This window comes from Mus caroli, unplaced genomic scaffold (assembly GCF_978045245.1).
Source record: "Mus caroli unplaced genomic scaffold, Mus_caroli_1 scaffold_3, whole genome shotgun sequence".
Classification (NCBI taxonomy): Eukaryota; Metazoa; Chordata; class Mammalia; order Rodentia; family Muridae; genus Mus; species Mus caroli.
In genome coordinates, this window is record NW_028227258.1 from 145,855,144 (window position 1) to 146,115,298 (window position 260,155).

General features: G+C 40.4%; 1 protein-coding gene and 2 pseudogenes across 1 annotated transcript; all 3 read left to right on the forward strand.

Annotated features, from left to right (window-relative positions):
- Positions 1 to 1,360: 1,360 nt before the first annotated feature.
- Positions 1,361 to 8,172, forward strand: LOC147005675 (uncharacterized; annotated as a pseudogene).
- Positions 8,173 to 91,716: 83,544 nt separating this feature from the next.
- Positions 91,717 to 226,616, forward strand: LOC110288822 (signal-regulatory protein beta-2-like). The gene is made up of 5 exons (XM_085836074.1): positions 91,717 to 92,179; positions 165,943 to 166,299; positions 209,714 to 210,070; positions 225,359 to 225,473; positions 226,499 to 226,616. The coding sequence occupies exons 1-4, from the start codon at positions 91,717 to 91,719 to the stop codon at positions 225,469 to 225,471; spliced, it is 1,290 nt and encodes a 429-aa protein (XP_085692200.1). The 3' UTR covers positions 225,472 to 225,473; positions 226,499 to 226,616.
- Positions 226,617 to 226,909: 293 nt separating this feature from the next.
- On the forward strand, positions 226,910 to 232,393 carry LOC110288821 (bifunctional phosphoribosylaminoimidazole carboxylase/phosphoribosylaminoimidazole succinocarboxamide synthetase pseudogene; annotated as a pseudogene).
- The last annotated feature ends 27,762 nt before the right edge of the window (positions 232,394 to 260,155 follow it).

Consider the following 260,155-nt stretch of genomic DNA (forward strand, 5'->3'; position numbering starts at 1 on the left):
TGTATTACTCCTGGGCATACACCCGAAAGATGCTCCACCATATCACAAGGACACTTGCTCCCTTATATTTATAGTGGCTTTATTTGTAATAGCTAAAAGCTGGAAACCCAGATGTGGTACATTCTCACAATGGAATACTGCTCAGATATTAAAAACAACATTACAAATTTTGCAGACAAATGGATAGAACTAGAAAATATCATCCTGAGTGAGCAGACCCAAAAGGACATGCATGGTATCTACTCACTAATAAGTGAATATTAGCCAAAAAGTACACATTACTTATGATACAATTCACAAACCATATGAAGCTTATCATAAAGGAAGGCCCAAGTATTGATGATTCAACAGACATAAGAGGTTCAGTATCAACATTGTAAAAAGATCAACAGTCACAGCATTTAAAAGCAAAATGTTCTCACTACAAGGTTTTCATTTTAAATAAGCATGTATGGTGGTTTAAATAGTTCTCTCTCTCTCTCTCTCTCTCTCTCTCTCTCTCTCTCTCTCTCTCTCACTGTGTGTCTGTGTAACCAATTCTATGCATAACAAACCTTTTGTCATAAGATCAAGATAATGGGAATAACATGGTTTCTCAATGATTTTTTTTCAGTTGTCACAAATACTTTATTGCCTTTGGTTACTAATGCCATCTATTTGGAAGAGATGAGCAGACATAGTAGACATTTTCCACTTGCCATTGACAGAAGCTAGCCATAAAGCTGACTTTTCAATTTGTGGTTAGAGTTTAACATTCTGAATAGGAATGCAAGTCCAGTGAGCATCAGGATGTCCTAGTACATGGGATTCAGAATATGATATGTGTACTGGCTACTTTTGTGTCAACTTGACACAGCTGGAGTTATCACAGAGAAAGGAGATTCAGTTGAGGAAACGCCTCCATGAGATCCAACTGTACAGTATTTTCTCAATTAGTGATCAAGGTGGGAAAGGCCCCTTGTGGGTGGGACCATCTTTGGGCTGATAGTCTTGGTTCTATAAGAGAGCAGGCTGAGCAAGCCAGGGGAAGCAAGCCAGTAAAGAATATCCCTCCATGGCCTTTGCATCAGCTCCTGATTCCTGACCTAATTGAGTTCCAGTCCTGACTTCCTTTGGTGATGAACAGCAGTATGGAAGTGTAAGCTGAATAAACCCTTTCCTTCCCAACTTGTTTTCTGGTCATGATGTTTGTGCAGGAATAGAAACCCTGACTAAGACAATATCCAATGGGTTGTAGTAGCCCTGGATGCAACCTAAATTCATGTGATCCTTGAGGACTGTGTCCATGGGGTTCTTTGCTCCTGGGCCATGCCCAGGCTGAATTTCAAGCTTGAGCTGCTGAGGACAGCATAAAAATGTGATGTCAGAGCTGCAGAAACAGCCCAAGGAGATTTGTGAGGGCTTGGACATGTGCAAGGAACTGATTGAGAAGACCACTCTTGCCAGCGATTGCATGACTTGGCTGGGAACTCAGTATTTTTGAGGGACTGCTTTGCCCTACTTTGTCTTTGAACCAAAGTTAGGGCTCTGGTTCTAGCCTGTGTGCCTCTTAGCAAATAGCCTTCCTCGCAGCTCTTAGAATTCTACCTGTAACACTCAGTTTTCCTAAGTGTGAATAGTATATGAGACCCTTCTAGCATTGTCTTGTGAGCTTCAGGAACCTCCAGATATAAAATATAATCTGCATCATGATATCCCCCTCTACCAGGCTCTGGCAGGAGGTTACAGAGCTGGTTTCTACAGGACTCATAGATGCCATATATTCCTGTTTCATATTCTGTCCTTCCTCACAGTGTGTTTACTCTTTATGTGCTCATTGTTTCCCAATATCACGAACAGCTAAGCACAGATGGGGCACAAATTCTGTTCTCAGAGTTACATGGATCCTTTTAAGTGTCAGGGTTTTCAGAAATAGTTTGAGTCTTTCAGATATTTGGCTGTTTTCTTGATTTGGTCTGCCTTGGTATGGTTACTCTGGGCTCCAGCCTGGGCCATAGGGGAAGTTGGGACCTTGTAATCATGGTGGTTTATGGAGGAGGGGAGAAAGATTGAGGCTGGCTGGAGCTTACCATTTTTGTGTGAGGGTTCAGTACCCTACAAAATTGTCTCCTGGCTGAGTGAACTCCATTGAAGAAAATTGAGACAAGACAAGAGAAAGCAGTGGGAAGAGCAGATTTTGCTGCAAGGCTCCTGTGTGGAGTAGAAGATGGTCTGTGAGGAGGCAGAAGAGAAGGTGTATGACTTCTGGGCAAAGCATCATCAGGTAGGCTGAAAAAACAGGACAAGCTGCCCAACTGTCTAACCAGACACAGTTACACACACAGACACACACAGACACAGACATACACATGGACACACACACAGACACACACAGACACATATACACTCACACACACAGATACACACAGACACACACACACTCACACACACAGGCACCATTCAGGCACACAAACACACGCATATAAACATCCACCTGCTTATCCAGCCGACCACCTACAACCTATCCGATTGGCCCATTTATGTGACAATTCACTAATCCTTTTGGGGAATTAGCTTCTTATAAGACACTGAATGACTTGCAAGCAAGCCTTCTGCTCTGCTAGAAGTTGCAGTCCTTTGAGGGAGATGGAACAATCACACATTACACACATTACACAATTATGATAGGAGGAGTGCTATGTTGGGAAACACTTACGGTAAAGCACATTGAGAAAGTTTGTTAAAGGGTCTATGCTTCATTTGCTTGGCAGAGGTTATGAACATTCAGAGACAGACAGCATGCAAGAAGGAATGCCCCATGCAAATGCCAAATGAGCCCATCTCATTGCCATCTTTGTGGTATTTCAGCCTCTTGCTCTGAGCCTCCCATGGTATGACCAATGCCTTGCCAGTGTCCTAGTTAACACTGACAGAAGCCTAAACAGCAGTTCATCAATCTTGTTAGCTGTAAGTGACATTGGCAAGTTCTCCCCAGTCATGGATCTTACACTCAGGACCTGACTTGATGACCAGGAATGTGGCAAGGGTTGATGACAGGCAGAGAGATCAGGGTGCCAAATCTGAGGCTCCAAGAGAATGATTTTTTTCAACTGCATCAACATAGTCTGGTCAAACAGACCATGCTTCCCTAGGCATTTTTAGGCCTTGCAAGGATGAATAACAGAGTCCTGGTTCTCACTTGAAATAGCTAGGGCAAAGAGTCTAAATTCAACTGGTCATTTAGCATGATGTATTCCTTAGAGCTTTCTGTTTAGTTATGTTGTTGTTGTTGTGAGAGTAAGTCATGTAAACATGTCTGTAATGACATGTACAATGTTGGGTGACTTTGAAAGCCAGATAATGCCATCTGGTGTCCTCTCTTGGTCTTGTCCTTATTCCCTACAGCCCCAGTCTTAAACTAAACTTAAAAGTTTCTGTTCTGGCTAAGCTGGCCAGCCAAAGTTCTTTGAATTGCCAGGTGGTGTTGTGCACAGATTGCAAAAACTCCAAAGAGAACACCAGGAACCACAACTATGATGCCAGCACATGAGTGTCTTTATTCAAGCTCAAGCTTGGGCCACCAACCTTCCCAGTGCAACAGGATAGGAGAGTGGCCCCTGAGGGCAAGGGGAGGAGGGTTTATAGAGGAGAAAATGATAAATGGGGTTTTCTCAGCCTTGGCTCTACATGAGAAGGTAAAGAAATGTTGGCATTTAAGCTAATTGGTTTACATCACTTGGTTAAGCCACAAGGAGGGAACACACACCAAAAAAGTAGCATCTTGACCTGGAAGAAAACTTATGTTTTCTTAGCCCACTCCGTTATCAGCTAGCAGGAGCTGCTGGGTCTATTTTGCAACTGCAAAGGACATTTTGTGATTTTTCACAGACCTCAAGGGAGGAGGGGCATGCTTATCTAAGGGCAAATTAACTTAGAATGAAGTCTTAAAAGCAAAATGGAGATTATCCTGGTACCTCAGTTCCTTCAGTGGAATATTCTGTTTTGTTTTGTATCATCTAACTGCTAAACAGTTCATTTGGTCTGAGAGAGAAAGGAATTGGTGGCTTTCTCTTAATTTTTGTACATTTTTATTAGCTTGAAACTAATATGATTTGTAATAAATGAAAAAATTAAACATAGATATATTTTAAAAAGAAAAAGTACACTTCTTTTATTTCACTGCACAGTTAAACCTCCAGGAAACGTCTGGTTTGTCTCATCAGCCTCACAACATGAAATCCAGAAGCACATCACTTTGATGACATTTTGTTGCTGACTGTATCGTGTGCATGACTGTGTCTCAGAAGAGATTACCCCTCATAGTTTTAAAGAGTGCAACATTTCAGAAAAGCACTGCAGGTAATGTCCCTCCCCTCCTACTGACGTATGCTGGGGCTGTGTTGATATTATATGAACTGTATTCTATTGAAATGTTGCTGTGCAGTGACCATGGGCTACCTACATACTCTGGTTATTCTCTGGTCAAGGTCTTCTGAAGAGGAGCCATTGGAGTTTCTGTAGGCTTTGTTTTGAGCCATCTACCTTGGGCATTTTGTCTTGTGTGGTCAAGCTAAGTTGTACTGAGGTTGTCACTTACTTGTATGATCAGTGATTCTCAAGATGAAAAAATTCCAGGGAGGTGAAATAAATGCAAGCCTGAGCAGAAGACCTGACTGAGTCTATGAGCCTTGTAGACAACAGGAAGCACCCAGTACCCATCCTTACAGCAGAAAGGTGCTGTAGCACTCTAGTCCTGTCACTTGCACTTCTGCAGTCAGAAGGTGTGTGTGTCTGTTGTTTTGTGTGTTTCATTGTGGGTATGAGATGTGTGTGTGTGTGTGTGTGTGTGTGTGAGAGAGAGAGAGAGAGAGAGAGAGAGAGAGAGAGAGAGAGAGAGAGAGAGAGAGAGAGAGAGAGTCTCTATGTATATGTTCACTCAGTTATGGAACATCTTTAAGAATGATGGAGACTGGCATTTATGAAAAATTATGGTGCCCACTCTGGATAGTGCCTCTTTGGTTCAGACAAACAGTGCATACAGCCACTCAAATTTCTGCATGTCTTACCCAGTTCACTAGAATAATAAGACACACAAAAAAAGTTTTTCAGCTGCTTGTAAAGGCAAAAATATTACCTGCAAAGGAATGCCTTGGAGAAAACCAAAGGAATGTGATAAATGAAGGTGAGAAAGAGGCTGCTGGGGAAAATCAAGGTGTCTGAGAGACAGGAAAGGCTAGCTGAAAGTTCGTGTCCTTCTCTGCTCTGGGTGGTGACTGCTCACTGGATATTCAGGTGGCTCACAGTCTCCTCCCTGAATGCTGTTTTTGTTCTCCTCATTTTCTGCTACCATTTTCTTTCCACCTTTTTCTAACTATGGTTTCATTAACCTTTACCTTGAAGATTGGCCTGAATTTTATTCTTTGAGAGATTCTGAATGGCAGAGGTTGTTGTGGTTTTATCTCAGTCCAGCAGAAGTCCTATAACCATGCTGAGGTGTGAGAACAGGTTTGTCTCAGTGCAGCTCATTTAAGCTCGCGGTAGTCTTAACAAACACTCTGTGTTGTGTCTGTAGTACCCAGTAAGTGCTTTTATCATAACCATCTTTATACTGAGTTAAAACCAGTTGCATTATGGTTTGCATATATGAAGACCCTCAGATATTGTTAGTTATGTAAAGTGGTTTAGCCCTGTGATAAGCTATATATTGCAGTCCTCAGGTGACCCAGTGATTCCAACATGAGAAGCAGGTGTCCACAGAGAGACTAGAGATCAATAGAGCTGTAGCAGCATTCCTCAGAGCAACCCATAATTATAAACAATTCAAATGGTTATCATCAATGAGTGAAAAAATACAATGTCGTCTAGCACTTCCATGAACTATATTGTTCAGTAAGATATGATATATGCAATCATTTGACTGTGAGCTAGTCAATCTTCTGGTACTCAAAGTAATCCCTGACCCAATACCATTACAAGGAAGAAAATCTATTTTGACTTCCAGATATAGAGATTTTCTAGTTTCCAAAGCTCTTTGCTGTGGAGGCAATCTGTGGTTTAGAGAGCTCTTCTTGAAGGAAGCTGCTCACCTCTGAACAACTTGAAAGTATTAAGTGAGATCAAGGGAGTGGGGACAGGGTTCCGCCACCACTATCCCCAAGTCCTTTGCTAGGGAGCCAAATCTTTTCTGCACAGCATAGGGAACTTGATAAGCAGGCGTGGCTGAAATACCGCAGACTCTAGTGTATAGTGTATATCCATTAGGTTTACAGCACAAGCACTTCATTGACTAATCTCCCACTGTTTTCCTCTGTTGGTTAGCAAATATACATGTGGTACACAGATACTCAGGCAGGCAAAACAACCACACATACAAAATTAAATGAAAAATAAAAAAGCAAGGGGAAAGTACACAACCTTCAACACATTCATGTGGTCAAAGCTTCTTTTGTTTTCCTGTCTCTGGAATGCAGAGTATTCGTACAGAAGATGTGGGCTAATGATAGAGAATTCTTCTTAATAGTATCCAGGATGATCTCTTTTTACATTAGCTTTATCTTAAAAGGTAAACATGTAGATGCAGTACATTGTGCTCAGAAGTTTGTGTGTGTTTAGAAGTATGTATGTGTGTATGTGTATGTATGTATGTGTGTGTATGTATGTATGTATGTACATGGGTGCACCTAATCCTCCCCTAAGAACACAATCTTCTAATGAACAGAAACAGGAACGACTGAAGGAAAGACTATGTAATACCTGCTGAAGCAGGAGGAGCTGATCACACACTAGCAAAAGAACTTGGCAGTAAAACTGCAGCATCACTTCACTCTGTCCAAGTTGAGGCCACAGGCCAGGTTTGGAGGAGCAGATGGAGCCATGTGAGTCCCCTGTACCTGTATCTCTGTCATCACTGGGATATGGTCAACTGCATGGCTCTCAGCAATAGCTAGGGAAAGAACAATTCAAAGAATCATCGGTCTGATCAAAAGAAACTTCTGTTCAGAAAACAATGTTTCATCTTTAGTCTTTATGGGGATCATATCCCCTTCTTCCTTTCTGAGGTCTCTAGCATATTCTGAATATCTTATCCTCTATGTCTTTCCACAAATATTCCAGTAGTAAACCCAAACCTAGCAATGGAAGTAACAATTGTAGAGGACAGTGTGTCCTCCTGCCTTCCCCCCTCCCCCCTCTCACCCCCCCCCCCCCCCGTAACATTATGTTTAGAGGAACGTTTCCACTCTTGGACAGTTTTGCATGCTTGCTTGCTGATTGCAGGATCTCTGCAGTATGCTTTGGTTTCCTGTGAGAAGGTTGCTCTGATTATAAGATTTAGAGATTGTGCTTTTGAAGCCATGAAGGATTCTGAACTCTAGGAATAATCAAAGCCTCCACTGCAGTGCTGTGTAGGCTCCACTAGAGGGCATGCATAGAGTTTCCCAGATTGCTCACTTTTACCATATATCTCATCCTGAGACATTGCTATGCTGATTTTTTTCCCCCCAAAAAATAGTGTTTCTGGACCATGGAGAAATTTTATGTTTTTCATAACATTTCAACTTCTAACAGTTTTTAAAAACTGAGAAAAAAATCAGGACAGTTTCTCTCTGAACATTTTCCCTTAGGGATGGAGGGACTAACCTAAGCTGAAAGATAATGCTCGATAGTTTACAGAGCTGGGGAAGGCTCAACAGCTGGCATGTCCGGTCACTAACAGGGCTGTGGTCCATCTGCCTTCCTCCTGCAGGTTTGAAAACCTCCAGTATGATCTAGAACAGGACAAGAGCCTTCTGAAGATGGACTTGCTGCAGCAGAAGCACTATGTGACAGGCAAGTGAGCCACCATTGAACCCCATCTCTAGGAACTAGGGTATTAATGGGATGGGCTTTCTTCCTTAACTTTTATTTCTAATGGTGTGTAGGTCCTGGATTTGTCTAGCTTGTGAAATCAGGGGGACTGTTTCTAGATCTGATTGCCTTTCCTTCTTCGAAAGCACCATTTGAGGAAACTGAGGAGGCTGGAGGAAGTAGGAGACACCCTGACGGCATGAATTCTTCACTCCAGGATCAAATCCAACTCAGAAAAAGACACATTCTTGTAGTTTTAAACTCACAAGTGAGGCAAATATCAACCTAATCAGCCACAATAATCCCACCATCCCTGGAGCAAAGAGTTCATCAAAAAAGAGCTTGTGATACAGAGGACCCACCACAAATTACTGGGAACCCTGGCATCCACCAGCAAGTCATCATGGTGAGGGGCACAACATAGACAAGCATACATTGGTGAGAAAAAATTCCTCTGTCAGTTTACTGTGAAAGGCTTTAGCAAGCTGGTTGAATCTTTAGCCCTCCATATGTGGTAGGAAATCTGACAAGGAAGACTGTCTTAACATCATGCTGCTATTCAGACAACACCCCAAAGCATAAGATTCTTCAGTGCTGAAACTGACTCTAGGCCATGCATAAGCATTGCTGAAGATAATTCATTACAAGAGAATATTGCTCAACTTAATTTTCTTCAATTTATTTTTGTTTTTGTTGTTATTACTTTTTCATTTCTTCATGACTGTTTTTGGAATTTTGGTTTTTGCTTTTGTTTAAGATTTTGTTATTTTTGTTATTTCTTTTATATTTGCCATTATTTTAATAGTTTGCTAAGGATATACTCTGTATATACTGACAGACATTTTAAATTCCCATTGATTAAATGGATATATATATATATTTAAATAAATATGTGATTCCCTACCTTTCACCCTTAAGGCACTTCTTTAGTCAGGTCAGGTGTAACACACCTATAAAGCTTGAACTAACAGTCATAGATGGGTCTCAGCAGGTTGATAGTGGCTTTTGCTATACAGAACAGTGAATTCCCAACCATCAGGAATACATGGAGCAATGGTGGCTTGGATGTGGTTGGTATGGTATATTCTGTGGATACACACTACATTATGGAAAGCTTTCCATACTGTATCCTTGAGGTCATATATTTAACAACTTTATTTCTCTGTGTGCCTCTTAGGAAGTGAAAACATTCCTTAAATATACATAAAATAAATCAAGAGGCTCCTAACCATCTGCCTCTGATTTTCTTGAAATATAGCATCAGTGATGACCACACCATCACCATAATGACCTCAAACAAATATTAGGACATGGATTTTTTTAGGTGCTTTTATTTATACTTATGGCTCTTTTGCAGGCTGAATGTTTGTGCACCGCATGCACGCAGTTCTCACACGGAGCAGAAAAGGGCATACATTCCACCTAAAATTCCAGTAAAAGAGGTTACTTAGCTGTCATATGTGTCCTTTGAGATAGCAACAAATGCTCTTAATTGAGAAGACATCGCTCTAGTCCCAGCATTTGACTTTTGTTTTCTTACCCATGTGTGCCAATCAAAGAGAGAAATTTTTAATCACCGCTAGCGGTAGGAATGCTCATTGTCTTAGACAGCTACACATTCATGCAAAGTACTTGTGAGTTCAGGATCCTGCCATAGCATCTCTGATTGCCATATTGGAACAGATTTGTCACCTCTCATCTAACATGACAATTCAGATTAAGGCCCTCTGATGGAATGCAGAATTGAGAAGAACTGCCTGGAAGTGAAAGTGAGGTAAAGGAGATGTTGATCATCCGACTAAGCCATGTTTGGAGGATCCTTGCAACTATCTGGATGGAGGGGATGGAATGGATGGATGCCTCTGGAGGAGCATGTGTCAGTGAAAGGCTAGGAAAGAAGAGGGATGTGTGACACTGTTCTTTTTTTTTTTTTTTTTTTAAATTCACTTTACCTCCTGATCATAGCCTCCACTCTCCTTTCTTCCCAGTCTTACCCCCTCATATCCCTTTCCCAATTGCCCTCCACCTTCTTCTCAAAAAGACCCCTTGGGCACCACCCTACTCTGGCCCATCTATTCCCAGAAGGACTAGGCACATGTTCTTCCACTGAAGGCCAACCAGGAAGTCCAAGTAGGGGTGGGGGAGTGGATCCAATGCCAGGAAACAAGACAGCCCCATTTCACTTGTTTGGGGGAACCATAGAAACACCAAGCTGTACATTTAGTACAAATGTATAGGGGGTCTACATGTCCCCTGGTTGGTGCACCAGGCTTTGTGAGCCCTTATGGTTCAGGACAATTGACTCTGTGGGTTTCAGTATAGTCTCTTTGACCCCTCTGTGTTGCTTGCTTCTATCACACTTTTCCACAAGACTCCCAGGACTCTGCTTGATATTTGGCTGTGAGTCTCTCCATCTACCTCCATCAGTTGCTGGATGAAGCCTTCAGGAGACATACATCCTAGGTTCCTGTCTGCAAACATAGCAGAGTATCATTAATAGTGTTAGGACTTGGCTCTATCGTATGGACTGGGTCTCAAGTTGGGGCCATCATTGGTTGTTCCCTCAGTCTCTGCTCCATTTTTATCCCTGCACATTGGTTTTGTGGGTAGACTGATGTCCCTCTCCCTCCTTTTGAAGTCCTGCCTTGCTACAGGCCATGGCCATTTCAGTTTCTATATCCTCTGGCAGGAGTCTAAGTTAGGGTCACCTCCATAGACTATCCTATTCCAGGCCTCAAGGTAATCAGCAGAGATGCCACCAATTCCATTCTCACTCTCAGACCTCTCTCACTCTCTCCCCATATCTGATCATTTTCTCTGTCTTTCCTGCCCCATCACCTCCTCTCCTAACTAGTTTCCTCTATCCATCAACCTCAGATGACTCTTTAGTTCCCCTTCTGATTAAGATTTGTGCATCATCCCTTGGGAATTTCTTTTTTATTTATTTGTTTGCATCCTAAATGCTGCTCCCACTCTCAGGCCCTTGTTGATCTCTCACCAAGTCCCTCCTCACCCCTTCCCCTTTTCCTCTAAGAGGGTGAGATGCCCTGTGGGTATCCCAGCATCCATGTCATATCAAGTCTCTGCCAGATTAAGACATCTTCTCTTACTGAGGCATGAAAGGACAGCTATGAAACCTTAGCTGCCTATCTGCAACATATGTGCTGAAGGATATCATTCCAGCCCATGCATGTTCTTTGGTTAGTGGCTCAGATTCTGAGAGCTCCCAGGGGTTTACTGACTCGGTTCATCTTTCTGTGGAGTTTGCATCTACTTCTGGGCCTTCAATCTTTCCCTGAGCTTTTTCATATTTGTCCCCAACCTCTGTCTAATGTTTGGGTATGGGTATCTGCTTCTGTTTTTGTTTATTCAGAATCTATTAAATCTAATGCATCCATTTTTTTTTTCATTGAGATCGTTGATTCACTTAGACTGGAGTTTTGTGCAGGGTGATAGATATGGCCTATTTGCATTCTTTTATATGCTGACATCCGTTAGTCCAGCAACATTTCTTGAAAATTCTTTCTTTTATCCATTGTAAAGCTTTCACCCATTGTTATAGCTATTGTAAAGGGTTTTATTTCCCTCATTTCATTCTCGACCCATTTTGTAAAAAGGAGGGCTACTCATTTTTTAAGTTAATTTTGAATTCAGCCACTTTGCTGAAGGTGCTTATCAGCTGTAGTTCTCTGGTAGAATTTTTGTGGTTTTGTACATTTTGCAAAAATCAAATATCCATAGGTGTGTGGGTTCAGGGTATTTGGTTCAATTCCATTAATCAACCTTTCTGTTCCTATACCAATACTATGGAATTTTTGTTACTATTGCTCTGTAGTAAGCTTGAGTTCCAAGATGGTGATACCTCCAGAAGTTCTTTTTCTTTTGCTCAGGATTGTTTTAGCTATTTTGGGTTATTTTTTCCATATTAATTGAATTTCTTTTGGTAAGGCAGCTATTTTTACTAGGTTAATGATAGCAATCACTGAGTATGTGAGATCTTTTCATCTTCTGATATCTTCCTCGATTTTTTTTTTTTTTTTAGAAACTTGATGTTCTTGTCAAATATGTCTTTCAGATGCCTATTTGGAATTACATCAAGATATTTTATAATATTTATGGCTATTGTAAAGGGTTTCATTTCCCTCATTTCATTCTTGACCCCTTTTGTAAAAGGATGGCTACTCATTTTTTTATGTTAATTTTTAATCTAGCCACTTTGCTGAAGATGTTTATCAGCTGTAGCTCTCTGGTAGAATTTTTGCAGTCAGTTATATAAACTATCACGTCATCTGCAGTGATACTGTTGTTCCTTTCCAGTTTTTAACACCTTGATTTCCCTTACTTGTCTTATTACTCTAGCTAGAACTTCAAGTATTATACTGAATAGGCTGGGAAAGAGTGATCAGCCTTGTCTTGGTCCTGATTTTAGTGGAATTGCATTAAGTTTCATTCCATTTATTTTGAAATTGGCTTTTGGCTTTCTGTATATTGCCTTTGTTATGTTTAGATATGTGCCTTGCATATGTGCTCTTTCTAAGACTTTTAACATAAAGCATGTTAGATTTTTCAGATACATTTCAGGATCTAATGAGATGGTCATGTGACTTTTCTTTCTGTTTGTTTATATGGTAGATTATGTTCATGGATTTTCATATATTGGACCATCCCTGACTCACTGAGATGAAGCTTACTTGATCCTTGTGGATGATGTTTTTGATGTGTTCATGGATTCAGTTTGTGAGTATTTTATGGAATACTTTTACATAAATGCTCATAATAGAAATTAGTCTGAAATTCTCTTTCTTTTTGAGTCTGTGTGGTCTATGTATTGGGGTGACTATAGAATGAGTACAGTTGGCACTGTTCCTTCTGTTTTGATTTTGTGGAATAGTTTGAGGAGTATTGGTATTAGCTGTTCTTTGAAAGTCTGTTAGAACTCTACACTAAAATCATCAAGCCCTGTGAGGTTTTGTGTGTGTGTGTGTGTGTGTGTGTGTGTGTGTGTGTGTGTGTGTGTTTGGGTGGTTTTTTTTTTGTTTGTTTGTTTGTTTGGTTGAGAGACTTTAAAAGACTGCTTCTATTTTGCTAGGAATTCTTGAGATATTTAAAGATTCTCAAGTTCTTTAAGATTTTCCAATACTGTGGCTTTTGACATAAGACCTAATAATTCTTTTAATTTCCTCATTGTCCATTGTTATATCTCCCTTTTAATTTCAGAGTTTGTTTATTTGGTTGCTGTCTTTTAGTTAGTTTAGCTAAGGGTTTGTCTATCTTATTGATTTTCTCAAAGAACTAGCTCTTGGTTTCATTGTTTCTTTGTATTGTTTTCCTCATTTCTGATGGACTTACTTCAGCATTGACTTTGATTATTTACTGCCTTCTACACTTCTTCAGCATGTTTCCCTCTTTTTTCCTAGGGCTTTCACAAGTACTTTTAAATGTCTGATATGAGAACTTTCTAATTTTTTTAAAAGATTCATTTATTTATTTTATGTATATGAGAAAAGGGTATCAGATCCCATTACACATGTTTATGAGCCACCATGTTGTTGCTGGAAGAACAGTCAATGCTCTTAACTGCTGAGCCATCTCTCCAGGCCATAACTTTCTAATTTCTTTATTTTTTGTGGAAGCACTTTGCTCTTAGCATAGCTTGCGCTGAGTCCCACAATTTGGGTATTTTGTGCTATCATTTTTACTGAATTGTAGAAAGTCTTTATGTTCTTTCTTGACTTCTTCTGTGATGCAGATATGACTGATGACAGAGTTTCCAATGAGAGTGTAGGCTTTCTGGCGTTTCTGTTGTTCTTGAAGTCCTCCTTTAGTTCATGAGGGGTTAATAAGATAGGAAGTGTTATTTAAATTTTCTTGAATCTGTTGGGGCTATCTTTGTTACCTACTATATGGTTAATTTTTTGAGAAGGATCCATGAGGTGTGGAGAAGAAGGTTTATTATTTAGAAATTGGGTAAAATATTCTGTAAATGTCTGTTGGGTCCACTTGATTTAAAATGTCAGTTTAATTATTTCTCTCTTTAGTTTTTTTTGACTGATGCATCAATTTCATTTATTGTACCTTCTATGCCTAAGATTCTTTCTTCCATCTCCTGTATTCCTGTGTCCGTTTCTGGATAACATGTCCGATGGTCAGAATGGGGTTTTGATGCATCTCACTATTAATATATGGGGTTGCATGTTTGAGTTAAGGTTTAGAATACTTTTACTTATTTATTTTTTACAATGTGGATGGCCTTGTTCTTGGGGTATAAATGTTCAGAATTGAGATATCATCTTGGTAGATACTTTAATGAGTTTGAAATATCTTTCTCTGTCTCTTCTGATTAATTTTGGTTGAAAGCCTATTTTTATTAAATAAATAGTATTTATATCTAGCTGACTTCTTACGTCTGTTTGCCTGGAACATTTTTTTCCAGCCCTTTACTCTGCGGTAATGTTTATTTTTATTGCTGAATTGCTTCTTGTATGCAGCAGAATGATGAATCCTGGTTTTGTATTCCTTCTCTTAACGCATGTCTTTTTACTGGGGGGAATTGAGTACATTGATGTTGAAAGATATTAATTTACCAGTGATTGTTAATTCCTGTAATTTTAATGTTGTTTTTGTTGCTAGCAGTGGTGGTGGTGGTGGTGGTGGTGGTGGTGATGTGTGTGTTTGTGTTCTACCCCTGGTTTTACTGGTGTAGAATTACTTATTTCCTGTATTTTCTTGTATTTGGATATAATTATCCTCATTAGGTTGGAAGCTTTTTTTTTTCCCTCATATATTGACAAGGATGGATATGTGGCTAGATATTGTTTATATTTAGATTTTTCTTTTCTTTGTTTTTGTTTTTGTTTTGAGACAGGGTTTCTCTGTGTAGCCCTGGCTGTCCTGGAACTCACTCTGTAGACCAGGCTGGCCTTGAACTCAGAAATCTGCCTGCCTCTGCCTCCCAAGTGCTGGGATTAAAGGGGTGCACCACCACACCTGGCAAGCAGATTTTTCTTGAAGTACATTCTTTTCTCCATCTATGGTGATTGAGAGTTTTATTGTGTATAGGACTCTAGGTTGGCATCTGTGCAGAGTAAAGGGCTGGAAAACAATTTTCCAAGCAAATGGTCTGAAGAAACAAGTTGGAGTTGCCATTCTAATATCAAATAAAAAAAATCAACTTCCAAACTAAAGGTCTCAAAAAAGATAAGGAGGGATACTTCTTACTCACCAAAGGTAAAATTTACCATGATGAACCCTCAGTTATGAACATCTATGCTCCAAATGCAAGGGCATCCACATTCATTAAAGAAACTTTGCTAAAACTCAAAGCACACATTACACCTCAATAGTGGGAGACTTGAACATCCCACTTTCATCAATGGACAGATCCTGGAAACAGAAACTAAACACAGACACAGTGAAACTAACAGAAGTTATGAAACAAATGGATTTAATATCTATATCTATAGATATCTATAGAACATTTCATCCTAAAACAAAAGGGTATACCTTCTTCTCAGAACCTCATGGTACATTCTCTAAAATTGACCATATAATCGGTCACGAAACAGGCCTCAACAGATAAAAAATACTGAAATAATCCAATGTACCCTCTCAGATCACCATGGACAAAGGCTGATATTCAACAACAACATAAATAATAGAAAGCTCACATAAACATGGAAGCTGAACAACAGTCTACTCACTGATAACTTGATCAAGGAAGAAATAAATAAAGAAATTAAAACTTTGTAGAGTTTAATGAAAATGAAGCCACACCATACCCAAACTTATGGGACACAATGAGAGTAGTCCTAAGAGGAAACCTCATAGCTCTGAGTGCCACCAAAAAGAAATTGGAGTGAGCATACACTAGCAGCTCGACAGCACACCTAAAAGCTCTAGAACAAAAGGGAGCAAATTCACCAAAGAGGAGTAGATGGGAGGAAATAATCAAATTCCGGTCTGAAATCAACCAAGTGGAAACAAACAAACAAACAAAAAAACTATACAAAGAATAAACCAAATCAGGAGCTGGTTCTTTGAGAAAATCAACAAGACAGATAAACCCTTAGCCAGACTCACTAGAGGGCACAGGGACAGTATCCTAATTAACAAATCAGAAATGAAAAGGGAAATATAACAACAGAGTCTGAGGAAATCCAAAAAAAATCACCAGATCCTACTACAAAAGGCTATACTCAACAAAACAGGAAAACCTAAATAAAATAGACAATTTTCTAGACAGATACCACATACCAAAGTTAAATCAGGATCAGATTAATGATCTAAACAGTCCCATACCCCCTAAAGAGATAGAAACAGTCATTAATAGTCTCCCAACCAAAAAAGACCAGGGTCAGATAGGTTTAGTGCAGAGTTTTATCAGATCTTCAAAGACCTAATTCTGATACTCCTCAAACTATTCCACAAAATAGAAACAGAAAGTACTCTACCCAGTTCATTCTATGAAGCCACAATTACTCTGATGCTTAAACCTCACCAAGATCCAAGAAAGGAAGAGAACTTCAGACCAATTTCCATTATGAATATCGATGCAAAATTATTCAATAAAATTCTCACAAACTGAATCCAAGAACACATCAAAATGATCATCCATCATGATCAAGTAGGCTTCATCCCAGGGATGCAAAGACAGTTCAATATACAGAAATCCATCAATGTAATACAGTATATAAACAAACTCAAAGACAAAAACCATATGATCATCTCATTAGATGCTGAGAAAGAATTCGATCACGTCCAGTACCCCTTCATGATAAAGTCTTGGAAAGATCAGGAATTCAAGGCCCATACCTAAACATAATGAAAGCAATATACAGCAAACCAGTAGCCAACATCAAACTAAATGGTGAGAATCTAGAAACAATCCCACTAAAACCAGGGACTAGACAAGGTTGTCCACTCTCTCCCTACCTATTCAACATTGTACTTGAAGTCCTAGCCAGAGTAATTACACAACAAAAGGAGTTTAAGGGGATCCAAATTGGAAAGGAAGAAGTCAAAATATTACTATTTGCAGATGATATGACATATATATGTGACCCCAAAAATTCAACCAGGCTGGCCTCGAACTCAGAAATTCGCCTGCTTCTGCCTCCCGAGTGCTGGGATTAAAGGCGTGTGCCACCATGCCCTGCTAGAATTGATCCATTCTTTTTTTTTTTTAATTAGGTATTTTCTTCATTTACATTTCAAATGCTATCTCAAAAGTCACTCATAGTCCCCTCCCCCCCACTCCCTTAACCATCCACTCCCAATTCTTGGCCCTGGCAGTCCCCTGTACTGAGATATATAAAGTTTGCAAGACCAAGGGGCCTCTCTTCTGAGTGATGACCAACTAGGCCATCTTCTGCTACATATGCAGCTAGAGACACGAGCTCTGGGGGTACTGGTTAGTTCATATCATTGTTCCACCTATAGGATTGCAGACCCCTTTAGCTCCTTGGGTGCTTTCTCTAGCTCCTCTATTGGGAGCCCTGTGATCCATCCAATAGCTGACTGTGAGCATCCACTTCTGTGTTTGCCAGGCACCGGCATAGCCTCATATCAGGGTCCTTTCAGCAAAATCTTGCTGGCGTATGCAATGGTGTCAGTGTTTGGAGGCTGATTATGGGATGGATCCCTGGGTGTGGCAGTCTCTAGATGGTCCATCCTTTCGTCTTATCTGCTTGTACGAGCTAAGTGGATCAATGAATTTCACATGAAACCAGAGACACTGAAACTTATAGAGGAGAAAGTGGGAAGAGCCTCAAAGATATGGGCACAGGAGGAAGATTCCTGAACAGAACACCAATGGCTTGTGCTGTAAGATTGAGAATTAAGAAATGGGACCTCATAATATTGCAAAGCTTCTGTAAGGCAAAGGACACTGTTAATAAGACCAAAAGGCAACCAACTGTTTGGGAAAAGATCTTTACCAATCCTAAATCTGATAGGGGGATAATTGTTGGGGCTGGCCCACAGCTCTCATGTCTGGTTTTGAGCCTGGGATGCATCTTGGATCTGAAAGAAAAGAGGGAATCTAGGCAGGTAGAGAGAGAAATGGAACCAAGACAATATTCTGATCAAGGTTCAACTTTAATGTTGGTGAACACGCTTTATAAAGAAGAGGGGAGGCCCATTCCCAGTCATCCAAAGTTCCTTTGAAGTTGTCAGATCAGCCTTTTAGTAGGAACCTGTGAAAATCACAGTTCGCAGCTAACTCCGGAAGATCTTGGAGAACTGGTTTGGCCTCAGGCAGGTAGCAGGCAGTGTAACAGCAAAGGAGAGGGAAGAGTAGCAGCACAGCAGGTGGCTCCGCCTCAGTGGATGGTGTGAGCCAGCCTAGCTAGGCTGGAAGGAGGTATAATATCCAGTATTTATAAGGAACTGAAAAAATTGGACTCCAGACAACCCTATTAAAAATGGGGTACAGAGCTAAACAAAGAATTCTCAACTGAGGAATACTGAATGGCCGAGAAGCACCTAAAGATGTTCAACATACTTAATCATGAGGGAAATGCAAGTCAAAACAACCCTAAGATTACACCTCACACCAGTCAGAATAGCTAAGTTCATGACATCAGATGCTGGTGAGGATGTGGAAAAAGAAGAAGACTCCTCCATTGCTGGTGGGACTTCAAGCTGGAAGAACCACTCTGGAAATCCATTTGGCTGTTCCTCAGAAAATTGGACATAGTTCTACTGGCAGATCCAGCAATACCACTCCTGGGCATATACCCTGAAGATGCTTCAACATGTAATACAGACACATGCTCCACTATTTTCATTGCATCCTTATTTATAATAGCCAGTACCTGGAAAGAAACCAGAAGTCCCTCAAAAGGGGAATGGATACAGAAATTGTGGTACATTTACACAATGGAGTACTACTCAGCTATTATAAACAATGAATTTATGAAATTCTTAGACAACTGGATGGATCTGGAGGATATCATCCTTAATGAGGTAACCCAATCACAAAAGAAAACTCATGATATGCATTCACTGATAAGTGGATATTAGTCCAGAAGCTCAGAATCTTTCTTAGAAGGGCGAACTAAATGCCTCTGGAAATAGTTACAGAGACAAATTTCAGAGGAGAGACTCTAGGAATGACCATCCAGAGACTGCCACACTTGGGGATCCATCCCATAAACAACCACCAAACCCAGACACTATGGCAGATGCCAACAAGAGCTTGCTGACAGCAGCCTGATATAGCTGTCTCCTGAGGTGCTCTGCCAATGCCTGGCAAATATAGAAGTGGATGCTCACAATCAGTCATTGAATGGAGCACAAGGTCCCCGATGATGGAGTTAGAGAAAGGACCCAAGGAGCTGAAGGGGTTTGAAGCCCCATAGGAGGAACATCAATATAAAATAACCAGTAACATCAGAGCCTCTTGGAACTAAACTACCAATCAAAGAAAACACATGGTGGAATTTGTGGCTCTAGCTGTATATATAGCAGAGGATGGCTTGTCTGTCATCAATGGGAGGAGAGGCCCTTGGTCCTATGAAGGTTCTATGCCCCAGTATAGGGGAATGCCAGGACCAGGAATGGGAGTGGGTGGGTTGGGGAGCAAGAGGAGGGGATAAGGGATTTTCAGATGGAAAACTAGGAAAGGGGATAACATTTGAAATATAAAGAAAATATCTAATAAAAATGAATGGGAAAAAAAGAATTGAAAAAGAAAAAAAAAGAGAAAAAAAAGAAAATGCCTTACAGCTGGGTCTTATGGAGACTGAAGTTCTTTCCTTCCTTTCTAGCTTGAGTCAAGTTGACATAAGAGTAGCCTGTAGATCTCTCTTTTGACCAAGTTTTCTATGGTGCAGCCTGTTGGAGCCCTGGAAGGGTAAAAAAAGAGACACTAAATGCCCCTCACCCTCATTTCTCCCAGCCTCAGCAAAAACCCCTTCATATTCTTAAGCTCAGTAGTAGCCAGGTAGATTCAGAAGTTTAAGAATCATAAGCTTGGGGGCATAGGGCTGTGGGCATGTTCATCCCTTTTTGAATCTGTTTTCTATCTGAGATCAGATCACTATGCTATGCATCTTATATTTCCTGAGAGATTTTGTCCTTCCTTTTTCTCCTCTCCCGTGCTCTCTGGCTTATCTTCATCTTGTATACCCTTCCATCTCCTTCTGGACCCCATCTATGTCTCCAGAAATCACAAATATCACTTCTTACCCTCATAGGCAGCCTTATCCACCCCTGTGACTCTTAAGCTTCCTTACTGGCTTAGGGAGTGGGAGTAGAAGCAAGGTTCCCATTCAGCCTCAGCTCAGACTAATATTTCCATCAATAGGCAGTGGAACACTTTAGAAAATATCTAACCAGTACCCCCCCCCTCAGAACTATGTATCTAGTTGCATATGTAGCAGAGAATTGCCTAGTTGGCCATCAATGGAAGGAGAGGCCCTGGTCTTGTGAAGATCATATGCCCCAATACAGGGAAATGCCAGGGCCAGGTAGTGGGAGTGGGTGGGTTGGGGAGCAGAGCAGGGGGAGGGTATAGGGGACTTTCAGGATAGCATTTGAAATATAAATGAAGAAAATATCTAATAAAAAAAGAAAAAAGAAAATATCCACAGAGATAGCTTCATGTGCAGGTAATAAGCAAGATGCAGAAGCCTTGCAGAGATTAATCCTAATTCTCAGCTTGTTGTCCCCCCTGCGGACTTCACTTCACATAGCATTCCACTCTGTCTGAAGGTTCTGAAAGAGCCTAGTGAGAACCCACCTTGGCAGAAAGCCCCCCTCCCCTTGCCCTGCTCTCTTCCTGTGTTGTTACATGTGCTACTCAAATACCCTCAGTACCCAGTTCTCAAAGAAGAAAGCAGATCGCCCATTTCTGGGCAACTATAGAGCAACTGAAAGGCCATTTAGCTACTGTGTGATAAGCAATAGACTATTTTAATGATTACTAATAACCATATGTTGTAGAGTATCATTTGGCATTTGATGATCTACTGGGGTCTCACCTGCTCCTTTCCATATAAAGCATTTCATGGCAGCTTACATCTTTCCCTACAGAAGTTGTGTCACTTTCCAATTAAAGCACTATTTTCAAGAAAGTGTTAGGGAAAATTTGCAGAGGTGGTGTAAAGCATTTCACGTCAACCCAAAGCTAGCATTCTGTGAAACATCTTTCCTGACAGTTCTGCTATTTCAAAATGCTCAGCAGGTTTGTTTCATGATACGCATTAGCCTTTTAGCATCAATGAAGGGGCAAATCTGGAGGCCAGCTTTCCTGAGAGCAATGGAATGAACACTTATCTCCCTCTATGGCTGCCTATTCTGTCTGCTGCTTGGATGCATTCATGCTGCCTACTGAACTTGAAACCATGGATTGAGAATCCTGATGCAAATTCTGCCCTCGATGCAAGAGCAGACTTTGTCCAGTCCATAGTGAGTCTTCAGTGGGCCAGGAAAGATTTCCCATCAGACTGTGAGATCTGCTCAGTCCATTATTCTAGCATAAGATTCCTTATTATGCTCTTTCTTCATTTTGTATGTTTGTATGATGGCTCAAATGAGATGCCCCCCTAATAGTCTTGTGCATTTACATACTTGATCTTTAGTTGGTGACTTTTTGGGGAAGATTAGAAGGTGTGGCCTTACTGGAGGAAGTATATCACTGGGGGAAGACTTTAAGGTCTCAAAAGATGGAGCCACTACAAGTCTCTGCTTCCTGTTTGTGGGTCAAAATCTGAGCTCTCAGCTGATGTTCCAGCACCATGGAACATCACCCCTGCCCCTGCTTCCATGATCCCAATTATAATGTCTATGCATTCTTATCTCTTTAAAACTGTAAGCCCAAAATAAACTCTTCCTCCGATATGCTGCCTGGCTTGTAGTGTTTTATCAGAGCAATAGAAACATAGCTAAGACAGTGTGTGTGTGTGTGTTTATGTATGTATGTATGCAGGTGCATATACACACACATGTGTGCCTTTGCACATGGAGGTCAGAGGTTGACATCAGGTGTCTTCCTCGGCCTCAGTTCACCTTATATTTTGAGGAAGAGTCTCTCACTGAACCTGAAGCTCATTGGTTCCACTATGCTGGCTAGCCAGTAGGCCTCAAAAATTTTCCTGTCTACACCTGTTGCATAGAAGATATGCTTGTTGTGCCTTATCTAGCTTTTATTTGTATACTAGGGATGTAAGAGTTGTGGAGCAGGCACTTCACAAACTGAGACATCTCCTTAGCCCATTCCTTGAACACAGCGTGCAAAGTGAACAGACATGTCAGTCACAGGTCTAGTAACTATTTCTATCATATCTATTGTTTTGTGGGAATTTTTGCGATTTTATTTATATTTATATATATGGATTTTTGCCTTCATGTATGTCTGTGTATCACACCTGTGCCTGGTGCCTGTGAAAGTCAGGACAGTGGCATTGGATCTTCTGGAACTGGAGTCACAAACAGTTGTGAACAACCATATGGTGCTGGTAATCAAAAATGCATCCTCTGGAAGAGCAGCTAGTGCTCTTAACTGCTGAGACATATCTCAGCTTTGCTTTGTTTTATGTGATTAACCCCATGCAGAAGATTAACCATTAACTCATTCTTCCCCCAAAGGCCTCTGGAGTCCTCATGAAAATCTTCAATCTATTTCTTTTTTGCATGCCCCTTCTTCTTGCACACACAATTATGATCAACCTCTTGGAAACTTTACTATTGTGAATTTTAAATTTGTAAAAGTCCAGTGTTGCCTCATTGGGACAAACTGCAGGGGCACAAAGTCTCACTTTTTACCTTCCTAAAGTAGGTATGGTCCAGCCTATCTGCCAGTACTTTCTCTGTCTCACCCAGCTGCTTTTATACTGACCCAGTCACTGTTTGTCAAATGCTGTTCATGATTTATTGGGAGGGAGAGACAAGGTGATGGCAGAAAGAGAAGGGGATAAAATGGGGGGCATTCCCCTTATTTATATGGAAAAATGATGTAATACAGGTAAAGGTGGGAGGTGAGCTAAGTGGATTCTGGGAATATGGTGGCCGTTGTCTTGGAAAAAGATCTGCAGGTTGTGCTGTCAAGTGATGTCATAGGTTTGGGAGGTCCTAATGCTAACACTATGTATGCCACCTTTTGTTTTGAGATAATTACAGATCACACATAAAGCAGTAAGAAAACATAGAGCAAGACTGGGCATGCCCCTCACTTAGTTTTACCTTTGTAAAATCATGAACAACCTGGAAATTGGTAGAGATACAGTTCTCAGGTTGCACTTTCACTGATGTGGGCATTCTGAGTGTGGTGGGGAGGAATTCAGACCACTATGCAAAGGTGCTCATCTCCTTATCTTAGTTGGTACATGTGCTGTTTCTTCAGAGCCAAGCCCTCTGTATTCCTTCCTTGGTGTGTGGGGAAATCCTTCGGTTTGGCTTATGGAGGGGGCTGCGTGGTCCCACAGTCCATTCATGCTGAGGGTCTCCCCTGCTGCACTTATCTTTGCCTTTGATCCTGTGTCTAGGACATAACTGGTTTCTGTTCTCTAGAGATGTCAGCTTCCTCTTGTGTAGACCTTGTAGGGACTCCTGGTGGCCATGCAGCTGCAGAGTTTGTTTGAATCAGCCAGACACTCCCTCATGGTACACTTCCAGGAAATCTGTTTGCAGCTATTGCCTCCACCCTCTTTTGCATTATCTTGAATCTCTCCATGAGGCCTTCTAAGGTTCCTCTGGAGAAGTCTATCAGAGGACAACTTTCAGGAGTCTGTAGTCTCCTTCCATGGGTTCCAGGATGGAGCTCACATTTTCAGGCTCAGAGGCAAGCACTTTTACTACATGGGTCTTCTTACAGACCCACTAGCTTCTTATCTGAATCCATTTGAGCTTCTGGACGTTTTACTTTCTCCTCCTTGTCCTGCTCCTCCACTGCCCCCATGCACTTCCTTCTGAGAAAGGCTCTCACAGAAAGCCTCATACTCAGTGTATTGCCAAGGATGAACTTCAACTCTGAGTCTTCATGGTTTTTTTTTTTTTTTCTTTTTCTTCTGAGTACCAGGATCATGGGTGTGTGCCACCATGAACACTGTACTGCAGTTTGGGTGAACTAATGACCATATAGCTTCATGTACTTGACAAGTATTCTACCAACTGAGGTACATTCCAGTGACTGCATCTGACCCATTCTCCAAATCCCCTCATTGTTGCGTCAACATTTAATGAGCTTCAGAGAAGGTATGCAGATATGTGTTTCATTGTGGCTGACTGGAAAGGGAATTAGATAGAGGAGGCCACTGCATTACAACACAGACAGAGAACTTTCCTATTGGAATGTGGCCTCGGGAAGAAAAAGAATGGAAAGAGGCTTGGGAGCAAATTGTGTAGGACTCCAGAAGTTTTCTCAGTTTTGGACCCAAGTGGCTGGATGGAGAATCACTCTCTTTGACATGACAAGGAAAATGGAAGAGCACATTGTGAGGATGAGTTCAGTTGGAGAAAGTTGAGAAGCTCAAATGCAGTGTGCAGGTACAGGACAGACCATCTGTCCCATTGCAGGGCACTGCAGTTTTGTGATGGGGTGTCCACACAAGACTGAGATTATCTAGCTGTGGATGAGGAAGGAAGGGTTGAGGACAGTGCACCACACCGAGAGAAAGGGATGTCTCTGTCTCCTACAGGACTGAGATAAATGGGAGCATGGTCCTTCACCACAGCTGCTAAGTTACCTGAGGCCTTGGAACTGTTTGAGCCAAGAAGCTCTCCAGAGCCTGAGCCTGGATGGGACAGCTGGCTTGTTTACAACCACAGGGACAGCTGGTGGGACTTCCCTTGGGATTCTATTCCCTCGGTGTCCCAGGATCATATAGACTACATCCTCTGCCTCAGGGTCACACAGAGTTCCAGCTCAGCTCCAGATGTACCTTCCTGTCCCTCAGGCACAAACTGGAGCTGATGTCTAGCCATCTGTAGATTATAGTGCTCTTAAGTGTCCTTGGGTGGACAGGACATCTTTCTGTGTGGCACTGATGGGCTAGTGTCCTCTGCATCTACTCCAGCATGTTGGATGTAAGATTTAGTTTGCCAGCCTTGCCTACCTGGATGCCAGGATCTGTGCTTCACTCAGTTCTGGTCTGCTGAGTTCATCCAACTTTAAGATAGAAAATATACCCATTTTACAAATAAAGTAATAAGACACAATCAAGTTAAGTGACTCTTTTTCCAGAAGTGGAGTCTGCCTCTGTCTACAGTGGACAAACACCCAGGTTGGAACCTGAGTTTGTGCTAGCTGTTGGCTAATGTCCTTGTCCTATGAGGGTCACTAACTTGGTCACAACTGAGTTGAATGTGTGTGTGCCACACCAAGATGATCCCTCCCCATGCTGAGCTCTCCTAGACTACCCTTGAGACCACAGGAACAACGATGAATTATTCTCATCACTTTATCAAGCAGGAACTTAGAGAAATTACAAGATGAGTTCACCAACCAGATGGCAGCCTGCTGCCAGGCCCCTAAAACAAATTGAAAGGGAAAAAAAATAAGTAGAATTAGGAACACACACAGAATCTCATGTGTGTTTGTGCACGTGTGTGCACATATGAATATCCTGAAAGGTCAAGAGCATCTTAGCACTCTGGCCCTAACAAGCACTCTTGTCCTGTCATCTTGCCTTAGGAGGACAGTAGGACCAAAACCACACATGCACTTATCCCGACCTCAACCCCATTCTGAGCAATAAGCCATGGCTATACCCTCACTCAAGGGTTTATTGTCTGCAGTGCAGCTGAGAGCAGAGCTCATAGGTTTGCACTGTGCTAGTCCTGTGAGCAGGCCACCTGGGTTCAGTTCCCAGGCTGCCTCTGCTAGGGTTATGCTCTCCTCATTTGTAAAATATTAACAACATTAACAATAAAAACCCTGAACTCAATATAGAACATATGCCATCCTGAACATTGTGATCTTGCCTCAGCCTCCTGAGTGTCAGGATTACAGACATGCACCATACTAGACCTGACTCTCATCTTTAAGGAGGGCAGAAGTTGGTTAAGTTAAAGACTTAATTTACTTTGAACAGGGCTGCAGCAGCATCACCAAACTCCTGGTTATTTTGTGGATAGTGTGCCTTGGGAACCTGTGTGTGTCAGGTGTTTGGACTGCCAGGAGGAATTGGCCTGTATGAGGAAATAGAGAGGACCTGGACAGTGGGGTGGTCAGCACAGAGAAGAAACACCTTCCTAGTAGGATCTGGACTGGAGGCTGTAGGTCTAGGGCAAAGGGCACTTGGTGGACCTGCCTCTGTTTGCCCGTTCCAGAAGTTGGTCATTATGTACAGTGCTGGGGAGTGGGAAGAGCTCAGGCTGTGGATGCTGTGGTGGGATAGTGGACAGGCTAAAGAGCCTCAAAGCCTACACATGTGAAACAGATGCATCGGTAAGCCTGTGGTTTCTCTTCTCGTTTATCGTTGATATTACTGTGTTTAGTCAGGTGTAGAGGCTCACATCTGTAATTCAAGAACTGAGTTTGAGGCCATCCTGAGCTACAGAGTAAGACCCTATCTAAAAAATTTAAAATGACTGAAAAACCAAAACCAAACAGAAAATATGTTTATATGGGTTGAAATTACTGCCACACCTCAATTGACTTACCATAAAGTTATACAAGTGAGTTCTAGGAAATAACTTTAGGCTGGCAAGAAGGCTCAGTGGGTTAAGAAGCTTGTTGCTAAGCTAATGACCTGTGTTTGAGCCTCTGGATCCACATGTTGGAAGCAGGCAACCAGAAGCTGTCCTCTGATCTCCAAACATGCACACTGAGCACCCAGGTCTCAGATATGCACAGTGCATACATACATATACAAACACACCAATGCAACACATGAAACACACACATACACATACACACACACACACACACACACAGACAGAGAGAGAGACAGAGAGAGAGAGAGAGAGAGAGAGAGAGAGAGAGAGAGAGAGAGAGAGAGAGAAGCATTGATTAGAAGAGGCAAGGGATGTAGGGAAAAGAATGAGAACATGTGTGAGAAAATAGTCCTCTTGTGCACAGTGGTCTCTGAGATTACCTGGCCTATGCTATGGGGGTGATTCAGTGCAGTAACTTTGGCCTAACCCTGACACCGCTTCAGAGCCCTTCAATGATAACCCAGGTGTCATTCTTTGCTCTCGGAGCCCTGACAGTATATCCATATCCTACACCAGAAAGCTGTGGCTTAGGATGTCCTGGGACACTTTTGCTCCTCACAGTCACCAGGTCACCTCAGATATAGGTTAACAACAGGAACTTGCCTTTGTTGCTGAAGTACTTCCTGATTTCTTCAAGCTCCTTGTGAGGTACAGGGGAAGGAGCATAGGGGCTCTGGGCCTGAGGTAGTTCATTTTGGTTTCCTGAGTCTCCATTTCTTGTTCTGTGAATTGGGCACTGATAGGCCAGCTCAGAGCTATGATAAGGGTCAAGAGAGTGCCACATAGTAGGTGCACACTAAAGCCTGGCTATTATTACTGTGAGTGGGTAGACACAGAGCAGGAAAAGGTCTCTCAGCTTCTCCCTGGTCCTCTGGGATGGGATGAGGACCTGGTGCCTTTCTGTTGTTCCTCTTCTAGTACCAGGTATGTTGTAGGCACAACCTCACACTTGTTAAATAGTTGTTGAATAGACAGAGAAGCCAGGGTAGACACTGTTCCTGTGTCAGAAAGGCAGCCAGGTTTTCAGGATGCTGTGCTGAAATGGTTTGCTGTTAATATTTTGAGACAGGTAGCTCTGGTTGCCTTTAAACCATTGAGCATCCTGCCTAAGCCTCCAAAATGCTGGAAATAATTGAATGGGTTGCCATACTTAGGCAGTAGTTCTGTATGAGACAGGATATGTAGTTGTTTGGGATTTTGTTTGTTTGTTTGTTTTTGAGACAGGCTGTGTTTCTATGGTCTAGGCTGCCCCTTCATTTCTGTTCTGTGACCTTGAACTTCTAACAGCCTACCTCTACATCCACATGCTAGGATCACCACCAGGGCTGGTTTATGTGGTATAATCCAGGACTTCATTATAAGCCTCATTTTGTTTTTAAGCCTCATTAGTTCAGGCTGGCCTTGCGCTTTATTTGTAGATAAGAATAACCTGAACCTCTGATCCTCCTGCCTCCACCACACATGTCCTAAAATTGCAGAGCCAGTGAGATGTCTCAGTGGATAAAGGCAGTGTGCCAGCAAGCCTAAAGGCCTACATACAATCTTCACAAACCTTATGGTAGATGTTTCCCCAAAAATTGTCTTCTGACCTCTATACATACTGTGATTCCTACTTCCCACACTCCCAGTAATATATATGTGTGACACACACACACACACACACACTAAATAAATAAATAAATAAAATAGTCAAATGTAGTAATAGTAAAAAAATGACAGGAACATACACTATCATTTATAATCTGGGCTACAGTTCTTTTCCTTTTCTTTCCTATTTTATTTTATTTTATTTTATTTTTTGGAGACAGGGTCTTACTGATAGTCCTGGCTGGCCTTAAACTCAGAGATTTGCCTGCTTCTGCAGGGATTAAAGGCAAGCACCATCATATTCAGCTGGGGCTAAAATTTTTTTCAAGATAGGGTTTCTCTGAAACCCCAACTCTCTTGGAACACTATAGACCAGACTGGCCTTGAACTCACAGAGATTTGCCTGCCTGACACCTGAGTGCTGGGATTAAAAGCGTTTGCTGCCACCCTCCCACCCCCCACCAAGGCTACAATTTTTAAAAGTGACCTTTCACATAAGGTTTTGCTTGACTCTTCCCCTAGGAACTAACAGCTGTTTTGCAGATGAGAAAACTAAGGCTTGGTAACCAGAAAGTGTTTCCTCAAAGTCAGAGGAGCTAGGTAGCCTAGACCCAGTGGGAGGTGGAGTCTAGGTCCTTCCACAGTTTCCTGGGCTTTTCCTAGTGACTGGTGCAAGCTAGAGGCTGGAGGAACTGGGGTGGTCTGTGTTGACGTTCAGCTCTGCATGGTGGCTGTTTTCCTGAGGTAAAATGCTGACTCAACATATTTTGATTCTACCCCTCCCTCCAATTCTGTGGCTGTTTCAAAACCGTGAGTGACCATTCTCAGAAGAGCTTTTTTTTTTTTTTTTCTCTCTCTCTAGGTGGCTGCTTTGCCTCCCCAGCTCACAGGCTGGAATTTGCATGGGAGTGTTTAAAGCACTCTGGACAGTCATTTAGAGCCCCTGCTTCTAGAAGTAACTCTCTAAGCAACCTTGGGTGGGGCAAGTAAGCTCTGGCCAATTAATCCCCAGATTGTCAACCTAATGGGTCAGGGTCCTGAATGCAGAGCAGGGAACTGGCAACTATCTCTCTGTTGCAGGAAATATCGAGTACAGATGCCTGGCCACCAATGAGTGTGAGGTCACCAAATGTGAGGTCCAAGTCCTGTCAGGCCTGCCAATTCGTGAAATACCCTCAAGTGGGGATACTGAAGGAAGGTAAGAGGCCCAAAACCAACTACCAGAGTTGGGATTTCACTTGGTTTGTCTTGGTGGTGAGAGTCAGGCCTGTGCACCTATAGGCTGAAGGCAGCACCAAGGGTCTTCCCAAAGGGTGTGTGTGTGTGTGTGTGTGTGTGTGTGTGTGTGTGTATGTAAACACAGCTACAGGCTGTCTTACATTGTAACTGCCATACCATTGCCTGCTCTTGGAAAGCTGTGGCCTAGCTATATGGAAGTCCAGAGGTCCCAAGGATCCTTTTGTGACTCTAGATCCTATTTGGAGCCTCAGCTGTTAGGTTGCCATTTTGGGAAGTCCTCATTTGGACTAGCTGCCCCTCCTATCCATCTTGGCAAGTGACCGTAGACTCACTGGTCTTCCCTCAGGTTTGCAGGTGAGCACTTGAACACTCCTTGCTGGTGAGGAGTGACCTTTGCTTCTAGTTGAGTTCAGGACATGTCTCTTGCCTGGTGAGTGTCCCTCATTTCGGTTTCTGCTCTTCCATCTTCTATTCAGGTTCTCTCCGTCCTGTTCCTTTTTTTTCTCTAGAGTTGTACCATGCCAACCTGTTATCTCCAGCCAACCTATGTGTGGGTATTTTTTTCCAATTTCTATCTTTGGCTCTACGAATAGCTTTTGTCTTTCATAGAATATTTAAAAGGTATTTTATTAAGGAAATTAGCTTTAAAAGTTTGTTTTTATTTTCTGTATATGTGTGAGTGCCTGCATGTATATGTGTGCATATCTGGTGCCCTCAGTGATCAGAAGAGGGCATCTGTGCCCTGGGAGCAGTTGTAAGTTTCTGGAAACCAAGCCCTGCACCTAGGTGGAGTTAGCTAAAGCTTACTGAAATTAATATCCTGTGCATTCTTTTTAATTTAAAAGTGGCTCCTAGGAACCGTGAGGTGACCTGGGGCTCATTGTGTGGAAGGTTGCTGTTGGGCCCTACTTTTCTCACTCTCTCTATGGATCTGCCTGGTTTGAATCTTGTTCAGTACCATTTTTGGAATGGTGTGTGTGTGTGTGTGTGTGTGTGTTGCATATACTCACATCAATGCAGGTGTACATGTGTGTCTCCCTCAGTGTAAATTCTTACATATCAGCATCTGAGCCTTGATCCTTCTTAGTATGGAAGGGAAACAAGAAAAGTTTATGGGGATGAGGAACAGGGCAGGCAAAAAGAAAGGGACTTACCGAGGTTACAGTCTTCCACGGGAAGGGTAAGGTGGAGTTGCTAGTCTCCTAAACCCAGCTCAATCTTCAACAGGCTAGGGACTTTCTCTTTTCCTCTCTTGTGCCCTGGAGAAGTTCTATCTCTGAGCTGTTTTGCCTTTGAGACAGCTTGGGCAGACCTTCTAGTGTTAGGGGAAACTCCAGGTCCTTCGTCTTCTTACCCAGGCTCAGTTTAACATCTGCATCTATGAAGAAGGTCTCAGAACAGACCCCAGTTGCCTTTAGGGTCTGTAGTGCATGGGGCTTTAAGAAGCTCTCCAAGTTAGGTTTACTGTTGTGATGAAAACAAAGCAATTTGGGGAGGAAAGTTTATTTGGCTTATACTTCCACATTGTAGTCCATCATGAAAGTCTTGGAGGGAACTCAAACAGGGCAGGATCCTTTAGGCAGGAGCTGATGCTCAGGCCATGGAGAGGTCCTGTTTACTAGTTTGCTCCTCATGGCATGCTCAGCCTGCTTTCTTATAGACCCCAGAACCACCAGCCCAGGGATGGTACCACCCACAATGGGCTGTGCCCTTCCACACCAATCAGTAATTAAGAAAATGTCCTACAGGCTTGTTTTCAGACTGATTTTATGGAGGCTTTTTCTTAACTGACTCTCCCTCCTCTCAGATGGCTTCATAGCTTGTGTCAGGTCTACATAAAACTGTTCACCACAAATCCCTTCTTTGTCATTTCTTAACCCCTTTGTGATGTGTTGGCTGCAGTTCTGGGGGCTCTTTGGATGAAACAGCATTCTTCTCCTTTGACACAGTCTCTGTTGAACCTGCTGTATGTAAGACTATGTTTCAGTCTATGGCAGTTTTGGTCTTGGTTGTACATAGGTGTGAAAAAGTCAGAGGTTGGACTTGATCCACTGCCTCCTTCCTATACCAGGCCTTTTCTGATGCCAAGCATCCTGGTGTTCTCAGATGAGGAGGCCCATGGGGGCAGGCCTGGTTGGTCTCCTTATACCTGGTTTTTTTTTTGTTTGTTTGTTTGTTTGTTTGTTTTGTTTTGTTTTTGGTGCTGGGAACATGAGGATTTACAGGATTTGAAGAGACTCCTTCTTCCTAAGCCCGAGAAATCGAAATGCCATCTTTTTCTGGAAGCTGAGTGAGACACCAGTTCAGGCTGGAGGCCATTGAACAAATTCTCTTTTAGCTGGAATATGCCTCAATCTCTGCTTGCTTTCCCACATCTAAGGGAGCTGGGACAAAAGGCAGCCTCTCTTTAAAGTGATAAATGAGGCTTTGCAGGGGCTGGAGAGAGACAGTTTTTGCACATTCAGCCACCCTCTAGCCCAGATCTGGACCTTCCTGTTCCATGCCTTCTGCTTCTTCCATGACAGAAACGAGGACTAGGGTAATCAGTACTTAGTCTCTAGACAGTTGGAATGCTCAGGACTCCCTTTAGGAGTTATTCAGTGCTGGAAAAGGAGGATACTTTCTAGAGGTGCCCAGAAGGTCTTTGTCATCTCATCAATGATGAAGAGGCCTGACCAAGCACACTAGAAGGCACTGTAGGGAGATCACTGGGCTGGCTCCTGAAGAGAACCCCATTGATAATGCAAGCATCCAGCTATAGGATGGGATGCTGTGAGGATGCATACTGGCCAAATGAGAGGACTTGCAGGGTGATCCACAGAGATGCCTCCTCTCCAGGAGTGGCTTTCTCCCATAGCAGCCTGATGTCTCTTGGGACTAGTCTTATTCAGCAATTAGGGAGCTTTACCTGAGGGAGGAAGAGACAGTCACCAGGGCACATCCCACCATACGTTGACTGCTGGCAGACCTGTATCTGAAAGAGAAAACTATCATGAGTCCCCATAGAGCTCTATGATATCTGGCATCAGAAACTCTACTGCCTTGGAGAAGCCTGCAAGAGTCTGGGTCTCTGCCAGAAAGAGGTTTTGGCAGGTGTCCCTCCTTGCTTACATGTGCAAGATCTAGTCTCTGGAACTAGCCTGGGCTCCTGCCCCACTCTGTCTTCCTCAGCCTTGATTCTGGAAACAAATGGCACTTTTTTCTGTCTTCCTTGCATCCTCAGTTAGGTTCTCATAGTCAGCTGGGCAGCATGACTTTCCGAATCTTATGAGGAATCAGGAAATAGACACACTGCCCTCCTCCGCCCCACTATCTACATGTCAGAACCATATTTTCCCTCTTCTACCCACCAAGCAGCTCAAGATGTCTTGATCCATGATTTAGGGGCTTCATCCATTACTAAGGATGATGTCAGATGTGTGGTGTCCTCTGCTTTGGGATCAAAGCCTGTTTGATGGCTCAGGTAGTTGGAGATGGATTCTGTTTCCTACTTGGCTTCCTTTGCCTGTGCCCTGTCTATACAGGAATGACTGGAGCAGTCAGTGAATGAACGTGGTGTCCCACAGTCTTTATGCAGATCTGTTGTATGGCAATTTTCACAATTTTTGGGCTTCAGAGCTGGTGACTGGCATTCTCTTTGTGGTTCCCATACTTATGTTCACTGTACCTCCTTTCTGCTTCACATTGCCTTGGTGTATCAGCCCCCCGGGTGCCAATTCAGCTAGAGATAAATCCATTCAGGTTCCACTTGTCTTTCAAGTACCCACTGAGTTGAGTGATGTTGACAGGAAATATTTATCACCTTTGTACCTGTTGCTGGGATTCTATGGGTGTGACTTTACCTTAGGCTGATCCCCTCTAAGTTCTGAAATCAGAATGAAATGACATGGTCCCCTGGCATCTCAGGTGTGGACTGATTTAGTGTCCAGACCAGAAGAACTATTAAAATCAATCCACTTGCCTCATCTATCAGGCACCTCCACCTCCAAGTCTTCAGATCAGCTTTGGGACTTGCATACTTCCCCCAAGCCAGATTGTCCCCAAGCCTGCTTGCTCCATCTTCTGTTCACTTGACTTACCCTCCTTCCAGCCTCTCCTGCTGTTTCCTCCCTGTTCAGCCTTGCCTGCCTCTTCCCAAGAGTTTTCTGAAAGGTATTTAATTTCAGTGAGAGATGGGCTGATGGTCATGCAATGTGCTTTTGTTCTCATCATGTACGATGGAAAAGCAGAAAGCTCCTCCAGGGATTCTAGGTAAATTGGGTTAGTAGCCAGCTCATGTCAGGAAATTAAAAGGGGGCCCTGATCAGGTTCCTGCTGCATTGGATGTAGTAGTTTTGTGTTTACATGTAGCCTCCCACAAGCCTGAAGCAGGCTGAGCCAGAACTTGACCTTGCTGCCACTAAGGAGATTATCTAGGGTGGCGCCTTCCTCCCTAGATCACTCTGTTGTTCAGCCACTGTCCCTGTTCCTCTTCAAGATACTGCTATCTGCTGAGGGGCCCCCTGGAGCTATTCTGGAGACAACGTCCTATCATGCACATATCACCTGCAGCTGGTTCCAGGCTGCAAGGATGAATTGGTGGGAATGGACTTTCCCCCCTCTTTTATAAAGCCTGTCCGCCATTAAACATTTGAACCTTGAACAGACTAGCATGTCTTAATTCCATTATTTCTCAACCCGCCTAGGCTCCCTCTTCTATTCCAGTTCCAAGATGCCTTCCAGGCTCGAACCCGGACATGAGAGCTGCAGGCCGGCCCCAACATTTACAGAGTGCTCTGTCTCTAATGTGGGTCAGTAATACTACTATTCTTGTGAATGAAGGAAGAGAAATTCTTTTGCTTTTTCAACATATATTAACCTTTTGAAACAAACAACTCTCCAGCATGTCAGTGAACAGCAACTAACTATTTTCTGCTTATACACATGTGCCCTCCACTCTCCCCAATCTGATAGCTCACAAGATCTTCCCAAAGTTTCCTGGACAAAGACTAGATGCAATGACCTCGGGCTGCACAGGTGTTGATTGAATACAGACAGCTGCTTCTGGGTGTGTGGAATTATTACCATTTATTCCGGACATTGGATACCAGAGCATTGGATCACAGGTTCAACCCATCAGGTCAGACCCCTACTTGACAATTTATCACTGAGAGGGAAGAGACAGGGTAACTCCACAGCAGGCTTCAAATTTGCAGTCAAGGAGACTAGGCCTAAATTTCTGCTTCTAAGAACTAGCCAAGTCAGTTAAACCCCATGCTTCAGGTAGCTAGTCAGAAACTAGAAGGTGCCTAGCCACCTAGCCTAAAGCAAGGAAAATGGATCAGCAAGTTTCTAGAGCTCCCCTGTAACAGGTTCCAGCCCCTATCCCCCAGTAATGGAATGCCCTTAAAGATGGAGTAAGATAGTGGTCACTTATTGCTGGAATCTCCTCAATCTAGCCTGCAAACTCATTTGGTTGTCTCTCTATCTTGACAGTGGGGAGACCCCAGCATACTGGACTTCTGCAGAATAAAACACTCTTTGGGTTTGCACACTATTTGAGTACAGGGTGTCATTCTTTGGAGAATAATGGACCTTTAAAGCAGTGCTCTGAGAAAGCTGCTTAGATCTTCCCACCTCTGCAAAATGAGAAACACATAGTGTCCATTGTTATTTTATTTTCCCCACCTCCAGGAATGTCTCTTGGATTTTACCATGATGTCTAATGTTGATTATTGATTACAAATAGTCCCTATTGATTTGGTTCGTTTGGTTTGGACTGATGGGTAACTGAATTTATGGCGCACATTGTGGTGCTTTGCTTTACACACTATATGAAGGTTCAGTTAAATTAATGGACATAACTATTGCATCACCAGCTTGTTTTGTCTGTGTTTAAGAACATTTAAATTCTTTATTAGCAGATATATACAGTGCATTGCTTTGTTTATTGTGGGCCCAGGCAGTACAGTGGATCACAGAATAAGCTTCCCTGGCTCACAAAGCTCTTTTGTTTGAATCTTCCATTTCCTAAAACTCCTAAAAGTAATTTTTACTTCTGTGTTCTGGGAAGCAATTTGGAGTCCCACATAGCCTGTCTGTCCACACTTAGATATGTTGTCTTGAAAATAGAAATAGTAAAATAGAAATTTTAAATTAATTGTAATGCTGGAATAAAACCCAGGGCCACATGTATACTAGATAACAGCTCTACCTATCTGAGTTACAATCACAACTCTGTGCCCTTTGAGATATGGTCTCACTAAGTTCTTTGGGCAGGCCTTGAACCCTGAATTTCTCTGACAGTCTTCCAAGTAGCAAAGATAAAACTATACTGGGCCAAGTAGAAATTTTGTATCCAACTTCTATGGACTTCTTCCAGTTCATTGAGTAGGTAGGTCTTCTGCCTCAGTCCCTTGTATTGACTTCTGTTGTTTGTTTGTTTTGAGGCACGGTTTCTCTGTGCAGCCCCTGCTGTCCTGGGTCATGCTCTATAGACCAGGCTGGGCTTGAAATCACAAAGATCCTCCTTCCTCTGCCTCCCAAGTACTGGGATTAAAGACATTCTACCACCACTCAACTGTTTGTGTCAATTTCTTAATTTTCTTTGTCAGAATGTATAAGACAGGGTAGCAGCTTCACAATCTTCACAAGCCTGTGACTTACACCTATGATTCCAGTTCTCAAAGGTAGTCAGGACACAGGGTCTTTTCATTCACACACTTGACAGAGCCTAATCACATGGGCATACTGCTTGTAGAAGAGTCTGGAAATTGTGTTTAGCTGGGATGTGATGTGCTAGCAAAAGCCCTGTTGGTCTGGAGGAAGGGAATTTAAAGTCCACATATCTTCAAAAATATGTTTATACCTTTATTTATTTTTTGTGTGTGTACACATGCCTGTGCATATTCAACGGTGTGTTTATGGAGGTCAGAGGTTAACTTCCAGAGTGAGTTCTTTCCCAGGTTGTCAGGCTGGGTAATGCCTTTGTCTGCTCAGCCATCTCAGTGGCCCAGGATAGGTGTTAAGAACATACGCCAAACAGGGAGAATACTGACACCTCTACCATCCAAGGACAGAAGCAACATGATAGAAGCAACATTTTTTTCCCCCATTCTTGAGGAAACTGTTATCCTGGATTTGTTTTAGTTTCTCTTTGCCTTTCTCTGCATGTTCATCTGGAGGTTTTTGTTTGTTTGTCAGCATGGGCTTTCATTACGTAGCTCAGGGTAACGTTGAATTCTCAACAATCCTCTTGCCTCAGTTTCTCAAAGCCTGGAATTATAGGGATGAGCCACCTTACCCAGGTTCTAGCTTTATTTTAATATTTTGATTTTTAGTTTTTAACGATGTTATGTGTGATTTGGGGGGGTTGGAGTCAGGTGGTTGTTTTTGTCGAGATAGGGTCTTACTATGTGTCTCTGGCTTTCTGAACTATACTCATGAGTTTTGTTTTGTTTTTCTTATTCTGTGTGCTGGGTGTAGTGCCACATGCCTTTAATCCCAGCATTTGAGAGGTAGAGGCAGACATCCTGGTCTACTTATCAAGTCCCTGGGCAGTCTGAGACCCTGTCTAAAAGCAAAAAAAGATTCTGTGTGTGTGTGTGTGTGTGTGTGTGTGTGTGTCTGTCTGTCTGTCTGTCTGTCTGTCTGTAGGTCTGTGTCTGTGTATCTGTGTGCCATATGCTCATGGGTGCCCTTGGAGGCCAAAAGAGGGCATTGGGTTCCCCGGAGCCAGAATTACAGGTACCTGGGAGCCACCAGACACTGTTGCTGGGATTTTAATTCAGGTCTGTTGGAAATTCCACAATTGCTCCTGACTGCTGGGGCATCTCTCTAGCCCTAGGATCCTGGATCACGGTAGCCAGTAAGTCCAAGGCAGTTTACTTATACAAGTCCAATAAGGTTTACTTATTTTTTATTTCTTTGAAGTAGAAGGCACTAAACAGGAAGTTTTGCCATAAGTACTCAACCCCACTGACTAATGACAGGCTGAGTGATGTTTTCATGAAAGGCAGAGGTTGGCTGATCTTGGACTTTACTAACTCCTTTCCTTTCCTGCCACTGATGGATGGCACTTGGGCTTAGGGGCTGTCATAGAAGCACTGTGCTTATGCTTATTCCTCAGATGCATATGTGGAAGTGTTAGTTTCCCAGGACAAGGGCCTAGAATACATCTTCAGCTCCAGATATAATTGTGTGTGTGTAGTATACAGTACCTAGAGTACATAGTGCTGTTGGAGTCCGCCAAAAGATCCTCACTCACAAAGACCACAGAGACTGACATTGCTGCAAACTGCAACAGGTTTTTATTAATTGATCCAATGCATTGGGAACTCCCCTCAGCATGCAGGCAAGAGGAGAGTTCCCGAACAAACAAAGAACACACTTTTTATACCTTGTAAGGGGCATATTTAGGCAACGGGCTAGCAGGTTTATTCTCATTGGTGTTGCAACTAACACTTTTAGGCATTGGTTGGTTTGCATAGGGTGACTACCTTTGGGCTAGTCCCTCACTCTGGTTGTCCTTGTGTTTTTTTTTTTTTTTCTTGGAATTTAGTGAGAGGTAGGTCAGGAGAATTTTTCTGAGAACTGTATTTTTGTTATGATTATTTTTCCGTATCCACAGAAGCCAGTAGGTATTTATACCCCTATTTTCCTGGTCTACCTTAGTAAAGTCTACCTCCAAGTAGATGCCAGGTCTGTCTCCTTGGTACCTCTTCTCTGGATCCATCATAGTGTGGCAGACATTGGCTTTTTAGCAGGGCACATACTTGTGCACCGCCTGCTCCACAAGGTATTTTAACCCTGGTAAATGATACTTAGTCTTGGAGAATGTCTGGATGAGCTTGCTTACCCCTAAGTGAGTCCACTGATGCATCTGTTTGATCACAGCCTCTGTTTGTCTTTGTGGAGGGATTTTCTTTTCCCTGGAGGTGTACCAAGGTCTCTTAATTTTGTCGAACTGGTGACTGGAATCTTTGGAAATGAGGGCTAAGTCCTCTGCTGTGTATGTAAACTCAAGGACGGGTTTTTGAAGCTCTGTTGCCAGGAGCACCAGCAGGACCATGGCTGCAACTGCTCATGCCTCTCAGTTTGCCATGTTGTTGTCCCTTGCTATCACTGTATCTTTCTTTTTTTTAAAAAATATTTTTATTAGGTATTTTCCTCATTTACATTTCCAATGCTATTCCAAAAGTCCCCCATACACTGCCCCCACTCCCCTACCCACCCACTCCCACTTTTTGGCCCTGGTATTCCCCTGTACTGGGACATATAAAGTTTGCAAGTCCAATGGGCCCCTCTTTCCAGTGATGGCCTACTAGGCCATCTTTTGATACATATGCAGCTAGAGTCAAGAGCTCCGGGGTACTGGTTAGTTCATAATGTTGTTCCACCTATAGGGTTGCAGATCCCTTTAGCTCCTTGGGTACTTTCTCTAGCTCCTCCATTGGGGGCCCTGTGATCCATCCAATAGCTGACTGTGAGCATCCACTTATGTGTTTGCTAGGCCCCGGCATAGTCTCACAAGAGACAGCTATATCTGGGTCCTTTCAGCAAAATCTTGCTAGTGTGTGCAATGGTGTCAGTGTTTGGAAGCTGATTATGGGATGGATCCCTGAATATGGCAGTCTCTAGATGGTCCATCCTTTCGTCACAGCTCCAAACTTTGTCTCTGTAACTCCTTCCATGGGTGTTTTGTTCCCAATTCTAAGAAGGGGCAAAGTGTCCGCACTTTGGTCTTCGTTCTTCTTGAGTTTCATGCTTTTAACAAATTGTATCTTATATCTTGGGTATCCTAAGTTTTTGGGCTAATATCCACTTATCAGTGAGTACATATTGTGTGAGTTCCTTTGTGATTGGGTTGCCTCATTCAGGATGATGCCCTCCAGGTCCATCCATTTGGCTAGGAATTTCATAAATTCATTCTTTTTAATAGCTCCATTGTGTAAATGTACCACACTTTCTGTATCCATTCCTCTGTTGAGGGGCATCTGGGTTTTTTCCAGCTTCTGGCTATTATAAATAAGGCTGCTATGAACATAGTGGAGCATGTGTCCTTCTTACCAGTTGGGACATCTTCTGAATATATGCCCAGGAGAGGTATTGCGGAATCCTCCGGTAGTACTATGTCCAATTTTCTGAGGAACTGCCAGATGATTTCCAGAGTGATTGTACAAGCTTGCAATCCCACCAACAATGAAGGAGTGTTCCTCTTTCTCCACATCCTCGCCAGCATCTGATGTCAGCTGAATTTTTGATCTTAGCCATTCTGACTGGTGTGAGGTGGAATCTCAGGGTTGTTTTGATTTGCATTTCCCTGATGATTAAGGATGATGAACATTTTTTCAGGTGCTTCTCTGCCATTTGGTATTCCTCAGGTGAGAATTCTTTGTTCAGCTCTGAGCCCCATATTTTAATGGGGTTATTTGATTTTCTGGAGCCCACTTTCTTGAATTCTTTATATATATTGGATATTAGTCCCCTATCTGATTTAGGATAGGTAAAGATCCTTTTCCAATCTGTTGGTGGTCTTTTTGTCTTGTTGATGGTGTCTTTTGCCTTGCAGAAGCTTTGCAACTTTGTGAGGTCCCATTTATCGATTCTTGATCTTACAGCACAAGCCATTGCTGTTCTATTCAAGAATTTTTCCCCTGTACCAATATCTTCGAGGCTTTTCCCTACTTTCTCCTCTATAAGTTTCAGTGTCTCTGGTTTTATGTGGAGTTCCTTAATCCACTTAGATTTGACCTTAGTACAAGGAGATAGGAATGGATCAATTCACATTCTTCTACATGATAACCGCCAGTTTTGCCAACACCATTTGTTGAAAATGGTGTCTTTTTTCCACTGGATCATTTTTGCTCCCTTGTCAAAGATCAAGTGACCATAGGTGTGTGGGTTCATCTCAGGGTCTTCAATTCTGTTCCATTGGTCTACTTGTCTGTCATTATACCAGTACCATGCAGTTTTTATCACAATTGCTCTGTAGTACAGCTTTAGGTCAGGCATGGTGATTCCACCAGAGGTTCTTTTATCCTTGAGAAGAGTTTTTGCTATCCTAGGTTTTTTGTTGTTCCAGATGAATTTGCAGATTGCCCTTTCTAATTCCTTGAAGAATTGAGTTGGAATTTTGATGGGGATTGCATTGAATCTGTAGATTGCTTTTGGCAAGATAGCCATTTTTACAATGTTGATCTTGCCAATCCATGAGCATGGGAGATCTTTCCATCTTCTGAGATCTTCTTTAATTTCTTTCTTCAGAGACTTGAAGTTCTTGTCATACAGATCTTTCACTTCCTTAGTTAGAGTCACGCCAAGGTATTTTATATTGTTTGTGACTATTGAGAAGGGTGTTGTTTCCCTAATTTTTTTCTCAGCCTGTTTATCCTTCTCAGAAACAGAAAACTGGGGTGGGTAATAAAAAGGCCATTAAACAATTTCATCAACTTTCCATGCATGTCTCCTTTGTCTGTCTATGGAGGAGAGATTGAGGACAGCTGAGGCACTAGATAATACAGAAGTTTGGAGAGTTAGGGACCAGAATGATTGACTGGACCAGCCGCTTATTCAATGAAGACGTAAATACAGATGTTAGGGATTCTGACCCCATCCTTCCCTGCTAAAAGTAATGGAAGTGTCCATGGATCAAGGGCACAACAAATGTACAACCCCTGTATTATTTTTTGTTTTTGTTCTTCACAGTTTGTTGTTGTTGATGGTGGTGGTGGTGGTAGATCCTTGTTTATTTCTTAGTATCTCTATGAAAAATGTTTTATTTGATCTGTATAGCTTAGAGATAATCAAGTGTCTTTAGGTTAAATGCTAAAACTAGTGCTCATATATATGTTTTTCTCCAGTGTTGTTGTTTCCTGTGACAAGAAGGCTTCTCAGATATAACTCTGTAACACTAAAATGGATGACTGAAGCTTAGTAAATAGCCTGGTTCTGCTCCTGCCTGTCATGTTTCTGTCTTTCAAGGGTCCAAGTCCTAGCACCCACAGGGCAGGCAACAGGCAGCTGAAAGCCATACATAACTTTAATTTCAGCAAATATGACCCCCTCATCTGGCCTCTAAATGTATCAGACACACACAAAGGGTTCACTGACAGAGAGTCAGGTAGGCATACTAGCTAGTAGGAAGACAGGCAAGCAACCACCCAACACACACACACACACACACACACACACACACACACACACACACACACACACACACTTTATAAAATTGTCAGGAATGTTGGCCAGCATTGAGGACCAGGATTTCATTCTCCCTAAGACGTACTGATAAGGGCCACAATTTAGGTTCTGCAGTTGAACTATGACTTTGAGTTAAGATCCTACAGGGTTTTTTTTGTTTGTTTGTTTGTTTTTGTATTTGTTTTTGTTTGTTAGTTTTCTGGTTTTTGACTAAAGTTCACAAATATCGGTGCCAAGTTTTTCTACCAATCTGAATTTAGGGATAGGGGATTTACTTAGATTATTGTACACTTATCCTGCTCCCATTAGTTGGGCTAATCAGTTGTCACAGGGGACTTGTCTAACATTCTTGTCTTTACTTGACAACCAGGATATTAGTTACACATATACATGTCTGTTTAAGTCAAGAAGGATGTCAGTTCTCAGGCAAGTATTGTGAACACACACTTTACTCAAACCCTCCTCAAAATGGAAGTTTTATTCCAAATAGTTTTTTATATTGGTATAGATATCTCTCTTATTTTGAGATCCATCCCTGGGGCAGCATATGGAAACAAATATATACTATAACCACTTATATACAGGTGCAGGGAATGGTTCTTGGTGGTCAGTGTTGGTTCAAGCTTATTGTGGGTAACTATACAAAAAAAGCTGATTACTGTCATGATTGGTTTCCAAGGACACGGAACCTAACAGCATGCAAAATCAACTTGAATATGAGAATGCTTCCTAGAAACAGCAGAAACAACATAAGAGAACATGATACTTATGTTCCTTATGATACTAGAAACAGGACAAAATGGCATGCTAGCCAGGTAAGTTTCATAGCTCTTAACTAGTTCTACTTAACATTTTACTTAACCCTTAATATTTTACATAGTCCTTAAGAGCCAGCATGTTTGCCATCTGAGCCACTATACATGCATGCATGTATGTATATATGTGTATCTTTTTTCTACATTCATTAGTTTATTAATTCATTAATTTATTTCTACATCTAGACAGGCCTATCATGTCCTGACTGTCTCTGCCTGCTGTCCCCCATGATTTGATCAAAGGCATGGATCACCATGTTGCATTCCTCTTTCCTTCCTTCCTTCCTTCCTTCCTTCCTTCCTTCCTTCCTTCCTTCCTTCCTTCCTCCATTTCTTTTTCTCTTTTATTCAACCCAGGAAGATTTTGAGTTTGTTTCATTTTAAATTTTTCATTCTGTGAATTTATTGTACATTAACCTCACCAAGATGGAAGCAACAATAAAAAGGACAGTCATCTCCTCTGATGACACTGTTATGCCCTGAGTCCAGGGGGAAACCCAGACGAGCCCAAGAATTTCAGTCTGCTGCAACTTGCAAAAGAGTCTTTATACTGTTTCGAATCTTGACTCAGATCACATGCCCCACACTCTCAGGGTAAATTCTGGCATGCGGTGCTGGGTCTGGAAAGCATTGGGTTTATATACAGTATAGTCAGGAATTCCTTGAATGCTCAGTGTGAAGGGGAGTGGAGGGCTGTAACCATTGATGGGACAGAACTGAAGCTGGGAGGGAGGTTAATGGATGTCTGTTGTGTGTTTATCAGGGAATAATTTTTACCATACACAGTGGTAAAGAGTACCCACTACTTCTTCCGAGTGGCACAAATGGTGGACATTGTCCCACCTGAACTTAGGGAATACAGCATGGACTCATACCGACTCCCTCAGCCCCCTCCCCACCTCCAAGTAAAGTATGATGGGGAGCTTTGAAAACAGACAAAATCACTCTTAAAGAGGGAGGCCTCAATGAAACTACATGACTAAAGAATCAATAAGTGGAGCAAGGAGCAGAAACAATTAGGGGAAGGTAGCTTCTAAACACATTGTCAGGGGAGGGAGGCAAAGAAGCCAGGTCAGTTCCTTGTCATTTAGGAATCCTTTTAAAAACTCTTAACCTCTTGGGATTTGTTTTGTTTTCTGTTCGTAGCTGCCACCACTGTTCATAACATACCTACCCTCTTTTGGACGATTAAATACAGAGTTAGAGCAAATGAACAGTATGGTGAAATGCTTCAAATTCTCATTTGTATTTTATTTCCAGGAATATGTTTTCAAAGTGATTTGTTTTAAACACTTTCACTTTGAACAGAAGATAATTATTTTAGTTTGTTAGAGGGTCTCTTTTTGACCAGGAGTAGATCTGATCTATTGGGAGATGATCTGATCCTTCTTTTCCAACTGCTAAGTGTTGGGATCACAGTCATGGCCCAACACACCCAAGTTTATAGAGGATTGACAGGATGGAACCCAGGGCTTTTGAGACACCCTAGGCCATGCCCCTTATAATCCAAATCACATGCATTTCTTTTGTTTGATCATGTGTGTGTATTTGTGTGTCTGTGTGTGTGTTGGTTTGTTCGAAGTTATTTATATTTAAGTTTCTATATCTCTGTTCTCTTCCTTTCCTTCTTTCTTTCCTTCTCTCTTTCTTTCTTCCCTTTCCTCCCTCCCTCCGCCCTCCCTCCCCTTCTTTCTTTCTTTCTTTCTTTCTTTCTTTCTTTCTTTCTTTCTTTCTTTCTTTCTTTCTTTCTTTCTTTCTTTCTTCCTTCCTTCCTTCCTTCCTTCCTTCCTTTCTTCCTTCCTTCCTTCCTTCCTTCCTTCCCATAGTTTTCTCTATATAATTCAACCTACCCTTGAACTGGCTACAAAAAACAGACAATCTGTGATCTCTGAGTGTTGTTCTAGTTGAACCTGAAATACATCATCATCATCATCATTATCATTTTACATTTATATCTTCCCACCAAAAAAAGGAAAAGGCACAATAGCTAGGTAGCAGATAAAATTAAATCATTAAACATGAAGTATGGTGTGGAGAGCCATGCCGCGAGCAATCGTCATTATAAGATGGCACTGGCCTCCACTGTGCCTAACTAGTAAACAAGCCTTGTATGCATGTGTGAGAGTGAACTCACGCCTAGTCACTGCCAATATCGGGGCGTAGTAATGGGGTGATGGGCGAGCAACGAATCAGGAGCTGACACGCCATATCAGGTGCTGAAACGCCATGGCTGAGGGCTATATAAGCAACGCCATTTTCCGGGGTCTGGGTCTTCCCTCCTGAAGAAGCAATAAAGCTTTTTGCTGCAGAAGAATCCGGTAGTTCGAGTGTGTTCTTGCTGGCGAGAACGATAGTTCGGGACAGTATGGTGCTATTCTATATTTTCCATGTCTTATTACCTTGCCAGACTAGAGTCAAGCTAAATAAAGTCTTTTCCCACTGATTCCACCAAGTCCTTTCCCTGGAGAGTAGATAGGGACAGTAGGAAACTTGTTTATTCATTCATGTGGGTCATTAATTAGGTAACAAGGCATTTGACTGTCTTAAGAGAGTCATAGTTACTCCTGACCTTTGGTGACCCTCCCACACAGCCCACAATGCCTTCCAACACTCACTGAACCTCACCAGGGACTCTGCCACACCCATTCCTATGTGCCAGTGAGGTATCATGGGTACCCACAGGGCACATGAATGCAAGGTTACGTGGCTCAGGAAGTAGAGGTAGTCAGGTGAGGAAGAGGCCTGGTAGGTGGGAGCAGAGGAGCAGAAAAAAGATGGGACACATAGGGCACAGGCTTCAACACCACCCACATCTGAAAAACTTCCTCCCTAGCTCCACAGAGTCCTTTCCAGGTCTGCTTCAATGCTGGGAGGTGGGGGAGGGGCGCACAGAGCATTTTCTCAGCCTCAGAAAGCCATATCTCCTGCCATTGGGCATGTGGAGAAAGGTAGAGATTGAGGGGTTGGAGGGAAAAAAGACCTCTGAGGCAGGATTTAAGACTTCTTATAGACCTGATCAATGCCAAACCAACTATAATTTGTACCAATAAGGTGTACAGCAACTACCATTCCCTCTATAAATCTCCTAGTACCACCTCCTAGAGATAGACTGTTCTCAAACAGGATACCACCTCTGGGAGGCACCAACCTGCTTGTGAGAACTGCTGTCACCTTGTCTGGCTCACAGCAGGCACTTCTCCATTCTTGTTATGTACCAGAGAACAGGAACATTGTCGAAAATTCTCATCACTAGGTGTCATCCAACAACTGTCTTAATCATCCAGCAACCAACACAGATCAGTCATGTGTCACAGGCACTCTGTATCACCTTGATAGACAACACACAAACAGAAAGACAGACAAGCAGTCTGACAGACAGACAATAAAACAGATTAAATAAATGTATAAAAATAAATATAAACATAAATATAATTAATTATCCTGGAACTCCTTTTGTATGTCAGGTAGACTTTGAACTTGGAAATGACCCCCTACATTGAATATGTGCTCTATTGTACTGATTCCAGAGTTCCTATTGCTCCTTTCTCTGACATACAAACACATATTTGTTTGTTTGGTTGGTTTGTTAGTTAGTAGGTGCCATCATAAGACCAGACATAAGAAATAAATACAATGTCTGAAAGGCAAACCTGTGATGGGCACTAAGTAGGCCATGGACACACACACATTGGGGAGGGGGCATGAAACAATTTCAACAGCCTTCTGTGCGTGTATCCTTTTTTTGTTGTTTGTTTTTTGACTATGGAGGAGAGAATGAGCAAAGCTGCAGCAGTGGTTAGTACAGAAGCTTGGAGAGTCAGGGAGCAGAATGATTTGCTAGACCAGCAGCAACTTTACTGAAGATAGAAATAAAGATGTTAGAGATTTTCACCCCATCCTTGCCTGATAAATATAATGGAAGTGGCCATGGATCAAGGGAACAAAAAATATACAATCTCAATGTGCTTTTTTTTTGCTGTTATTCCTCACAGTTTTTTGTTGATAGTGATGGTTGAAGTTCCTTGTTCATTTCTAAGTATCTCCAGGAAATATACTTTCTTTGATCTGTATAACTTAGAGATAATCTAGTATCTTTAACTTAAAATGGAAAAATTCTACCAGACATGTATGGTTTTCCCCATTGTTGTTTTTCATGTGACTAAGAGGACCCGCAGATATAACTCTATAACAATAAAATCTATGCCAGAAGCTTAACAAATAGCCTGTTTCTGTTTCTGTCTGTCATCTTTCCGTCCTTCATGGGTTCGAGTCCTACCACCCACAGAGATGGCAACAGTCATCTGACAAATCCAATTTCAGCAGATCTGACCCATTCATCTGGCTTTTGAGTACATTAGATAAACACAGGCTTCACAGAAAGAAAGAGAGCCAGGTAGGCAGGGATGGTGGCAGAAAGAGAGATAGGCAGGCAGGTAATCCCCTATACACACACACACACACACACACACACACACACACACACACACAGACACACAGACACACACACAGACACACAAGAATAAAATCAGGTCTATAGGAATATAGGCCAGGGTGGGGTTCAGGACTGCATATACCCCAGGACTTTTCAATTGGGGCCACAATTCATGTTCTGGAGATGAACTGTGACTTTGAGTTAAGATCATACAAGGTTTTTAATGTCTAAAATCCATCAACTTATAACAAGTCTAAATATCAGAATCAACTTATTCCACCAATCTGGGATAGGGATAAGGGATTTCCTTATTAGTATGTCTTTATTGAACACTCATCCTGCTCCCATTAGTTGGGGTACTCAACTGTGGCAGGGGAACTTGCCTTATCTCATGTCTTACCTTGCCAATTAGCATGCCAGTATGTGAAGTAGGATGTCAGTTCCCACCGAGGCCTTGGGAACTTACACTTTACTTGAACCGTACTCAAAATTGACGTTTTATTACAAACATTGGTTCAGGTATCTCTCTTATGTTGGGGTCCATCCATGCAGCAGCTTATAAAAACAAACAAATACTCTAAAAGCTTATACACAGGTTTAGGAAATGCTTCTGGGTGGTCAGTTCATGTCCAAGTCTGTTGTGGGGAAATATACAATGAAGCAGTTCGACTGACTTCTTCCATAATTGGTTTCTAAGTGCACAGAACCAACAGAATATAGTATCAACTTTGCATGAGAATGTTTCCTAGTAATAGCAGAAACAACGTATGAGAAAGTATCCTTACAATACTAGTAAAGCACAAAATGGCAGGCTAGCCAGGGAAAGATTACCGAGCTTTTAAATAATCTCACTTAAGGCTTAACATTTTACGTAGGCCTTAATATGCCATCTTGGGCTTAAAATTTTCTTTAGGCTTTAATATCCCATTTTAACCTTAATATGTTCCATAAGCTTTAGCAGTCAGCAGCTTTGTGCTCTAAATCACCATACATGGATGCATGTAAGTATCCATGTATGGTGGTTTTTCTGTATTCCTTTAATTATTACAGAAAAAGTCTCTCTGCATGGAGTCAAAACATACTAGGCATACATGGTTGGCTTCTGAAGTAGACCCTCTACCTCTGCCTCTCCAGTGCTGATATCAAAGGCATGCATCACCTGTCTGCTTGCTCGCTCTTCCTTCCTTCCGTCCGTCCGTCCCTCCCTCCCTCCCTTCCTTCCTTCCTTCCTTCCTTCCTTTCTCCCTTCCTTCCTTCCTTCCTTGGAAAGTTTTGTGGTTCTTTTGCTTTGTTTTGCTTTGTTTGTTTGTTTGTTTTAGTTTCTCATTCTGTGGATTTATAGTACATTGACCTCACTAAAATGAAAGTCATCATGTGAATGGCAATCATCATCTCTGTTGATGTCACCAATATGGAAAGAACCATGTGTCTTCACTGCCATCTCAGTTGATGTAACCAAACATGTAACATAAACCAGAATGTTGACCCCACAGAGTTTATTTACTTTTGATTTATTTTTCTTTGTACAACATGATTTTAATATTTTCAACTGTTAATATTCAACAAACAGAATAATTAGTTTGAGATATATTTCACTGATATGTGTCTCCTTTCATTTCTTATTTTATTAATTTGGATACTGTCTCTGTGTCCTCTGATTAGTCTGGATAAGAGTTTATCTATCTCATCGATTTTCTAAAGAAGCTCCTGGTTTTGTTGAGTCTTTGTATAGTTTTTTGTTTCTATTTTGTTGATTTCAGCCCTAGTTTGATTGTTTTCTGCTGTATACTCCTCTTGGGTGTATTTGCTTCTTTTTGGTCTAGAGTTTCAGGTGTGCTGTCAAGCTGCTAGGGTAAGCTCTCTTCAGTTTCTTTTTGGAGGCACTTAGAGCTATGAGTTTTCTTCTTACCACTGCTTTCATTGTGACCCATAAGTTTTGGTATGATGTGTCTTCATTTTCATTAAATTCTTAAATGCCTTTAATTTCTTTCTTTCTTTCTTCCTTGACCAAGTTATCATTGAGTAGAGTGTTGTTCAGATTCCATGTGTATGTGTGCTTTTCATTGTTTATGTTGCTATGTAAAACCAGCCCTAGTCCATGGTGATTTGGTAGGGTACATGAGATTATTTCAATATTCTTGTATTTGTTGAGGCCTGCTTGTGACCAATTATATAGGCAATTTTGGAGAAGGTACTGTGAGGTACTGAGAAGGTATATTCTTTTGCTTTAGGATGAAATGTTCTACAAATATGTTAGATCCATTTGGTTCATAGCTTCTGTTTGTTTAACTGTGTCTCTGTTTAGTTTCTGTTTCCATGATCTGTCCATTGCTGAGAGTGGGGTGTTGAGGTCTCCCACTATTATTATGTGGGGTGTGATGTATGCTTTCAGCTTTAGTAAAGTTTCTTTAATGAATGTGGATGCCCTCATATTTGGAGCATAGACATACAGAGTTGAGAATTCATCTTGGTAGATTTTTCCTTTGACCAGCATGAAGTGTCCTTCTTTATCTTTTTTGATAACTTTTGGTTGTAAGTTGATTTTATTCAATATTAGAATGGCTACTCCAGCTTGTTTCTCGGGACCATGTGCTTGGAAAATTGTTTTCCAAATTTTTACTCTGAGGTTGTGTCTGTCTTTGTCATTGAGGTGGGTTTCCTATATGCCGCAAAACACTGGGTCCTTTTTATATAACCAGTCAGTTAGTCTATGTCTTTTTGGGGGGAATTGAGTCCATTGATGGTTAAAAGATATTAAGGAAAAGTGATTGTTACTTCCTGTTATTTTTGTTGTTAGAGGTGGAATTATGTTTGTGTGGCTATCTTGTTTTGGGTTTGTTGAAAGTTTACTTTCTTGCTTTTTCTAGGGTGTAATTCCCATTCTTGTGTTGGAGTTTTCCATCTATTAACCTTTTAGGGCTGGATTTGTGGAAAAATATTGTGTACATTTCTTTGTCATGGAATATCTTGGTTTCTCCATCTTTGGTAATTGAGCATTTTGCTGGGTATAGTATCCTGGCTGGCATTTGTGTTCTCTTAAGGTCTGTGTGATATCTGCCCAGGATCTTCTGGCTTTTATTGTCTCTGATGAGAAGTCTGGTGTAATTCTGATAGGTCTGCCTTTATGTGTTACTTGACCTTTTTCTCTTACTGCTTTTAATATTCTTTCTTTGTTTTGTGCATTTGATGTTTTGATTACTATGGGACAGGAAGAATTTCTTTTCTGGTCCAGTCTATTTCGTGTTCTGTAGACTTCTTGTATTTTCATGGGCATCTTTCTTTAGGTTAAGGAAGTTTTCTTCTATAATTTTGTTTGGTTCTTTAATTTAGGAATCTTAGCTCTCTTCCATACCTATTACCCTTAGGTCCTCTCATTGTGTCCTGGATTTCTGAATGTTTTGGGTTAAGCGCTTTTTGCATTTTCTTTGACTGTTGTGTCAATGTTTTCGATGGTATCTTCTGCACCTGAGATTCTCTCTTCTATCTCTTGCATTCTGTTGGTGATACTTGCATCTATGACTCCTTATCTCTGTCCTAGGTCTTTTATCTCCAGGGTTGTGTCTTTGTGATTTCTTTATTATTTCTATTTCCATTTTTAGATCCTAGATGGTTTTGTTCAACTCCTTCACATGTTTGGTTGTGTTTTCCTATAATTCTTTAAGGGGTTTTTGTGTTTCCTCTTTAATGGCTTCTACCTGTTTACCTGTGTTCTTCTCTATTTTTTAAAGGGAGTTATTTATGTCCTTCTTAATGTCCTTTATCATCATATTGAGAAGCAATTTTAAATATGAATCTTGTTTTTCCAGTGTGGTGATATATCCAGGACTTTCTATGGTAGGGGAACTTGGTTCTGATGATGCCAAGTAACCTTGGTTTCTGTTGCTTATGTTCCTATGCTTGCCCCTCACCATCTAGTTATCTCTAGTGATTTCTGTCCTCTCTGTCTCTGACTAAAGCCTGTCTCTCCTGTGGTCCTAGTTGTGTCACAACTCCTCGGGGTGCAACTATCTCTGTGATCCTGTGATCCTGAGATCCTGTGTGTATGTCAGAGCTCCTGTGAATAAGCTGCCTCTGGGACCCTGAGATCCTGGTGTGTCCAAGGTCTTGGGATCCTGGGATCCTGTGGTCCTATGGTCCTGAACATATTAGAGGGCCTGGGAGTGGATCTTTCTCTGGTGTTGTGGAACTGACTGCAGAGTTCATGCCCAAGGTCTGTTCAGGACACTGGCTCAGACATGTAGGAACCTGTGCCACTTGTCAGGTGGAATTCCTGGGAGCCTAGGTACTGCTGGTGTTAGGCAGATGTTGTGTCCTCCTCACCTCCGATCATATGATCCTGGAAGTATAAGAGCACCTGGCAGTGGATCTTCCTCTGGGTGTTGTGGGACTGGCTGTGGAGTTTGTGCCCAAGGTCTGTTCAGAGCACCGGCCCAGACATGAAGGAACCTGTGCCAGTGGTCACACAGAGTTCCTGGGTGCCTGGGTTCCCCTGGTCCCAGTTACTTCTGCTGTTGGGGCATATGTTGTGTCCTCCTCACCTCTGATCCTATGATCCTGCAAGTATAAGAGCACCTGGGAGTGGATCTTCCTCTGGGTGTTGTAGGACTGGCTCCATTTTATATTTCTTGTAAATTTGATTTGTCCATGTGTGTGTGTTTAAGAATTATTTATTTACTTTATTATTCAAGTGAGGTTGAAGGTGCCTATCCCATGTTAAACATCCTTCAAAGTCAAAGTCACCCCATAATGAGAAGTACACATACAACCTGACAAACATAAAACATGGGAGGAAAATATGTCCCTTCCTCTCTAACAGATGGGAATGAAAAACTACCAGAAGATGGCGCTCACACACAAGAAAAAAATCATCACCTCCCCTCTGGAGAGAAGTGAAAGTAATAAGATCAATGGTAATCTGTGGCTCTCCAAGACCATGCCTAGCTTGATTGAGACATAGATCATGGCCTGGTACACGTCTTCCAGGTACTGAGTGGTCTTGAGCCCAAAACATAACTGCCTTAGACTTGTCTGACTACAAAATACTTTTTAAGGCCTCTTTTCAGAAAAGAATTACAGAATTATTCAAAACAGAATTGTTGAGGTATGTCAGAGGCACATAGACAGAGACAGACAGGAATTCTTTCCATGTCAGTATTAAGAACCTCTGCCAAGGACTGGCCTCAGTCGGCCCCTCAATTCCATGGGAGAACCAGAGTCCCAGTACAGGTGGGCAGGGAGTCAGTGAAAAGGTGAGAAACAGATGTGAACGAACACAAGGGAGTGTTGTATCTGAACGTAATTTCTCAAAACAAGCACCAGACTTATAATACAGAAGTAAAACAAGAAAGCTAGGCAAATACATCAGCCAAGGTACATTGAAATGCACAATGGTTCTTTACAAAAAACAAAGAAAATGCATACATAAAAAGCTGAGGGGGAGCCAGGCAGTGTTTACAACTGAGATAGGAACAGCCCTATCTAAGATCAGCTAAATACAGGAGCCAGGTGAATGGTCTGATGCAATGCTAGTCTATTGTTAAACCCACCACCAGGGGTCCCTTAGTAAATACCTAATTATGTTATTCCTCTGGGCCTAGTGAAAAACATGCACCAGGAAAATTCCATTCTACTAACCCTTTCATGAATAATACAATACTTCAGTTCCTCCTAAAACCACAACTCACCTTCTTTCTAATATTATGTAATGTAGGTTGCTATTTATGTCTGTAATGAGAATTCTAAGTTTACTATTGAACCAGCCCTGAGAATACTTGCTCCTATCTGGCAAACTGAGATGCCTGATTACTAACTGTCAACACTGGGGCATTTTATCTGGATGAATAACATTCTTAGATTCAGGCAATCTTAGAGGCAAGCAAACAAGCAAGAGGGTTTCTGCATGGCACACATTTTATTGGGATACCATTATAGCCTTTACCATACTTGGCTGGTGCTGGGAGCCAAACCAAAAAGTTAACTTCTATTTTCCTCCTGTTTTTCAGGTGTTAGCAAATTAAGTGCCAGTAGAAGACTTGGAACCTGGAGGTGCAGGTTCGATAGAGAATAACCTGGAAACTGGTGTTAGACATCAGCTTTTTCAGGAGTAACCCAGAAATTGGTGCTAGGCATCAGTTTATTAATTAACTTGAGTTCAATCTTAGGTCAGGTTTTCTACGATGGAGCATGAACCAAAAATCTGGTCTCTAAAGTTGTCATTGCTGTTAGTTTTGGTCTACTTATTTTGTGTTTGGTTTGTTTATTTATTTTTAAATTCTTAACCCATATACTTAAGACAATTATTTGTGCTTTCTTGCTTTCTTTCTTTTCTTTCTTTCTTCCTTCCTTCCTTCCTTTCTTTCTTTCTTTCTTTCTTTCTTTCTTTCTTTCTTTCTTTCTTTCTTTCTTTCCTTCTCCCTTCCTTCCTTCCTTCCTTCCTTCCTTCCTTCCTTCCTTCCTTCCTCCCTCCCTTCTTCCTTTCCTTCCTTCTCTCTTTCAATAGGCAATTGGAGCTATACGTTTCCTCATAGGACTGATATTATGCGTGATGGGGATGTTAGTGTGTTTTTCATTTTGATTTTCTTGAGTCAGTCTCTCTCTCTCTCTCTCTCTTTCTGTGTGTGTGTGTTTCTCTTCTCTCGCTCCAGCATGGAAGTTTAGAGAAGTGTAATGTTAACACCCATGAGTTTCCCTATTTTGTCTTCTTCATGTCTCTCCCTCACCTTTGTGTGTGTGTGTGTGTGTGTGTGTGTGTGTGTCCCCTCATGGCTTACCTAGTACCCATGAGATCCTCACTTATTTAATTTATTTATTTTTACTGTCTGGACTTGCTTGGACTATGGTTTTCTCACCTGTCCTGAAAACAACCAAAACAAGTAAATATGTATATGTCAGGAAAAGGTACATTGGAAACACTGGAATCTGTAGAGTAGAGCATGTATCCAATAGGTGTGTGGGGGTCATCTTCCAATCAACATGTCTTTGGACTCTCTCTCTGTCTTTCTGTCTCTCTCTGTCTCTGTCTCTCTCTGTCTCTCTGTCTCTGTCTGTCTCTCTGTCTCTGTCTGTCTCTCTGTCTCTCTGTCTCTGTGTGTGTGTGTGTGTGTGTGTGTGTGTGTGTGTGTGTCAGTGTATGTGTTCATACTCTTTTCAACTCCTGAATGCTGAAATTATAGGCATGAGCCAGAACATCCAGTTTAGGCATAGTGAAAGGATGGATGACAGGCAGAGTTTCAGGCACCTTTGGCCATAAGCCAGATCCCTAGCACTTACATCCCTTGTTTGTTTGATTAATTCCCAGTCGATTATATTCATGTTTATAGTTCTTCATTTTACTGTTGTTATTTATTCATTTATTCAGCTGTCCTTTTTTTCTTGAATTAGGATCTCTCTGTATTGTGCTGCAAGACAGGACCAAGTTTAAGCTGGCCTCCAACTCACAGAAATACCCCTGCCTCCACTGCAATTAAATGTGAACCAATGATTATTGACATTTATTTATTTATTTATTTATTTATCTACGTACATATTTACTTACTTATTTGTTTAACTTTTTCAAGAGAGATTCTCTCCATGTATTTATGGTTGTCTTGGATCTTGCTGTATACACAGCCTGCACTTAGAACAACAGTTATATGAAACTAATATTACACAGAATGTCTGGGTTCCAGGAAAATGGATTATATTTATGTTCATATTTATTTGTTTTTCACTAATCACCTAACTAAGTATGTAATTAACTAGTCTTCTTGGCATTTTGAAGTAGTTTGAAGATGACTAAATTTATCATTTGTTATTCACTTCATTTAAAAACAATAAAAATAAAAATGATTGATTTGTCTGGCATTAAAAGATAAACAAGTCAGAAAAAAATACGGCTGATGATGTTACGAGTCTTCTGCTGGTTTTAGATGCCTACTCATAATTCTGCACATGCTAGCTGGGTTTAATTAAGCTCTGCACCTCCAGATGCTAGTAAAGGAAGAAACAAAAATGACCTGGAAACACTGGTCACATGACTGCTTTCATCTTGTAGAGGTCAGCAGACAAGATGACTGCCATCCACATGGCAGATTCCATCTTGGTGTAAAAATCTAGGACTTGGTATCTGTGTGATAGATAATCCTAGATAGTACCTGGATAAGTAAACAGAATTCCTTATCCCCATGGGTGCCTGGGGTAAGCCCTGCAATGCATGCTCACCAAGCATTGATTCGTGGTTATAGGTATTTATCATTGTCTAGATTCATCCTGTATTTACAGTTACAGAGGTGGCTATAGGCCTTAGGGACTGTCCCTATAGAGGTGCCCTGGCCATCTATAGACTATAATGTCAGCCTAGCCTCACTTTGTTGTCATCTTCACTCATTGAGGTTCTCAGGTTCCATAAAGGTTCTGGTCAGGGCTATCCCTTTGAAGTTGGGTGGTCTTGTCTCCTATCATAGACAGCATGACTCAGTTAACTCTGGATGTATTAGTGAACAGAAAAGAATGGACCATCATGTAACAGAGAGGGTCACAGCTGTCATTACTCAGTCTTTGTGTTGTTCTTGTGGTCTGAGTTAGTTCCTTGTTACAGGAAGATGAACACGAGTTCTGGCATTGGATAGTTGTCTAAGCCTACAGAGGTGGTATAGATGGGGTTTGGGTTTTGCAGTACATGCAAATAAAAAGGCTCAACAGGATCACTGTAACTTGAGCTTGAAAGGATTGGAAGGATGCCATGTCTGACCATCCTTTTATATATACCCTAGATATGTCATCTGTGGTTGGCAAAGCTGAGCTTTTTTAGCACAAGCTGGGTAGCCCAAATTCCCCAGGGCCTTTTAAGAGGTCCTGAATTTCCATCACACATTCTTGTTTTGTCTCTGCTGCCACCAGGAGGTCATCTACATACTGCAAAATAGTCAGGTTAGGGTGTTGGCTTTGTACTCACTCAGGTCCTCATGGAGGACCTAATCAAAAATAGTAGGAGAGTTTTTAAATCCTTGGGGCAGATGGGTTCAAGTCAGCTGTCCAGTAACTGTACTCTGACTGGTGTCATTCTAGGCAAAGTGGTCTTGGCTCTTGGGTGCTAAGGGCATGTTGAGGAAAGTATCCTTTAAATCCAGCATTGTGTACACCATTGGCACTCAGCAGTAACAGCATTAAAGAGGGTATAGGGATTAGGGACTGTAGGGTAGATATCCATAACCTGTTTGTTTACCTCTTTTATGTCTTGTGCCAGTCTATAATTGTTAGTTCAGGGATTCTTGACTATCAGGAAGATGGTGTTCCAGACCAATTGTCATGGTTCTTGGGTCCCCAAGTTTAATAGCTTACTGATATGGGGAGGTTATGCATTTCCTGGAAATCAGGAGCATGGGGACCCGTATAGGCTGTACCCTGGCTTGAGCTCAATTCATATTGGGGTTGGTTGTTGAGCTAATACAACTCCTCCTGTCCCTGCCCAAACATTGGAGAAGCAATCTTGCTAAGTAGTAATTTCATCTTCTGAGGTAAGGAGAGACTCAAACAACCAGTACTCTTTAGCTAGAGTGGTGATCAGGACATGAATAAGCTTTGCTTAAATCTAATAGTTCAGCTCACTCTGGAGAGAAATGTAGTTGTGCCCTCATTTTTGACAATAAATGTCTCCCCAAGAGGTGGTATGGGCATTTGTGTACAATAATGAATGAATATGTTTCCCTGCCTACTCCCAAGACCAGAGTTCCACAAGTATTATTTAATTCTTGTTGCCCCTTGGACAGAGGATCATTTTGAAGAAATCTTACTTTCAAGCTTCAGTAAGACAGAATGTTGAACTCCACTATCTACAAGGAAACTGATGGGTTACTTTCTTCTTCACTTTTACAGTTGCCCTGGCACTGGGATGGGTTCTGAACCACATGCCCCATACACTTCATCTCTATTTTCATCTTCTATGGCTGTGGTTTGATTAGGCTTCTTTTGCTGGGGCACTCCCTGGTTTTCTTCCTTGTAATAAGCGCATTTGTTCTTTCCCAAACAAGGGCTTTCTTGATCCTTAGGACACCTTTTACCTCCTGTAGAAGTTTTCTATTTTTGGTTTATCCTACTGTCTCCTGGTTTGCCCATAGGATCTTTGCCAGGTCATGAGTCTGTTGCCTTAGCTTCTTTATGTGTTCTTCCTCCATTCATTTCTTTGCCTTAATCTTCTTTTCCTCTTTACTTTCTCTTCCATTAAACACTTTCTCTGCCTCTGTTCTCCTAACCTCTCAAGCCTGTAAGATTTTTTTTTGATGTCTGGTGCTGCCTGGTTAATAAAGACTAGAGCTGTCACTACTTTTACTTCTGGTAATTCAGCACCCATGAGGCTGTATTGTCAGAATGCCTTAATGATCCTAAGAAAGCTGTGGATTCTGATTATCTCCTTGACTTACATCATTTACTTGGCCAGATTAGTGAGCCTGCATGCAGCCACCTTCCGACCTGCCAGTAGAACCTGGAAATATAAGAGTCTCTCCTTGCCTACAGCAGGTTAAGATAGAGCCATCCTCAATAGCTTCTTGGTTTCTGGTGGTTTCTCCCATGGTATGAGTAATCATTTTCTTGGCCTTGGTCTGGATTCTGTCCCTGTCTTCTGTGGTGAAAGAACCTGCAATTGCTGTTGACAATCATCCCAAGTGGGCTTGTGGCTGAACAGATCTGTCTCCAAGAGTTTACTGAAATCTCAAAGGTTGTGTGAAAAGGGGAAATTCTGAGTTCTCCAGTTACACAGGTCACTAGTGACAAAGAGCCAGTAGTGACGAGGTTGGTTTCCTTGACCATCAATTGGCCCTACTGAGAGCAAGTACTGGGCAATAAATTCAGGCTTGGGAAGCAGGCCCCCAGTGGCTTTGTGTCCCTGTAGCAGGTCCCTCTTTGCCTGCCTGTGGTGGGGCTGCCTGGGACAGAGCTGCCTTCATCTGCTGCCGTTGCTCCTGAGGGGTAGAATAATATGGGACTGGAAGGATACCATTCTCTTTTGTCCCTTCTTTTAGGATCAGCTTGAGAGATGTTGCAGAAGGAGACTGATGGTCTGATGTCTCTTCCTTCGTATCAATGGGGTTTTTGTTAGTGAAGGCAAAAACTTCTGCCCGCTATCTGTGGAGAAAATGTTTAAGCTAAGAGGACAGGTCTTCTAGGAGGTTTTGCCAGACCACCATATAAGATATTTGGTGTGGGTGGTCAAATTTTGGTTTGCAAATTACTTTTTCATTCTCTGGGAACAATCTCAGGTCCAGGGGTCCCTCCAGGGATCAGCCAAGTTTGAAAGCAGCCCATTCTGACCTGTGAAATGTGTTTTGTCTGTCCTAATAAAACCGTCTTGCTGCAAACTGCAAGAGGACTTTTATTTCAAGAGCGCTCTCGGGCCCACAGTCATACACCACACAGGGGTAGAGGACCGTGGCGCCCTGAGTAGCTGGTTAAGGGGGTATTTAAAGGAAGAAATCAAAACTCACAGAGGTGGGGAGGGTGTTGTTGGAAAATACTAAAAATACCAGTTAAGAGTCACAAGGAAGTGTAAAGTCACAAGAGTCACAAGGAATACTTAGTAATTGTGTGGGTTATTTCTCAAGACAGTTTCTAAGAGCCCCTAACAATAGCACACTTGCATAACGGGTTTCAGCAATGGTCAGGGTGGGTCAGGATGACTTTCTTTGAATGAACACTCCTTGAACCAAGCGGGTGGGTGGAGGAATGTTGCTATCTGTTTTATGATTAGCATACCTTGAAGCATTGAGTCACAGAGGTCACATTCTCAAGCCTAAAGGCCTAGAATTTTGCTTTTACGTTATACTTTTTCAGTACAAATCCCAGATTTAGAATCCATTAGGGCAGAGTGGCACATACCTATATAATCCTAACAGAGGTGGATGCAAGAGATTGGAAGTTCAAACCAAGTCTCGCTACATAGCAAGTTCAAGACCACCTGGGCTGCAAGAGACCCTGTGGAAAGAAGAATGGCTGGCTGGCTGGCTTCTGTCTTTTGAGATGAGTCAAGAGAAGCACATTTATGGAAAACATGGTACATTTTTTTACTTGGGTATGATAAAATAAAGAGCTGAATCCATCATTAGACAAGTGGAGACTGGTCTAGGATGGAACTATGTGTCCGAAAAGACTGTACACACACTGGATGGAGAGGAGATAGAGAACTCTGGTACATGTTAAGTTGAGGAAGAAGAAAAGAATCTGGGATAGCAACTAGATCTCAAGTTCCCAGATGTGGCATGGGATCCTAAAGAAGTAGAAAATTCTGCTGTGTTGATGGAGCTCTGCAGTCAGTGCATATTTGAGGAATAAAGTCAAGAGTGTCTTTCCCAGAGTTCTGTAGGAATAAATCACATGGATTGTTTTTCTTGAGGACCTTATTTTAACTGTTGTTAAATGGTTACATTGTTAACATTGCCCACTCTGTTATAGCTTTTAAGAATGAATGTGTACTGCAGGCTTACCATTAGCATAAGATTTCCAAGAGGCCAAGAATCATCCCGTCTGTCACTGCATTACCTCCTATGTGCAGAACAGCATCCTGCAAGTATTTTGTTATGTTGTGAAGTTAATGAGTGGGTAGATAAACTGAAGAAATCTTACCCTTTTAAAATAGGATCATTAATAACTTGAAAATTAACACCTAAAAAAAAAAAAAAGAAACGAAAAAGATGTTTAGCTTTGTCTAGTTGTTGTGGTGCCAGAGACAGGCATATCTCTGTGTGTTTGAGACTAAAAACTTCTACAGAGCAAGTTCCAGGACTATGAGGCATATACAAAGAGAGCCCCTATCTCCAGAAAAAATAAAAGAAAGCAAAAAAAGATTCTTACTCTTAATTTACACTGATATGTTCTCTCTAGTCCTATTGTCTTTGATGATGATGGCATGTTGGAATTATGAGAGTTTACTTTCTTTTCTGAGGTTTGTATTTTAGGTGTGGTTGCTGTTACTTACCTGGTTTGTGTTTGATTTGTTCACTTTTTTATTTTTTCTAATGGTGGACCTGTGTACTGAAGACAATTATTTGTGTTCTTCCTCCCTCCCTCCCTGCCTCCCTCCCTCCCTGCCTCCCTCCCTCCCTCCCTCCCTCCCTCCCTCCCTCCCTCCCTCCCTGCCTCCCTCCCTCCCTGCCTCCCTCCTTCCTTTCCTTTCCTTTCCTTTCCTTTCCTTTCCTTTCCTTTCCTTTCCTTTCCTTTCCTTTCCTTTCCTTTCCTTTCCTTTCCTTCCTTCCTTCCTTCCTTCCTTCCTCTCTAGGCAATTGAAACTGTAAATTTGTTCATGGCACTGATTTTAATGTGTGACAGGAGTTGTGTAATGTGTTTATGTTTTCATTTACTTTTTGGTCTCTCTGTGTCTGTCTGTCTGTCTTTCTTTCTCTTTCCATCCCTGAAATTCAGTGTGATGAAATGCTAATCCATTAATTTCTCTTTTCTTCCTCTTTGTCACATTCCCCACCTTTGTGTGTGTGTGTGTATCTGCATATGTCCATACTTAGTGCCCAAAAGATGCTTCCATATTTATTTCTTTAACCTGGGGTTGTTTGGGGTCTGGGCTACTCCACACTTTCTGAAAACAACAACAACAACAACACACACACACCACAAGTTTGTGGTATGTGTCAGAGAAAGAAGCCTTAGAACCATTGGAATCTGTACAGTAGAGCACATATCCTACGTGTGTAGGTCTCATCTTCCAATCCACATATCTGTAGTGTATTTGTGTGTGTGTGTGGGGGGGAATGTGTGTGTTTGTGGGTGTGTATTCTTCCTCTTTTCAACTCTTGAGTTCTGAGATTACAGGCATGGGCCAGCACAATAGGACTAATTAGTTTTTTGAGTTGGGCGGTGGTGGTGCACGCCTTTAATCCCAGCACCTGGGAGGCAGAGGCAGGCAGATTTCTGAGTTCAAGGCCAGCCTGGTCTAAAGAGTGAGTTCCAGGACAGCTAGGGCTACACAGAGAAACCCTGTCTCAGAAAAAAAAAGTTTTTTGAAGTTCCAAGACATTAATTATATTTCCAATCATGTTTTGTTTTTCTACTTTTCTGACTAAGTCTGCCTGGAATTCAGAAAAATTTCAAGGAAGCTTAATTAAATTTATCTTCTATTATGCATTTTAATTAAAAATAACAATAAGAATTAAAATGATTGATTTTTCTGGCATTAAAAAAAAAGTAGACCAAAGCAGAAAGAAAACATGGCTGAGGAGCTTATGAGGCTTCTGGCTGGTCTTGAGTGTCTCCTTAAAATTCTGTACAAATAAGCTGGGTTTAATTAAGTTCTGGTCCTCTAGAGTATGTGCCTCCTCAAAATTCTGTATCTAAAACTAGGTTAAAGTTTTGAACCTCTAGACGCCTCTATTCAGAGACCTACCTGGAAAAGTAAGTCATATGGCTGCTCCCACCTTGATGAGGTCGATGTGCAATCAAGTGACAGAACTAGGAATTAGAAACAAACAAACATGCAAACACAAAAACTAGCCGGAAGAGAGTGCAACAGAGGTGCACACACACACACACACACACACACACACACACACACTGCACAATTTGAATTTGAGCTAAAGGTACAATAAAGTAACTGAAAATGAAACTAAAAACAGACAGACCAAAAAAAAAAAACAAAACAAAAAAAAACAAAAAAAAACCCAAAACAACAACAACAGCAACAAAAAACCAAAGAAAACAAAAAACAGAACAAACAAACAAAGAAAAAACCCTTCCTTATGGTTAAAGAAATGAGGTGTGGCCATACAAGCTTTTTTTTTTTTTTTTTTAAAGATTTATTTATTATTACTCATAAGTACACTGTAGCTGTCTCCAGACACATCAGAAGAGGGCATCAGATCTCATTATAGGCAGTTGTGAGCTACCATGTGGTTGCTGGGAGTTGAACTCAGAACCTTCGGAAGAGCAGTCAGTGTTCTTACCTGCTGAGCCATCTTACCAGCCATACAAGCTATTAATCCCATCCATTGATCAGGAGGGAGACAGAGGCAGATAGAATGCAGTGAATTCGAGTCAAATCTGATCAAGATAATGATTTCCTGGGCTGTGTTAAAAGACCACTGTGCCAACTAAATAGATGAATAGGAAAAAACCAAATAAGTATAATTATTAACTTGGAATAAAACAAACAAACAAAATACAAAAGGCACTGCTGGGTGCCTGGGTTATGGTACAGGAATAAGCCAGGGCTTATGTGTCCCAAACTCTGGACTCAATACGGTGTACTGCATAAACATGGAATCCTCAGCACTCAGGAACTGGAAATAAGCAGATAATGTGGCTGATGAGCTGGGGTGCTGTGGGAGAGAAGCAATTTCCATGATGTTTTCCAAAGTTGGCCATTTTCAGCTTTGTGAGGAAATTCCTTGCTAATGTGTCTTTTACTTTCTTCAATTTTTTAAAAATATTTTTTAATACGTATTTTCCTCAATTACATTTCCAATGCTATCCCAAAAGTCCCCCATACCCTCCCCCCCACTTCCCTACCCACCCATTCCCATTTTTTTGGCCCTGGCATTCCCCTGTACTGGGGCATATAAAGTTTGCAAGTCCAATGGGCCTCTCTTTCCAGTGATGGCCGACTAGGCCATCTTTTGATACATATGCAGCTAGAGTCAAGAACTCCGGGGTACTGTTTACTTCAGAATGTTGTTCCACCTATAGGGTTGCAGATCCCTTTAGCCCCTTGGGTACTTTCTCTAGCTCTTCCATTGGGAGCCCAGTGATCCGTCCAATAGCTGACTGTGAGCATCCACTTCTGTGTTTGCTAGGCCCCGGCCTTGTCTCACAAGAGACAGCTATATCTGGGACCTTTCAGCAAATCTTGCTAGTGTATGCAATGGTGTCAGCGTTTGGAAGCTGATTATGGGATGGATCCCTGGATATGGCAGTCTCCAGATGGTCCATTCTTTCTTCACAGCTCCAAACTTTGTCTCTGTAACTCCTTCCATGGGTGTTTTGTTCCCAATTCTAAGAATGGGCACAGTGTCCACACTTTGGTCTTCATTCTTCTTGAGTTTTATGCGTTTAGTAAATTGTATCTTCTATCTTGTGATCCTAAGTTTCTGGGCTAATATCCACTTATCAGTGAGTACATATTGTGTGAGTTCCTTTGTGACTGTGTTACCTCACTCAGGATGATGCCCTCCAGGTCCATCCATTTGCCTAGGAATTTCATAAATTCATTCTTTTTAATAGCTGAGTAGTACTCCATTGTGTAAATGTACCACATTTTCTGTATCCATTCCTCTGTTGAGGGGCATCTGGGTTCTTTCCAGCTTCTGGCTATTATAAATAAGGCTGCTATGAACATAGTGGAGCATGTGTCCTTCTTACCTGTTGGGACATCTTCTGGATATATGCCCAGGAAAGGTATTGCTGGATCCTCCAGTAGTACTATGTCCAATTTTCTAAGGAATCACCAGACTGGTTTTCCAGAGTGGTTGTACAAGCTTGCAATCCCACCAACAATGGAGGAGTGTTCCTCTTTCTCCACATCCTCGCCAGCATCTGCTGTCACCTGAATTTTTGATCTTAGCCATTCTGACTGGTCTGAGGTGGAATCTCAGGGTTGTTTTGATTTGCATTTCCATGATGATTAAGGATATTGAACATTTTTTCAGGTGCTTCTCTGCCATTCCGTATTCCTCAGGTGAGAATTCTTTGTTCAGTTCTGAGCCCCATTTTTTAATGGGGTTATTTGACTTTCTGGAGTCCACCTTCTTGAGTTCTTTATATATATTGGATATTAGTCCCTTATCTGATTTAGGATAGGTGAAGATCCTTTCCCAATCTGTTGGTGGTTTTTTTGTCTTATTGATGGTGTCTTTAGCCTTGCAGAAGCTTTGCAGTTTCATGAGGTCCCATTTGTCAATTCTTGATCTTACTGAGCAAGCCATTACTGTTCTATTCAGGAATTTTCCCCCTGTGCCCATATCTTCAAGGTTTTCCCCCACTTTCTCCTCTATAAGTTTCAGTGTCTCTGGTTTTATGTGAAGTTCCTTGATCCACTTAGATTTGACCTTAGTACAAGGAGATAGGAATGGATCAATTTGCATTCTTCTACATGATAACAACCAGTTGGGCCAGCAATATTTGTTGAAAATGCTGTCTTTCTTCCACTGGATGGTTTTTGCTCCCTTTTCAAAGATCAAGTGACCATAGATGTGTGGGTTCATTTCTGGGTCTTCAATTCTATTCCATTGGTCTACTTGTCTGTCACTATACCAGTACCATGCAGTTTTTATCACAATTGCTCTGTAGTAAAACTTTAGGTCAGGCATGGTGATTCCACAAGGGGTTCTTTTATCCTTGAGAAGAGTTTTTGCTATCCTAGGTTTTTTGTTTTTCCAGATGAATTTGCAGATTGCTCTTTCTAATTCCTTGAAGAATTGAGTTGGAATTTTGATGGGGATTGCATTGAGTCTGTAGATTGCTTTTGGCAACATAACCATTTTTACAATGTTGATCCTGCCAATCCATGAGCATGGGAGATCTTTCCATCTTCTGAGATCTTCTTTAATTTCTTTCTTCAGAGACTTGAAGGTTTTTTTTTAATTAGGTGTTTTCCTCATTTACATTTCCAATACTATCCAAAAAGTCCCCAATACACTCCCCCTCTCCCACTCCCCTACCAACCCACTCCCACTTTTTGGCCCTGGCATTCCCCTGTACTGGGGCATATAATGTTTGCAAGTCCAATGTGCCTCACTTTCCAGTGATGGCTGAGTAGGTCATCTTTTGATACATATGCAGCTAGAGTCAAGAGCTCTGGGGTACTGGTTACTTGATAATGTTGTTCCACCTATAGGGTTGCAGATCCCTTTAGCTCCTTGGGTACTTTCTCTAGCTACTCCATTGGGAGCCCTGTGATCCAACCAATAGCTGACTGTGAGCATCCACTTCTGTGTTTGCTAGGCCCCGGCCTTGTCTCAAAAGAGACAGCTATATCTGGGTCCTTTCAGCAAAATCTTGCTAGTGTATGCAATGGTGTCAGCGTTTGGAAACTGATTATGGGATGGATCCCTTGATATGGCAGTCTTTAGATGGTCCAGCCTTTCGTCACAGCTCCAAACTTTATCTTTGTAACTCTTTCCATGGGTGTTTTGTTCCCAATTCTAAGAAGGTGCACAGTGTCCACACTTTGGTCTTCGTTCTTCTTGAGTTTCATGCGTTTAACATATTGTATCTTCTATGTTGGGTATCCTAAGTTTTTGGGCTAATATCCACTTATCAGTGAGTACATATTGTGTGAGTTCCTTTGTGATTGTGTTACCTCACTCAGGATGATGCCCTCCAGTTCTATCCATTTGCCTAGGAATTTCATAAATTCGTTCCTTTTAATAGCTGAGTTGTTGTGGCTGGTCAGCAGCTTGCAACGTGAACGGTTCGACCGAGATGGCCGCTGGAGCTAAGGGAGGAACTAGATGGGGAGAAAGAAGAAGCAGAGTCAAGACAAGTTCATCCTGTTCAAAGCTCTATTTTACTTGTTCAGACACTCAGTTATAAAGGAAGGGGGAGGGAACCCGATTCCCGCAGAATGGTCTCGAGGTTCAGTAGCAGGGTGAACATGTGTGTGGCTCCAAGCAGCAAAGCGGCATGGTTCAGCAGTGGGCGTGGCACAACGTTGAGCAGAAAATTCCACCCTTGAGCAAGCAGGTACCAGGTTGGGGGTGGGGAGACTACATCTCCTCCCATTTGTTAACAAAAAATAAAAAAAATGGGAAGGGCTGGCCTGAGGCAAAAAACTTATTTATGCTCAATAATTCTGCCTGAATTTTTAGGGCTAAAGAAAAACCCTGTTTCCGTGGGATTTCCTAACTTTTCTTATGGTAAAGTGTATCTGGCAAAGACTGTCCTTTCTATCCTAGTAAACCACTAACAGAATAGCCCTGAGCTGTAGGGTCTGACTTTATAATGCTAATTAGTGCTATTCACTATTCAGGTAACTTTATGGTTGCATTTTAAGTAGGGCGTTGGAACCCTGGCTAAGTTTGACTGAACAAATTTGAAATATACTTTATTAAGAATAACACTGAGTTAATATTCCTCCGCATTTTTGGATGACAGGCAGGAAACATGGAGAAGGGGGGTGACGACCAGCTCCGTAGTACAAGGCCAATTGGCTTTTTTATTTGGGTGGGAGGCAGTGAAGGGCTTGCCCTTTCAACAGTACGGTCTCCAACCTCTCTCCCCCCTATTAATTAAGTTTAATAAGGCAACGCTAAACTGAGGTGATCAAATGATTTTCTCATCTGTAGATGAGTGGGCTTTTAACCTTGGCTTGGGTGGACATTGACCAGATTCCTCCCATGGATGTAATCACGACCCACACCTGTGGCTCTTGATATCTTTTGGGGAGGGGGAGGCAGAGCCTTAGGTTTTTTTTGTTTTTTGTTTTTTTAGCTGGAATTTAGATACCAACCTCTATTTTAAACCGAGTATGTCTCACAGGGAACTCAGAAATGGTCAGGCTGGACCTTCCCCTGCAGTAATTTTCTGCACCAAGCGATACCCATACTGTATTCGTATGATCACGAACCAGTATTCACAGTTCTGAGTACTGTGCAGCTCCTAAAGGAGAATTGTCAACCTCAGATTTAGCAAGGCCTAGAAAAAAATTATGTCATTAGTAACACCAGGATTTGTGGCTAAAATAGGAGCTGGAAGTCGTTCCTCCTCATCCCTGTTATTCCCATAGCCTGAGGAACTAAGGGCACCTTGCAGTAACAGCAAGGGTGAAAAGCCAGAGGCCAGCTAAGGGACTAAGCCTGTCTATCAAAATAAAATCCAATCTCTGTAAATATTTGAAATTTCTAGTCTAATTTCTAACTCAGACTGAAAGCCATGTGCTGGAATGTCCTTGGAAGGAAGATAGTAGTTGCCACCTGTGTGCTCTTGGGGGAGGGGAATGTACACCTGCTGGTCCGGCTGGAGAATGTAGATTAACCTGCTTGAAAAAGGAAAGAGATCTAGACAATGAGAAAGTAGCAATGCAAATTTTCTTTTTGGGGAAGTCCAGGTACTTTATTCAGTTGCAAATTGTAAAGCTAAGGCTAGTCTCCGACCTCCTGTAGGGGAGTTGGCTCAGAGGAAAACAGCGTTTCTGGGAGCTTCCGTTCCCAGCTGAATTCTAAGCACAAGAGGAATTTTAGTCTTCAGAATGATACTTACGAGAAGAGTCAGGATCTGTGTTCATCTGACGAATTAATCTCTCTGGCAGCCACCGTGCTCCATCTTAATCTCATGAAAAAATACAAACCGAGTCTCTTCCCCAAATTAGAACCGGATCTGGACCCTTCCATTCATTAGTCAGGGGGTCCTTCCATTTTGCTAATGCATAAGAATTAGAAGTAACTGGATGCCAATGGCGATCTGCTGCAGACTGACCTTTAATATCAGTTTGCAAAAAATTTAGGACAAATAAGGTGAAGGCAAGGTGAGCCTTTGGTGACCTTGGGGGATATGCTCTGAATTAACTTTGCTAGGTAATTAGAATATAGGAATCTCTAATATTGGACTGAATATTAGACCAGTCTAAGATTGAGTTAGAATGGCTGGTCACACTGAAGAAAAGTGAAAAATCATTATGACTCTATTAAATGATTAATTTTGCTAAGTCTGAATATACAGTCTCTGATGTACTATTGCCATAAAGTTAAAAGGCTAGAAGCTAGTCTAAACTGGAAAAATGACAAGCAAGGATGGATCTAAAACATGAATTTAATTTAGTTTTTTTGTCATTACAATCAGAACACTGAGTCAACTTACCTGTCAGCTCGGCACACGAATTACTAATATGCTTCTGCAGTGATCTGTGGAGAGAACCTGTTTTTCCCTTTCCTAATAAGGTAGCTGTTTTAGGATCAATCTATAAGCCAATAAGTAGATCCTTTTAAGATACTAAAAAGCATTTATTAAATTTGACATTTTAATCTCAAAATTTGAAAATAAAGGTATGATTTAAATAGTGTGCATGGGAATTCACTAAATAGTATGTACGGGGATATAATTTCTCCCTTTTTTGTCTTTTAAGAAATTAAACACCCAGGGAAGGAGTTACAGAGACAAAGTTCGTAGCTGTGATGAAAGGATGGACCATTTAGAGACTGCCGTATCCAGGGATCCATCCCATAATCAGCTTCTAAACGCTGACACCATTGCATACACTAGCAAGATTTTGCTGAAAGGACCCAAATATAGCTGTCTCTTGTGAGACGATGCCGGGGCCTAGCAAACACAGGAGTGGATGTTCACAGTCAGCTATTGGATGTATCACAGGGCTCCCAATGGAGAAGCTAGAGAAAGTACCCAAGGAGCTAAAGGGATCTGCAACCCTATTGTTGGAACAACATGATGTACTAACCAGAACCCTGGAGCTCTTGTCTCTAGCTGCATATGTATCGAAAGATGGCCTAGTCGGCCATCAATGGAAAGAGAGGCCCATTGGACTTGCAAACTTTACATGCCCCAATATAGGGGAATGCCAGGGCCAAAAGAATGGGAATGGGTGGGTAGGGAAGTGGGGGGCGCTATGGGGGACTTTTGGGATAGCATTGGAAATGTAATTGAGGAAAATATGTAATAAAAATATTAAAAATCAAAAAAAAAAAGAAATTAAAGTTTAAAATTTCACAATACCTAACATTTTGAATTAATAACTTGTTGACAAAATATTTTAAATACTTGGCTGTAAAGGGGCAGTGACTGCACTTTCAATCATTTTTCTTAAGGAGTGGTTGTAACTAGAAAGCTTGAAAAGTTATTAAGAGTCACATGTGTATAATTTATTTATTAACTAGAAATATGCATAAGCAATTGTAAATTTGAGAATTAATAGTATCTGAGGGATGAACAATCTCAAGCAATTATGAGCTCAGAGATATAGCATTGACTATTAATATACAAATTAAGGTTTGATTGTTCAGTATTTTAAAGTACCATCTACAGCACACAACTAGATTATTTGTGCTGGAACAGGGGAAACTGTGTGTCTTAAGACTCTGCCCCACAGCAGCTAGTTGGGCCTACGTGGGCCAAAGATCGGCTGGGAGGATGAGAAAAATGATTTTACAATAATGTTTTTTTCTGGCCAAAGAATTGTTTTGGGCACAACTAATTTTTAATTACCAATTAATAACAATTATAAAAGCTTTTTTTATTTTTCTGTGAAACCTTTTGTAGTAAACTAAAACCCAAGTAATAAAAGGATATTGTCTCTGAATCTCTTGGGTGAGAGCAAGGATTTAAGGTAAACTTCCCTTGAGAAGCATTAGTTAATAAAATAATTTCCACTTAGGAAACAATATACACTGAAAGATTAAAACTCTTGGCTTCTTGTATAGAAGCGGAAACAATAAAAATTTTTCTGACATAATGTAAAGCTATATTAGCCATACCTAGAGGCAAAATTTTCTAGTGATTACAGTTTACTAGAAGCAAAACTCTTTGAATTTAAGTATTATTAAACATCTGAATAGATCTGTAACACTGTTAAAAAGAAATTTTCTTTAACACAGGGAAAAACTTTCTCAGGCACTGTTTGCAAAACATAAGAAGGCCACAAACAGCTCTGGGGTTGCCCAGAGCCCTGTATTGACTCAAACATAAAAAACTTTTTAATCTGAGCATCAATCTTAAATTTGCAATCAAACTGCAAGCTGTAGTCAATGGAACAATGGCAGTTTTAACCATAATTTTTAAGTTTCTTGTGCAACGTTAGGATAATACCTACAACCTTGGGAAAGCAAAACATAAGTTTAAAACAATTTATCATCTTTAAAATCAATATTAGAAGCATTACTATCACATTACGAAGTTTGGGTGTCAGTTAATACCTATGAATACCTATTAAAGCAAGCTTTAATGCTTTAATAAAGAGGCATTGCTTTAAATCTTATCCTAAATTTTACTATTTAGGATAGGAACCACATTAATTATTATCTAAACTAGAAATATCGTTAGAGACCCAGCCTCTTGGCCTGCCTTATGCCACGTGTCGGAAGGACTCTAAACTTGAGTTATCAAATTTAACACTAACCATCTGTAGCAATGTAACAATTATTAATCTTAACCAACAACTTATGAGCTGAATGTGAAAACATGCAGAGCACGTTATCAATAAAAAGGAACCAAATGAAGCAGTTAATTTTAGACCAATCAGAGAATATTAATTTTTATAGCTACAATCATAGAATAAAAGGCACTTTACCATTGTCAAACACATTAATCATGAACCATTTATCAGCTTTTTTACTCAGAAACTAAGAGGCTGTTTCTTCTTCCTTGAACCATGGGCAACAGCTATCTATCTTACCTAAAAAATTTCTTACTACTTGTACTTCAAGCCTTACTCCTCTGGCCTGAAACAACTCCTGAAAACTTAGGGCAACCGCCTGATCCATGACTTTAAACCCTTTCTTCTTCCACCTAAGCAGCTTCCTAAAAAGCTGCGGCCGACCCGCCTGTTTCTGTTTCTAGTTCCGATTAACACGCTGCTGACCCAAGCAGGACCAGCATTGGGTTAGCACTGATTCAAGCTTAATTCGTATCCTACAGCATCCTCAGCAACTATTACAAAACTGAAATTTTAAGCTAGCGCTAGCTTGTGTACCTGTCCATTACTCCGGTGCCCGATATGAAGATTCTTTGCCTTTCTTATGGAGCTCCACACCAGCAGCGTTTCTCTTAGCATCGCTCTGCCATTCTTCAGGTCCCAGTTCTGGCACCAAAATGTTGCGGCCAGCCAGCAGCTCGCAATGTGAACGGTTTGACTGAGATGGCCACTCGAGCTAAGGGAGGAACTAGACGGGGAGAAAGAAGAAGCAGAGCCAAGACAAGTTCATCCTGTTCAAACCTCTATTTTACTTGTTCAGACACTCAGTTATAAAGGAAGGGGGAGGGAACCCGATTCCCGCCGAATGGTCTCGGGGTCCAGTAGTAGGGTGAACACGTGTGTGGCTCCAAGCAGCAAAGCGGCACAGTCCAGCAGTGGGCGTGGCAGAACGAATGAGCAGAAAATTCCACCCTTGAGCAAGCAGGTACCAGGCTGGGGGTGGGGAGACTACACTGAGTAGTACTCTATTTTGTAAATGTACCACATTTTCTGTATCCATTCCTCTGTTGAGGGGCATCTGGGTTCTTTCCAGCTTCTGGCTATTATAAATAAGGCTGCTATGAACATAGTGGAGCATGTGTCCTTCTTACTGGTTGGAACATCTTCTGGATATATGCCCAGGAAAGGTATTGCTGGATCCTCTGGTAATATTATGTCCAATTTTCTGAGGAACCGCCAAATTGATTTCCAGAGTGGTTGTACAAGCTTGCAATCCCACCAACAATGAAGGAGTGTTCCTCTTTCTCCACATCCTCGCCAGCATCTGCTGTCACCTGAATTTTTGATCTTAGCCATTCTGACTGGTGTGAGGTGGAATCTCAGGGTTGTTTTGATTTGCATTTCCCTGATGATTAAGGATGTTGAACATTTTTTCAGGTGCTTTTCTGCCATTCGGTATTCCTCAGGTGAGAATTCTTTGTTCAGTTCTGAGCCCCATTTTTTAATGGGGTTATTTGATTTTCTGGAGTCCACCTTCTTGAGTTCTTTATATGTATTGGATATTAGTCCCCTATCTGTTTTGGATAGGTAAAGATCCTTTCCCAATCTGTTGGTGGTCCTTTTGTCTTATTGAGGGTGTCTTTTGCCTTGCAGAAGCTTTCCAACTTTATGAGGTCCCATTTATCGATTCTTGATCTTAGAGCACAAACCTTTGCTGTTCTATTCAGGAATTTTTCCCCTGTACCCATATCTTTGAGTCTTTTCCATACTTTCTCCTCTATAAGTTTCAGTGTCTCTGGTTTTATGTGGAGTTCCTTAATCCACTTAGATTTGACCTTAGTACAAGGAGATAGGAATGGATCAATTCACATTCTTCTACATGATAACCGCCAGTTTTGCCAGCACCATTTTTTGAAAATGCTGTCTTTTTTCCACTGGATGGTTTCTGCTCCCTTGTTAGAGATCAAGTGACCATAGGTGTGTGGGTTCATCACAGGGTCTTCAATTCTGTTCCATTGGTCTACTTGTCTGTCATTATACCAGTACCATGCAGTTTTTAATCACATTTGTTCTGTAGTATAGCTTTAGGTCAGGCATGGTGATTCCACCAGAGGTTCTTTTATCCTTGAGAAGAGTTTTTGCTATCCTAGGTTTTTTGTTATTCCAGATGAATTTACAGATTGCTCTTTCTAATTCGTTGAAGAATTGAGTTGGAATTTTGATGGGGATTGTATTGAATCTGTAGATTGCTTTTGGCAAGATAGCCATCTTTACAATATTGATCCTGCCAATCCATGAGCATGGGAGATCTTTCAATCTTCTGAGATCTTCTTTAATTTCTTTCTTCAGAGACTTGAAGTTTTTACCATACACATCTTTCACTTCCTTAGTTAGATTCTCCAAAATTGGCCACATAATTGGTCACAAAACAACCCTCAACATACACAAAACTATTGAAATTGTCCCATGCATCCCATCAGATCACCATGGGCTAAGGCTGATCTTCAATAACAAAATAAATAATAGAAAGCCATCACACACGTGGAAACTAAACAACACTCTTCTCAAAGATACCTTGGTCAAGGAAGGAATAAAGAAAGAAATTAAAGACTTTTTAGAGCTTAATGAAAATGAAGCCACAACATTCCCAAACCTATGGGACACAATGAAAGCATTTCTAAGAGGGAGACTCATAGCTCTGAGTGCCTACAAAAAGAAACTGGAGAAAGCACACACTAGCATCTTGACAATATATCTAAAAGCTCTAGAAAAAAAAAGAAGAAAATTCACCCAAGAGGAGTAGATGGCAGGAAATAATCAAACTCAGGGGTGAAATCAACCAAGTGGAAACAAGAAGAACTATTCAAAGAATTAACCCAGTGAAGTTTTTATCATACAGATCTTTCACTTCCTTAGTTAGAGTCACGCCAAAATATTTTATATTATTTGTGACTATTGAGAAGGGTGTTGCTTCCCTAATTTCTTTCTCAGCCTGTTTATTCTTTGTGTAGAGAAAGGCCACTGATTTGATAGAATTAATTTTATATCCAGCTACTTCACTGAAGCTGTTTATCAGGTTTAGGAGTTCTCTGGTGGAATTTTTAGGGTCACATATATACTATCATATCATCTGGAAAAAGTGATATTTTGACTTCACCTTTTCCAATTTGTATCCCCTTGATCTCCTTTTGTTGTCGAATTGCTCTGGCTAGGACTTCAAGTACAATGTTGAATAGGTATGGAGATAGTGGACAGCCTTGTCTAGTCCCTGATTAGGATTGCTTCAAGCTTCTCTCCATTTACTTTGATGTTGGCTACTGGTTTGCTGTAGATTGCTTTTATCATGTTTAGGTATGTGCCTTGAATTCCTGATCTTTCCAAGACTTTTATCATGAATGGGTGTTGGATCTTCTCCAATGCTTTTTCCGCATCTAAGGAGATGATCATGTGGTTTTTGTCTTTGAGTTTTTTTATATAATGGATTACATTGATGGATTTCCATATATTCAACCATCCTTGCATCCCTAGAATGACACCTACTTGGTCAGGATGGATGATTGCTTTAATATGTTCTTGGAATCGGTTAGCGAGTATTTTATTGAGGATTTTTGCATCTATATTCATAAGGGTAATTGGTCTGAAGTTCTCTATCTTTGTTGGATCTTTCTGTGGTTTAGGTATCAGAGTAACTGTGGCTTCATAGAATGAGTTGGGTAGAGTTCCTTCTACTTCTATTTTGTGGAATAGTTTGTGCAGAACTGGAATTAGATCTTCTTTGAAGGTCTGGTAGAACTCTGCACTAAACCCATCTGGTCCTGGGTTTTTTTTGGCTGGTAGACTATTAATGACTGCTTCTATTCCTTTGGGGGATATGGGACTGTTTAGATCATTAACTTGATCCTGATTTAACTTTGGTACCTGATATCTGTCTAGAAATCTGTCCATTTCATCCAGGTTTTCCAGATTTGTTGAGTATAGCCTTTTGTAGAAGGATCTGATGGTGTTTTGGATTTCTTCAGGATCTGTTGTTATGTCTCCCTTTTCATTTCTGATTTTGTTAATTAGGATATTGTCCCTGTGCCCTCTAGTGAGTCTAGCTAAGGGTTTATCTATCTTGTTGATTTTCTCAAAGAACCAAGTCTGAGTTTAGTTAATTCTTTGAATAGTTCTTCTTGTTTCCACTTGGTTGATTTCACCCCTGAGTTTGATTATTTCCTTCCATCTACTCCTCTTGGGTGAATTTTCTTCCTTTTTTCCTAGGGCTTTTAGATGTGATGTCAGGCTGCTAGTGTGTGCTCTCTCCAGTTTCGTTTTTGAGGCACTCAGAGCTATGAGTTTACCTCTTAGAAATGCTTTCATTGTGTCCCATAGGTTTGGGTATGTTGTGTCTTCATTTTCATTAAACTCTAAAAAGCCTTTAATTTCTTTCTTTATTCCTTCCTTGACCAAGGTATTATTGAGAAGAGTGTTGTTCCGTTTCCACGTGAATGTTGGCTTTCCATTATTTATGTTGTTATTGAAGATCAGCCTTAGTCCATGGTGGTCTGATAGGATGCATGGGACAATTTCAATATTGTTGTATATGTTGAGGCCTGTTTTGTGACAAATCATATGGTCAATTTTGGAGAAGCTCCCGTGAGGTTCTGAGAAGAAGGTATATCCTTTTTTTTTTTTTTTTTAGGATAAAATGTTCTGTAGATATCTGTTAAGTCCATTTGTTTCATAACTTCTGTAAGTTTCACAGTGTCCCTGTTTAGTTTCTGTTTCCAGTATCTGTCCATTGATGAAATTGGTGTGTTGAAGTCTCCCACTATTATTTTGTGAGGTGCAATGTGTGTGCTTTCAGCTTTACTAAAGTATTTTTAATGAATGTGGCTGCCCTTGCATTTGGAGCATTGATATTCAGAATTGAGAGTTCCTCTTGGAGGATTTTACCTTTGATGAGTATGAAGTGTCCCTCCTTGTATTTTTTGATAACTTTGGGTTGGAAGTCGATTTTATTCGATATTATAATGGCTACTCCAGCTTGTTTCTTCAGGCCATTTGCTTGGAAAATTGTTTTCCAGCCTTTCACTCTGAGGTAGTGTCTGTCTTTTTCCCTGAGATGGGTTTCCTGTAAGTAGCAGAATGTTGGGTCCTGTTTGTGTTGCCAGTCTGTTAGTCTATGTCTTTTTATTGGGGAATTGAGTCCATTGATATTAAGAGATATTAAGAAAAGTAATTGTTGCTTCCTTGTATTTTTGTTGTTAGATTGGCACTCTGTTCTTGTGGCTGTCTTCTTTTTGGTTTGTTGAGGGATTACTTTCTTGCTTTTTCTAGGACGTGATTTCCGTCCTTGTATTGGTTTTTTTCTGTTATTATCCTTTGAAAGGCTGGATTCAAGGAAAGGTAATGTGTGAATTTGATTTTGTCGTGGAATACTTTGGTTTCTCCATCTATGGTAATTGAGAGTTTGGCCAGGCATAGTAGCCTGGGCTGGCATTTGTGTTCTCTTAGTGTCTATAGAACATCTGTCCAGGATCTTCTGGCTTTCATAGTCTCTGGTGAAAAGTCTGGTGTAATTCTGATAGGCCTGCCTTTATCTGTTACTTGACCTTTCTCCCTTACTGCTTTTAATATTCTATCTTTATTTAGTGCATTTGCTGTTCCGATTATTATTTGTCGGGAGGAATTTCTTTTCTGGTCCAGTCTATTTGGAGTTCTGTAGGCTTCTTGTATGTTCATGGGCATCTCTTTCTTTAGGTTTGGGAAGTTTTCTTCTATAATTTTGTTGAAGATATTTGCTGGCCCTTTAAGTTGAAAATCTTCATTCTCATCAACTCCTATTATCTGTAGGTTTGGTCTTTTCATTGTGTCCTGTATTTCCTGGATGTTTTGAGTTAGGATCCTTTTGCGCTTTGTATTTTCTTTGATTGTTGTGTCGATGTTCTCTATGGAATCTTCTGCACCTGAGATTCTCTCTTCCATCTCTTGTATTCTGTTGCTGATGCTCGCATCTCTGGTTCCAGGTTTCTTTCCTAGGGTTTCTATCTCCCCCGTTGCCTCACTTTGGGTTTTCTTTATTGTGTCTACTTCCCTTTTTAGGTCTAGTATAGTTTTGTTTATTTCCATCACCTGTTTGGATGTGTTTTCCTGTATTTCTTTGAGGACTTCTACCTGTTTGGTTGTGTTTTCCTGTTTTTCTTTAAGGACTTGTTACTCTTTAGCAGTGTTCTCCTGTATTTCTTTACGTGAATTATTAAAGTCCTTCTTTATGTCCTCTACCATCATCATGAGATATGCTTTTAAATCTGGATCTAGCTTTTCGGTTCTGTTGGGGTGCCCAGGACTAGGTGGGGTGGGAGTGCTGCGTTCTGATGATGGTGAGTGGTCTTGATTTCTGTTAGTAGGATTCTTGGGTTTGCTTTTACCCATCTGGTAATCTCTGGGGCTATGCAGAATACACTTGGTGGAGTCCTGGAACCAAGATGTCTGTTGCAGATGCTCAGACAAAGTGCTCCCGGGCCGGGCGGATCCCTGTGCCGAATACACTTGCTGGGGTCCTGGAACCAGGAAGTCTGCTGCCGATGCTCAGGCAAAGCACTCCCTCTCCGCTCGGACCCCTTTCCTCTGGCTGGGAAGGTGGTCGTATGTCTGGGACCTGTGCAGATAACACTCGGCGGGGTCCCGTAACCAAGATGTCTGCTGCTGATGCTCAGGCAACGTGTTCCCGGGCCGGTCGGATCCCTAACCTCTGGCCGGTAAAGTGGCCAGCTGTCTGGGGCCTGAAAAGGGGGCTGCCTTAGAAGCTCTGTGGCTCCCCCCTGTCCCAGAAGCTTTTAGCTTCTGTATTCCATACTCTCCTGTGCAGAATACACTTGGCAGGGTCCCGGAACCAGGATGTCTGCTGCCAATGCTCAGGCCAAGTGCTCCCTCTCCACTCGGACCCCTTTCCTCTGGCCGGGAGGTGGCCAGATGTCTGGGGCCTGTGCAGAATACCTCTTCAATTTTTTTTATTTCACTTTTTTTTGGGGGGGGGTTCGAGACAGGGTTTCTCTGTGTAGCCCTGGCTGTCCTCGAACTCACTCTGTAGACCAGGCTGGCCTCAAACTCAGAAATCTGCCTGCCTCTGCCTCCCAAGTGCTGGGATTAAAGGCGTGCACCACCACACCTGGCCTTTATTTCACTTTTTAATTTAATTTTATCTGCTAGCTAGCAAGGCTTATAAATTGTTCCATCTCTCTTACCCTTTGGGAGCCAGTCACAGTCTCACTGTCATTCTCAGGTCTTCTTCCTGAGTGCTGCTGAGTCTATCAAAATTATTTTAAAGGTATTTAACTTCTCTTCCTCGTCCTCCTCGTCCTCCTTTCTTTAACCTTGATTTTAACGTTATGAGTCAGGGCAAGGAGGGAGATAAAAGAGAGGGAGAGATGCTTGACTGGTTCTCTCTAGCCATCTTCCCAATTTGGCTACATGCTCTATTTTTTAACCATCCTAAAGGAAACCCATTTTCCACTAATAAACCCCAACCACATCTGCAAAGTTATTGATACTTCCTTGACCATTCTTTTTCCCCCTCTCTTTTTTTTCTTCCCCTTAGCCTATGAGCTGATCTAGCATGCTCTCATACCCCAGGGTTGTCCCTGCTGAACTCTGTACTGCATAAACTCAGTAACTTCATCACTCAGGAGTTGAAAATAAGTAGATAGGGTGGTAGTCAGGTTGGGCTGCTTCCGTGCTGCTTTCTCAAAGTTGTTCATTTCAGCTTTCTGAAATGTCTCATATTTAAGTTTTTAATGATTTCATTTTTTTTTGTTAGACTCCTCTATTCTTTAGTGGGAAGATATACATGTAAAATGCTGTTGTTGTTGTTGTTGCTGCTGCTGCTGCTGTAACATTTCTGGTTGTCCTGAATCAACGCTCAGAAATCACAACTGCCCTGTTCTACATAGCCAGTTCAAGGGTGGGTTGGTTGCTGTAGAGAGATCGGTCATTTATAGAAAGAAAGAAAGAAAGAAAGAAAGAAAGAAAGAAAGAAAGAAAGAAGGAAAGAAAGAAAGAAAGAAAGAAAGAAAGAAAGAAAGAGGAAGGAAAGAAAGAAAGAAGGAAAGAAAGAAAGAAAGAAAGAAAGAAAGAAAGAAAGAAAGAAAGAAAGAAAGGGAAGGAAGGAAGGAAGGAAGGAAGGAAGGAAGGAAGGAAGGAAGGAAGGAAGAAAGGGAACAAATAAAAACTCTAGGAGTGCGTGTAGTATGATTCCCATTGGTTAACCTTAAATGTCTCTTGTTGCCTGAGGGTTCTGGTCCCCTGTGAGGTACCTTCCTGTGACCTTGCATGCTGCCCTTGCCACCTCTGGCTCTGTTTCTGCTGTGTTGTTCCATCTTCCTGCCCACAGCCATATCTTCCCATCTGATCAACCTATTGTCATTAGGGCATGGCCTGGCATGTCAGGTCTCCTGTTAACTCCAGTTGATGTGATCTTCCCATACCCACTCCTGGTTTTCCGACTCCACCTGGAGGTGAAGGGGGGGTCCATTTCCTGACATTCCACCTCCCAGATATGAGTTGGGAGCCTGCCTTGGACCTGCCCACCAGTAAGCCCTTTCACACCCTCCGATGTGGTTCTTTATTGTGGCCAATAGGCATGGTGTGTCACATCTGGAGCATGTCCTTCTTGTGGCAGAACAATGGGTTACTTTGGGTTTCAGTTGATGACCTTCCTGACTGGGCCTCCGCCATCACAAACCCATCCCATGCCTCCCCTCTGGTTGTGGTGGAGAATCATTGTTCCCATGGGTGACCTTAGTTGGTTGCTTCTCTTTTCTCCAACTGATCGGCGTGAAGTAAAAAAATCATATAAACCGAAAAACACATAAGCGTGAAGTTTCCTCAAAAAGCTGAAAAGCAAGGACTTTGGAAGGCAGCATGGAAACAGCTTCTCTCCCAGACCACTGCTTATCTGCTTATTTTCAGCTCCTGAGTGTTGGGGTAACCTAGTTTATGAAGTTCAGAGTCTGGAGCCCAGAGCTTGGGACACTCTAGTCCAGGGTTCTCCCCTCCTTCACAAACTGGACACACAGCACTGACTTCCATTGTTTGTTAGTTTTATCCTAAGTTTATAATTATACTTATTTGAGTTCTTTCTATTCATTTACTTATTTGGGACAGGGGTCTCTCTACATATGCCTGGAAGTCACTATGTAGATGAGACCTGCCTCCAATTCACAGCATTCTACTTGCCTTTGTCTTCTTCCTGAGTGACGGGATTAAAGCCATTTATGGCCACACCTGGTTTCCTTATTTATTTAACCCAAAGAAGCTATTTCTCTGTCACTCACTTTTAAAATTTCTTTTTATGTTATGGGGTTGTATGTTTAATTCAAATTCAAATTTGTGTGTGTCTCTGTGTGTGTATGCCTGCACCTCACACTCTCTCTCCCTGCATGGTTTGTGGTTACATGTTTGCTTGTTTCTAATTCCTTCTTCTGTCACTTGATTGCACATCCATCTTATCAGCATGGAAGATGCCATCAGTATGGCAGCTATCTTGGCTGCTGACCTCACCAAAATGGAGGCACCCATGTGACCCATTTTTCCAAGTCATATTTGTTTCTCCATTTACTAGTTTCTAGAGGACCACAACTTAGTTAAACTCAGTTTGCATGTGCAGAAGTGTGAGGAAGGACAGAAAACCAGCCAGCAGCCTCATAACATTCCCAGCTGTGTTTTCTGTCTGCTTTTGCCTATTTTTTTTAAACCCAGATGAATTGATCATTTTAATTCTCTTGCTATTTTTAATTAAAATGTATAATAAAACATAAACACAATTAATCATCCTCAAAGTCCTTTTGAGTACCACACAAACTGATATAAAATAGATAAAAATAAATATGAACATGATTATAATTAATTGTCTTGGACTGCTAAGAAACATTCTAGTTAGTCCTAGCTTTAGATAACTGTTGTTCCAGACTAAAGCAGTCTACACAGTGACGTCCATGACAGCAAGGATCACATGAAGAGACTCTGTCTTGAATAAATTAAACAACGAATGAAGTAAGTAAATATATATATATATATATAGAAGTCAATCATGTTTCACTCATTTAATCTCAGTAGAGGCAGAGGGATTTCTGTAAGTTGGAGACCAGCCAGGTCTACATACTGGTTCTTCAAAACACACAGAGAGATCCTAACTTAAAAAGAATAATGATAATAATAACAGAATGATAAATAAATAACAGCAAAATAAATAAGTATAAACATGAATATAATTGACTTGGATTCAATCAAACAAAGAAACAAGGGATAGCAATGGTGGGAATCTGGCTTAGAGCCTAGGGTGCCTGATACTCTGTTGGGCTCCAACCAAAACTGGGCATGCTGGCCCCTATGCAGCTGAAAAGAGGAGGAACACACACACACACACACACACACACACACACACACTACAGTCCCATGGATTGGAAGATGACCCACATACACCTATTGAAAACGTGCTCTACTGTAGAGATTCCAGTGTTTCTAATGCTCTTTTGCCTGACACATACACACTCACCTGCGTTGTTTAGTGTTGTTTTCAGGAAAGGTGAGGTAGCCCAGAACCCACACAACCCCAGACAGAAAAAATAAATGAGAATCTCATGGACACTAGGTAGGCTATGGACACACACACAACCCTACAAACACAAACACACACACACACACACACACACACACACACATACACACACACACACACACACTTATCCTCCTCTCATTAGTTGGGGTATTCAACTGTGAGAGGGGACATACCTGGTCTAACATTCATGTCTTATTCCAAAAAGTTATTTATATCAGCATAGGAATCTCTCTTTTTAAAAAATTTTTAATATTTTTTATTACATATTTTCCTCAATTACATTTCCAATGCTATCCCAAAAGTCCCCCATAGCGCCCCCCACTTCCCTACCCACCCATTCCCATTCTTTTGGCCCTGGCATTCCCCTATATTGGGGCATATAAAGTTTGCAAGTCCAATGGGCCTCTCTTTCCAGTGATGGCCGACTAGGCCATCTTTCGATACATATGCAGCTAGAGACAAGAGCTCCGGGGTACTGGTTAGTTCATCATGTTGTTCCAACTATAGGGTTGCAGATCCCTTTAGCTCCTTGGGTACTTTCTCTAGCTTCTCCATTGGGAGCCCTGTGATACATCCAATAGCTGACTGTGAGCATCCACTTCTGTGTTTGCTAGGCCAAGGCATAGTCTCACAAGAGACAGCTATATTTGGGTCCTTTCAGCAAAATCTTGCTAGTGTATGCAATGGTGTCCGCGTTTAGAAGCTGATTATGGGATGGATCCCTGGATACAGCAGGGAATCTCTCTTATGTGAGGGTTCATCCCTGGGGCAGCTTATAAAAGCAAATGTATACCATAGTACACAGGTACAGGAATTGTTGCTGGGTTGTCAGTTAAAGTTTAAGCTTATCGTGGGTAACTATTCAACAAAGCAGTTCAAATGACTTCTATCATGATTGGTTTCCAAGGGCACAGAACCTAACAGAATATAGAATCAACCTGGACATGAGACTGTTTACTAGTAACTGCAGAAACAACAAATGGGAAAGTTTTCTTATAATATTAGAAACAGCACAAAATGTCAAGCTAGCCATGTAAGAATCATACCTAGGCCATTACATTTTACCACAATGAGCACATCACCACACCCAGATTGTTTGGTTTTTTACAATAGTCTTTAATTTAATTTCAAAATGTATTCATTTGTATATGTTTGTGTGTATATGTGTGTGTGTGTGTGCACATGGGTCTCTGTGTGTGTCTGACTGTCTCTGTGCATTGATGTGAGAGCAGGGACTTGTATGACTGTATGTATGATAGTGGAGGCTTGTGGTGGAGATGTGCTGGGTTTGGTGGCATCTAAATTCTGTGTGGGTTTGTGGAGAACAAGAGCATCTTCATGCCATTCAGTTCTTGTTATTTGTTTAATGTATGTGTGTATGTATGTATGTATGCGTGTATGTATATATGTATGTATGCATGTTTACATGTAGGGAGGGAGAGAGGGGGCAGAATTTAGCAGGAAACAAAAGGAGCGGTGTCCACTGAACTCATGCTATTCTCCAAGACTCATCTAAGGAGAAAATTTGCCTTTGTGTCCCTGAGGAGTTTTGGAAAACCTAAAACACAGTTAATATGTTTAAACCAGTGGATTCCCTTCAGAGGACACAGGGAAATTTGAAACAATGACAACTCCCTTTCATAGTAGACTTTGGAGGAGAGATTAAGGAAAGCTGTAACAGTGGATGCTATAAAAGTTTGGAAATTCAGGGACCAGAATGACTTATAACAACAATAGCTATTTGCTGAAGATATAGATTCGTATGTTAGAGATTCTAAGCCTATCCTTGCCTGCTAAAAGTAAGGACAGTGGCCATGGACAAAGTGAATAAGAAATTTACAAATCTCAATGTGTGTCTTGTTGTTGTTCCTCATGTGAATAATACTGTGGACTAGCCTTCCTCCCCACTTACCTCTCTGTCTTTAGGGATACTTAATCTCCCTATCTAGACTGAGTTCACTGTAGGAAACAGGGTTTCAGGAGAAGCATGCTCCTTGTCTGTGTGTGTGCATGCTGAAGGAGGAACAACAGGAAAGAGATAGCAGGTGTGGGAGACATGATAGTCTATACTGCTATCCATATTTGACTGTTTGCTTGCTTTGTATTATTTCTCCCTTGCTTGATCTCTCTGTCTCTGTCTCTGTCTCTGTCTCTGTCTCTGTCTCTGTCTCTGTCTCTGTCTCTCTCTCTCTCTCATCATTTAGAAATGCTTGAATCTCCTTTCTCAAGAGCACAAGAACCCAATTTGACACTGGGTGGTGAACAGAGGAAACCAGAGTCCACCCCATAAAAGCTGTTCACTGTCTTTTGTTTGTTTGTTTTTTGTTTTCTTTTGTTTGTTTGTTTGTTTTGGTTTTTCAAAACGGGGTTTCTCTGTGTAGCCCTAGCTGTTCTGGGACTCACTTTGCAGACCAGGCTGGCCTCGAACTCAGAAATCCGCCCAGCCTCTGCCTCCCAGAACTCAGAAATCCGCCCAGCCTCTGCCTCCCAAGTGCTGGGATTAAAGGTGTGCGCCACCACTGCCCGGCAGCTGTTCACTGTCTTATAGCCTCCATGTTCCTTGTCTGACTATTCTGTCCTCATGGAGACAGTTCAAGATCTCCTCCTCTTACATACTGCACCCCAGGATTGGCGGCCCTGGATCTCTACAAGTCAGGAACAAATGGTCTGCAAAGGCAGACAGAATGTATGATCTCCCACCAAAAGGGACATTCCAACTCCCCCTTATACACCATTAGACCCTACACCAGTTTGCTTTTCTCCAAGGGGCTATGCCTCAGTAGAAAATCTCAGTGAGGTTCCCAGTTTTTTAGCTCACTGCATCTAATGGCTGGCTGATGCTTTTCACGACCAAAGAGGGAATGGCTGTGCACCGGTGGATAAGAGACTGAACATTTTCTACTCTCCCTCCTCCCACTACCATCCTCTGAGAGGACACGCCTGAGCCCTGATGGGACGGGTGCGCGGTGGATCTTCAAACAAGAGAAACCCACCTTTGGCCCTGCCTGGCAACACCCACACCAACAACAACCTCACTCCTACTTGGCCAAGACTAAAGAACCACTGTGGTGGCAAAGGAAAATGGTAGGCCACAAACATTGGTCCATGGAGCACCACCTGAGAAGACTCGAGTAAAGCCTTCATCAGGAGAGGCAGGAGACTAGAGAGAAGGACACTATCCTCAGTAATGTACTGGTTAAGGGGGAATGATGACTGTCCATTCCTGGCTCAGACTTGGAAAGAACTGCCCACTACCACATCATAAACTGCAAGCATCCAGAAGCCCAAAGAGACAACCCGTTGTGTTGAGGGCAGGTAAATGGGTTGGGATTTGGGGGGTGGGGATGGAGAGCAGAAAAGACTGCCGGGACCACTGGCATGTCCGATGTGTGCCAGGTTATCTCCTCTGGGCAGACTGTGCGGACCTCATCCTTTTACCTCTTAACATTATCATGCTCTCTTGTATTCCCTCTTCAAAGTTCTTTTAAACTTTTCCCTGTGGTACTTGTTGACTGTCATCTCCTGCTGGTATTTAGCCTTAGATGAAGTTTATGGTCCAGGTTGTGCTGCATTCCAAGCAACCCGACTCAGGGAAGGCCCGGCCTCATGCACCAGGGTAGGCTAATTTGTCCACATACTTGCTTAGATCAGAGGAACTTTAGCACCACTACTGATCAGCACCAAACAGTGGGTCTTCAGAATGTCCACACTTTTCACGCTGTGCCATGTGGGGGGAATTTGGCATTGGGCTCTTCCCTGTTCCCAGTTACAGAATGAATCCCTGTTCATTTCTTTACTTTCGCTAATATTTTTTTTTCATTTTATTTAAAGATTTATTGATTTTTATTTATACTAGTACACTGTAGCTGTCTTTAATCATACCTGAAGAGGGCATTTTGAACCACCATGTGGTTGGTGGGAATTATACTGAGAACCTCTGGAAGAGCAGTCAGTTCTCTTAAGGACTGTGCCATCTCTCCAGCCCGACTAATATTCTTTTTTTTCTTCTTCTTCTTCTTCTTCTTCTTCTTCTTCTTCTTCTTCTTCTTCTTCTTCTTCTTCTTCTTCTTCTTCTTCTTCTTCTTCTTCTTCTTCTTCTTTTAATTTTTAATATTTTTTATTACATATTTTCCTCAATTACATTTCCAATGCTATCCCAAAAGTCCCCAATACCACCCCCACTTCCCTACCCACCCATTCCCATTCATTTGGCTCTGGCATTCCCCTATATTGGGGCATATAAAGTTTGCAAGTCCAATGGGCCTCTCTTTCCAATGATGGCCGACTAGGCCATCTTTCGATACATATGCAGCTAGAGACAAGAGCTCCGGGGTACTGGTTAGTTCATCATGTTGTTCCAACTACAGGGTTGCAGATCCCTTTAGCTCCTTGGGTACTTTCTCTAGCTTCTCCATTGGGAGCCCTGTGATACATCCAATAGCTGACTGTGAGCATCCACTTCTGTATTTGCTAGGCCAAGGCATAGTCTCACAAGAGACAGCTATATTTGGGTCCTTTCAGAAAAATCTTGCTAGTGTATGCAACGGTGTCCGCGTTTAGAAGCTGATTATGGGATGGATCCCTGGATACGGCAGTCTCTAGATGGTCCATCCTTTCATCACAGCTCCATACTTTGTCTCTGTAACTCCTTCCATGGGTGTTTTGTTCCCAATTCTAAGAAGGGGTATAGTATCCACACTTTGGTCTTCATTCTTCTTGAGTTTCATGCGTTTATCAAATTGTATCTTATATCTTGGGTATCCTAAGTTTTGGGCTAATATCCACTTATCAGTGAATACATATTGTGTGAGTTCCTTTGTGATTGTGTTACCTCACTCAAGATGATGCCCTCCAGGTCCATCCATTTGGCTAGGAATTTCATAAATTCATTCTTTTTAATAGCTGAGTAGTACTCCATTGTGTAAATGTACCATAATTTGTGTATCCATTCCTCTGTTGAGGGGCATCTGGGTTCTTTCCAGCTTCTGGCTATTATAAATAAGGCTGCTATGAACATAGTGGAGCATGTGTCCTTTTTACCGGCTGGGACATCTTCTGGATATATGCCCAGGAGAGGTATTGCTGGATCCTCCTGTAGTACTATGTCCAATTTTCTGAGGAACCGCCAGACTGATTTCCAGAGTGGTTGTACAAGCTTGCAATCCCACCAACAATGGAGGAGTGTTCCTCTTTCTCCACATTCTCGCCAGCATCTGCTGTCACCTGAATTTTTGATCTTAGCCATTCTGACTGGTGTGAGGTGGAATCTCAGGGTTGTTTTGATTTGCATTTCCCTGATGATTAAGGATGTTGAACATTTTTTCAGGTGCTTCTCTGCCATTCGGTATTCCTCAGGTGAGAATTAATTGTTCAGTTCTGAGCCCCATTTTTTCATGGGGTTATTTGATTTTCTGGAGTCCACCTTCTTGAGTTCTTTATATATATTGGATATTAGTCCCTTATCTGATTTAGAATAGGTAAAGATCCTTTCCCAATCTGTTGGTGGTCTTTTTGTCTTATTGATGGTGTCTTTTGCCTTGCAGAAGCTTTGCGGTTTCATGAGGTCCCACTTGTCAATTCTCGATCTTACAGCACAAGCCATTGCTGTTCTATTCAAGAACTTTTCCCCTGTGCCCATATCTTCTAGGCTTTTCCCCACTTTCTCCTCTATAAGTTTCAGTGTCTCTGGTTTTATGTGAAATTTCTTGATCCACTTAGACTTGACATTAGTACAAGGAGATAGGAATGGATCGATTCGCATTCTTCTACATGTTAACAACCAGTTGTGCCAGCACCATTTGTTGAAAATGCTGTTTTCTTCCACTGGATGGTTTTAGCTCCCTTGTCGAAGATCAAGTGACCATAGGTGTGTGGGTTCATTTCTGGGTCTTCAATTCTATTCCATTGGTCTACTTGTCTGTCACTATACCAGTAACACGCAGTTTTTATCACAATTGCTCTGCAGTAAAGGTTTAGGTCCGGCATGGTGATTCCACCAGAGGTTCTTTTATCCTTGAGAAGAGTTTTTGCTATCCTAGGTTTTTTGTTATTCCAGATGAATTTGCAGATTGCACTTTCTAATTCGTTGAAGAATTGAGTTGGAATTTTGATGGGGATTGCATTGAATCTGTAGATTGCTTTTGGCAAGATAGCCATTTTTACAATGTTGATCCTGCCAATCCATGAGCATGGGAGATCTTTCCATCTTCTGAGATCTTCTATAATTTCTTTCTTCAGAGACTTGAAGTTTTTATTATACAGATCTTTCACTTCCTTAGTTAGAGTCACACTAAGATATTTTATATTATTTGTGACTATTGTGAAGGGTGTTTTTTCCCTAATTTCTTTCTCAGCCTGTTTATTCTTTGTGTAGAGAAAGGCCATTGTTTTGTTTGAGTTAATTTTATATCCAGCTACTTCACCGAAGCTGTTTATCAGGTTTAGGAGTTCTCTGGTGGAATTTTTAGGGTCACTTATATATACTATCATATCATCTGGAAAAAGTGATATTTTGACTTCACCTTTTCCAATTTGTATCCCTTTGATCTCCTTTTGTTGTCGAATTGCTCTAGCTAGGACTTCAAGTACAATGTTGAATAAGTATGGAGAAAGTGGACAGCCTTGTCTAGTCCCTGATTTTAGAGGGATTGCTTCAAGCTTCTCATCATTTACTTTAATGTTGGCTACTGGTTTGCTGTAGATTGCTTTTATCATGTTTAGGTATGGGCCTTGAATTCCTGATCTTTCCAAGACTTTTATCATGAATGGGTGTTGGATCTTGTCAAATGCTTTTTCCGCATCTAACGAGATGACCATGTGGTTTTTGTCTTTGAGTTTGTTTATATACTGGATTACGTTGATGGATTTCCGTATATTGAACCATCCCTGCATCCCTGGGATGAGACCTACTTGGTCAGGATGGATGATTGTTTTGATGTGTTCTTGGATTCGGTTAGCAAGAACTTTATTGAGGATTTTTGCATCAATATTCATAAGGGATATTGGTCTGAAGTTTTCTATTTTGTTGGGTCTTTTTGTGGTTTAGGTATCAGAGTAATTGTGTCTTCATAGAATGAGTTGGGTAGAGTACCTTCTGTTTCTATTTTGTGGAATAGTTTGTGAAGAACTGGGATTAGATCTTCTTTGAAGGTCTGATAGAACTCTGCACTAAACCCATCTGGTCCTGGGCTTTTTTTAGTTGGGAGACTATTAATGACTGCTTCTATTTCTTTGGGGGATATAGGGCTGTTTAGATCATTAACCTGATCTTGATTCAACTTTGGTACCTGATATCTGTCTAGGAACTTCTCCATTTCATCCAGGTTTTCCAGTTTTGTTGAGTATAGCCTTTTGAAGAAGAATCTGATGGTGTTTTGGATGTCTTCAGGATCTGTTGTTATGTCTCCTTTTTCATTTCTGATTTTGTTAAGTAGAATGCTTTCCCTGTGCCCTCTAGTGAGTCTGGCTAAGGGTTTATCTATCTTGTTGATTTTCTCAAAGAAACAGCTCCTTGATTGGTTGATTCTTTGAATAGTTCTTCTTGTTTCCTCTTGGTTGATTTTGCCCCTGAGTTTGATTATTTCCTTCAGTCTACTCCTCTTGGGTGAATTTGCTTCCTTTTGTTCTAGTGCTTTTAGGTGTGTTGTCAAGCTGCTAAGGTGTGCTCTCTCTAGTTTCTTTTTGGAGGGACTCAGAGCTATGAGTTTTCCTCTTAGAAATGCTTTTATTGCATCCCATAAGTTTGGGTATGTTGTGGCTTCATTTTCATTGAACTCTAAAAAGTCCTTAATTTCTTTCTTTATTCCTTCCTTGACCAAGGTATCATTGAGAAGAGTGTTTTTCAGTTTCCACGTGAATGTTGGCTTCCTATTATTTATTTTGTTATTGAAGATCAGCCTTAGTCTATGGTGATCTGATAGGATGCATGGGATATTTTCAATATTTTTATATATGTTGAGGCCTGTTTTGTGACCAATTATGTGGTCAATTTTGGAGAAGGTACCATGAGGTGCTGAGAAGAAGGTATATCCTTTTGTTTTAGGATAGAATGTTCTATAGATATCTGCCAGATCCATTTGATTCATAACGTCTGTTAGTTTCACTGTGTCCCTGTTTAGTTTCTGTTTCCATGATCTGTCCATTGGTGAAAGTGGTGTGTTGAAGTCTCCCACTATTGTTGTATGAGGTGCAATGTGTGCTTTGAGATTTACTAAAGTTTCTTTAATGAATGTGGCTGCCTTTGTATTTGGAGCATAGATATTCAGAATTGATAGTTCCTCTTGGAGGATTTTACCTTTGATGAGTATGAAGTGCCCCTCCCTGTGTTTTTTGATGACTTTGGGTTGGAAGTCAATCTTATCAGGTATTAGAATGGCTACTCCATCTTGTTTCTTCATACCATTTGCTTGGAAAATTGTTTTCCAGCCTTTCATTCTGAGGTAGTGTCTATCTTTTTCTCTGAGATGAGTTTCCTGTAAGCAGCAAAATGTTGGGTCTTGTTTGTGTAGCCAGTTTGTTAGTCTATGTCTCTTTAGTGGGGAGTTGAGTCCATTGATATTAAGAGATATTAAGGAAAAGTAATTGTTGCTTCCTGTTATTTTTGTTGTTAAAGTTGGCATTCTGTTCTTGTGGCTGTCTTCTTTTAGGTTTGTTGAGGGATTACTTTCTTGTTTTTTCTAGGGCTTGGTTCCCGTCCTTGTATTGTTTTTTTTTTCTGTTATTATCCTTTGAAGGGCTGGATTCGTGGAGAGATAATGTGTGAATTTGGTTTTGTTGTGGAATACTTTGGTTTCTCCATCTATGTTAATTGAGAGTTTGGGTGGGTATAGTAGCCTGGGCTGGAATTTGTGTTCTTTAATGTCTGTATATCATCTGTCCAGGATCTTCTGGCTTTCATAGTCTCTGGTGAAAAATCTGGTGTAATTCTGATAGGCTTGCCTTTATATGTTACTTGGCCTTTTTCTCTTACTGCTTTTAGTATTCTATCTTTATTTAGTGCATTTGTTGTTCTGATTATTATGTGTCGGGAGGTATTTCTTTTCTGGTCCAGTCAATTTGGAGTTCTGTAGGCTTCTTGTATGTTCATGGGCATCTCTTTCTTTAGATTTGGGAAGTTTTCTTCTATAATTTTGTTGAAGATGTTTGCTGTTCCTTTGAGTTGAAAATCTTCATTCTTATCCACTCCTATTATCCGTAGGTTTGGTCTTCTCATTGTGTCCTGGATTTTCTGGATGTTTTGAGTTAGGATCTTTTTGCATTTTCCATTTTCCTTGATTGTTGTGCCGATGTTCTCTATGGAATCTTCTGCACCTGAGATTCTCTCTTCCATCTCTTGTATTCTGTTGCTGATGCTCGCATCTCTGGTTCCAGATTTCTTTCCTAGGGTTTCTATCTCCAGTGTTGCCTCATTTTGGGTTTTCTTTATTGTGTCTACTTCCCTTTTTAGGTCTAGTATGGTTTTGTTCATTTCCATCATCTGTTTGGATGTGTTTTCCTGTTTTTCTTTAAGGACTTCTACCTGTTTGATTGTGTTATCCTGTTTTTCTTTAAGGACTTGTAACTCTTTAGCAATGTTCTCCTGTAATTCTTTAAGTGTGTTATTAAAGTCCTTCTTGATGTCCTCTACCATCATCATGATATATGCTTTTAAATCCAGGTCTAGCTTTTCAGGTGTGTTGGGGTACCCTGGACTGGGCGAAGTGGGAGTGCTGGGTTCTTATGATGGTGAGTGGTCTTGGTTTCTGTTTTAAGATTCTTACGTTTACCTTTCGCCATCTGGTAATCTCTGGAGTTCTTATAGTTGTCTCTGTTTAGAGATTGTTCTTCTGGTGATTCTGATTACCGTCTATCAGCAGACCTGGGAGACAGGCTCTCTCCTCTGAGTTTCAGTGGTTAGAGCACTCTCTGCTGACAAGTTCTCCTCTTACAGGGAAGGTGCACAGATATCTGGTGTTTGGACCTCCTCCTGGCTGAAGAAGAAGGCCCAAAACAGGACCTTTCCCAGATGCTGTGTTGCTTTGGCAGGTCACAGAAGCTGTCAGCTTCTGTGGTGCACACTCTCACCTGTGCAGACTAAGTTCCTAAGTTCGGCGGAGTCCCGGAACCAAGATGGCATTCCCTGCTCCTGAGGCAGAGGGTTCCTGTGCAGGGTGGACCACTGTCCTCCGGCTGAGAGGGTGCCGGATGTCTGCGGCCCCAAAAGGGTGTTGCCTCAGCAGCTCTGTGGCTCCTGCCTGTCCCAGAAGCTGTCTGCCTCTGTGGTGCACATTCTCACCTGTGCAGACTAAGTTCCTAAGTCCCATACCCTACTGCCGACCCCCACTCCCCTACCCACCCACTCCCACTTCTTGGCCCTGGTGTTCCCCTGTACTGAGGCATATGAAGTTTGCAAGACCAAGGGGCCTCTTTTACCAATGATGGACGACTAGGCCATCTTCTGCTACATTTGCAGCTAGAGACACAAGCTCTGGGGTTACTGGTTAGTTCATATTGTTGTTCCACCTATAGGGTTGCAGACCCCTTGAGCTCCTTGGGTACTTTCTCTAGCACTTCTATTGGGGGCCCTGTGTTCCATTCAATAGCTGGCTATTGAGCATCCACTTCTGTATTTGCCAGGCACCGGCATAGCCTCAAAAGAGACAGCTATGATCACACCAGTATTTCAGTGTCTCAGAGGAAGACCTCTGACACACCCAGAATCTCAAGTTCACAGGAGCCCACAAGCAAAGGACCACAGCGAAAGCTGGACTCTGAGGAGTCCTGAATCAACTGGGATTATAGGAAGGACAGGCTCCAATCAGATATATTGAGGACAGCAAATACTTGAGATAATAAGATGGCAGGAGGCAAGCATAAGAACAGAAGCAACAGAAACCAAGGTTACTTGGCATCATCAGAACCAAACTCTCCCACCATAACAAGTCCTGGATACACCATCAATCACATCGACTAATATTCTTAAATTCAGCACACTGCTAAGTCTGATCTTAGCGGTTTCTAAATGGCAAGCTCCACCTCCAGAAGGGGAAGATGAAGAAAGCTGTGAGAATGGCGGAGGATGCTCAGGCAGATGTATGCTGCAGCTGTGGCAGACAGATGGGGCGTGGGCGGGAGTGAGAGCAACCTACCCTGAAATGGGGGCAGCTGTACACACACACATACACACACATACACACACACACACACACACACACACACACACACACACACACACACAGACACACTTCCCTGCATCTGCCTGTCCCCAATACTGCCAACTCTTCTCTGTGGCATCAGGAAAGCCAGAATGACATCAGGCCCTAAGGGACAGATGAGTGAGGGAAGAGAAGGACAGACGATGGTCACCCACAGAAATGATGATTCCTTCGCCACCACCAGAGGGGAGAGGTGGGGCTGGCTAAGGATATTGGGAGAGGAACCAGGAAGTCCACCCATCAAAACCCGAGGTAACCCATCATGGTCCACATGCGACACACCGGGCCTATTGGCCACGGAGCAGAACTGCTCCAATGATTGCAGCAGGGCTCACTGGCAGGCGGGGGGCCGAGCCGGCACCCGACACAGGGCAGTGAGGTGCAATTTTTGCGAAACAGTACCCCCTGACCCCTGGCAAGGTCATAAGACTGGGAGCAGGCCCGTGATACCACATGAACAGGAGTTAGCGGGAGATCAGAAGTGTACGGGAGTCTGGCAGCCAGGCCTCCATTACACAGTTGACCGAGGGCTGGGAAAGCCAGTGGCAACAGGAACGGTCCCTGGAAAGTGCCTCAGACCGCTCAAGACACAACCAGGAAAGGGAGGTAAACTGGTGAGACTAAAACTGCTCACACACTCCTGGAGCAGTTCTGCCACGCCAGCTCTAAACCAACTGCCCTCCACCCCCACACCCCACACTGTCCCCAGAGCCGGAGAAGACTGAACACTGGAGACTACAGATGCTGACACCAGCCACTAAAGACCTTAGAGGGGAAATGGCTCCCGATGTGCGATGACACACAAGATTCGGTCAATCACCATTCCCCAAACCGCTGTCCCCGTGAGATCAATCTAGGCCATGAGAGGAGGAGAGGACACCAGTTTTCTGCCAGTTATGAGAACTCTCCCGAGGAATGAGGAGAGGCAAACAAAAACAAAAAGAAAAAAACAAACAGCCCGAGAACTCGCAGGCACCAAGGCAGATACGGGACTTGCCAAAGTTGGGGCACGATCCAGAAGGATGCACAGGGCAGCAGGAACCTGGGAACAGGAGTTGGGTGGGCGTCTACCCTCTTGGATGGGGGGGGGGGGGGCGGGGAATCACACTCACTGTTTTCCCTTGTACCTCTGTGTGTGTGTGTGTTGGATTGTTCCAATTTAATTATATTTATGTTCCTATTTATTTGTCCTTCCTCCCTCCCTCCCTCCCTCCCTCCCTTCTTTCTTTCTTTCTTTCTTTCTTTCTTTCTTTCTTTCTTTCTTTCTTTCTTTCTTTCTTTCTTTCTTTCTTTCTTTCTTTCTTTCTTTCTTTCTTTTTTTCTTTTTTTCTTTTTTTCTTTCTTTCTAGAAGGGACTGATCTCTCTACATAATAAGCCGACTTACCCTTGAACTAACTGACTATGCAGAACCAAACTGTGATCTCTGAGCATTGTTCCAGGACAGCCAGAGCTACATCATCATTACCATCATCATCATCATCATCACCATCTTTTTACATTTATATCTTCCCACCAAAAATGAAGGAAAGAGGAAGCAACCTGGCTAGCAAATAAAATTAAATCATTAAAAACTGAAGTATGAAATTTCCTCAGAAAGCTGAAAATGGCCATCATGGGGAAAGCAGCATGGAAGCAGCTTCTCCACCATCCCACCCCCACCTGACCTGACCTGACCTGACCACCACTTCTGTTTATTTCCAGCTCTTGGGTGCTAGAGTTACTCAATTTATACATTACAGAGTAAGGCATGGCAGGCTGGGGTCTGAAAACATGGTAGGTCGACTGTCAGGATTAGGTAAGAAAAAAGAAAGGGGAAAAGACTGATAAGGGAATCAATAACTTACCAGTAGATTTGGGGATTGGTCATGGAAAAGGAGTTTCCATCCGTGGTAGTTAAAAGTAGAAGACAAAGCCACACTGGGAAGTTTTTTTTTTTTTTCAAATTTTTATTAGATATTTTCTTCATTTACATTACAAATGATATCCCAAAAGTCCCCTATACTCCCCCCCCTCGCCCTGCTGCCCTACACCCCCACTCCCACTTCTTGGCTCTGGCATTGCCCTGTACTGGGGCATATAAAGTTTGCAATACCAAGGGGCTTCTCTTCCCAATGACGGCCAACTAGGCCATCTTCTGCTACATATGCAGCTAGAGACACGAGCTCTGGGGGTACTGGTTAGTTCATATTGATGTTCCACCTATCGGGTTGCAGACCCCTTCAGCTCCTTGGGTACTTTCTCTAGCTCCTCCATTGGAGCCCTGTGTTCTATCCAATAGATGACTATGAGCATCTACTTCTGTATTTGCCAGGCAAAGCCTCACAGGAGACAGCTATATCTGGGTCCTTTCAGCAAAATCTTGGTCATGTACAGTAGTGTCTCAGTTTGGTGGCTGAATATGGGATGGATCCCTAGGCGGGGTAGTCTCTGGATGGTCCATCCTTTCGTCTTACCTCCAAACTGTATCTCTGTAACTCCTTTCATGGGTATTTTGTTCCCTATTCTAAGGAGGAATGAAGTATCCACATGTTGGTCTTCTTCTAGATTTTCATGTGTTTTGCAAATTTTATCTTGGGAATTCTAAGTTTCTGGGCTAATATCCACTTATCAGTGAATGCATATCAAGTGACTTCTTTTGTGATTGGGTAAACTCACTCAGGATGATATATTCCAGATCCATCCATTTGCCCAAGAATTTCATAAATTCATTATTTTTAATACCTGAGTAGTATGTACCACATTTTCTGTCCATTCGTCTGTTGAGGGACATCTGGGTTCTTTCCAGCTTCTGGCTATTATAAATAAGGCTGCTATGAACATAGTGGAGTATGTGTCCTTCTTACCGGTTGGAACATCTTCTGGATATATGCCCAGGAAAGGTATTGCTGGATCCTCTGGTAGTATTATGTCCAATTTTCTGAGGAACCGCCAAATTGATTTCCAGAGTGGTTGTACACGCTTGCAATCCCACCAACAATGGAGGAGTGTTCCTCTTTCTCCACATCCTCGCCAGCATCTGCTGTCACCTGAATTTTTGATCTTAGCCATTCTGACTGGTGTGAGGTGGAATCTCAGGGTTGTTTTGATTTGCATTTCCCTGATGATTAAGGATGTTGAACATTTTTTCAGGTGCTTTTCTGCCATTCGGTATTCCTCAGGTGAGAATTCTTTGTTCAGTTCTGAGCCCTATTTTTTAATGGGGTTATTTGATTTTCTGGAGTCCACCTTCTTGAGTTCTTTATATGTATTGGGTATTAGTCCCCTATCTGATTTAGGATAGGTAAAGATCCTTTCCCAATCTGTTGGTGGCCTTTTTGTCTTATTGACAGTGTCTTTTGCCTTACAGAAGCTTTGAAATTTTATGAGGTCCCATTTGTCAGCACAAGCCTTTGCTGTTCTTTTCAGAAAAATTTTCCCCTGTGCTCATATCTATGAGGCTTTTCTCCACTTTCTCCTCTATAAGTTTCAGTATCTCTGGTTTTATGTTGAGTTCCCTGATCCACTTAGACTTGAGCTTTGTACAAAGAGATAAGAATGGATCAATTTGCATTCTTCTACATGGTAACCTCCAGTTGCCAGCACTATTTGTTGAAAATGCTGTATGTAACCTCCCCCAGCCTGAAGCTGGCTTGTGCAGACCTTGTTGCCACTGAGGTGGGGCTACCTGCCGTGCAGCTTTCTGATTTGGCTAGCTTCTTTTGAGGTGTCAACTGCCCTGCTTTTCTATGAGATCCTGCTGCCTGCTGAGACACCTTTGAGGCAATACATGTTGAGCTGTGTCTTCCTGCTGGCTCTGGGCACCAAGGATAGACTGGCAGGGGTTGCAGGGGGTGGGGGGGAGGATGGGCCTTCCCCCTTTATAAGAACAGTCTCTTAGTAAACTCTCGGGCCTTGATCAGAGAAAATATGTCTTGGCTTCATTCTTTTCTCGCCGTCTAGTTTCTCTTTCAGCCCCAGCCTGCCTTCCAGGAGCACCCAGGTCATGTAGGCCGCGGGTGGTTTACAACTATAGTTGTTTATTTCCACTGGCTGATTTTAGCTTCTTTGTCAAAGATCAAGTGACCATAGGTGTGTGGGTTCATTTCTGGGTCTTCAATTCTATTCCATTGATCTACCTATCTGTCGCTGCCAGTACCATGCAGTTTTTATAACAATTGCTCTATATTACAGCTTGAGGTCAGGCATGGTGATTCCACCAGAGATTCTTTTATTGTTGAAAATAGTTTTTGCTATCCTAGGTTATTTGTTATTCCAGATGAATTTACAAATTGTCCTTTCTAACTTGGTGTAGAATTGAGTTGGAATCTTGATGGGGATTGCATTGATTTGTAGAATGATTTTGGCAAGATAGCCAATTTTACTATATTGATCCTGCCAATCCATGAGCATTGGAGATCTTTCCATCTTTTGAGACCTATTGATTTCTTTCTTCAGAGACTTGAAGTTTTTAACATACAGATCTTTTACTTCCTTAGAGTCACACCAAGGTATTTTATATTATTTGTGACTATTATGAAGGGTGCTGGTTCACTAATTTCTTTCTCAGCCTGTTTATCCTTTGTGTAGAGAAAGGCCAATGATTTGTTTGAGATAATTTTATGTTCAGCTACTTGACAGAAGCTGTTAATCAGGTTTAGGAGTTCTCTGGAATTTTTAGGATCACTTCAATATACTATCATATCATCTGCAAATAGTGATATTTTGACTTCTTCCTTTCCAATTTGTATCCCTTTGACCTCCTTTTGTTGTCTAATTGCTTTGGCTAGGATTTCGAGTACTATATTGAATAGGTAGGGAGAAAGTGGGCAAGCTTATCTAGTCCCTGAGTTTAGTGGGATTGCTTCAAGTTTCTCTCCATTTAGTTTGATGTTGGCTACTGGTTTGCTGTATATTGCTTTTATTATGTTTAGGTATGGGTCTTGAATTTCTGATCTTTTCAAGACTTTTATGATGAATGGGTGTTGGATTTTTTCAGATTCTTTTTCAGCATCTAACGAGCTGATCATATGGTTTTTGTCTTGTTTGTTTATATCGTGGATTATGTTGATGGATTTCCGTATATTAAACCATCCCTGCATCCCTGGAATGAAGCCTACTTGATCATGATGGATGATAATTTTGATGTGTTCTTGGATTCAGTTTGCAAGGATTTTATTGAGTATTCATCAATATTCATAAAGGAAATTGGTCTGAAGTTTTCTATCTTTGTTGGGTCTTTATGTGGTTTAGGTATCAGAGTAATTGCAGTTTCATAGAATGAATTTGGTATAGTACCTTCTGTTTCTATTTTTGTGGAATAGTTTTAGGAGAATTGGAATTAGGTCTTATTTGAAGGTCTGTTAGAACTCTGCACTAAACCCATCTGCTCCTGGGCCTTTTTGGTTGGGAGACTATTGATGACTGCTTCTATTTTTTTAGGGGATATGGGACTGTTTAGGCCATCTGTCTCATCCTGATTTATCTTTGGTACCTAGTATCTATCTAGAAATTTGTCCATTTCATCCAGGTTTTCCAGTTTTGTTCAGTATAGGATCCTAGTACTTTTGTAGTAGGATCTGATGATGGTTTGGATTTCCTTGGGTTCTGTTATTACGTCTCCCTTTTCATTTCTGATTTTGTTAATTAGGATACTGTCTCTGTGCCCTCTAGTGAATCTGGCTAAGGGTTTATCTATCTTGTTGATGTTCTCAGAGTACTAGCTCCTCGTTTGGTTGATTCTTTGAATAGTTCTTTTTGTTTAAACTTGGTTGATTTCAGCCCTGAGTTTGATTATTTCCTGCTGTCTACTCCTCTTGGGTGAATTTGCTTCCTTTTGTTTTAGAGCTTTTAGATGTGCTGTCAAGCTGCTAGTGTATGCTCTCTCTAGTTTCTTTTTTGGAAGCACTCAGAGCTATGAGTTTTTCCCTTAGGACTGCTTTCATTGTGGCCCATAAGTTTGGGTATGCTGTGGCTTCATTTTCATTAAATTATAAATGTCTTTAATTTTTTTTCTGTCTTCCTTGACCAAGGTATCATTGAGTAGAGTGTTGGCTTTCTATTACTTATGCTGTTATTGAAGGTCAGCCTTAGTCCATGGTGACCTGACAGGATATATGGAATAATTTCAATATTTTTGTATCTTTCGAGTACTGTTTTGTGATCAATTATATAGTAAATTTTGGAAAAGGTGCCATGAGGTGCCGAGAAGAAGGTATTTCCTTTTGTTTTAGGATAAAATGTTCTGTGGATATCTGTTAAATCCACTTGTTTCATAACTTCTGTTAGTTCCAATGTGTCTCTGTTTAATTTCTGTTTTGAGGATCTGTCCAATGATGAGAGTGAGTTATTGAAGTCTCCCATTATTATTATGAGAGGTGCAATGTGTGCTTTGAGCTTTACAAAAGTTTCTTTAATGAATGTAGCTGCCATTGCATTTGGAGCATAGATATTCAGAATTGAGAGTTCATCTTGGTAGATTTTACCTTTGATGAGTATGAAGTGCCCTTTCTTGTCTTTTTTGATAACTTTTGGTTGTAAGTTGATTTATTTGATATTAGAATGGCTACTTCAGCTTGTTTCTTTGGACCATTTGGAGAAGGTGCCATGAGGTGCTGACCAGTGGGTCCTGTTTATGTAGCCAGTCTGTTAGGCTATGTCTTTTTATTGGGGAATTGAGTCCATTGATATTAAGAGATATTTTGGAAAAGTAATTTTTGCTTCGTGTTATTTTTGTTGTTAGAGTTGGGATTCTGGTCTTGTGTCTGTCTTCTTTTAGGTTTTTTTGAAGGATTTCATTCTTGCATTTTCTAGGGCATAATTTCTTTCTTTCTTTCTTTCTTTCTTTCTTTCTTTCTTTCTTTCTTTCTTTCTTTTTTTGGTGTTTTCTCTTTATTATTCTTTGAAGGGCTGGATTCATGGAAAGATACTGTGTGAATTTGGATTAGTCATGGAATACTTTGGTTTCTCTATTTATGGTAATTGAGAGTTTTGCAGGGGTATAGTAGCCTGGACTGCCATTTGTGTTCTCTTAGGGTCTGCATAACATCTGTCCAGGATATTTTGCCTTTCATAGTCTCTGGTGAGAAGTCTTGTATAATTCTAATAGGTCTGCCTTTATATGTTACTTGACCTTTTTCTCTTACTGCTTTTAATATTCTATTTTATTTAGTGCAATTGTTGTTCTGATTATTATGTGTGGGGAGGAATTTCTTTTCTGGTCCAATCAATTTGGAGTTCTGTAGGCTTCTTGTAAATTCATCGTCTTCTCTTTCTTTAGGTTAGGGATGTTTTCTTCTATAATTTTCTTGAAGATATTTACTGGTCTTTTAAGTTGAAAGTCTTCATTCTCATCTATACCTATTATCCCTAGGTTTAATCTTCTCATTGTGCCCTGGATTTCCTGGATGTCTTGAGTTAGGGTCTTTTTGCATTTCGTATTTACTTTGATTCTTGTGTCCATGCTTTCTATTGAATCTCCATATCTTTTATTCTGTTGCTGATGCTCGCATTTATGGTTTCTTATTTCTTTCCTAGGGTTTCTATCTCCAGAGTTGTCTCCCTTTGGGTTTTCCTTATTGTTTTTACTTCCATTTTTACATCCTGGATGGTTTGGTTCAATTCTTTCACCTGTTTTGCAGTGTTTTCCTTTAACTCTTTAAGATTTGTGTGTTTTCTCTTTAAGGGCTTCTAGCTGTTTACCTGTGTTCTCCTGTATTTCCTTAAGAACTTCTACCTCCTTAGCAGTGTTCTCTTGTATGTCTTTAAGTGAGTTGTCAATGCCCTTCTAAAATCTGCTACCAGCATCATGAGAAATGATTTTGAATCCGAATCTTGCTTTTCAGGTGTGTTGGGGTACCCAGGACTCACTGTGGTAGGCTCACTGTGTTCTGATGATGCTGAGTGGTCTTGGTTTCTATTAGTGAGATTCTTAAGTTTGCCTTTTGCTATCTGGTAATCTCTGGTGTCAACACTCCTGGGAGTCCAACTCTCTCCTGAATCCCAGTTATTAGAGTACTGTCTGCAGGCAAACTCTCTTCTTGCAGGGAAGGTGCACAGAAGTCTGTAGCTCAGATCCACCTCCTGAGACCCTGGGTCAGAGCCCTCCCTGGAGGCTGACTCTCCTATAGTGGGGAAGGTGTCCAGGGATCTGGGTCTCAGATCTGCCTTTTGGCTGAGGATGTAAGCCCAAAGGGACACTGTCCAAGAAGCTCTGTTGCTTCTGCAGTCCATGTGCTCTCCCGCACAGACTGGTCTCAGTGTTCCCAAGATTCTGAGTGTGCTAGAGCCTGCCATTTTCTCATCCAAGATGGCGCTGGGCTGGCACCTATTGAAATAAACCCTAGCTGCTGGTCGGCAGGTTTCCTTTGTCCCTGTTCCTGCTGGCACAAGACCCTCCGGGATTTTATAGAGTGTTGTGTTCCACTCACCAGTGATCCTAAGATACTGGGTGTGCTAGGGTGCCTGCAGCGTGGAGAGTCCTCTGGAGACCTTGGGACCCTCCACTGAGTTCGCTCCCAAGATCCACATATAAGTTTTAATTGAAGGATGCATTTATGTCTTATTTTCACAGAACTCATCAAGCAATTTACTAAACAGCTCCAGAGAAATTCTGTTTTCATAATAATCTTAGAAAATTATACCTCCATGGGAGCATTTCTTTTTTTTTTTTTTTTTTTAATATTTTTATTACATATTTTCCTCAATTACATTTCCAATGCTATCCCAAAAGTCCCCCATAGCGCCCCCCACTTCCCTACCCACCCATTCCCATTCTTTTGGCCCTGGCATTCCCCTATATTGGGGCATATAAAGTTTGCAAGTCCAATGGGCCTCTCTTTCCATTGATGGCCAACTAGGCCATCTTTCGATACATATGCAGCTAGAGACAAGAGCTCCGGGGTTCTGGTTAGAACATCATGTTGTTCCAACAATAGGGTTGCAGATCCCTTTAGCTCCTTGGGTACTTTCTCTAGCTTCTCCATTGGGAGCCCTGTGATACATCCAATAGCTGACTGTGAGCATCCACTTCTGTGTTTGCTAGGCCCCAGCATCGTCTCACAAGAGACAGGTATATTTGGGTCCTTTCAGCAAAATCTTGCTAGTGTATGCAATGGTGTCAGCGTTTAGAAGTTGATTATGGGATGGATCCCTGGGTACGGCAGTCTCTAAATGGTCCATCCTTTCATCACAGCTACGAACTTTGTCTCTGTAACTCCTTCCCTGGGTGTTTTGTTCCCAATTCTGAGAAGGTGCACAGTGTCCACACTTTGGTCTTCATTCTTCTTGAGTTTCATGCGTTTAGCAAATTGTATCTTAAATCTTAGGTATCCTAAGTTTTGGGCTAATATCCACTTATCAGTGAATACATATTGTGTGAGTTCTTTTGTGATTGTGTTACTTCACTCAAGACATGGGAGCATTTCTAACAAGTGAATTATGATACAGAAATAATGTAACCTTCCTAAGCCAGGCATAACCAAGTATAGTAGGAATATGAATGTCACACCTCTTCTACTTTCCTTTCTCCCACTGTCTCTAGAAACAAGCACTTCTCCTCATGACATACACGAAAGCATGTAGTCATATGTGACAACCCTCAGTGCCTACAGTTTCTGGAAAGCAGGAAAGCTGTCATTTGCAACTTGCATCCTTACAACTCAGCACTACTTCTGCCTCACAGTTGAAAATTTTTGGAAAAATGGTGTCATGAAAGTCTTTCGCAATGTGGTTCAACCTGCTCTGTGTAGTTCCATTTCCCACTGCTCCTCCAAACAGGTTCAGATCTCTGAACTGTTCTGTGGCCCAAACATATGTTACAGTTTTACCCTTCTGATTTTTGATGAACTATTTTGTATTAAACATGTTCTTTATCCAAAGGCTAGAGAGATAGCTCAGTGGTGAAGAACATTTGCTATTATACTCACATCGGGCAGCTCACAATAGTCCATAGCATATATATGTAAACATATGTGTGTATATGTATATATATGCATGTATATATATATATATGTGCATACACATACACGCACACACACACACACAAACACATATGATCCATTTTTATTCTGCCCTCTCTCCAAGTTTCAGATGTCTTCAGAATCTCAGATATTTTAGTTAAATCATCAGTATCTGATGAACGAATGAATGAATGAATAAAAATATGCCGTCAGTTCTCCTATTCATCTATTTTCTGCCTCTATTCCTATATCACGTTAGCCAGTTTTCTCCATCAACACAATTTCAGGTTCTCTTTTTCATGCTAACACTTTATGTTACATCAAAACCTAATACTACTCATTGTAGTTGTGCATGCCTTTAATCCTTAGGAGGGAGAACCAGAATGATCTCTATGAGTTGAAGGTCAACCTTGTCTACACAGCAAGCTGCAGGGCAGCATAGAGACCCTTTCTTAAATAACAAAACAAAATAAACAAAATTGTTGGTCAAAAGAGGCTGGATTCACATTTCTAATTCAACTTTTTCTTATTTTCTCATCCTCTCATCTAAAATAAAGAAATAAGAAAATATAGCATGTATTTAGGAACAAAGAAAAATCTCATGAAACTTCCATGTATGGAGCAGAAAGAAGTGTGAGATGATTTATGAGTTGTCATGTATTCTGTTTCACTCTGTGTCACCTATCAAATTGAATAGTTCATGAGAGAAAGTGTGTGTGTGTGTGTGTGTATGTGTGTGTGTATGTGTGTGTGTGTGAAAGAGAAAGGGACAGAGACAGACAGACAGACAGACAGACAGACACACACACACACACACACACACACAGAGAGAAAGAGAGAGACGCATTATTAAGATAGAGGCTGTATCTTACTTACACCTAAGATATTTGGTTCCCTCTGAAACAGCACAGCAGTTAGTGGAGGCACCTCTATCTTGTTTAAAACCTCAAAATACTCACCAGCTCCAGCAAAAACTATTTTCTGTGGCCAAGCATAAGAAAATGCAGAAGTTCTCTGAGAGAGGACACTGAGAGAAGTTCTCTGAAGATGGACACTGGCCTGTTCTGTGTTGAAGACAAGTTGCTCTTAGAGACCCAAACTGCAAGCCTCCTGGGTTGGAGGCCCCTCTAGTGTACAGGAGGAGGCACAGAAAGTATAGCCGATAATTACTACAGATGAAGCATAGTTAAAAAATCTAGTGAGAAGAGAACAATCTGTGAAGAACTTTAATAAAACATAATTAAAAGTTTGGGGTAGATTTATTTAAAAAAACATGTTGGCACATTAAAAAATAAAGTTTATTTATGTACTTAAACACCTAAGAAAAGGAACAACTAAAATAACACTACTGCTAAAAACTCAAGGAATAACCACAACAAGTGAACTAACAGGACCTACAAGATCAACACAGCATAAACCCAAATTTAGAGGTACTCACAGAAAAGAGATAGGGAAGCAGCTGTCAGGAATATACTTATAAACAAAAATAAGGTTTTCAAGAGACAAAAGGACAAGATGACACAAAAAAGTACATTTTCTTCTTTTCCAAGCTATGAGGAGTTGAGAGATTCCAAGTTGCAGAAGGCCAGACAGGATAAATGAAAAGTTTAGTCACTTTCTGTTGAAAGGTCTGAGCTTCAAGACATGTACCTTGAGGAAGCTGTAAGATGTAATTACATAACGAGCACATACTGCACATACACATGTAAGGCAGATTGCACTACACAAACAGCTCAGGACGTGAGACCCTTCCTACAGCTTTGCCTTCTCATGCTCCAACATGCTTCTAGCCTTGGAAATGGATCTTGTTTTAATCGTGTTCCTGCTTCTGTTTCCACCCACCAATCTCTGTCCAGTTTCTCACTACAGGAAATAAGAACCTGGAACTTCTCCAGGGGAACCTACTGAACCCAGTTAGCACTATTAAAGACATTTGAAAGAAGAATAGTATGATTCAAGGATTCTGTGTCTAATGGAATCTCATAAAATTGCAAAGCTCCTGTAAGGCAAATGACACTGTCAATTGGACAAGACAGCAACCACATTGGGAAAAGATCTTTACCAATTCTATATATGATAGAGGGCTAATATCCAATATATACAAAGAACTCAAGAAGGTAGACTTCAGAGAATCAAATAACCCTATTAAAAAGTGGGGTACAAAGCTAAACAAAGAATTCTCAACTGCAGAATACTGAATGGTCAAGAAGCACCTAAAGAAATGTTCAGCATCCTTAGTCATCAGGGAAATGCAAATCAAAACAACCCTAAGATTCCACCTCACACCAGTCAGAATGTCTAAGATCAACAACTCAGGTGACAGAAGATGCTGGTGAGGATGTGGAGAAAGAGGAACACTCCTCCATTGCTGGTGGGATTGTAAGCTTATACAACCACACTGGAAATCAGTCTGGCGGTTCCTCAGAAAATTGGACATAGTATTACCTGAGGACCCAGCTATATCACTCCTGGGCATATACCCAAAAGATGCTCCAACATATAAGGACACATGCTCCACTATGTTCATAGCAGCCTTATTTATAATAGTCAGAACCTGGAAAGAACCCAGATGTCCCTCAAGAGAGGAATGGATACAGAAAATGTGGTACATTTACACAATGGAGTACTAATTAGCTACTAAAAACAATGACTTTATGAAATTCTTAGGCAAATGGATGGGACTATAAAATATCATCCTGAGTGAGGTCACCCAATCAAAAAAGAACATGCAGGGTATGCACTCATTGATAAGTGGATATTAGCCCCAAATGGAATACCCAAGATACAATTCATAGACCACATGAAGCTCAAGAAGAAGGAAGACCAAAGTAGTGAGGTGAGGAGAAAAGAGAGACTATTAATTTTTCATCAGCTAAACCCCGGAGATGAAGCAAGATAAGGAGTCAAGCAGGCAGGGCTGGATCTGAAGTTTATTTGCCATGGAAAGAAGCTTTAAAGAAGTGAGGTCATAGGGAAAATGCCCCTGACCACACTGGGGAAGAGAGCTAACAAGGATACAACTGAGAAACCAATCTGGTAACTAGTAAACATCTGGAGAGAAATGACAGTGAAAGCAGAATGGCAAAGACCGAGAGGTAAGTGGAGCGCTATCTGGGGTCTTAGTATGTGAGACCATAAAGGGTAAGGGAGAAGGAAGGGGGGCTGAAGGCAGCCCGGGAGCAAAGCCCCGTGTATAAGGCTTGGGCACAGTGGGAAAGGAGCAGGAGAAGGAAGAGACAATCCAGGAGAACAAGGAGTCTTGGAGCCCAAGGAAACATTCCCTGCCTACTGGAAGAGTAGCTCTTAACTGATTAGCCGTCTCTCCATTCCCCCATTTAAATCTATGCCTTATGTCAGACCGCCTTCTTGGTGCAGCCACATTGAATAAATTTCTCTCTGCCTTTGACTTTCTCAGCCCCTTGACTGGCCTACTAAGGACAAGTGACTGAGCTTAGTTATTAAGACTGCCAGAGCTCTAATACCAAGTAAAATCCAGCCTGGAAGCTGTGACTCGATTGCTGTGGCCAGAAGTGTGCTAGACTAAAAGAAAACCGCCCACAAATGTAGACCAGGGCTAAAACCAAAGGATGAGCAAGCCCGAGGGCTTCAGACATGAATCTCTAACTTTTTTTTTTTTTTTTTGATGTTTGGTTTTTATTTTTGTACTAGAATTTTCAATAGTAATAGAACTTACAGGATGATTGCTCTCTTATATTGAAAGGAGATTTATAAGAATGATTGATTTACAGGCTTCATTCAAGCTAGTGTGGCAGTAAACAGAAAGTGCAAGGATCCAGTAATTGCTAGGATAGTGAGGAGGGAGCTGAGGAAATCAACCCAGGTAAACATCCTCAGAAGGCAAGAGAGGGCCAGGCAGAACCCTCAGATAAGGGCTAGAAGTGACTTCATTAGCCTTAGAACTTAAAATAACATGAAAGGATGGGCAGAGGCAGTCATGTCGCCAGCACTGATTTCAGATATCTTTCTTCCTTTGTTTCTCTTTTTGTCATTAGTTTAATGCAGGGCAGACCCCTGCAGCAAGTAGGTAGCCACTAGGTGTCAGCCTAGCTTTATGTTTTGTCTTGACCTCAGGAAGTTCTGAGATCCAGAGTAACTAACTCCCTTTCCTCCCCTTATCTTTTCCCTCCCTGGATGTTTGAATTCCAGTTTTGAATTTTGGAATGGTGGAGAGGAGGCTATGCAGTCAAGGATTTTCTAACTCACCACTAAGGCAAGACCCTCTGAGCCATAAAGAGAAACAAATGAAAAGGAGAAACTGAAGCCAGAGTGAGGGACTGTCCAAGAAGAAGCTGATATGGCAAGGAAGGGGGAGATGCTTCCAGAAAAAAGAATGCACTAGGTGTGTGTGCTATAGAGACAGCACCAGCTCACACAGCCTGAGGCTTTCATAGAGGATGGAGAGGTGGGATGTGAGTAGCTGACCTGGGAGGCCAATGGTCGGGGTGCTTCTATAAGGCACAAGTGCAGTGCCAGTTTCAAAATAATTAAATTCCTTGAAGATGTGGGAAAATTACACAGAATTTTCCAACATGAGTTGAGAGTAACATGGTTCAGTCAAAGCTCCTGTCCTGTGAGGGCTGGAGTCTCACAATCCAGGGCCCCATGTGTGTGGACCTTCAGCATGCTCCTTATAGCTGGCCTTGACCAAGTAGAGCTTGATAAATAACTTCATGAAAAGAAGTATCTGGAATTCCAAAGAGACTGTGAGGTGTTGGTTTTTGTCTTTGGGGTTATAGTGGGTTTGTGCTTCTGTTGCTTTCTGTTTTACTCTATGCTGTCTGTCACCCAGTTTCTCACTATAATGCCTAATTCTAAACTAAAATATCCTGGAAGAGTTACTTTAAGGCTTCTCATTTTTGATTCCCTGTTTCTGTTTATATCTTCCTGTTTTTGTTCCCCTAGATGCCAATGCCTAACTCATTCTCATATTTACTCCCGAGGTAATGCATTTCAAGTTTTTACATCAGCTTCAGTGTAGCTTTCTACAACTGGCTTGTGGGTAAAATGTGGAGAAGGAAAATAAAAGCATGTGTGAGGCAGGCTGATGAAAATGCCTGCCTCTCACTGGGAAACTGGTGATACAGTGCTCTGACTGTGACAGATGAGAATGGGGAATGGGGAATGAGAATGGAAAATGGCTTAGAGAAAGTTAACTCCAACTTACTGTTTGACCTAAATTTTATGAGCAGAAGGAGTGGCAAGAATATCTATAGAGCTTTAGAACAATCAGAGAAATTTGGATTTTAATAAGATTCCTTTACCTTTAGGGAACATGTTATGCTGTTATTGTTGTTGTTGTTGTTATTGCCTAGTTCCAGTATCTTTTTCTTTTTTTTTCTTTTTTTTAGATTTATTTATTTTTATTATATGTAAGTACACTGTAGCTGTCTTCAGGCACTCCAGAAAAGGGAGTCAGATCTCGTTACGGATGGTTGTGAGCCACCATGTGGTTGCTGGGATTTGAACTCCAGACCTTTGGAAGAGCAGTCGGGTGCTCTTACCCACTGAGCCATCTCACCAGCCCCCAGTATCTTTTTCTTTAACAGCAAAATATGAGTGGTATAAAATCTTCTGTTGCCTTTTTTTTTTTTTTGTATTGTGGCTGACCAGAACTACATATAAATAAGTCGATTAAAAAGAAATATAAGAGCCCAGGTAGAATCCACAGCAGGTACTTAACCATGCTAGCCTGATGGCACAAGTTTGATTCTAGAACTTGCATGGTGGGTCAAGTCCATGAGTTTGTGCTCTGACCTCTATACACATGCTGCAATATACAGAGTCATCATGCACAGACAACAATAATAACATTTTAGAATGTGAAATTCGATGATGGCTCCTCATTGTCACAAATAAGAATTACCTTTATCAAAATAAAAAAAAAATAGTGTTTAATGCCTTTTGTAAATATTGACCTACATTTGATATGCAACTATAAAATGCTAAAAAAAAGTTATACTTTTACACAAGATATGAAGGAAGACATTTATGTTCACTGCTGGATTTTATTATAAAAAAGCAATTATGATGCTCCTTTCTATGCTTTCAGCCCCTGGATTCTCACTTTGCAGAAAAACAACAGTTTATGCCTGTGAGGTAGATTACATTGATTCATTCTTTCTTTTATGAATGATGTGAAGAAAACTACACTATTTTCTGAAGCAGTAGCATATCATTTCAAATTTTTTGTTCTACAGTCTCTTTTTTGATCAGGTTCTGTGCAGCAATGTACATTGTAAAGGTAGTGGAATATAGTTAGGAAACAAGAATAATGTTTAAAACTCCACCTTTCATACAAGTATTAAAATATGACAAACTCCCAGCTCTATATATTTTCCAAATTGTATGTGCTATATATCAAGTCTCTGAAAAATTGCTTAGGCCTTATTTAACAAAAGAAGTCAAAGTAATCTTCTGAAGCAAGAGGAAAGAACCACTAATTGCACTAGAGTGTAGTTTGCCATTTCAATTACAAAAGTATTTGTAATGATTTGTTTAATTCTTTGGTGCTCCTCATTTAGAAGTTATAAATTAAAAGGACACAGGAGCCCTCTGATAGTCCAAGCCCCATCTGAAGGTAAGAGCCACCACTCAGCACGACATGATTGCTGACAGTTAAGAAAATATATTCCTGATGGTTGTTAGATCATTTGAAAGTGATAGGGCAACCCTGTTAGATTGCTCGAATCCTTATTGTAAAGTGCTGATAACCAATTTTTTTTAAAAGAAAGAAACAAAAAGAAATCTGAACATATCATGAATCAAACAAAGCATGCATTGTTTTGTTTTGTTATTTAATTAAAAAGTAGCTGACCCGTCCAGCAGGTCCAGTTATTTGAGGGTCTTGAGGGGACCTTCTCCTAAGAACCAAATGGGGGGAAGAGAAGGACAGACACCAAGTACGAGAAACGACACATAAACAGTCTGAGAAGCATCAAGGTGTCAACTGTATTCAGCAAGGCTCAAGGCAAAAGGGGAAGTACAGGTACTTATCAGCGGGAGGGGTTGGGCAATAGAAATTTTTCTTTTGGCAGCTACACAGGGAAGCAGGAATTTGGTGGTATCACGGTGTGGTCAGGATATCTGGTGCTGACTTAGGGCTGGAACATTCTGTGGTTGTTCTCGGAACGGTGTGTCGGTGGCCCGCTTTTGACCCCCTTTTCTTCTCGGGGAGAGAGGCCCAATTCAGAGATCAGGACAATAGTGTTGTCTTTTTTTTGTTGTTTTTTTCAAGACAGGGTTTCTCTGTGTAGCCCTGACTGTCCTGGCACTCACTTTGTAGACCAGGCTGGCCTCGAACTCAGAAATCCGACTGCCTCTGGCTCCCGAGTGCTGGTATTAAAGGCGTGCGTCTTAATAGCTCCCAACATCTTCCCCATTTTAATATTTTTATAAAGGCATATTGTATAATAAATTTGTAGCCACGTTTTTAACGACTGCCTAAACGTCTGTATTTTTTCTTAATGTAGCATTGTAGCCTCCCCAGCCTTGAGTAGGCTGGCTTTGACCTTGCTGCCACTGAGAATGAGATCACCTGAGGTGGAGCCTTCTGACTTAGATGGCTCTATCGTTCTGTCACCTGCTGCTGTTCTTCTCCAAGACACTGCTACCTGCTGAGAGACCCTTGAGATATTCCAGAGACAACAACGTCCTGTCCCTCCAGCAGATCAGAGACAGCATCCCTCAGATCCGCCTACAGGCTGGCAACAGGCATCAAGAATGAATTGGCAGGGATGGGCCTCCCTCCTTTATAAGCACAGACTCTTAGTAAACTTGGGGGGGGGGCTTGAACAGAAACATGTCTTGGCCTCCATTCTTTCTCTCACCATTTCATTCCATTCAGCCCTGGCCTCCCCACTCATGAACCCAGTTAGTGTGGCCGCAGGTGGCGCCCAAACAGGGGCCTGAGTATGGGGTGGATCAACTGAGAGATCACTGTCTTGGTATAGCTCTACAAAAAAGATTAGTAATATGTATCAGCCCAGCGTGGTGGCACAAGCCTTTAATCCCAGCACTCGGGAGGCAGAGGCAGGCGGATTTCTGAGTTCAAGGCCAGCCTGATCTACAAACTGAGTTCCAGGACAGCCAGGGCTAAACAGAGAAACCCTGTCTCGAAAAACAACAACAACAACAACAACAACAAAACAAAAAGAAGAAGAAGAAGGAGAAGGAGAAGGAGAAGGAGAAGGAGAAGGAGAAGGAGAAGGAGAAGGAGAAAAGTAGTAGTAGTAGTAGTATCCAGCACAGTAAGCAACACTTTGTATTCATGCTAGCGCTGGCATTAAACTTCATCTTTTCAAAATTGTTGCAGTAGATGCAAAGGGATACAGACTAGACTGAGTCAGCGTTGGCCCAGCGCTGATATCAGCTAGGGGGTGACAGTGGAAAATGGGAGTGAAAAAGAAAACAGGCATTTGTCTGCAGTCAAGAACTGCATCAGGCGAGAGGAGTAGGATTAAAATAATAAAATAAAATAAAAATAGTAAAATTCAATAAAAAATCACATAGAGAGAGAGAGAGAAAGAGATCAAGAGAGAAGGAAAATGGATTTCAGAACTCTCCCAGGGACACAGGGAAATCCGGAGACGTCTGGCCTTCTCTCTGGCCCCTGCAGGAAACACTCCTAGATTTGGTTACATCAATTTCTGTACCTTCTCTGTGTTGTTTGTGTTTGTTGCACCAATATTTGTCCATGTGTCAATTCATGTCTGTCTTTGTTTCATTGTATGAATGACTGTTGTTTTAGGTTTCAGTTGAAAAAGAAAAATGGTTAAAACTTTATCTGCTGGCTATCCATCTCTTGATTTAGTCAATCTACACAACAGAGGTTGATTTAACTTGCCCTGCACTGTAGCCAGGAGTGACACACAGCACGGAAGCCCCTGCTGAAAAACTGTTTTTAAAAACGGGAATCTGCAGCTTCTTAGTTCTAAGGCAAAAAAGCTGATAGTTGGTTTTTTTCCTAGAAAATTCTTTACAATTGGATTCAGCAATTGACAAAGTGCTTTTGATCTTAAAATTATAGCTAGAAAAAGTAAAATTCTTCAATTGGTCTAAATTTATAATAGTCATGTAGCCACTTCATTTGGTTTTTGACTGGTCTTAAAGGTGTAAATATACTCTGCATGCCTTGATCACAGAATATTGGCTTATAGTTATTGGGTATGATCAAAAAGGTGTACCACTGGTTACAAAAAAGTTAGCTTTAAATTGGTAACTCAGTATTGGAGTCATTTTAGATAACAAGTAACAAAAACCAGCCCAGAAAACTAGGCCTCTAGGATACTTCTAAATTGAGATAATATTTAATTAATTCTTTTGTTTTATTTTGTTTTGTTTTTTATTTATTTATTTTTTGATATTTATTTATTTATTTAATTAGGTATTTTCATATTTTACATTTCAAATGCTATCACAAAAGTCCCCCATACGCTCCCCCCCAACTCCCATATACACCCACTTCCATTTCTTGGCCCTGGTGTTCCCCTCAACTGAGGCATATAAAGTTTGCAAAACCAAGGGGCCTCTCTTCCCAATGGTGGTCGACTAGGCCATCTTCTGCTACATAGAAGCCAGAGACATGAGCTCTGGGGGTACTGGTTAGTTCATAATGTTATTCCACCTATAGGGTTGCAGACACTTTAGCTCCTTGGGTATTTTCTCTAGCCCCTCCATTGGGGACCCTGTGTTCCATCCAATAGCTGACTTTGAGCATCCACTTCTGTGTTTGCCAGGCACCGGCACAGCGTCACAAGGGAGAGCTATATCAGGGTCCTTTCAGCAAAATTTTGCTGGCATATGCAATGGTATCAGCATTTGGAGGCTGATTATGGGATGGATCTCTGGGTGTGGCAGTCTCTAGATAGTCCATCCTTCCTTCTCAACTCCAAACTTTGTCTCTGTAACTCCTTCCATGGGTGTTTGCCCAATTCTAAGAAGGGGCAAAGTAACCACACTTTGGTCTTCGATCTTCTTGAGTTTCATGTTTTGCAACGTGTATCTTGGGTATTCTAAGTTTCTGGGCTAATATCCACTTATCAGTGAGTACATTTCATGTGAGTGCTTTTGTGATTGGGTTATCTCACTAAGAATGATGCCCTCCAGGTCCAACCATTTGCCTAGGATTTCATAAATTCACTCTTTTTAATAGCTGAGTAGTACTCCATTGTGTAAATGTTCCACATTTTCTGTATCCATTTCTTTGTTGAGGGACATCTGGGTTCTTTCCAGATTCTGGCTATTATAAATAAGGCTGCTATGAACATAGTGGAGCATGTGTCCTTATTACCAGTTAGAACATCTGGATACATGCCCAGGATAGGTATTGTGGGATCCTCCGGTAGTCCTATGTTCAATTTTCTGAGGAACTGACAGACTGATTTCCAGAGTGGTTGTACCAGCTTGCAATCCAACCAACAATGGAGGAGTGTTCCTCTTTCTTCACATCCTCTCCAGCATTGGCTATCAACTGAATTTTTTATATTAGCCATTCTTACTAAGGAATCTCAAGGTTGTTTTGATTTGCATTTCCCTGATGATTAAGAATGCTGAACATTTTTTTCAGGTGCTTCTTAGCCATTTAGTATTCTTCAGGTGAGAATTCTTTGTTTAGCTCTGTATCCCATTTTTTAATGGGGATGTTTGATTTTCTGGAGTCTACCTTCCTGAGTTCTTTATGTATATTGGATATTAGTCCCCTATCTGATTTAGGATTAGTAAAGATCATTTGCGGGAAGCTGGTGCGGCCTCATGGGCCAAGATGTTCACTGCCTTGCCTGAGCATGCGCAATGAGGCTGCATGCATGGGCTGCCTGCCAGGCTGGACTGTTCCTCATGATCCGGACCTGTCAGCCTACTGGTGACTGACCTGAGCTCGTGCCTGGAGCATGTGTGAATTCTGATTGGATGAGGTGGGGTGGAGCTAGATGAGGTCAGTCAGCACGAGTATAGGAGTTTTGTTGTGGTTACCCTTGCAGGAGAAGAGAGAGAAAGCTGCAAGGGGAAGAAGCTACTGGGGAAGAGAGCTGTAAGAGTGAAAAGCACCAAGTAAAGACACCCTCCTTGGTGTCTCTGTCGTTCTTGTCTCTGCCTGTCGGAGACAGCAACATCCTTTCCCAATCTGTTGGTGGTCTTTTTGCTTATTGACAGTGTCTTTTGCCTTACAGAAGCTTTGCAATTTTATGAGGTCCCATTTGTCGATTCTCGATCTTACAACACAAGCCATTGCTGTTCTTTTCAGGAATATCTTTGAGGCTTTTCCCCACCTTCTCCTGTCTCTGGTTTTATGTGGAGTTCCTTGATCCACTTAGATTTGACCTTAGTGTTGTGTCTGGCCAGTAGATCACAGCATGGGTTCTAGCCTGGCATTTTGGAGACCTGGAAGAAAAGAGGGGCTAGGCGATGAGAGAAAGAAATGCAGCTAAGACAGGCAGTTTCTGCTCAAAGCTCAATTTTACTGTTCTGCACACAGTTATGAAGCAGGGGAAGGGGGCCCGATTCCCGCCAAATAATCTAGAGGTCCAGTAGCAGGGTGACCACGTGTATGGTTACAAACAGCAAATCGGCAGGTTCCAGCAGTGGGCGTGGCAGAATGATTGAGCAGGAAGCTCCACCCCTGAGCAAGCAGGTTTCAGGCAGGGGGAGGGGAGACTACACCTTAGTACACAGAGATAAGAATGGATCAATTCGCATTCTTCTACATGCTAACTGCCAGTTGTGCCAGCACCATTTGTTGAAAATGCTGTCTTTTTTCCACTGGATGGTTTTAGCTCCCTTGTCGAAGATCAGGTGACCATAGGTGTGTGGGTTCATTTCTGAGTCTTCAATTCTATCCCATTGGTCTACTTGTCTGTTGCTATACCAGTACCATGCAGTTTTTAATCACAATTGTTCTGTAGTACTATAGGACCCCCTAAGGGAGACCCTCACTCAAGTCTCAGGGATCACGAGTCCAGAAAGCCACAACAGTCAAGCTTGCTGCAAACACACGAGGTTTTAATGGCACACAAACCAGCATGCTGAGGTCGATACCCATACTCCATGCAGGGGTAGAGGAGTCTGACCCCAACCCTATTTTCCAGCAGGCTTATAAAGGCAAAAACCAGAACCTAGGGGGAGGATCAGAGAGGAAATAGGGGAAGTCTAGGGGCGGATATTTACTTCAAGGCACCTGGGACATTGAAACATTTTGTGGTTGTTTTTCCCAAAAGTTCCGGGGAATTAGGCCATCTGGCCGGGGGCCGGGGCTCATGTACTCAGGGCTGTCATTATTTTATTTTTTACTCTTCAGTACACCTTTAGGTCAGGCATGGTGATTCCACCACAGGTTCTTTTATCATTGAGAAGAGTTTTTGCTATCCTAAGTTTTTTGTTATTCCGGATGAATTTGCAAATTGCCCTTTCTAATTCGTTGAAGAATTGAGTTGGAATTTTGATGGGGATTGCATTGAATCTGTAGATTGCTTTTGGCAAGATAGCCATTTTTACTATATTGATCCTGCCAATCCATGAGCATGGGAGATCTTTCCATATTCTGAGATCTTCTTCGATTTCTTTCTTCAGAGACTTGAAGTTCTTATCATACAAATCTTTCACTTCCTTAGTTAGAGTCACACCAAGGTATTTTATATTAATTGTGACTATTGTGAAGGGTGTTGTTTCCCTAATTTCTTTCTCAGCCTGTTTATCCTTTGTGTAGAGAAAGGCCAATGATTTGTTTGAGTTAATTTTATATCCAGCTACTGTGCTGAAGCTGTTTATCAGGTTTAGGAGTCCTCTGATGGAATTTTTAGGGTCACTTATATATACTATCATATCACCTGCAAATAGAGTTATTTTGACTTCATCTTTTCCAATTTGTATCCCCTTGATCTCCTTTTGTTGTCGAATTGCTCTGGCTAGGACTTCAAGTACAATGTTGAATAGGTATGGGGAGAGTTGGCAGCCTTGTCTAGTCCCTGATTTTAGTGGGATTGCTTCCAGCTTCTTGCCATTTAGTTTGATGTTGGCTACTGGTTTGCTGTAGATTGCTTTTATCATGGTTAGGTATGGGCCTCAAATCCCTGATATTTCCAAGACTTTTATCATGAATGCGTGTTAGATTTTGTCAAATGCTTTCTCAGCATCTATCAAGATGATCATGTGGTTTTTGTCTCTGAATTTGTTTATATAGTGGATTACGTTGATGGATTTCTGTATATTAAACCATCCCTGCATCCCTGGAATGAAACCTACAGGGTCAGGATGGACGATTGTTTTGATGGTTCTTGGATTCGGTTAGCGAGAATTTTATTGAGTAATTTTGCATCCATATTCATAAGGGAAATTGGTCTGAAGCTCTCTATCTTTCTTGGGTCTTTCTGTGGTTTAGGTATCAGAGTAATTGTAGCTTCATAGAATGATTTGGGTAGAGTACCTTCTGTTTCTATTTTGTGGGATAGTTTGAGAAGTGTTGGAATTAGGTCTTCTTTGATGGTCTGATAGAAGTCTGCACTAAACCCATCTAGTCCTGGAATTTTTTTTTGTTTGGAGATTATTGATGACTGCTTCTATTTCTTTAGGGGATATAGGACTGTTTAGGTCATTAATTTGTTGCTGATTTAACTTTGGTACCTAGTATCTGTGTAGGAATTTGTCCATTTCATCTAGGTTTTCCAGTTTTATTGAGTAGAGCCCTTTGTATTCGGAACTGATGTTATTTTGGATTTCCTCAGGATCTGTTGTTATGTCTCCCTTTTCATTTCTGATTTTGTTAATTAGGATACTGTCCCTGTGCCCTCTAGTTAGTCGGGCTAAGGGTTTATCTATCTTGTTGATTTTCTCAAAGAACCAACTCCTCCTTTGTTTGAACAATTCTTTGAATAGTTCTTCTTGTTTCCACTTGGTTGATTTCGCCCCTCAGTTTGATTATTTCCTGCTGTCTACTCCCCTTGGGTGAATTTGTATCCTTTTGTTCTAGAGCTTTTAGGTGTGTTGTCAAGCTGCTAGTGTTTGCTCTCTCTAGTTTCTTTTTGGAGTCACTCAGAGCTATGAGTTTTCCTCTTAGAAATGCTTTCATTGTGTCCCATTCGTTTGGGTATGTTTTGACTTCATTTTCATTAAATTCTAAAAATTCTTTAATTTCTTTCTTTATTCCTTCCTTGACCAAGTTATCATTAAAGAGAGTGTTGTTCAGTTTCCACTTGAATGTTGGCTTTCTATAATTCATGTTGTTATTGAAGATCAGCCTTAGTTCATTGTGATCTGATAGGATGCATGGGACAATTTCAATATTTTTGTATTTATTGAGGCATGTTTTGTTACTAATTATGTGGTCAATTTTGGAGAAGGTACCATGAGGTACTGGGAAGAGTGAGTTTAGATCCTTTTGTTTTAGGATAAAATGTTCTGTAGATATCTGTTAAATCCAATTTTTCATAATTTCTGTTAGTTTCACTATGTCCCTGTTTAGTTTCTATTTCTCCAATCTGTCCATTGATGAAAGTGGGATGTTGAAGTTTCCCACTATTATTCTGTGCGGTGCAATATGAGCTTTGAGCTCCACGAAAATTTCTTTAAAGAATATGGCTGCCCTTTCATTTGGAGCATAGATATTCAGAATTTAGGGTTCTCTTGGAAGATTTTATCTTTGATGGGTATGAAGAGCCCCTCCTTGTCTTTTTTGATAACTTTAGGTTGGAAGTCGATTTCATTCGATATTAGAATGTCTACTCCAGCTTGTTTCTGCAGACCATTTGTTTGGAAAATTGTTTTCCAGCCTTTCACTCTGAGGTAGTGTCTATCGTTTTCCCTGAGATGGGTTTCCTGTAAGCAGCAAAATGTTGGGTCCTGTTTGTGTAGCCAGTCTATTAGACTATGTCTTTTTATTGGGGAATTGAGTCCATTGATACTAAGAGATATTAAGGAAAAGTAATTTTTGCTTCCTATTACTTTTGTTGTTAGAGTTGGCATTCTGTTCTTGTGGCTGTCTTCTTTTAGGTTTGTTGAAGGATTACTTTCTTGCTTTTTCTAGGGCATAGTTTCCATCCTTGTATTTTTTTTTTTTCTGTTATTAACCTTTGAAGGGCTGGATTTGTGGAAAGATATTGTGTGATTTTGGTTTTGTTATGGAATACTTTGTTTTCTCCATCTATGATAATTGTGACTTTGGTTCGGTATAGCAGCTGGGGCTGGCATTTGTGTTCTCTTAGTGTCTGTATAACATCTGTCCAGGATATTCTGGCTTTCATAGTCTCTGTTGAGAGGTATGGAGTAATTCTAATAGGCATGCCTTTATATGTTACTTGACCTTTTTTCCTTGCTGCTTTTCATATTATGTCTTTATTTAGTGCATTTGTTGTTCTCATTATTACGTTTTGGGAGGAATTTCTTTTCTGGTCCAGTCTATTTGGAGTCCTGTAGGCTTCTTTTATGTTCATGGGCATCCCTTTCTTTACGTATGGGAAGCTTTCTTCTATAACTTTGTTGAAGATATTTTCTGGCTCTTTAAGTTGAAAATCTTCATTCTCATTGACTCCTTTTATCAGTAGTTTTGGTCTTCTCATTGTGTCCTGGATTTTCTGGATGTTTTGAGTTAGGATCTTCTTGCATTTTGCATTTTCTTTTGTTGTTGTGTCCATGTTCCCTATGCAATCTTCTGCACCTGAGATTCTCTCTTCCATCTCTTTTATTCAGTTGCTGATGCTCGCATCTATCGTTCCTGATTTTTTTTCCTAGGGTTTCTATCTCCAGTGTTGTCTCACTTTGCGTTTTCTTTATTGTTTCTATTTCCCTTTTAGATCCTAGATGGTTTTGTTCAATTCCATCTCCTATTTGTTATTGTCCTGTAACTCTCTAAGGCATTTTTGTGTTTCCTCTTTAAAGGCTTTTAGCTATTTATCTGTATCTTTCTGTATTTCCTTCATAAAATCATCCATCATCATCGTAAGAAGTGAGTTTAGATCCAGGTCTTGCTTTTCTGGTGTGATGTTGTATCCAGGACTTGTTATGATGGGAGAGTTTGGTTCCGATGATGCCAAGTAACCTTGGTTTCTGTTGCTTTTGTTCTTATGCTTGTTTTCTGCCATCTGATTATCTCAAGTATTTGTCATCCTCAATATATCTGATTGGAGCCTGTCCTTCTGATAATCCCAGCTGATTCAGGACTCCTCAGAGTCCAGCTTTCTCTGTGATCCTTTGTTTGTGGGCTCCTGTGAACCTCAGATTCTGGGTGTGTCAGTGTTCTTGGTAGTCAAGTTCCACTGAGACCCTGAAATACTGACGTGACCAAGCTCCTTTTATCCTGGAATCCTATTGTCCAAGATCATGAGCATGTTACAGTGCCTATAAGTGGTGTTTCCTTTGAGGAGTGTGGAGCTGTCTGGTCAATGGTCCTAAGATCGCATGGAGAGTCCTTTAGGAACTGTGGGGGTGCCAGCCAACTTCACAGACAAGTGACCAGGTATTGGCGCCAACAGGAAGGGACTTGTGACCCTGGTCAGGCCGGTTTTCTGCTTCCTTAACGCCGTCTCAGGTCCCTCGAAATTGGATTGGAACAGAAGTTGTATTCCACTCACCAGTGGTCCTAAGAAAGCATGAAGAGTCCTTCAGGGACCTTGGAGGTGTCCTCCGACTCAGTGCCCAAGGTGACCAGGTGCTGGTGTTGACCAGAAGGCATTTAATTAATTCTTATCCTAGAAAGTAGGCTTATAGAGATAAGATTAAAAACAATGATGTCTCTTTAATGAAGCTTTAAAATTTGCACTGTCATGCATTGTTATGTATAAATTGGCAGCCAAACTTTGTAACACGATATTGATGTTTCTAGTATTGATTTTAAAGATGATAAATTGTTTAAAATTGGGTTTTGCTCACCAAAAGTTACATATATATTCTAATGTTGAAAAAAAAGCTTAAATTATAGTTAAAATTGACAATGTTCCATTGACTGCAGCTTGCAGTGTGATTGAAAATTAAAATCTTTAATTCACCTATATATTGTAATTAGGATAATTACAAGATTAATCATGTTATGAGAGCACTAATACAGCTCTCTGTGGCCATACAGCCATTCAAGGTCAGAGCAGCCTCAGAGGGGCCTGTGTGGCTTTCTTTTGTTTTGCAAATAGTGCCTAGGGAAGTTCCTGCCTGCCTTCAGGGGAATTTCTTTTAGAAAAACAAAACAAAACAAAACAAAACAAAACAAACCCAACCCAAACCAAAAAACAAACAAAACAAAACAAACAAAAACCATTCTTGCAAATCTATCCAGATGTTGTTCTAAATAATGCTTAAATTCAGAATTTATAAAAAGTAATTCAGGCTGTAGAACTTATAAAGACACAACAATCTGGCTTGCCTACTTCATATAAAATTATTATAGATTGAAAAGTTTGTTTTTTCCTTTGCTTCCTGATAATTGTAAAGAGTTTGCTTCTATTGAACTGGTGATCACTGGAAAATTTTGGCTCTAGGTATGGCTAATATAGCTTTACATTATGTAAGAAAAATTTTTATTGTCTCTGCTTCAATACAAGAAGCTAAGAGTTTGAATCTTTCAGTGTATATTGTTTTCTAAGTGGAAAGTATGTTATTAGCTAATGCCTCTAATGGGAAGTTTACTTCAAATCTTTGCTCTCACACAATGAGCTTTAAAGTTCTGGGGAGTAGGTGTTGCTCCAGAAAAGATTCAGAGGCAATATCTTTATAATATTTAGGGTTTTAGTTATACTATAAAATTGTGGTACAGAAAATATAAGAACGAAAAATTGATTTGCTTCAAAATTTTATTTTTAAAAGCTTCTAGGAGATGTTAATTGTCTAAGACCTCACCTTAAAGTCTTAAAGTGACATAAACCTTTGTTGGATATTATCTAGAGAGATACAAATTAATTGGTTAAAATAGGTTTTGCAGAAAATAAAGGAAGCTTTTATAATTTTTACCAATTATAATCAATGGTAATTAAATATTAGCAGCTTATTTTAGTTATGGTTATTAAATGTGCCCACAGCAATTCTTTGGCAAGGGAAAACATTAATGTAAAATCATCTTTCTTCAACTCAAAGTAAAGTTTTAACATCCTATTATAAGGTTGCTGTGGTGCAAATTAAGAATTGTAAGATAAATTCATATATATATATTTTTAAAAGAACTATAACAAAAATTGTGTCTTAAAAACATGACAAAGTCTCTGTTCCTTGTTCCAAACCGCAATTAAATTGGTTATTGCAGAATATTGATATTTGGCCTATTGCATATCATCATTTTAAATAAAATCGATAACCACTATCCTAAAGATAAATTAAAAATTATTTTTATGCATGCTTTTGTACCTTGTATAAATCCATGCATGCATGCATCCCATCTACTGTATTTAAAAACAGCTCTTCTATGGGAGAAATTTATGTGTGAATTGGTTCACATATTTATTCTTTTGAGTTTCTTCATGCTTCAGCACAGATAATTAGATTGTGTGCTGTAGACAGTGTTTTAAAACGTTGAATAATCAAGCTTTAATTTGTATATTAATAGTCAATATATATCTCAGAGCTTACAACTGCTTAAAATTGTTCACCCATCAAATATTATAATTTCTCAAATTTGCAATTGTTTATGCATATACAACTCATAAGAAAAAATGCTGTTCTTTTAAGAAGACTGTCTTTGGACATTTAAGAATTTGTTCTAGATTGCCTGGACAAGACCTCTTAAGGCAATGCCATGCTAGCTTAATATCCCAGGCAGATTACAGGTCTTACATAAGAATAATTGGCCATATAATCTCGTTCTTTAATCATCAAAATAGTAATAGCTTAAGATAATACTTTGGAATATTTAGAGAATGTGCATGTCAAATTGTTAAAAAATTTGTTCTTAGTGTCCTCAGTTTTTACCTGTTTCCACATACTGGTGTTCGTTCTTGAGGACTCATACTTAATCAACCGCTGCAAATGGATACTCTTATTTCTGATTAATAAATAAATTATGCATATGTGACTGTTAATACGTTTTCAAGCTTTCTAGTTACAACTGCTCTACAAGAGAAACAACTAAAAGTGTAATTAGCCATTGCCTATGTTATGTTAAAAAATTATACATATATAATTATAATATATATAATTGGTGTTCCAAATCAGATTAAAACAGATAATGGAACTGGCTATAACAGTCAAGTATTTTAGACGTTTTGTCAACAATTTAATGTTACCCATGCTACTGAGACTTTTTGTAATTCTCAAAGACAAAATTCTGTGGAACTTTAAAAACTATATCTTCTTAAAAAACAAAAAAGGGGAGGAATTATATCCCCATGCACATTATTTAAATCACATTTCTATTTTAAAAAATTTAAAATTTGGATGTCAAAGAAATTAATAAATGCCCTATAGTATCTTAAAACTAGACATAATTATGTCTAGGTGAGATGAAAAGGATCTACTTATTAGCATATGGCTTGATCCTGAACAGTTACCCTATACTGGGGAAGAGGGAAAGCTTGTGCTTTCTCCACAGAATGCTGCAGAAGCATGACAACTGCCAGAATGATTCCTGTGACAGGTTGACCTGTGAGTTCGCTGAGTGCCCTGACTGTGGTGACAAGAAAGCTGATTTGGGTATATGTTTTTGACCCACCTTTGCTTGCCTTTGTCCCAGATTGGACAAGCTAAGCTGCCTTGCTTCAAGTTTTTTAACCTTATGGGACAGAGAACATTAGAGAGCATGGAATCTGACTTAAAAAAAATTAGTCATAAGGAGTTATAATGATTCTTCTCTTTCCTTCAATGTGACCAGTTATTCTAAGTCAATCTTGGATTGGTCTAGTAATAATTCAAATATTAGAGATTCTTATTGAAGATAGCTAAAAATCCTTATTAGCTAGCAGAGTTAACTTGGAGCTTAGCCTATTTACATGAGAAACAGCCTTTCTGTTGATTCTCAAAGCCACCTCTCCTACACCTGGAGGCCAGAGTTTGAGCTTGATCATTGCTAATTTGCAACTGAATAGAGTACCTGGACTTCCCCAAAGAAACTTTTATCCTGTTGCTTTTCAACTGTCTAGGTTTTCTTTTTCAAGCAGCTCAGTCACCCCCCCTCCCTCCCCCGTCTTTTGGCAGAAATTCATCAATATGAAGAAACATATATTGTGGCTTTGGTCTGATTGGAATAAGGCGTGCTATGAGGGCCGGTTAGCTAATGACGGGCAACCAGATTTCTGAACTATATCAATCTAAGACAAAGGTATATGCCAAGAGGCCGTGGTTTATTAATAATACACCACATAGCCATGCTTGTGCAAAATAAACACAAGCAAGCTGCATATATTCTCCCTTATGGATAAGAATAGCTCATGCAATATCTGAGTCACCAAGCCAGATGTGGCTGCCAGTCACCATAATTCCCAGGAAGAACTATGGAGCATAAATAAATTTTATGCCCCAGTCCAGCTATTTTTTATTATATATTTAAGGAGGAATTGTAACCTCCCCCAGCCTTGAGTAGGCTGGCTTTTACCTTGCTGCCACTGAGAATGAGACCACCTGGGGTGGTATCTTCCAACTTAGATGGCTCTATTGTTCTGTTACCTGCTGCTGCTCTTCTCCAAGACACTGCTACCTGCTGAGAGGCCTTTGAGATATTCCAGGGAGACAGTGTCTGGCAGATCAGACAGCATCCCTCAGGTCTGCCTACAGGCTGGCAACAGACATCAAGAATGGATTGGCAGGGATGGGCCTCCCCCCTTTATAAGCACAGACTCTTAGTAAACTTTGGGGGGGCATTGAACAGAAACATATCTTGGCCTCCATTATTTCTCTCGCCGTTTCCTTCCATACAGCTCTTGCCTCCCACTCAGGAACCCAGTTAGTATGGCCACAGGCAGCTACATAGCATAATTGGATGTTATTGATTTTGCCCAAAAGGGAGCCCTTTGATGCCTATGTTGCTGTAGGTGGGCTCTCTACCCATTGACACCTGTAAAGCCAGTAATCTGTATGTATCCAGCCCTCACTCCTTGGTTATAGCAATATTCCCATGGGGAAGGGTAAGCTGATGCCTGTGCTTCTTAAACCTCTGATCTTGGGTAAATATTCTGCTCATTCACTTAATTTCATAACTGGCTAAAAGGGCCTAGATGCCATGCAAGCTATTAATTTCAAAGACTACATTTCCAGAATCTCTGATTTTAAGTCAACACATATTTAGAGACCAAACAGAGAATAGCTATTTCATCTGAAAATTCTTATCTTCCTCATTGTAGATAGACAATTTGGGTCAGTGGAAGAAAGTTTGGAATTTAAGGCCATGCTGTCAGTATGAGGAGGGAATGATCTTCAGTGACATTTGGCAGGTTCCTTGTTGGCAGTCTTGTCTCCAGACCTGTCTGCTTTGTCTCACTTCCCAGGCACCATGAAGTTTGTGGAAAACATTTGCTGTGTTCTCTCAGTGACATAACCCTTTTTTCCATATAATGACTCTTCAGCTTACCTGGAGTTTTGTGTCTTCTTTGGGACACATGGCCAGTATGGACATGCTATTTTGGATGACATCTGCTCCACAGATTCCCAGTGCACAAATCCATATCAAAAGTAGTTTGAATGTCCCACAGAGAATTTAGAATTTTCTGTTCTTTTCTTCCCTCTCATTCCTACAGCCATTAGCACACTACTCACTGTAATTCTGCTGTATAAAATACATTACCTAGAAATAGGCAAACATTGTCAATTTAAGCTTTGTCCTTGGTCTCCCCTTTTCTGTTCTTCTTACAAATTTTCCTGTAAAGAACCTTAGGGTGATAGTGGCACATAAACTGCCCTGACATAATTGAGAAGTCAATAGGTGATAGTCTTATTGAAATCTGGTAAATGGGACCCACTAGTGAAACTATGTCAGTATCATACAGATGTCTTTGAGAGACAGAATATCTGCTGAGGACCTGCATGACCTTAGGAAAATGAGCTGAACTGGACAAAGTCCAAAATACTAATGGTCTCTAGCCTTTTAACTTTCTTTAACTGTACTAGTAACTAAAAAGTTATGGCTTCTAGAAGTTTAACACTCTTTTGCTTATTCTGTGGTTGAGAACTGCTAGATTTGGTGATTAACACATATTTCATAGCATCAGAGACTTATATATATGTGACCCTAAAAATTCCACAGAGAACTTCTAAACCCGATAAGCAACTTCAGTGCAGTAGCTAGATATAAAATTAACTCAAACAAAACAGTGGTCTCTCTCTACACAAAGGATAAACAGGCTGAGAAAAAATTAGGGAAACAACAACCTTCACAATAGTCACAAATAATATAAAATATCTTGGTGTGACTCTAAGGAAGTGAAAGATCTGTATGATAAGAACCTCAAGTCTCCAAAGAAAGCAATTGAAAAAGATCTCAGAATATGTCTCAGATTATGTCTCCTGTGCTCATGGATTGGCAGGATTAATATAGTGAAATATATCTATCTTGCCAAAAGCAATCAACAGATTGAATGCAATCCCCTTCAAAATTCCAACTCAATTCTTTACAGAGCTAAAAGGGCAATTTGAAAATTCATCTGGAATGACAAAAAAAACAAAAAAAACAAAAAAAACAAAAAACCTAGGGAAGCAAAAACTATTCTCAACAATAAAAGAACCTCTGGTAGAATCACCATTGCTAACCTCAAGTTGTACTACAGAGCAATTGTAATAAAAATTGCATGGTACTGGTACAGCCACAGAAAGGTAGATCAATGGAATAGAATTGAAGACCCAGAAATGAACCCATACACTTATGGTCACTTGATCTTGAAAAAAGGAGCTAAAACCACCTAGTGTAAAACAAACAAACAAACAAACGAAAAAAAAAAAAAAAGCCCAGCATTTTCAATAAATGGTGCTGGTTCAACCGAAGACTAGGATGTAGAAGAATGCAAATTGATCCATTCTTATCTCCTTGTACAAAGCTCAAGTCTAAGTACATCAAGGAACTCCACATAAAACCAGAGACACTGAAATTTATAGAGGAGAAAGTGTGGAAGAGCCTCGAAGATATGGGCACAGGGGGAAAAATTCCTGATCAGAACATCAATGACTTGTGCTGTAAGACTAAGAATCAACAAATGGGACCTCATAATATTGCAAAGCTTCTGTAGAGCAAAGGACACTGTCAATAAGACAAAAAGGCCACCAACAGATTAGGAAAGGATCTTTACCAATCCTATAAATGATAGGGGACTAATATCCAATATATTTAAAGAACTCAAGAAGTTGTACTCCAAAACCAAATAACCCTATTACAAAATGGGGTATAGAGCTAAACAAAGAATTCTCAACTGAGGAATACCAAATGGTGAGAATGCCCCCCCTCCAAAAAAAAATGTTCAACATCCTTAATCATCAGGGAAATGCAAATCAAAACAACACTGAGATTCCACCTCACACCAGATAGAGTGGCTAAGATCAAAAGTTCAGGTGACCAGAGATGCTGGCAAGGATGTGGAGAAAGAGGAACACTCCTCCATTGCTGTGGGACTGCAAGCCTTGGACATTGACCTAGAGAAAATGCTGATCTCCCATGAGTCCTTTGGTGAGAGCACTCTCTGGAGGCAAGCTTTCTTCTGGCAGGGAGGACTCGAACATATTCTTATTTCTGTAGCTATTCTAGACATTTTTCTCTATTATCTATTATTTTGTAAGATAGTATGCCACTTACATCTATATTAATTACTATCATTTTTCTAGTAGAATCTAACTTATACACAAGTAGCTATGCAGTCTGTTTATCCCACCAATGATACACATGTCCTTATAGTAGCTTCTGGCTTATTTTAAGTATACTGTAACTCTAACTTACACACAGGCAGGTATACAGTCTCTTTTGTCCACCAATGATACATATACTTTTATAGCAACTTCTGGCTCACAGCAAGTATCCTATAATTATTTGCATCATGTATGAATTACTCAGTGTGACATCATCCAGGTCACTGAATATATTGTAAATTGATGAATATGTGTCATTTGTCAGAAACTCAGCCTTGTGAAACAGAAAGCATTTTTCATGTGTAGCGGAAACTGAACAAGTACAGGAGAAAAAATATACCTCTCCTGTCAGTCCACTCTCCCCAGTACCTCATGACATAACATGAGAAAGTTCATAGGAGAGATCAAGGTATCTGAGAACAGTAATGTTGAAGCCATCACTACAATCTAACTACCTGAATTTGAACCACAGCTCTAGCATTGTTACTAAGGGACTTTGAAGTTCTTTGTGTCTTTGTTTGTCTATAATGCAGTATAAGACAAGTACTTATCTGGACTATATTTCCACATGAGTTAGAGCTATAAAGTGCCTCCTTAGTGCCTGCCACATAGTATTTATGAAATAGCAAATTTATTAGTGACCTTCTTGAGCCATGTAGGATTTGACTCCCATTAGAGTATCTGAACAGACATATGGGGATGAGCATCAATTTATTGGTGGATATATATCTAGACATAAATGTGGATATGAATCTGGATATGGACCAGCATGTGAACATAGCTATAATAGATATAATTATAAGTTCTTGTCTTACTTTTGTTGTGGCAAATACCTAACACAATTATTCTGAATGAGATATGGCTTCTTTGGTTTACAGTTTCTGGCACTCAGCATATTGTTGACTAGCTACTTTGTAGTGCTGCTATGTTCGTCCTCATGTTATAGGAGCAGATGATAGATGGAATTTGCTCATTTAATGGTGGATATGAAATAGGAACAAGAATGCATGTTTGCTAAGTTTTGACTTCAGAGGCATAGACCTATTCCTAACCCCATCTTCTGTAGGCTTAGATTTTTCAAAACCTTCTTTAATAAGGGTTCTTGAATGCTTCAATGATCAGAGGTAGGGGAAAAGAAACGTTAATAGGAAATAGGAGTTGTGGACCTGTTTAAAAGCAATTCTTTGGGGGGCAATTCCAATTTTCCTTCTCAGCAGTTCTATCTAAAACATCAAACACAAATCAGTATCTGCAGTCCAGTCTAAGAGGCAAAGACAAAATCAGAATCAGTAGCAGTGGCTTGGTCCTGAAGAGACCTCAAGGGTTTACCAAATTTAACTGGAATCTGGAGGAAGTGGTGAAATGCAGCTGGAATACCAATAGAAATTCTCAGGTACATTTCTCTCTATGAAGTCACAGCAAACAAAGATCAGTGAAGAATTGCAAGGCACAGCAGTGTGAGAGCATTTTCAGTGAAGACCAGAGAAGTGTTGCAAGCCAATCCAATATAAGAACATTGTCTATTCTCTGCTTGGGTTATATTTATACCCTTTTCAAATATCATGTGTCCTCTCAAGCATCTGTTCCAGCAAAATATCACATGCCTTTTCACATGACAGCTTCTAGACACCTTTCGAATAAGGACACACTTCCTAATATTGTCCCTCCCTGTAGACCAAGCATTCAAAGACCTGAGTCTATGGGGGTCAAAGGTATTCAAACAACTGAAAGGCTTATACTGATGTGTTGGTTACTTTTTTATTGCTGATATAAACACCATGAACAAGTAAAAATATAAAAGAAAGAAGTTACATTGGCTTATCATTCCAAAGATTAAGAGTTTATGATAATGGACTAAAGACAGCAGCAGGAACCGAGTGCTCACACTCCAGAGCTTTAAGCAGGAGATAGACTACATGCTAGGAATGTCTTTTGAAACCTAAAGCCCACTCCCAGTGATACACCTTCTAACCCTTCACAAATAGTTCCATGAATTGCCAATTATTTAACCATATTAGCCACAGGGACAATTCTCATTCAAACTATCACAACTGGCATAGAAATAGGGCACATAGCTCTCTGAGGAAGGTCATGGGCCATCATATTCATTCTTTTCCAAGATTGCTGCTCCAGAACCCAACCTGGGCTGCTAGACCCAGGTGAACGGGGCTCTTGTCTTTTACCTCTAATGTAAGTAGTAATTTCAACTCAGCCATCACAGGGAAGAAAGGCCCTTTGGTATTGCAAACTTTATATGCCCCAGTACAGGGGAATGCCAGGGCCACAAATTGGGAGTGGGTGGGTAGGGGAGCAGGGCAGGGGGAGGGCATAGGGGACTTTCGGGATAGCATTTGAAATGTAAATGAAGAAAATATCTAATAAAAATAATTCTTTATAGTAAACACAAAGACAATATTTGGAGCAGAGACTGATGGAATGTGTATCCAGAAACTGCTCCACCTGGGGATCCATCCCATAAACAACCACTGAACCCAGACACTATTGCAGATACCAACATGAGCTTTCTGGTAGGAGACTGATATAGCTGTCTTCTGAGGGGCTCTGCCAATGCTTGACTAATACAGAAGTGGATGCTCACAGTCATCCAATTGGACTGACCACAAGGTCCCAATGGAGGAGCTAGAGGAAGGACACAAGGAGCTGAAGAGGTTTGCAGCCCCATAGGAGGAACAACAATATGAACTAACCAGTAACTCCAGAGCTCCCTGGGACTAAACCACCAATCAAAGAAAACCCCCGGAAGGACTCGTGGCTCTAGCTGCATATGTAGCAGAGGATGGCCAAGTTGGTCATCAATGGGAGGAGAGGCCATGGTCCTGTGAATGTTCTATGCCACAGTATGGGGGAATGTCTGGGCCAGGAAATGGGGGTGGGTGGGTTGGGGAGCAAGAGGACAGGGGAGGGGATAGGGGGTTTTCAGTGGGGAAACTAGGAAAGGGGATAATATTTGAAATGTAAGTAAGAAAATATCTAATAAAAAATAACAGGTAGTCAGCTGAATTTGAGTATGGTTATTCTTTGAATCCCCCCCCCCCACTTCTTTCTTTTTCCAACTTTCTGAGTCTCAGTCTCTCTCTCTGATTCTCAGACTGGCCTTGAACTGGAACTGAGAGTTAAGACCACACATTGTGACAAAATTACTTTCAGCAAAATGACATTTGCATCATCATCACTCTGAGGTAACTGCACCCAGTGAATCAGTTCCAAAGAAGTGGGTGGGGCTGCCTGGCTCAAAACTTAGGAAACTCTGCTAGCCTCCTGTCACATCGAGGCTGGCATGCAGGTTAGTGACATGACTTGAGGCTGGCATGCAGGTTAGTGACATGACTTGAGGTGCAATGTTTCTGGCAATACTCCGCTATCATTCTTTCTTAGTTAGCTTCCTCATTTTGTCCTCTGTCCTCTATTTCCTTCCTCATCTCATATCAGTCTTCTCACTGAATGCTGCTTCTCTGAGAAGTTGTATCATTAATTTACCTTCCTAATGCTTATGTTACCTTGGAAAGGTGCCACAGGCTATTGGCAAAAACCACAGGCATCCATTTTCTCACAGTTCTGGAGTCTGGAAGTCCAGGGTCAAGGTCTCCACAAAACTCTTTTCTTCTGTGCTTTCTCTTCTGATATAAGTTGCACTTTTTTCATATGTCTTCATAAAATCTTATTTCATCCTATGTGTGTGGATCTTGTCCATGTCTTGAAAGGAAACCAGTTACATTGGGTTAGGATTCATACAAATGGCCTCAGCAGACCCTTGCCTATTGAAAAACTCTCTCCCAAGCAGAGTTACATTATTTGTTACTGTGATTATGACATTGATATGTAGAGTACAAACAATTCATCTATAATAGGCCCCCACACATCCCTTGCCTTCTTGGTCTTTTCTACGGAGCCTTACTTTCTTTCTTATGAAAAGCAGGATTATTGACATGCTCTGATTAGTTCCTGCTCATGATTCCTGAGTGGATGTTTACCCCATATAACAAATGCTCCAAACTTGTCCTTGTGAATTGATCTGTGTGCTTTCTTTCAGTATTGTTTTATTATAGGTGCCTCCAAGCAATGACTTGCCAAATACCTAAGAAAAATTGAATTTGCTTCTTGGTCTTCACCAATGCCCCAGGTAGTCCTTGAGCCAACCCTGGGCTTGGAATTTAGTAATAATGTTGCCTATTCAGTGACATTCAGAATTGCCTCTAATATTGTAAGAAAGGTAGTGAAAGAAATCAGGCATTACTATCTACTACACAGAATTAGTAATCTCAGGGCAAGCTTAGCAAAGTAAGTTTAGAATTCTTATTATAGTTATGTATGTCAGACTACATTACTTATTAGTAGGAAGTCCACCCACACAATCACTTAGAGTAAAAGGCAAGACACTCACATATACAGGAATTTACAATGGCTTAGGAAGCAGATTGGGTTGTGATTTTAGGAGGAACTAAAGTATTGCATTATTTATGAGAAGGTTAGCTATAGCAGAACTCCCTAATTAGAACCATGACTTAGGCATGAAAGCCCTTGCCCCAGGAGTGTAAATACCTCTCACCTGGCTTCTAAGAATATAGTTGACCTTAGATAGAGCAGACTTTTGTATCAGTTGTTTTATTGCCCAGTTCCTGCTACTCTTTGTGTTTGCATTCCTGTTTTGTGTAAGAGTCATTAAGCATCTGGTAACCTCATTTTACCTTGCCATTGTGTCACCTAACTTCCCTATTTTCTTCTGTATTAAAAGTTTGATGCTCGATTTGACAAACAACATTCAGGTAAACACTCTCTCTGTGTTCCTGTCTGTCATCCTCACCAACTCCTTGCATGCCTGTAACTGGAACCCCGAGTTTTCCTGAAGATCGAGGACCCAATTGAGGTCCATCTGCAGCACAATTGTTGATTGTAAACACCTGCAATCAAAATATTGAAAATAAATATGAAAAAAAAAACCCACAAATGTTGTTGGTAAAAGAATTCTAAGAAACACACATTCTCAGCACCTCCACACAATAACTCACCCACCTTTGCTTGCATGATTCCTGAGGTAGAGGAAAAATTTCTTTGGTGTATCTATCTTTGAGCTGTTAAGTTTTTATCCTAGATTCACCTAACCTGAAGATGCAATGTAAATAACATATTGTCTTAGTCAGGGTTTCTATTCCTGCACAAACATCATGACCAAGAAGCAAGTTGGGGAGGAAAGGGTTTATTCGGCTTACACTTCCATGCTGCTGTTCATCACCAAAGGAAGTCAGGACTGGAACTCAGACAGGTCAGGGAGCAGGAGCTGATACAGAGGCCATGGAGGGATGTTCTTTACTGGCTTGCCTCCCCTGGCTTGCTCAGCCTGCTCCCTTATAGAACCAAGACTACCAGCCCAGGGATGGTCCCACCCACAAGGGGCCTTTCCCCCTTGATCACTAATTGAGAAAATGCCTTACAGTTGTATCTCATGGAGGTATTTCCTCAACTGAAGCTCCTTTCTCTGTGATAACTCCAGCTGTGTCAAGTTGACACAAAAATAGCCAGTACACATATAATAATTTTTTACCAATTATCCATTCAGATATTGGTTAACATATCATGGCTATGGGACTCATGTGAGTCTCCTATATGTTAACATCTCCAGTCTCTAGGCATTACTTTTTATAAAAAACTAAATCTTTTTTTTATTTTTTCCACATTTTTTATTAGGTATTTTCTTCATTTACATTTCAAATGCTATCCCAAAAGTTCCCTATACCCTCCCCACGCCCTGCTCCCCAAGCCACCTACTCCCATTTCTTGGCCCTGGCGTTCCCCCGTACTGGGGCAAATAAAGTTTGCTAGACCAAGGGGTCTCTCTTCCCAATGATGGCCGACTAGGCCATCTTCTGCTACATATGCAGCTAGAGACACGAGCTCTGGGGGGTACTGATTAGTTCATATTGTTGTTCCACATATAGGGTTGCATACCCCTTCACCTCTTGGGTACTTTCTCTAGTTCCTACTTTGGGGGCTCTGTGTTCCATCCTATAGATGATTGTGAGTATCCACTTCTGTATTTTCCAGGTAATAGCAAAGCCTCAGAGGAGACAGCTATATCAGGGTTCCTTCAGCAAAACCTTGCTGGCATATGCAATAGTGTCTGCGTTTGGTGGCTGATTATGGGATGGACACTCGAGTGGTGCAGTCTCTGGATGGTCTATCATTTCATCTTAGATCCAAACTTTGTCTCTGCAACTCCTTCCATGGATATTTTATTCTGTCTTCTAGGGAGGAATGAAGTATCCATGCATTGGTCTTCCTTCTTGGTTTCCTTGTGTTTTGGAAGTTGTATCTTGGGTATTCTAGGTTTCAGGACTAATATTCACTTAGCAGTGAGTGCATATCAAGTGACTTCTTTTGTGATTGGGTTACCTCACTCAGGATAAGTTTGTTGGTTTTAATAGCTGAGTAGTACTCCATTGTGTAAATGTACCACATTTTCTGTATCCATTCCTCTGTTGAGGGACATCTGGATTCTTTCCAGCTTCTGGCTATTATAAATAGGGCTGCTATGAACATAGTGGAGCATGTGTCCTTTTTACCGGTTGGGACATCTTCTGGGTATATGCCAAGTAGAGGTATTGCTGGATCATCCGGTAGTTCTATGTCCAATTTTCTGAGGAACCGCCAGACTGATTTCCAGAGTGGTTGTACAAGCTTGCAATCCCACCAGCAATTGAAGAGTGTTCCTCTTTCTCTACATCTTTGCCAGCATCTGCTGTCACCTGAATTTTTGATCCTAGGAATTCTGACTGGTGTGAGGTGGAATCTGAGGGTTGTTTTGATTTGCAAATCCCTGATGATTAAAGATGTTGAACAGTTTTTTAAGTACTTCTCAGCCCTTCGATATTCCTCACTTGAGAATTCTTTGTTTAACTCTGTATACCATTTTTTAATAGGGTTATTTGAATTTCTGGAGTTCAGCTTTTTGAGCTCTTTGTATATATTGGATATTAGTCCCCTATCAGATTTAGGATTGGTAAAAATACTTTCCCAATCTGTTGTTGGTTTTTTTTTGTCTTATTGACAATATCTTTTGCCCTACAGAAGCTTTGCAACTTTATGAGGTCCTATTTTTCAACACTTGATCTTACAGCACGGGCCATAGCTCTTCTGTTTAGGAATTTTTCCCCTGTGCCCATATCTTTGAGGGTTTTCCCCAGTTCCTCTATAAATTTCAGCGTCTCTGGTTTATGTGGAGTTCTTTGATCCACTTAGACTTGAGCTTTGCACAAGGAGATAAGAATAGATCAATTATCATTCTTCTACATGATAACTGCCAATTGTGCCAGCACCATTTGTTGAAAATGCTGTCTTTTTCCAATGGATGGTTTTAGCTCCCTTGTCAAAGATCAAGTGACCATAGGTATGTGGGTTCATTTCTGGGTCTTCAATTCTATTCCATTGATCTACCTGTCTGTGGCTGTACTAGAATCATGCAATTTTTATCATAATTGCTCTGTAGTACAGCTTGAGGTCAGGCATAGTGATTCCCCCAGAGATTCTTTTATTGTTTCAAAGAGTTTTTGCTATCTTAGCTTTTTTGTTATTTCAGTTGAATTTGCAAATTGCCCTTTCTAATTCGTTGAAGAATTGAGTTAGAATTTTGATGGGGATTGCATTGAATCTGTAGATTGCTTTTGGCAGGATAGACATTTTTACTATATTAATCTTGCCAATCCATGACCATGGGAGATCTTTCCATCTTCTGAGAACTTCTTCAATTTCTTTCTTCAGAAACTTGGAGTTTTGTCATACAGATCTTTCACTTCCTTAGTTAGAGTTACACCAAGGTATTTTATATTATTTGTGACTATTGTGAAGGGTGTTGTTTCCCTAATTTCTTTCTCATCTTGTTTATCATTTGTGTAGAGAAAGGCCACTGATTTGCTTGAGTTAATTTTATATCTATCCAGCTACTGTGCTGAAGCTGTTTCTCAGATTTAGAAGTTCTCTGATGGAATTTTTAGGGTCACTTATATATACTATCATATCATCTGCAAACTGGTATTTTGACTTCTTGCTTTCTAATTTGTATTCCCTTGATCTTTTGTTGTCAAATTGCTCTGGCTAGAACTTCAAGTATTATATTGAATTGGTAAGGAGAAAGTAGGCAGCCTTTTCTAGTCCGTGATTTTAGAGTGATTGCTTCCAGCTTCTCTCCATTTACTTTGATGTTGGCTACTGGTTTGCTGTATATTGCTTTTATTATGTTTAGGTATGGACCTTGAATTCCTGATCTTTCAATGACTTTTATCATGAATAGGTGTTGGATTTTGTCAAAAATTTTCTCTGCATCTAATGAGATGATCATGTGATTTTTGTCTTTGAGTTTGTTTATATAGTGGATTACGTTGATGGATTTCCATATATTAAACCATCTCTGCATCCCTGGGATAAAGCCTACTTGTTCATGATGGATGTGCGTTTTGATGTGTTGTTGGATTTGGTTTGCAAGGATTTTATTGAGTATTTTTGCATCTATATTCATAAGGGAAATTGGTTTGAAGTTCTCTTTCTTTGTTGGATCTTTGTGTGGTTTAGATATCAGAGTAATTGTGGCTTCATAGAATGAATTGGTAGAGTACCCTCTGTTTCTATTTGTGGAATAGTTTGAGGAGAGTTGGAATTAGGTCTTCTTTGAAGGTCTGATAGAACTCTCCACTACTCCCATCTGGTCCTGGGCTTTTTTTTTGTTGTTATTGTTGTTGGGAGACTATTAATGACTGCTTCTATTTATTTGGGGGATATGGGACTGTTTAGATCGTTAACTTGATCCTGATTTAACTTTGGTACCTGGTATCTGTCTAGAAATTTGTTCATTTCATCCTTGTTTTCCAGTTTTGTTGAGTATACCCTTTTGTAGTAGGATCTGATGATGTTTTGCATTTCCTCAGAATCAGTTGTTATGTCTTCTTTTTCATTTCTGATTTTCTTAATTAGGATACTGTCCCTGTGCCCTCTAGTTAGTCTGGCTAAGGGTTTATCTATCTTGTTGATTTTCTCAAAGAACCAGCTCCTGGTTTGGTTGATCCTTTGAATAGTTCTTTTTCTTTCCACTCGGTTGATTTCAGCCCCAAGTTTGATTATTTCCTCACATCTACTTCTCTTGGGTGAATTTGCTTCCTTTTGTTCTAGAGCTTCTAGGTGTTCTGTCAGACTGCTTGTGTATGCTCTCTCTAGTTTCTTTTTGGTGTCACTCAAGGCTATGAGTTTTCTTCTTAGGACTCCTTTCATTGTGTCTCATAAGTTTGGGTATGTTGTGGCTTTATTTTCATTAAACTCTAAAAAGTCTTAAATTTCTTTATTCCGTCCTTCACCAAGGTATCGTTGAGAGGAGTGTTGTTCAGTTTCCACGTGAATGTTGGCTTTCTATTATTTATGTTGTTATTGAAGATCAGTCTTAGTCCATGGTGGTCTGATAGGATGCATGGGTCAATTTCAATATTTTTGTATCTGTTGAGGCCTGTTTTGTGACCAATTATGTGGTCAATTTTGGAGAAGGTCCCTTGAGGTGCTGAGAAGAAGGTATATCCTTTTGTTTTAGGATAGAATGTTCAGTAGGTATCTGTTAAATCCATTTGTTTCATAACTTCTGTTAGTGTCCAAGTGTCTTTGTTTAGTTTCTGTTTCCAGGATCTGTCCATTGGTGTGAGTGGGGTGTTGAAGTCTCCTTCTATTATTGTGGAAGGTCCAATTTGTACTTTGAACTTTACTAAAGTTTCTTTAAAGAATATGGCTGCCCTTGTATTTGGAGTATAGATATTTATAATTGAGATTTCATCTTGGCATATTTTACCTTTGATGAGTATGAGGTGCTCCTCTTTGTCTGTTTTGATAACTTTGAGTTGGAAGTCAATTTTATTCGATATTAGAATGGCTACTCCAGCATTTTTCTTTGGACCCTTTGATTGGAAAATTGTTTTCCAGCCTTTTATTCTGAGGTAGTGTCTGTCTTTATCCCTGAGGTGGTTTTCCTGTAAGGAGCAAAATGTTGGGTCCTGTTTGTGTAGCCAGTTTGTTTGTCTAGGTCTTTTTATTGGGGAATTGAGTCCATTGATGTTAAGAGAAATCAAAGAAAAGTAATTCGTGTTTCCTGTCATTTTAGTTGTTAAAGTTAGTATATGTTCTTGTGGCTGTCTTCTTTTAGTTGTGTTAAAGGATTACTTTCTTTTTTTTCTAGGGTGTAGTTTCCATCTTTGTGTTGGTGTTCTCCCTTTATTATCCTTTGAAGGGCTGGTTTCATGGAAAGATATTGTGTGAATTTGGTTTTGTCATGGAATAATTTGGTTTCTCCATCTATGGTAATTGAGAATTTGGCTGGGTATAATAGCCTGGGCTGACATTTGTGTTCTCTTAGTGTCTGTATAACATCTGTTCAGGATCTTCTGGCTTTCATAGTCTCTGGTGAGAAGTCTGAAGTAATTCTATCAGGCCTGCCTTTATACGTTCCTTGACCTTTTTCACTTACTGCTTTTAATATTCTGTCTTTATTTAGTGCATTTGTTGTTCTGATTATTATGTGTTGGCAGGAATTTCTGTTTTGGTCCAGTCTATTTGGAGTTCTGTAGGCTTCTTGTGTGTTCATGGGCATCTTTTTCATTAGGTATGGGAACCTTTCTTCTATAATTTTGTTGAAAATATTTGCTGGCCCTTTAAGTTGAAAATCTTCATTCTCATCGACTCCTATTTTCAGTAGGTTTGGTCTTCTCATTGGGTCCTGGATCTCCTGGATGTTTTGAGCTAGGATCTTTTTGCATTTTGCATTTTCTTTGATTGTTGTGTCCATGTTCCCTATGGAATCTTCTGCACCTGAGATTCTCTCTCCCATTTCTTGTATTCTGTTGCTGATACTCACATCTATGGTTCCTGATTTCTTTCCTAGGGTTTCTATTTCCAACGATGTCTCCCTTTGGGTTTTCTTCATTGCTTCTACTTCCATTTTTAAGTCTTGGATTTTTTTCAATTCCATTATCTGTCTTGTTGTATTTTCCTGTAATACTTTAAGGGATTTGTGTGTGTGTGTGTGTGTGTGTGTGTGTGTGTGTGTATTTACCTGTTTAGCAGTGTTTGCTTGTAGTTCTTTAAGGAATTCTACATGTTTAGCAGTGTTCTCCTATATTTCTTTAAGTGAGTTATTAATGCCCTTCTTTAGATCTTCTACCATCATCATGAAATTTGATTTTAAATTTGCATCTTGCTTTTCTGGTGTGTTGGGGTATCCAGAGCTGGTTGTGTTGGGTGTACTGGGTTATGATGATGCCCAGTGTTCTTGGTTTCTGTTAGTAAGATTCTTACCTTTGCCTTTTGCCATCTGGAAATCTCTGGGGTTAATGTTCAAGCTGTCTCAGGTTGGAGCTTGATCATCTTGTGATTCTTTTAGCCTCTGTCAGCACTCCTGGGAGTCCAACTCTCTCCTGAGTTCCAGTGGTCAGAGCACTCTCTGCAGGCAAGTTCTCCTCTTTCAGGGCAGGTGTCCAGAAGTCTGGAGCTCTGATCGACCTCCTGAGTTCCGAGGTCAGAACTCTCCCTGTAGGCTGATTCTCCTTTGGTAAGGAGTATGCCCAGGGGTCTGTGTCTCATCTTTGCCTCCTGGCTGAGGATGAAGGCCTGATGTGATCCTGACAAAGAAGCTCTGTTGCTTCTAATGTCCATGTGCTATCAGGTGGTTAGGAGGTCCTGGGAGTGCTAGGGGTCCTGCAGCGTGGAGAGCCCTCTGGTGCCCTTAGATGTCCTTTGCCGGGTTCATGCAGATGATGGCGGGACTGGCCCTGACCTGAATTCATCCCAGCCTCTGGTTGGGTGGTGTTCCTTTATTCCTGTTCCTGTCAGCACAAGACCCTCTGCAATTCTTTGGAGCTGATGTTGAGTTCCACTCACCTGTGATCCCGAGGTCCTGTGGCTTTAGTGGCTTCTGCTGGACTCAGAAGGAAGATCACATCTTTATATGTATATCTATAAATCATGAGATTTTTTATGGTCTGATTCTCTGGGTATAAAAGAGAGCTACTATTTCCCATATTTAAAATATTGTTTTATTCACTGTATTGACACTGCCATACTACAATACTCGTGTATTTTTTTTGTTTGTTTGTTTTTATGGGAGTGGTTTATTATCTAGATTCATGTATTTCCCCTAAGACAACAGATTGCTTTCCTATTTATGGATGACTAAAATTCTATTCTATATATGGACCACATTTTGTTTATCCATTAATTGCTTGTTGAGCCATACCTTTGCCATTGTAAATAGACCCATAATATATAGAGGAATACAGATTCCTGTACTTTTCCCATTGCTGTGATAAAACACCAAACAATGAGAAAGTTAAGGAAAATGAGTGTGTTTTGGCTTACAATAAAAAGGGGATACAATTCACCATGACACAGAAAACATGGTAACAGGAGCAGATGTCCTCTGGTCACATTTCAGGTGAAGTCAGGGAGAAGATAGTGATAAACACTTGTTCTCAACTCACTTTGCTTTTTAAAAAAGTCATTCTCAGAGTCCAGACCATAGTGTGTTAATACACATTTAGGCTAAGTCTTCTATGTTAATTAACCTAAATTAAATAAATATAGATATGCCCAGAGCTTTGTTTTTATGTTCATTCTAAATCCCACTATGTTGATGATTAGCCATTATTAGCAGGTATTTCTTTTTTTTTTAAGAAAAATTTACTGGTTATTTTATTTATTTACATTTCAAATGTTAGGAGAAGAAAGACCAAAGGGTAGATGCTTTAGTACAACTTAGAAGGGGAAGCAAAATAATCTTGGTAGGTAGAGGATAGGAGGAACTTGGGAGGAAGAGAGAAGGAAGAGAGAAATAGGGGATCAGTATTATGAGTGGGAGAAGATGGGAAAGATGTACAAAGGGTTAGGAAATTGAACAGAGATGTGTAGCAATGGGAGATGGGGAGCTGGGGGTAGCCACCAGAAAGTCTGAGATGTGAGGAAAGCAAGAGGTTCCCAGGACCCAACAGGGATAACATTAGCTGAAATACCCATCAAAGGGGAGAGAGAACTTGTAGAGACTATATCTAGAGTTTAAGCACAGCATCTAGTTAAGGAATGGAGCCACCTACCCATCTCAAAAGTATTAATCCAGGGGCTGGCAAGATGGCTCAGCAGTTAAGAGTGCAGGCTGCTCTTCAGAAGGTCCTGAGTTCAAATCCCAACAACCACATGGTGGCTCACAACCATTTGTAGCGAAATCTGATGCTGTCTTCTGGAGTGTCTGAAGACAGCTACAGTGTACTTACATATAATAAATAAATAAATAAGTCTTAAAAATATTAATCCAGAATTTCTCCTGTCTAAATGAAATACAGGGACAGAGAGTAGAGCAGACACTGAAGGAAAGGCCATGCAGAGACTGCGCCATCTGTAGATCCATTCTTTATGCAGCCACCAAATCCAGACATTTTTGCTGATGATAAAAAGTACTTGCTGACAGGATCCTGATATAGTTGTCCCCGGAGAGGCTCTGCCAGACCCTTACCAGTACAGATGCAGATACTCACAGCCAACCATCAGAATGAGCACATGGGGACTGCAATGGAGGAGTTAGGGGAAGGACTGAAGGAGCTGAAGTGGTTGGCAACCCCATAGGAAGAACAATATCAACCAACCAGACCTCCCAGAGCTCCCAGGGACCAAACCACCAACCAAAGAATACACATAATGGGACCCATGACTCCAGATGCATATGTAGCACAGGATGGCCTTATATAGTATCAATGGGAGGAGAGGTCCTTGGTCCTGTGAAGACTTGATGCCCCAGTGTTGTGGAATGCTAAGGTGGTGAGGTGAGAGTGGGTAGATGGATGGGGGCAACCTTTATAGAAGCAGGTGGAAAGGGGGAATGGGATAGGAGGTTTCTAGAGGGGAAACTGGGCAGGGGGATAACATTTGAAATGTAAATAAATAAAGTAACCAATAAGAAACTAATAGTTGCATATTTAAAATAGAGTAAACTCTGTGCTACAGCAGAAGATGGGATAAGGGAGAGATACTAAAGCCAAGTTAAGTCTGAGTAGAAGGAGATCCCAGTACATTTATCAGTCTCAGTATTCTAGAAGCAATAAATCTAAAGGCTTTAGAAGCAGAAATGCCCTGGGAGGTGGTTCCTATATGCTAAGCAATCAGCAGTAAGCAATGTTACTTTTTTGCTAAAATCACCTAAAACTGTTCTTTGTCTCAATTCTGGCTTGGTCCTAGCTTTCAAAGTACCCACTAGGGTTTGTGGGAAAGAACATGTAGAGAGACAGAAGAAAATTGTGAATGTCTTGAAATATTTCAGCGTTATTGATTAGGATGATAATCTGTGTAAAAAATGTTAATCATGCATGCCTTTGTAGGGTAGTAGAATTTCCTTTGAAAAATTTGCATTTTATCTGACTTATCAAAGGTTAAGTAAAGATATTAATTAGGAGACTTTAGGTGAATTTTTTATCTTGAGACCAGGACTGTGAATAGGTAGAAATTTAGGAGGCATACAGTGACTAGGAAAGATAGTGATGATAACTTAGAGGAGACAGAGGTCCTGTGTCAGGCATGTCACAGTATCAATACTTCAGAGCACATTTTAGTTACTAATTACAGAACTGAAATTACATTCCATGGCATACATTAATAAGTGTGTATCACTGTATCACATATCTGCAAGTTGACTACACTTCAACAGATTATAATAAGACATCTTGGGCATGACACTAAGCTTATGTTGTATCTTGGCTTCTTATTCTTTCTGTCCCATTGGCTTATGTTATTTTAACTACATTCCACCTAGGCAACATCTAGAGACAATAGGTATGAAAAAGCATGCCACATTGATGAGCCTACTAAGATTTACCAGGCAACATCACTTTAAAAAAATATTAACAAATTTGATGTGTATTTGCAAAAAGGCAAGATAGTGTATCTATCCTCTTTCTTAAAACTACTGCTGCATTACTTCATGGAAGTATATTTATGTTTAAATTTTCTGTTTTACTAGCTAAATTCCTACATTCTTAGAGAACTGAGGGGACCTTGACAACACTTATTTACACTTTAATGACTTTTCAAATTTCTATCTCAGTTAATTTGCTGGCTAGAAACTAGCCCCACAGTTACTACTATTAATTTTAAGTTTTCATTTAACAGTATCACAATAGTGTACAACAATTGTTTGATTAGCAATCTATTCCTACAGACCAAGCAATATCCAATATTGTAGTTGTATACAATAATGCACACTGACTTCCCTCTCACATAAAATATGTTCATTTGTCTTTGCTTGACTTACTATGAGCTATGACTGTCAGTGGATATGTTACTCATGACTACAAATGTAAACCTCTTACCATTTGGATATATTTTTCTCTCCGTATAAATTACCAAGGCACAGAAGCCCAAATTCAACCATGCAAGTACATTTCCATTCCCCATCTGTTTAGTGTGTGATATTGTGACATTGGACAAAGACTCATGGACAATTCCTAATGTGACTAAAAAAAATTTCAAAGTTCTGGCACATCTGTAACAACATCATCATATTCCACTAGAAATATTTCACCTTAGCAAAAATGAAACTCGTAGAGTTCAGAAACCCAGGTGAATGACATCATAATAGCTAAAGCAGCATTTGGCTCAGTTTTGCTGGACTTTGTCAATAGATGTGCTGGCTTCAAGGCTCTTGCCACATTTTACTAGTCATGGCTGTGACACCCATGGGGCAGCATAAAGTAGGAAATTGCTCAATTGAGGTTCCTGTTTTCAGCTGTTGAGTTAAGAGTCAAGATTAACATTTGTATACACTGAAACACCAAAGCAAACAATTCTTATTTATTTATTTATTTATTTATTTATTTATTTATTTATTTATTATTGGTTATTTTATTTATTTACATATCAAATGTTATCCCCCTCCCAGTTTCCCCTCCACAAATCCCCTATCCCATCCCCTTCTCCTTGCTTCTATGAGAGTGTTCCCTTACCCACCCAATCCCACCTCAGAGCCTTAGCATTCCCCTATGCGGGGTCATTGAGCATCCACAGGACCAAGTGGCTCCCCTCCCATTGATGTCTGATAAGCAGGGACTAAACCACCAATCAATGAGTTCACATGGGAGGATCAATGGCTTCAGCTGGCTATGTAGCAGAGGATTGCCTTATCCAGCAAATAGTTCTCATACCTGCATTACAGGAAAAAAAATACATCTTGAGGCTTAGGTCTCCTTCTCATTTTCCTACATACATATCTGAGATTGATGAAGGCACTTATACCTCTCTTTCCTAGTTCCTATCTGCATATACTAAAAATTGAAATATCTTATTTCTGTCTAAAACAGACTCTGACTTCACTGTGTCAGTAACCTCTCTCTGTCTCAAAAAGCATATTATTCAATATTCTTTGCAATATACCATTTCAAACTCCATTAAGCATATGCTTATTAAAGTGTTCCCATTTGCTAGCTAGAAGAGATCAAAATTATATGACTGAATATCCTGCCAAAGACAATTAAAAAGATAGTGGGTTTTTTTGGGCTTACAATTCCAAATTACAGTTCATCATTTCAAAGACTTCAGGGTGGCAAGATCTTGAAACAGGGTAAAAGAGTATATTCATAGACAACAGCAGAGGCCCATTAATTAATGCATGCATGCTACTATTCAACTGGCTCACTTTATTTTACACTTCAAGATGCTCTATGTAGGACAATATTTTATACAAAATTAAGATGAGTTTTCCCAAATCAGTTAACTAAAGACAATCCCTCACAGATGGGTTAAGATATAGTCAGACTTCAACAATTTCTCATTGATATCCCTTGTGGCTTCCTTCATCTGTGAGAAATTGGCAATTAATAATAATCATAACATATTTTACTGTGCTTGCATAGGCAAAACGACTCCTAAGTTTCTCTTGGACTACATTTACTGATATCAATAAAGGATATCCAAAGGATCAGTCCAAGAGAACAGCTGGCTTACTCCAGCATTGAGCTGACCTTATTAATATTATATAGGCCCAATTGAGAACTTTTGTGTGATACTGGGAAAAAATATGGCACAAATCAACAACATCTAGGATCTTAGGTGTTTGGGAAATATTCTTTTGTACTGAATTCTAACTGGTGTGTTACCAAGACAAGATACTTGAGACAACATGGCACAAGCTCAGGGTCAAAAGAAAGAGAAAAGATAATGTCACGCACATTTGAGTCCCTCTTTAAAAAAATGAAAATAGGAACTCCTTCCCAGCAGCTGCATGCAAAACTGTTTATCTATTTCAAAATAAGCAGTATGGTTCCTGTTTTCACATAATATTGAAGTGATCTTTATGCAGAATAAGTCACATAACTTCCTTTCTCTATGTGTAAGAACCTGAGATCTCATGAGAACTGATTCTGGTCCCAACAGGGTTCTTAACACCAACCATGCTTCTCCTAGACTCCCAGACCCACATTCCTCACAGTGTCCTGCTGTTGATCCTGCTTCTGGGATTTCAAGGTGAGCATGCCCCAACAATAGAATCATCTCCCTGTCTCAGAGCTACTCTTACCATTGAAAGTAAAGGATTCCAGTTAATTACCTGAACTGTCACAGGAGAGGTAAGAACATTGTCTAATATAATAGAGCCAGAATTTTGATCACTGCCTGTACTGGAATGTGAGCTTATAGTTTTAATACATAGAGTAGAAATGATTCATCCATAACAGTTTTCCACACATCCCTGCAGTTCTTGACCTTTTTCAGTGATCTTTAGTTCCTTCTATACGTGCCAAAAGGATTACTGATACTCTACATGGTGCCTCTAAAATTGTCAGGTTTTCTTTTTCATTTCTTTTATTTTTATTGGTTATTTTGTTTATTTACATTTCAAATGATATCCCCCTTTCCAGTTTCCCCTCTGCAAAACCATTATCCCATCCCCCCCCACTCTGCTTCTATGAGGATGTTTCCCAAACCACCCACCCACTCTAACCTCATCACCCTAACATTCCTATATACTGGGGCATTGAGACTCCACAGAACCAAGGGGGTCCCCTCCACTTGATGCCCTGGGGGCTCTGATTTGTTGATATTGCTATTCTTCCTATGGGGTTGTAATTCCCTTCAGTTTCTTCAGTCCTTCCTCTAACTCCTCCTTTGCGGTCCCCATTCTCAGCCTGATGGTTGACTGTGAGCATTCACATTTGCATTGGTCAGGCTCTGGCAAACCCTCTCAGGGGACATCTATATCAGGATCCTGTCAGCAGAAACTTCTTGGTTTTAGTAATAGTGTCTGGGTTTGGTGTCTGCAGATGGGATGGATCCCCAAGTGGGGCAGTCTCTGGATGGCCTTTCCTTCAGTCTCTGTTCCACGTTTTGTCTCTGCATTTCCTTTACACAGGAACAATTTTGTGTTAATATTTTTGAGATGGGTGGGTGGCCCCATCCCTCAACCTGGGGCCATGCCTACCTCTGGATATGGTCTTTACAGGTTCTCCCTTTTGATGGGTATTTCAGCTTATGACATCCACATTGGGTCCTGGGAACCTCTTGCTTTCCTGGAATCTGGGACTTTCCAGTTGCTACACATAGTTTCCCATTCCCTGCTGCTACACACCTTTCTATATTTATTCCTTCCTTCCTTCCTTCCTTCCTTCCTTCCTTCCTTCCTTCCTTCCTTCCTTCCTTCCTTCCTTCCTTCCTTCCTTCTTTCCTTTCTTCCTTCCTTCCGTCCTTCTTTCCTCTCTCTCTCTCTCTCTCTCTCTCTCTCTCTCTCTCTTTCTCTCTCTCTCTCTCTTTTTTTTTTTAGTATGTGAACGCAAAGACTGTTTTATGCTGCAGAAGTCCAGCTTGGTGGAGTCTACCATCTACAAAGATGGAACAACACTGAAGTGAGCACGTAGGCTAGATTTAAAGCACATTAGGGAAATTCTGGGAAGGGGTAGGTGACCAATTTCTTAATCGTGCCTTTATCTTTAGGGACATTCCAGGCTGGAAACTTTTGCTAGGGAGGTCTGGTAACTGTTGCTGAGGAAGTCTAGAAACTGCTACTGACCCATTCATTGTCTTTGCCTCCAGCCAGGTGGTGAGGCAGCTTCTGAGGCTTGGACTTGTCTAAACTTGCCCAGTTCTTGGAAACAGAGATTTAGGCATAGTCCCAACTGCCAGTTCGAAGCCTATCATGGAGTCAGACTAGCCTTCTCAATACTGGACTTTCTGACAGATAAAATGAAATTTCCAAGTATTTGTAATCTGCATTTCCATGTGGCTATAGATACATTTATTTTGTTGTTGATATTTTTAAGATAGTGAATACTTTTTGAAGTATATTTGGTCATTTATTGTAGGAGTGAGTCTGTGTTCTGATTATCAGCCTGCAGTGGCCCAGGCATGTGGAGCAAGTGATTTTGCATTCACTAACACTGGGATCTGCCTGATATCCAGACAGAGCATGACCAGGGCAGTCAATCTGCTGGTGCCAGCAGTACAGGACAAACAGTTGTGGACCAAGAGGGTGGAGGATATATAGGCATCCATCATTAGTTCATTAAACGAATCTGTTTCTCCTTCTCACCTGGTTCCCATTTTTGGGACCTGCCTTCTTACCTGCTACCCCTAAGGAGCTTTTTGGGGGGCATAGGGTTAAGGCAACATCTTATTTTTCTCCTCTTGAAAACTATTCATTTGGTTCTCTAGAGCCCTTTTAAATTAGGTTGTTTGTGTTCTTAATTAGTTCTTTGAAAACTGTACATTCTGGGGTTTTTGTGTATTTGTTTGTTTTTTTTAGTTTTTAGTTTTTTTTTTTTTGTAAGGTCCAATTGGTTTACTGTCAGCCTTGTTTTTTGAATGACTGGAGTTCTATTCAGAAAGTCCTTACATATGTCTATATCTTGAATTGTACTCTCTTTATCCTATAGAAGTTTCAAAGTTTTGGGGCTTAATATTATAATATTTGAGATTTTTTTTTAATATTTTTATTACATATTTTCCTCAATTACATTTCCAATACTATCCCAAAAGTCCCCCATAGCGCCCCCCACTTCCCTACCCACCCATTCCCATTCTTTTGGCCCTGGCATTCCCCTATATTGGGGCATATAAAGTTTGCAAGTCCAATGGGCCTCTCTTTCCATTGATGGCCGACTAGGCCATCTTTCGATACATATGCAGCTAGAGACAAGAGCTCCAGGGTTCTGGTTAGTACATCATGTTGTTCCAACAATAGGGATGCAGATCCCTTTAGCTCCTTGGGTACTTTCTCTAGCTTCTCCATTGGGAGCCCTGTGATACATCCAATAGCTGACTGTGAACATCCACTCCTGTGTTTGCTAGGCCCCGGCATCGTCTCACAAGAGACAGCTATATTTGGGTCCTTTCAGCAAGCTCTTACTAGTGTATGCAATGGTGTCAGCGTTTAGAAGCTGATTATGGGACGGATCCCTGGATACAGCAGTCTCTAAATGGTCCATCCTTTCATCACAGCAACGAACTTTGTCTCTGTAACTCCTTCCCTGGGTGTTTTGTTCCCAATTCTAAGAAGGTGCACAGTGTCCACACTTTGGTCTTCATTCTTCTTGAGTTTCATGCGTTTATCAAATTGTATCTTATATCTTGGGTATCCTAAGTTTTGGGCTAATATCCACTTATCAATGAATACATATTGTGTGAGTTCTTTTGTGATTGTGTTACTTCACTCAAGATGATGCCCTCCAGGTCCATCCATTTGGCTAGGAATTTCATAAATTCATTCTTTTTAATAGCTGAGTAGTACTCCATTGTGTAAATGTACCATAATTTCTGTATCCATTCCTCTGTTGAGGGACATCTGGGTTCTTTCCAGCTTCTGGCTATTATAAATAGGGCTGCTATGAACATAGTGGAGCATGTGTCCTTTTTACCGGTTGGGACATCTTCTGGATATATGCCCAGGAGAGGTATTGCTGGATCCTCCGGTAGTACTATGTCCAATTTTCTGAGGAACCGCCAGACTGATTTCCAGAGTGGTTGTACAAGCTTGCAATCCCACCAACAATGGAGGAGTGTTCCTCTTTTTCCACATCCTCGCCAGCATCTGCTGTCACCTGAATTTTTGATCTTAGCCATTCTGACTGGTGTGAGGTGGAATCTCAGGGTTGTTTTGATTTGCATTTCCCTGATGATTAAGGATGTTGAACATTTTTTCAGGTGTTTCTCTGCCATTCGGTATTCCTCAGGTGAGAATTCTTTGTTCAGTTCTGAGCCCCATTTTTTAATGGGGTTATTTGACTTTCTGGAGTCCACCTTCTTGAGTTCTTTATATATATTGGATATTAGTCCCTTATCTGATTTAGGGTAGGTGAAGATCCTTTCCCAATCTGTTGGTGGTTTTTTTGTCTTATTGATGGTGTCTTTAGCCTTGCAGAAGCTTTGTAGTTTCATGAGGTCCCACTTGTCAATTCTCGATCTTACAGCACAAGCCCTTACTGTTCTATTCAGGAATTTTTCCCCTGTGCCCATATCTTCAAGGCTTTTCCCCACTTTCTCCTCTATAAGTTTCAGTGTCTCTGGTTTTATGTGAAGTTCCTTGATCCACTTAGACTTGACCTTAGTACAAGGAGATAGGAATGGATCGATTCGCATTCTTCTACATGTTAACAACCAGTTGTGCCAGCACCATTTGTTGAAAATGCTGTCTTTCTTCCACTGGATGTTTTTAGCTCCCTTGTCGAAGATCAAGTGACCATAGGTGTGTGGGTTCATTTCTGGGTCTTCAATTCTATTCCATTGGTCTATTTGTCTGTCACTATACCAGTACCATGCAGTTTTTATCACAATTGCTCTGTAGTAGAGCTTTAGGTCCGGCATGGTGATTCCACCAGAGGTTCTTTTATCCTTGAGAAGAGTTTTTGCTATCCTAGGTTTTTTGTTATTCCAGATGAATTTGCAGATTGCACTTTCTAATTCGTTGAAGAATTGATTTGGAATTTTGATGGGGATTGCATTGAATCTGTAGATTGCTTTTGGCAAGATAGCCATTTTTACAATGTTGATCCTGCCAATCCATGAGCATGGGAGATCTTTCCATCTTCTGAGATCTTCTATAATTTCTTTCTTCAGAGATTTGAAGTTTTTATTATACAGATCTTTCACTTCCTTAGTTAGAGTCACGCCAAGATATTTTATATTATTTGTGACTATTGAGAAGGGTGTTGTTTCCCTAATTTCTTTCTCAGCCTGTTTATTCTTTGTGTAGAAAAAGGCCATTGATTTGTTTGAGTTAATTTTATATCCAGCTACTTCACCGAAGCTGTTTATCAGGCTTAGGAGTTCTCTGGTGGAATTTTTAGGGTCACTTATATATACTATCATATCATCTGCAAAAAGTGATATTTTGACTTCATCTTTTCCAATTTGTATCCCTTTGATCTCCTTTTGTTGTCGAATTGCTCTGGCTAGGACTTCAAGTACAATGTTGAATAGGTATGGAGAAAGTGGACAGCCTTGTCTAGTCCCTGATTTTAGAGGGATTGCTTCAAGCTTCTCACCATTTACTTTGATGTTGGCTACTGGTTTGCTGTAGATTGCTTTTATCATGTTTAGGTATGGGCCTTGAATTCCTGATCTTTCCAAGACTTTTATCATGAATGGGTGTTGGATCTTGTCAAATGCTTTTTCCGCATCTAAGGAGATGACCATGTGGTTTTTGTCTTTGAGTTTGTTTATATACTGGATTACGTTGATGGATTTCCGTATATTGAACCATCCCTGCATCCCTGGGATGAAACCTACTTGGTCAGGATGGATGATTGTTTTGATGTGTTCTTGGATTCGGTTAGCAAGAACTTTATTGAGGATTTTTGCATCAATATTCATAATGGATATTGGTCTGAAGTTTTCTATCTTTGTTGGGTCTTTTTGTGGTTTAGGTATCAGAGTAATTGTGGCTTCATAGAATGAGTTGGGTAGAGTACCTTCTGTTTCTATTTTGTGGAATAGTTTGTGAAGAGCTGGGATTAGATCTTCTTTGAAGGTCTGATAGAACTCTGCACTAAACCCATCTGGTCCTGGGCTTTTTTTAGTTGGGAGACTATTAATGACTGCTTCTATTTCTTTGGGGGATATAGGGCTGTTTAGATCATTAACCTGATCTTGATTCAACTTTGGTACCTGGTATCTGTCTAGGAACTTCTCCATTTCATCCAGCTTCTCCAGTTTTGTTGAGTATAGCCTTTGTTAGAAGGATCTGATGGTGTTTTGGATGTCTTCAGGATCTGTTGTTATGTCTCCTTTTTCATTTCTGATTTTGTTAATTAGGATGCTTTCCCTGTGCCCTCTAGTGAGTCTGGCTATGGGTTTATCTATCTTGTTGATTTTCTCAAAGAACCAATTCCTTGATTGGTTGATTCTTTGAATAGTTTTTCTTGTTTCCACTTGGTTGATTTCACCCCTGTGTTTGATTATTTCCTGCCGTCTACTCCTCTTGGGTGAATTTGCTTCCTTTTGTTGTAGTGCTTTTAGGTGTGTTCTCAAGCTGCTAATGTGTGCTCTCTCTAGTTTCCTTTTGGAGGCACTCAGAGCTATGAGTTTTCCTCTTAAAAATGCTTTCATTGCGTCCCATAAGTTTGGGTATGTTGTGGCTTCATTTTCATTGAACTCTAAAAAGTCCTTAATTTCTTTCTTTATTCCTTCCTTGACCAAGGTATCATTGAGAAGAGTGTTGTTCAGTTTCCACGTGAAGGTTGGCTTTCTATTATTTATTTTGTTATTGAAGATCAGCCTTAGTCCATGGTGATCTGATAGGATGCATGGGACAATTTCAATATTTTTATATCTGTTGAGGCCTGTTTTGTGACCAATTATGTGGTCATTTTTGGAGAAGGTACCATGAGGTGCTGAGAAGAAGGTATATCCTTTTGTTTTAGGATAGAATGTTCTGTAGATATCTGCCAGATCCATTTGATTCATAATTTCTGTTAGTTTCACTGTGTCCCTGTTTAGTTTCTGTTTCCATGATCTGTCCATTGGTGAAAGTGGTGTGTTGAAGTCTCCCACTATTATTGTATGAGGTGCAATGTGTGCTTTGAGCTTTACTAAATTTTCTTTAATGAATGTGGCTGCCTTTGTATTTGGAGCATAGATATTCAGGATTGATAGTTCCTCTTGGAGGATTTTACCTTTGATGAGTATGAAGTGTCCCTCCCTGTCTTTTTTAATGACTTTGGGTTGGAAGTCAATCTTATCAGATATTAGAATGGCTACTCCAGCTTGTTTCTTCATGCCATTTGCTTGGAAAATTGTTTTCCAGCCTTTCATTCTGAGGTAGTGTCTATCCTTTTCTCTGAGATGAGTTTCCTGTAAGCAGCAAAATGTTGGGTCTTGTTTGTGTAGCCAGTTTGTTAGTCTATGTCTTTTTATCGGGGAGTTGAGTCCATTGATATTAAGAGATATTAAGGAAAAGTAATTGTTGTTTCCTGTTATTTTTGTTGTTAAAGTTGGCATTCTGTTCTTGTGGCTGTCTTCTTTTAGGTTTGTTGAGGGATTACCTTCTTGTTGTTTCTAGGGCATGGTTCCTGTCCTTGTATTGTTTTTTTTTCTGTTATTATCCTTTGAAGGGCTGGATTAGTGGAGAGATAATGTGTGAATTTGGTTTTGTCGTGGAATACTTTGGTTTCTCCATCTATGTTAATTGAGAGTTTGGCTGGGTATAGTAGCCTGGGCTGGAATTTGTGTTCTTTTAGTGTCTGTATAACATCAGTCCAGGATCTTCTGGCTTTCATAGTCTCTGGTGAAAAGTCTGGTGTAATTCTGATAGGCTTGCCTTTATATGTTACTTGGCCTTTTTCTCTTACTGCTTTTAGTATTCTATCTTTATTTAGAGCATTTGTTGTTCTGATTATTATGTGTCGGGAGGTATTTCTTTTCTGGTCCAGTCTATTTGGAGTTCTGTAGGCTTCTTCTATGTTCATGGGCATCTCTTTCTTTAGATTTGGGAAGTTTTCTTCAATAATTTTGTTGAAGATGTTTGCTGGTCCTTTGAGTTGAAAATCTTCTCATCCACTCCTATTATCCATAGGTTTGGTCTTCTCATTATGTCCTGTATTTCTTGGATGTTTTGAGTTAGGATCTTTTTGCATTTTACATTTTCCTTGATTGTTGTGCCGATGTTCTCTATGGAATCTTCTGCACCTGAGATTCTCTCTTCCATCTCTTGTATTCTGTTGCTGATGCTCGTATCTATGGTTCCAGATTTCTTTCCTAGGGTTTCTATCTCCAGTGTTGCCTCATTTTGGGTTTTCTTTATTGTGTCTACTTCCCTTTTTAGGTCTAGTATGGTTTTGTTCATTTCCATCATCTGTTTGGATGTGTTTTCCTGTTTTTCTGTAAGGACTTCTACCTGTTTGATTATGTTATCATGTTTTTCTTTAAGGATTTGTAACTCTTTAGCAGTGTTCTCCTGCAATTCTTTAAGGGATTTTTGTGCTTCCTCTTTATTGTCTTCTGCCTTTTTAGCAGTGTTCTCCTGCATTTCTTTAAGTGTGTTATTAAAGTCCTTCTTGAAGTCCTCTATCATCATCAGGAGATATGCTTTTAAATCCGTGTCTAGCTTTTCCGGTGTGTTGGGGTGCCCTGGACTGGGCGAAGTGGGGGTGCTGGGTTCTGATGATGGTGAGTGGTCTTGGTTTCTGTTAGTAAGATTATTACGTTTACCTTTCGCCATCTGGTAATCTCTGGGGTTAGTTGTTATCGTTGTCACTATTTAAAGATTGGAGCAGAAGCTGTGTTCCACTCACCAGCAGTCTCTAAATCCTGCGGCGGGGGTCGTGGGTAGCTGACGGTACCCCGGTGCTGGTCCAGCCGGAAGAGGCCTGTGGTCCTACTCAGGCCGTTTTTCTGCTTCCCTAACTAATGCAGTCTCTGGTCCCGCGTGCAATTGGATTGGAGCAGAAGCTGTGTTCCACTCTCCAGAAGTCTTAAGATCCTGTGGTGGGTGTTGTGGGTAGCTGGTGAGTGTCAGCCCACCCTGCGCCCCAGCTGCCCCGGTGCTTTTCTGACCGGAAGAGGGTTGTGGCCCTATGTAGGCTGGATTTCTCTCTCCCCAACCAGAGCAGTCTCAGGTCCCGCGTGATTGGACTGGAGCAGAAGCTGTGTTCCACTCACCAGCAGTCCCAAAATCCTGTGGCGGGGGTCGTGGGTAGCTGGCGGGTGTCAGGCAACCCTGCGCTCCCGCTACCCTGGCGCTGATCCGGCCGGGTGAGGCCTGTGGCCCTACTCAGGCCGGTTTCTGCTTCCCTAACTAATGCAGTCTCAGGTCCCGCGCAATTGGATTGGAGCAGAAGCTGTGTTCCACTCACCAGCAGTCCCAAAATCCTGCGGCGGGGGTCGTGGGTAGCTGGCGGGTGTCAGGCAAACCTGCGCTCCCGCTACCCCAGCGCTGATCCAGCCGGATGAGGCCTGTGGTCCTACTCAGGCCGGTTTCTGCTTCCCTAACTAATGCAGTCTCAGGTCCCGCGCAATTGGATTGGATCAGAAGCTGTGCTCCACTCACCAGAAGTCTTAAGATCCTGTGGTGGGTGTTGTGGGTAGCTGGCGAGTGTCAGCAGACCCTGCGCCCCAGCTGCCCAGGTGCTTCTCTGACCGGAAGAGGGTTGTGGCCCTATGTAGGCCTGATTTCTCTCTCCCCAACCAGAGCAGTCTCAGGTCCCGCGTGATTGGACTGGAGCAGAAGCTGTGTTCCACTCACCAGCAGTCCCAAAATCCTGCGGCGGGGGTCGTGGGTAGCTGGCGGGTGTCAGGCAACCCTGCGCTCCCGCTACCCTGGCGCTGATCCAGCCGGATGAGGCCTGTGGTCCTACTCAGGCCGGTTTTCTGCTTCCCTAACTAATGCAGTCTCAGGTCCCGCGCAATTGGATTGGAACAGAAGCTGTGTTCCACTCACCAGCAGTCCCAAAATCCTGCGGCGGGGGTCGTGGGTAGCTGGCGGGTGTCAGGCAACCCTGTGCTCCCGCTACCCAGGTGCTGATCCGGCCGGATGAGGCCTGTGGCCCTACTCAGGCTGGTTTCTGCTTCCCTAACTAATGCAGTCTCAGGTCCCGCGCAATTGGATTGGAGCAGAAGCTGTGTTCCACTCACCAGCAGTCCCAAAATCCTGCGGCGGGGGTCGTGGGTAGCTGGCGGGTGTCAGGCAACCCTGTGCTCCCGCTACCCAGGTGCTGATCCGGCCGGATGAGGCCTGTGGCCCTACTCAGGCTGGTTTCTGCTTCCCTAACTAATGCAGTCTCAGGTCCCGCGCAATTGGATTGGAGCAGAAGCTGTGTTCCACTCACCAGCAGTCCCAAGATCCTGCGGCGGGGGTCGTGGGTAGCTGGCGGGTGTCAGGCAACCCTGCGCTCCTGCTACCCCGGCGCTGATCCAGCCGGATGAGGCCTGTGGTCCGATAAGTTTTAAATAAGAGATAAAGGGCAAGTTTTATTCTTATATATGCAAATATTCAATTTTCCCAGCACTATTTTTTAAAAGTGCTATTGTTTTCCTCTATATGTGTTTTTAATTTGTCAAAAATAAAGTGGCTGTAGTCTCATGGATTTCACATAGTTTCTGGGTCTTCTATTCTGTTTGTCATGTGCCTGTTTACAATTCACTGTTTGCATTACTGTCTTTGCAGTGCTCAAAATGAAGTATGTAGTACTTACAGCAGTATTCTTTTAAAACTTAAAACTCTTCTTAAAATTTCTTTAGTTATCTATGAGCTTTGGTGCTTCCATATGATTCTTCCTGTATATATCTGTAGAAATGTTCATTGTGATTTTATTATACTGGTACATTGCTTTTGGTAAAATTCTGTAATGATGGGAAGTCTTTCTACCTTCTAATGCCTTTTATCAATTATTTTATTATGTTAAAATGTTATCGCAGAGCTATTTTTTCAGGACAAGATCTTAAGCATAGAAGAAACCTGCAGGTAGGAGCTGATGAAGGGCTCATGGAGGGGTGTTGCTTCCTGGATTGCTCCCCATAGCTTGCTCAGCCTGCTTAAGATCTTATAGAACCCAGGATGACCAGACCAAAGGTGGCCCCATCCACATTGGGCTAGGCCCTCCCATATCAATCACTGATTAAAAACATATCCTACAGGCCTGACTATAGCTTGATCTTACTGAGATATTTTCTCAACTGAGGCTCTCTTAGTTTTAGGAGTTCCTCCATATTTCCTTCTTTAGCACATGTTCCTTTATCCACCCAGTTTGGCCCTCCCTTTCCAGTCCACCAATCTCTGTCCATCAATAAATATCTATTCTATTTAACCTCCCTAAGGAGATACTTCCCTGTTCTTTAGTAATCCCTTACACTCTAACTAAGGATTATGATAAGAATTATAGTTTACTTATAAAAAACTTAACTTACCTCAACATATAAACTAATGCATACCATGTTTGTCTTTAACAGTCTGTGTTACTTCATTCAGGATGACTTTTCTAGCTCTTTCCATTAAACTATGAATTTCGTGATTTCCTTCTTTTAATCAGCTTTGTAATATGTTCCATACATTCCTCTGTCCATTCATTTGTTGAAAGACATCTAGGCTGCTTCAAATTTATGGCTACTGTGAATAGAGCAGCAAGGAAGATGGTTTACCAAGTGCCGCTGTGGTAGAATAAAGCATCCTTTGGGTATATACCCAAGAGTGTTGCAGCTGGATCTTGAGGTAGATCTGTCCCCAGCTACATAAGGAACTGCCATATGGTTTCCATAACAGCTGTAGAAGTTTCCACACCTACCAGCAATAGACTTACCATATACCCTTACCATCCTTCTTGCCAGTGTGATCTGTCACATGTTGTATTGATGTTGGCCATTTAAGATTAAATTCAAAGTATTTTTGAATAGTTCCTTGATGACTAAAGTGTTGAGCAATTTGAAGTACTTCTCAGCCATTTGTCTTTCCTCTTTGGATATCTCTGGGTTGATTTTGTATCCATTTATTAATTGGGTTGTTTTCTTTAGGCGGATTTTAAAAAATTAAATGAATAAAATTCATTTTAAAATATACAACTCAGTATTGACATTTTTTAAGTCATCAAAATAATTTATTTGTTAAATGTCTCTTAAATATACATGATAACTTCTGAAGCTAAAAGTAATATGCACTCAAACAGTTTTTAAAATTGGTTTGGAACATTAAACATGATTGAAGTAGAAAAAGAATCTCTTATAAAGTTCTCTATGAAAGGAAATTGTGACAAATTCCTGATTAGACATAAACTGTTTCATCTCCAAGGGAGAATATGCAGTGTAACTGTGGCTTCATAGAATGAATGGGGTATGGTTTCTTCTCTTTCTATTTTGTGGAATAATTTGAAGAGTATTGCTATTAGTTCTACTCTGAAGGTCTGACAGAATTCTGCAGTAAACCCATCTGGTCCTGGGGATTTTTTCAGTGGGAGGCTATTAATGACTGTTTATATTTCTTTAGGGGTTAAGGGACTGTTTAGATGGTTTATGTGATCCTGATTTAACTTTGGTATTTGGTATCTGTCTAGAAAATTATTCATTTCATTCAGATTTTCCAGTTTTCTTGAATATAGGCTTTTGTAGTAGGATCTGATGATGTTTTGAATTTCCTCAGTTTCTATTGTTATATCTCACTTTTCATTTCTGATTTTGTTAATTTGGATGCCATCTCTATGTCCTTTAGTTAGTCTGGATAAGAGTTTATCATTCTTGTTGATATTCTCAAAGAACCAGCTCCTGGTTTTGTTGACTTTTTATATATTTTTTGTTTGTTTGTTTTTTTGTTTCTACTTGAATGATTTCAGCACTGAGTTTGATTATTGCCTCACTTCTACTCCTCTTGGGTGTATTTGCTTCTTTTTCATCTAGAGTTTGCAAATGTGCTATAAAGCTGCTAGTGTATGTTCTCTCTAGTTTCTTTTTGGAGGCACTCAGAGCTATGAGTTTTCTTCTTAGCACTGCTTTCATTGTGTCCCATAAGTTTGGGTATTTTGTGTCTTCATAATCATTAAATTCTAAAGTCTTTAATTTCTTTCTTTATTTCTTCCTTGACCAAGTCATCATTGAGTGGGACATTGTTCATCTTCCATGTCTATGAGGGATTTCTGTTGTTTTGTTTCTATTGAAGACCAGCCTTAGTCCATGGTTCGATGCATGGCATTACTTCAATCTTCTTGTATCTGTTGAGGCCTATTTTGTGACCTATTATATGGTCAATTCTGGAGAAGCTGCCATGAGGTCCTGAGAAAGTATAGACTTTTGTTTTAGGATGAAATCTTCTATAGATATCTGTTAAATCCATTTGGTTAATAACTTCTGTTAGTTTCAATTTGTCTTTGTTTATTTTGTGTTTCCATGATTTGTCCATTGATGAGAGGTGATCTTGAAGTCTCTCACTATTATTGTCTGAGGTGTAATGTCTGCTTTAAGCTTTAGTAAAGTTTCTTTTATGAATGTGGGTGTCCTTTCATTTCATAGATGTTCAGCATTGAGAGTAACTCTTATTAGATTTTTCCTTTGATGAGTATGAAGTGTCCTTCCTTATTTATTTATTTTTTGATAACTTCTGGTTGAAAGTTGATTTTATTCAATTAGAATGGGTACTCCAGCTTGTTTCTTGGGACCATTTGCTTAGAAAATTGTTTTCCAGGCCTTTACTCTGAGGTAGTGACTGTCCTTGTCACTGAGGTGCATTTGCTGCAAAATGCTGGGTCTTGTTTATATTTCCAGTGTATTATTCTATGTCAGCTTTATCATCTTCTGTTGCAGTAAATCTCCAACCCAAATATGCCCCCTGGCAATGAAAACACAACTCAATTAATATGAATTTGTGCCTAGACTTGGCAGATCTACTTCTACACTACCATCTTCCAAATCTATGAGACCCCATAGAACTTGCAGTTTCTCCAGGCCATATGCTTTTTCTCTGCTTTTCTTCTTCTTCTTCCTCCTCTGCATCCTCTCCCTCTTCCATTTCTTCTTTTAGTCTCTCCAAATCTGCAATACATTCATTTTATCTGCCCAATCTTCAGCTCTCCTTTATTTTGAAAATTAAGGTGGGAAGCAGGTTTACAGGAAATCACCTGAGGGCAGACTCGCTCCCTGTTCAAAGCCAGGGTAATGGAATTTCCATAAAATATATTTAGCCCCTGGGCTATCTACAACATTTCCCCCTTTCTGTCTAATTAGAAGACTATTTTATCTCAGATGTAGTTGAACATAACTATTATTATTACGTAATTTATAAAGTACAAGGGACCTAACACCCAGTCCATCATCCTTGTTAATTAAACAGAACCTCTCTTCTTTACCCTTACTTAAAAGACTTATAATTCTACATCTCAATATGTCTTGGCTTTAGATTGATTGTCATCTGAAAACCATCCTCTCAAAACTGTTCCTCTCAAAGTAAAAAGCCTGGGTTGGCTAGGAGACTATGTAGTTTTTCAAACCTATCAGAAATCCAAGAATAACCAATAGTACCTAAAAATATATAGGAAGCCTAAAACAGCTTCCAAAACTTAGACAATCCATAGAGACTGGTGATCACCTGGACTGTCCCTTACTTCAACATGTTGGAACATTGCTCTTCAGCCTACTGGGCAGGGTCTTCTGACAGACTTAGAGAAACAGCAATATTAAAGACTAGCCTACTCTGTCTCAGAAGAGTAAAGCTGTCCTAACTTGTCATTGTGTCCTTTTTGGGACAGTATTATGTCTGTATATGAAATGAGGCAATTCTTGCCCAGTGGTTATTTCACCCCAACTGGGATAATTCAAAGATGCTCAGTTTCTTCTTTGAATCCAAAACAGGGAAAGCTGTCAGGAGCATACTAGTCTCAACAACAAGTGAATAAATGATCATTAAATGTCACATTCTGTGGACTTCTGATGTTTTTGAAAATCATCTATCTATGTGAAGTAATCTAGATTGATCTCTGTTAACTACTCTCCTTCCTTTCTAATTAAAATAACTGAAGACAACCTAACAATAAACTCAGAGCCATGAATTTTCTACTTGGACTCACAGGCTTACATATCCAAGATCTGTTTATAATAACAGTAATAGAAGGAGTGGGTTTAAGCCCTGTACTTTGAAATTTTAGTATCAAAGACAGTCTATAGTAACCACCCTTAGTTCCAAAGACTAGGGAACTAGGACGATGACTCTTCATAACTTCTTCAAGCTGAATATGGGTGTTGAGATATTTTGAAGGGAGTGGAAGGGTAGGAAAATGGGGGCGTTGGTAGGCCTTAAGAAGGCCATACCAATGATTGTATTAGTCTCTGATCTGTGTCCTGACTGGATCTAAATGAAAAACCAAGACATCAGGGGTTCAGGCAGGTCAGTTCAGCATGTCTGACAATGAAATTCACCAAGGCTGTATATTATGTAATATATTAATCTCCAAACAAAATTTTAGTATCAACAAGATAAACTTTTTGCTTGATTTTCTGGAATCTAGCTTTTCAGGGGTGTCTCCCCCTGTCAAATCTCATCCATATAATTCTGGAAGGTGTAAATATGTTAATCATCTTTTTCAAAAACACAAAGACAAAACCTTTTCCCCAAATCAGCATATTCTTCTGTAGCTTGCCCTCTGTCCCAGAGGAACAATAAAACAACCTCAATACTCGAAATCACACATATTTTAGCCCATTTAGGCCTTTCTAATTTGTCATGTCAGGATATTAACCCAAAATTCCTGTGGAGCCTATGTTAGACAGAATATGAGTCTCCTGCAGACTTTATTATACCATTTTGAAAACAATTGATTCACACTTCTATTTTCCTTTCCTTTCCCTTTCCCTTTCCCTTTTCTTTTCCTTTTCCTTTTCCTTTTCCTTTTCCCTTTCCTTTCCTTTTCCTCTCCTCTCCTCTCCCCTCCTCTTTGTCCTCCCCTCCCCTCCCCTCCCCTTCACTTCCTTTACCCTTCCCTTTCTTTTCCCTTCTTCCCTTATCCAACCTTCTGCTCCACCTTCTCTTTATCTACCCAATTATTAGCTCTCCTTTATTTTATAAATTTAGGTTGGAAGAAGGTTTACAGGAAATCATCTGAATGCTGACTCATTCCTTGTTCACAGCCACTCACAGGAGAATGGAATTACCATCAAATATAATTAGCTCCAGGGCTATTCACAACAATCTTCCATATTTTTTATTAGATATTTTCTTTATTTACATTTCAAATGTTAGCCTCTTTCCTAGTTTCCCCATCTGAAAACCCCCTATCCCTCCTCCTGCTCACCAACCCACCCACTCCTGTTTCCTGGCCCAGTCATTCCCATATACTGGGGCATAGTACCTTTGCAGGACCAGAGGCCTCTCTTCCCATAGATGACCTACTAGGACATCCTCTGCTACATATGCAACTAGAGCCATGAGTCCCTCCATGTGTTTTCTTTGGTTGGTGGTTTAGTTCTAGAGAACTCTGGGTTACTGGTTAGTTCATATTGTTGTTCCTCCTAGGGGGCTGCAAACCCATTCAGCTCCTTGGGTCCCTTCTCTAGCACCTTCTTTGGGGACCCTGTGCTCTGCCAAATGGATAGCTGTGAGAATCTACTTTTGTATTTGTCAGAAACTGGCAGAGCCTCTGAGGAGACAGCTATATCAGGCTCCTATTGTATGTCTTTTTATTGGGGAATTGAGTCCATTGATGTTAAGAGATATTAAGGAAAAGTGATTGTTGCTTCCTTTAACTTTTGATGTTACTTTTATATTTATGTGGCTATCTTTTTTGGGGGGGGTTGTTGAAAGATTAGTTTCTTGCTCTTTATAGGGTGTAGTTTCCCTCCTACTGTTGGCATTTTCCATCTATTATCCTTTGTAGTGCTGGATTTGTAGAGAGATATTTTGTCAATTTGTTTTTATCTCAGAATATCTTGGTTTTTCCATCTATTGTAATTGAGATGATTGTTGGGCATAGTAGCCTGGGCTGGCATTTGTGTTCTCTAAGGGTCTGTTATGAAATCTGCCCAGGCTCTTCTGGCTTTTAGAGTCTTTGGTGAGAAGTCTGGTGTAATTCTGATGGTCTGCCCTTATGTGCTACTTGACTCTTATCCCTTACTGCTTTTAATATTCTTTCTTTGTTTTGTGCATTTGGTGTTTTGACTGTTATGTGATGGGAGGAGTTTCTTTTCTGGTCCTTTTTGGAGCTCTGTAGGCTTCTTGTATGTTTATGGGCATCTCTTTCTTTAGGTTAGGGAAGTTTTTTTCTATAATTTTGTTGAAGATATTTACTGGCTCTTTAAGTTGGGAATCTTTGTTCTTTTCTCACTGTCCAGTGAGAGTTCTCACTGTCCAGTGAGACTGCAGAAAAAGTTAAGTTCTAATGATAATTTTTGTACTTCCTGATGCTTTCTGTTTTTTTTTATAGTTTCTGAAACTAATATTACATAATTTCCTTGATATTCTTTTCAAAATACATGATTTCTCTTTACTTTTTAAAGTTTCTGTCTCTCTGTTTCTGTCTGTCTCTACATATCTGTCTGTCTCAGTCTCTCTCTCTCTCTCTCTCTCTCTCTCTCTCTCTCTCTCTCTCACACACACACACACAAGCTCATATTTATCTTTATATTCCTAAATATTTAAATACAATTTTCTCTGTTTATCTCTTACTTGAGCAAGGACTATACTTATGGACATGTGAAGAATGAGGAGCCATATCTCAGTGAAGAAGATTGTGTATTGCTGAGGAGTTCTTTTTATGGACTATGTTCCAGCTATGCTTTGCTTGATTGATGTCTCTCTGCCACAAGTATCTTTCTTACTCTAGGCCCCAATGCAACAGGACTGTCAGATATTAAAATTCTAAGCTGTGATATGTAGTACAAGTTCTACTTTTATCAGTTGAATTATTTTAGAAATTTGCTTCTGTCATGCGAAGTTGCTTAGGAAAAATACTATGCTTTGAGCCTCAAATATATCAAAATCTTTATGTATTAAATCCTGTTCAACAGATAATTGCACCAGTTTGAAAGATGATTGAGTATTTAGAATGTAAGGTCTAATAGAATAGAAGGTAAAAGTAGCATGCTTTTGAATGGGACATGTAAGCCACATCAGTGCTTGCCACTCAGTGATTTCTGCCACTATGAGATGTGTAACTTAGCTCTATCACAAACCATCATTATGATAAGACTCTGTCTAAACTGAGACCATTGGAAACAATCAATTATCAGAATGCTTAACTCTGAAACAATGATCCAGAAAAAAATATCAATTCACTTGAATTTCTGTTCCCAGATATTTTTTCAAATCAGTTAACAGCTAATTCATCAAGAAACAATTATATCCACATCCCCATCCCTATCTAAACCTAGAGAGAGCTTCATAAACTGTACCTAGCTCTATGTCTCTCTGCAGATCATCCAATGTCAGGTGAAGGTGTCATGACTAAGCAAACCCACTGAGGAATTACATTTTAAAATTATGACACTCACCATGTCCAAGATACCATGTGAAGTACTCCCATATCATATGGTCCAACATCTCCAGTTAATGATCTTGTCAAACTGACACAAATACAGAAAAAGAATCAGAAGCACAAACACTAATTGCAATGTGTAGAGCTGTAGATTGGATTCAGGCTGTCTGACTGAAGTCATGGAATTAGCAATAACTCTTCCCAGAAACTTCAATCTATCCCATGAGCTTTAGAGTGAAATGAGGACAGGGTCGATGATTTTCTTTTCTGAGATCTTCATTCTTATATGCAAACAACTTTTCTTGAAAATATACTTTTCATGAATAACTTGGTTTCTATTCCATAGATTATCAAGTTAATATGGATTTCAATGACATAATAAGATATCACACTGAACAAATCAGATGTGGGGAAGATATTCTTTGGATACTCACTTGAAGCTAGAGGTTGTTCTGTGAATATGTGTGGCACAGGAGAATAAAAGTAGAGGCAGAGTCACACATGCATATATTAAAGTCTATTAAGGAAAATAATAATGAAGATAAAGGATGAAGTGTGTAGTACTTTAAAATATATATGTGAAATATGCCCTATTGTCTAAAGAAATAAGCAGTCTCTTTTGGTGACTTAGATATTGAAAACAGGGTGGGGTAAATGAGCATCACTAAGAAGAGGAAATTTGATAAAAAAGATACAGAGATAAAAAGATAAAAAGAAAATGTGAGAGTGAGTCATATGGCCCAGCATTCTGGAAGGATTTCACTGATGGCCCCAGCATATGCTAAGGAAATAATCTTTGTCACAGAGCCTCCTGCCCTGTTCATGGACGGAGCTTTCAATCCAGGATAATGGGAGCCACTCCAGGCTTGGAAAAGAGAAACACCATAACCTAATGTGGGTTTTTTTTTTTCTTTTTCCAATTTTTAATTAGGTATTTTCTTCATTTACATTTCAAATGCTATCCTGAAAGTCCCCTATCCCCCCTCCCCTTGTGGGTTTTTTTTGTTTGTTTGTTTGTTTTTGTTTTTTGGGGGGGTTGTTTTGTTTTGTTTTTCGACACAGGGTTACACTGTATAACCCTGTCTGTCCTAGAACTCACTCTGTAGACCAGGCTGGCCTCAATCTCAGAAATCTGCCTGCCTCTGCCTCCCAAGTGCTGGGATGAAAGGTGCTCGCCACCATGCCTGGCTTCCCTTGTGGGTTTAAACTGATTTTTTTTTCTATCTGATAACTGAACACAGATTCTTCTGAACCTAATAGAAGAAGTGCCATGGTGGCAGATATTCCAAGACCTCCAGTTCTTTGTCCTAGTGTTAACACACATCCACATCGAAGTCCACATAACCTTTGGCTAGAAGAGATAAAACATACTTGACTCTTATGAAATATACTTTATGCTCCTCTGAGGTGAAACACTTTTCTACTGAATCCCAATGTACTTCAGAGCCTTTCATGTTGATGTCAGTGGTCTTCTAAGTAAGATGAATAGTGACACTGTAACACTTGGCTTGAAGTCAGAAGCACTACACTAGTTTAGATAGTACAGGGGCACTGCAGCTGTGGCTCTGGAGATGGAAGAGTGAAAGTGAAGAGGGACTGTCCCAAGCATAGTTCCTGTAAAGATTCCAGCTGGTTCCCCTCTATCAGCTGAAGACGGTAATAAATGGATGCTCCCACTACCTATGATTGCCCACATCCTCCAAACAGAATTAGCTGAGATTCTCAAATCCCCTCTGCAAGTAAAATTGCACAGGTATCTGGATTCTTAGCTTAGTTTTCAGTGCCCTCACCCCAGATAGGAAATATTTTGGGCCCTCTCTTGATGAGTACCTTAACTTCAATAATTGGTTGCCTGAAATTTCTGTTGAATAATGCTTTAATTCTTTGGGACAGATTAGGTGTGTCCTGGATATTGATATTTAAAGTTCCCCATGTTTACCCTTTTATCTTTATAAAGTTAAATTTATCAACTGCTTTATAAGTGTTAAAAACATTATTATTTTGTTTGTTAATCATTATGATAAAGAATCTATGCTAACAACAATATTTCAGAGGCATGGATACCACACATATGTTATTTCCAGATAATCCTACTAGAACAGCAAGCTATCATACTATTTTTCTACTCTGTGTTTTATTCCTGAATCACCTTTGAGATCCCAGTGCTAAATAATATTTTAAGTACAATGTTGTTTTTCAATATTATAAGTCCATAATATTTTAAGTTTTGCTTCACTTTTCAGTTTGTTGTTTTATGTTTTCTTAGTCCAGAAGCTAATAAGATTTATAATCTCTATGGTATTTTGACACAATCATTTTAGTCTATAAATTTGGTATATTGTTTTGGTATTTCCAGTTGTAACAAATTATATAGCTTTGAAGATATTAGTTTTGTGTAAATACACATATCAAAATATAAATTACTATATAGGCTTACACAATGCAATTCATTCCTGCTACATTTAATTATATGTTAGTTTTTTATCAGTTAGTATCCAAGTACTATGCTCATATTTATTAGATCTGGCATTAGCTCATTACACAACGTTTTAACATTTTAATATTCCATTGATTTTGGCTTCAGTTATCTAGGAAGCTGAGTTTCCACATCAGACCTAATGCTTGCAGACTCAATAGTAAGTGTTTAGGCTGAGGCTATCCCTCACATTTTTCATTGCATACTGTTGTGGAGCCTGATTTTAGATTATTAATGGATGCCACCAAAGTGGAATATTAGAGCCATCATTATCCAAAAGAAAGAAAGAAAGAAAGAAAGAAAGAAAGAAAGAAAGAAAGAAAGAAAGAGAGAGAGAGAGAGAGAGAGAGAAAGAAAGAAAGAAAGAAAGAGTAGAGGCTCTGGGTTTATGATAAATTTTATGCTTTAAAAATATTGAAATATTCAGGGATTGGTATAGTAAGATTTCTAGACTCTGATGATGCCATATTATCATTTTTGTTGTTCATTACGTACTTACACTGGTATATTGCCATCCACATTTAGGATAAATAGCACTCTGGGAGCCAGTCTTTCAGTTAATTTTTGTTCGATTTTGTTTTGTTCCTTGCTATTGTTTCCTCTTTGTTCTTCTGAGCTTTGTGGTGTATATTCCTGGTATCCAGCTTCACCTTTGGTCCAGCAGAGAGTCTAGATTTCTGGTACTTAACATGGCATTTGGTCCATTTTTGTTCTTCTGTCTGGCATGGTCTGTACTCAGTATACATTATCCATCTATGTGTGAGTGGGTATGGCAACAGGGAGCAGGTAGAAGATGAGGTATCAGAAGCTTGGGTCTTTTTACCATGAAAGGAATTCTTTGGAAGGTTCAGATGGCAGGTGGGGATCATATCTCGTATTCCATGTATGGCCTGCACCTAGACAGCCATTGACTGTCTTAGTAGGGGAAGATGTATGGAAAAAGGCAGTGGACGGCAGGAGGTTTCAGTTGCTTGGGCCATGACTTCTAAACTGAGAGATTAGGAGGGTTAATACAGCAGGTATGGCTCTTAACTTTCCTGGATGTCATGCATGGCCTTCACCTGAGTAATGGGTAACTACATGAATAGCAGGAGTGTGGGGCTATACAGTGGTGTGAAAGTGTTTGTGTTGATGCCAGGAGCCAGACCATCCTGGAATGGTGTGAAGTGGGACACATCATTAGACTTAGAGGTAGCACTGAAGAATGATTATTCTCTGGCCTTCTCTCTCTCTAACTATACTTGATTGTTGATTATAACTTCTAAAAAGTGCAAAAACTTTTCTTGCTTATTCTGTGTTTAAAATCATTGGCTTATGCAATTAATACCTTTTGTCTAGCAGTGGGGAATTGAGTGAAAATTTTATTGCTATTGCTCTATACTGTGTCCATTAGCCAGAAGCCTCTTTGGTGAGGCTTCTTAACTCTGTGAGCCAGAGAAGAAGGAAAGGAAATGAATTAAAATGCTTTATATTGGCAAATGTGTCTGTCTATCTATCTATCTATCTATCTATCTATCTATCTATCTATCTATCTATCTATCTACCTATCTATTATCTATCTATTAATATACCCAAACTCAGGCTGGGCCCAATTGTCACAATCAGCTCCACAAGCATTCACACATGCTTACATGCATTCATATCACACACACACACACACACACACAAATATATATATATATATATATATATATATATATATATATATATATATATACAAAAAGACATACACATTTCGATGGAAGGATGGATGGATGGATGGATGGATGGATGGATGGATGGATGGATGGATGGATAGATGGATATATGGATGGATTGTTCAGAGCTCCTCAAGGCAAACCATCCAACAACATATGTAAGCAAGGGCAAGTGGTGGTCAAGGTTTTAGAAGTTTCAGTCATTTAGTTCTGAAAGGAGGGCATAGAAGTGTTCAGATTGAAGATGGGAATCTCACCTGTTTTGGCTTGAGTGAGCAGCAGATCTTTGTCCAAATAGGGGAAGGTACATGGAAAGGGGGAAGGGCAGTGTGAACAGGAATGCATCAGTGGCTTGCATATTAGCTTCCAAACCAATGGATTAGGAAGTCCAGACCATAGGTAGGCCTTTTGTGAATAGCATGACCTGCACCTGAGTAGTGGATGTTCACCTGAGTAGTGGAATAGGGGTTGGGAATAAAGTGGGTTGGGAGGTGTAGATTTATCTTGGGTGTGATAACCTCGTGTCGTTGGGCTCTAAATCAAGAAAGTGTGAATAGAAGGGTTCAGATGGAAGATGAGGCTCTAACATTTCTAGCTGGAGGTTTTATTTCTTAATTAGGATGCATATTATTAGGACATATCTATGACATGATCACTCTACCTGATACAGCAAACACCATAATAAGGATCTTTTAATCAAATGTATACTTCACTATACTTCAGCACTTGTATTCATATCTCTTTGGTGTAAAAGAGTCACACAATCACACCCATCACCATTATAACAAAGTTTCTCTAGGCTACATTCACAGAAAATAAAACAGAAGCCGATACTGATGAAGCATGATAATTCCAAAAAAATTAGGGCTGCAATCAGAATTCTGCCAAGTTTGAAGTATCTATGTTATTCAATTTCTTTGACTGTACTATATTCTTATATTGAAATGTCCAACTAGGAACTATGTTCAGGAACATGCTGAGCTCTAGTGAGTAACATGTTTTTGTTTTCATTTTTATTTTTGTTTTATTACAAAATTGAGGAGCTTGTGGCTTTCCATCAGGATGAGCACTAACTGTTGTTTTCTGTAGGAGCAGCTGGGAAAGAGCTGAAGGTGATCCAGCCTGAGAAATCAGTTTTTGTTGGTGCTGGAGGTTCGGCTAATCTGAACTGCACAGTGACATCCCTGCTCCCAGTGGGGCCCATCAGGTGGTACCAAGGTGTAGGACAGAGTAGAATGTTGATATATTCTTACTCAGGAGGACACTTCCCCAGAATAACAAATATTTCAGATGCTACAAAGAGAAACAACATGGACTTTTCTATCCGTATCAGTAATGTCACTTTTGCTGATGCTGGTATCTACTACTGTGTGAAGTTCCAGAGAGGATCATCATGGCCTGACACTGAGATTCAGTCTGGAGGCGGCACTGAGTTGATAGTCCTTGGTAAGTACTACATCTTTTTTTCATCCATGATTTCTCCTACAGGTTGAAACAGTGTCCAATACTCTGTGAACAACAATTAAGAAACCCATGTAGAAGGGACCCTAAAATACATAAGTTCACTTTACCCCATATCTGACCAAGAAACCTGAGAAGAATAGAGGATATGCTGGGTTAGAGGTTTCCCCTTCTGGGAATTAGGTGTAAATTCATACATTTGTTTGTTGCCCCACTGAACTTATATTTCTCAAACCATCTCAAATTAGTGGCTGTTGAAAAACCATGAAAGCGATGCCTCTCCTATTCATTGACAGGGTCAGACCAGGCCTATGGACTCCAAAGTGTAATTCATATCTGATCAAGTCTTCTCTTTCTTCCCAAACACTGTGGGGCTTAGATGTTCCAGGCCCAACTCTACATTTCTATGGAGACAGCGGGTAGCTGTCAAGCAGGAACATTTTACCCATGTTGTATGACTCCTCCTTCCCAAGATAAGAAGTACATCACACCAGAGATATCCAGAGCAGGGAGTTTTTTCTCATTTCCAGTTCATTCACAGCACACAGAAAATTCCAGAGATGTCCACATTCTCTGTGGAATCTTATCCCTTGTTTAGATGTGGGCAATAAGTAAGGGACTGTCAGAGAGCATTTTGTATCAGAGTGCTATTCACACAGGCACTGAAGTTTTGAGCCAATGCTTACTTGCTCCCTGGAGGAAAGTTCCATGCGGATTTTATTCAATCACCAACCAAGGCAGCCATACACTCACTTTGAATTTCCTGGCAGATGCATGAAACTCTTGATGTTGAGAATTTTAAAGCATGAAGGACAGTCAAACTATCCAGCCCAATAGAGATTGGGGACCTGTATGAGACCTGTCCATGACCACACAGCCAGTTATTATGAAGATCTGTGATGGAATCCACCTCTCATTCCTGGCCAACCTCTTTCTGTCCAAGCAAAAGGCACCATCTCCATTTAGGCACCTGATGCACAAGACATGTTGAATCAGAATTTCATGAACCCAGACCCCATTTCTATTCATCATCACCTCCAAAGTTTCAATATTTTCCTCACACTCATATTCTAATATGCAATAATGATTAGAAAGCTACACAAATGTCAACAATACTCTCACCCCATATTGTATCTTAGACTGTTTCCTATTAGAAACAATTAGGCAGCAGCTAGAGATACTATATTTCAGTTTGCAGACCATGAATATTTCATTTGTATTTATTTTGGGCTACTAAAATAGTAGTTAGTGGTTGGCACTTAGCAGCTACATAGGCCCAGATGGACCTACTCCCACCCTGGTCATAAAAAAAAAATGCCCTCTCTATAGGAGGTCTGTGGCATTTTAGAGTAGATAAGTTTATAAAGATGTTAGTTACCATTTCCCCACTTGGGTGTGGTGTGGCAAATCTTCTCACAACCCTTCAGTGAAGAGAGACAAGGAGAAATGTTTCACCTTGAATTCATGCAAGGAATTCATAACAATGACACTGAGGTTCTAGGAAATGTAAAATATAGCAAACCAGAATCTGTAAGTGACTGAGGTAAGATGCAGTCCATAGTTTCCAGTGATCCTAGCTTCATGTGCCATGTCATTTGTTATAAGGATGTTCTTCATCATGATGTTGGCAGACAGAGGAGCAACAAATAGTAATTGCCATATGCCATATCTCTGTTATGTTTTCTTCTTCATAAGCATGTTCTATAAAAGTGTGGTCACATTTTCCCTTAGAGAAGACCCTGAGGTTCATAGAAGGACCAGATGTGAACAGGTAATGAAGAGGCAAGTGTTGTCTACAATCTCTGCCTTATGAAGTAACACAGTACAGATGCTTTTCTTCCTACATAACCTATTCTCTGAGCAGCAACCACAAAACTGAGCTGCCAAATGTTTTCAGTACTGAAAATGCAATGAGGAAATAAATCACGATATGCAGGAATCCAGGTCCCCAGGAGCAAAGGCCTCTTTCTGCCTGAAGCTGCCTGGAGCAGAGATCTAGCAGAAAATTCCTGAAATTGGAGTCTTAGGGTAGAAATAGTGCAATGTCACTGGGATGGCTTCAGTGGAGAACAGCAGCTTTCTTTTGGTAAATGAATGTGAAGTCACAGAAAATAACCTCTGAAACAGTAAGGAATAAAAGACAGTTTTGTTTCAACCTCAGTGTCTTCATCTGTAAAGCTGTGATGATCACAGATCTCTCAGAGGAAAACAACTGTATATCAACCAATACAACAGCATGCCAAAGCACACGTGGTATATCATGGTCATTAAACCTTGAGCAACTCATTGAACCTGACCCTTGGTTATCCTTCTGTAGAATGAGGATACCTGTGCCCATTTTAAGATAGATATGATTACCCAGAGAAATATTGAGTGTATGACATCAGGAGACCATAGGGTGAGAAATCTTCCTCTTTGTACAATGCTCTGTTTCCTCTTCTGTGATAATTACAGCCATGGTTGATGGTAGGTGTTCCTTGAGAAAAGAGAAGACATGCACATATTATTGGCTTTTAGTGTCTGGGTCATTAGGAACATCAGAATCCCACAAAAATCTCAGTCTTCACAAAAGAGGACTGAATCTAAATGCCTTGCTATGCATCCTAGTACTGCTACTTTATGACATGTACTCAGGACAAGATCTTCACACAGGGTAATCTCTTCCTGCTAGCAGAGAATATGAATGTGTTCTAATGAAGGAGTAAAGTTATTCAACATTCTTAGAGAAAGTGCTGATTGCTAGGAAATATTTCAACACTGTAAGTGTGCTACTATTGGGTCATGTGATCTTGGACATTCCATTTTCCCTCATAGTCTTTCCATTTATTGACATGAAGTTAGGTTCTTCTTCTGGCTACTTTTCAAATTTACTGTGAAACTGAAAGAAAGAAAATCCAGATCCATGTTCCTTTAGTTGTACTGATATGGGTGTTGGTATCTGGAATGGCATGTACATGATTTTAGGCAACAGGAGATATTTGGGATCATTTTCTTGATAGAGCTGTGAGCACAGCGAATTGAGACATGATATAACCCCTTCATGCTTCAGAACAGCAAGGGCCATGCTGCAGAACACAATCCCTTAAAACCCAAGTAATGTGCTAGAGACATCTTTCAGTGAGCAAATTCATTTTCCTAAGTTTCACATAATTGAAAGCCCTCTTCAACCTTTTCCAAATTTGTCCTTGGGATAGTCAGTGAATGGATCTGTGTGCTTTCTTTTAGTATTGTTTTATTATAGGTGCCCCCAAGAAATGATTTGTCAAATACCTAAGCTAGATTCAACTTTGCTTCCTGGCTTTCACCACTGGTCTAGGCAGCCCTGGAGCCGACCCTGGGCTTGGAATTTCATAAGAATGTTACTCATTCACATGAAATGCCCCAGTGTTGACAGTAATCAGGCATCTCACAGTTTGCCAGATAGGAGCTAGTAATCTCAGGGCTAGTTCAAAATAGTAAACTTAGGATCTTCATTACAGTCAGGTATGGCAGACTACATTACATATTATAAGAAAGTTGGTGAGTTGTTCTGACAAATGGTGATTCCCTACAGACACTTAAAAGAGCAGCCAAGCTACTCTCATATGCAAGAATTTACAATGGCCTAAGAAGAAGGAGGGTTGTGGTTTAAGGAAGAACTACAGTATTCCATTATTCATAAAAAGGTCAGCAAGAGCAGAACCCCCCTGGTACAAACTTTCACAAGACTCAGAGGAATAGCATAAATGGTGACTAGAGTGTGAAACCTGACTCCTGTCAATTGCTGACTTTAGATAGGGCTGATTTTATCTCAATTGTAAACACTGCCTGGTTCCTGTTATGCTTTATGTTTGCATTTTTTGTTTTGTGTCAGATAACTTCAATGTACCTTGACTGATATGTCACCTAACTTCTTTGCTTTCTTCTGTAATATAAGTCTGATGCTCGCTTTGAGAAATTACATTCAGATACAGTACTCTCTCTGTGTCAGTGTCTGTTTGTAACTTCCTGTTGACTCTTTGCCCACCTGAACACTGAAGCTCTGGTTGGTTCCCTACGGGTTGAGGGACACATTGAGTTCAGTCCATGGCAAACAGGGACAAAAATCAAGAAGAGACTGAGTGAAAGGAGATCCAGCAGTAGATCCAAATTGGAATTCAGCTCAAGGGAGGCTCTAAGGCCTCACAATATTACCAGTGATATTCTGTGTTTATAGAAAGGAAATTAGTATGTCTGCCCTCAGAGAGGCCTGACAAGCAGCTGAAAGAGTCAGATGCAGATACTTACACCCAAATAATAAACAGAAGCTGGGGAACCCTGTGGTTGAATTAGAAAAAGGTCAGAAGAAGCTGAGGAGGAGGGCAACCCTATAGGAAAGCCATGAGTCTCAACTAATCTGGATGCTAGAGGTTCTCAGAGACTGAACCACCAACTATGCCACACCAACTCCTGTGGAGTCTGTGTATCGATGGAAGAAAAATCCTTGAATGGCTACTGGACTCGAGGTTTGTGTTCTGAGGAGCTAGGCCTCCTGGAGTTCCCTGGCAGTACTAGCAAGGAAACTGTGCTGGGTGCTTTGACCTCAGTGTCCTTGACCACGGTGCTGGTGTCTGTAGCAAAAATAGCTGAGAACTTGATTCAAATTGTCTGCAATGTCATCCCACCAGATATTTTGTGTGAAACAGCACAATTGATTTTGCCGATCTTGCAAAGGGAAAATATGATTTTGGTTGCCGTCATTAATTTAATACAACAATTAGATTCAGGCATTAATAAAATTGTCAGAAGTAAAAGAGAAACTATACAGGAGGAAGAAATTCAGAATTTGTAGGAATTAGGAATAGCAGTGAAGAGGGTGAATTAGTCATTTCTAGTGAAGCTGAGTAGAGGATGGTGGGAAGTACCTAGATATCATGGCCCTTACAAGTTTAATCCAATAGATACTGCACATCCCTGGAATTTATGAAAAGAACTTAGATGGATTGTGAAAAATGGGAAGAAAATGAGATATTCAGAATTAAGTTTATGGGAAAGAAAAAGAAGTAGTAGGGCTCCTTGGTGTGCTTTAACAGATGAGCAACAGTGGTCCTTGAGATAGCATGTATATGTTTTCCTATCATTTGGAGATATTTCTAGATGGCCAGGAGTAAACATATTTGGGAACAAAAGAAATAAGCAAGAAATATTACAAAGTTTAGATTCAGATTGCATGTGCTGTTGAATAAGATGATTAGAGTAGTAAATAAAAGGTTATGAGAGCCTTGTGTCAATATAAAAGTTCAGTCTGGCAGCAAAACCACAGGCAGACACTGAGGGGTGATTTAGTTTCCTAGTAAGCTATATTTGTGTTGGGTTTAAAGAGGAAGTAAGATGTGTGATTTGCCAAGAGAAAATTGTTCCTTCTTGATTGTGAATATAATCTGAACCTTAAAGTAAAGATTTTGCAGCAGCTTCACCACTGAGTGTTTGTCTGTCTGTCACACTAATCCTATTCCCAACCTGGTTCCAGTCACCTTGGGTTCCCGACCACTTAGGTGGAATTCCCACTGCGCAGTCCGCAGCATAACTAGGCAAAATACACTAGCTGATATGAAGCCCCTCACACATATATGGCAGAGGGGAACCTGGTTTGGCTTCAGTGAAAGAAGAGGCACTTAACCCATGAGAAACTTGAGGCCTCAAGGAATGGGAGATCTGGTGTGATGGTGGGATGAGGTGGGGACACCCTGTTGGAGACAGGAGAGGAGTAATAGTATGAGGAACTGTGGGATGGTGGACCAGGAAGTGTATAAGAACTAAACTATAAAAACAGATCAAATGCTACTAATCTTACACTTACTCTTACTGCTACTACTACTAATGAAAGAAATTCTTAGCCCAGAGAGAAAAAAATATAGGTAGTATCTCATGGTTAAATATGTACATTAAAAAACCCTCCTTATCAATGACCTTATTACTAATTTTAGGATCACATTCTTATATTTTTTGCTAATTGTTGTCACTCAGCAACAATATTATTGTGTGTTTCTTCCTTGTTATTGGCACTACCATGAAAATACCACCTATTGAGCAAAATCTTCTATACCTTGACATCCTCCTTTTTCTTAGTGATCTGCTCACTAAGTTCCCCAGTGGCTTTCACAGTATAGTCACTTCCCCCAGAGAGGTTAATGATATAGAGCAGATGACCATGAGATTGGAGAAACACAGAGCTGTTGTTGACCTTCTGTATCATTAACTTACATTTCTGAGTAAAGGGGAGAAATTTCTGGCCTTGGAAATGGTTCTAATGCAGATGCATGCATTGTAGGAAAGACTCAACCTGAGATTAAAGTTGAAGAGGGCTTTAAATTATTTGAACTTTAGGAAACTTGAATTTTCTCACTGAAAGATGTGGACCAAGAGGGTGGAGGATATATAGGCATCCATCATTAGTTCATTAAACGAATCTGTTTCTCCTTCTCACCTGGTTTCCATTTTTGGGATTTGTCTTCTTACCTGCTACCCCTAAGGAGCTTTTTGGGGAACATAGGGCTAAGGCAAAAATCGTATGTTTCTCCTCTTGAAAACTATTCATTTGGTTCTATAGAGCCCTTTTAAATTAGGTTGTTTGTGTTCTTTGAAAACTGTACATTCTGGGTTTTTTGTTTGTTTGTTTGTTTTGGTTTGGTTTTTTAGTTTTTAGTTTTTAGTTTTTTTTTTTTTTTTTTTTTTTTTTGGTAAGGTCCAATTGGTTCACTGTCAGCCTTGTTTTTTGAATGACTGGAGTTCTATTCAGAAAGTCCTTACATATGTCTATATCTTGAATTGTACTCTCTTTATCCTATAGAAGTTTCAAAGTTTTGGGGCTTAATATTATAATATTTGAGATAAGTTTTGAATAAGAGATAAAGGGCAAGTTTTATTCTTATATATGCAAATATTCAATTTTCCCAGCACTATTTTTTAAAAGTGCTATTGTTTTCCTCTATATGTGTTTTTAATTTGTCAAAAATAAAGTGGCTGTAGTCTCATGGATTTCACATAGTTTCTGGGTCTTCTATTCTGTTTGTCATGTGCCTGTTTACAATTCACATGTTCACACTGTTTGCATTACTGTCTTTGCAGTGCTCAAAATGAAGTATGTAGTACTTCCAGCAGTATTCTTTTAAAACTTAAAACTCTCCTTAAAATTTCTTTAGTTATTTATGAGCTTTGGTGCTTCCATATGATTCTTCCTGTATATATCTGTAGAAATGTTCATTGTGATTTTATTATACTGGTATATTGCTTTTGGTAAAATTCTGTAATGATGGGAAGTCTTTCTACCTTCTAATGCCTTTTATCAATTATTTTATTATGTTAAAATGTTATTGCAGAGCTATTTTTTCAGGACAAGATCTTAAGCATAGAAGAAACCTGCAGGTAGGAGCTGATGAAGGGCTCATGGAGGGGTGTTGCTTCCTGCATTGCTCCCCATATCTTGCTCAGCCTGCTTAAGGTCTTATAGAACCCAGGATCACCAGACCAAAGGTGGCCCCATCCACATTGGGCTAGGCCCTCCCATATCAATCACTGATTAAAAACATATCCTACAGGCCTATAGCTTTATCTTACTGAGATATTTTCTCAATTGAGGCTCTCTTAGTTTTAGGAGTTCCTCCATATTTCCTTCTTTAGCACATGTTCCTTTATCCACCCAGTTTGGCCCCTTTCCAGTCCACCAATCTCTGTCCATCAATAAATATCTATTCTATTTAACCTCCCTAAGGAGATACTTCCCTGTTCTTTAGTAATCCCTTACACTCTAACTAAGGATTATGATAAGAATTATAGTTTACTTATAAAAAACTTAACTTACCTCAACATATAAACTAATGCATACCATGTTTGTCTTTAACAGTCTGTGTTACTTCATTCAGGATGACTTTTCTAGCTCTTTCCATTAAACTATGAATTTCGTGACTTCCTTCTTTTAATCAGCTTAGTAATATGTTCCATACATTCCTTTATCCATTCATTTGTTGATAGACACCTAGGCTGCTTCAAATTTATGGCTACTGTGAACAGAGCAGCAAGGAAGATGGTTTACCAAGTGCCGCTGTGGTAGAATAAAGCATCCTTTTGGTATATGCCCAAGAGTGTTGGAGCTGGATCTTGAGGTAGATCTATCCCCAGCTACATAAGGAACTGCCATACTGGTTTCCATAACAGCTGTAGAAGTTTCCACACCTACCAGCAATAGACTTACCATATACCCTTACCATCCTTCTTGCCAGTGTGATCTGTCACATGTTGTATTGATGTCGGCCATTTAAGATTAAATTCAAAGTATTTTTGAGTAGTTCCTTGATGACTAAAGGTGTTGAGCAATTTTAAGTATGTCTCAGCCATTTGTTTTCCCTCTTTGGAAATCTCTGGGTTGAATTTGTATCCATTTATTAATTAGGTTGTTTTCTTTATGCTGATTTTAAAAATTAAATCAATAAAATTAATTTTAAAATATACAACTCAGTATTGACATTTTTAAGCCATCAAAATAATTTGTAATAGTTAAATATCTCTTAAATATACATGATACCTTCTGAAGCTAAAAGTAATATGCACTCAAATAGTTTTTAAAATCGGTTTGGAACATTAAACATGACAGAAGTAGAAAAAAATCTCTTATAAAGTTCTCTATGAAGGGAAATTGTGACAAATTCCTGATTAGACAGAAACTGTTTCATCTCCAAGGGAGAATACACAGTGTAACTGTGGCTTCATAGAATGAATGGGTTATGGTTTCTTCTGTTTCTATTTTGTGGAATAATTTGAAGAGTATTGCTATTAGTTCTCTGAAGGTCTGATCGAATTCTGCAGTAAACCCATCTGGTCCTGGGGATTTTTTTCATTGGGAGACTATTAGTGACTGTTTATATTTTTTTAGGGGTCAAGAGACTGTTGAGATGGTTTATGTGATCCTGATTTTACTTTGGTATTTGGTATCTGTCTAGAAAATTATTCATTTCATCCAGATTTTCCAGTTTTCTTGAATATAGGCTTTTGTAGTAGGATCTGATGATGTTTTGAATTTCCTCAGTTCTGTTGTTATATCTCCCTTTTCATTTCTGATTTCATTAATTTGGATGCCGTCTCTGTGTCCTTTGGTTAGTCTGGATAAGAGTATATCATTCTTGTTGATTTTCTCAAAGAAACAGCTCCTGGTTTTGTTGACTTTTTGTATAGTTTTTGTTTGTTTGTTTCTTTTTTTTCACTGTTTTTTTTATTACATATTTTCCTCAATTACATTTCCAATGCTATCCCAAAAGTCCCCCATACCGCCCCCCACTTCCCTACCCTCCCATTCCCATTCTTTTGGCCCTGGCATTCCCCTATATTGGGGCATATAAAGTTTGCAAGTCCAATGGGCCTCTCTTTCCAGTGATGGCCGACTAGGCCATCTTTCAATACATATGCAGCTAGAGACAAGAGCTCCGGGGTACTGGTTAGTTCATCATGTTGTTCCAACTATAGGGTTGCAGATCCCTTTAGCTCCTTGGGTACTTTCTCTAGCTTCTCCATTGGGAGCCCTGTGATACATCCAATAGCTGACTGTGAGCATCCACTCCTGTGTTTGCTAGGCCCCTGCATAGTCTCACAAGAGACAGCTATCTTTGGGTCCTTTCAGCAAAATCTTGCTAGTGTATGCAATGGTGTCAGCGTTTAGAAGCTGATTATGGGATGGATCCCTGGATACGGCAGTCTCTAGATGGTCCATCCTTTCATCACAGCTCCGAACTTTGTCTCTGTAACTCCTTCCCTGGGTGTTTTGTTCCCAATTCTAAGATGGGGCACAGTGTCCACATTTTGGTCTTCATTCTTCTTGAGTTTCATGCGTTTAGCGAATTGTATCTTATATCTTGGGTATCCTAAGTTTTGGGCTAATATCCACTTATCAGTGAATACATATTGTGTGAGTTCCTTTGTGATTGTGTTACCTCACTCAAGATGATGCCCTCCAGGTCCATCCATTTGGCTAGGAATTTCATAAATTCATTCTTTTTAATAGCTGAGTAGTACTCCATTGTGTAAATGTACCATAATTTCTGTATCCATTCCTCTGTTGAGGGACATCTGGGTTCTTTCCAGCTTCTGGCTATTATAAATAGGGCTGCTATGAACATAGTGGAGCATGTGTCCTTCTTACCGGTTGGGACATCTTCTGGATATATGCCCAGAAGAGGTATTGCTGGATCCTCCGGTAGTACTATGTCCAATTTTCTGAGGAACCGCCAGACTGATTTCCAGAGTGGTTGTACAAGCTTGCAATCCCACCAACAATGGAGAAGTGTTCCTCTTTCTCCACATCCTCGCCAGCATCTGCTGTCACCTGAATTTTTGATCTTAGCCATTCTGACTGGTGTGAGGTGGAATCTCAGGGTTGTTTTGATTTGCATTTCCCTGATGATTAAGGATGTTGAACATTTTTTCAGGTGCTTCTCTGCCATTCGGTATTCCTCAGGTGAGAATTCTTTGTTCAGTTCTGAGCCCCATTTTTTAATGGGGTTATTTGACTTTCTGGAGTCCACCTTCTTGAGTTCTTTATATATATTGGATATTAGTCCCTTGTCTGATTTAGGATAGGTGAAGATCCTTTCCCAATCTGTTGGTGGTTTTTTTTGTCTTATTGATGGTGTCTTTAGCCTTGCAGAAGCTTTGTAGTTTCATGAGGTCCCATTTGTCAATTCTCGATCTTACAGCAGAAGCCATTACTGTTCTATTCAGGAATTTTTCCCCTGTGCCCATATCTTCAAGGCTTTTCCCCACTTTCTCCTCTATAAGTTTCAGTGTCTCTGGTTTTATGTGAAGTTCCTTGATCCACTTAGACTTGACCTTAGTACAAGGAGATAGGAATGGATCGATTCACATTCTTCTACATGTTAACAACCAGTTGTGCCAGCACCATTTGTTGAAAATGCTGTCTTTCTTCCACTGGATGTTTTTAGCTCCCTTGTCGAAGATCAAGTGACCATAGGTGTGTGGGTTCATTTCTGGGTCTTCAATTCTATTCCATTGGTCTATTTGTCTGTCACTATACCAGTACCATGCAGTTTTTATCACAATTGCTCTGTAGTAGAGCTTTAGGTCCGGCATGGTGATTCCACCAGAGGTTCTTTTATCCTTGAGAAGAGTTTTTGCTATCCTAGGTTTTTTGTTATTCCAGATGAATTTGCAGATTGCACTTTCTAATTCGTTGAAGAATTGAGTTGGAATTTTGATGGGGATTGCATTGAATCTGTAGATTGCTTTTGGCAAGATAGCCATTTTTACAATGTTGATCCTGCCAATCCATGAGCATGGGAGATCTTTCCATCTTCTGAGATCTTCTATAATTTCTTTCTTCAGAGACTTGAAGTTTTTATTATACAGATCTTTCACTTCCTTAGTTAGAGTCACGCCAAGATATTTTATATTATTTGTGACTATTGAGAAGGGTGTTGTTTCCCTAATTTCTTTCTCAGCCTGTTTATTCTTTGTGTAGAGAAAGGCCATTGATTTGTTTGAGTTAATTTTATATCCAGCTACTTCACCGAAGCTGTTTATCAGGCTTAGGAGTTCTCTGGTGGAATTTTTAGGGTCACTTATATATACTATCATATCATCTGCAAAGAGTGATATTTTAACTTCATCTTTTCCAATTTGTATCCCTTTGATCTCCTTTTGTTGTCGAATTGCTCTGGCTAGGACTTCAAGTACAATGTTGAATAGGTATGGAGAAAGTGGACAGCCTTGTCTAGTCCCTGATTTTAGAGGGATTGCTTCAAGCTTCTCACCATTTACTTTGATGTTGGCTACTGGTTTGCTGTAGATTGCTTTTATCATGTTTAGGTATGGGCCTTGAATTCCTGATCTTTCCAAGACTTTTATCATGAATGGGTGTTGGATCTTGTCAAATGCTTTTTCCGCACCTAACGAGATGACCATGTGGTTTTTGTCTTTGAGTTTGTTTATATACTGGATTACGTTGATGGATTTCCGTATATTGAACCATCCCTGCATCCCTGGAATGAAACCTACTTGGTCAGGATGGATGATTGTTTTGATGTGTTCTTGGATTCGGTTAGCAAGAACTTTATTGAGGATTTTTGCATCAATATTCATAAGGGATATTGGTCTGAAGTTTTCTATCTTTGTTGGGTCTTTTTGTGGTTTAGGTATCAGAGTAATTGTGGCTTCATAGAATGAGTTGGGTAGAGTACCTTCTGTTTCTATTTTGTGGAATAGTTTGTGAAGAACTGGGATTAGATCTTCTTTGAAGGTCTGATAGAACTCTGCACTAAACCCATCTGGCCCTGGGCTTTTTTTGGTTGGGAGACTATTAATGACTGCTTCTATTTCTTTGGGGGATATAGGGTTGTTTAGATCCTTAACCTGATCTTGGTTCAACTTTGGTACCTGGTATCTGTCTAGGAACTTCTCCATTTCATCCAGGTTCTCCAGTTTTGTTGAGTATAGCCTTTGGTAGAAGGATCTGATAGTGTTTTGGATGTCTTCAGGATCTGTTGTTATGTCTCCTTTTTCATTTCTGATTTTGTTAATTAGAATACTTTCCCTGTGCCCTCTAGTGAGTCTGGCTAAGGGTTTATCTATCTTGTTGATTTTCTCAAAGAACCAGCTCCTTGATTGGTTGATTCTTTGAATAGTTCTTCTTGTTTCCACTTGATTGATTTCGCCCCTGAGTTTGATTATTTCCTGCCGTCTACTCCTCTTGGGTGAATTTGCTTCCTTTTGTTCTAGTGCTTTTAGGTGTGTTGTCAAGCTGCTAATGTGTGCTCTTTCTAGTTTCTTTTTGGAGGCACTCAGAGCTATGAGTTTTCCTCTTAGAAATGCTTTCATTGCGTCCCATAAGTTTGGGTATGTTGTGGCTTCATTTTCATTGAACTCTAAAAAGTCCTTGATTTCTTTCTTTATTCCTTCCTTGACCAAGGTATCATTGAGAAGAGTGTTGTTCAGTTTCCACGTGAATGTTGGCTTTCTATTATTTATTTTGTTATTGATGATCAGCCTTAGTCCATGGTGATCTGATAGGATGCATGGGACAATTTCAATGTTTTTGTATCTGTTGAGTCCTGTTTTGTGCCCAATTACGTGGTCAATTTTTGAGAAGGTATCATGAGGTGCTGAGAAGAAGGTGTATCCTTTTGTTTTAGGGTAAAATGTTCTGTAGATATCTGCCAGATCCATTTGATCCATAACTTCTGTTAGTTTCACTGTGTCCCTGTTTAGTTTCTGTTTCCATGATCTGTCCATTGGTGAAAGTGGTGTGTTGAAGTCTCCCACTATTATTGTATGAGGTGCAATGTGTGCTTTGAGATTTACTAAAGTTTCTTTAATGAATGAGGCTGCCTTTGTATTTGGAGCATAGATATTCAGGATTGATAGTTCCTCTTGGAGGATTTTACCTTTGATGAGTATGAAGTGCCCTTCCCTGTCTTTTTTGATGACTTTGGGTTGGAAGTCAATCTTATCTGATATTAGAATGGCTACTCCAGCTTGTTTCTTCAGACCATTTGCTTGGAAAATTGTTTTCCAGCCTTTCATTCTGAGGTAGTGTCTATCTTTTTCTCTGAGATGAGTTTCTTGTAAACTGCAAAATGTTGGGTCTTGATTGTGTAGCCAGTTTGTTAGTCTATGTCTTTTTATCGGGGAGTTGAGTCCATTGATATTAAGAGATATTAAGGAAAAGTAATTGTTGTTTCCTGTTATTTTTGTTGTTAAAGTTGGCATTCTGTTCTTGTGGCTGTCTTCTTTTCGGTTTGTTGAGGGATTGCCTTCTTGTTGTTTCTAGGGCGTGGTTCCTGTACTTGTATTGGTTTTTTTCTGTTATTATCATTTGAAGGGCTGGATTCGTGGAGAGATAATGTGTGAATTTGGTTTTGTCGTGGAATACTTTGGTTTCTCCATCTATGTTAATTGAGAGTTTGGCTGGGTATAGTAGCCTGGGCTGGAATTTGTGTTCTTTTAATGTCTGTATAACATCTGTCCAGGATCTTCTGGCTTTCATAGTCTCTGGTGAAAAATCTGGTGTAATTCTGATAGGCTTGCCTTTATATGTTACTTGGCGTTTTTCTCTTACTGCTTTTAGTATTCTATCTTTATTTAGTGCATTTGTTGTTCTGATTATTATGTGTCGGGAGGTATTTCTTTTCTGGTCCAGCCTATTTGGAGTTCTGTAGGCTTCTTGTATGTTCATGGGCATCTCTTTCTTTAGATTTGGGAAGTTTCTTCTATAATTTTGTTGAAGATGTTTGCTGGTCCTTTGAGTTGAAAATCTTCATTTTCATCCACTCCTATTATCCGTAGGTTTGGTCTTCTCATTGTGTCCTGTATTTCTTGGATGTTTTGAGTTAGGATCTTTTTGCATTTTCCATTTTCTTTGATTGTTGTGCTGATGTTCTCTATGGAATCTTCTGCACCTGAGATTCTCTCTTCCATCTCTTGTATTCTGTTGCTGATGCTTGCATCTATGGTTCCAGATTTCTTTCCTAGGGTTTCTATCTCCAGTGTTGCCTCATTTTGGGTTTTCTTTATTGTGTCTACTTCCCTTTTTAGGTCTAGTATGGTTTTGTTCATTTCCATCATCTGATTGGATGTGTTTTCCTGTTTCTCTTTAAGGACTTCTACCAGTTTGGTTGTGTTTTCCTGTTTTTCTTTAAGGACTTGTAACTCTTTAGCCATGTTCTCCTGTAGTTCTTTAAAGTCCTTCTTGATGTCCTCTACCATCATCATGAGATATGCTTTTAAATCCAGGTCTAGTTTTTCAGGTGTGTTGGGGTGCCCTGGACTGGGCGAAGTGGGAGTGCTGGGTCCTGATGATGGTGAGTGGTCTTGGTTTCTGTTAGTAAGATTCTTACCTTTACCTCTCGCCATCTGGTAATCTCTGGAGTTGTTATAGTTGTCTCTGTTCTGAGGTTGTTCTTCTGGTGATTCTGAGTATCCTCTGTCAGCAGAGCTGGGAGACAGGCTCTCTCCTCTGAGTTTCAGTGGTTAGAGCACTCCCTGCTGACAAGCTTTCCTCTTAAAGGGAAGGTGTACAGATATCTGGTGTTTGGACCTCCTCCTGGCCGAAGAAGAAGGCGGAAAACAGGACCTTTCCCAGATGCTGTGTTGCTTTGGCAGGTCACAGAAGCTGTAGGCTTCTGTGGTGCACACTCTCAGCTGTGCAGACTAAGTTCCTAAGTTCAGTGGAGTCCTGGATCCAAGATGTGCTCCCTGCTCCTGAGGCAGAGGGCTCCTGTGCAGGGCAGACCCCTGTCTTCCAGCTAGGAGGGTGCCGGATGTCTGTGGCCCCAAAAGGGTGCTGCCTCAGCGGCTCTGTGTCTCCCGCCTGTCCCAGAAGCTGTCTGCCTCTGTGGTCCTCACTCTGACCTGTACAGACTAAGTTCGGTGGATGGCGCTCCCTGCAGGGCAGGTCACTGTCCTCCAGCTGGGAGGGTGCCGGATGTCTGGGGCCCCAAAAGGGTGCTGCCTCAGCGGCTCTGTGGCTCCCACCTGTCCCAGAAGCTGTCTGCCTCTGTGGTCCTCACTCTAACCTGTACAGACTAAGTTCGGCGGAGTCCCGGAGCCAAGATGGCGCTCCCTGCAGGGCAGGTCACTGTCCTCCGACTGGGAGGGTGCCGGAAGTCTGTGGCCCCAAAAGGGTGCTGCCTCAGCGGCTCTGTGGCTCCCGCCTGTCCCAGAAGCTGTCTGCCTCTGTGGTCCTCACTCTAACCTGTACAGACTAAGTTCGCGGAGTCCCGGAGCCAAGATGGCGTTCCCTGCAGGGCAGGTCACTGTCCTCCGGCTGGAAGGGTGCCGGATGTCTGCGGCCCCAAAAGGGTGCTGCCTCAGCAGCTCTGTGGCTCCCGCCTGTCCCAGAAGCCGTCTGCCCCCATGGTCCCCACTCTGACCTGTACAGACTAAGCTCGGCGGAGTCCCGGAGCCAAGATGGCGCTCCCTGCAGGGCAGGTCACTGTCCTCCGACTGGGAGGGTGCTGGATGTCTGCAGCCCCAAAAGGGTGCTGCCTCAGCGGCTCTGTGGCTCCCGCCTGTCCCAGAAGCTGTCTGCCTCTGTGGTCCTCACTCTAACCTGTACAGACTAAGTTCGGTGGAGTCCCGGAGCCAAGATGGCGCTCTCTGCAGGGCAGGTCACTGTCCTCTGGCTGGGAGGGTGCCGGAAGTCTGCCTGTTTGTTTGTTTCTACTTGGTTGATTTCAGCACTGAGTTTGATTATTGCCTGACTTCTACTCCTCTCGGGTGTATTTGTTTCTTTTTGATCTAGAGCTTGCAAATGTGTTATATAGCTGCTAGTGTATGCTTTCTCTAGTTTCTTTTTGGAGGCACTCAGAGCTATGAGTTTTCTTAGCACTTGCTTTCATTGTGTCCCATAAGTTTGGGTATTTTGTGTCTTCATATTCATTAAATTCTAAAGTCTTTAATTTTTTTCTTTATTTCTTTCTTGACCAAGTTATCATTGAGTGGGACATTGTTCATCTTCCATGTCTATGAGGGATTTCTGTTGTTTTGTTTCTATTGAAGACCAGCCTTAGTCCATGGTAGGATACATGGCATTACTTCAATTATCTTGTGTCTGTTGAGGCCTATTTTGTGATCCATTATATGGTCAATTCTGGAGAAGGTGCCATGAGGTCCTGAGAAAGTATAGACTTTTGTTTTAGTATGAAATGTTCTATAGATATCTGTTAAATCCATTTGGTTCATAACTTTTGATAGTTTCATTTGTCTCTGTTTACTTTGTGTTTCCATGATTTGTCCATTAATGAGAGGGTGATCTTGAAGTCTATCACTATTATTGTCTGAGGTGCAATGTCTGCTTTAAGCTTTAGTAAAGTTTCTTTTATGAATGTGGGTGCCCTTTCATTTCATAGATGTTCAGAATTGAGAGTTACCCTTATTAGATTTTTCCTTTGATGAGTATGAAGTGTCCTTCCATTTTTGTTTATTTTTTGATAACTTCTGGTTGAAAGTTGATTTTATTCAATTAGAATGGGTACTCCAGCTTGTTTCTTGGGCCCATTTGTTTAGAGAATTGTTTTCCAGGCCTTTACTCTGAGGCAGTGTCTGTCCTTGTCCCTGAGCTGCATTTGCTGTGCACAATGCTGGGTCTTGTTTATATTTCCAGTGTTTTATTCTATGTCAGCTTTATCATCTTCTGATGCAGTAAATCTCCAACCCTAATATGCCCCCTGGCAATGAAAACACAACTCAATTAATATGAATTTGTGCCTAGACTGGGCAGATCTACTTCTACACTACCATCTTCAATATCTATGAGACCCCTTAGAACTTGCAGTTTCTCCAGGCCATATGCTTTTTCTCTGCTTTCCTTTTTCTTCTTCCTCCTCTGCATCCTCTCCCTCTTCAATTTCTCCTTTTAGTCTCTCCAAATCTTCTGCTCTACATTTCTTTTTCTGCCCAATCTTCAGCTCTCCTTTATCTTGCAAATTAGGGTGAGAAGCAGCTTTACAGGAAATCACCTGAGTGATGACTCACTCCTCGTTCAAAGCCAGGGGAATGGGATTACCATCAAATATAATTGGTCCCAGGGCTATCCACAATATTTCCCCCTTTCTGTCCAATGAAAAGATTATTTTATCTATGATATAGTTGAACATAACTATTATTATTATGTAATTTATAAAGTTCAAGGGACTTAACACCCAGTCCATCATCCTTGTTAATTAAACAGAACCTCTTTTCTTTACCCTTACTTAGAAGACTTATAATTCTACATCTCAATATGTCTTGGCTTTAGATTGATTGTCATCTGAAAACCATCCTCTCAAAACTGTTCCTCTCAAAGTAAAAAGCCTGGGTTGGCTAGGAGACTATGTAGTTATTCAAACCTATCAGAAATCCAAGAATAACCAATAGTATCTAAAAATATATAGGAAGCCTAAAACAGCTTCCAAAACTTAGCCAATCCATAGAGACTGGTGATCACCTGGACTGTCCTTTACTTCAACATGTTGGAGCATCGGTCTTCAGCCTACTGGGCAGGGTCTTCTGACAGACTTAGAGAAACAGCAATATTAAGGACTAGCCTACTCTGTCTCAGAAGAATCAAGCTGTCCTAACCTGTCATTGTGTTCTTTCTTTGGACAGTATTTTGTCTGTAGCTGAAATGAGGCAATTCTTGCCTACTGTTTTTTCACCCCAACTGGAATAATTCAAAGATGCTCAGTTTCTTCTTTGAATCCAAAACAGGGAAAGCTGTCAGGAATAGACTAGTCTCAACAACAAGTAAATAAATGATCATTAAATGTCACATTCTGTGGACTTCTGACGTTTTTGAAAATCATCTATCTATGTGAAGTAATCTAGATTGATCTCTGTTAACTACTCTCCTTCATTTCTAATTAAAATAACTGAAAACAACCTAAAAATAAACTCAGAACCATGAATTTTCTACTTGGACCGTAACTCACAGGCTTAAACATCTCAGATCTGTTTATAATAACAGTAATAGAAGGTTTGGGTTTAAGCCCTGTACTTTAAAATTTTAGTATCAAAGACAACCTATAATAATCAACCTTAGGTCCAAAGACTAGGGAACTAGGACGATGACTCTTCATAACTTCTGCAATGTGAATATGGGTGTTGAGATATTTTGAAGGGAGGGGAAGGGTAGGAAAATAGGGGAGTTGGTTGGCTTTAAAAAGGCCATACCAATGATTGTATTAGTCTCTGATGTCTGTGTCCTGACTGGATCTAAATCAAAAACCAAGATATCAGGAGTTCAGGCAGGTCATTTCAGCATGTCTGACAATGAAATCAACCAAGGCTGTATATTATGTAATATATTAATCTCCAAACAAAATTTTAGTATCATTAAGGTCACCTTTTCATATGATTTTATGGAATCCATTTCTTAAGGGGGGTCTCCCCCTGTCAAATCTGATCCATATAATTCTGGAAGGTGTAAATGCGTTAATCATCTTTTTCAAAAACACAAAGACAAAATATTTTCCCCAAATCAGCATATTCTTCTGTAGCTTGCCCTCTGTCCCAGAGGAACATTAAAACAACAAAAATACTCAAAATCACATACATTTTAGCCTATTTAGGCCTTTCTAATTTGTCATGTCAGGATATTAACCCAAAATTCCTGTGGAGCCTATGTTAGACAGAATATGAGTCTACGGCAGACTTTATTATACCATTTTTAAAACAATTGATTCACATTGTATTTTCCTTTCCTTTTCCTCCCCTCCATTCCTCTCCTCTTCCCCTCCCCTCCCCTCCCCTTCCCTTCCCTCCCTCCCCTCCCCCTTCCCTCCCTTCACCTCCTCTTCCCTCCCCTCTTTTCTCTCCCCTCTCCTCTCCTCTCCCCTCCTCTTCTCTCCTCTCCCCTCATTTCCCCTCCTCTCCCTCCCCTTCTTCTGCCCTGTCCCCTCCCCAGTTTCCTTCCCTTCCCTTCCCTTCCCTTCCCTTCCCTTCCCTTCCCTTCCCTTCCCTTCCCTTCCCTTCCCTTCCCTTCCCTTCCCTTCCCTTCCCTTCCCTTCCCTTCCCTTCCCTTCCCTTCCCTTCCCTTCCCTTCCCTTCCCTTCCCTTCCCTTCCCTTCCCTTCCCTTCCCTTCCCTTCCCTTCCCTTCCCTTCCCTTCCCTTCCCTTCCCTTCCCTTCCCTTCTCTCTCCTTCCCTTTCTTTTCCCATCTTCTCTCTTCCAACCTTCTGTTCCACCTTCCCTTTATCTACCCAATCATCAGCTCTCCTTTATTTTATAAATTAAGGTAGGAAGAAGGTTTACAGGAAATCATCTGAGTGCTGACTCATTCCTTGTTCACAACCACTCACAGGAGAATGCAATTACCACCAAATATAATTAGCTCCAGGGCTATCCACAACAATCTTCCATATTTTTATTAGATATTTTCTTTATTTACATTTCAAATGTTAGCCTCTTTCATAGTTTCCCCATCTGAAAACCCCCTATCCCTCCTCCTGCTCACCAACCCACCCACTCCTGTTTCCTGGCCCAGGCATTCCCCTATACTGGGGCATAGAACCTTCGCAGGACCAGATGCCTCTCCTCCCACTAATGACCAAGTATGACATCCTCTGCTACATATGCAATTAGAGCCATGAGTCCCTGCATGTGTTTTTTTGGTTGGTGGTTTAATTCTAGGGAACTCTGGGTTACTGGTTAGTTCATATTGTTGTTCACCCTAGGGGGCTGCAAACCCGTTCAGCTCCTTGGGTCCCTTCTCTAGTGCCTTCTTTGGGGACCCTGTGCTCTGTCCAATGGATAGCTGTGAGAATCTCCTTCTGTATTTGTCAGAAACTGGCAGAGCCTCTGAGGAGACAACTATATCAGGCTCCTATTGTATGTCTTTTTATTGGGGAATTGAGTCCATTGATATTAAGAGATATTAAGGAAAAGTGATTGTTGCTTCCTTTAACTTTTGATGTTACTTTTATATTTATGTGGCTATCTATTGGGGGGGGTGGTTGTTGAAAGATTAGTTTCTTGCTCTTTATAGGGTGTAGTTACCCTCCTACTGTTGGCATTTTCCATCTATTATCCTTTGTAGTGCTGGATTTGTGGAGAGATATTTTGTCAATTTGTTTTTATCTCAGAATATCTTGGTTTTTCCATCTATTGTAATTGAGATGATTGTTGGGCATAGTAGCCTGGGCTGGCATTTGTGTTCTCTAAGGGTCTGTTATGAAATCTGCCCAGGCTCTTCTGTCTTTTAGAGTCTTTGTTTTGATGTCTGGTGTAATTCTGATGGTCTGCCCTTACGTCTTACTTGACCTTTTTCCCTTACTGCTTTTAATATTCTTTCTTTGTTTTGTGCATTTGGTGTTTTGACTGTTATGTGATGGGAGGAGTTTCTTTTCTGGTCCTATTTGGTGTTCTGTAGGCTTCTTGTATGCTTGTGGGCATCTCTTTCTTTAGGTTAGGGAAGTTTTCTTCTATAATTTTGTTGAAGATATTTACTGGCTCTTTAAGTTGGGAATCTTTGTTCTTTTCTATACCTATTATCCTCAGATTTTATCTTCTCATTGTGCCCTGGATTTCCTGGATGTTTCAAATTATGAACTTTTGGCATTTTGCGTTTTCTTTGATTGTTGTTTCAATGTTTTCTATGTTAGCTTCTGCCTCTGAGATTCCCTCCTCTCTCTATTGTACTCTGTTGGTGATGCTTGAATCTAACTCCAAATCTTTTTCCTACGTTTTCTATCTCCAGGGTTGTCTCACTTTGTGATTTCTTTCTTGTTTATATTTCTGTTTTTAGATCCTGGATGGTTTTGTTCAATTCCTTCTCGTGCTTGGTTGTGTTTTTCTGTAATTCTTTAAGGATTTTTTGTATTTTCTCTTTAAAGGCTTCTAAAATGTACTCATTGCACACTCACTGGACATGAGACTGCAGAAAAAGATAAGTTCTAATGATAATTTTTGCACTTCCTGACACTTTCTGTTTTTTTATAGTTTCTGAAACTAATAATTACATAATTTCCTTGATATTCTTTTCAAAATACATGATTTCTCTTTACTTTTTAAAGTCTCTGTCTCTCTGTTTCTGTCTGTCTCTACCTGTCTGTCTGTCTCGATCTCTCTCTCTCTCTCTCTCTCTCTCTCTCTCTCTCTCTCTCTCCCTTTCTGTCTCTCGCACACACACAAGCTCATACTTATCTATATGTTCCTAAATATTTAAATACAATTTTCTCTGTTTATATCTTACCTGAGCAAGGACTATACTTATGGACATGTGAAGAATGAGGAGCCATATCTCAGTGAAGAAGATTGTGTATTGCTAAGTTCTTATTTTTATGGACTATGTTCCAGCTATGCTTTGCTTGACTGATGTCTCTCTGCCACAAGTATCTCTCTTCCTCTAGGCCCCAATGCAACAGGACTGTCAGAAATTAAAAATTCTAAGCTGTGATATGTAGCACAAGTTCTACTTTTATCATTTGAATTATTTTAGAAATTTGCTTCTGTCTTGCGAAGTTGCTTAGGAAAAATACTTTGCTTTGAGCCTCAAATATATCAAAATCTTTATGTATTAAAACCTGTTCAACAGATAATTGCACCAGTTTGAAAGATGATTGAGTATTTAGAATGTAAGGTCTAATAGAATAGAAGGTAAAAGTAGCATGCTTTTGAATGGGACATGTAAGCCACATCAGTGCTTGCCACTCAGTGATTTCTGCCACTATGAGATGTGTAACTTAGCTCTATCACAAACCATCATTATGATAAGACTCTGTCTAAACTGAGTCCATTGGAAACAGTCAATTATCAGAATGCTTAACTCTGAAACAATGAGCCAGAAAAAATATCAATTCACTTGAATTTCTGTTCCCAGATATTTTTTCAAATCAGTTAACAGCTAATTCATCAAGAAACAATTATATTCACACCCCCATCCGTATCTAAACCTAGAGGGAGCTGTACCTAGCTCTATGTCTCTCTGCAGATCATCCAATGTCAGGTGAAGGTGTCCTGACTAAGCAAACCAACTGAGGAATTACATTTTAAAGTTATGACAGTCACCATGTCCAAGATACTATGGGAAGTACTCCCATATCATATGGACCAACATCTCTAGTTAATGATCTTGTCATACTGACAAAAATACAGAAAAAGAATCAGAAGCACAAACACTAATTGCAATGTGTAGAGCTGTAGATTGGATTCAGGCTGTCTGACTGAAGTCATGGAATTAGCAATAACTCTTCCCAGAAACTTAAATCTATACCATGAGCTTTAGAGTGAAATGAGGACAGGGTCAATGATTTTCTTTTCTGAGATCTTCATTCTTATATGCAAACAACTTTTCTTGAAAATATACTTTTCATGAATAACTTGGTTTCTATTCCATAGATTATTAAGTTAAAATGGATTTCAATGACATAGGAAGAAATCACACTGAACAAATCAGATGTGGGGAAGATATTCTTTGGATACTCACTTGAAGCTAGAGGTTGTTCTGTGAATATGTGTGGCACAGGAGAATAAAAGTAGAGGCAGAGTCACACATGCATATATTAAAGTCTATTAAGGAAAATAATAATGAAGATAAAGGATGAAGTGTGTAGTACTTTAAAATATATATGTGAAATATGTCCTATTGTCTAAAGAAATAAGCAGTCTCTTTTGGTGACTTAGATATTGAAAACAGGGTGTGGCAAGTGAGCATCACTAAGAAGAGGAAATTTGATAAAAAAAGATACAGAGATAAAAAGATAAAAAAAAATGTGAGAGTGATTCATATGGCCCAGCATTCTGGAAGGACTTCACTGATGGCCCCAGCATATGCTAAGGAAATAATATATGCCACAGAGCCTCCTGCCCTGTTCATGGACGGAGCTTTCAATCCAGGATAATGGGAGTCACTCCAGGCTTGGAAAAGAGAAACACCATAACCTAATGTTGGTTTTTTTTTTCTTTTTCCAATTTTTAATTAGGTATTTTCTTCATTTACATTTCAAATGCTATCCTGAAAGTCCCCTATGCCCCCCACCCCTTGTGGGTTTTTGTTTGTTTGTTTGTTTGTTTGTTTGTTTTTTTTAGTTTGTTTTGTTTTTCGACACATGGTTACTCTGTATAACACTGGCTGTCCTAGAACTCACTCTGTAGACCAGGCTGGCCTCAAACTCAGAAATCTGCCTGCCTCTGCCTCCTAAGTGCTGGGATGAAAGGTGCTCGCCATCATGCCCGGCTTCCCTTGTGGTTTTTAAACTGGTATTTTTCTTTTCTTTTTTTTTTTATTTTTAAAAGATTTTATTATGTTATTTATATAAACATAAAATAACATATTATTTTATTTATATAAACATACATACACTGTCTTCAGACACACTGCTAAGCCATCTCTCTACTCCCCCCCCCCCAAAATTTTTAGCCAAGTGGTGGTGGTACATGCCTTTTTTTTTAATTTTTTTAATTTTTATTACATATTTTCCTCAGTTACATTTCCAATGCTATCCCAAAAGTCCCCCAAAGCGCCCCCCACTTCAATACCCACCCATTCCCATTCTTTTGGCCCTGGCATTCCCCTATATTGGGGCATATAAAGTTTGCAAGTTCAATGGGCCTCTCTTTCCAGTGATGGCCGACTAGGCCATCTTTCGATACATATGCAGCTAGAGACAAGAGCTCCAGGGTTCTGGTTAGTACATCATGTTGTTCCAACAATAGGGTTGCAGATCCCTTTAGCTCCTTGGGTACTTTCTCTAGCTTCTCCATTGGGAGCCCTCTGATACATCCAATAGCTGACTGTGAACATCCACTCCTGTGTTTGCTAGGCCCCGGCATCGTCTCCAAAGAGACAGCTATATTTGTGTCCTTTCAGCAAAATCTTGCTAGTGTATGCAATGGTGTCATCGTTTAGAAGCTGCTTATGGGATGGATCCCTGGATACGGCAGTCTCTAAATGGTCCATCCTTTCATCACAGCTATGAACTTTGTCTCTGTAACTCCTTCCCTGGGTGTTTTGTTCCCAATTCTAAGAAGGGGCACAGTGTCCACACTTCGGTCTTCATTCTTCTTGAGTTTCATGCGTTTAGCAAATTGTATCTTATATCTTGGGTATCCTAAGTTTTGGGCTAATATCCACTTATCAGTGAATACATATTGTGTGAGTTCTTTTGTGATTGTGTTATTTCACTCAAGATGATGCCCTCCAGGTCCATCCATTTGGCTAGGAATTTCATAAATTCATTCTTTTTAATAGCTGAGTAGTACTCCATTGTGTAAATGTACCATAATTTCTGTATCCATTCCTCTGTTGAGGGACATCTGGGTTCTTTCCAGCTTCTAGCTATTATAAATAGGGCTGCTATGAACATAGTGGAGCATGTGTCCTTCTTACCCGTTGGGACATCTTCTGGATATATGCCCAGAAGAGGTATTGCTGGATCCTCCGGTAGTACTATGTCCAATTTTCTAAGGAGCCGCCAGACTGATTTCCAGAGTGGTTGTACAAGCTTGCAGTCCCACCAACAATGGAGGAGTGTTCCTCTATCTCCACATCCTCGCCAGCATCTGCTGTCACCTGAATTTTTGATCTTAGCCATTCTGACTGGTGTGAGGTGGAATCTCAGGGTTGTTTTGATTTGCATTTCCCTGATGATTAAGGATGTTGAACATTTTTTCAGGTGCTTCTCTGCCATTCGGTATTCCTCGGGTGAGAATTCTTTGTTCAGTTCTGAGCCCCATTTTTTAATGGGGTTATTTGACTTTCTGGAGTCCACCTTCTTGAGTTCTTTATATATATTGGATATTAGTCCCTTATCTGATTTAGGATAGGTGAAGATCCTTTCCCAATCTGTTGGTGGTTTTTTTGTCTTATTGATGGTGTCTTTAGCCTTGCAGAAGCTTTGTAGTTTCATGAGGTCCCACTTGTCAATTCTCGATCTTACAGAACAAGCCATTACTGTTCTATTTAAAAATTTTCCCCCTGTGCCCATATCTTCAAGGCTTTTCCCCACTTTCTCCTCTATAAGTTTCAGTGTCTCTGGTTTTATGTGAAGTTCCTTGATCCACTTAGACTTGACCTTAGTACAAGGAGATAGGAATGGATCGATTCACATTCTTCTACATGTTAACAACCAGTTGTGCCAGCACCATTTGTTGAAAATGCTGTCTTTCTTCCACTTTGTTTTTAGCTCCCTTGTCGAAGATCAAGTGACCGTAGGTGTGTGGGTTCATTTCTGGGTCTTCAATTCTATTCCATTGGTCTATTTGTCTGTCACTATACCAGTACCATGCAGTTTTTATCACAATTGCTCTGTAGTAGAGCTTTAGGTCCGGCATGGTGATTCCACCAGAGGTTCTTTTATCCTTGAGAAGAGTTTTTGCTATCCTAGGTTTTTTGTTATTCCAGATGAATTTGCAGATTGCACTTTCTAATTCGTTGAAGAATTGAGTTGGAATTTTGATGGGGATTGCATTGAATCTGTAGATTGCTTTTGGCAAGATAGCCATTTTTACAATGTTGATCCTGCCAATCCATGAGCATGGGAGATCTTTCCATCTTCTGAGATCTTCTATAATTTCTTTCTTCAGAGACTTGAAGTTTTTATTATACAGATCTTTCACTTCCTTAGTTAGAGTCACGCCAAGATATTTTATATTATTTGTGACTATTGAGAAGGGTGTTGTTTCCCTAATTTCATTCTCAGCCTGTTTATTCTTTGTGTAGAGAAAGGCCATTGATTTGTTTGAGTTAATTTTATACCCAGCTACTTCACCGAAGCTGTTTATCAGGCTTAGGAGTTCTCTGGTGGAATTTTTAGGTTCACTTATATATACTATCATATCATCTGCAAAAAGTTATATTTTGACTTCATCTTTTCCAATTTGTATCCCTTTGATCTCCTTTTGTTGTCGAATTGCTCTGGCTAGGACTTCAAGTACAATGTTGAATAGGTATGGAGAAAGTGGACAGCCTTGTCTAGTCCCTGATTTTAGAGGGATTGCTTCAAGCTTCTCACCATTTACTTTGATGTTGGCTACTGGTTTGCTGTAGATTGCTTCTATAATGTTTAGGTATGGGCCTTGAATTCCTGATCTTTCCAAGACTTTTATCATGAATGGGTGTTGGATCTTGTCAAATGCTTTTTCCGCACCTAACGAGATGACCATGTGGTTTTTGTCTTTGAGTTTGTTTATATACTGGATTACGCTGATGGATTTCCGTATATTGAACCATCCCTGCATCCCTGGGATGAAACCTACTTGGTCAGGGTGGATGATTGTTTTGATGTGTTCTTGGATTCGGTTAGCAAGAACTTTATTGAGGATTTTTGCATCAATATTCATAAGGGATATTGGTCTGAAGTTTTCTATCTTTGTTGGGTCTTTTTGTGGTTTAGGTATCAGAGTAATTGTGGCTTCATAGAATGAGTTGGGTAGAATACCTTCTGTTTCTATTTTGTGGAATAATTTGTGAAGAACTGGGATTAGATCTTCTTTGAAGGTCTGATAGAACTCTGCACTAAACCCATCTGGTCCTGGGCTTTTTTTAGTTGGGAGACTATTAATGACTGCTTCTATTTCTTTGGGGGATATAGGGCTGTTTAGATCATTAACCTGATCTTGATTCAACTTTGGTACCTGGTATCTGTCTAGGAACTTCTCCATTTCATCCAGGTTCTCCAGTTTTGTTGAGTATAGCCTTTGGTAGAAGGATCTGATGGTGTTTTGGATGTCTTCAGGATCTGTTGTTATGTCTCCTTTTTCATTTCTGATTTTGTTAATTAGGATGCTTTCCCTGTGCCCTCTAGTGAGTCTGGCTAAGGGTTTATCTATCTTGTTGATTTTCTCAAAGAACCAGCTCCTTGATTGGTTGATTCTTTGAATAGTTCTTCTTGTTTCCACTTGGTTGATTTCGCCCCTGAGTTTGATTATTTCCTGCCATCTACTCCTCTTGGGTGAATTTGCTTCCTTTTGTTCTAGTGCTTTTAGGTATGTTGTCAAGCTGCTAATGTGTGCTCTCTCTAGTTTCCTTTTGGAGGCACTCAGAGGTATGAGTTTTCCTCTAAGAAATGCTTTCATTGTGTCCCATAAGTTTAGGTTGTTGTGGCTTCATTTTCATTGAACTCTAAAAAGTCCTTAATTTCTTCCTTTATTCCTTCCTTGACCAATGTATCATTGAGAAGAGTGTTGTTCAGTTTCCACGTGAAGGTTGGCTTTCTATTATTTATTTTGTTATTGAAGATCAGCCTTAGTCCATGGTGATCTGATAGGATGCATGGGACAATTTCAATATTTTTGTATCTGTTGAGGCCTGTTTTGTGACCAATTATATGGTCAATTTTGGAGAAGGTACCATGAGGTGCTGAAAAGAAGGTATATCCTTTTGTTTTAGGATAGAATGTTCTGTAGATATCTGCCAGATCCATTTGATTCATAATTTCTCTTAGTTTCACTGTGTCCCTGTTTAGTTTCTGTTTCCATGATCTGTCCATTGGTGAAAGTGATGTGTTGAAGTCTCCCACTATTATTGTATGAGGTGCAATGTGTGCTTTGAGATTTACTAAAGTTTCTTTAATGAATGTGGCTGCCTTTGTATTTGGAGCATAGATATTCAGGATTGATAGTTCCTCTTGGTAGATTTTACCTTTGATGAGTATGAAGTGTCCCTCTCTGTCTTTTTTAATGACTTTGGGTTGGAAGTCAATCTTATCAGATATTAGAATGGCTACTCCAGCTTGTTTCTTCATACCATTTTCTTGGAAAATTGTTTTCCAGCCTTTCATTCTGAGGTAGTGTCTATCTTTTTCTCTGAGATGAGTTTCCTGTAAGTAGCAAAATGTTGGGTCTTGTTTGTGTAGCCAGTTTGTTAGTCTATGTCTTTTTATCGGGGAGTTGAGTCCATTGATATTAAGAGATATTAAGGAAAAGTAATTATTGTTTCCTGTTATTTTTGTTGTTAAAGTTGGCATTCTGTTCTTGTGGCTGTCTTCTTTTAGGTTTGTTGAGGGATTACCTTCTTGTTGTTTCTAGGGCATGGTTCCTGTCCTTGTATTGGTTTTTTTCTGTTATTATCCTTTGAAGGGCTGGATTCGTGGAGAGATAATGTGTGAATTTGGTTTTGTCGTGGAATACTTTGGTTTCTCCATCTATGTTAATTGAGAGTTTGGCTGGGTATAGTAGCCTGGGCTGGAGTTTGTGTTCTTTTAGTGTCTGTGTAACATCCGTCCAGGATCTTCTGGCTTTCATAGTCTCTGGTGAAAAATCTGGTGTAATTCTGATAGGCTTGCCTTTATATGTTACTTGGCCTTTTTCTCTTACTGCTTTTAGTATGCTGTCTTTATTTAGAGCATTAGTTGTTCTGATTATTATGTGTCGGGAGGTATTTCTTTTCTGGTCCAGTCTATTTGGAGTTCTGTAGGCTTCTTGTATGTTCATGGGCATCTCTTTCTTTAGATTTGGGAAGATTTCTTCTATAATTTTGTTGAAGATGTTTGCTGGTCCTTTGAGTTGAAAATCTTCATTCTCATCCACTCCTATTATCCGTAGGTTTGGTCTTCTCATTGTGTCCTGTATTTCTTGGATGTTTTGAGTTAGGATCTTTTTGCATTTTACATTTTCCTTGATTGTTGTGCTGATGTTCTCTATGGAATCTTCTGCACCTGAGATTCTCTCTTCTATCTCTTGTATTCTGTTGCTGATGCTCGTATCTGTGGTTCCAGATTTCTTTCCTAGGGTTTCTATCTCCAGTGTTGCCTCATTTTGGGTTTTCTTTATTGTGTCTACTTCCCTTTTTAGGTCTAGTATGGTTTTGTTCATTTCCATCATCTGTTTGGATGTGTTTTCCTGTTTTTCTATAAGGACTTCTACCTGTTTGATTATGTTATCCTGTTTTTCTTTAAGGATTTGTAACTCTTTAGCAGTGTTCTCCTGCAATTCTTTAAGGGATTTTTGTGCTTCCTCTTTACTGTCTTCTACCTGTTTACCAGTGTTCCTTTGTATTTCTTTTTTTTTTGATTTTTAATATTTTTATTACATATTTTCCTCAATTACATTTCCAATGCTATCCCAAAAGTCCCCCATAGCGCCCCCCACTTCCCTACCCACCCATTCCCATTCTTTTGGCCCTGGCATTCCCCTATATTGGGGCATATAAAGTTTGCAAGTCCAATGGGCCTCTCTTTCCATTGATGGCCGAGTAGGCCATCTTTCGATACATATGCAGCTAGAGACAAGAGCTCCGGGGTTCTGGTTAGTACATCATGTTGTTCCAACAATAGGGTTGCAGATCCCTTTAGCTCCTTGGGTACTTTCTCTAGCTTCTCCATTGGGAGCCCTGTGATACATCCAATAGCTGACTGTGAACATCCACTCCTGTGTTTGCTAGGCCCCGGCATCGTCTCACAAGAGACAGCTATATTTGGGTCCTTTCAGCAAAATCTTGCTAGTGTATGCAATGGTGTCAGCGTTTAGAAGCTGATTATGGGATGGATCCCTGGATACGGCAGTCTCTAAATGGTCCATCCTTTCATCACAGCTACGAACTTTGTCTCTGTAACTCCTTCCCTGGGTGTTTTGTTCCCAATTCTAAGAAGGTGCACATGTCCACACTTTGGTCTTCATTCCTCTTGAGTTTCATGCGTTTAGCAAATCGTATCTTATATCTTGGGTATCCTAAGTTTTGGGCTAATATCCACTTATCAGTGAATACATATTGTGTGAGTTCTTTTGTGATTGTGTTATTTCACTCAAGATGATGCCCTCCAGGTCCATCCATTTGGCTAGGAATTTCATAAATTCATTCTTTTTAATAGCTGAGTAGTACTCCATTGTGTAAATGTACCATAATTTCTGTATCCATTCCTCTGCTGAGGGACATCTGGGTTCTTTCCAGCTTCTAGCTATTAGAAATAGGGCTGCTATGAACATAGTGGAGCATGTGTCCTTCTTACCCGTTGGGACATCTTCTGGATATATGCCCAGGAGAGGTATTGCTGGATCCTCCGGTAGTACTATGTCCAATTTTCTGAGGAACCGCCAGACTGATTTCCAGAGTGGTTGTACAAGCTTTCAATCCCACCAACAATGGAGGAGTGTTCCTCTTTTTCCACATCCTCGCCAGCATCTGCTGTCACCTGAATTTTTGATCTTAGCCATTCTGACTGGTGTGAGGTGGAATCTCAGGGTTGTTTTGATTTGCATTTCCCTGATGATTAAGGATGTTGAACATTTTTTCAGGTGTTTCTCTGCCATTCGGTATTCCTCAGGTGAGAATTCTTTGTTCAGTTCTGAGCCCCATTTTTTAATGGGGTTATTTGACTTTCTGGAGTCCACCTTCTTGAGTTCTTTATATATATTGGATATTAGTCCCTTATCTGATTTAGGGTAGGTGAAGATCCTTTCCCAATCTGTTGGTGGTTTTTTTGTCTTATTGATGGTGTCTTTAGCCTTGCAGAAGCTTTGTAGTTTCATGAGGTCCCACTTGTCAATTCTCGATCTTACAGAACAAGCCATTACTGTTCTATTCAGGAATTTTTCCCCTGTGCCTATATCTTCAAGGCTTTTCCCCACTTTCTCCTCTATAAGTTTCAGTGTCTCTGGTTTTATGTGAAGTTCCTTGATCCACTTAGACTTGACCTTAGTACAAGGAGATAGGAATGGATCGATTCACATTCTTCTACATGTTAACAACCAGTTGTGCCAGCACCATTTGTTGAAAATGCTGTCTTTCTTCCACTGGATGTTTTTAGCTCCCTTGTCGAAGATCAAGTGACCATAGGTGTGTGGGTTCATTTCTGGGTCTTCAATTCTATTCCATTGGTCTATTTGTCTGTCACTATACCAGTACCATGCAGTTTTTATCACAATTGCTCTGTAGTAGAGCTTTAGGTCCGGCATGGTGATTCCACCAGAGGTTCTTTTATCCTTGAGAAGAGTTTTTGCTATCCTAGGTTTTTTGTTATTCCAGATGAATTTGCAGATTGCACTTTCTAATTCGTTGAAGAATTGAGTTGGAATTTTGATGGGGATTGCATTGAATCTGTAGATTGCTTTTGGCAAGATAGCCATTTTTACAATGTTGATCCTGCCAATCCATGAGCATGGGAGATCTTTCCATCTTCTGAGATCTTCTATAATTTCTTTCTTCAGAGACTTGAAGTTTTTATTATACAGATCTTTCACTTCCTTAGTTAGAGTCACACCAAGATATTTTATGTTATTTGTGACTATTGAGAAGGGTGTTGTTTCCCTAATTTCTTTCTCAGCCTGTTTATTCTTTGTGTAGAGAAAGGCCATTGATTTGTTTGAGTTAATTTTATATCCAGCTACTTCACCGAAGCTGTTTATCAGGCTTAGGAGTTCTCTGGTGGAATTTTTAGGGTCACTTATATATACTATCATATCATCTGCAAAATGTGATATTTTGACTTCATCTTTTCCAATTTGTATCCCTTTGATCTCCTTTTGTTTTTTTTTTAATTTTTAATATTTTAATTACATATTTTCCTCAATTACATTTCCAATGCTATCCCAAAAGTCCCCCATAGCGCCCCCCACTTCCCTACCCACCCATTCCCATTCTTTTGGCCCTGGCATTCCCCTATATTGGGGCATATAAAGTTTGCAAGTCCAATGGGCCTCTCTTTCCAGTGATGGCCGAATAGGCCATCTTTCGATACATATGGAGCTAGAGACAAGAGCTCCGGGGTTCTGGTTAGTACATCATGTTGTTCCAACAATAGGGTTGCAGATCCCTTTAGCTCCTTGGGTACTTTCTCTAGCTTCTCCATTGGGAGCCCTGTGATACATCCAATAGCTGACTGTGAACATCCACTCCTGTGTTTGCTAGGCCCCGGCATCGTCTCACAAGAGACAGCTATATTTGGGTCCTTTCAGCAAAATCTTGCTAGTGTATGCAATGGTGTCAGCGTTTAGAAGCTGATTATGGGATGGATCCCTGGATACGGCAGTCTCTAAATGGTCCACCCTTTCATCACAGCTACGAACTTTGTCTCTGTAACTCCTTCCCTGGGTGTTTTGTTCCCAATTCTAAGAAGGTGCACAGTGTCCACACTTTGGTCTTCATTCTTCTTGAGTTTCATGCGTTTATCATATTGTATCTTATATCTTGGGTATCCTAAGTTTTGGGCTAATATCCACTTATCAATGAATACATATTGTGTGAGTTCTTTTGTGATTGTGTTACTTCACTCAAGATGATGCCCTCCAGGTCCATCCATTTGGCTAGGAATTTCATAAATTCATTCTTTTTAATAGCTGAGTAGTACTCCATTGTGTAAATGTACCATAATTTCTGTATCCATTCCTCTGTTGAGGGACATCTGGGTTCTTTCCAGCTTCTGGCTATTATAAATAGGGCTGCTATGAACATAGTGGAGCATGTGTCCTTTTTACCAGTTGGGACATCTTCTGGATATATGCCCAGGAGAGGTATTGCTGGATCCTCCGGTAGTACTATGTCCAATTTTCTGAGGAACCGCCAGACTGATTTCCAGAGTGGTTGTACAAGCTTGCAATCCCACCAACAATGGAGGAGTGTTCCTCTTTTTCCACATCCTCGCCAGCATCTGCTGTCACCTGAATTTTTGATCTTAGCCATTCTGACTGGTGTGAGGTGGAATCTCAGGGTTGTTTTGATTTGCATTTCCCTGATGATTAAGGATGTTGAACATTTTTTCAGGTGTTTCTCTGCCATTCGGTATTCCTCAGGTGAGAATTCTTTGTTCAGTTCTGAGCCCCATTTTTTAATGGGGTTATTTGACTTTCTGGAGTCCACCTTCTTGAGTTCTTTATATATATTGGATATTAGTCCCTTATCTGATTTAGGGTAGGTGAAGATCCTTTCCCAATCTGTTGGTGTTTTTTTTGTCTTATTGATGGTGTCTTTAGCCTTGCAGAAGCTTTGTAGTTTCATGAGGTCCCACTTGTCAATTCTCGATCTTACAGCACAAGCCATTACTGTTCTATTCAGGAATTTTTCCCCTGTGCCCATATCTTCAAGGCTTTTCCCCACTTTCTCCTCTATAAGTTTCAGTGTCTCTGGTTTTATGTGAAGTTCCTTGATCCACTTAGACTTGACCTTAGTACAAGGAGATAGGAATGGATCGATTCACATTCTTCTACATGTTAACAACCAGTTGTGCCAGCACCATTTGTTGAAAATGCTGTCTTTCTTCCACTGGATGTTTTTAGCTCCCTTGTCGAAGATCAAGTGACCATAGGTGTGTGGGTTCATTTCTGGGTCTTCAATTCTATTCCATTGGTCTATTTGTCTGTCACTATACCAGTACCATGCAGTTTTTATCACAATTGCTCTGTAGTAGAGCTTTAGGTCCGGCATGGTGATTCCACCAGAGGTTCTTTTATCCTTGAGAAGAGTTTTTGCTATCCTAGGTTTTTTGTTATTCCAGATGAATTTGCAGATTGCACTTTCTAATTCGTTGAAGAATTGAGTTGGAATTTTGATGGGGATTGCATTGAATCTGTAGATTGCTTTTGGCAAGATAGCCATTTTTACAATGTTGATCCTGCCAATCCATGAGCATGGGAGATCTTTCCATCTTCTGAGATCTTCTATAATTTCTTTCTTCAGAGACTTGAAGTTTTTATTATACAGATCTTTCACTTCCTTAGTTAGAGTCACACCAAGATATTTTATGTTATTTGTGACTATTGAGAAGGGTGTTGTTTCCCTAATTTCTTTCTCAGCCTGTTTATTCTTTGTGTAGAGAAAGGCCATTGATTTGTTTGAGTTAATTTTATATCCAGCTACTTCACCGAAGCTGTTTATCAGGCTTAGGAGTTCTCTGGTGGAATTTTTAGGGTCACTTATATATACTATCATATCATCTGCAAAATGTGATATTTTGACTTCATCTTTTCCAATTTGTATCCCTTTGATCTCCTTTTGTTTTTTTTTTTAAATTTTTAATATTTTAATTACATATTTTCCTCAATTACATTTCCAATGCTATCCCAAAAGTCCCCCATAGCGCCCCCCACTTCCCTACCCACCCATTCCCATTCTTTTGGCCCTGGCATTCCCCTATATTGGGGCATATAAAGTTTGCAAGTCCAATGGGCCTCTCTTTCCAGTGATGGCCGAATAGGCCATCTTTCGATACATATGGAGCTAGAGACAAGAGCTCCGGGGTTCTGGTTAGTACATCATGTTGTTCCAACAATAGGGTTGCAGATCCCTTTAGCTCCTTGGGTACTTTCTCTAGCTTCTCCATTGGGAGCCCTGTGATACATCCAATAGCTGACTGTGAACATCCACTCCTGTGTTTGCTAGGCCCCGGCATCGTCTCACAAGAGACAGCTATATTTGGGTCCTTTCAGCAAAATCTTGCTAGTGTATGCAATGGTGTCAGCGTTTAGAAGCTGATTATGGGATGGATCCCTGGATACGGCAGTCTCTAAATGGTCCACCCTTTCATCACAGCTATGAACTTTGTCTCTGTAACTCCTTCCCTGGGTGTTTTGTTCCCAATTCTAAGAAGGTGCACAGTGTCCACACTTTGGTCTTCATTCTTCTTGAGTTTCATGCGTTTATCATATTGTATCTTATATCTTGGGTATCCTAAGTTTTGGGCTAATATCCACTTATCAATGAATACATATTGTGTGAGTTCTTTTGTGATTGTGTTACTTCACTCAAGATGATGCCCTCCAGGTCCATCCATTTGGCTAGGAATTTCATAAATTCATTCTTTTTAATAGCTGAGTAGTACTCCATTGTGTAAATGTACCATAATTTCTGTATCCATTCCTCTGTTGAGGGACATCTGGGTTCTTTCCAGCTTCTGGCTATTATAAATAGGGCTGCTATGAACATAGTGGAGCATGTGTCCTTTTTACCGGTTGGGACATCTTCTGGATATATGCCCAGGAGAGGTATTGCTGGATCCTCCGGTAGTACTATGTCCAATTTTCTGAGGAACCGCCAGACTGATTTCCAGAGTGGTTGTACAAGCTTGCAATCCCACCAACAATGGAGGAGTGTTCCTCTTTTTCCACATCCTCGCCAGCATCTGCTGTCACCTGAATTTTTGATCTTAGCCATTCTGACTGGTGTGAGGTGGAATCTCAGGGTTGTTTTGATTTGCATTTCCCTGATGATTAAGGATGTTGAACATTTTTTCAGGTGTTTCTCTGCCATTCGGTATTCCTCAGGTGAGAATTCTTTGTTCAGTTCTGAGCCCCATTTTTTAATGGGGTTATTTGACTTTCTGGAGTCCACCTTCTTGAGTTCTTTATATATATTGGATATTAGTCCCTTATCTGATTTAGGGTAGGTGAAGATCCTTTCCCAATCTGTTGGTGGTTTTTTTGTCTTATTGATGGTGTCTTTAGCCTTGCAGAAGCTTTGTAGTTTCATGAGGTCCCACTTGTCAATTCTCGATCTTACAGCACAAGCCATTACTGTTCTATTCAGGAATTTTTCCCCTGTGCCCATATCTTCAAGGCTTTTCCCCACTTTCTCCTCTATAAGTTTCAGTGTCTCTGGTTTTATGTGAAGTTCCATGATCCACTTAGACTTGACCTTAGTACAAGGAGATAGGAATGGATCGATTCACATTCTTCTACATGTTAACAACCAGTTGTGTCAGCACCATTTGTTGAAAATGCTGTCTTTCTTCCACTGGATGTTTTTAGCTCCCTTGTCGAAGATCAAGTGACCATAGGTGTGTGGGTTCATTTCGGGGTCTTCAATTCTATTCCATTGGTCTATTTGTCTGTCACTATACCAGTACCATGCAGTTTTTATCACAATTGCTCTGTAGTAGAGCTTTAGGTCCGGCATGGTGATTCCACCAGAGGTTCTTTTATCCTTGAGAAGAGTTTTTGCTATCCTAGGATTTTGTTATTCCAGATGAATTTGCAGATTGCACTTTCTAATTCGTTGAAGAATTGAGTTGGAATTTTGATGGGGATTGCATTGAATCTGTAGATTGCTTTTGGCAAGATAGCCATTTTTACAATGTTGATCCTGCCAATCCATGAGCATGGGAGATCTTTCCATCTTCTGAGATCTTCTATAATTTCTTTCTTCAGAGACTTGAAGTTTTTATTATACAGATCTTTCACTTCCTTAGTTAGAGTCACGCCAAGATATTTTATGTTATTTGTGACTATTGAGAAGGGTGTTGTTTCCCTAATTTCTTTCTCAGCCTGTTTATTCTTTGTGTAGAGAAAGGCCATTGATTTGTTTGAGTTAATTTTATATCCAGCTACTTCACCGAAGCTGTTTATCAGGCTTAGGAGTTCTCTGGTGGAATTTTTAGGGTCACTTATATATACTATCATATCATCTGCAAAAAGTGATATTTTGACTTCATCTTTTCCAATTTGTATCCCTTTGATCTCCTTTTGTTTTTTTTTAATTTTTAATATTTTAATTACATATTTTCCTCAATTACATTTCCAATGCTATCCCAAATGTCCCCCATACCGCCCCCCACTTCCCTACCCACCCATTCCCATTCTTTTGGCCCTGGCATTCCCCTATATTGGGGCATATAAAGTTTGCAAGTCCAATGGGCCTCTCTTTCCAGTGATGGCCGAATAGGCCATCTTTCGATACATATGGAGCTAGAGACAAGAGCTCCGGGGTTCTGGTTAGTACATCATGTTGTTCCAACAATAGGGTTGCAGATCCCTTTAGCTCCTTGGGTACTTTCTCTAGCTTCTCCATTGGGAGCCCTGTGATACATCCAATAGCTGACTGTGAACATCCACTCCTGTGTTTGCTAGGCCCCGGCATCGTCTCACAAGAGACAGCTATATTTGGGTCCTTTCAGCAAAATCTTGCTAGTGTATGCAATGGTGTCAGCGTTTAGAAGCTGATTATGGGATGGATCCCTGGATACGGCAGTCTCTAAATGGTCCATCCTTTCATCACAGCTACGAACTTTGTCTCTGTAACTCCTTCCCTGGGTGTTTTGTTCCCAATTCTAAGAAGGTGCACAGTGTCCACACTTTGGTCTTCATTCTTCTTGAGTTTCATGCGTTTATCATATTGTATCTTATATCTTGGGTGTCCTAAGTTTTGGGCTAATATCCACTTATCAATGAATACATATTGTGTGAGTTCTTTTGTGATTGTGTTACTTCACTCAAGATGATGCCCTCCAGGTCCATCCATTTGGCTAGGAATTTCATAAATTCATTCTTTTTAATACCTGAGTAGTACTCCATTGTGTAAATGTACCATAATTTCTGTATCCATTCCTCTGTTGAGGGACATCTGGGTTCTTTCCAGCTTCTGGCTATTATAAATAGGGCTGCTATGAACATAGTGGAGCATGTGTCCTTTTTACCAGTTGGGACATCTTCTGGATATATGCCCAGGAGAGGTATTGCTGGATCCTCCGGTAGTACTATGTCCAATTTTCTGAGGAACCGCCAGACTGATTTCCAGAGTGGTTGTACAAGCTTGCAATCCCACCAACAATGGAGGAGTGTTCCTCTTTCTCCACATCCTCGCCAGCATCTGCTGTCACCTGAATTTTTGATCTTAGCCATTCTGACTGGTGTGAGGTGGAATCTCAGGGTTGTTTTGATTTGCATTTCCCTGATGATTAAGGATGTTGAACATTTTTTCAGGTGTTTCTCTGCCATTCGGTATTTCTCAGGTGAGAATTCTTTGTTCAGTTATAAGCCCCATTTTTTAATGGGGTTATTTGACTTTCTGGAGTCCACCTTCTTGAGTTCTTTATATATATTGGATATTAGTCCCTTATCTGATTTAGGATAGGTGAAGATCCTTTCCCAATCTGTTGGTGTTTTTTTTTTGTCTTATTGATGGTGTCTTTAGCCTTGCAGAAGCTTTGTAGTTTCATGAGGTCCCACTTGTCAATTCTCGATCTTACAGCACAAGCCATTACTGTTCTATTCAGGAATTTTTCCCCTGTGCCCATATCTTCAAGGCTTTTCCCCACTTTCTCCTCTATAAGTTTCAGTGTCTCTGGTTTTATGTGAAGTTCCTTGATCCACTTAGACTTGACCTTAGTACAAGGAGATAGGAATGGATCGATTCACATTCTTCTACATGTTAACAACCAGTTGTGCCACCACCATTTGTTGAAAATGCTGTCTTTCTTCCACTGGATGTTTTTAGCTCCCTTGTCGAAGATCAAGTGACCATAGGTGTGTGGGTTCATTTCTGGGTCTTCAATTCTATTCCATTGGTCTATTTGTCTGTCACTATACCAGTACCATGCAGTTTTTATCACAATTGCTCTGTAGTAGAGCTTTAGGTCCGGCATGGTGATTCCACCAGAGGTTCTTTTATCCTTGAGAAGAGTTTTTGCTATCCTAGGTTTTTTGTTATTCCAGATGAATTTGCAGATTGCACTTTCTAATTCGTTGAAGAATTGAGTTGGAATTTTGATGGGGATTGCATTGAATCTGTAGATTGCTTTTGGCAAGATAGCCATTTTTACAATGTTGATCCTGCCAATCCATGAGCATGGGAGATCTTTCCATCTTCTGAGATCTTCTATAATATCTTTCTTCAGAGACTTGAAATTTTTATTATACAGATCTTTCACTTCCTTAGTTAGAGTCACGCCAAGATATTTTATATTATTTGTGACTATTGAGAAGGGTGTTGTTTCCCTAATTTCTTTCTCAGCCTGTTTATTCTTTGTGTAGAGAAAGGCCATTGATTTGTTTGAGTTAATTTTATATCCAGCTACTTCACCGAAGCTGTTTATCAGGCTTAGGAGTTCTCTGGTGGAATTTTTAGGGTCACTTATATATACTACCATATCATCTGCTAAAATGATATTTTGACTTCATTTTTTCCAATTTGTATCCCTTTGATCTCCTTTTGTTGTCGAATTGCTCTGGCTAGGACTTCAAGTACAATGTTGAATAGGTATGGAGAAAGTGGTCAGCCTTGTCTAGTCCCTGATTTTAGAGGGATTGCTTCAAGCTTCTCACCATTTACTTTGATGTTGGCTACTGGTTTGCTGTAGATTGCTTTTATCATGTTTAGGTATGGGCCTTGAATTCCTGATCTTTCCAAGACTTTTATCATGAATGGGTGTTGGATCTTGTCAAATGCTTTTTCCGCATCTAACGAGATGACCATGTGGTTTTTGTGTTTGAGTTTGTTTATATACTGGATTACGTTGATGGATTTCCGTATATTGAACCATCCCTTCATCCCTGGGATGAAACCTACTTGGTCAGGATGGATGATTGTTTTGATGTGTTCTTGGATTCGGTTAGCAAGAACTTTATTGAGGATTTTTGCATCAATATTCATAAGGGATATTGGTCTGAAGTTTTCTATCTTTGTTGGGTCTTTTTGTGGTTTAGGTATCAGAGTAATTGTGGCTTCATAGAATGAGTTGGGTAGAGTACCTTCTGTTTCTATTTTGTGGAATAGTTTGTGAAGAACTGGGATTAGATCTTCTTTGAAGGTCTGATAGAACTCTGCACTAAACCCATCTGGTCCTGGGCTTTTTTTAGTTGGGAGACTATTAATGACTGCTTCTATTTCTTTGGGGGATATAGGGCTGTTTAGATCATTAACCTGATCTTGATTCAACTTTGGTACCTGGTATCTGTCTAGGAACTTCTCCATTTCATCAAGGTTCTCCAGTTTTGTTGAGTATAGCCTTTGGTAGAAGGATCTGATGGTGTTTTGGATATCTTCAGGATCTGTTGTTATGTCTCCTTTTTCATTTCTGATATTGTTAATTAGGATGCTTTCCCTGTGCCCTCTAGTGAGTCTGGCTAAGGGTTTATCTATCTTGTTGATTTTCTCAAAGAACCAGCTCCTTGATTGGTTGATTCTTTGAATAGTTTTTCTTGTTTCCACTTGGTTGATTTCACCCCTGAGTTTGATTATTTCCTGCCGTCTACTCCTCTTGGGTGAATTTGCTTCCTTTTGTTCTAGTGCTTTTAGGTGTGTTGTCAAGCTGCTAAAGTGTGCTCTCTCTAGTTTCCTTTTGGAGGCACTCAGAGCTATGAGTTTTCCTCTTAGAAATGCTTTCATTGCGTCCCATAGGTTTGGGTATGTTGTGGCTTCATTTTCATTGAACTCTAAAAAGTCCTTAATTTCTTTCTTTATTTCTTCCTTGATCAAGGTATCATTGAGAAGAGTGTTGTTCAGTTTCCACGTGAAGGTTGGCTTTCTATTATTTATTTTGTTATTGAAGATCAGCCTTAGTCCATGGTGATCTGATAGGATGCATGGGACAATTTCAATATTTTTGTATCTGTTGAGGCCTGTTTCGTGACCAATTATGTGGTCAATTTTGGAGAAGGTACCATGAGGTGCTGAGATGAAGGTATATCCTTTTGTTTTAGGATAGAATGTTCTGTAGATATCTGCCAGATCCATTTGATTCATAATTTCTCTTAATTTCTCTGTGTCCCTGTTTAGTTTCTATTTCCATGATCTGTCCATTGGTGAAAGTGGTGTGTTGAAGTCTCCCACTATTATTGTATGAGGTCAATGTGTGCTTTGAGATTTACTAAAGTTTCTTTAATGAATGTGGCTGCCTTTGTATTTGGAGCATAGATATTCAGGATTGATAGTTCCTCTTGGAGTATTTTACCTTTGATGAGTATGAAGTGTCCCTCCCTGTCTTTTTTAATGACTTTGGGTTGGAAGTCAATCTTATCAGATATTAGAATGGCTACTCCAGCTTGTTTCTTCATGCCATTTGCTTGGAAAATTGTTTTCCAGCCTTTCATTCTGAGGTAGTGTCTATCCTTTTCTCTGAGATGAGTTTCCTGTAAGCAGCAAAATATTGGGTCTTGTATTGGTTTTTTTCTGTTATTATCCTTTGAAGGGCTGGATTCGTGGAGAGATAATATGTGAATTTGGTTTTGTCGTGGAATACTTTGGTTTCTCCATCTATGTTAATTGAGAGTTTGGCTGGGTATAGTAGCCTGGGCTGGAATTTGTGTTCTTTTAGTGTCTGTATAACATCTGTCCAGGATCTTCTGGCTTTCATAGTCTCTGGTGAAAAATCTGGTGTAATTCTGATAGGCTTGCCTTTATATGTTACTTGGCCTTTTTCTCTTACTGCTTTTAGTATTCTATCTTTATTTAGAGCATTTGTTGTTCTGATTATTATGTGTCAGGAGGTATTTCTTTTCTGGTCCAGTCTATTTGGAGTTCTGTAGGCTGGGGTAGCTGGAGTGCAGAGTTGCCTGACACCCGCCAGCTACCCACGACCCCCGCCTCAGGATTTTGGGACTGCTGGTGAGTGGAACACAGCTTCTGAGAGATTAGGAGGGTTAATACAGCAGGTATGGCTCTTAACTTTCCTGGATATCATGCATGGCCTTCACCTGAGTAATGGGTAACTACATGAATAGCAGGAGTGTGGGGCTATACAGTGGTGTGAAAGTGTGGGTGTGTGTTGATGCCAGGAGCCAGACCATCGTGGAATGGTGTGAAGTGGGACACATCATTGGACTTAGAGGTAGCACTGAAGAATGATTATTCTATGGCCTTCTCTCTCTCTAACTATACTTGATTGTTGATTATAACTTCTAAGAAGTGCAAAAACTTTTCTTGCTTATTCTGTGTTTAAAATCATTGGCTTAGGCAATTAATACCTGTTGTCTAGCAGTGGGGAATTGAGTGAAAATTTTATTGCTATTGCTCTATACTGTGTCCATTGGCCAGAAGCCTCTCTGGTGAGGCTTCTTAACTCTGTGAGCCAGAGAGGAAGGAAAGGAAATGAATTAAAATGCTTTATATTGACAAATGTGTAAATCTATCTATCTATCTATCTATCTATCTATCTATCTATCTATCTATCTATCTCTTATCTATCTATTAATATACCCAAACTCAGGCTGGGTCCAATTGTCACAATCAACTCCACAAGCATTCACACATGCTTACATGCATTCATATCACACACAAATATATATAGACAAAATACATACACATTTTGATGGAAGGATGGATGGATGGATGGATAGATGGATCTATGGATGGATTGTTCTGAACTCCTCAAGGCAAACCGTCCATCAACACATGTAAGCAAGGGCAAGTGGTGGTCAAGGTTTTAGAAGTTTCAGTCATTTCGTTCTGAAAGAAGGGCATAGAAGTGTTCAGATTGAAGATGGGGATCTCACCTGTTCTGGCTTGTGTGAGCAGCAGATCTTTGTCCAAATAGGGGAAGGTACATGGAAAGGGGGAAGGGCAGTGTGTACAGGAATGCATCAGTGGCTTGCGTATTAGCTTCCAAACCAATGGATTAGGAAGTCCAGACCATAGGTAGGCCTTTTGTGAATGGCATGACCTGCACCTGAGTAGTGGATGTTCACCTGAGTAGTGGAATAGGGGTTGGGAATAAAGTGGGTTGGGAGGTGTAGATTTATCTTGGGTGTGATAACCTCGTGTCGTTGGGCTCTAAATCAAGAAAGTGTGAATAGAAGGGTTCAGATGGAAGATGAGGCTCTAACATGTTCTAGCTGGAAGTTTTATTTCTTAATTAGGATGCATATTATTAGGACATATCTATGACATGATCACTCTACCTGATACAGCAAACACCATAATAAGGATCTTTTAATCAAATGTATACTTCACTATACTTCATCACTTGTATTCATATCTCTTTGGTGTAAAAGAGTCACACAATCACACCCATCACCATTATAACAAAGTTTCTCTAGGCTACATTCACAGAAAATAAAACAGAAGCCGATACTGATGAAGCATGATAATTCCAAAAAAATTAGGGCTGCAATCAGAATTCTGCCAAGTTTGAAGTATCTATGTTATTCAATTTCTTTGTCTGTACTATATTCTTGTATTGAAATGTCCAACCAGGAACTATGTTCAGGAACATGCTGAGCTCTAGTGAGTAACATGTTTTGTTTTCATTTTTATTTTTGTTTTATCACAAAATTGAGGAGCTTGTGGCTTTCCATCAGGATGAGCACTAACTGTTGTTTTCTGTAGGAGCAGCTAATAAAGAGTTGAAGGTGATCCAGCTTGAGAAATCAGTTTCTGTTGGTGCTGGAGGGTCGGCTACTCTGAACTGCACAGTGACATCCCTACTCCCAGTGGGGCCCATCAGGTGGTACCGAGGTGTAGGACAGAGTAGAATGTTGATATATTCTTACACAGGAGAACACTTCCACAGAATAACAAATGCTTCAGATAGTACAAAGAGAAACAACCTGGACTTTTCTATCCGCATCAGTGATGTCACTTTTGCTGATGCTGGTACCTACTACTGTGTGAAGTTCCAGAAAGGATCATCAGAGCCTGACACTGAGCTTCAGTCTGGAGGCGGCACTGAGTTGATAGTCCTTGGTAAGTACTACATTTTTTTTTTCATTCAGCTAGGGATACTATATTTCAGATTGCAGGCCATGAATATTTCATTTGTATTTATTTTGGGCTACTAAATTTGTAGATAGTGGTTGCTGCTTAGCAGCTACATCCCCCTTGGTCATAAACAAAAAAATGTCCTCTCTGTAGGAGGGCTGTGGCATTTTAAAGTAAATAAGTTTATAAAGATTTTACCGTTTCTCCACTTGGGTGTGGTGTAGCAAATCTCCTCATAACCCTTCAGTGAAGAGAGGCAAGGAGAATGTGTTCACCTTGAATTCATACAAGGAATTCATAACAAGGACACAGAAGTTCTAGGAGATGCAAAGTATAGCAAACCACAATCTGCAAGTGACTGAGGTAAGATGCAGTCCATAGTTTCAAGTGATCCTAGCTTCATGTGCCATGTCATTTGTTATAAGGATGTTCTTCATCATGATGTTGGCAGACAGAGGAGCAACAAACAGTAATTGCCATATGCCATATCTGTTATGTTTTCTTCTCCATAAGCATGTTCTATAAAAGTGTGGTCACATTTTCCCTTAGAGAAGACCCTGAGGTTCATAGAAGGACCAGATGTGAAAAGGTCATGAAGAGGAAAGTGTTGACTACAACCTCTGCCTCATGAAGTAACACAGTACACATGCTTTTCTTCCTACATAACTTATTCTCTGAGCAGCAACCAGAGAAAAGAGCTGCCAATTGTTTTCAGTATTGAAAATGCAATGATGAAATAAATCAGGATATACAGAAATCCAGGTCCCCTGGAGCAAAGGCCTCTTTCTGAGCAGAGCTGCCTGGAGCAGGGATCTAGCAGAAAATGCCTCAAATTGGAGTCTTAGGGTAGAAATAGTGCAATGTCACTGGGATGGCTTTAGTGGAGAACAGCAGCTTTCTTTTGATAAATGAATGTGAAGTCACAGAAAATAACCTCTGAAACAGTAAGGAATAAAAGACAGTTTTTGTTTCAGCCTCAGTGTCTTCATCTGTAATGTGGAGATGATGACAGATCTCTCAGAGGAAAACAACTGTATGTCAACCAATTCAACAGCATGCCAAAGCACACATGGTATATAATGGTCATTAAATCTTGGGCAACTCATTTAATCTGACTCTTAGTTTTCCTTCTGTAGAATGGGATACCTGTGCCCATTTTGAGATAGATATGATTTCCCAGAAAAACATTGAGTGTCTGGCATCAGGAGATCATAGTGTGAGAAATCTTCCTCTCTATACAATGCTCATTGAGATAGCAATTTTTACAATGTTGATCCTGCCAATCCATGAGCATGGGAGATCTTTCCTTCTTCTGAGATCTTCTTTAATTTCTTTCTTCAGAGACTTGAAGTTCTTATCACACAGATCTTTCACTTCCTTAGTTAGAGTCAAGCCAAGATATTTTATTTTATTTGTGAGTATTGAGAAGGGTGTTGTTTTCCTAATTTCTTTCTCAGCCTGTTTATTCCTTGTGTAGAGAAAGGCCATTGATTTGTTTGAGTTAATTTTATATCCTACTTCACCGAAGCTGTTTATCAGGTTAAGGTGTTCTCTGGTGGAATGTTTAGGGTCACTTATATATACTATCATATCATCTGCAAAAAGTGATATTTCAACTTCATCTTTTACAATTTGTATCCCTGTGATCTCCTTTTGTTGTCGAAATGCTCTGGCTAGGACTTCAAGTACTATGTTGAATAGGTAGGGAGAAAGTGGGCAGCCTTGTCTAGTCCCTGATTTTAGTGGGATTGCTTCAAGCTTCTCACCATTTACTTTGATGTTGGCTACTGGTTTGCTGTAAATTGCTTTTATCATGTTTAGGTATGGGCCTTGAATTCCTGATCTTTCCAAGACTTTTATCATGAATGGGTGTTGGATTTTGTCAAATGCTTCTCAGCATCTAATGAGATGATCATGTGGTTTTTGTCTTTGAGTTTGTTTATATACTGGATTACATTGATGGATTTCCATATATTGAACTATCCCTGCATCCCTGGGATGAAACCTACTTGGTCAGGATGGATGATTGTTTATTTATCTTATTGATTTTCTCAAAGAACCAACTCCTTGCTTAGTTACTTCTTTGAATAGTTCTCCTTGTTTCCATTTGGTTGATTTCGCCCCTGAGTTTGATTATTTTCCTGCCGTCTACTCCTCTTGGGTGAATTTTCTTCCTTTTTTCTAGAGCTTTTAGATGTGTTGTCAAGCTGCTAGTGTGTACTCTCTCCAGTTTCTTTTTGGAGGCACTCAGAGCTATGAGTTTCCTTCTTAGAAATGCTTTCATCATGTCCCATAGGTTTGGGTATGTTGTGCCTTCATTTTCATTAAACTCTAAGAAGTCTTTAATTTCTTTCTTTATTTCTTCCTTGATCAAGGTATCATTGAGAAGAGGGTTGTTCAGTTTCCACGTGAATGTTGGGTTTCTATTATTTATGTTGTTATTGAAGATCAGCCTTAGTCCATGGTGGTCTGATAGGATGCATGGGACAATTTCAATATTTTTTTATCTGTTGAGTCCTGTTTTGTGACCAATTATATGGTCAATTTTGGAGAAGGTCCCGTGTAGATATCTGTTAAGTCCATTAGTTTCATGAATTCTGTTAGTTTCACTGTGTCCCTGTTTAGTTTCTGTTTCCAAAATCTGTCGATTGATGAAAGTGGTGTGTTGAAGTCCCCCACTATTATTGTGTGAGGTGCAATGTGTGCTTTGAGCTTTTCTAAAGTGTCTCTAATGAATGTGGCTGTCCTTGCATTTGGAGCATAGATATTCAGAATTGAGAGTTCCTCTTGGAGGATTTTACATTTGATGAGTATGAAGTGTCCCTCCTTGTCTCTTTTGATAACTTTGGGTTGGAAGTCAATTTTATTCGATATTAGAATGGCTACTCCAGCTTGTTTCTTCAGACCATTTGCTTGGAAAATTGTTTTCCAGCCTTTCACTCTGAGGTAGTGTCTGTCTTTTTCCCTGAGATGGGTTTCCTGTAAGCAACCGAAAGTTGGGTCCTGTTTGTGTAGTAAGTCTGTTAGTCTATGTCTTTTTGTTGGGGAATTGAGTCCGTTAATATTAAGAGATATTAAGGAAAAGTAATTGTTGCTTCCTTTTATTTTTGTTGTTAGAGTTGGCATTCTGTTCTTGTGGCTGTCTTCTTTTTGGTTTGTTGAGGGATTAATTTCTTGCTTTTTCTAGGGCATGATTGCCGTCCTTGTATTTTGTGTGTGTGTGTGTGTGTGTGTGTGTGTTATTATCCTTTGAAGGGCTGGATTCGTGGAAAGATAATGTGTGAATTTGGTTTTGTCCTGGAATACTTTGGTTTCTCCCTCTATGGTAATTGAGAGTTTGGCCAGGTAGCCTGGGCTGGCATTTGTGTTCTCTTAGTGTCTGTAGAACATCTGTCCAGGCTCTTCTGGCTTTCATAGTCTCTGGTGAAAAGTCTGGTGTAATTCTCATAGGCCTGCCTTTATATGTTACTTGACCTTTCTCCCTTACTGCTTTTAATATTCTCTCTTTATTTAGTTCATTTGTTGTTCTGATTATTACGTGTCGGGAGGAATTTCTTTTCTGGTCCAGTCTACTTGGAGTTCTCTAGGATTCTTGTATGTTCATGGGCATGTCATTCTTTAGGTTTGGGAAGTTTTCTTCTGTAATTTTGTTGAAGATATTTGCTGTCCCTTTAAGTTGAAAATCTTCATTCTCATCTACTCCTATTATCCATAGGTTTGGTATTTTCATTGTGTCCTGGATTTCCTGGATGTTTTGAGTTAGGATCTTTTTGCTTTTTGTATTTTCTTTGATTTTTGTGCCAATGTTCTCTATGGAATCTTCTGCACCTGAGATTGTCTCTTCCATCTCTTGTATTCTGTTGCTGATGCTCACATGGTTGCAGATTTCTTTCCTAGATTTTCTTTCTCCAGCTTTGCCTCACTTTGAGTTTTCTTTATTGTGTCTACTTCCCTTTTTATGTCTTGGATGGTTTTATTCAATTCCATCACCTGTTTGGTCGTGTTTTCCAGCAATTCTTTAAGGAATTTTTGTGTTTCCTCTTTAATGTCTTCTACCTGTTTAGCTGTGTTCTCCTGTATTTCTTTAAGTGAGTTATTAAACTCCTTCTTGATGTCCTCTACCATCATCATGAGATATGCTTTTAAATCCGGGTCTTGCTTTTTGGGTGTGTTGGGGTGCCCAGGACTAGGTGGGGTGGGAGTTCTGCATTCTGTTGATGGTGAGTGGTCTTGATTTCTGTTAGTAGGATTCTTATGTTTGCCTTTCCCCATCTGGTAATCTCTGAAGCTAGTTGTTATAGTTGTCTCTGGTTAGAGCTTGTTCCTCAGGTGACTCTGTTAGCCTCTATAAGCAGACCTGGAAGACTAGCTCTCTCCTTAGTTTCAGTGGTCAGAGTATTCTCTGCAGGCAAGCTCTCTTCTTTCAGGGAAGGTGCCCAGATTTCTGGTGTTCGAACCTGCCTCCTGGCAGAAGTTGTGTTCCACTCACCAGAGGTCTTAAGATCCCGTGGAGGGTTCTGTGAGGACCTTGGGGGTGTCCGGAAACTCCGCATGCAAGGCACCCTGGTGGTGGAGTGGACTGGAAGGGACTTGTGCCCCTGATCAGTTAGAGATATCTGCTTCCCTAGTTAATGCAGTCTCCAGTCCAGTGTGATTGGATTGGAGCAGGCACTGTGTTCCACTCACCAGAGGTCTTAGGATCCCGTGGGGGATCATGTGTGGGTCCTTGCGGGTGTTCGGAGACTCCCTAGTACTGTTACTTTTTGACATGTACCCAGGACAAGATCTTCAACACAGGATAGTCTCTTCCTACTAGCAGAGAATATGAACATGTTCTAATGAAGGAGTTATGTTATTCAACATACTTAGAGAAAGTGCTGACTGCTAGGAAATATTTCAACACTGTAAGTGTGCTACTATTGGGTCATGTGATCTTGGACATTCCATTTTCCCTCATAGTCTTTTGGTTTATTGACATGAAATTAGGTTCTTCATCTGGCTACTTTTATAATTTCCTGGGAAAGTGAAAAAGAATCCAGATCCATGTTCCTTTAGTTGTACTGATATGGGTGTTGGTATCTGGAATGGCGCGTACATGATTTGAAGCAAGAGGAGATATTTGGGATTATTCCCTTGATAGAGCATGAGCACAGCGAATTGAGACTTGATATAACCCGCTCATGCTTCAGAACAGCAAGGGCCATGCTGCAGAACACAATCCCTTAAAACCCAAGTAATGTGCTAGAGACATCTTTCAGTGAGCAAATTCAAATTTCCTAAGGTTCAAATAATTTAAAGCCCTCTTCAACTTTAATCTCAGGGTGAGTCTTTCCTACAATCTATGCATCTGCATTAGAACAATTTCCAAGGCCAGAAATTTCTCCCCTTTACTCAGAAATGTAAGTTAATGATACAGAAGGTCAACAACAGCACTGTGTTTCTCCAATGTCATGGTCATGTGCTCTATATCATTAACCTCTCTGGGGGAAGTGACTATACTGTGAAAGCCACTGGGGAACTTAGTGAGCAGATCACTAAAAAAAAAGGAGGATGTCAAGTTATAGAAGATTTTGCTCAATAGGCGGTATTTTCATGGTAGTGCCAATAGCAAGGAAGAAACACACAATAATATTGTTTCTGAGTGACTTTCTTCCATTATTATTATTAGTAGTAGTAGTAGTAGTAAGAGTAATAGTATTTAATCTGTTTTTATAGTATAGTTGTTATACACTTCCTGGTCCACCATCACACAGTTCCTCATACCATTATTCCTAGCAAGTCTCCAACAAGTTGTCCCCTCCTCATCCCACCATCACACCAGATTTCCCATTCCTTCAGGCCTCAAGTTTCTCAAGGGTTAAGTGCCTCTTCTTTCACTGAAGCCAAACAAGGTTCTCCTCTGCTGTATATGTGTCAGGGGCTTCATATCAGCTAATGTATTTTGCCTAGTTTTGCCTTGGACTGCACAGTGGGAATTCCACGTAAGTGGTCAGGAACCCAAGGTGACTGGAACCACGTAGGGAATAGGATCAGTGTGACAGACAGATAAGCACTCAGTGGTGAAGCTGCTTAAAAATTTTTACTTTAGGGTTCAGATTATATTCACAATCAAGAAGGAACAATTTTCTCTTGGCAAATAACACATCTTAGTTCCTCTTTAAACCTAACACAAATATAGCTTACTAGGAAATTAAATCACCCCTTGGTGCCCACCTGTAGTTTTGCTGCCAGACTGAACTTTCATATTGACACAAGGCTCTCATAACCTTTTATTTACTACTCTAATCATCTTATTCAACAGCACATGCAATCCCAATCTAAACTTTGTAATATTTCTTGCTTATTTCTTTTGTTCCCAAATATGTTTACTCCTGGCCATCTAGAGTATCTCCAAGTGATAGGAAAACATACACATGCCATCTCAAGGACCACTGTTGCTCATCTGTTAAGGCACACCAAGGATCCCTACTACTTCTTATTCTTTCCCATAAACTTAATTCTGAATATCTCATTTTTCTTCCTATTTTTCACAATCCATCTAAGTTCTTTTCATAAATTTTAGGAAAGTGGAGTATCTGTTGGATTAAACTTGTAAAGGCCACAATATCTAGGTACTTCCCCGCATCCTCTACTCACCTTCACTAGAAATGACTAATTCACCCTCCTCACTGTTAGTCCTAACTCCTATAAATTCTGGATTTCTTCATCCTGTATAGTTTCTCTTTTACTTCTGACAATTCTTTAATGTCTAAATCTAATTGTTGTATTAAATTAATGATGGCACCCAAAATCATATTTTCTGTTTGCAAGATCTCCAAAATCAATTATGCTGTTTCAGACAAAATCTCTGGTGGGATGACATTGCAGGCAATTCGAATCAGGTTCTCAGCTATTTTTGCTACAGAAAACCAGCACCGTGGTCAAGAACACTGAGGTCAAAGAACCCAGCACAGTTTCCTGGCTAGTACTAACAGGGACCTCCAAGTGGCCTAGCTCCACATAGCACAAACCTCGGGTCTGGTAGCCATTCAAGGAGTTTTTCTTTCACTGATACACAGACTCCATTGGAGTTGGTGTGGCATAGTTTGTGGTTCAGTCTCTGAGAAACCTCTGGGATCCAGATTAGTTGAGACTGATGGCTTTCCTATAGGGTTGCCCTCCTCCTCAGCTTCTTCAGGCCTTTTCCTAATTCAACCAGGGTTCCCCAGCTTCTGTCTATTATTTGGGTGTAAGTATCTGCATATGACCCTTTCAGCTGTTTGTTGAGCCTCTCTGAGGGCAACCACACTAGGTCCCTTTCTGTAAGCTCAGAATAGCATCAGTAATATTGTCAGGCCTTGGAGCCTCCCTTGAGCTGGGTTCCAATTTGGGTCTTTTGCTGGATCTCCTTTCACTAAGTCTGTTGTTGATTTTTGTCTCTGTTTGCCATGGACTGAACTCAATGTGTCCCTCAACCCGTAGGGAACCAGAGCTTCAGTGTTCAGGTGAGCAAAGAATCAGCAGGATGTTATAAACAGACACTGACACAGAGAGAGGACTGTATCTGAATGTAATTTCTCAAAGTGAGCATCAGACTTATATTACAGAAGAAACCAAAGAAGTTAGGTGACACATCAGTCAAGGTACATTGAAGATATCTGACACAAAACAAAAAAATTCAAACATAAAGCATAACAGGAACCAGGCAGTGTTTACAATTGAGATAAGATCAGCCCTATCTAAAGTCAGCTATTGACAGGAGTCAGGTGAAGGTTTCACACTCTAGTCACCATTTATGCTATTCCTCTGAGCCTTGTGAAAGTTTGTACCAGGGGGGTTCTGCTCTTGCTGACCTTTTCATGAATAATGGAATACTATAGTTCTTCCTTAAACCACAACCCTCCTTCTTCTTAGGCCATTGTAAATTCTTGCATATGAGAGTAGCTTGGCTGCTCTTTTAAGTGTCTGTAGGGAATCTCCATTTGTTAGAGTAACTCACCAACTTTCTTCTAATATGTAATGTAGTCTGCCATACCTAACTGTAATGAGGATCCTAAGTTTACTATTTTGAACAAGCCCTGAGATTACTAACTCCTATCTGGCAAACTGTGAGGTGCCTGATTACTGTCAACACTGGGGCATTTCATGTGAATGAGTAACATTCTTATGAAATTTCAAGCACAGTGTTGGCTCCAGGACTGCCTAGGACAGTGGTGAAGGCCAGGAAGCAAAGTTCAATCTAGCTTAGGTATTTGACAAATCATTTCTTGGTGGCACCTATAATAGAACAATACTGAAAGAAAGCACACAGATCCACTCACTGACTATCTCAAGGACAAGTTTGGAGCATTTCTGCTATTGGATGCCAAGGCTCCAGGAGACTAAGATTCTGTGAAACTTTTTGCCTTAGAACTGCATCCAAGCTTTTGAGCTTGCCACACAGACTTCACTGGAGTGGGTATGGCACCTGTTAGACAGGAACAATTCACGGTCAGAATTTTTGACTGTGGAATGGCAACCCCATCACTCCACTTGATGTCCTCTCTTTCTGCTGGAGATAGCCTTTACAAGTTACCTCTCTCCACTGTTGTGCATTTCATCTAAGTTCTCTCCCTTTGAGTCCTGAGCATCTCTTACCTCCTAGGTCTTTGGCACATTCTAGAGGAGCTCTCTACCTCCTACCTCTCAAGGTTGCCTGTTTCCATTCATTCTGCTGGCCCTTGGGCTTCACTCCTGTTTCCCACCCCTCATACCTGATCATGCTCTTACTTTCACCTCCATGTCCCCTCTCCCAACCAGGTTCCTCCCTCCCTCTGCCCCACATTATTGTTTTCTTCTTCCTCCCAAGTAGGATTGAGGCATCCTCACTTTAGCCCATCGGCTTGTTAACCTTCTTGAGTACAGTGGATTGTATCCTGGGTATTCTGTATTTTTTGGCTAGTATTTACTTATTAGTGAGTACATACCATACATGTCCTTTTGGGTCTGAATTTCCTCACTTAGGATATTTTCTAGTTCCATCCATTTGCCTGCAAAACTCAGAATGCCCTCATTCTTAATAGCTGAGTAATATTCCATTGTGTAAATGAACTACACTTTCTGTATCCATTCTTCTGTTGTGGAACATCTGGGTTGTTTCCAGCTTCTGGCTGTCACAAATAAGGCTACTATGAACACAGTGGAACACATGCTCCTGTGGCATGATGTGGGCATCTTTTAGATATATGTCCAACAGTGGTATAGCTGGGTCTTCAGGTAGATCTATTTCCAATGTTCTGAAAAACCTCCAGATTAATTTTCAGAGTGGTTGTACCAGTTTGCAGTCCCACCAGCAATGGAAGAATGTTTTTCTTTCTCCACATTCTTGCAAACATGTGATGTCACCTGAGTTTTTAATCTGATGCATATTAATTAAAGTTCAGAATTTAATCAATCACTTGTTGGATGTCAAAAAGAATTTTGACTTTAACCTGTGTAACTTCTCCACTCACATGTACTATGATCTTAATTTTACCAAAGGTTTGGTTGCTACAATCTTGGCAGTATCAGATCAGCCAGAAATTCCCAATAAATTGTGACTGGTATTTTGATAGCCTGACTTCAAAAATCACTTGTTTACCTTCCTGACTGGCTGGTCATTTAAGAAGGAGTCAGGATTCATATATGTACAAATAGAATTGTGTATGATAATTATCAAATGGAGCCTGTTGCATATAGTAACCTCAGCATAAGACATCTACAGGACACACTGCCTTCTTCACAACAGTCCAGAACTATGTGTGGATTTAAGGCTAGAGATAATTTCTACCTGATCAATAGGCTTGCATCTGTGTCCCTTGATATTAACAATTTGAAAATGAACCAAATCTAGCTTCATTGATATAGGATACTCTGTTTTTTACTTGAGAATAAGTACAACTGAAACCTACAAGTGGAGATACAGATGACTACACACTCAATTTTAAATTAAATTCTTGGCACAGACTAGACATAAGGCATATAGGTACAAAGAAAGGAAGGAAGGAAGGAAGGAAGGAAGGAAGGAAGGAAGGAAGGAAGGAAGGAAGGAAGAAGAAAGAATGAAAGAGAAAGAAAGAAAATAAGGAAGGAAGGAAGGAAGGAAGGAAGGAAGGAAGGAAGGAAGGAAGGAAGGAAGGAAGGAAGGAAGGAAGGAAAGAGAGAAAAAAGAAAGAAGGAAGGAAAGAAATGGGAAACAACTAGGGTAATGAGGAATGAAACTAGCTTTGTGGTAATTTTGTTATATATGTACATTTCTGGCTTACAATAACGGTAAATCTAGGAACATTTCCCTTAGACTCTCAAGGTTTCATGAGGAGGCCTGCAGAAATAAATGAAATAAAATTTGAAGTACATTGATAATTGTCTTCCTTGGCTTGAGGCCTAGAAATGCACCTGGCCTTGTCCTTTCTTGTTTTCTCCTGGGTATTTTTGCTATCTTGTGGAGACACAGAACACTGGATAGCACAGAGAGATATCACAGGTCTAGGATAGTTGAAACTATCCTAGGTCCTCCTACAGGGTCACTCGCCTCCTAAGCTTCTTCCAACTTTTCCCTAATTCAACCACAGCAGTGAGCAGCTTCTGTCCATTGGTTGAATGTAAATATCTGCATCTGGCTCATTCAGTTCCTTGTTAGGTCTTTCAGAGGGTCATCATGATAGGCCCCTTTTTGTGAACATACATTGCCTCAGTAATAGTATCAGACCTTGGGGCTTTCCCTTGAGCTGGATCCCAATTTGAGCTTGTCACTGTACCTCCTTTTCCTCAGGCTCTTCTCCATTTTTGTCCCTGCAGTTCTTTCAGACTGGAACAATTATGGGTCAGAGTTTTTGACTGTGGGTTGTCAAACCCATTCCTCACTTGATGTCCTGTCTTTCTAATGGAGGTAGAGTCTACAAGTTCCCTCTCCCTACTGGAGGGCATTTCATCTAAAGTCCCTCACTTTGAGTTATGAGAGTCTCAAACCTTCCAGGTCTCAGGTACATTCTGGAGGATTGTCCCACCTCCTACCTCCCAAGTTTGCCTGTTTCAATTCTTTCTGCTGGCCCTCAGGACTTCAGTCCTGTTCTTCCAACTCAATACCTGATTATGTTCCTCCTTTCCCCTCCCTGTCCCCTCTCCTACTCAGGTTCCTCCATCCTTCTTCCCTCCTTGCTGCCATGATCGCTTTCTTCCATCTTCCAAATGGGATTGAGGCATCCTAACTTGGGCTTTTCAGCTTGTTAACCTTTTTAAGTTCTGTGGACTGTATCCTGGATATTCTGTACTTTTTAAAAAAGCTAATATCCAGTTATTAGTGAGTACATACCATGCATTTTTTTTTCTTTTGGTTCTGAGTTACCTCCCTCAGGATGATATTTTCTAGTTCCATCCATTTGCCTGAAAAAACTCAGTGCCCTGACCTGCAGGGATAATCAGTGAGGACCCAGCGGGAGAGAGAGGGAGAGGGAGAGGGAGAGGGAGAGGGAGAGGGAGAGGGAGAGGGAGAGGGAGAGGGAGGAGAGGGAGAGGGAGAGGGAGAGGGAGAGGGAGAGGGAGAGGGAGAGGGAGAGGGAGAGGGAGAGGGAGAGGGAGAGGGAGAGGGAGAGGGAGAGGGAGAGGGAGAGGAGGAATGAGAGCAAGTCAATTTTCTGTTCAAGTTCTGAAAAACTTTATTTAGGAATGGCAATATAAGCATAAGCAAGAGGAGGCTTCAAGGGGGGGGGGGGGAGTACGGGAGCTCTCCAAAGGTCAGGTGGCAATCTTTAGCTCCTGGAACCAATGGTCACAATGTCCTCTTTACCCACAAACGTTCTTACTGTTATGACGATGAATGTTCTCTCAGGATTGTTTTGTAAGCTAGAAAATTTCTACAAGACCATGGCTGAGGCCATGGCTCCCAGCAACTCAGGGTGTCCTTGTCCTTAATAGTTGAGTCAGATTCCATTGTGTAAATGAACCACATTTTCAGTATCCATTCTTCTGTCGTGAAACATCTGGGTTGTTTCCAGCTTCTGGCTATCACAAACAAGGGGACTATGAACAAAGTGGAACATGTACCCCTGTGGCCTGATGGGGCATCTTTTGGGTACATTTCCAAGAGTGGTATAGCTGGGTCTATATAGGTAGATCTATTTCCAGTTTTCTGAGGAACCATCAAACTGATTTCCAGAGTCGTACAAGTTTGCAATCCCACCAGCAATGGAGGAGTGTTCCTTTCCTCCATATCCTCTCCAACTTGTGTTGTCACCTGTGATTTTGATCTTAGCCATTCTAATTGGTCTAAGATGGAATCTCAGGGTCATTTTAATTTGCATTTCTCTGATCACTAAGGACTTTGAATATTTCTTTAGGTGCTTCTCAGCCATTTGAGATTCCTGTTGTGAATTCTCAGTTTAATTCTATACCCCATGTTTTAATTTTCTTTCTTTTTTTTTTTTTGTTAGCTTCTTGAGTTCTTTATATATTTTGGATATTTGCTCTCTATAGGATGTGGGGTTAGTGAAGATTTTTCCTACTCTGTAGGTTGTTGATTTGTCCTATTGACTATTCCCCTTGCTTTACCGAAGATTTTCAGTTTCACGAGGTCCCATTTATCAGTTCTTGATCTTAGAGCATGAGCCATTGGAGTTCTGTTTAGGGAATTTCCCTCTGTGCCAATGAGTTCAAGGCTCTTTCTCACTAGATTAGATTCAGTGTATCTGGCTTTATGCTTAGGTCCTTGTTCCACTTGGACTTGAGCTATTTGTCAAGGTGACAAATATGGATCTATTTTCATTTTTCTACATACAGATTGCCAGTTAGACCAGTGCCATTTATTGAGGATGCTTTCTTTTTTCTGTTGTATATTTTTGGCTTCTTTCTCAAAGATCAAGTGTTCATTAAGTATGTGGTTTCATTTCTGGGTCTTCAATTTTATTCCATTGATCAACATGTCTGTTTCTGTACCAATACTATGCAGTTTTTAATCACTATTGCTCAGTAGTATAGACTCTTATCTATACAATTTCCATCCTTTTGTTACATGTTTTCCACTTCACTAGGATTCTTTTGTTCCCCCAAATTTGGAATTTTCCAGGTGCTTATAAACAAGGCAGTCTGTCAACTCTCTTACTTTCCATTGACCACCATCTTTTATTTGTATGTCATGTTCACAGCTCTTCCTCAGTTCTTGAGAGACTGAAACAATCTTGGTCAAAGGACACTCTCTCAGGGGTCATCCAAAATACCACCAGTTATGAGCATCTCTTGATCCCACTAACCTTGTAACCCTCCTTAAGGATCAGTTTTCCCAGCCCTGACCCACAGAATTTAGAAAATCAAGCATTTAACTGTTGACAGAGAACCATAACTCTCTCCTCAAAGAGGACAAGAAGTGTTTTATTCTGAAATGGACTAGGAAGCATGTCCCAAGAACACAGATTTGGGTCACCTGAAAGCCAACTGTGGAAGCAGTTTATAACAGTGTTGTAGTAATAGACGAAAGCCATAAATCAAGACTTTTAAAATTAATTGGTGAAAACATGAAAGAGGTGGATTACCATGTATCAGAGAAACCTGTTTGAGACTTTAGATGCTAATTGATGAAACCCTAAGTATATGGGTTGGTTGAAACTAGTAATCTGCTAAGTTATTGCATTCCACAGGGAAACTAGTACTCACTTGTACACTCCAGATGGTTCACCTAAATTGTTACAAAGCGGTTTAGTCATGGACAAAGGAAGGTAATATATGGCTATTAAGAGGGATAAATATGATTCAAAATAATTTGCAATGAATCTGCAACATGCCAGAATTCATTCAATTTCTAAAGATCCAATCACCACTGTAAAAGGTTCAGTTGGAAAGTTTCATCTACTTTGTGTAAAATTGTGTTGATAAAATATGGTGCTATAAGTTGCAGACCTGACATGAGGCTAATAGAGAAATAGACACCTATTTTTTCTTTTTCTTTTTCTTTCTTTCTTTCTTTCTTTCTTTCTTTCTTTCTTTCTTTCTTTCTTTCTTTCTTTCTTTCTTTCTTTTTTTCTTATTCACTTTACATTTCACTTGATAAACCCCTTTCACAATCATTCCCCTATCCCTCCTCCCCTTCTTCTCTAAGCAATTTGGGGTCCCTCTGGTAATCCTTAACCAACAAGGCACATTGAGTCTATATGATGTTATACAGTTCCTCTCCCATTGTAGCCAGACAAGTCAGCCCAGCTAGAAGAACATATTCCATGTTCAGGCAAAAGTTTTTTGAATAGTCCCTATTGCTGTCATAAGGGACCCACATGAAGGCCAAACTGTACATCTGCTACAGTTCAGGGAGGCCTAAGTCCATCACTGTATGCCTTTTGGTTGGTGGTTCTGACCTTGAGAGCCCCAATGGTCCAGATTAGTTGACTCTGTTGTTCTCCTGTGGAGTTCTTAACCCCTTCATGTCCTGCAATCTTTCCTAATATTCATCTGTAAGAATCCCCAAACTCCTTCCATTGTTCAGGTGTGAATGTCTGAATCTGTCTCAGTCAGCTGCTAAGTGAAGCCTCTCAGAGAACATGATTCTGTCTGCAAACATAACAGTATCAGTTGTAGGGTTAGGAATTGGTACTTGTTCATGGGATGGGTCTCAACCTGGACCACTTATTGGATGGCCATTCCCTCAATCTCTGTTCCATTCCTCCATTCCTGCATTTGTTGGAAACAGGAAAAAAATTGGATTGGAAGTTTTGTGTGTGGGTTGGTGGCTCTATTGCTCCACTGGGGTTACTGTCTGGCTACAGATGGTGACCTCTTCAGGTCCCACATCCACAATGTTGTGAGTTACAAGTAAGGCTAACCCCATTGATTCTTGGATGCCTCCTTTATTCCATGTCTCTGTCTCATCATAGAGATCTTTCCATGTGATCACTACTATCAGTTGCAGATTTCCAATAATTACCATGGCCATTTTGTCATCTCATCTGTCTTTCCCCACACCTGATCCTGAAGCTCTAATACCTCTTCCCTAAACCCCTCCTTCCCAAATCTCTCCTTCCATCTGTGTCTTATGACTATTTTATTCCCCCCTCTGAGTGAGATTCAAGCTTCCTTGATAGTGCCTTCTTTCTTGTTTAGCTTTCTTGTATATGTGGAGTATAGCATGGTACCTGCATTTTGTAACTGACTCACTGGTTTCTAAGTTTAACTAGTGCATTTAATAGAACACACAAACTACTCAGAGCTTTGTTGGGCTTAGAAGTCAACCAGTGGGTCAAGAATAGAGCACTGATGTGATTTTTCTAATGAGTTCTCCTACTCCTTGATTTTCAGAACTGAAGACATCAGGCAATGCTAAAATCCTTGCAGCTGTGCTCCTTGGATCCAAACTACTGCTGGCAATTGCTGTCATTGTCATTTACATACACAAGACGCAAAATGCCTAAATGTAAGTTAGGAGAGATAAAGATATATTAGTTAAATTTCTGTTACTGTGACTAAATTCCATGACTAAAATAGTTTATAGATGAAAGGGTTGATTTGGCTCCTTACTATTTCAGTATCTCATGAGTCCATCATGCAGCCAATACAGTAGTGTCAGCCAATGTAGACAAATGAGTTCTCACATTCTTAAGCAGAAAGCATGAACCAGATTAGATAGAAAGGAAATGTAAAAAGCATTTAATCTCAAAGTTCAGTATTTGTGAAGTAGTTTCTCTTGCAGTGCTATATCAGCTAACTATTCAAAAAACTTTTGCCTGAACAAAGAGCAACAACAACTGGGGATCAAGATTCAATATCCTATTTAGTATATAGGGCACAATTTTTTATTCAAAACACCAAATGGATGTTAGTCTATGGATTTCCTAGAAGGATCAAGACCAATAGAAGGGCCATACTGTTCATTATACATTGTTTAAACAGAGCCACCTCAAGAATCTCAAAGGGTACTTTGAGTCATCCTAACCTTCCAGAAAGTTTGTTCATGTTGTATAATTGTCAGTCCAGGATCAATAGAGATGCCCAATGTATCCTAGATGATGGGATGACCCTAGGCCCCAGGGGTAGGATATTGGTTATTAGCTTCAAAAGTCCTATTTGAGGTGATTACAGAAAAAGACAAGGAGTGCATGGGAAGGATTTATCTAGATTAGGTGCCAAAATTTAGACATTTCATAAGTCCTGTAAAAATGGTCATTTCTACTTTGATCTGTCTGTCATCTTGGAGAATAGATTCAGAAGATTGCATGATTCAGGAGCTAGACTGAAATGCTACATGTCACTTTTTTAATATGGGCATCTTATTCTCTCAGGACAGGAGTGCTAAGAGAAGAGCTGTATCAGTAACACTATAGAACTAAGATAATCTGTAAATGATGAATGAAGTATCCAGTCAGAATTGATTCTCCATAGTTTTTCCTTTCATCATCTACCACATTGGGGCCTAAATATCTACCATCACTTTCCTTGTAGGAGCATAGCATGGAAATAGATGCTGATAAGAAGCCATTGAAGATTCCTCATAAAGACACCATTAGAAGGACAACTTCAACTCACAATTTCGTGTTTTTCTGCTGCATGTGTATTGTTATCCCAGAGTTTTAATGCTGTGCCTATTGAGTTATATTCTTGGTATCTTTATTTTAATTATTAAAAGAATTCAAGGATGTACATGGTAATATCTATTCTTGGTTGTAAACTTGACTATATATGGAATGAACTGCAATCCAGAATTGGAGGGCATACCTACTGAAAAGGAGTTGGAAATACCTGATATACCTTGGCTTAATGTTGATGAGGCAAATTTAAGGCTCAGGGAAATTGCAATTCTAGAGTGGATATGTTATGTAAAACCTAATCCTCCACAATGGTAAGGCCTCCACAATGGTAAGGCCCAGAAGATATGGCCTTCATCAATCTTATAAGATGGTGAGAGAGGCACAAAGACATTTGAAGAATTTCATTCTTGCACTTTTCCTTGTGCCATACCTTAGGGTTTGATGCTGCTGCTCACTTGGATGAATTGAATGCAAAGAGTTTAATTAGGCCTTGAGGTAACAAGGTCCAAGTGGCAGTACTGAATAGCCAAAGATAAGGTGATTGTACCTACTATAATGGGAAGTATAGACAAAACAACATTCATAATGACCTAGCCTCTAATGGCCAGCATAGGAAAGGTGAAATTTATAATGGCATAACTCATATGTACCTTTGGTACTGGCTAATTAATCATGGTATTTCCAGGCATGAGATGGATAGGAAGCCTACTGCATATCTGTTTGATATGTATAAGCAGAGATTCTCAGACAAATGAAAAAAAACTTCATTGGTTCATGGCAAAAAAATAATCTTGGCCAGTGAATTAATTTGCAGACTTGAGCCAGTTTGCAGACCCATAACCCCTTGAATAAATGTATGTCCAGGTTCCCCTAGGAAGGATCTTGATGAAACACCTGAAAGTTTTGCTGTTAGTCTTTTTCCTGTTCTTCACAAGAGGGTTCTTTGGCCTTTTACAAGGGTAACTATACACTGGGGGAAAGGAAATAATCAAATGTTCTGTGGTCCATTGGATATTAGTCTGATGTGACCAGGAGATCACAAGAAACACTGTTGCTCTCCAGTTAAAGCAGTAGTTTACAGAGGTTTGGTGATTAATGGAATTTTGGCTGATGACTGACTCACAGTAGGTCCAATAGGTCCTCAAACACATCTTGTGGTTATTTTTGCAGTTATAGAATGTATAACTGGGATAAATATACTAAGATGTTGGCAGAATCCTTACATTGATTTCCTGACCTCTGGAGTGTGGGCCAAAGAAATTAGTGAATCAAAACCAGTATCTTATTCATGGAGGAATTGAAGGGGTGGTGGTTCTCACTACATCTCCCTTTATCTCTCAAATGTGACCAGTGCAGAAGACATGGAGAATGTCAGTTGATAATTGGAAACTAAGTCAGAATTGAGAGTTCATCTGTGTAGATTTTTCTTTTTATCAGTATGAAGTGTCCTTCCTTGTCTTTTTTGATAACTTTTGATTAAGCATTGATTTTATTTGATATTAGAATGGTTACTTCAGCTTGTTTCTTGGGACTATTTGCTTGGAAAATTGTTTTCCAACCTTTTACTCTGAGGTAGTGCCTGTTTTTGTCACCAAGATGAGTTTCCTGTATGCACCAAAATGCTGGGTCCTATTTACGTATCTAGTCTGTTAGTCTATGTCTTTTTGGGGGAATTGAGTCCATTAATGTTAAGAGATATTAAGGAAAAGTGATGGTTACTTCCTCTTACTTTTGTTGTTAGAGGTGGAATTATGCTTGTGTGGCTATCGTCCTTTGAGTTTGTTGAAAGATTACTTTCTCCCTTTTTCTAGGGTGTAGTTTCCCTCCTTGTGTTGATATTTTCCATCTATTATCCTTTGTAGGGCTGGATTATGGAAAGATATTGTGTAAATTTGGTCTTGTCATGGAATATCTTGGTTTGTCCATGTATGGTAATTGAGAGCTTTGCTGGGTGTAGTAGCATGGGGCTGGTATTTGTGTTTGCATAGGGTCTGTATGATATCTGCCAAGGACTTTTTATCTTCCAAAGTCTCTGGTGAGAAGTCTGATATAATTATCATTGGTCTGCCTTTATATGTTACTTGACCCTTTCACTTACTGCTTTTATTATTCTTTCTTTGAATTGTGCATTTGGTGTTTTGACTGTTATGTGATGGGAAGAATTACTTTTCTGTTCCAATCTATTTTGAGTTCTGTAGGCTTCCTTTATGTTTATGGATATCTCTTACTTTAGGTTAGGGAAGTATTCTTCTATAAGTTTGTTGAAGATATTTACTGGCCCTTTAAGTTTGGAATCTTCACTAGTTTCTATTAGTATTATTCTTAGATTTCATCTTCTCATTGTGCCCTGAATTTCCTGGATGTTTCTCTTATGATCTTTACTGTTGCTAGGTAACTGGGGAGGAGTTTAGTCTGAAGGTCAGAAGCTTGGGATATTGCCTCACTATATCTGACTGGATGAAGCCTGTTCTTCCTGTGATCCTGATTGTGTCAGAACTCCTCAGAGTTCAGCTGTCTCTGTTATCCTGTGATCCTGGGATTCTGGGTGTGTCAGTGCTCCTAGGAATCACACCGCCTCTGTAACCCTGAGATCCTGATTTGCCCAAGCTCCTGGGATCCTGGAATCCTGTGATCCCATGGTTCTGGGCATGTTAGAGCTCCTGGGAGTGGAGCTTCCTCTGGGTGTTATGGGACTGGCTGCAGAGTTTGTGCCCAATGGAAGGGCACCAGCATTGATAAAAGAAACTAAAGCTCAAAGCACACATCACACCCCACACAATAATAGTGGGATATTTCAACACCCCACTCTCAGCAATTGTACAGATTATAAGAAAAAAAAAAACCAAAGAGACACAATGAAGCTAACAGAAGTTATGACCAAATGGATCTAACAGGTATTTATAGAACATTTCACCCTAAAGCAAAAAACAAAACAAAAAAAAAACAAAACAAAAAACCCAAAACAACAACAAAACAAACAAAACAACAACAACAACAAAAACCTTCTCAACACTTCATGGTACTTTCTCCAAAATTGACGGTATAATTGGTTACAAAACAGGCCTCAACAGATACAAGAAGATTGAAATAATCCCATGCATCCTGTCAGATCACCATGGAGTAAGGCTGGTCTTAAATACCAGCAAAAACAATGCAGAGTACACATACATATGGAAGCTGAACAATGCTCTACTCAATGATAACTTGGTCAAGGAAGAAAAAAAGAAAGAAATTAAAAGCCGTTTAGACTTTAATGAAAATGATGACACACCATAACAAAACTTATGGGACACAATGAAAGCAATGCTAAGAGGAAAACTCATAGCTCTAAGTGTCTCCAAAGAGAAAGTGAAGAGAGCTTACTTAAGCAGCTTGACCACACACCTAAAAGCTATAGAACAAAAAGAAGCAAATACACATATGGGAACTAAAAAGTGGACCTAGGGGAAGAGAGGGAAGGAAAGACCCACATCCTGCCAGAGTTCCACCTATGCTCTGGACAGACAAATGTGGGAGAGCTGCCATATGCTTTCCACTCAGCCCGGGGTGGGCATCCAAGCCTCTGACTCACTCTTCGGAGGGTGGACAAGGGACAACCCAACCTGGGAGCCCCAGTGGTACTTTCCTAAAGCCCTGAGGTTATAGAAGAGAGGAGTGAGGGAAGAGAGGTTACCACACCAGCAAGAGTGAGCACAGCGAATCTTGACTGGAGCACAGGAAGGCTTCTATTGGGAGATTAGAAACGGCTCATTAGGAGAAAGCCTATACCATCCTCCAAGCATAGTGGGCCTTGATGAGCAGGGACATTCTATGGTTTTAGAGCTTTATTATAGAAAGGCAGGGTGAAAGAGAGAAGGTAGAAAAGAGAGAGAGAGGAAAGGCTAGAAAGAAAGAGTAAGAGGGAGAGAGTGAGAGGAGAGGAGAGAGGAGAGGAGACAAAGAGAGAGGAGTGAGAGGGTGAGAGTAAGAAGTAAGAGAGAGACGAATAAGAGATAGGGGTGAGGCCAAGCAACACCTCTTATGGTCTTTACTGTTGCTAGGTAACTGGGGAGGAGTTTAATCTGAAGGTCAGAAGCTTGGCATATTGCCTGTGTTATTTCTAGCCAGGCTTCTCTTGTTGGAGGGAGGGGGGAGAAACTTAGGCAGGAGCCAGAGTTCCAGGAGCATGAGGGAATGCTCACCATGTCATGTAGGTGAATTATTACCCTTTCAGGGTTCAGACCTCAGCTCAACTGGAGCCTGTCTGTGCATAGCCCCACATACACCCAAGAGGAGTAGACAGCAGGAAATAATCAAACTTGGAGGTGAAATCAACCACATAGAAACAAACAAACAAAAAGAACTATATAGAGAATCAGCCAAACCAGAAGCTGGTTCTTTGAGAAAATCAACAAGTTAGATAAACACTTAGCCAGACTAACCAGAGGGCACAGAGGCAGTATCCAAATTAATATAATCAGAAATGAAAAGGAAAACATAACAACAAAATATATCTTAAAATAGTTATTCTGTTTGCTGTATATTAACAGTTGAAAATATTAAAGTAATGTTCTCCAAACAAGCAAACAAACAAAAATAAAATAAAACTAAATGAGGGCTCCTCTAGTTTATCTAGGATAATAACTATACCTGAAGTACTGAACATCGGGAAGAAACTCTATGAACAAAAACAAAAGAAGTCTATGAATTGTTTGATAATCCAGGAAGAGTCCTCCTGCAGTTCAAGGACCAGATTACAGCAGGAAATATAGCTAGAGAGAAGCACCTGGAAGGCAAAACGGCAGTCTCCAATAAGATCTCCAGCTGCATAGTTCACATGTTACAGAAAGCTGGTATAAAAACTGCTTTCATGAAAAAGTTTGGGGAGACTGCTTTCATTGCATACCAGTGTGAAATGATTTCAGTTGAATGGGGCCAAAGGATAGCAATGGCATCTTTTGTCAAAAGGAATTCTGGTGTAATGTAAGGGTATAAGTTTTATCCACCAAAAGTGGAGATGTTCTTCAAGAATGATGCCAATAATGATCCACCATGGTCTGAGGAGCAAGTCATCACTGCAAAATTGTGTTTTTCTGGACTTATTATAGGGCTGACTGAAGTGGACATCATGAGTCATGCCACACAAGCTATATTTGGAATCCTGGAGAAATCCTGGCTGTCCCAGAACTGTATGCTGGTTGATAGGAAGATTGAATTTGACATTGATGTAGCCATCAAAGAGATTTGTTCTTGCTAATGTCATTGATAATGACTCCTGGAGACTCTGTCGCATGGGGACATAAGAGCCAGCAGAAAGACAAACAATCTTATCATGATCTTAAAGAATTAACTCTGGAAGGACTCTAGATGGTAAAGAAAAATTTTGAGTGGGTTGCAAAACAAGTGGTATTGCTTCTCATGCCAGACAGTCAGTGCAGGTGGTAGTGCTGATGGGTTCAACTTCTGGCCTTGGTTACTGTGAAAAAATTAGGAAAGCTTGTGGAAATTTTGGTATTCCATATGAACTTAGAGTAACATCTGCCTGAAAAGGATCAGATGAAACTTTGAGTATTAAAGCTGAATATGAAGTGGATGGCATACCTACTGTATTTGTCACAGTGGCAGGCAGAAGCAATGGACTAGGCCCAGTGATATCTGATAATACTATGTATCCAGCTATCAGCTGTCCCTCAATCAAATCAGACTGGTTGCTCAGGATGTGTGGTCATCTCTTTGACTACCCAGTGTTCTTGCCTGTTCATTTAGTGTTTTGATAATTCTGTGTGGAGAAGGTTTTCTTTTCTTATCCCATTTATTTAGTTTTGTATAAGCTTCTTGTACATTTATTAATATCTCTTTCTGTAGATTGGGGAAGTTTTCTTCTATTATTTTGTTGAAGACATTTTCAGGTCCTTTGAGCTGGGAATCTTCATTCTCTATTCTGATTATTCTTAGATTATCTTTTCACTGTGTCTTGAATTTCCTGGATGCTTTGGGTTAGGAGGTATTTTTGTTTGGTTGGTTGGTTTTGTTTTGAATTTTCTTTCACAGTTGTGTCAATCTTTTCTTCAAAGTTGTGTGTATCTTCTATATCTGAGATTCTCTCCTTTGTCTCTTTTATTCTGTTGGTAATATTTACACCTAAAATTCCTAACCTCTTTCCTAGTTTTTCCATTTCCAGGTTTGCCTCCATTTGTGTTTTCTTTATTGTTTCTACTTCCATTTTTAGGTCTTGGATCACTTTATTCAATTCCTTCACCTTTTTACCTGTGTTTTCCTGTATTTCTTTCAGTGAGTAATTGATATAGTCCTTAAAGGACTCTATTATCTTCATGAGATAGGATCTTAGGGCAGATTCCCGATTTTCAGGTGTGTTGAAGTTTTCAGGGCTTGTTATGGTGGGAAAACTGGGTCTGATGATTCCTAAGTATATTGGCTTCTGCTGCTTATGGTCTTATACTTGCCTTTCACCATCTGGATATTCCTGATGTTTGTTGGTTGGTTGGTTTGTTGTCTGGCATCTACCTTTTTTTGTCCCTGGATTGCTTCAGGTCTCCTGGTAGGCTTGAAACCTTGGCTGTCTCAGACCACTTGTGGTGCCTTCCAACTGGGGGCTCTTCACAGGGGCATAAAAGCTGCCTATCTGTTGCCCTGGCTTCAGTAGATCTCCTGTGAGGCCTTCAGACCTTTGGGTCTTCAGTGGAATTGTCAAGCTGCTGTTCAACTGTGCTTACTGCAGCCTGTCTTCAACTGCTCTGAGTGCCTACGGTCCTTAACTGCTCAAGTGCTCTGAGTGCAGTGGGCCCAACTGCTCTGTGTGCAGCAGGTTCTCTAGTATGGGTCAGGACATGGTGTCTTCACAGGATCAGACCAACTAAGAGTTTACCCCAGCATAAAGAACTGGAAGGAAGGGGTGGGAAGGACAGAAGGGGAGTGCTATTCAGGAGGGTAGGGTGTTTGGTGGGTGTTGAGCCCTGCATCCACCTGGATCCCAGCAGCAGTTCTGTGACTCAGGAGTTCTTACCAACTGCTCTGAGTTTAGCGGGTCCTCTAGGAGGCTTCAGGATATGTTGTCTTCACTGGAGCAGACCAGCTAAGTATCTGTCCCAGCAGAAAGAACCAGGAAGAAGGGCATTGAGGTTTTGTTAATTAATTGTTTTATTTATTTACATTCTAATGTTGTCCCCCCCTGTCCCCCTCACAGAAATCTTCCTCCCATATACCCCTTTGCCTCTGAGAGTGTGTTGTCTGTATATCCCTCCCCTTGGTCCATCAAGTCTCTATGGGATTAGGTGCATCATTTCCCACTGAAGCCAGATAACACATATCAGGTTACCCACTCTGCTACCTATGTGCTGGTGGCCTTGGACCAGCCTGTTTATGCTCTTTAGTTGGTGGCTCAGTCTCTGAGTGTTCTCAGGGCTCCAATTAGTTGAAGGTGTAGGGTTTCCTATGGGCTTGCCATCTCCTTCCTTTCCTTCAATCCTTCCTCTAACTCTTCTACATCCCATGGATAGGCACCAATACCTGAAACTCTCATTGATGATATATTGTGCTTGTGGACAGAAGTCAGTATATCTTCTGAGAGGTTCTATTCACAGCTAATTGAGATAGATGCAGACATCCACAGCCAAGCACTGGACAACAGTTGGGATCCCATATAGTGTTCAGTATTTTCAATTATCATCTATTAAGTCAGAAAGGAACCTTGCATTTTTTGCAGTTCCTTTTATGACTAGATTACAAATATCCATACAGTAAACATTAAACTCATAAATGAATGAGTACATAATTAATTATATGGATTTGCCTTCTTAAACATTTCTTCATGTACTTTCCAGCTAATTCCTGAAAGGGCATTATACCACACTTGAATGCTACATTTTCATGGAACTAAGGTATTTAGCTTTCTTTCATTAAACCCAAAATACTTGCAACAATTAACTTATAAAGAAATGTTAATTTTTGTGCCAGCTTCAAAAGATATAGTTCCTGATGTAATGGGTCTTTCTGTCTTTGTGCATATAGTTAAACAGCATTTCACAGTAATATTCTGGTTCAGAGATAGCTACTCACCTCATGATATCAGGAAACAAAGAGCAAGACAGTAAGATTACAACCTCCTTCCAGCATATGCTAAGAATAACATATCACTTCCTAGATTTCACTTCTTAAGCTTCCACAACCCTCTGATTTGACAAATGGATCAAAACATGAGTCCTAACATGGACCTTGTGGAGGCTGGGATTAAGACAAAATACAAATTATAGTACTAAAGAAGTGCTTTAAAAAGGAAATAAAATTGATTTAAGTCAATGAAATAGAGGCAAAGGAAACAACAATAATGATCCTCAGAATCTGAAACAACGTAAGACAAAATATAATATTATCCAAATTTAAAATCAGTGCCTCAAATCAAGTAAAGTCTGACAGGACCTAAATAGACATATTAAGTAAAATTCACATAGCATCCCATGTTGGATCTCAAAGTGTAACAAGAATATTAAGAATGAGATAAAGAAAAAAAATTCATAAAATGTATACAATGCAAAAATTACTGTGCTGTCCCTCAGCAAGGTACAATAGGTCATAGGAAATAAATGTAAATTGGTGAAAGGCTTTTAGAAAGATTGAAATCCCCATGGTTTCAGTGGTTCCTGACCCATGACATGTATGTGAGGCTCTTGGGTAAACAAAGCTGAAACGACTTGGGAGACCCTGAGATAGAATGAGTCATAGGAAGGAGCAAGATATGCAAGAGGAAGACTTTTACCTCCATCAACCATGCACACTTTTCAGTTCCATTTCTAAGCTTGTCTCAGCCACTTTTTTCCTCCACATTTATTATCAGGAAGAAAGAGTCCTTGTTCCATATATTTTCCTCATACCACAATCCACCCCTTCTAATGTTTTAATATAGGATTTGGAAGACATTTACAGGATAGACATTCGAACATAGCTCACTATCTTTTCACAGGAAAAGATACTCAGAGCTTTTTGTGTGAACTTTTCATAGTGCTGGGAAGACAAAAAGCATGTGAAAAACTCTAAGTGTCCAGAATGTCTCTTGTTGTCTACTTTGCTGGGGAGCAGCTGCATGTAAATATGGATAGAATGTTTAAACCATCTTTACAAAGAAATGGAATGGGGCACTTACTAGATCACCAGGAAGAGCAAAGAAAAGAAAGTGCAGATAAAAAGAAAACAAGTCTTTACAACTTAAGAAATACTTAATTCTTATATCTGTAAGGGGAAATGTGTATTGTACAGGTAATTTCACTCTTTCGTTAGAGTCCAAAGTGTCAGACTATTTTTGAATATAGAATGTGTCTCTTTCTTGAATTAGACTGTTGGCAGCACATAGTTGAATGGAGCCTTGCTCTAGGCATGAGTTATACTTTGATGCTCATATTCTTGTGCTAGTAGCTTCATACTTATGGTGGAGGTGGTGGGAGGTCATGTTCTTTAGAATCCCACTATGAAGTCTCTCATTCATTAGGGCATTGCCCATGGAACTGATTATAGAATGTGTTTTGAGCGATACCCACATTTAGTGATCTTTTTTCTCTCTCTCTTTTTATTGGATATTTTCTTTATTTACATTTCAAATGTTATTCCCTTTCCTAGTTTCCACTCTGAAAACGCCTTACTCTCTCCCCCCACCCCATGCTCCTCAACTCACCCACTCCTGTTACCTGGCCCAGGCATTCCCATATACTGGGGCATAGAACCTTCACAGGACCAAGGACCTCTCCTCCCATTGATGACTGACTAGGCCATCCTCTGCTACATATGCAGCTAGAGCCATGAATCCCACCATGTGTTTTCTTTGATTGGTGGCTTAGTCTCAGGGAGATCTGGGGTTACTGGTTAGTTCATATTGTTGTTCATATTGTTCATATTGTTAGTTCATATTGGTGTTGAAAGAAAATAATCCTGAGAATAGATGGAGGGAGAGAGGATAATGAGTGAAGTGGGGAAGTGCAGGACCAGGTATGTAGGGAGACAGGAGGTAAGTTCAGAGGGCCAGGAGAATTAATTGAAATATGCTGCTATAGGGATAAGGTGCAGAGGAGAACCTCTAGAAAAATCCCAGAGACCTGGGGGTGTGGGAGGATCCCAGGACTCAATGGGGATGACATTAGCCAAATGCCCAAAAGAGGGAAGATGGAACAGTCTCTAATAGGCAGGGAATTCAGTAATATGATGAAGAAACCAACTCACCTTCAAAAATGTTGACCCCAAATTATTCCTGTCTAATAGAAACCCAGGGACAAAAATGGAGCCAAAGCTGAAGAAATTGTGACCAATAACCAACCAACCCAACTTAAGATTCATCCCATTTACAGGTACTAAAACCTCACACTATTAATGACATTAAGTTATGTTTGCAGACAGGAGCTTAGCTTGGCTGTTCCCTGAAAGACTCTCCCAGCAGCTGACTGTCTTTATATTTCACTTGGCATTTTTCCCCTTGCATCTTTTAATATTTTTATTGGTTCTGTACATTTACTCTTTTGATTATTATGTGACAAGAGGATTTTCTTTCTTTTCTTCCAATCTATTTGGTGTTCTGTGAGCTCCTTCTATTAATATAACTATATTATCCTTTAGGTTGGTGAAATTTTCTTCTATGATTTTGTTTAAAATAATATCTGTTCCTTGTAGCTGGGGATCTTCTTCTTCATCATCTATTGTTTTTTTTTTTTTCAGGTATAATTTTCATGCTTCATTTTTATTGGATATTTTCTTTATTTACATCTCAAATGTTATCCCCTTTCCTGGTTTCCCCTCTAGAAAACACCCTCTCCCTATTTCCTCCCCCCTCCCCCTGCTCACCAAACCACCTACTCCTGCTTTCTGGCCCTGGCATACCCCCAGCTTGGGGTATAGAGGCTTCATAGGATGAAGGGCCTCTTCCCCCATTGATGTTTGACTAGGGCATCCTCTGCTGCATATGCAGCTACAGCCACGAGTCCCACCAAGTGTGCTCTTTGGTTGGTGGTTTAGTCCCTGTGAGTTCTGAGCTACTGACTAGTTCATATTGTTGTTCCTCCTATGGAACTGCAAAACCCTTCAGCTCCTTAGATACTTTCTCTAGCTCCTTCATTATGGACCCTATGCTCAGTCCAAACAATGGCTGTGAGTATCCACTCCTATATTTGTCAGGCACTGGCAGAGCCTCTCAGGGGAGAGCTGTATCAGGCTCCTGTCAACAAGCACTTGTTAGCATCCACAATAGTGTCTTGGTTTATTGGTTGTAAATGGGATGGACCCCCAGGTGAGTCAATCCCTAGATGGTCATTTCTTCAGTCTCTACTCCACAATTTGTCTCTGGAACTCCTTCCATGGGTATTTTGTTCCCCCTTCTAAGATGGATAGAAGTATCCACACCATGGCCTTCCATTTTCTTGTCTTTCATGTGGTCTATTAATTGTGTCTTGGGTATTCTGAGCTTCTGGACTTCTGGGCTAATATTCAGCAATCAGTGAGTGCATATCATGTGTGTTCTTTTGTGATTGGGTTACCTCACTCAGGATGATATTCTCCAAATCCATCCATTTGCCTCAGAATTTCATAAATTCATTATTTTTAATAGCTGAGTAGTACTCCATTGTGTAAATGTACCACATTTTCTGTATCCATTACTCTGTTGAGGGACATTTGGGTTCTTTCCAGATTCTGGCTATTATAAATAAGGCTGCTATGAACATAATGGAGCATATGTCCTTATAATATGTGGGAGCATATTCTCAGTATATGCCCAGGAGTGGTATTACTTGGTCCTCAGGTACTACTATTTCCAATTTTCTTAGGAACCGCCAAACTAATTTCCAGAGTGGTTGTACCACCTTGAAATCCCACCAGGAATGGAGTAGTGTTCTTCTTTCTTTACATCCTAGCAAGCATCTTCTGTTACCTAAGCTTTTGATCTTAGCCATTCTGACTGGTGTCAGGTGGAATCTCAGGGTTGTTTTGATTTGTAATTTCCCTGATGATTAAGGATGTTGAACATTTTTTCAGGTGCTTCTCAGCCATTCAGTATTCCTCAGGTGAGAATTCTTTGTTTAGCTCTGTACCACATTTTTAATAGAATTATTTGGTTTTCTGTAGTCCAACTTCTTGAGTTCTTTATATATATTGGCTATTAGTTCCCTACAAGATTTAGGCTTGGTAAAGATCTTTTCCCAATTTGTTAGTGGACTTTTGTCTTATTGACAGTGTCCTTTGCCTTACAGAAGTTTTGCAACTTTATGAGGTCCCACTTGCTAATTCTTGATCTTAAAGTACAAGCCATTGGTGTTCTGTTCAGGAATTTTTCCCCTGTGCAAATATGTTTGAGGATCTTCCCCACTTCCTCTTCTACTTTTCTTAAATTAGATATTTTCTTCATTTACATTTCAAGTCCCCCATACCCTTCCCCCTCCCCTACCCACCCACTCCCACTTCTTGGCCCTGGTGTTCCCCTGTACTGAGGCATATAAAGTTTGCATGACCAATGGGCCTCTCTTTCCACTGATGGCCGACTAGGCCATCTTCTGATACATATGCAGCTAGAGACACAAGCTCTGGGGGGTACTGGTTAGTTCATATTGTTGTTCCACCTATAGGGTTGCAGATCCCTTTAGCTCCTTGGGTACTTTCTCTAGCTCCTCCATTGGGGGCCCTGTAATCTATCCAATAGCTGACTGTGAGCATCCACTTCTGTGTTTGCTAGGCCCTGGAATAGTCTCACAAGAGGCAGCTATATCAGGGTCCTTTCAGCAAAATCTTGCTAGTGTATGCAATGGTGTCAGCATTTGGAGGCTGATTATGGGATGGATTCCCAGGTATGGCAGACTCTAGATAGTCCATCCTTTCATCACAGCTCCAAACTTTGTCTCTGTAACTCCTTCCATGGGTGTTTTGTTCCCAATTCTAAGAGGGGGCAAAGTGTCTACACTTTGGTCTTTGTTCTTCTTGAGTTTCATGCATTTAGCAAATTGTATCTTATATCTTGGGAATCCTAAGTTTCTGGGCTAATATCCACTTATCAGTGAGTACATATTGTGTGAGTTCCTTTGTGATTGTGTTACCTCACTCAGGATGATGCCCTCCAGGTCCATCCATTTGCCTAGGAATTTCATAAATCCACTCTTTTTAATAGCTGAGTAGTACTCCATTGTGTAAATGTACCACATTTTCTGTATCCATTCTTCTGTTGAGGGGCATCTGGGTTCTTTCCAGCTTCTGGCTATTATAAATAGGGCTGCTATGAACATAGTGGAACATGTATCCTTACCAGTTGGAACATCTTCTGATTAAATGCCCAGGAGAGGTATTGCAGGATCCTCAGGTAGTACTATGTCCAATTTTCTGAGGAACTACCAGACTGATTTCCAGAGTGGTTGTATAAGCTTGAAATCCCACCAAAAATGGAGGAGTGTTCCTCTTTCTCCACATCCTCGCCATCATCTGCTGTCACCTGAATTTTTGATCTTAGCCATTCTGCCTAGTGTGAGGTGGAATCTCAGGGTTGTTTTGGTTTGCATTTCCCTGATGGTTAAGGCTGCTGAACATTTTTCAGTTGCTTCTCAGCCATTCGGTATTCCACAGGTGAGAATTCTTTGTTTAGCTCTGAGGTCCATTTTTTAATGGGGTTATTTGATTTTCTGGAGTCCATCTTCTTGAGTGTTGTGTCCAACTGGACCAGCAAGGAAAACGCAACCACTGGTTCTTCTTAAAGCAGTTTACTCTGGCAGCTTCTCTCTTCAAATACCTCGAGCCCCAGGGTACAAGAATTTTTATCCACTCAAGCCACAACCACGCCTCAACCAATCACCACAGGTCACATCACCTCACCAGGCAGGCTTGCTCAGCCAATCAGGGATTAAGGGTGAGCCATCCACCAAATATGGGCTTTTTTACTGCCTGGCACAGATTTCCTTCTGGGCTGGCCAGGGAGTCTGGAATGGCTTCCCACAATTCCCCCTTTTATATTCTTTTGAAGCAAGCTCTGTGGGTGAAGATAGTGGTCTGATCCCCAGTATGCAGAAATAGGGGTCATGTAAAGTATTGACTCTTAGGCTCACAGGTTTTTACCCAGAGCAACCCTGACCTGCTCCCATGCCGTTTTTCCTGGGGGAAGGACACTAGGACACTCAACCCTCATGCAATCAGACATAACTCCCAGAGATTGTCAAACAGCTTCCAGACTAACCTCTTTGCAGTGCTTAGCCTTACAACCCTACGGAGCAATGGCTTCATTGTTCATTCTTCATGGCAACAAGCCAAATCTGTGGTGACTGCCCTGCTTCCACTGCAGCAAAAGCTTGTACCACCAGGGCGGCAGTGCAGACCTGGGCATTCTGCAACCGACGCATACACCATAAACACAACATGCATGTCAAAACAAGGGTCACAGCGAGGACACCTATCTAAGCCCATTCTTTCCTGATGCCAAGCCAAGATCCACTCGGGTAGAATTCACAGTGACAATCGCTGATCGAAGCTCATTCATCTTGCCATCAAAATTTGCAGTCCAATTTCTTAACAGGAATTTCTTAACAGGAAGCATCATGACGAAGAGGCATCGTCCTGGGAAACACTGACAGTATTCCCCCATCTGGGTTCCGCACCCATCAGGGGCAGACACATGTTCATCACCAGCAAGATCAGCTTCTTCATTTTGACATTTCACACTAGCCATTCTGGAATCCACATTGGCTCTGTGAGATTCTGTGAAAACATGCAAACAGACCCTCTCGCCCAGGCCAACATGGGATCCAGACCATTCCATGATCCTGTAAGCACATCCTTCCATTTAGTATACCCCAGTTTACTGGGGCTGGTATTAGCATGTCATACAGCAGCAGAGCGACCTTCCTTATCCAATTGTAAAATATTTAATGTAAAAAGAGCTAAGGAGACTCTTTTCTTTGGGGTATGGCCATAGCCTATTCCCCCTTTTTGTTTTATTAATAATTCTTTTAAGGTTCTATGTGTGCTTGTTCAATGATTCCTTAGCCTTGAGGATTATATGGCAGGCCATGTTTAACTGGTACTTCCATCTGTTGACAAAAAGACACCAGGGTTTTGGCAGTGTATGCAGGGCCATTATCTGCTTTAAGTCGTTGGGGTTTACCCCAAGCTGCCCAGGCCTCCAAACAATGCTGTATAACATGGGAGGCCTTTTCCCCTGCCATGGGAGATGCAAAAACTATTCCTGAACATGTGTCAATGGATACATGAACATATTTCAATTTGCCAAATTCTGAAAAATGTGTCACATCCATCTGCCACACCTGTAGAGGGAGCAATCCTCTAGGATTCACTCCATAAGAAGGTGGGTGTTGAAACTCTAGGCAATGACCACAGGTAGTGACTACATCCTGAGCTTGTGCTCTAGAGATTCCATTTTTTTTTCTGCAGAGTTTTAGCATTAACATGAAATTTAGAATGAAATTATGAGGCTAACTTCATAGGGGATGCTAAAAATATGAACTCCATACGAGTACAATTATCCACAATATCATTTCCCCTACTTAAGTGTCCTGGAAGCCCACTATGGGCACGGACATGTCCAATATATAATGGTTGGCATCTTTTCCACAGCAACTTCTGTAATTGTAAGGCCAAGGCTTGGACGGTACTATGAGCTTATATTTGGCCAGCCACTTCTAGGGATAAAACTAAATTAACTACATGTTGTGAATCTGAAATTAGATTAAAAGGAAAATCACAAACCTTAATGACCTCAATAACTATTTGTAATTCCACCATCTGCGGAGTACAGGGATAATACTGCCTGACCACAGGATCTTTCCCCTCTACCATATATACTTCACATCCGGTTTTTGATCCATCAGTAAACACATTAACTGCATCCTTAATGGGTGTTTTCCTCACCCCTTGAGGGAAAATGATTGGATGTTCCTTTAAAAAGGTCATTAACGGATGTTTGGGATAATGATTATCAAATGGGCCCTCATTAATACAGGCTAAAATAGCCCACTCATCAATATTTGCTGTTAGGAACTTTTGCTGATACCCATCATAAGGGATTACAATAGAGCTGGGTTTTATACCAAAAAATTGTAAACAATGCTGAACATCCCAACAAGGCTAAAGAAGCCACTGTTGTAGGGTAATGATCTATTGTCCTCCCAGCGGATATTTTGGAATGGACCCATAACAATGGGCCCTCTTGCCACAATAATCCTGTGGGTTGCATCTCAGTAGGTAATATTATCAAAATGATGGGTAACCCTTCTTTACAATGCTGAAGCTGGGCTTTAATCAATTCTTCTTCCACTAGGGTAAGGGCCTTTCTAGCCTCAGGTGTTAATTCCCTTTTGGAACTTAACTCTGAGTCTCCTTCTCAAATTTGAAACAGAGGTTTTAATTTAACATTTGGGATCTTCAAACAGGGCCAATCCAATTGATATCACCTAACAATTTCTGAAAATCATTTAAATTATGCAAGGAATCAACCCTCAACTGTATCTTTTAAGGCCAAACAGCCGTAGGGGCGATCCTTGCTCCTAAATAGGACACTATTTTATCTTATTGCACAACTAATTCCTTAGCAGCTTGTAATTTTTCTAAGGATAATGGCCACTGAGGCACCCACACCAGCTCCTCAGTTTTCCAGGTTATGGGAATGCATCCCCCAGTGGCCCCTAGGAAAACCCCATTCCTTCCCGAGGCTTTCTTTTAATTGAGAGAATCGGGGACTTCCTTTCTTGTAACCCTTTTCCCAACCCGAAGGATGGGTGCCATTCAATGTCTTTCATCATCTTCTGGGAGGCATCAGAATATTCATTAGTAAGTCTTAATTGTAGATTCTTAAACAAATCCCTACCCCATAAGGTAATGGGCAGCTCAAGCACATATGGTTGAAACATCCCATCATGCCCTTCCTTATCTTTCCAAGGGAGCATCCTGGCACTTATATCTAGGCTCTTTGGACAGCCCAAGCCTGGTAATATTTATTCTGATTCCTGAATCGGCCATCCTTTTGGCCAGTCCTTAAACCAAATGGCAGTAAGAAAAATTACCCAAATGGATAGAAAAAGAAAGTAATCCATAGACTGTCCCTATTACCCTCTTACTTTCACTACCCTCTTACTTTCACTTTCTCGTCTCAAGAGCCGGAGAGCCTTATTGTCTCTTTACTGAGAGACTAATTGTCTCTTTACCGAGAGCCTTATTGTCTCTTTACCGAGAGCCTAATTGTCTCTTACTGAGAACCTAACTGGCTCTTACTGAGAGCCTAGTTGTCTCTTTACCGAGAGCCTAATTGTCTCTTACCAAGAGCCTAATCCCAACCCCAGGATGGTGAGTTACTTACCGTACTCATCCTGTCAACAGACACTGACTGCAGAAAGTTCTGAATCTCTTCAGTGGGGGAGTCCGTTCCCAGGTTTTGGCACCACTTGTTGCGTCCAACTTGACCAGCAAGGAAAATGCAACCACTGGTTCTTCTTAAAGAAGTTTACTCAGGCAGCTTCTCTCTTCAAATCCCCCAAGACCCGGGGTACAAGAATTTTTATCCACTCAAGCCACAAGCACGCCTCAACCAATCACCACAGGTCAAATCACCTCACCAGGCAGGCTTGCTCAGCCAATCAGGGATTAAGGTGAGCCATCTTCCAAATAAGGACTTGTTTAGTGCCTGGCACAGATTTCCTTCTGGGCTGGCCAGGGAGTCCGGAATGGCTTCCCACACTTAAGTTTTATATATATATATATTGGATATTAGTCCTCTATCTGATTTAGGATAGGTAAAGAACCTTTCCCAATCTGTTGGTGCCTTTTTTTCTTATTCACAGTGTCTTTGTCCTTACAAAAGCTTTGCAATTTTATGAGGTCCCATTTGTCAATTCTCGATCTTACAGCACAATCCATTTCTATTCTATTCAGGAATTTTTCCCCTGTCGCCATACCTCAAGGCTTTCCCCCACTTTCTCCTCTATAAATTTCACTGTCTCTGGTTTTATGTGGAGTTCCTTGACCTACTTAGATTTGACCTTATTAAAAGGAGATAGGAATGGATCAATTCACATTCTTCTACATGTTAACCACCAGTTGTGCCAGTGCCATTTGTTGAAAATGCTGTCTTTTTTTCCAATGTCCCTTGACAAAGATCAAGTGACCATAGGTGTGTGGGTTCATTTCTGGGTCTTTAATTCTATTCCATTGGTCTACTTGTCTGTCGCTATACCAGTACCATGCAGTTTTTAATCACAATTGCTCTGTAGTACAGCTTTAGGTCAGGCATGGTGATTCCACCAGAGGTTCTTTTATTCTTGAGAAGAGTTTTGCTATCCTCAGTTTTTTGTTATTCCAGATGAATTTGCAGATTGCCCTTTCTAATTCATTGACGAATTGAGTTGCAATTTTGATGGGGATTGCATTGAATCTGTAGATTGCTTTTGGCAAGATAGCCATTTTTACAATGTTGATCCTGCCAATCCATGAGCATGGGAGAACTTTCCATCATCTGAGATCTTCTTTAATTTCTTTCTTCAGAGACTTGAAGTTCTTATCATACAGATCTTTCACTTCCTTAGTTAGATTCACGCCAAGGAATTTTATATCATTTGTGACTATTGAGAAGGGCGTTGTTCCCTTATTTAATTTCTTCCTCAGCCTGTTTATCCTTTGTGTAGAGAAAGGCCATTGACTTGATTGAGTTAATTTTATATCCAGCTACTTCACTGAAACTGTTTATCAGGTTTAGTACTTCTCTAGTGGAATTTTTAGATTCACTTATATATATTATCATATCATCTACAAGTGATATTTTGACTACTTCCTTTCCAATTGGTATCCCCTTGATCTCTTTTTGTTGTTGAATTGCTAGGACTTCAAATACTATGTTGAATAGGTAGAGAGAAAGTGGGCAGCCTTGTCTAGTCCCTAATTTTAGTGGGATTGCTTTCAGGTTCTCACCATTTACTTTGATGTTGGCTACTGGTTTGCTGTAGATTGCTTTTATCATGTTTAGGTATAGGCCTTGAATTCCTCATCTTTCCAAGACTTTTATCATGAATGGGTGTTGGATTTTGTCAAATGCTTTCTCTGAATCTAACGAGATGATCATGTGTTTTTTGTCTCTTAGTTTATTTATATAGTGGATTATGTTGATGGATTTCCATATATTATTCCATCCCTGCATCCCTGGAATGAAACCTACTTGGTCAGGTGGATGGTTGTTTTGATGTGTTCTTGGATTCAGTTAGTGAGAATTTTATTGTGTATTTTTGTATCAATATTCATAAGGTAAATTGGTCTGAAGTTCTCTATCTTTGTTGGGTCTTTCTGTGGTTTAGCTATCAGAGTAATTGTGGCTTCATAGAATGAATTGGGTAGAGAACCTTCTGCTTCTATTTTGTGGAATAGTATGTGAAGAACTGGAATTAGATCTTCTTTGAATGTCTGATAGAACTCTGCACTAAACTCATTTGGTCCTGGCCTTTTTTTTTTTTTTGGTTGGAAGACTATTAATGACTGCTTCTATTTCTTTAGGGGATATAGGACTGTTTAGATCATTAACCTGATCATGATTTAACTGTGGTACCTGGTATCTGTCTAGAAATTTGTCCATTTCTTCCAGATTCTCCAGGTTTGTTGAGTATAGTCTTTTGTAGAAGGATCTGATGGTATTTTGGATTTCTTCAGGATCTGTTGTTATGTCTCCCTTTTCATTTCTGATTTTCTTAAGATGCTGTCCCTGTGCCCTCTAGTGAGTCTGGCTAAGGGTTTATCTATCTTGTTGATTTTCTCAAAGAACCAGCTCCTCTTTTGGTTGATTATTTGAATAGTTCTTGGTTGATTTCACCTGAGTTTGATTATTTCCTGAAGTCTACTCCTCTTGGGTGAATTTGCTTCCTTTTGTTTTAGAGCTTTTAGGTGTTTTGTCAACCTGCTAGTGTGTGCTCTCTGTAGTTTCTTTTTTGGAAGCACTCAGAGCTATGAGTTTTCCTCTTAGAAATGCTTTCATTGTTTCCCATAAGTTTGGGTATGTTGTGGCTTCATTTTCATTAAACTCTAAAAAATCTTTAATTTCTCCCTTTATTCCTTCCTTGTCCAAGGTATCATCTAGGAGAGTGTTGTTCAGTTTCCACATGAATGTTGTCTTTCTATTATCTATGTTGTTACTGAAGATCAGCCTTAGTCCATGGTGATCTGATAGGATGCATGGGACAATTTCAATATTTTTTGTACCTGTTGAGGCCTGTTCTGTGATGAATTATATGGTCAATTTTGGAGAAGGTACCATGAGGTGCTGAGAAGAAGGTATATCCTTTTGTTGTAGGATAAAATGTTATGTAGAAATCTGTTAAATCCATTTGTTTCATGACTTCTGTTAGTTTCACTGTGTCCCTGTTTAGTTTCTGTTTCCATAATCTGTCCATTAATGAAAGTGTTGTGTTGAAGTCTCCCACCATTATTGTGTGAGGTACAATGTGTGCTTTTAGCTTTACTAAAGTTTCTTTGATGAATGTGGCTGCCCTTGTATTTGGAGCATAGATATTCAGAATTGAGAGTTCCTCTTGGAGGATTTCACCTTTGATGAGTATGAAGTGCCCCTCCTTGTCTTTTTTGATAACTTTGGGTTGGAAGTCGATTTTATTCGATATTTGAATAGCTACTCCAGTTTGTTTCTTCAGATCATTTGCTTGCAAAATTGTTGTCCAGCCTTTCATTCTGAGGTACTGTCTGTCTTTTTCCCTGAGATGGGTTTCCTGTAAGCAGCAAAATGTTGGGTCCTGTTTTTGAAGCCAGTCTGTTAGTCTTTGTCTTTTTATTAGGGAACTGAGTCCATTAATATTAAGAGATATTAAGGAAAAGTAGTTTTTGCTTCCTATTATTTTTGTTGTTAGAGGTGGCATTCTGTTCTTGTGGCTGTCTTCTTTTAGGTTTCTTGAAGGATTACTTTCTTTCTTTTTCTAGGAAGTGGTTTCTATCCTTGTATTGGTTTCTTTCTATTATTATCCTTTTACGGGATGGATTTGTGGAAAGATAACGTGTGAATTTGGTTTTGTCGTGGAATACTTTGGTTTCTCCATCTATGGTAATTGAAAGTTTGGCTGGGTATAGTAGCCTGGGCTGGCATTTGTGTTCTTTTAGTGTCTGTATAACATCTGTCCAGGATCTTCTGGCTTTCATAGTCTCTGGTGAAAAGTCTGGTGTATTTCTGATAGGCCTGCCTTTATATGTTACTTGACATTTTTTCCTTATTGCTTTTCATATTCTGTCTTTATTTAGTGCATTTGTTTTTCTGATTATTATGTGTCGAGAGAAATTTCTTTCCTGGTCCAGTCTATTTGGAGTTCTGTAGGCTTCTTGAATGTTCCTGGACATCTCCTTTTTTAGGTTAGGGAAGTTTTCTTCTGTAATTTTGTTGAAGATATTTACTGTCCCTTTATGTTGAAAATCTTCATTCTCATCGACTCCAATTATCAGTAGGTTTGTTCTTCTCATTGTATCCTGGATTTCCTGAATGTTTTGAGTTAGGATCTTTTTGCATTTTCTTTGATTGTTGTGCCCATGTTCTCTATGGAATCTTCTGCACCTGAGATTCTCTCTTCGATCTCTTCTATTCTGAAGTTTGCATCTATGTTGCCAGATTTCTTTTCTAGTGTTTCAGTTCCAGTTCAGTTCTAGTTTTTCTAGTTCCAGTGTTGCCTTACTCTGGGTTTTCTTTATTGCATCTACTTCCCTTTTTAGGTCTAGTATGGTTTTGTTCATTTCCATCACCTGTTTGGATATGTCTTCTTGTTTTTCTTTAAGTTCTTCTACCTGTTTGGTCATGTTTTCCTGTCTTTCTTTAAGGACTTGTAACTTTTTAGCAGTGTTCTCCTGTATTTCTTTAAGTGAGTTATTAAAGTCCTTCTTGATGTCCTCTACCCTAATTATGAGATATGCTTTTAAATCCAGGTTTAGCTTTTGCCCAGGACTGGATGAGGTGGGAGTGCTGCGTTCTGATGATGGTGAGTGGTCTTGATTTCTTTTTTTTTTTTTTAGTTTTTTCGAGACAGGGTTTCTCTGTATAGCCCTGGCTGTCATGGCACTCACTTTGTAGACCAGGCTGGCCTCGAACTCAGAAATCTGCCTGCCTCTGCCTCCCGAGTGCTGGGATTAAAGGCGTGTGCCACCACTCGGTGTGCCTTCATATATGAAACCATCCCTGCATCCCTGAGATGAAGCCTACTTGGTTATGATGGGTAGTCGTTTTGATGTGTTCTTGGATTCATTTTGCAAAGATTTTATTGAGTATTTTTGCATAGATATTCATAAGAGAAATTGGTCTGAAGTTCTCTTTCTTTGTTTATCCAAGTTTTCCTGTTGTGTTGAGTATAGCATTTTGTATAAGTTCTGATGATGTTTTGGATTTCCTCAGGTTCTGTTGCTATGTCTCCTTTATTATTTCCAATTTTGTTAAATAGAATACTGTCCGTGTGCCCTCTGGTTAGTCTGGCTAGGGGTTTATCTATCTTGTTGATTTTCTCAAAGAACCAGCTCCTCGTTTGGTTGATTCTTTGAATAGTTCTTCTTGTTTCCACTTGGTTGATTTTGCCCTGGAGTTTGATTATTTCCTGCTGTCTACTCCTCTTGGGTGAATTAGCTTCCTTTTGTTCTAGAGCTTTTAGGTGTGTTGTCAAGCTGCTAGTGTCTGCTCTCTCTAGTTTCTTTTTGGAGGCATTCAGAGCTATGAGTTTTCGTCATAGAAATGCTTTCATTGTGTCCCATAAGTTTGAGTATGTTGTGGCTTCATTTTCATTAAACTCGAAAAAGTCTTTAATTTCTTTCTTTATTCTTCCTTGACCAAGGTATCATTGAGTAGAGTATTGTCCATTTTCCACATGAATGTTGGCTTTTTATTATTTATGCTGGTATTGAAGATCAGCCTTAGTTCGTGGTGATCTGATAGGATGCATGAGATAATTTCAATATTTTTGTACCTGTTGAGGCCTGTTTTGTGACCTATTATATGTTCAATTTTGGAGGAGGTACCATGTGGTGCTGAGAAGAAGGTATATCCTTTTGTTTTAGGATAAAATGTTCTGTAGATATCTACTAAATCCATTTGTTTCATAACTTTTGTTAGTATCCATGTGTCTCTGCTTAGTTTCTGTTTCCATGATCTGTCCATTGCTGAGAGTGGATTGCTGAAATCTCCCACTATTATTGTGCGAGGGGCAATGTGTGCTTTGAGCTTTACTAAAGGTTTTTTGTTTTTGTTTTTGTTTTTTTGTTTTTTGTTTTTTTAACGAATATAGCTTCCCTTGCATTTGGAGCATAGATATTCAGAATTGAGAGTTCGTCTTGGTAGATTTTACCTTTGATGAGTATGAAGTGCCCCTCCTTGTCTTTTTTGATAACTTAAGGTGATAATTGCCGCAGACCCTCTGGGTCTCTTTGTCTGCGTTGAATAGGTCTCTAGTTGCAGATGGGCAAGGAGTTGTCGAATGACAGACAGATACAACACAAGAGGTTGGGTAGAATCTGGATGTAATGTCAAGTTGAGCATCGAACTTTCTATACAGAAAAATAACAAGAAACCAGGCAAGAAACATCCAACTGAGTTACAGTGACACAATACAAAAGGAATGTATACATCAAAAGAAGGTGTGGACCAGGCCACTGCCACTAAGAAGGGAGCCAGGTGTAATGCTAGTCTATTGTTAAAGCCACCTGATATATGCTGTTTCCTTGGGTCAAGTGAAGAAACCTGTCTCAGGGGGATTCCCTAACTCTTTCATGGTGAACCCACCTGTTCCCTAGGCCGTTGTGATTTCCCTTGTCTGGGTAAGACTGTCTATTGTCTCAAGTAAACACTTTGCAGACCAGTCCTGAGCTATTCTGACTCCGTTCTTTGTAATGCCTAATTAGTTTCACCTTCTCTACTAGAAATAAATTTGAATGTTACTGAATAGGTAACTTCACACTGAATTCCTACTGAATTCCAAGTTTGTCAGCTTCAAGGATTTTCTGGGATGTTGGAACACTGGCAAAGGCTTAGCTATGTCAGAATTCAGTCTTAAAAGGCACTTAAAATAAAAAAGTACTAAAAGAGAGCATGTGGATTCATATACCAGACAAATGCAGGGATAAGGTATGAGTATATGGGTTATGAAAACGCCAAAGTTCCAGGAGATGAGTTTCAGGGAAACTCTTTGCTTCCTCAGTGCTTCTAGACCTCTCAGCCTGCCAAGCAGACTTCACTGGAGCATGCGTAGCAGAAGTCACCTTTATTAGCTATTAGAAAGGCTACTCCAGCTTTTTTTCTTTGGGCCATATGCTTGGAAAATTGTTTTCCAGCCTTTCACTCTGAGGTAGTATCTGTCTTTTTCCCTGAGATGGGTTTCCTGTAAGCAGTAAAATGTTGGGTCCTGTTTGTGTAGCCAGTCTATTAGTCTATGTCTTTTTATTGGGGAATTGAGTCCATTGATGTTAAGAGAAATCAAAGAAAATTAATTGTTTGCTTCCTGTCATTTTTGTTGTTAAAGTTGGGATTCTGTTCTTATGGCTGTCTTCTTTTAGGTTTCTTGAAGGATTACTTTCTTGGTTTTTCTATGGTGTAGTTTCCATTTTTGTATTGGTATTTTCCCTTTATTATCCTTTGAAGGTCTAGATTTGTGGAAAGATACTGTGTGAATTTGGTTTTATCATGGAGTAGTTTGGTTTCTCCAACTATGGTAATTGAGAGTTTTGTGGGTATAGTAGCCTGGGTTGGCATTTGTTTTCTCTTAGTGTCTGTATAACATCTGTCCAGGATCTTCTGGCTTTCATAGTCTCTGGTGAAAAGTCTGGTGTAATTCTGATAGGCCTGCCTTTATATGTTACTTGGCCTTTCCCCCTTACTGCTTTTAATATTCTGGCTTTATTTAGTGCATTTGTTGTTGTGATTATTATATGTCGGGGGAATTTCTTTTCTGGTCCAGTCTATTTGGAGTTCTCTAGGATTCTTGTATGTTCATGGACATCTCCTTTTTTAGATATAGAAAGTTTTCTTCTGTAATTTTGTTGAGGATATATGCTGGCCCTTTAAGTTGAAATTCTTCATTCTCATCTACTCCTATTAGCTGTAGGTTTGGTCTTCTCATTGTGTCCTGGATTTCCTGGATGTTTTGAGTTAGGATCTTTTTGCATTTTGCATTTTCTTTCATTGTTGTGCCCATGTTCTCTCTGGAATCTTCTGTACCTGAGATTCTCTCTTCCATCTCCTGTATTCTGCTGCTGATGCTCACATCTATGTTTCCTGATTTCTTTTGTATGGTTTTGATCTCCAGAGTTGTCTCCCTTTGTTTGTTTTACTTTTTATTATTTCTACTTCTCTTTTTAGGTCTTGGATGGTTTTGTTCAATTCCATCACCTGTTTGGGTGTGTTTTCCTGTTTTTCTTTAAGGATGTCTATCTACCTCTTTAGCAGTGTTCTCCTGTATGTCTTTAAGTGAGTTATTACTACCCTTCTTAAAGTTCTTTACCAGCATCATGAGATATAATTTTAAATCTGAATCTTGCTTTTCAGGTGTGTTGGCATATCCAAGACTGGCCTAGGGTGGAATGCTGTGTTCTGATGATGGTGAGCAGTCTTGGTTTCTGTTAGTAAGATTCTTATATTTGCCTTTCACCATCTGGTAATCTCTGGCATTAGTTGTTATATTTGTCTCTGGCTGGAGCTTGTTCCTCCTTTGATTCTGTTAGCCTGTCAGCAGTCCTGGGAGTCCAGCTCTCTCCTGACTCTCAGTGGTTAGAGTACTCTCTGAATGCAAGCTCTCCTATTTCAGGAAATTTGCACAGAGGTCTGGCGTTCAGACCTGCCTCCTGGCTGAAGATGAATGTCTGAAACAGGTCCTGTCCCAGAAGATTTATTGCCTCTGTAGTCTGCATGCTCACCTGCAGAGACTGGTCTCTGGGGGACCTGGGACACAGATAGCTCCCTCACCTGCTCTGGCAGTCAGAGCCCTCCCAGGTGGCCACCTCTTCCCTGGCAGGGAAGGTGCCTGGATGTCTGGAGCCCAAAATGGGGCCTGTCCCAGAAGCTGTGTGGCTTCTGTAGTCTGCACTCTCCGCTGAGCAGACTGGTCTCTGAGGGATCAGGGCACAAGATCTTTTGATTCATTCTTATGATAATCTGTCCAGCCCTTCTCTCCCTCCCTACACCAGATCCTGAACCAGCCCATAAATTTCTCCATCCCCTCTCCCATGCAGTTCCCACTCTCCCTCTGCCTTTTATGTCTATTTTATTCCCCTTTCTAAGTTAAATTCAAGTGTCCTCTCTTGTGCCTTCCTTCTTGATTAGCTTACTTGAGTTTGTGAAGTATAGCATGGGTATCCTGTATGTTGTGGCTATTATTCTCTTAGTAAGTGCCTACATACCATGGATGTCCTTTTGGAACTGAGTTACCTCATTCAAGATGATATTCTGACTGAAAAATTCATCCTGTCTTTGTTTATTGTAGCTGAATAGTATTCCATTGTGTAGATCGACCAAATTTTTATTATTCATTCTTCAGTCTAGGGACATCTAGGTTGTTTTCAGTTTCTGACTATTATGACTAAAGCTGCTATGAATATAGTTGAACAATTATCTTTTTGGGATGTTGAAGCATCTTTTGTGTACCTGGCCATGAGTGGTATTGGTTGATCTTGAGGTAGAATTATCCTCAGATTTTTTTCTGCTATTGTTGTTTTTTAATATCCAAAGCACATATTATTGTTGTTATCTTCTTTTACAGTCCTGTCTTAATCTTCCACCCAGTCTGACATCTGACTGTTCCTCATTCTATACCTCCTCCCCCATCACCAAGATAATGTGCCCACCCCTCTTACCCCCAACCCACCATACCTACCCACTCCCTAGAGCCTCAAGTCTCTCAAAGATTAGGTGTATCTACCCTCATTGAAGCCAGACTAGGCAACCATTTGCTCTATATGTGTCGGGGAGCTCATGTCACCTGCTGTATCTTGACTAGTTGGTAGCTCAGTGTCTGATAGATCTTCAGAGTTCAGGTTAGTTGAAACTACTGGTCTTCCTATGGGGTAGCCCTCTTTCTCAGCTATTTCCAGCTTTTCTCTAACTCAGTCACAGGGGTCCCAGGCTTGAGTTCATTGGTTGGGTGTAAGTATCTGCAAAGGACTATTTCAGCTCCTTGTTGGGCCTCTCAACTCCTGTCTGTAAACACACCATTGTATCAGTAATAGTGTCAAGCTGTGGAGCTTCCCCTTGAGCTGTATCTAAATTTGGGTCAGTCACTGGTCCTCCATTCCCTCAGGCTCTTCTCCATTTTTGTGCCTGCAGTTCTTTTATACAGGAACAATTATGGGTCAGAGTTTTTGACTATGGGATGGCAACCCCATCCCTCCACTTATGCCCTGTCTTCCTAGTGGAGGTGGACTCTACAACTTCCCTTTCCCCATGGTAGAACATTTCAACTAAGGTTCCTCCCTTTGAGTCCTGAGAGTCACTCACCTCCCAGACCTATCCTCAGAATTTGAGAAACTGCAAAATTGATTTGCAAAGCAGTTGTACAAGTTTTCACACCTATGAGCAGTGAAGAAGTCTTCCTTTTACTCTACATCCTTGCCATCCTGTGCTATCATTTGAGATTTTGTATTTAATTATTCTGACTGGTATAAGATGGAACCTCAGAGTTGTTTTTATTTGAATTTCCCTGATGACTAAGAGCTCTAAACATTTTTTAAGTGCTTTTCAGCCATTTGAGGTTTCACTGTTGAGAATTCTGTTTAGCTTTATGCTCAATTTTGTAAGTGGGTTCTTGGGGTTGTTCGTGTTTACTTTCATGAGTTCTTTATAAATTATGAATATTAGCTGTGGTGGTTTGAATATGCTTGACGCAGGAAGTGTATTAGGAGAGGTGACCTTGTTGAAGTAGGTGTGGCCTTGTTGGAGGAAGTATTTCTCTGTGGACATGGGCTTTAAGACCCTTGTCCTAGTTGCCTGGAAGCCAGTTTTCTCATAGCTGCCTTCAGAACAAAAGATCAAACTCCTCTACCTCCATGTCTGCCTGGATGCTGCCATGCCCCTGCCTTAATAAGAGACTGAACCTCTGAACCTACAAGCCAACCACAATTAAGTGTTTCCTTTATAAGAATTGCCTTAGTCACAATGTCTGTTCACAACAGTAAAACCTGTAAGACCTCTTTTAGATGTAGGGTTGGTGAATATCTTTTCCCAATTTGTAGGTTGTAAATTTGTCCTAATGACAATGTCCATTGGGTTACAGAAGCTTTGCCATTTCTTCATTTCCCATTTATCAATTGCTGGTCTTAGAGCCTAAGACATTGATGTTTTAGTCAGGAAATTGTCTCCAGTACCAATGCATTCAAGGGTATTTTTTCATTTTCTCTTAAAGGAGATTTAGGGTATCTTGTTTTATGTTGAGGTAATTGATCAACTTTGACTTGTATTTTGTTAAGAGTGATAAATATAGATTTATTTTCATTCTTCTACAAAGTAGACCTCCATTTAGACTGGCACCATTTTTTGAAGATGTTTTCTATTTCCCTCTGTATGGATTTGGCTTCTTTATTTAAAAAAAAAAATCAAGTTTCAGTAATGGCATGAGTTCATTTCTGGATCTTCAATTTGATTCCATTTATCAATGTGTCTGTACCAATACCATGAGTTTTTATGACTAATATCATATAATACTGCTTTAGTTTAGGGATGGTTATCTTTTCATTGTTCAGGATTCCTTTGTCTATCCTGCATATTTATTTTTGCATATGAATTTGAGAATTGGGGCCGGGTGTGGTGGCGCACTCCTTTAATCCCAGCACTTGGGAGGCAGAGATAGGTGGATTTCTGAGTTCAAGGCCAGCCTGGTCCACAGAGTGAATTCTATGACAGCCAGAGCTACACAGAGAAACTCTGTCTCGAAAAACCAAAAAAAAAAAAAAAAAAAAAAAGGAAGAAAGAAAGAAAGAAAAAAAAAAAAGAAAAATAATTTGAGAATTGCTCTTTCAGTCTATAAAAATTATGTTGGAATTTTGACGGGCATTACATTGAATCTGTTAATTTCCCTTGGTAGGATGACCATTTTCACTATGTTAACCCTGCCTATCTACGGACATGGGAGATCTTTCCATCTTCTTCTATCTTCTTCTATTTCTTTCTTCAGGGACTTGAAGTTCTTGTCATAATATTTTTCACTTGCTTGAATAGAGTTATACCAAAATAATTTTATATTATTCACAGCTAATTTTAAAGGTTACTGTTTTCCTAATTTCTTTCTCATCCCATTTATCATTTGGATGAATGAGGGCAACCTATTTCTTTGAGTTAATTTTGTATCCAGCAACCTTGCTGAAGTTGTTTGTCAGCTGTAGGATTTCTCTGGTAGAATTTTTGTGTTTTCTCATGTATAGTATCATATCATCTGCAAATACCTTCCTGTTTTGCCAATTTGCATACCCTTGATCTACTCTAGTTTTCTTGTTGCTCTAGCTACAAGTTTGTCTTAGTCAGGGTTTCTATTCCTGCACAAACATCATGACCAAGAAGCAAGTTGGGGAGGAAAGGGTTTATTCGGCTTACACTTCCATACTGCTGTTCATCACCAAAGGAAGTCAGGACTGGAACTCAAGCAGGTCAGGAAGCAGGAGCTGATGCAGAGGCCATGGAGGGATGTTCTTTACTGGCTTGCCTCTCCTGGCTTGCTCAGCCTGCTCTCTTATAGAACCCAAGACTACCAGCCCAGGGATGGTCCCACCCTCAAGGGGCCTTTCCCCCTTGATCACTAATTGAGAAAATGCCTTACAGTTGGATCTCATGGAGGCATTTCCTCAACTGAAGCTCCTTTCTCTGTGATAACTCCAGCTGTGTCAAGTTGACACAAAAATAGCCAGTACAATTGACCCCTTGTCAACTTGACACACAAACACATCACTAGTAAGCCTCAACCCTTACATTCTTATTCATCCCCAAGATCTAAATAACTTTAAAAGTCCCACAGTCTTTACATATTCTTAAAATTTCAATCTCTTTAAAATATCCATCTCTTTTAAAATCCAAAGTCTTTTTACAATTAAAAGTCTCTTAACTGTGGGCTCCACTAAAACAGTTTCTTCCTTCAAGAGGGAAAATATCAGGGCACAGTCACAATCAAAGCAAAAATCAATCTCCAACCGTCCAACGTCTGGGATCCAACTCACGATCTTCTGGGCTCCTCCAAGGGCTTGGGTCACTTCTCCAGCCATGCCCTTTGTAGCACACACGTCGTCCTCTGGGCTCCAGATGCCTGTACTCCACTGCTGCTGCTGCTCTTGGTGGTCATCTCATGGTACTGGCATCTCCAAAACACTGCATGACCTCTTCAGTCCTGGGCCTTCAATTACAACTGAGGCTGCACCTTCACCAATGGCCTTCCATGGCCTCTCACAGTGCCGAGCCTCAGCTCCTCTGCATGACCCCTTCATGCCTTCAAAACCAGTACCACCTGGGTGACCCTTACACATTACCAAGTCCCGCTGCAGAAGGAGTACAACCTTGCCTATCTCTGGAACACAGCCTCTTTGTGCTTTCAGAAAACACTTCCCAGAAGATGTCACCTCAACGATGCTGGTCTCTTCTTAATCACCGCTAATTTCTTAGCTCCAGCTAACCAGCATCAATAGTCCCAGTAATGCAAAGTTTTTGCTTTAGTAGTTCTGGTATCTTGTTAATCACAGCTGATTCTTCAGCCCCAGCTAATCAGAACTACAAAATCTTCACAATAAAAACAGCAATGGCCCTGAAGAGAGTCTTTAATTTTCCCTCTGAAATTTCACAAACCAGGCCTCCATCTTCTGCACTGTTCTCAGCATTATCTTCCAAGCTCCTACACAACATCTGACAGAGCTCTTAACAACGAATGGATCTTCAAGCCCAAAGTTCCAAAGTCCTTCCACAGTCCTCCCCAAAACATGGTCAGGTTGTCACAGGAATACCCCACTCTGCTGGTACCAATTTGTCTTAGTCAGGGTTTCTATTCCTGCACAAACATCATGACCAAGAAGCAAGTTGGGGAGGAAAGGGTTTATTCAGCTTACACTTCCATACTGCTGTTCATCACCAAAGGAAGTCAGGACTGGAACTCAAGCAGGTCAGGAAGCAGGAGCTGATGCAGAGGCCATGGAGGGATGTTTTTTACTGGCTTGCCTCTCCTGGCTTGCTCAGCCTGCTCTCTTATAGAACCCAAGACTACCAGCCCAGGGATGGTCCCACCCTCAAGGGGCCTTTCCCCCTTGATCACTAATTGAGAAAATGCCTTACAGTTGGATCTCATGGAGGCATTTCCTCAACTGAAGCTCCTTTCTCTGTGATAACTCCAGCTGTGTCAAGTTGACACAAAAATAGCCAGTACAAAGTTTAAGTACTATATCCAATATATATAGAGAGTGTGTACCCTTGTACCTGATTTTAGTTGGAACTGCTTTAACTTTCTCTCCATTTAACTTGATATTGGCTATTGTGTTGTTGTATATTGCTTTCATTATGTTTAGTATGTATGTTGTATCACTGATCTCTCTAATACTTTTAACAAGCAATGGTTTTAGATTTTGTCTAAGGCTTTTTCACCTTATAATGAGATGATTATGTGATTTTTTTTCTTTCAGTTTGTTTATAAGGCAAATTACATTGATGGATTGTCATATATTAAACCATCCCTACATCCCTGGGATGAAGCCTACTTGATCATGATGAATGATGTTTTTGGTGGGTTCCTGGATCAGATTTGTGAGTATTTTATTTCATATTTTTGCATCAATGTTCAAATGCCAAATCAATCTGATGATCTCTTTCATTGTTGTGTCTTTGTGTGGTTTAGGAATAAGGGTGAAGCTGGCTTCATAGAAATCTGATCACCTCTATTTTGGTTTCTTTCTTTTTTTGTTGGCTTTTAGTTTTTGTCTATTTGGGGTTTTGATTGTTTATTTTAGTTAAAAGAGTATAATGACAGCTTCTATTACCTTAGGAGTTATAGTTCTATTTAAATTGTTTATCAGCTTTGGAGTTAACTTTGCAACGTGGTGTTTACTGACAATATTAGCCATTTCTCTTAGATTTTCCAATATTGTGAAATACAAGTTGAAGTATAATCTAATGATTCTTTGGATATCCATGCTGTGTATTTTTATGAACATTTTCCTTTTCCTATTTTGATTATTTGGATATTTTGTGTGTGTTTGTGTTTTAGTTCCTTTGGACAAGGGTTGCCTGTCTTGTTGATTTTTCTCAAAGAGCTGTTTCATTGATTCTTTGTATCGTTTAGCAGAGTTTGGCAGAATTCCTTCTGTTTCTATTTTGTGGAATAATTAGGGTAGTATTGATATTAGCACCTCTTTGAAAGTCTGGTAGGATTCTGCAGAAAAAATAATCTGGGCCTATGCCTTTTTTGATTGGGAGATTTTCTATTTTGTTAAAAGTTAAAGGAGTGTTTAGTTTACCAGATCTTGACTGAACTTTGTTAAGTTTTATCTATCAAGAAAATTGTCCATTTCATCAATATTTTCCAATTTTATGTAGCACAGGCTCTGGATATAAGACCTAATAATGCTTTGAATTTCTTCAGAGTCTGTTGTTATGTATCTTTTTATTTCTGATATTGTTTATTTGGATACTGCATCTCTGTCTTTTGGTTCATTTGATTAGTCTATCTTGTTTATTTTACCAAAGAACCAGCTTTTAGTTTTGTTGATTGTTTTGTTATCTGTGTTTCTAACTGATTGATTTCACCGCAATTCTGATTTTTTTCCTGCCTTCGCCTCTTTAGTGCACTTGCTACTTTTTTTTTTTTGTTTTTAGTGCACATTTAAATTTCTGGAATGAGAACTTTCTAACTCCTTTATACAGGCTCTTACTACTATTAATTTCTCTCTAAGCATTGCTTTCATTGTGTACCATAAATTTGTGTATGTTGCACCTTCATTTTCATTGAATTCTAGAAAGTATTTAATTTCTTTCTTTATTTTTTTATCTACCGACAGATAATTAAGTAGAGGGTTGTTCAGTTTCCATGAATGTGTAGGCTTTCTGGAATTTCTGTTGCTGTTTATCAGTCCATAATGTCTGGTAAGAAACAAGGCATTGTTTCAATTTTTCTGTATCTATTGAGGCTTGTTTTATGATCAACTATATGATCAATTTTGGAGAAGAATCCATGAGGGGCTAAGAAGAAGGTATAGTCTTCTGTGTTTGGGTGAAATTTTCATAGATATATTGGGTACATTTGATTCATAATGCCTGTTACTTTCATTATTTTTCTGTTCAGATTTTGTCTAGATGATCTGTTGATATATGAGAGTGGAATGTTGAAGTCTCCCACTATTAATGTGTGGGGCTCCATGGGAATTTAAGCTTTAGCAATGTTTCTTTTACAAACATGGGTTCTCTTAGGTTTAGGGCTTAGAAGTTAAGTATTGAGACATCATCTTGGTAGATTTTTGCTTTCATGAGTATGAAGTATCCTTCCCTGTTTCTTTTGGTTATTTTTGCTTGAAAGTATTTTTTTTTATCAGATATTAGAATTGGTATATCAGCTTCTTTCTTGGGTCCATTTTCGTGGCAAACTTTTTCCTAGCCCTTTACTCTGAG

Bases quoted from the DNA above. Each gene is read 5' to 3' on its own strand.
- LOC110288822 (XM_085836074.1), top strand. From the start codon at position 91,717: ATGGTCACCCACAGAAATGATGATTCCTTCGCCACCACCAGAGGGGAG. The intron at 92,180-165,942 runs GTAAACTGGTGA...TGTTTTCTGTAG, and splicing joins GACACAACCAGGAAAGGGAG to GAGCAGCTGGGAAAGAGCTG. The intron at 166,300-209,713 runs GTAAGTACTACA...TGTTTTCTGTAG, and splicing joins CACTGAGTTGATAGTCCTTG to GAGCAGCTAATAAAGAGTTG.